At 40.8% G+C, this 288358-nt stretch overlaps 4 protein-coding genes across 6 annotated transcripts; 1 reads left to right on the top strand and 3 right to left on the bottom strand.

Moving 5' to 3' along the window:
• Positions 1 to 75132: 75132 nt before the first annotated feature.
• On the bottom strand, positions 75133 to 80537 carry TRIB1 (tribbles pseudokinase 1). The gene is made up of 3 exons (XM_059866869.1): positions 80116 to 80537; positions 79429 to 79721; positions 75133 to 77395 (listed from the first exon to the last, which is right to left on the bottom strand). Exons 1-3 carry the CDS (start codon positions 80419 to 80421, stop codon positions 76927 to 76929), a joined length of 1068 nt encoding a protein of 355 aa, XP_059722852.1. The 5' UTR covers positions 80422 to 80537; the 3' UTR covers positions 75133 to 76926.
• A 9184-nt stretch (positions 80538 to 89721) lies between these two features.
• Positions 89722 to 216109, bottom strand: NSMCE2 (NSE2 (MMS21) homolog, SMC5-SMC6 complex SUMO ligase). Its single transcript, XM_059866882.1, has 7 exons — positions 215978 to 216109; positions 212329 to 212476; positions 189328 to 189434; positions 156203 to 156356; positions 93722 to 93807; positions 93305 to 93411; positions 89722 to 90136 (listed from the first exon to the last, which is right to left on the bottom strand). Exons 1-7 carry the CDS (start codon positions 216107 to 216109, stop codon positions 90016 to 90018), a joined length of 855 nt encoding a protein of 284 aa, XP_059722865.1. The 3' UTR covers positions 89722 to 90015.
• On the top strand, positions 216103 to 241925 carry WASHC5 (WASH complex subunit 5). 3 transcript variants are annotated; one of them, XM_059866855.1, is made up of 30 exons: positions 216153 to 216304; positions 217118 to 217418; positions 219518 to 219663; positions 220691 to 220775; positions 221042 to 221142; positions 222063 to 222255; positions 222820 to 222972; positions 225476 to 225589; positions 226699 to 226870; positions 227676 to 227803; positions 228114 to 228243; positions 229077 to 229189; positions 229824 to 229990; positions 230649 to 230724; positions 231417 to 231527; positions 231642 to 231782; positions 233205 to 233285; positions 233954 to 234055; positions 234654 to 234833; positions 235249 to 235373; positions 235748 to 235910; positions 236618 to 236720; positions 236831 to 236910; positions 238224 to 238327; positions 238786 to 238915; positions 239023 to 239119; positions 239513 to 239666; positions 240294 to 240381; positions 241457 to 241556; positions 241596 to 241925. In XM_059866855.1, the coding sequence occupies exons 2-29, from the start codon at positions 217233 to 217235 to the stop codon at positions 241511 to 241513; spliced, it is 3480 nt and encodes a 1159-aa protein (XP_059722838.1). In that variant the 5' UTR covers positions 216153 to 216304; positions 217118 to 217232; the 3' UTR covers positions 241514 to 241556; positions 241596 to 241925. The 3 variants fall into 3 exon arrangements, with proteins under 3 accessions (XP_059722831.1, XP_059722838.1, XP_059722822.1); XM_059866848.1 differs by having other exon boundaries at positions 216103 to 216235; positions 241457 to 241925; XM_059866839.1 differs by having other exon boundaries at positions 241457 to 241925.
• A 14449-nt stretch (positions 241926 to 256374) lies between these two features.
• SQLE (squalene epoxidase) lies at positions 256375 to 272882 on the bottom strand. The gene is made up of 11 exons (XM_059866825.1): positions 272090 to 272882; positions 269753 to 270005; positions 269285 to 269465; positions 266544 to 266640; positions 263344 to 263457; positions 262361 to 262532; positions 261481 to 261576; positions 260756 to 260898; positions 259538 to 259634; positions 259012 to 259099; positions 256375 to 258223 (listed from the first exon to the last, which is right to left on the bottom strand). Exons 1-11 carry the CDS (start codon positions 272381 to 272383, stop codon positions 258031 to 258033), a joined length of 1728 nt encoding a protein of 575 aa, XP_059722808.1. The 5' UTR covers positions 272384 to 272882; the 3' UTR covers positions 256375 to 258030.
• Between the last annotated feature and the right edge of the window lie 15476 nt (positions 272883 to 288358).

Raw genomic sequence — 288358 nt, 5'->3', positions numbered from 1 at the left:
GCCTATTTACAGAAATGGCAGACAGAGGATTACAGACTAACTCCAGATCCCCAGTGCAGGAGGCTGCTCACTCCCTGCTCATCCCCTGGGTGAGCCCTTGTGCTTCCAGAGAAGACACCTAAACACTTAGGCATAAACTCCCCACTGGAGAAATGTATTGCTCTCCACTGATTGCCTAAGCCTCTTGTCTTAGAGACCGTTGACTTAGTTATGGAAAGGTAGGTACTGTCTTCTCCACTGCTTCCACAAAATCAAACTCTTCTTTTCTAGAAAAGAAAAGAAAAGAAAAGAAAAGAAAAGAAAAGAAAAGAAAAGAAAAGAAAAGAAAAGAAAAGAAAAGAAAAGAAAAGAAAAGAAAAGAAAAGAAAAGAAAAGAAAAGAAAAGAAAAGAAAAGAAAAGAAAAGAAAAGAAAAGAAAAGAAAAGAAAAGAAAAGAAAAGAAAAATTAAGAAGAGAAACCACAGTTGCAGTTATAGAGCTGATGTGGTAATGACAGTCTGAGTTAAAGATTTTAATGAGAAAAGTTACCTTAACCAGACAATAAACCAGGTCTTCTAACACAGTTTGAGAAACTATGTTCTGGATAGGTTCAATTCTCTTCTGCTTGAATATCTCAACTCCAAAATTTATTAGGGTTTATTTAAAAAGTTGTCAACCAGGTTCAGACTGTGACAGTAGCTTTTCCCTAAATTAGTGGTGAACCATTTTCTGCAGTCACACATTTTCAGTGTGGTATTTCAGTGATAGTGATATGACTTAAGGTGAGGAGGGGAGGTTAATAAACCTGACTTGTTTGATGAAGTTCATGAAAAGCAGTACATTATGTATTTTACAGCAGCTGCCTCCATAGCATCAGTTGCTCCATAATCCCATATTGCCTGGCATAGCTGTGCCATGTAACTGCAAAGCAACACTAAGGAAAGATCAGTTTTGTCCAAATCTTAATTCACCACTATCTATTAGCATGTTTCAAAAGCTTCCTGAATCTCAGACCCAGTTTTAATTTAAATAGTGTTCTGGGAGGATGAAGGGGAGTTTGAAGTTTTCATTTAAATAGCCTTTGCAGGTAAGATAATTCAGGCTCACTTTTCCCTGCTGCAGCTGTGTGCAATTTCCAGTCAATAAGCTGAGCAAACGGCGGCTGCTCACAACAAAGCAACCAGCAACAGCCACAGCAACTGATAAAGAAGCAGAAACGTGTCCTAGCAGGGATTGCCCTTTTCCACAAAAGCCTTCAGGGCCAGGCTTATTTAGGGGAGACCACACACAGACAAGGGAGGCAGCAAGTTCCCTGTGGCCCCGGGGCTTCTCCTCCTCCCAGCAACACCGGTTTGGCAGCCAGCACCCTGGAGAAACCAGCACGAGGTACAAGAGGTGTCAGCAACCTCCCAAACCAGGAACAGGTGACAGCCCTGTGCCACTCTCTGAAGGGCTGGTGGGGCATGTCACCTCCCTGAGGCCAAGAACCCTTTGCAGTCCTTTCCCACCATGCCCAAGATGCCTTTCTTCTGCCCAGCTTCCTTTCCTGACCCCTTGTCAATGACCACTCTTCCTTGCCTCATGCTGTTATTCAGTTTCTCTTTCATATACTTACAAATTACTTAATAATATACTTAAGATTCCACAGGCCTAAAGTTCCCTCACCATTAAATGAAAAGCAAAAAGACAGCCTAGCATGGCTCTTTTCTCAGCTGGTTCCCACTCCCCCACATTCTCCTCAGCAGTCTCCGTGTGCCTCCTCTAAGACAGTGAGACTTTGCTGTCTCACTGCTTTGGCACAGAAAAGACCCAGATAACGTCAGCGGCGTTATGCAAGTGAGCAAGATGTGACCCAAATATAGGGTTTGCCAGTTGGGGTGGCCCATGAGCAAGAAGCAATCCAAGAATGAATTTGTCTCAGGTCTGGTGCCATCCACCACCGGGCAACGAAGCACACAAACCTATAACCAGACTGCTGTCTTCTTGTCCCATCAAAACATCGGGTGCTGACTCTTCCATCATGCTGTCTCAGACACTTGTGCTTGCATTTATGAGTCTTAATCAGCAGTGAGGATCCACTCCAGTGCTTGGTTCCCAGGCAAAAGTCACAGCAAAGCTTGGAGAGGCAGGATCACCCCCTTGGGAGTTTCAAAAACAGCACCCTTTATTAATTTCTCAGCAGCTGTGGTTTTTAAAGGAGAAAAATCATCTCTTTCAACATCATGGAGAAAAAAAAAGAAGCGAAATTCAGACTTTGAAGTGGTGGGGAAGCACCATTACCTATTCACAGACAGCAGTCTGGTGTTCACTGCATTTGATAGGGAGGCTACAGGCAGCAAATGCATGTAAGGACACATTTCCTCCAGAGAGCAGTAAAAGTGCACTCTTCACACTCACATGCCATATAAACTACTTTTCACAGAAGCAGGCCAGCTGGTTCCACCTCTCTCCTGCTCTGGGGAGACAACTGCTCATCCTTCTTTATCCTTTCTTCTTTCCGAGGCATTCCAAAGTTGCTGAGTTCATCATGCAGGAAGGTGGATTGTCATCCAGCTTTGGCCTTCTCAGTTCAGCTTCTTCTACCGAAGTTTGCTTCTTCCAGCTTTCATCTCCTACCCACTTGAAAGGCTGAAGTCCTTGTTCTAGTTATATTTTATGCATCCCCAATATCTGACAGCACAGTCAGTAGCTCTGAGTTTTACAAGGAATACTGCATTCATCATCGACATTCCTTATCTTTTCTGTGCTTCTACTACTGTTTCTTTGTCCACCCATTAAATAGAAAAAGAAAAGGGTTTAGCTTTATTATTGCATTTCCTGGTTAGTCAGGATTTTATTTTTTCCCCTTGGAGAATGCATTGGCATTGTTTGCATTGGATACTGTAGTCAGCCTGCACAGTGTGTTACCAAAGTCACTGAAAAAATATCACAAAGATATCTCACAGGGAAATATTGCAAATAATGAGAAGACTATGACTAGGGCTTGACATCTAGGACTATTCTCTCCTTTTCTTGGTTCTGTGGATTATATGTTTCCTTCCTACAAACCTCACCACAAACTTGCCTTGCCCACACAGCCCTGAACAGCCATAATTCTACAGACCTGGGGACTGCTCAGTTCACTTGAAAATTTCCAAATCAGAAGGCAAGCACTAGGGATACACGAGAGTATCCTCAAAGTCACAACCAGTGTCAGGATGTAAAGACAGCAAAATCATCACTTTCCCAGAGGGTTCCCCACCAGAGCAGATCCAGAGAGTTGGATTAACACACTTCCATCTTCCCCAAAAGTGCACCCATCCCAAACCTCTTCAATGCCCCTGTCATCCTCTGCCAGCCCCCAGCAAGCCTCCCCACCTGCCTGTGCAGAGATCTGACAGGCTGCGGAATCTCAGGGGGTTGTGGGGAAGCAATTACAAATGAATTTTGGATTCTGGATGAAAGAGCTTGACAACAACTGCTGCAGCCTTTCTGGGAAACACAGAGAAGCCAGATCCTAATCTCCAATCCTGTCCTGACAGTGTGATCTTGCATCAGTCACTGCCATCTGTGTGTTCAGATTTCTCAGGCACCAAACAAAGCCTGGCTGTGCTCATTTACCTACAGAAGTGTGGGGATTCAGAGTGGATTAATTAGTACTCATGCAGAACTCAGAGAACAAAGTAGTCTTATGCTTCTAAATACCTTCAAGCCAAAATCACCTCTGAACAGCTGGGTTCAAGGATGAATTTGGTCTATCATTCCCAGGTATTACTTTTCCTCTAAATAAGAATTATTTCAGCTTTTCCCAAGTTCCAAACCTGATGGGGACTGATTCCATGAAATAAGTAATAAAATTGCTTTTGACTTTCTTCCATAAAAGTTGAAAGATTAAATACACACTTTCAGAAGGTCACAAGAACCATTCCAGTAATGCTCCGGTTTTACATGCTCTAATTGTCTCCCTATGGCATACTGGAGAAAACATGCAATTTTGTTAGAAGAACCTCACAAGCGGTTGGGGTTTTACCCCTGGTTAAAATAAAAATTTCAACTGTTCTTTCTCGGCTTCATTTAGATTCAGGCAGGATCTGAGCTCCCCCTGCTGTTTGCAAAAATAAAAGCGACGTATGGCTGAGCTAGCTGGATTCCTCCTCCGGCGTTTCTCTGGCCAAGAGCAGGCTCTGGGGATCACGCTATTTGGTCTTTGGCTCGGGCTGCCTCATGGAAAGAAATAAGTAGCTAAGCATCAGTAAAGGCCCGTTCTTACAGCCACACCACTGAATACGGAAAATATTACGTTCAGAAGGAGAGAAGATAGCTTTGCCTAAAAACAACAATTTGATGTATGAGTCAGAAGAGGAGAACATTTACACTAGCCCAAAAAGGTGTTGACCTTAAACCATCCTCTAATCTGTGGCCAGAAGAGGATCCAGCCCTTTTATAGCAGGCAATATTCCCAGCAACATTCCCAAAGCTGAGGCTGCGTGACGCTGAAATTACTACATCCTTTATGCAAAGAGGTAGTCTGGCCATGGAAAGATGTACTTTATATGTGTCAAGATATTCTGATCGGAGGATCTCCGAAAAAAAGCCCAGTGCCCCTGCCAGGACAGCCCTAAGTCAACAGGGAGCAAGTTTACACCAGGGAATCAAGGGTTTGGGGATGCTCACCCTGAGAGAACCAAGAGTCCGGTTATCATGAGCCAAGGGTTTCAAGTCCCATTATTAAAATGCCTCTGGCACCTCGGTGTGTGGTATGAATTCCCCTTAGATTAACCACTCATTGCCCTCAGACTTTTAATTCTCTCATCAAAGAGGCAGACACCTCTGAACTGCTCTCCAGGGAAGGCTAAATTAGATGCTCTGAATCACCCTCTGGAAGAGCCCCTTGTGCAGCCCAGACAGGGAGCACATGGCAGATCCTGAGCCAGCTGTGATGCACCAGTGCCTTCAGCCCCAGCCCTGGAACTCCCCATCTCATTTGGTGCTTTTGAAAAATAATGTCTTTTACTGATGTTAAGCCCAAGGGGGGAAGAAAAAAAAATTAAAATTTAAAAGTTTGGTTAAAAAAAAGAAAAAATAAAAAGAAAGGCAAGTTCTTCTAATAAGGATTCCCAACTGCTAAAATATTTTCCTGTTTTTCTGGTTGTATGTCAAGTCTCATTAGGCTGTGTTAATGAACTTGTTCCAGGCAAGTTTTGGCATAGTTGATATTTGTGGTTTTGCCTAACACATGTTAAAGAGCAAACTAAGTCTGGCTTTTTTTCAAGTAATTTAACAATCAGAAAAGTTGGGCAGGAATACAAAAGGAGAAACAGTTTACAGTTTGCAACTCAATACCTATTTCTACAACAGTAAGAAAGACAAAATTTAAAGCAGTATTCTGCACTTAGATTTGTCCCTCTACCATGGTACAGGGATGAATGGCACTTTTAAGGGGGATTCGGTATGGTTTTTTCTACATTTGGGTTCTTTTCCAAAGAGCAGCAATCAGAAGGTTCTTCACAAAAATCCTGCTGTGCTCTTGATGCAGAAAGTATTTACATCAGCACAGCCATTGTCATTCCTAGAAAGTTTCAGTAGATTAGATACATCTTTGTGCTGTAAACAGAAAGGTCACATACTACTTTTTGGGGGCAGAATTCCCCAGCTTCCAAGTATACATGGCACAAAAGAAGCCAGGTATGAACAGCAGAGATATCCAAAGCAATGAGGGCTACTAAAGCAAGAGCTTGGCATCATCAGTATTTTCAATATCTCACTGCAGCAACTGCATTCCTGGAATATCAGCACTGGTTTCTGAAGAAAAGGAAGTTAATGGCACTAAGGAAAAAAACTCCATCTCCTAAACTTTGACAGCTGCAACAGAGATATTCTGTAAGAGAAATTGAAATCTCTAACAGCATCTGGATGATAACAGAGGGGATGAGTCAGCCACATGTTGCTACTGCTTGCTGTGTTTATGTTTCCCATATTACTTTGAGTTTCTCCATTTTTCATTTTTATTTATTTTACAGCACTGGGATTGCAAAAACTGAGATCTATTACAAAAACAAGGTCAATGCCCTGCTGAAAGCAAAGTTTAGCAAAACTATCTGTACAGCTGATTCTGCAATCCTCATATTGAAATGAATTGTGAGAGCCCAAAACAACTGCCAGATCACAAACTTCAAGTGGAAGGCTTGCTCAATCTTCATCCAACTACTATGTGCATCAACAGAAATCTAAATAATTTAGAGATGTAAAGATTTCCACATCTCTATAATCAGCCATGTACACAATATGCACCATTCAGGACAAGCCTGTTAATACCAAAAAGCTAAATGAAAGCTGTACCACTCAGGAGCCATGTTTGACAAGTCTGTACTACTGTCACTGAGAGTAGTACACAGCAGTCACCCCTGGTCCTAGAGAACTGCCTCTTCAGGACAGGTTTCTAAGGTGTATTTCTTTGTCCCACTGTTATCCAGGTGACAAACTGCTGTGGAATAGGAAGATGTTTATTCCTACCACCCTGCTTCTGTGTTCTAACTGCTGCCTTATACGCCACTACCATCTCTTCAGCTCCAACAAGTATTTCTGAAATCATTTTAGCACTGTGTTAACAGCTATCAAAATCCCTTAGTTAACCATCAGCCAAAGAACCTCTTTCCAGCCCTATTTCTTCCTCCAGCACAATGGCAAACAGCACCCAGTAGTTTTCTCTTACCACATCCCAACTCATACCTAATAGGCTCCCTTTACCATTTTTTCCACCTACCAACCTCTGCAAGCAGTACAGGTGCTTAACCAAGACCTGAGAACTTCGGCCACGTTGCAGCACTCTCACACACCTTGAACAGGCCAATAAAGGTGGCTACACCACATGGCACGTTGGCAGCACACAGAAGCACCAGGAAAAGCCATAGCATCCTCTAATGCAAAGTTGCTTAACCTGCCCCAGAGCAACACCACTATCCTCTGCTTACACCCTTTGGGCAGTTGCATCCAGGTTTCCTGAAAACTGGCAGCATAAACACAGCTGTGGACTTGGGTTCTGCTGAAACCTCATTACTGAAGTTCAATTATTGCTGGCTTTTCTCCTCCAAGTTCCCAAATTACCTCCAGCCTCCATGTTGTTATAAACTAATTAGGCTTTAATAAGTCAGAAAAGAGAGCAGATTAGGATAATTAGGCCCTATGATTGATTACTGGGGCTTTTGTGGAATATACCAGGTGAAAGGCAATGAAGGAGAGAGTGGGTATTTGCAGGGGCTGGACAGGGCTAGAAAAACAGACACCCAGATTAATCCTGAGAAATATTAGTCTTGAGCTAAGCTCAGTCGATTAATCATAAAAAAAAAACAGCATAGATGCATCATTCTTTGGTTGCAAAGGAAAGACCAAAAGCTTAGACATAAGATGCTGAGGTATGAGCCCTCAGCATCTCACCTAATGTGCTTGTCTCTCCCACTTGCTGAGGCAGCAGCCTGAGGGGTGCAGTGATGGAAGTGCTCTGCCCTTTGCACCAACCTGCCACACAGACAGCGCAAGAACAAGGGAAACACTGAGCCCTCCTCAGCTGTCTTTGCCTTGAGAGCTTTCAGTGAGGCTTTGAGTCAGGCAAAAATACCTGCCCCTGTGGCCCATTGCACTGAGTGCTTGCAGCCACCCAGCCAGAAGGTCTTTAGCAAACACCCCAGAACAGAGCCAGCTCTGTGCTCTGACTCATGCCCTCTGAATCCAGGCATGCCATTTTATTTCCCACATGATAATAAAAGGGTAGTAACACTCAGCTAGTCGGCTCATCACATCAGCATAGCAAAGGTTTTATTTAATAACCTAACCCAGCTCTGAAATACATCCAGTTTTAAACCAGTTTCAAAAAACTTCTCCTTGTGGTTATGGATGAGTCAGTTTATCATGTTGCTTTAAGTGAACTTTGATAAAATGTTCAAAGAAAATTGCTGTCCCTGTGTGAGGCAACTCTGAGTAACAGGGAACATTTTCAAGAGACAGCTACATTTTGAAAAACACCCTAAGTAATTAGATTAAAACAAATAATTTCACCCATCCTTTCTTCTTCTTATGTATCCTCAACACATCTGAAGATATTTAGAAACCTGCAAATGTTAGTCATAACTGGGCAGAATTATGGTTCATTGAAGTTCTGGCTTATCAAACCCTTGGGTAAAACTCTATGGCAAAATTAGGAAAGAGGGAAATTACAACCCTGTCTCCTGTGAAAATAAAAAATAAAAAGGTTTTGTTCTAGAATTAGGAAGTTCCATTTGGCAACATTAGGATTATGATTACTTAAATATGCCAGGTTATCGGTCCCTTGACAAGCACATTAGAGACAAATGCTTTTAAGATGCCAGTCCTATAAATACACAGATTTAACAGGAAGCAGGTAGGCACTGATGAAAAAGAACCTCTTATCCAAGAGCTTTCTCTGAAAAGTATAGCAATGAGGTGTGGCTGCTTGATAAGATGAACTCAGGACCCAGGACTAAGTCACTGAACTTACACGTTGCAGTAATCTATGGGACAAAGGTTTGTAGTGAAAAATAACTGCAATAGCCTAGTCTTAGAAAAGAGCTCTTAAGTAAAGGTCTGTGGGGTCAGAACACTCAGCTAAGGCACAGGAAGACGATTGTGTCTCCAGCCTGCATGGTTTTGGGCACGTCATCAAATACTACTTTTATTCTGGATCCAGCACCCACATTAGAAATAATTGTAAGCTCAGTTCAAAGTTGTGAACATGAACGCCCCTGTTCAGCTGCCACATAAGCATCTCAGGTCATGACCCCACATCTTTTGACAAAATTCCAAGTTTTGTGAGGTTGAGCAACATCAAACCTTTTTCAAACCTAAACCCAGAAACCAGGTGTTCAGTCACAGCTCTTTCACAGACAGGTTCCTCAGGGAAAACTGTAGCACCTGATGCTCTTCTTGCAGAGCGAAAGTCTAATGATTTACACTCTCAGCCAGTAAGTGGGAAGCTGAAAGCTGAACTATTTCTTCTACTATCAGAAACAAGAAGCCCTGTTTCTCTTCTACTAAGTTACACATTAAAACACAAACACTCTGAAACAGAGATACAGGTGCACTTCTACTAAGTTACACATTAAAACACAAACACTCTGAAACAGAAATACAGGTGCACTTCTACACTGATAGTTTGGGAGTTTGCCTGCAAAGAACAGGTTGGGGACAGTTCTAAACAAAACCATTGCCACTTCATGTATTTTCTGAGCCAGCAAGAATAAGATTATTTTCTGCACAGTGATAAGATTTTAAAATAAAATACATACAGATGCTATGCCCATATAGCAGTCTGGGTTGTGATATTCAGGGCATTTTTCAAGGAATTACTATTTGCACATTTGAAAGACTGGAGGTTCAGGAGAGAACAGCTTCTCCATAGCTGTTGGAGTCGGTAGGTGATATCCTCACAGTCCTTTTCTGATAAAAAAAATGAGACTCAGAGTCAAAAATTAGAAGGTGTGTTTATTTCCCAGCTTTACTCTTTTGTCCCTGCTACCCCCCCCCTCCATTTTGGAGCAAGTGTTTCTAAGTAGGCACAGGGTTACAGGGAGGTGCTTGAATTAAGGCTTTTGGGGCTTGGGATTTACCACCCACCTCTGTTCTCAGCCACCCTGACTAATCAGCCGTAGGCAGCTGCACGCTGCATACATTGACTCTGGGTGATTCCCTGCTTGATGTTCCACCTCTTTGGGGTCATCAGCTTTTCTGTGCCTCAGTCCTCTTCTAGAAAGACTGCATAGCCATGAGGGTACTTGTGTACATGGAAAGTGGAAGGAGATTCTAGGGAGATTCCAAGTCCCTTTTTTCAACCCTTCCGATACATTAAAAACAGTGACAGCTTTGGATTCTGCTCTAATCTCTCATCACTTGACTTTTAGATGTTGAAGCCCTTTTCTGGGTGTCTTCTTGTAATCCCCCTCTCAAGAGCAGTTACAGAGAGGTGGGACTGACTCATGGCACTCATAGCTGTTTCTGCAGCACTGTTGCTAAAGGGCCTCACTTTCTCTGCAGGTTGCTGAGATGCATGCAGGGAGCTGCAGTAATTAATGTCAGGCAGATACAAAGAGGAAAGGTTGTTTCTAGTTGTGAAGAAGCAGGTTTGGCGGAGGTTCTGCTAAGACAGTTCCCACACTTGAGCTGTAAAGCAAATGCAAATGTTTCATAGTGCCCTGAGCAAATTTCACAAAGTTCAAGCCAGGCCAGCAGAATGGCTCTTCTGAAGAGCCTTCCTCCTCAGCTCCTCCTCAGTTTCTTCCTTGCTGCTCCTGTGCAAGAGAGGGAGGCACCAAGAGCTTCCTTTTCCTGGTGGACTGCTGAAAATGTCTCCCTCCACATAAGCCAAGAAGAGACAAGCAAAAGTGTGGACAAAAGCTCAGGCTTCTTTTCCTTGTATGTAGGGATGATTGCCATTAATCTCACAGCAGTAGAGGTAAATATGATAACTTCATGACTCAGGATGTGCCTTAAAGGTCATTCTCTATTCCTATCCCAAGCCAAAGGGGAAGAAGGAAAAAAGCCTGTTGTATTCATGTTCTCATTTCTCTCTGAGGTGAATCACCCTACCAGTTAAATGCTATAAAATGACAAACATTGGTAAATAAGATAGGATTAATGATACTGATGACTCAACCGAAATAAACACACATCAGTCACAGCTCAGCAGCCTGAAAGAACCTTATGAAAAGAAAAAACCTGCTCAAATCAAAGACAAGATGATGGCTGCAAATCTGCTATTAATAAATATTTTTTATGACAAAGCATTCCACGCAGTATTTATATTTCATTATGCACAACACAAACCAAGCGACTGAAAACATTACTCATAACAATTGTGGAAAAAAACTGTGAGAACTCTTTTTCATTTCTGCTAGGGCAATGCAATTGCCTCTTTTTCAAAGCAACAAACTTTCCTTCACATAAAACCCTTTTGTCCCCTTGGCCTGGAAGATTAGGCTTTATTCACAGATTTGTACCTGTTTTCTAATGCTAAATCTGAGAAACAGCCTGAGTGACCAGCCAGCAGAGAGTGCCTGGCTCCCTAAATCATCAAGGAACTGCACAGCATAGCAGATGTGCAGGTATGGAGTGCACAGAGGCAAGCCTGCAGCAGCTAGAGAGTGACAGATTGGCTCTTCAGCTGCTGGTGAAAGGACTGTAGGCTTTCAGCCCCGGGATGTTTCAGGGCAGAGCAGCCATCATGGTCCTTGACTGCATTGCTCTTATGCCTACAAATATTCCCTAAGGGAAAAGCATGAACAGTGGCACAGCACCATCAGCAGTGTTTTTATCACCAGCATTTTCTCAGGATATGCTCACCTATGCACCCGTGACCTCCCCTCTCCAGCAATGGACTCAATAGACCCTGTGCTTCCTGCACATGCTCTCCCTCCTGTATTTTTATTTTTCCTACATTAATAACTCTCATTCATCTGATAGCATTTTTGTCCCTAAGCAGTGTCTTCATCTATGTGGAAGAGTACAAATTAAAAAGACTGAGCCAAAATGAAGCCTAGCTATTATAGGAATTGATGTGTGGGCTCTCTTGCAGGAGGCAATTCTTTTTCTGCCTCTGCAACAAACTCTCTTCCTGATAAAGTCTGGAGATATAAATCTTGCCTCCCAATATGTGGCTCTCACTGAAGTCACCAGCAGGTGTTTGCAGACAGAGGGTGGAATTTGCACATGGGGAAGAATCATTTGCAGTTTGCTTTTCAGAGCAGTTAAGCCTGATCTGTTGGAGATATGTATGTGAGTCATCTCACACTCACTCACTTTTCTCCCCTTCTGAACAGTGAGAAAACTTCAGTCTAGTAACCACATATCTGCTCTGCAACATCTTTAGTTTTCTTCTCTGAATACTTCACAGACAACTTACAGAGGGAGAAAATTTGGACCAAAATACTGAAGAATTTTAGGCCTGATCTTGTGGAACAGAAATTATGGACTTTCCTTCTTGATCACATATCTCAGAGTGTTTTAATTTACCAGGATATAAATATAGAGAAAATTTAATGTCTTTGGGTGTAAATCAGAAATAAGTCAAAGGAAGGCACTAGAGGATTTTTTGTCATTACTGGCGGTATACACCATATATCATATAAACCACAGACTTCAAGGCAAAACTCTGTTCTCATCTAACATGGTATAAATCCTGAGGAGCTCAGCTCAGCACACCAGTCTCCCCAGTACTAAATTCCTTCAGCTGTGTTTCTGATTTAGCAGCTGCAATGCACATGTCAGTGCTGAAAAGGCTGATGTGCTGCTTGGTGTCCAAGCAGCTCTGCAGTTAACCTTGAGGCTGGAAACTCCTTTGGGCACCCGGCTCTGTCACAGGCTCTGTTCTCTAATTTCCTCAATCCCAAATCAGTTCTGCCTCTTGCAAGCATAGTTTATCATTTTTCTCACAGCTCCTCTCATTTATCAATTCTTCATTACAAGGACAGGCCCTTAGTAGAAGTTTAAAATCTCTGACTAGGTGGAGAAATGCCCTGTGTTAAGTGCTCTGTTATACAATAAATGAAACTTAATCCCTGCATGGCACAACTCTGGCATTGAACACTACCCATTTCCTTGCTCTGCTTGGCATTAATCATCCTTCTCTACAGGCTTTTTAAGCAAGAAGACTTTTAGGATGTAAGTATTATTGGCTATGTGGCCTTGTAACAAAACTCTCCATTGGAACTTCTGAATGCTTCCCTGGGCAATTGCAATAATTTCAATAGCTCTGTGTCCCCCCCTGAGTTCATATGAAAACAATAAGGTTCTGAGAAAGCATCTACACAGCTGAGCTTCTAGTCCAAAGGAATGAGGAAATCTCTCCTCCAGCTGCTGTGAATTTTACATAAAATTATCAGTGAGCACAGTCCCAAATACAGCTTCTCCCCCTGAAAACATTTTCTCCAAGTTAATCTCTGGGACTGAGCATTTTGCCATCATTTCTTTAATCTGCTTTACTTAAATGATTCTTAATAAAAAATTTGGGGTTTTGAATGCTCTGGATTATTTTCAAATCATTAACAGACACAAACTGGAGTTGTAAAAAATAGCCATGGCACAGGAATATGATTAAGATGCCTGTTCCAGGTAAAGCATTATTTTCACATTTGAAGGGATATAACAAATAAAAATTTGCAACATGAAGAACTGAATACTGATAAAATAAGACAAAACAAGTGGTTTATCACACTGCCACAAATGTTACAAGGGGCAAAGGCAGTCAGTCCCATACTGAGAAACTAGCATGTTCAAGCAAAGAACTGCTCCTGTTGCTGCCCCTGGCCTCATCCCCTGCTTTCCACCTCACCTGTGCCACTGTGCCTCTAAGAAGCCCTCTCCATCTCAGGAGTCCATTTCAAAGAGGAATGGATCTGATCACTTGCAACATCCAAAATATAATAACTCCTTGTAATCTCAATTACTGCTTATTACCAAGAGAATACAGGTGCCCTGAGGTGCACTTGAATTTAGCCTGGGTAGCTCTTGTCCTTGGAAGGAGTCTCGTGACAACATCTCAGGGCTACTTATGTAATTTGTTAGGCAAACCTCTCTGCATACCAGAGCTGATCAGTACATTTTCTACAAAGTAAAATTTGAAAATTGAAGTATTCTTGTCAAGACATCAGGTTTTGAGAAAGTTTTTTTGCGAAAGTAATATCATTTACATCCTGTTGGTTAGGAGATGGGGCAGATGAAAGAGCTGGGTGAAACTCCTTTCCCTGCACAGTGGAGGAAGAGCTGCAATGAAATCTTCTGACCAGGAAGAAGGATGGGTCTTAAACATGAGACTCTCACAATCCAGGCACCAAGTACCTCATAGATAAGGAACAAAAAAGCAGTCTGACACCTTGAAAATCACTCTGAAACAGAGTAGTCATCTTCTAAGTCAGTTCTGCATATACAGCAGGCCTGAGTAAAGTGGTTTCATGCAGAGAACAGTAATTGAAAACAGTCATTGAAGTGGTAAACAAAACCAGAATGCTAAATATGAATGTGCAGTAAGTGATGGTGTAGGTTTTCCTTCAATATTAAGGATTTAAACCCCACAGTGTATTTGCAATAACCCAGCCTTGTTTTTAAAACATTTTGTTCCAGATAGCTCGAAACCCTGCTCCCTCCTGGCAAGGAGAACAATAGTTTTCTATTGGAAGCTGAGGATAACTTGTGCTATGGTGAGAAATTCTGCGAAGTTCAGCTAAGGCGCTCACAGGCAATTGGGGTCTGTAGCAAGAATAGTGGGTCAGAACTTTTTTTTTTTACTTCTTGTCTGAAAAAGACACCTCCAACAACACAGAGCCACATAGCAACATGCTCGGGCATTGACTCTGCACTGAGTCAGTGGGAAGAATGCCATTTCATGACTCACCAGCACCACTTATGCTGCATTGTATAGTGCTAAATAATCTAATCTGTCTATCTACTTGAATGCCTTTAAAGAGCACTAGTATGCAATGTAAAGAGTTTTCATTGGCATACATGAAAGGCATTAAAGTCTGGATCACACTCAATGGAAAGCTGCCATCCTTTCCACTGGGAGTTGGATCAGAGTTTATATATGCAATGCATCATGTTTGGGAAAGCTCTTTGGGGGGAAAAAAAGAGGCTTTTAAAATCAAAAGGTAATAGCTATCAAAGACAGTGGTTACTGGACAAAGTTTTGTTCTCAGGTATTCTGCATTATCTGCAGATGCAGATCTTTCTTTGATGTCGATGAGAAACCAGCTCATCAGGGGAGCTCTACACTGACACCCACATCTTCTCTTGCAGGGGAGGCAGAGGACAGTCGGTCCTGGGCTCCCCGGACAGGCATTGGGTTTCCCGGCGCTTTCCTGCAGGTGGCACTGCTAAATTTTTTAACAAAAGTCAATTTTGTGACTTTAAAGTTCTCAATCGTTTAGTAATCTTATCTGAGTGGAAAACCCAAACCACGGGCACCATTTCCCTGTCCCAGCAGCATGCCTCACAGAGGCACAAAAGAGCCTGTGTCTGATCTTTCATCCAGTGAAAGTCCAGGGGAAAGAGAAATGAAAGGTCAAGACTTGTACTCGTGTCATCAGCCAAATACTTTCCTGTTAGAAACTCAGAGCAGATGGACAATTCTGGATCTAATTTCCTCTCAAGAGGACAATCACAGGATCTCCCTACCTCCCTACCCTACTGTGTAATAGTCAGGTGTGTCAGAGACGTTTCTTGCCTCCAGTATAAAAACTTGTGCTTCTCTTTCAGTTCACAGCCTGGGTTAAATTAGCCATGCTGCCTAGTGTTGGCTCCTGCTAGCAATTCCAGTGTCTCACAAACAGTGCTGTAAGATTACCACAAGTGCTATGTTGCTTCTTATCTGGCAGAAGAGCTGTTTCTTCTTCTCCAACTCTACTGACAAATACAGATATTTGCAGCAAACTAAAACAGTCAGTCAAGGATGGAAAAATCAAAGTGGCAGTGGGAAAACAGAGACATCTGGAGGGTAGAGGATAATCCACCCCAAGGACTGTTCACCCCTCATCACCCCTGGTATCCCATCTCAAATCTCTAGGCCACAGAACTTCAGTGCATCTGCACACAGCATACAAGATGATGATACAAGAACCACTCATCAAAACATCTCCTTATGCAAAAGCCAAGTTGTCAGCTGGCTACTTAACAATGGGCTGACACTAGAAGCGCAGTCCCAGACAAATCCAAGCATGTATGAAAATATCAGCAATATGTGTAGTTTGTCCTGCTAACACTTAACATCTGATACAAAACTTCTGAATATGTTCTCTGAAGGTCAATACTTTTCCCTCTGAATAGTGTAGGCAAAATCACAAGCTTCCAGAGTCCTGCAAAAGTTTGAGGAGGATGTTTGAGGAGCATCATGTGGCAGGAATTTCCAAGTGTTCAAGAAAGTATGTTACAAAAACATTCCTCTCTTGCACCAGTTATGGATCTGTCACCGTCAGTCTCCTTGATCCCTTTTGTCACCAGATGCAAGGAACAGTAACTAGCAGGGACACATGCCTTTGGAACATCCTACACAGAAAGCCTTGTTGCTATCCAGGCTATCAGTGGAGTGAAGCTTCCAGTTTCCCCACACACTGGCTGCTTTCCTTATGATGGGAAAGGAAGGCAGTAATCTGAGCATACCAAAATTATAGCTTCTCTGCTGGCCATATTCAAGGAAACATGAGTATAATCATAAGCAGAGGCAAGCTTGTGTCATGACTGCCCACTTTGTACCTCTTCTTCTGTTAATGGAGGATCTCTCAGCTTCTTATGCCAGCACTGAAAGATGAGAACGAAAAATATTCCTCTTTTATTTCTGTTGATCTGTACTCATTTGACAGGCACTCAACCCAAGGACACTTCTTGTCTTCCAAGGTGAAAGCTCTCAAAAAATTGATGCTGATGTATCTTGTAAACCCATAGTTTTTACTGTCATCATGGGATTCAAGTATCTGGAGAAGAGATTTGACTTATGAGGGATGGCAGCATTGGCAGCTCAAAAGTTCATTCATCCTCAAGAGCATATATATCAGCTGAAATGAGTTTCAAAGGACAATTCTCTGGAACTGATTTACAGGTACACCAGCAGACACAGAGACACTTCTTTCAGTGACATAATTTTATTAGGCCAGGAGCATTTTTGCTATTGCAGCCAAGATCAGGATTTTTTTTTTTTTTTTTGTCAGAAGGGAAGCTTTACTTTGCATGCACTTAGCCTCAGGAATGGAGTTTCCTGACAGTATTGCCAAGGGCACATCATTTTTGCAGCAGAGGCAACACTGGGAAAATTATGTGCTTCACTGGTCTTGACTGGAGTCCATAAATGCTTTTGCAGCCGTCACAAAGGGCCTGAGCCAAAGTGTCCAGCACAGGTGTTCTGAGTGGCCACATGATTCCAGCACTGCCCTTCTCTGCCCTGAGGCAGAGGCAGCTGCATTGGGCTGCTCGTGCCTGCCAGCACTGGGGCAAGCTGCCCAGCTCCACCTCCAAGGAGAGAAAGGTGCCTGCAGAACTGCATGCACTGCCATCACATGCAACACCTTGGAAGAGATGCTAGAGAAGGTGCAAAAGTGCTTTATTTGTATCTACTGGGGTTTTTCTCAGTCCCAGGGACCCCAAGCTACAAGCAAACAAAATGCTTCCCAGGCAATCGCTGGTGCGGTGCATCAGCTCACCAGACAATCACACTCCCAAAGCAGAAGTATGAGCAATGCCCATGCACAGCAAGGCTGATGGTGACATGACAGGAGACAGCTTGTAGTGGGAAAGGGTAAATTGCATAACATTTCCCACCTCCTCAGCAAAGTCAGCACTTCATGAGGAAAAATGAGGTGGCACAATTTTATGTTTCTTAGGTGACATTTTTTCCCCCCCATGAGAAAAGGAAACTTTTCAGCCCTGGCATTTTCACCTCCAAACTGAGCCTGTGGGACAAATTTTCAGCTGCTGACTCAGACAAAAGCCCAGTGCTTTCAGTGGGAGTTTCACCCAAGCTATGACTGCAGGATTTGGTCACTATTCTATATGAAGTCATTTTAACTCACCTCTATGCCACTGTTCATGCCATAGTCCATGTTATTCCAATGTCTCCTCAAAGCTCTTCTTTAGGTCAATGCAAATTTTCCTCTATCCCAAGGGTGGTGGGCAAAAAAAATTAGAGACCTGTGAATGTGAAAGCTAATTCCCCATTTAAACTTCTCAGAGGAAAATGGGGTTTAAATCTAGGAAATGCTAAGTATTGCTAGGTAGAGACCATTTTTTGTGCTTCTTCTGTAATAATAAGCATTTGGCTGAAATTTAACTAATAGTTCCTGTGGATGAAATCATTGGCCCTCTAGAGGATCCCATACTTTGCTGTCACATTAGACTCATGTCAAATACAATGCATTCATGTTATAAATATTCTAACAGCAGAGACATAGTCAAACTTGCTTCCAGATACACAGGGCTCAGCCTGACCCAGCTGATCACAGAAATGCTTCACCCTGGAGCAGGGCGGGGGGTGGTGAGATGAAAGAATATTTTTTTACTCTTGTTTGTCTCAGATGTTCAGCACTGGGGTTGTTGTACAGCAAGACATAATCGGGTACTTGGATGGCAGACAGCCATCAGCAGCACTGAGGTGAAAATTATCGTGCTATAATTCAAGCCCTGTCATGCCTCATTCCTTAATTATACAGTTGTGATTACAACGGAATCATCTTTCTATAGTATGTCCCAAGCTGACATCACTTTGATTAACAACTCATTTATCTGATTACATAGTAACTCAATAACATTTTGAATTGGAAGGAAACCAGGAAGCCCTTTCATGCCCATTCAGCTTCCTAGCTAGGGTACATATAAGTACCCTGTAATTTTATATTCTTTATTTATATCTTGAAGAATGCTTTAAGGACCTGAGGAATGGAACAAGCAGCAAGGTACAGAGATTTGAAGATAATAAAAAACCTAAGAGCCGTGAGAGAAGGAGATAGATCCTAGGGACCTGTAGCATTCCTGCAGCTGGTGCCATCTTCAAGCTTATGTACGTAACCATTTGTTACAGAGGGACTCAGAGGCCCCAGCTATGTCATAGCCCTATTATGTTCTGTGCAGGCCTCTAATTGAGGAGAGTCTGTTTCAAAGAACTCACAGTCTTAGGCTTTGATTCAGCAAAGAACTGAGGCATTAAGTCTCTGACTTTAGGCTTCATTATCATACCTCCTCTTGCAACACCGACTCTTTCTTTTATGACTCTCAACGATTCCCATAATATGGTGCAGTTCAAATCTTCAAAGTGCTATAAAATATAAGTAAATTAAGCTTTAAAACTGCCCCAGTGAGATCAGCAGACAGTTGTTTCAAAAGCAGAAACTGAGTCATAGAAATATGAAGTGACTTACCCAAGCCCCATGTTAAATCATTGATAGTAAGTTGAACAGAGAAATGTTAGTTCCTAAATCTCTGTTAGCCCACCACACCTTGCTATTTTTTCTTTATTCATCTATTTGCTTCAGGTAACTTCCTATATATGCTGTTGGAATAAGATATCCACTGCAATGACCATACAGCCTTAGCCATGGCAGGGTCCAAGGAAGAGAACTATGGGACATTGCAAGCACATTTCAGCAGAAAGGATGCCCATCAGAAAGGGCTGCTTAAGTGAGATCAATATTGCATAGAAGTGCACTCATTCCATTGAAATTCCCTGTTGGAGTCAAAGTGGCTGACAGAGGCATTGCTTGGTTCATTCTTCCTACTCGACTTGAGCACCACTTAAGGGAACAGGAATGTCCACTGCAGTGGCTGGCATCTGCCTGCAACCCAGAAGGCTTTCCATTGCCTCATGTCTCCCTACAAAGCTAAGGCATTGACCAGAACTGTTGAAACAATTAAAAATCATGTAATCCAAAACTGGTTTTTAAATAAGATTTATGATAATTTTTTTTAAAGCTGATTTTTCACTCCAACTTGTTCAGAACAGTTTTGATAACAAAATCAGGCTTTTCTACATTCCACACAACAGTTTTAGCTGATTAAAATAGCACTCCAACTTGCAACATCCTGAGGAAAGGGATGTCTGCTACACGTGTAAGGTGGTGGTAACACCTGCCTTGTATGTTGTTCATTGTCAGCTCATGATTATTACTTCTCTTACCCCTTAAATAAAGCTCTATTCAGTTTCCAAGGCATTTCCAAAGCCAGTGTGTGGTGAACACATTGTTAACAACTCTGCATATAAATGCTGTGGAGGCATTTCATTAGCTGATATCTGCAGGCTGCTCTGAGTTTCCAAGACACAGTTATATCCACTAAACCCCAGATCAAGCCCCTCATGATGAGATGTGCTGCACAAATGCATATGAAATAAGCCATTCACAACCTGTGCGATGGATCCAATGCAGCAGGTGTGACTATCACGTTCTCCAGTTGTTTCCTGGTCCAATGTCTGTTTATTGACCTCCCTGCAGTTAATCTGTGAATACTTCCCATTTCTCTTCTTAACAACACAGACATGGCAGGCAGCCTGCTGCAAGAGAAAGATAAAGTTCATCATGTGGATATTCCACTTGCCTGGAAACATTTTCCTAAGTGCCACTGGAATTGAAATGCTGTGTACACATTCAGGGCAGACTGCAGTTGAACTGAACACAAAATGGCAGCTGCATGAAGATTACAATATCTTCTAATACATTTAGAGGGGCAGCAGAAAGCAACTCATCAGCATTTTACCATCAGCACACTGAGTTCATGCTGAAACGTAAAACAGGGCATGATCAACTTTATTAACAAGCAGCTGGAAGAATCCACAAGAAAATTTCTAACCTGCTTCAAAACCACCAGGAACAAATATCCACTGTACAGCCCGTTGCAGTAACAGTTACTTAGCTGTCTCACCACACAAAGCCATCTGGCTTTGGTTTTTGTCCACAACCCAACATTCATTATTTGAAAGGCTGGAAAATGTCTCAGGCCAAAAGTTATCCGGCTCTGAGCAACTCTGGACAGATTGGGATTGTGGAGTGAGAACCATCATTACAGATGTTGGGATCCATGGATCTTGGTATAAATCCAAACTCGTAACTCATGAACACCCATCCCTCCCCAAATCTGAGCAAATTTGCAGTATCCTGAAGGGCTGAAGCCACTGCATTTGCTCTAGACATGCTCTGCTTTCTAATGGGGAATAAAAGACAAATCACAGCGAAAACATGATTGTGAAAACTGATTGCAGGACCCGTCCTGCTTCACTTCTAGCCCAAGGCGTCGATGCTAGGGGAAGACAGCTATAAACAAACTGCACATAATTATTCCATTATTACAGTGCATGCCTACTGCGTGGGTGGGAATTCTTCTCTTCTATCTCTAGCATGTTTCCCTGCCTAGCTTCCTCCATCCCCCATCATCTGTTCAATTAAGTAAGCCAACTAAAGGACATTACCTCAGTGTATTCACAGGGCCTACCAAAGCAACAGCAGACAATGTCTGAGGAACTTTCAGACAGGTGTGCATTCGTCTGATTAATAATAATAGTAATAATAATAACAATAATAACAGCACTCCCACAACCTCCATGTTCTTTACTTCTTTTCTTTGAGTTTCCAGCTATACCAGGTGTAAGTTATTTGCATTTTATTATTATTTTTTAAAGAGCAGTCATTAGGGAGGGTGTGAACATAGAAGCACACTGCATCTGGCTACAACCTTTGCCAAACTTTGACTCTTCCTCGCATTCCAGGGTTAGGGTCAGAGAATTAAGAGCTCTTGTGATGTGGTGCTATAGAAACATGTACCTCTCAGCCAGGGCCTGATTCTTTACTCATTTATATGGATTAAAATCAGGGTATCTGCTTCAAATCAGCTGAACATTACAGAGCTGGAATTGTAAGAAGAAATTTTCTTTCTTCCATTTTTTTGAAAATAAAGGAGGAAATGAAATTAGAGTTTTCTTATGGACAGGTTTCCTTTGCATATTTATTCCCACAAGCGCAGAGTTTTGTTTGTGTTGTTAATGACAAGGTGTATTAATTGGGCAAGAAACTATATAGGAAATGGTGACCAACAACCTCCCTAGAATATCCTAGTGCTTCCATCGGTTGAAAGGATTGCATAATGAAACAGAAGTTGAATAGGTCTTACTCTTTCTGTTGAAAAATGGGATGGACTAACTCTTTGTAGGGAAAATATTTCCCACACCTTTATGACCCAAGCCTCAGTGGGCCTGGCTGGAACAGATGTCGCAGCACTCAGGAGTACCACTACTGGATACTGAAAATCCTAGTTAGTGAATAGTCCTAAATTATAACCTAAATTAGCCATGTTCCTGAATATTTTGTCAGAGAAGCTGTGCTTTTCTTCCTCCACTTTGACTAACATGACACCAACTAGAATGGGTACCTCGCCCACAAGGACAGGCTACACTAGAGTTGCCAGCCTCATATGTATCTCAGCAATTTGACATTTCTTCTGTTTATTGAAACATTAGAGGCCCTGTCCAGTTTCCAACACTGGAATTCACACTCAGCTTTCAGCTTCTAGGGGATCATAGACAATTCTGCTATTCTACAAGAGCAGAGATAAGAGGCAGCACCTTGGCTGGCACATCACTACACTTTTCAGATCTGTTCACCTGTAGGGTAGGTGGGTCATTAAATTCTTCAAAGACTGCATTCCTCTACCAGCTCCCTTCCAAGTGAACCCTACTTTTTATTAGCATCACTTTATGGAGTAAAGGTTCATTTCTTCAGCTTCAGCTCACTCTTGGACTGTCCAGCCTGCCATTGTCCTGGACAAGGTGCTGCCATTTACAGCTGTGCACCATGGAGGTAGGGTGTGGTGCTGTCACAAGTAAGTGTTGGTTCCCCCTTTGTGTGCTGCTGTACAGGACTGTGCAAAGTCCTTGGGGCAATGGACAGACAGTTGCCTATTCCCTTAAAGGACAACAGAACACGCTGAATTCTGAACACGCAAATCAACTTTCTTGCCCAAAACCAAAGAAAACAATGCTCATGCATGTTCCTGATCCCTCGAAATTTTTGCAGTCAGAAGGTTTTGCTCATAAACCTACATTAAACTTCTGAATTAACAGAAAGTAAAGGATTATTCTCTCTCATCTAGCATTTTCCCATTTTGTGAAAAGAAATAGATCTCAGTGTAGAGGAGATGGTTGTTCTGCCTTCTGCAGAACTGCTTTTATCCATCAAAAGAGCAGTATTCTATAATTAGAATTAGCTGGTCAGGATTTGAAATACAGTTTTAGCTTTTAGATAATTTCATAGAAAAAAAAAATCTACAGCCTTTTAAACTGTAGTGAATAAATTATTTCTGTTCAGATAAAGACTAACATTTTGTACTTTGGAGTTTGCTAATAGCAAACAAAACTTGCATTTATTATTTGTGAGGTACACTAAATTTGTGGCAAGACTGGACAAGGACGGCATGACTTTATAAAGGCCTGCTTTCCAAAGAACTTCAGAAGACATCTTACTATCACTAAGATCTTCAAAAATGCTGTTCAGCTGACATCTAGAGCCACAGGCAACCAAGTTCATGCCAGAAGCAGCCTCTTCCTTCTGACACTATCAAGCTTTTTTGATAGTATCTTAACTAATGCTTGAATCCTGTCTGGGCAGGATTGAACCTACATATTCTCCCACTGGTCTCCAAGGTTCCAAACCAATAAATATATTCTAGGTATGTTCTGTACATGGACCCAATTCATGGCCAGGCCTTGTATAGAATACCACTGGTGAGAAGGTGATTTTATATTTATCACAATACCATTTTAAGCCAATCCTAGGTAATTACTTTTAGAATGGGGGATATCTACATTTATTCCCTTTTGCAACAACTAAGGAGGTGGAAGAACAGAAAAGCAGGTGTCTTGTCTCCTAAATGGTAGACCTAGCTCTGAATACCTTGGTACCAGTGAGAAGACATTTCCTTCTCTTCAGTGGGCAAGAATTCTAACAGCAAAATCCCACACAGTCTATACCAGGACTGTCCTGGAGGAAGGAACCCCATTCAAGGGACCCAGCTGTTGAGCTCTTTTCCCCCATCTCTGCATGGTAAGGAAGTCTGAGTGGTGAACAGCCCAGAGTCAGGGCACCGTGAGACAGCAGGATGCAATGTCCATGAGCCCATAAGGAGCTGGCCCAAAGGGCCTCAGTAGTATTTCATAGAGAAATGAAACAGACTCTGACCATTGCAACACTTGACACCAGAACCTGCAAAGTCAGCTGATTTTGCAAAAAACTTGCTGGTGAACAGAAGTGTTGGCAACATGTGCTTTGTACTTTCATGTTCTTTGAAACTGTAACATCTTAAACACCAGGCTGAATGTTCTGTAAATGATTCATTTTTCTCTTTCCACTATTTTTAATAAAACCACATTGCTTGTTAGAGAAAGCCCTCTCCCAAGAACCTCTATTGGTAAAATCAGTGAAGCATATGAGTGCCCTTTTCTGCATTTAACAGCCTCTTTCCAACTCCTCTTTCCACCCCTCCAGCTGACAGCAGAAGTGAAGTGCAGCCTGACCCAGTACACAGGAACTTCGTTCTGGTCCTGGACTGCCTGACCTTCATCTCCATGGGAATCCATTTCCCTCTGTCAGCTCTGCCATCCCTTGCTCTTGTTAGACTAAATTCTCCTAGAGAAAGACTGCTTCTCATTAACATTAGTAGAAGCCTGACATAAACCCAAGAGTTCTAATGCTTAAATGATGTAACTGCCCACCTAGGGGAATTTGAAGAAGCCAACTACTAATGATACATTCAAAGATGATCCTCAGGCTGGAACATCTTTAAGCTTTGGAGCAATATCAAGAGCCTGGAAATAATTCCCAATATTTCATTTGTATGTCTTGAATTTCCAGTTCTGATACAAATGCAGCCAGCAGTAGCTGGATTTCAAGGAGGAGGCCTGTATACTGCCAAGAGAAATGATTTTGTGCAACCCTTATCATTCCATTTACAAGTGATGCCCAGAAAAGAAAAGAAAAGAAAAGAAAAGAAAAGAAGTTAATAAGCATCTTTTAACACTCAGCGGGCTGCAGGAGAGGCTTCCTGGGTGCATGTGAAGTCTGCACTGTCTCAACCTTGAATGCACTGTCTGTTAGAAGTGAATTGCACAAGCTCAGATTTCCTCAGAAAACAGCAGTTTGTTACTGTGGGCCTGCAATAAGTTGCTACAGCACTGAGAAACATTCCAGATAAGCAAAATCTTCAGAATGTAATACAGTGTGATTGCTTTCAGGAAATGTTACAATGCTGACCCTGCTACATCTGTGAGTCAGGTTTGCATGGCAGGCAACTGGTCCCCGTGGGTGGGATTTCTTCACTCTCCAAAAGTCAAACTCCAAGAACTGCTCTAATCACCATGGGCTCACTATTTCACAAACAGTGAAAGAATTCACAAGCAATTTCACCCCAATTTTTTCTTCCCTTTGACTTAGTGCAAAAGATAAAAAATTGTCTTTTACCTTTTTCACTAAGTCAAAGGGAAGAAAAGTTTCAGGTACACATTTATGTACCCTGTATTCTAGACTCAGAGATGGCTAAACCAGCACTAAACCTTGAAGCTGGAATCAAGGCCATCATGATTCTTTCCCCTTTCTTGTGTTCACACTGCCCTATTCAAATGCTTTCACAGATGGTTTATAGTCTGAGACACAGGTATATAAACTGAGATGCAGACCATCACACCTGCCTTCATAGAGAGTGATTGATGCTTTCAAGAGTTAACTTTGAATGGGAGATTCATAATACTAATGGATAAAGCTTTAAATGACACCAATAAACCTAAAGCCTCTACACACCAAAAAACAAACCAAACCAAGCAAACAAACAAAAACCCTAACCAAGGAAAGAAAAAAAAAACAGCTACCTTCATTTGATTCCTTCTTGAGCAGCTGTACTGCAATTCAATGACCACAGCTGGAGAAAAATAATAATTTTTTTTGTCAGATCCTTGATTTTCAATTACCTTTAGGCAGGGCAGTACCAAGGCAGAGGGTGAGCAAGGTAACAAGGTGGCAAAGTGGTTAGGTAAGAAGACAAGGTGCATCTGAAGAGTCAACTTTGAACGTGCTCTTCAGTAATGACAGAAGTCTTTTTGATGGAATGATGGAACCTGCAACACATTTTGCTAATAAAATATCATCATCCTTTTTTACTAGTAAGTCTTGATTTTTAAGCATTAGGCAGAAGATTGAAACATGCTGTGAATTTCAAACACTCAAAAAATATATCCCAGAAAATCCTAGGATATACATCTGCTTGACATCATTGTTTGTACTGACAAAATTTGGGCTGGCATCTAAATCCAGGTACATCTTAAAGTCTTTCCTGTGTTGGATTTCTGAGCCATGTGCCCAGTACATGAGATAACAAAAATCATCAAAGAGACACTAATTTTGCAGCCAGGAGCAATAAATCTCATAATCCGGTAGGATTTTTTTTCTCCTTTGGTCAACACAGTAAACTCTACTTACAGTTTGATGACAAGGCTTCTGATCCAAGTAGAAGATCCATTAAAAACTTTTTGGGACATGAAGTTCTAGAAAAGGAAAATAATTTTGAATCAATAAGACACGCAGGAGCAACACTTAGAAGCAATAGTAGTCAGATCAAGAAACAGGATTGCTGCTCAGTTGAACATGGGCATGCTAACAAACAGAAAAGGACTCATATTTTGAAGGATTAGGTAAGCAGCATGATTTATCTACAAACATGAGAAAATAAATATATAATTCACCAAGCCTCTGTCCTTCCCCCATAAAGTAGCCTTCTCATCAAATATTGACTGAAAAAATGCTCCTTGTACTCTTCTACTCCAACTGAACTTTCTAGTCCCATTGCAGTTGTTTCTTACAACCCTTGCTCAGTTTGCTCTCCACCAGCGCAGAGGCTTGGGGTACACAAGGAGTTGGGAGGGGACACAGCCAGGGCAATTGACCTCATCTGACCAGAGGTATATCCCAGGGGATACAATATGACATCATGCTCAGTGCATAAAGCTGAGAGAAAAACAAGGAAGGGGGAAGGACTTTTGAAGTGAATTGTTTGCCTTTCTAAGTCACCATCACATATGATGGAGCTCTGCTGTACTGGGGATGGCTGAACACCTGCCTGCCCGTGAGAAGCAGTGAATTTATCTCATTTTGATTTGTTGTATTTTGCTTGCATGTGCAGCTTTTGCTTTGTCTATTAAACCGTCTGTATCTCCAATCCACAAGTTTTCTCACTTTCACTCTTTCAATTCTGTCCCCTATCCCTCTGCAGGGGCAGTGAGTAGCTGTGTGGTGCTCAGCTGCCTGCTGAGGTTAAACCATGGCAGGGGAGGAAGCACCAGAAACTGATCAAGACCCAGCTCTCAGCTATGTGTGCTTGCAATGACCTGCAAAGCACTTAAGCACCTGCTCAAGTCAGTGCACAGGTATATCTTCATTGACTTTGCTAGGACAGGTATGCCAGGTATGCAACATCATACAGGGCAAAGCTCTTCACACAGCAGTTTTCAAATGCTTCCCTGTTATAATTCAGTTTCTGACATTCTCATGACTCTAAATATTCATCCAAACAGTTTAGTATCTGTTGAGTCAGGACGCCACTTGTAACCCACTTGGGGCATGACCTCTAGTCTCAGAAGAACTGTCCTAAAGACCTGTGAGCACACACCGAGTTTCTGTGGTGATTATATGCCAGTGTGTGACCACTACACAAGCAAGGCAAACCTCCCCTCTCTCATTACTGAGGCTGGTCTGGGCACTAGTCCAGTTCTGCCAAGTCCTTTATCTTCCCAAGTAGTTAGTAATCAGTTTGTTTCCACCTCACCCATATTTACTCTGGTAGCTGAACATCATCCCAATAAGGTGAGCAGCTCATTTGGTATTCCCTTTCCTAATTGGAGCCTTTAGGCATCAGATCATGTTCGTGCAAGACAGTAGAATAACTCAAAGTTATAACTCCAGTTACAACTCCAGTCCTAGTTGATTGGGGCAGTAGAGAGCATTGACATATATAATCTGCTGCATTTAAGATTAATTGGTTGCTGTGACCCAACACTGCAGATGAGTTTTAGGTACAATTTTATACCGCTGGGATAGAGCATTCCCATATGTCTGAAATATCTTGCATAGCTCCAGTTTCAACCTATGGTTCTAAGCACAATATAACAAATTAACTAACCAAAGGAGCCAATAATCAGATGTCTCATGCAAAGAGACTAATAGCAGAAAATTAGCACAAAGGAAAATGTCATCTTAAATGACCATATAACTGTTAGATAGTCCAGAAGAGGACTGCTGGAACCAAGTATATGCACTCTGTTGCAGCATAGAAAGATGATCAAAAATCATACATTTGTCCAGAATGGAAATTTTTACTTTGCATTCATGAAACCAACACTTAGAAAAAGAAATTTTAACACTTTCAAACACATACCATCTCCTATTTTGACCCTCATTTTCCATGTAGACAAGTATTTTCTTTAAAAACCAACACTGTCAGATTCATTAGCTTAAGTGACTAGACTAGAGGCTGGGCAGTCCTTGAGGCTCCATCTATGCTCTGCAGTGAGACAAGACTTCTCAAAGACAACTCAATCCCATCCTAAGCAAAGTAGGTTTTGTCACCTGGTATTTTTTCTTTCCCTTTAATTGAATGTTGCCTTGTTGTTTTATAGCTTGAGAGGTTAAATAGGAACACCACCACCCCCCCCTTCGACTTTCTCTCTCCCATTCATTTATTTGTATAACTCTTAGTCATCTACTCCCTAACAAAGTAGTCCTATTCTTTTCAGTTTCTTCCTGAGGGAAGTCTGTCCATGCTTAATTATTTTTGTTGCCTGTTCTCAACCCCCCTGTGTTTCTGCTGTCTCCTTTGTCAGGGCAAACTGCAGTTGGTAGTCCTGATTGTAGGGCTGACAATTCACACTAACAATTCACACTATGCTGACTAGTTGTGCAAGACATTCAAGTTAGGGGAAGAGAAACTCCACATATCTTGCGTAACTAACCAAAACCATGTAAATTACTACTGAATATGCAACTAGGACTGCTCTGCTTCCTACAGCAAAAACAAAAAGGATGGGAACTTGTTGGTAGGCTTTTGTGTGTGTCCTGCTTCAAAGCCAAGAAGAGCTGAGGCTGTAGGAAGAAGCAGGAGTGCTCCACAGAAAATTTAAATACAGTCTCAGACAGGGTGCCTTACTCTCCAAGCCCCCTGCTTGTCCTGTTTCTCTGTTGTGGTTGTTACCTCACAGTCCCTTCTCCTTCCCTACAGCCCCTCCCTGCCAGCCTGGACACCAAAGCAGCTCCTACTGCTCTCAGCAACCAGCCCCAGAAAAGCCCTTATTCACTCTTATTTTGCCAGACTCGCCTTTCTTCTCGCAAATCTCTCAGCCCATCCCAGTGGCATAGACATCCCACCCCGACCCCACCTCTTACCCTCCTCAGATCTGCCCTTGCTCAAAGACAGTGGACAGCTCAAACAGGCAGCATGTCCATAGGAGGCAGATGATGCCCTCCGACAGACTTTGCCCTGGGGAGAGCAGTAATTGGGCTGACAGGGCCAGTTACCACAACTCACCATGTCCCTGACCTGCTCTTCCCACATAAACAATTTTCAATCTTTGCTCTGAAAGACACAACTAGAACATGGGCCACACTTCTCAAAAATTCTCCCTCAATGGCACCTGAAAATGGATGAAAAGAACATATCCAATGAAAAGCAAGAGCTGTTGAAACCCTCAAAACCAGCTTCATTGCCCCCTTTTCCCCCCTTTTTTCTAAAAGCAGCTGAGTTATTGTCTGACTGGATGGCAAATGCGATGTTCTGTCATGCTGTTCAGACCAAAGGCGGAAAGCTGCTCACAAAAGATCATCAACCCATGAGTGACTTACAGTGAAGAAATGTGACTGATTTTCAGCAGTCGCGGGTGTGGACTATTGGCCACAGGAGGGGAGGCTTTCCCGTGAACCAGTAGCAGGCTGGTATGTCCTTCTAAGCTGGTTAAATAACACAGTATTGACTCTGCCCCGTGGCTGGGCATCTTAGGTAAGAGTGAATTGTGAAATCCCAGCCCAATATTACCCTCTGACACTTGCTTTTGAAGAAATTACCACAGAAACCTCAAAAGCAGGTTTCAGTGAAACACACAGGGCTTTAGTCCTGTACCAGCCCTGTGCGAGAAAGTGTATTTCATCCTTCTCAAGGCCCCAGAACTCCACAGGGGTCCTTGTCCCAAAGTCAAAACTGCCTTGATCCCATAGAAATCCCCATGGATGCAGTGATACCAAAAACCCCCAGAGGAGTCTCAAGCTGAATCGGAGAAAAGAGCTGGTTGGAAACAGCAAGTAACTGCCATGCATGTTTACAAACCCCAGTCTAGGTCTGGGTATCTGGCTGATGAATAGGGCAGGCGGCAGATGGCTGCAGGGGTTCCCATCTTCACCTCTGAGCCCTGCCCCTGCTTCGAGACAGCTCAGCTGCTGGTGTGGCAGTAATTGAACCACTGTAAATTACAGCCTGGTGTATTAAGTAGAACCAAAGCCAGTGCCAGTTTTTCTGTTAATATTACTGGTCTGAAAACTGTGCTGGTTCAACAGCTGCTTCCCAAAGAGCTGAGCCACCTTCACAGCATGAATGAACACTTCCAAGAGAGAGGTGGGGCAGACAGCCGGCGGCAGGAATCACGGCAGCCATCCCCGGGTAAGTCATCATTGCCCATGAATCAAAGGACTTACAAACTGGATCCAAGATGGGATGTAAAATATTGCACATAGCTCTAATAACTCTGGGGGTTTTTGAGCCTCATGATGTATGGCATTCCCCCGTGGCACAGACTAAATCCACGACTGCATGCTTTCTAAGAAGCTTAGGAAGTGATTGTATAAATTAGTATTAACAAGTTTCACTATTATTAAATGGAAAATTAAAGCTTTCAACACTAAGCTATTCAAGGTGCTTGCTACACAAATGCTCTGTAATGCCCTCATCAACAATAACCATCATTACGGTTGCTCCTTAAAAGCTGGGGAAAAATGCATAATCTCTTGTAGTATAATCCACTTTCCTAGAGCAGGCATGAATTTAAAAATCTATTAAGAATGGTGTGTACAGAAAGCAATTTCCTGTAAGATCACAGAATGGCTTAGCCATAAATAGAGCAAACTCCATCAGTTAAGTTGCAAAGGATAATCAGACATATCCTGTCCCAGATTCAGAACTTCAATTTATCTGTTTGGCTGACTTTGCTTCACTTACCATATTATAGTTTGTGGTTCCAATGTACCGGGATACTTAAGGAAACCAAAAACCATGAAGGATGTTTTCTTTGCACCACATTTTGGTAATCTTAAAAATTATGAGTTTTATTTTTCCCCTTTTTCTCTTATTTTCTGAAGTCCTCAGTACTTACAGGCTTCACATCCATTGTGTTACCTTTAGCCCAGCAAACAAGCACAAATTCCCCCTCCTGGGCCAGTAAGACAAAACAAAGGAAAAAGCTAATATCACTGCTAGCAGGACAAAGCTCTGCTACCAGAATAAGGGGCAGCAACTGTTGCTGTGTCAGAGACTCAGAGTTGTCCACTTGCAGGAGGAAAAAAAGAGGGTAAAAATACCCCAGGGCTACAATGAGGCAGCAAGCTGCCAGGCAGACCAGAGAGCTTTATCTGAGTAGAGCACAATGGAGAGGGTCCCTGTAGTTTTCCTGTTTTGCAGATGAGAACATGGGGACCAAATTACTTAAGGCCATCCAGTGAATCAGTTGTTGGGCCAGGACTAGTTTTCTCACAGCCTCTGATCTGCACACAGTTTTCTAGAATACCAAATTCTACATTCAGCATTCAAAGTTAAATGATAAGGCTTGAGACATCAAGAACAAAGAAGAGTTCAGATTTTCTGCTCTAATGGGTTCTTGACTGCCTTCTTTGCTAGTATTCATAAGAAAGGAACAAGAGGGTAAAGGAGCAATTTAAAATCTCCCATTTCAGATTCTTGCAAATATTTGTGTGGGAAAAGAGTTTTGTTGGACAGCCCCATGTACACTGAACAGAGAGGCAATAAGTTCTCAAAGGCAGGGCAGTCTGCCAGGGACCCAGGCAAGGTTTTAATGGATGAAGCTCTATGTTCAGCAGAAATTAACTGAATGAGAGATGTCTGAAGTGAGACACTTCTGTCTCAGTCTGCATCAGAAGAATACACCTCTGTGCTCCCAGGATTGTCAGTCTTGAGTTGTTCCTGAAGTGAAGCTCGCAAACCAGCCTTTCCTTATTAAAACAATAATTTAAAGAAAAAACTTAATCATACAGCTATAGGTCTTGGGTTCAGATTTCTGAAACTTTTGTGTCAGGGGGATGGAATGGCCTTGAATTTAGAGCTCCTTTGTGACAAAGAAAAAATGCTGCACCAATGTATGTGCAATATTCACTAGCCACCTCCTAGACAGCACCAGCAAGATTTCTCCAAATGCTTGTTATAGGAGGCACAGTCCTTGCTCTCTTCTTAAGATGCTGTGTTGCCAAATATACCCCAGAAATGCAAATCTGAGAGTCCTGTGAAGTGCCAACATGAGCAGAGGCTGTGACTTACCCCATATGTCAGCCCTTGGACACTTCTGCCTATGTTCGCCTGTGGAAACTGAGGTATCAAGAATTCTCATGATGGCCTCGGCATAACTCTTCCCTCTCCCCCACACTCAGTGCAAAGCACTTTCCCTGAATATTCTGGCCTAGATTTTGCCATCAAATATCTTAGTGCCAACTCACTTTTGATGAAATAGGGTCTGTTCTTTCATAAAAAGAGCTTTAAATAAATCTCCTATGTGAATACTCAGGGTACAACAAGCAGGAAAAATCGGATTTTCAGGAGCCCTCACTGTTGTTTTTCATTAAAATTAGAAGCAAATGCTCCCATTAAACTTGAGGAGAACACTGCAACCAGTGCTAAGCTATTTTAAAACATCCTGTCTGTATTGACTAAAACCTACAGTCTTACTCCAAATGAAAATCAGTTCCATGCAAGAAGCTTAAAGGAACTAGACTATGAAAAATCCATAAATTAGCTCATAGGCTAATCATCTCTTCAAAGTCCTTCTTATTTGTTTCCTTGGAAATGTAAATGCAGCCAGAAGAAAAAGTCCTGAAGCTCATGAAAGTGCTCTCTCTATAACTACATGAAAAAGATCTGAGGATTTAAGCAAACGATGAGTGCTCAGTAATAACCTCTTCAAAGTGTGCCCTGTATACTAATGTCCTTGATTGTGATAGTCAGAGGAATAATAAAATTATACTGACTTAGATTTGCTCAGTCAAGTGGTGCCTGCTTGAAGGTAATTCTCTGCATGAAGGTCAAATTCAAGCCACTAAAAAACTAATTCAAGCCACTATAAAACTAATAACCAGATAGGGCAGCAGTTGGTTAAACACCCTGCCAAAGTTTCTAAAATATATGGTTGATGACTTTCTCTTGGTTTTCATAGATCTCTCTTTTTCCCGTTCATATTGTAAATTAGGAGGATTTGGAGGAATGGAGCTTTAGTCTGCCAGATTTAATCCAGCATAAACCCCTGCTTCCACAAGGAGATACCTAGTAAGTGGTCAGAGGCCGCTGTGAAACAAGTTGGTGGGAACATCTGGGAACATCTTTCTTAGAAGATCATTGCTGCACAGGATTTTAAAAGGTCAGAGTATGATTAATTCCCCTATAATAGACACTACTGAGATTAATGCATTCTGGTTTAAATCTGTATTTAACATACTCATATTTCCCCATTTTACAGAATTTATACCATAACATCTAATCTCAGGAACACTGACACAGATGCTTTCTATTTTTGTTTGGATTTTCCTACATGACAGGCAGAAATTTTTAAAAAGCAACACACCTTCTGTTATTTTGCTAATCTGTTGTATTCTCGGGTTTACTTGTTCTTAAAGAACCTGTTGATTTTACTGAAATATGAGTTCTTTCCACTCAATCAGCAAAGAACAATAATTTGAATATATGTAATTTTTAATGTTTTCAGTCCTCTCTGGTGTAAAGACAAAACTGCAGTTCCTATTCCTCCATGCCACCAAGACAACTATTCCTAAAGAAGCCTTCTTCTATGCAAGCATTTGCAAGTGGCTCCCTCCTAACATCCCTAACCAAAATCTGACCTGAGAATTAGGCCACCCTACCACTCTACCCAACATTATATCAAGACATTCTGAAATTGCTTCTTCAGCAAATATATCATATTACTTACTTCTTTTTGTCAGACAAAAGAGAGCATGATAGCACTTAGATAGTCCTAACTACATCTTCCCAGAAAGTATAGCAGCAGGGAAATGTTCATGCTTCCCTCGGGCAACTGAGGCTCCCAAGTCCCATGAGCATGAAAAGGGCAAAACCCCATACTAGAAAGCACAATGTCACTTGATCTCCAAAGGGTTATTTATTGCCCACATCACAGAAGAATTTTCACAGTGCATTCCCCAAAGAAATTCCCTCTTTAGGACTTCTGATGCCTTTGCTCAGCCAATTGGGAGGTCCTTGTGGATAATAAAACAAAACTACAGCGTAGCTCCTACCCATTCATGGCTCTAGGAGAGAAAACTAACCTCCCTAGGTACCTTTGCCATCTCTCAGGAGGCTTTTAGGAATGTGGAGTCGCATGTACTTTTCTATTTGATGGAAAAAGAACAAGACATCTAATAGTCCTCTTCATGTTTACAAAGAAAGTAAATTTAATCTGAGCATCAGGAATTTTGTCCACCCTCTTATTCCAGTCTTTTCCACTAAAGGGTTGGCTTGAGGAAGCTTGGCTGTCGTCAGGGCACTTGCACTCTTACGCTGCCTTCGCTGAGAGTCCGTCCTGCCCAGATGAGCTCCTCCAGCCCTGAGAGAGCAGCGGGGACCGGACCATCCCCTGCCCCGCCGGGGCCCCGCTGCGGCGCCAGCTCCGCGCTGCCACCCCGTGTCGGACCCCGCTCCGCGCTCACACCCTGCCGGCAGTGCCCACCCCAAACCGGGACGGTTCTCAAACCTCAGCCTCCTTCCAGTCAGAGCCCTGACCGCTGCTTGCGGAGGCTCCTCCCTGGCATGACCAGCACCCTCCCCATCCTTCAGAGACCACATGCAGGGTGAAGAATGTCCCACCCTGAGACAGCTCGCAGCCCACTGACTGTGACAGTCATATGGGAGATGTGGCTCAGACTTCCTCTGGTAAAGAGATGGAAGTTGTATGTCCCACACCACAGGAACATCTGGGTGAAACTTTTAGAGGGAAGTTCTGATTTCATATGTGTGTTCTGTGATGTCTTCTGACTCAGGTCCTAAGTGATAAATAGGAGCGGGGAGAATTGTGGATCATGGAGGGGTGTAGGCACTCCTCTAGTCAAAGCAAAGCAGAAGCAGAAACAGAAACAAAGCAGACATGCCTAGAAGCAGAGTTGTCAGGGATTCCCAGAACTTTGTTGGTAAAAACCTGGTGTCTGCTAGCTTTATATACCTCCTAATTTGTAGTAGATTAGTTTGTTTAATGTCTGGGCTTGCTCTTCTCAAGGGCTGAGATTTCAATGCTGAAGCTGTACCGTGAATTCATCTTGACTATAATTAAATGATACTCAGAGCACCATACCAGCATCTGGGAGAGTCACGTTCCAGTCCCTGCTCCAAATAGTTGTGCTGGGTTTTTTTAATGTGAAACAGAAGCCCACCATCCAGAGGCATTTATAATGATTCCCAAAGTCCCAGCTGACATGGAGTTGCATACATATCCCAGTGCTCCACCACCACCCAAAAGCAGATCTGAGCCCTTCCCACATGCCATAAGTGCTTCCCAGCATTCTCATCCTCTCAGACATCAGTGGATTTTTTTCATATGCTGTTTCTGAATCAGACTGGACCACCACAGACAAACAGGTAGAAGTACACCTACCTTGTGAATCTCATTAATGAAGAAGCACACCATGGCCTGGTTTCTCCACAGAGTAATCCAGAAATGCAAACATAGAAGTAATGAAGCAACAGAGACATTCCTGGAAGAAATGGCACTCCTCAGATACAAAAAATGAGAGAGATGTTTTGAGAGCTTAACTTGACAATTAGTCATTTGAATGTGCCTTTCAAGCTTATCTCCATGCTTCTAGATCATGAGAATCTTCAATGTACTTCTACCTACAGTAGCTCAGCACCTTTCCACACTACCTGTGTTTCTTTAGTAGAAGAAATACTGATTCTGTTGTCTCCATACATCACCCTTTCAAGGACTGGAGCTGAGTAGAAATGAGCTCATTAAAAACTGGTAAATAAGATATTATATCCATTAAATGTGTGTATATAAATGCATGTAGTCAGGCAGGACAATTAGGTTCAAGGCATCATTGTATCCTACACTTTAGACACAAATATAACTCTGGATCCTGCCTGGAAAAGGTAACTAGATGAAATGGAAAGTGGTTACTGGGTTGAGGGGTACTATTCCCTAGCATATTACACAATTACCCTGTTTCCTGGGGCCTTATAATTAACATCGCAATCTTGCACACAGGTAAATACAGGGAGAATACTTTGTGCTATACTCCTTTGGGGGCTTTAAAGGCATTTTTTCAAAAGCATTCGATTTTGATCTGTGCTTCCTGTCAAAATGCAGAGAATTTGGAGCAACACTGGGATAAACAGAGAGTTCTGAAATGCTCAACAATATATTCAGAGCTCTTAATACACTTCTGTTCTTCATAATGGGTAGAGGAGAGGAGGGAGGAGTAGTAAAACTACATTGTCATAATCCCTTTTTGATTTTTCCTCTGCTCCTAGAGATAAAATCTCAACAGAAGGGCAGACCAACTAGAGAGCATGTGACATCTGGGTGAAAAGTTTCTTGCACTGTGGGATGGTAAGGAGCAGGCTAAGTTTTGAAAGCAGACTCTTTTACACAGGGTCTTGCATTTCGTCTTGCTGTCACGTTGTTACCACACCAGATCACACTGTGTGACATAACCAACAAACCCTGTTGTAACTTGCCTTAGCATGTGTCATGGGAAGGCAGCCTGCTGCTTGCTGCTTGTAAGGGTGCTTCAGGAAAAAGGCAATCCTGCTACTTCCCTGCATTCTGAAGTGTACCAGACAGGAAGTCAAACATAAAGAGCTGCTGTCCTCCTGCCCATCCACAATCAGCTCCAAGCAGTCATCACTTGTCCCCCAGAACATTTCAGAAATTCCACAGTACATAGCAATATAATGCCGTTGAAATGGAGTAACGTCCCATGAAGAAAGAGGCTGCCTGTTGAAACCTACTATTTCATATTCAAGTAGGAGGTGGTATAATAGAGCACACCATAGCAGTCCTGGCAGTGCTCATCAGGGAGGACAAATGAACTTTTTAACGCTGACTCAAGGCCTTTAAATACTGTCTTCCACTAAAGTTTGCTCCACTTAAACCTCTTCACACCTTGCCTTCTTCACAGAAGTGGAATCAGTGGGGAAGTGAAACCAAGTGACTACTCAGAACCTGTGAATTTTACCCTTTCCTTTTTGCTACATTCCACAGAAATTGCCAGTTGCCTCATTTTGTGGATGTCCCCACAGATGACATTTAAACAAGCACTCTCCTGATTTATCTTGTCCCTGGGGGATTTCCAACCTATGTGGATGACAAAATACATTGTCATACCTCAAATTAAGCACATTAAACTAAATTACTGTCTCTCATGCTCTTTCTCATTTGTAAACTAGTAAATATGTATCATTGTTCCCGACATCTTCAACACCACAGGCTCACCTTTAAATTGGGAGAAATAAATTCTGTCCCACAGCTCAATAAGGTTCTTTTTATATTCACCAAGCAGGTCTTTCACCTCTAGGTGCCAGCTGAGCCAAATGGTGAAACATTCCCTTGCACCTTAACATAAGGAGAGATTTCACCCAGCAAGAAAATTTTCCTTCTCAGTGAACAGAATTTAACTGTGAACCATGCAGGTAAAGAGTCAAATTATTTCTCTTCTCAACACCCTCCAAAACAGTTTTTTTTGGTCAACATGAGATATTGGGAAGAAAAGATCACTCTGTTCAATGTTATATACAGGCCCCTCTGGTAAAAGCATCATAGTGCACAGGTGAGAGCATCTGTAACCCACTCATTGCAGAAGAACAGAATATTCACATATTTCAATGTTTATAGTTTAGGGTGAAAAACCAGAGAGAACAAGACACAGGTCACATTCTCCCACCCAGCCTGCACAGCAATGCCCTGAGCTCTGACTGGCAGGGCCTCATTCCTCTGCTCCCTTGCTGAATTTCCGCAGCAGACCGTGCAGTGTGACCATGACAGAGCTCCTGGCAACGTGCCTGGGTCTCTGCCTGCAGCAGCACACAGGGGCCATGCAAAGCCAACAAATCCCTGGGTCCTTTCATCAGGTGCTGAGAGTCCTTCAGTGCATCAAGGCAGAAATTTCACTGCGTGCAGGAGCAGCCCAGCGTGACCTCAGTGCGAGTGGCATGGGGACAAGAGCAGCTCACCCCCGGGTGTGCAGCAGTCACTGAAGCGAGCAGCTGTGGGCTCTGGGATTAGTAAGAGCTGGGATGGGCAGCTCTCTCAGTGAGAGAAGCAGACTGGATTGCAGCATGGGTTACTGTTCACATATGTGCGGGGAGATAGACAATGTTAATGTTTCCAGGGACAAATGGGCATGACCACAGCCCCCGCTCTATCACCAGACACCTTCAAGTGCCCCAGAATGCTGCAGCCATGGGCAGGTTATGAAGGGGAGGGGTGCTGTGAGCTGAGGCTTGGTGGGAGCAAGACTGACATTGCTGCTGGGCCAAAGGCCTGACAGTGGTAGAGGGACTCTACAGGCAACACTCTTCTTTGCTTTGAGGCTGCAATATGGGGCAGATGCTGCTACCACCATGGCCACAGACGAGAGGCAAGGCTGGGATGGGGGCTAACACCTGGCTCACGGACTTGACAGGGCCCTGTGCCGGTGGCACGTGTGGGATACTGACACAGCCACTGCAGCCAAACAGCCATCTGCCCTCAGGAGCAGAACTGGGACCAGCATCTGCAGAAAACAATATCTCAGCTGCTGGCAGGAGGCGTGGAGGATCTCGTGGGATCACCTCAGAGAAAATGGCTGAGTGCCTTGGCCAGCGCCCAGGCGGGACAACAAAGGGCGAGTGCAGGTGACTCAGGCTGTGCCAGACTCCTCTCCCTCCCCGGCAGTGCCTGCCCTGTGCTGCAGCAGCACCCACTCACTCAGCCGTGGGCACCACTGGGCTCCACTCCACAGGAATGCCATGACAACATTTTTAAGGTTTTAGTGCCAGTAAACCCTCTCAGATCCAGCAAAAAACCCTCTCAGCTGTTACAGAAACTTCTCAGTGCCACAGACTCCCACCTGCCCCAGAAGTGCCAGGCTTCATGCAGCCCCTTTCAGCCCTACATTACTCCCCAGACTGTGGTTTCCATTGCACAGTTTTGGTGAATGAAATGGGAGCATATTGCTTTTAATTATACTGCAAAGTTTCGTTTTCCACATTTTTGTCTATGTGCAACTCCTAGTGCAAATCCCCAGTTCCCACAGGGTCCATGCTGCTATAATTAGTATTAGGTAAGATAAGATAAAGGATAGATGCCTAGCTAATTTGTTAGGGATCCAAGAAGGAATGCACCCTGAATGTTGAGGCATGCGACTGTTAAGGTCTATAATTTCTCACACCTTCACCATCTTTAGTATTTTGAGGATTCATTAGAGCAACAATTGCATCAAACTTGTTCACTGGGCATTTGAGATGCCCATCTGTAAAAGCATTGAAACAACATTCATGTTTTTCCATCCTATTTCTCAGCAGCCATTATATACCAATTGCCCAGCATTCAGAGGCAGCAAGACATAGAGGAAAGGATTGAAGAGAAAGTTTACAACCTTCATTTTCCATAAAACTAAAAATCCTGGGGTTTCTTCAAAATTACAGAAATTAAAATGGTTCAAGAAAATATGCAGATGATTGGAGGGGAGCAGAAGTCTCACAGCTGGAGAAATTTTATTGAATCAGATAAAATATGATGTAGTGTCAGATCATATAAGACACTGCATCAATACATATCAATGCTCAGAGAGCCCCAGATTTCCAGCCTTCTAACCCACAAGCCCATGTTTTCCTCACTGCATGTCCACTGCTTTGAGACTAGTACAGTTACATATTATAGTAAACAGACATGTGCACTTCTTTTACATTATTGTTATCATATTTCTATCTCATACATAGATTTAAAATATTTTGTGCTCCCTGGGGGTATGCTTGGTCTTCTTAAAAGCAGAATATTTTACTACATTGCTATACGGTGTTTCTACAAATAGAAGCATTATTAGTAATAGAATACCCTATTCCAATTTACATTCAAGCATCTTTTGCTTCTGGCTGAAAAAGCATGCTTGCAGCGACTTCACAACCTCCTAAACTCTAACTACAGCTATGCATCCTCTGTGAAAATATAAAAACAATTTGTCATGATCATGGGTAACCTTCTCTGTTAATCCTTATGGTACGGTTAGGAGAAGCAATTTGCAACCTACTTTAACTTTTAGATTTAAGGATCTTCAAAGTGTGTCCTTCTGCTGCTCTTCAGCACAAGGGCAAATGGATAGTGAAAGAGGAGCGGCACACTTGGCCATTCAAATCCAGAAGTGCCAGATGAAAACAGGAAGCAAATTCAGTCTAAGAGAAGCAGCAAGCTGTAAATATGCATCTCATTGGAAACAGGTTCTCAATCTGCAGTGTTCTGAGCATACACCCTTATGCTTCACAAATGCCTGGAGGAGGACAGCAAAGCTATAAAACCGACTGCAAGCAATCTCATCTTCCAAACTATGGTCTGGCAGTCATAAAAATGGCTCAAGAATGACATTCCTTTGTCTCTTGCCACTGAGTCACTGATTCCCACATCTTAGCCGGGGAATGGAGACACAGTCTCTTCTGACCCTGTGTTTTATGGTTCCCTGACCCCATTAATGCCTGCACAACCCTTATGGTAATAGAGAAGGGACCAAGCATAGCCTTGGCATGACAGTGAGACTCTCATCCATCCCTGTACCTGTGTGTCCCAGCTAATGTCATTTCTGCTTCCCAGTCCCCATCATTTACTAGCCTCATGACTGCTTCTTGCTGCATGAGCGAGACTCCCTGGCTGGAGTCCGTCTCCGTAATGCACTGCAGTCATCAAATTGCTGTGATGCATCCTGTCAGCGCAGACAGCGCGGAGACTGCAGCACACTAAGTAAGGGCAATGTAATGCGGCCACGGGGCCAAGAGGCACAAGAGGAGCCGGGACTGGAAGCACAGGAAGCCTTCTCCATGAGGCATTAGAGATACTCATGCAGGCACACTGATTAATGCTGCCTCTCCCAAAATGAAATATGCCATCTCAAGGTCAGCACATGAATGAAGAAGTGCATGAGGCTGAAACTCCCGGCTTGCTCATATTGAAAGAAGGAAAAAAGGAGTGCAGAGCAGAGGAAAGCAAGTGGTAATAGCAATGAAGATTATAGAGGAACTTAATAAGGATTACTGCCTGTCATATAGTAAAGATGGTAGCTTTTTCTCTCCCTTTTCCTTTTTTAATTCTTTCTAAAGAAACAACCTTGGCTGATAATTCTGCAGATGGGCACTGAACAGTGAGCCACTCTCAGTTCAGGAAGAAGTACCCATTACAGTTGGCAAGGCATGCACATGGAAGAAAGTTCAAAAACCTCCACAGGAAAATTGGACAAAAAATACATGGTGTACAGAACTTGCCTCAAATAGGGACCTCCAAGGGTTTTAGCTAACCTTGAAGGCAAGTGGAAGGCGCTTAAATAATGTGCAGATGAGGAAGGAAGGGAGCAATACAGCATGAAGGGATTTGAACAGGTGTTTGCCTCTAGATTCCTGGCAGGGATATTTTTAATGGTCTGTGGGGGTGAGGTTTTTGCAGGAAGTCCAAGGAGGCTACAGGAATTGGTAATTGCTTGCAGGAGCTTTGCTTCAGTGAATGCTGTGGTTTCATTACACCTCTGTAGAATCAGGCCCCATCATGTTTGTGAGTGACACCAGCTCACGGCACTGTCTAAAGGCAGTGGTTATTATTAGCATCCATGCACCGTGGATGTACAAGCTTTAACCACTCAGGCCCAGCCTTTGGGAAGAAACAGCCTGTGTTTAGCTGTGTACATTTGCAATGATTCATGAGATTGTCTGCAATCGCTGTAAAAATAGTACTTACGCAACTCAGGAGCTACTACTGAAATCCTGACATTATTGGGTCTTCCCCTCTTAGTCACACTCATTTCAATTAATTTCCATGCCACCAAGAGAACTTCATGCAGAAAAGGCATAAACCTGAAAGAGGAACTGGGGGAGTTAGGAAATGCAGCAAAAGGGGATGATCATTTCTTTGCAATTGTGATGAGGAAAGATTGCAGCTGTTATTCCCCTGTAGAAGTGAAATGTGCAAACTCAACGAAAAAAAAGGGAGACAAATCTGTATAGAGTGTTTTTCCTTTTTTTTTTTTTTTTTTTTTTTTTTTTTTTTTTTTTTTGCCAAGCTGCTGTTTTTCTTTACTTTTAAGCTGAGCAGCTGAGGCAAGGCTAGGAGGTATAAAGGAACCTGTGCTTTTCCATCCATTTTTTTCCACTCAGCACCTATTAGTGCTGTCCAATCCCTTCTCCCCTTCCACCTGGGCCCAGCTCTGCAATTTTTGCTGTATTCACAACCTAGGGTGTGCCACCTCAGCTCCATACCCTGGTGTGGATCACTTGAAGGATGGCTCAGATCACGCATAAGCACATTAGGTTTAGCCCAGTCACACATAAGGAACCCGCCAGGCCTCATCCCCTGAGCCTGGTTCACATCTGAGGCCCTTGTTCCCCACACCTTGGAGATTTTCCCAGCCCAGACCTTATGTGTTCACCATAAAAGCACAAACAGAGAGAGAGAAGGGCTCCTTACAGTGTTCACAGCTACTCTTAAAAATCTTTCAAAGTAGAACCGCTCCCATACTGGCACCTGAGCACCTTTCCTATACTGGCAAAATAACTACAACTTCTGATAGATCCTTGAAACATGTGGGTATTGGTGCAGGAGCAGCTCCCTATTGTGAAGAGCACTCAGGGTAGCCCACAGGCCCAGGCCATCAGGACAAGGGCACCTTTGGCACAAGAACTCTGAATTCCTGTTCACTCCCACATTAACTGAGGCCTGTGCTGTTACATATGCACAGAATTGCACTGGTGTGAAAGTTCAGCCCCAGCACTGCAGACTGGACTGGATTTGTTCCTGGTTTCTTTTACAATACATCTGAAATCCAGCTGGAAATTATAGAGCTCTGTGCATTTGGCCCATTGGAAAACAAGGCTTTTGGACTACACTCTCTCAAAATGCCCATTGGCTGACTCTGGGGTAGAATATCATTTGTGTGTGAAGGAGGCCTAGATCAAGGCCTTCAGAAAGTTCCTGCCAGAAAGTTTGTCATGGACAGTGAAGGAAACCCAAAAGACAAACTGCTTTATGGAAATCAAATCTCAGGGGGCACTCCTCAACTCCACAGTCACAGCAAAGCAGGTGTGCAGAATGGAATTGAAAAAGAAGCAGAGGTACCTGGGCCAATTCATACAATAAAATGTGGTGCACAAGCTAAATTTGGGTCCCTTGTCACAGTAATCTAATGTCTGCTCGAGTGTCACTCTAGTACCACTGAGGCTTCCAGATAATTTCTTCACCTTCACACTCTGGGATTCCTCCTGATTCTTCACCGTGGCATGGAAATGGGATTTCAGAACTCAAGGTGCCCAATACAAGCAAAAGCAGTGTCAGCTTCCTAATAGATTAAATAAAACTTTTACCACACTGAGCCAAAAGTTTACTCTTCAGCACTACATGGTAGAGGATGCAAAGAAACCTGTGGAGTTTTTAGGAAAATAAGAACATAGCAATCTAGCACATATACACATGGCACTGAAAGATCCTTTAGCTCTCCCCTTAGTCTCCAAACTGTTAGACCTGCAGGTGGTATGAAAAGGAGCATTTAAACAGAGAGACACAGTCCGGACAGAGCCCTGACTTGAAATGTAAACCCTGAAAGATTCTAAGGACCATCACATCAGGCTGGGTACCTTTTATCTGAGCAGTGTTTCAAAAAATTTACAAGATTAGATCACAGCCTCTCAGAATGCTTGATCAGACAGCAGTGTAAAAAGCATACCTGCTCAAACAATGAGCAACAGCAGAGATGTGAAAGAGGTAGATAGGACATGGAAAAAAAAGCTCTTTAGTGTTTCCTATCCTTTCTAGCATGTGATGCTATTTAAAGACATTGTCTAATCTAGCTCCAAAATGCTTATTTCCAAAATGCTCTCCAAAAAGACAAGATGTAGCAGGTCAATGTTCTTGTTACTCATCTCTCTCCTGATATTGAGACAAAAAAATGTCCTTCAGAGAGACGTCCTCCGTACCCATTTCATCAGGTCTCTAATGTAAACAGCAGTGGTGATTTGCATATAGACAGCTTTCTACTGGAAAATTGCTCATTTTTGTAGAGCAGAGAGCAGCCTTCCATTGGTAATTAATGATTGGTGCTATGGAGCCAGCCAGCACTCAACACAGTGGTGCTGCACACACCATTCAGATGTGGCACAACCATTCAGAGATCATGTTTTTCTGTCCCACAACTGGACTTCTACAAGCAAGGCCCCTCATTAAAAAAAGGCTCAGGACTGCAGAAGAAAAAGAGAAGACCATGAAGAAGAACAGGAAGGATGACTGGGAACGATACAGATTAAGAAACATCTGGACAGTTTACTGTGAAAATATTCCCACATGTGAGACAAAGTAAAAAAAAAGGGTAAATCTCATTCGTGCTCCACTGATTCTCTGTGTAACAGAGAACCTGACTGAGCTCTCTCTTGTCCAGAGTACAATCATAGACACCAATCAAAAGGCAAAAAGTATCCAGAAACAATCAAAACCTGAAGTAACAGAAGAAAGTATGGGATACTGGATTTTCTCTGCACACAGGTAAGTTTAGTTAAGGAGCATTCACCGAAGCATCCACTACCCCACATGTAGGGACTCCTCTAAATGCCAAGTACTTCCTTTCCAGTCTGCTCCCAAGAAGGGAGCTCCCACTGATTCAACACTCAGAAGCAAACATGGAATTTCCATGTGGTTTTGGTCCTCATTGCATGAGCTTCTTGCTTCAAATCTCATTGTCAGAAAGCTTTCTCCTGAAATCCATCTTCATATACCCTTTCTCTAACTGTCTGTAATCCTCCCATGCTGCATATTTTCCCTTGGTCAGAGGAACCAAAAAACTGTGTTTGCCCACTAATCACATTAGCTTTCCTTTAAAGCTGCAGTTATCACTCCCACCAAGCAGCACAAGCACAGGGAGCCCAGGGCAGAAGGAAAGAGAGCTGAGGTGTTCATGGCACAGCAGTGAGCAGTACCACTGGGAACCACACAGTACTGGAGAGCCCTAATGAAACACATTGGCACCAGTATAAACCATTGTCTCTCTGATTACAAAATGGCTGTGTTGAAATGACTGCCAGGCCCTGCTAAAACACCAAGCTCTTATATACCACTTGTCAGCCATCATTTTCAAAGTGCTTTCAGAGGGTGGGAAATGATTTATGCAAGGTCACTGAATAGAAACAAAATTAAACCCCTCTGTGTCTGAGTCATCTGCCAGCATCCTAACCACTGAGCTACTCCAGGAAACCCTGGCTTCTTTGTCATGTTAGCTATCTACAGCACAGGATATAGCAACAGCTACAGCTACAGCTGTACAGCTGGAATATCCCCAGAGTTATCAGGACAATTTAGTGGTGCAGTTCTGAAGTACTATATGTGAGAAACAGATCTTCTTTTCACGTGCAGCAAAGTGATGCAAATCACAGCATATTTCTTCTCTGAAATCTATGGGACAGATATTCTCAGTAAGGCCACACTAGTATCACATTTACACTTAAGGCAGTCAAAGCAGGAAATGAATAATTTGTGAGATAGAAGAAAAACTGCAAATTCTGCAGTTGCATGTGGTTAATGATCCTTCTGTGACCTTTCAGTTTTGCACCTCATCTTTTATTTAAACTATTTATTTAGAGCCATAGGATTTTATCTGAAGCATACACTTGTATCCCTTTTCTTAAAGCATTTCGAGATTAAAGTGAGATGTCTTGGTAAGGAAGTTAGAGAAAGAGACACTATGTTTTTCTCTAAGCAATGTTACAGAGCTAAGCAGGGATTCTGCACAGTAAGGAATGAATTAAGCTGGGGAATTAGGCTGAAGTTTTAGGCTCGTCAAGTAATGTCAGGTTAGCCATATCATCACCCAGCTTTTGGTACTTTGCTTGGCTGGGGAAATGGTTATCTCAGACCTCTGTACTGTGAATGGAAAAAGGTAACAATGCCAAGTTACAACTAAACTCAGAGGCAGACCTATGGAGAACTCTGGGTAATATGTCTATCAACTATAGGAATGCTCATTACTAAGGCTGGATGGCCCGGCTTCACTCCTTTGTCCAAGGTCACCCCTCTCAAGTACCTCCCTTTGTTTGACAGAAGAATTAGGAACCCAAAAATAGTTCTCAAGATACCAAAAGGTATTTTCTTAGAGGAATAGACTGGAAGACTTAATTGGACAGGATTAAAAAAAAAAAGAGTAAACTAAACTTTGAATCAATACACACAGTATTCAGAAAGCTCTGGAAAGCTCACTTTAATTTGCAGGGTATTTGCACATCATGTCACTTAGCAGGATCCAGAAACTCAGGCTGAGGACATCACTTTGAATATCTCCTTGGGAAGCAGCTTCACCCAGCATCCTGACATGCTCACTCCCACTGCACAGCCTCCACTGAAGTACTGTGTGTCACTCCCTCAGTTTGCTGAAGCCGTAAACTCATCCCATTCAGTCTTCTGGGAACTGTTTTGCTGTTAAAAAATGTAAATAATAGCAGCTAAAAAACTAACCCATAAAAAGCTTTGAAGTGTGCTTACAAACAAAATGCCTTCTTAAACTCTCCCAATCATGTTTGTGCTAAAATATTGACTTTTCAGGGAGGTAAATATTTCTACATTGCTTATTGCATAGAAGCTCATTCCTGCTGTTTATTCACATGCCAAGGCCAGTTAGTACTGCTGCAGAGCATAAAATCCCAGGCTAGAGGCTTCAGTACAATTCCCAGCTTGTTCTCCCTGAAGTTAGCCAGTGGCAATACTTTCATTAACTTTGGGGAGAGCCAGGTTTCATTTGCCTGCCTGTAGTGCTTCTCTGTGCCTTACAGTGGGCTTCAAAGGCTATTGTGGTCCTTAGAAAGAGTTTTTTTGCAAGAAGAGTGCTGATGTCTCTTGTGTCCTGTTGTTGGTCTGTGGTGCCTTGCGCAAGCCATTCTACAAAGTTCCAATCATTTGTTTTTCCAAGGTAACAATCAATTGTGGAGGATATTTGCAGCTGAGTCACTTCCAGCAAGGGCAAAAGGTAACGCCTGTTTGTGCAAGTGTAAGCCATATCCTTTCTTGGGGCTGTGCCATTTGACACTGGAGGGTGACAATTTTGCCCATCCTCCTCTCCCTTATATCTTGTTCAGGTTTTATTTTTCATGTCTTATTTGCAGAGCAAGGGAATTCTGACTTCTTTTTTGTTTTTAATCCTGTGGCTACATCTCAGAGTAACCATGCCAGGCACTGGACAAGTTTATATAAAGTACAGTTATCAATGCAGAGGAATAACCTCTCCTATCTGCCCTGGCAGAAAAGAAAATATTTCCCCAGAAACAGAATAGACCAACCTATTGTATTTCCCTGACAAAGTCACTTCTATATCCTCCAACTCACCCCACTCATTTCCAGCCTCCCAAACATCCTCCCTCTCTGCTAAGCTGGGAAAAGAAAGGCCAGAAACAGCACTGAACTCAGGCCGTTCCCAGGCATGGAGAAGATGGATCAAAAGCCAGCATCCTCAATCCAGGGCTCAGCCAGAAGATTGTTGGAGCTGGTGGTCACAGCCTTATTGAAAGAATGAGGAAAAGCTCCTGCAGCTGACAAGCTTTAGCATCAGGTTGAGGCAGGGAGGGAGGAAAGCTACACAGCCACACAACTGCTGACCTCACGGTGGAAGGCACATGCTTGCTGTGTGCAGGCTTGGCAGAGTGGAAGCAGAGATGGATCTTCCTCAGCAAAACCCTTCCTCTTCCCTCTCCTGCCCTCAGCACTTCTGCAACTGAAGGGAGGTAGTCAAACAGCCCAAAGAAACAACAGAACTTAATTAAAGGTTTATTGTAAGTCAGTAGTGGAGGTATGACTTGAATCAGCCTTCTGGATACCCTTGTTCTACACACAAAAAAGTTCTCTTGTCATGCTTTTTTTTCTTTTTTTATTCTTTTTACCTTCTTTTTGCCTGTTTTCCCTTTTTCATGTCCTTTTCAATCCCCATCCTCACCATTTAACCAGACATGTTACCTCCCCTCACAACCCCAGCAGGAGTTTCTGATGATTCCCCTTGCCAAGTTGAGATGGAGGATTTTGGGACAGGTCAGTCAACTTGGCTGAACTCAAAACTTCAGTGCAACACCTGCCCCATGCTGCTGGCTTTCCTGCCAGGTAGAAAAATTAATTCAGAGCTAACTACTGTGCAAATGCAGTGGCAGATGTGTGGAATGGACAGATGGGCTGAAAATAAGGAGATCCATACCCTAATTCTCTATTTTTTTTCAGACCACTGTCAGGAAGTTATTCTGACTGCTGAATTTTTCCACATTGCAATGCCCACCCTTCCCCACACACTGACACACCTTTATGTAGCTTTGGGCTTCATGCTTGCAAACAAGGAAAGACTGATCTGGGATATGAAGATCAGGGGCAGTCTTCACTACAGTGAACATAAAATGGTGGAGTACAGGATTACAATGTGGACTTCAGGGTTTCTGCAGTTAAATGAGCAGCAAAAGGAAAACCAAGGGAAAGGTACACCTGGTGCTGAATGGGGCAGGAGGCCTGATGAAAAGGGCATGGAAAATGCCAAGGTACTTGGTGCCCATTTCACCTCACTTTTTACTGATGATATCTGCCATTAGAAATTGCAGGGCCCTGAGACTAGAGGGAAAGTCTGGACCATGAAATTCTTACCATTGGTGGGTGAGGACCAAGTTAGGGAATTTAAAGCAAATATGCACAAGTCCATAAAACCTGATGCCCAAATACTAAGGGTGCTGTCATTGTGAGGCCACTTTCAGTTATCTTTGAAAGGTCAGGGCAAACTGGCTTGTTTATGTGGGCTGGAAAAAAATAAATGTCACTACTATCTCCAACAAGAGAAAGGAGGAAGAGCTGGGGAACTACAAGTCTCATTTCTGTCACTGGGGTGGTGATAAAACAAGTATTCCTGGAAATCATTGCCAAACATGAAGAACAAGAAGATAACTAGGCTTATTCAGCATGGATTTATGAAGGGCAAATAGAGCTTAAACCAAATAGACTTCTGTGATGAGATACCTGCCTTGGTGGATGAAGGGACAGTAATTGATGCAGTTTATTTTCACTTTGGCAAGACTCTTGATATAGTTTCCTATGAAGTCCTCATAGATGAACTGATGAAGTACAGATCAAACAACTGGATAGTGATATAGACTGACAGTTTCCTAAATTGCCAGATTTAATAAGTTGTGATTACTGTCACAAACCCAGCTGGAGGCCAATCACTAGTGCTATGCCCCAGGAGTTGATACTGCAGCCAAAACTCCAAGATATTCATTGATGACCTGGATGATGAAGCATCATCAGGAGTTGTTCCTATCCATCTACTCAACTCTGGTGGGATACACTTGGAGTGTTGTGTCCAGTCATGGGTACACACTGAAGTCAATCCAGAGAAAAGTCATGAGGTTGATTAAGGGATTGGAGTGTGTGCTGTATGAGAAGAAGCTGAGAAAACTGGGGTTGTTCAGCGTGGAGAAGACTCAGAAGCATCTTATCCATGAGAATGAATTCCTGATGGAGAGTTGTTAAGAAGATGGAACCAAACTCTTCTCAGTGGCATCCAAGGACAGCACAACGAGCAATGCAATAAATTCCAATAACTGAAAATAAAAAAGTGTGGACAAACATTGGAGAAAGTTGTGCAGAGGCATTGTAACTAAAAAAGAGGTATCATATTTATAAATATCTGGAGATACTCAAAACCTGACTGAATATTGCTCAGAGCCACTGTTTCTGGTTGTCCCCACTTTGAGCAGAGGGTTGGGCTAAGCCATCTCTAGAGGCTCATTCCAGCCTCAGCCATGATGTGATACTGGATTACCTTAAATATGCTGTCCCATACACCCCAAGTAAAGCAAAGCAGAAGGATCTCTAAAACTGATTCTTCTTGTTTGATGACAAGGCCCTCTAAAAACAGTAAATGGTACCTGTGTCATTCCTGTCCTGCTTTCCTAGCTTGTCCTTCAAGCTCTGCTATCGATTCTAGTGTTTCATTATCTTTATTCATTAAGTTGCTTAGGTTTTTTTCTCCAATGAGTAGCCTGAATCTTTTCTAATGAAATTTAAGCCCCTCTTATAGTGCACTCACTATTAATTTAAGAAAGATTAAGTCACTTTCTGTATTTAGGTAATGCTCTTGTTCTCCCTTTCAGTCTTCTCTAAATTGAGTACATTTTTTTCAGTCTCAGCATGACAATACAATTCTTTCCAGATCTCTGATCGTTCCTATTTCCCCCTTCTGGCCTCTCCCCATCTGACCCAAATCTTTACTGGAGTGCCCCAGACTCAACATAATCCTGAAGCCAAGGCCTCCCCAATGATAATTGGAGCAGAAGGATGACTTCATCTGTCTCGCAAGCTGCGTTCCTCTTACCAGAACCCGATACAATGTCTGCCTTTTTTGCAATCCCATGACACAGCTGATTCATGTTCAGCATGTGATCTACTATAACCCTAGAGTCTTCTCTAAAGAGAACTGCCAGCTAAACAATTGTTCCATGTCCCAAATTGGTCCAGTTGCTCTATTTCTGCTTGAACATAGCATCTTGCACCTGCACCACTGAGCCCTTCCTTTTTCAACCTATTTCTGCAACTTCTCACAAAGATTTTGAATTCTGACCATGGCTTCTAACATACACTCAGCTTTGTCAACACCAGCTGGTTATAGAAGAGGGTGAACCAGCACAGGCCCTTGCAGAATTCCACCAGCTACAGTTTTCTAGATAGATGGTGATTAGTTTATAGTTAAACTAATAGTGTAGTGCACAAGCACAAGCTAACAGTCACTATTACATAGTGACTTATTCTGTCATGTCAGACTACATCACAACAAAAATCAAGATGGAAGATCATTCCCTTCTCCCATCCCCTAAACCATTTGCCCTACTATAATAGGAAAAATCTGCTTTACATGACTTGCTTTTGATAAATCCATGTTGACTGCTGCTCATCTTGGGCTTACATACAATTTGTTTAATACTTTTTCCAGAGTTTTCCTGGGTCTGGAAAATGGACATCAGTCCGCCTCTTCCTTCTCTTCTCCTCTGTTCCCCATTTTAAAGAAATAACCAGTCAATATTGCTCAAGAATACCTACTTTATGGAAGAGCCCAGAGGAAAGTATTCAGGAATTCGTGTCAGAACTTCAAGCTGGAACCTCAGGACTGGCCAGGTCTGTGAGACTCTTATTCCAGCTCCAGGTCTCTGATCCATGAGTTGGCTTTCTTGTCTGGCATAAGACAGAGGACATTGACCTACTTATGCATGAGTAAACTTGAATAGGACTTTCAAAATTACCACTTCTAAATGTCAGTCCTTAAAGAATGATGTCTAACTAGAAGAAACTGATAGCTCCTGTGCCAAAACCTGGAAAGATCAAGAATTTTAATATGCAGGCATCTTACACTTAGTACTAGAGAGTAATTGGTTTAAAAATAATATATCCATGTCCTGGCATTTTATTAGTAATCTTTTCCTTATTATTGCTCTGCTTTATGGCTTTCTTGAGATGAACTGGTACATTTTATTAGAGGTCTCATTTATCAGATATAGTCTTAAAAGTAAATTATGCATGCCTTTGCTAAACATGTGCACTTAAGCAGTCAAACCAAATCAAGCTGCTCCAGGCTTTGCACTGGATCTAATCAGTTACAGAAAAGGGCAAAATCTCCCACTAAACTTTTCCCCTCCCTCACCTTTCCCCTGACTGGCAGGTTTTCTCTCCATTTTTACACTTGATGGCTCCCAGTCAGGTTTTGTTTTCCAGCAGCCCAACTGTCACTGTCCCTGTTTTCCCAGAGATAACGTTTCTGTACGTCAATGTTCACTATCTATCCAAGTCACATCCTTCCTTAGATTTTTGTTCCAGGCCTTTGCAGTCGGTACCTGTTGCAACAGGGGGTCTTGCAAACTTAGTTAGGCAACCTGATTGTGTTTGATGGAAGTATCTTGAGTAAACAGCTCGTTATGTACACGGCCACTTGCTCAAGAGGTTGAACAGTTGCATTACTCATTTACACATGGGATGTTTTGAAAATAAAACCCAAAATACTGCCTCCTTATCAGATAGTGTTTAACTCATTCCTGTTTGCAAAGGATGATTCTGAAATTCCCTTTCTAGAGTTTCTTTCCTCTTATGACTGTTTATAAAAGGTGACCAAGTTTATGACAAGGCGGGGAAGGAAGCTGTAATTAATCAAAGCACAGTCGAGGTACTAACATCCCGCCTATCTGAAATCTCCCTCTAGTTTCAATTGAATAAGGCTTTCCTTTCCACTTCCTAGCCTGAATTGTTGCTCTGGAATGTTAAATATTTGCCACAGATCACTCCAAAGCTGGCAGTACTTCAGCAGGAGATAAAGTGACCTCTGTGAACTATTTGCAACATTTTCAAGAGGTTCTGAAATCCTACAAGGAGGTAAAAAAAAAGGATATTTACACAGAATAAGATTTTCATCATGATTAATTAATAAGCATTATATTCATTTTGCAAACAGATAAACTGAATCAGAAAACCTTCAAACTTAAATGCATACCTAAACTAGAGCCAACTGGAACTGAAGAACTCTTTCAAAAATTTGACACTAATATCATGATGCCCAATTAAAGGGCTCAAAACCCCAACTTGAGTGTCTGCAATTACAAGTGAATCTGACAGAAATTCACTGCAATTCAGGATATATCCTGGTCCTGGGATTGTGCTGAATGACCAGCACAGCAGGCAAGAGTTTGAAGAATGTTGTCCCTAAGTAATCGCGCTGATCAAGAGGGAACATGCTATAATAAATCAAGCTACATTTGAAATCTTCCTTGTTCTTAATATGACATGAATTTAAGGGCAGTAGGGGATGTAATAAGCTGAAAAATATGAAAAAGGCATATATTTCTAAAAGAAAAAAAAACTTATTATGATACTCAGTGGGAAAAAATAAGGTTTTTGTTATAGTGCTAATTAGCACTATTCAGATAATGAGTTTAATTCACCTGATGCTGTGTTTTTAGTGCTGTGAACCAGAGGTCAATAGTCCCAGCCCCAGTCCTGCATTTTTAATCATTCCTGTTCTTTTTCCTTGCTGGACTCTCAAGGATGTAACTTTCTAGCTTGGCAATTTTCTCTGAAAAAAGGTTGAGTAGCCAATTTTCTTTACTCTCACATCTATCTGGCCAGCCACAATAAGCCACAAATTTCAGAAACTGCAATAAATATAAAACAAACAAAAAAAAAAATCAAAACCACCATGGAAATAGCAAATTCAACTACTCCTGTTGAATAATGCTGCTTTAAACAGACTCCTGAAGCCAGGTTTTCAAGTGTTTATCATGCCCATTTACTGCTGCTTTTTTTAAAAAAAAACAGGTCCATATTGGGTGCTGAGCACCCACCCTCTTGTAAAGACCTGGCATATGCAATTAGACCAAGCAGCTATTGTGCAATCCTAATTACCTGTTTACACACACTTAAATAAGTGGTCACCACTAAAGGCCAGGTCTACACTGGTAAAATAAATGTTCCTGGGACTATTTCTGGCCCTAAGGCCAACTGGCATGTCTGAACAATTAAATTCCCTTATCCATCAAGACAGAGCAGCCATATCCAACCTTTTCATTGAGAGCTGAATAGCCTGTATGGACTCCCAGTGCTTTGGAATTGTTTGGAAGCCTGCTGGTTAACACCATCCAGCATTGCACAATGGAACATTTTAACTATTCAATACCATGGATGATTGTGTATCAGAGGCCAGGAATGTGTGCTGCTTAATACACTAATATGGACACAGCCTGAGAATCAACTATGACCTGAACGTCTTATGTTAGACGACAATTTTTTTTTTCAGAACAAAAATAAATGTTCCTCTGTAAAACCAATGAAGACTGTCTATGCCTCTCTATGGACTTCATTCAATTTTAGCTTGGATGCTATAAAACATATATATTTGTAGTTTGTATTTTTAGCATTTATGTTGCAGATTTTTCCAAGGAATACCAGTCAGGGGCAAGGACCCTTACATGAGCTGCAAATGAAAAACAAGAAGTGTCTACTTCAAAGGTTTCAAATTCAAGATATATTATCAACATGTATGGGACAGACTGCCTTGGCTGATGCAGATGCTGATGCAGATAGATGGCAGCTCTCACTGCCCCTGCTAATCCCAGGGTTGGACACGTGGGAAGCACGGTGTTGAAAGATTCATTTGAGCTGGCCTGGAGCCAGCTCAAGTCCAGATGTAGTCTAGACAAATCAGGCTGTAGCTGCCAAGAGCCGGGGCTTGGGAGCTCGTAGGCAGTGCTCTGTAAATACAGCCTGGCTTCTGCAGCCTGCAGCTAGACAGACCCTGGCTGTGCCCTGTGGCTGTGCCAGCTGGGTCTCAGCTACCCCTGGCAGACCCCTGTGACATGGCACAGATGTGCTCCTGCCCCGCATCGATCTCCTGCTGCAGCTCCCGGCCACTGTGGGCTGGACGTGTCCACATCAGAGCAACTGGGTCAGTGTGCAACCACCTGCCTTCAGCCAGAGCTGGGGGCAGGCTGCCAGACTCACCTGTGGATTTCCCCCAGCTGTTTCTGTTCTATGGGCAGCACCACAGGGCACGAGGACATGTCAGTGTTGGGGAGAGCCCGTGGCTAGTGCATGTGGCTGAGGCAGAGTGACAAGTTTGTGGCTGCACAAACCTAAATTAGTTTTAGTACTTGGGAATAAATGAGATAGATTTGTGCCTGACCCATGCATGAATGAGAATGATATCTTCCCATAGTCATTGGTTTTATTATTGAAAATTACATATTTTATAAAAGAAAAAAGGGAAGGTATGTGCTCTTTGTCATGCCCTTTCAAAATTACTTATTTTTTCTCTCTCTATGATAAACAAAAAAAACAGCAGCAAGCAATCTGTAAAAATGACACAATTCAGTAGCAGCAGCAATAGAACTTCCCGCGTTCAGCATCACAGCCTTGGCTGCTGCTGGCCTGTTCAGAGCCTCCCAAGGCACTGATTACATTCTCCATATCAATTCATGGCCTTCACTGAGCTATTGCTCCTGAAAAACTCCTGATCTTGTAGCTCAGCTGTGGAGCCACTGTACACCCATGTGAGCCCCTTCCTATGGCTGCAATGTGGGGAGCTGCTCTGGGCTCCAGGGCTGCTCATTCTTCAGCCTCCCCAAGAGTCTCTGCTTCCCACTGCTTCTTCACTAGAAAAAGCCTTTTAATCTTAACTCCTCAGCTGAGTTCAGAACTGGGCATTTTGTTGTCCTCCTCTACTGCAGACGAGCTTTAGGGAGGTCTGAGCTCAGGTGAGAGCTGCCAGCTCTGCCCTGGTGGCATGGCTGCATTTTGTGTTCAGGGTTTTGTAGCACTGCTGCAGCTGCTGAGTTTCTGGGCTCAGTACCACTGTGTGATGAACCCAGGCTTACAGTATCTCAGAAGGGCAACTATAGAGTTGGTTCCTTATTCCCTCTAATTCTAGTGCTTCTGAAGGAGCTTGGAGTAATTAGTATTGTTTACAGATATGGCAGGAGATGTTTTACCATGCTGGAGTGCACAAGATGGAGACAGAAAAAAGCTGCTGCTCCAAGACTCTCCCATCAATCTGTGCTCTTGAAATTTGTGTTAAACTCTGCCTAGAGGAAAATTATTAGTCAGAACCCCCACCCACTCTCACAGTGAATGATCCCCATCAGGAGCAAGTACTGAGATATAAATTATTTTGTTTAAATTCAGTTTCAGGTTCAGTACCGTGCCAGGGGCTGTGGTGTACTGCCTTCAGAAAGGGTGATTCCCACTCTAACACGTACTTGAGAGGAGGGAGGGAAATTGGCCATCCACATGTGAAGGACAGTATGTGAGTGTTCATCAGACAGGGACAGAGATGAGCCCCAAGCAGGTAAAGGAGGGCTTTATTCAACCAAGAACCATCAGACCATGCCCTGAAAAAGAAGGAATCAGGTAATTTCTGGGAAAATGGGTAAATATTGCTACACTCTCTTAGAGGGTGTCCAGGGGCAGGCAAGCTTTGAAACTATCTGGATCTACTGGGATGGATATCTAGGGGTCTCAGAGACTAAGAAGAATGGCAGCCCCTCCTCCTCCACATCAGAAGAAGCAGTACATGGTTGTGATGTCCAGGACAAATTCTGCAGCTTCATCCTAACATAAGCAAGGGTGGTCTCCATCTCCACCTTTTAGAAATGAGTCCTGGCTGTTTTTTCCCACTATACATCTGTGGGTTTTTTCTGCATCTCTTGCCACACTGTCTGGGGCTCCAGTTGGGGGTGATTTTGAGATAATAGGAAACAATAAGGCTTTCCTCACCCAAGGGTGGGGTGAGTGAACAAAGAGGGTTTTGAGACACCTCAGCAAGTGCCCTGGTCCCCTGCACAGTGCCAGCAAAGCCTCCTTGCCCAGTCACCCTGCCACCACAGGGCTGTCTCCAATGACCAGGGGAAGAGACTCTGTGCTGCAGCAGCACTCCAGCCCAGGGTCCCCAGGGCTCTCCCAGCCCTGCCACATCTCCTTTGGCTGTAACCACGCTCAGGTGCCAGGACCTCCAGGAATGCTGACCATTGCCACTGTCCAGGCTGGGCCCTGTGCTGGGATGTCACAGTGCCAGCTGCGTACCTGGGCTTTGCTGCAGTCCTACGGCTGGAGGGGTTCCAGTTTCTGCTGGTTTTCCCAGGTGATTGGCTGTAATCACAGCACAGAGAGTTCCTGAATGCCAGCACGTATTGTCTCAGGGCTGCAGGCAGGAAGGGCCTCCCGACTGCCACCCGAGATCATCACCTCAGCCTCCGTGGGGGCAAGCGCTGAGTTTCAGCTCCTCAGCTCTTGAGGACCCCTGCACCCAGGGGGAATTTCTATCCACATCTTCACTGCCTCTGCTCCTGCCCTCATCCCCAATTGCAGCAGTGACAGCCCCTGCCTCAGAGGCCTTCCTCAGGGGTGGGAAATGACCTGTTCATCAGTGGGGTGGGCACAGGAGCCCAGCTCTAAACCCTGTCTTCCCAGAGCATCCCCAGCATGACACTTTCTGCCCTCTGTTTTGGTTATGAATCACAAGTTTTCATGGTTTTGGGTTTTTTTTAATGAAAGGCCCAACCAGGTCCAGCTGTCAGCTATTCCTGTTCTCTGGGTTGCTGATCCTAGGGGAGATGTCATAGCTGGCAGCTCTCCTATGTCAAGCACAGGCACTGCAGAGGAAATAAAATTAATCTTGCTGCTTTCCAACAGATAATTAAATATTTGCAAGCCAATTATTTTACCTCTTTTCCCAGTTCTTTTTTTTTTATAAAGACTACTTCACCATCACCTCCAGAACAGCTATTGCTTCTCTCCCTGCTGTGCACCAGCCTGGCAGAGAGCAGCACTTGGAAAGAGAGTGCAGAGCAGCTTTGCCATAAGCACTGCATCCCTGAGATTTTTCATTTCCTCTCCAGCCTTCCCAGAACAACACAGGGTCCTACTTGCAGCCTCACAGACAGCCCACAGCATTAAACCAGGAATCAGCTGCTGCTGACAGGGTACTGGGAAACTTTGAGACACAAGGTTTCCTCTGCCAACTGCAGAATCAAAACATGAATACATATAATGAATTTTACCTTATCAAGCTTTTCCCTAGGACTGTGTAAAACAGTCACATCATGATATCCTGCAAGGTGACATTTCCTGTGAATAGTCAAGTTGTCAGAAAAGACAACAAAGTAAGTGAAGTGATAAATTAGGAACAAATACTTGATGAGCACATTAGCATACAAGAACTTGTTTCTTTAATCTTCTATCAAACATTTAGTAACAGGGTGTGTGGTGGGGGGGGTGTTAAATGAAGTGCTCTTCCAGTTATTTGCTGGTGGAAGTTGATGCATGTGCTGGGAGGAGAGCAAACACTCAGTGCTGGCCAGCGGGAGTAGATCTTTTCGGCCCTGCTGATGTCAATGCCTGCTCCCTGCATGGAAAAGATGCAACATGTGTTAGATAAGTGAGTCATCCCAGGTCAGGCCCACAGCCAGCAACTGCTGAGCTCTTTTCCAAGCTCTGCTACTGATTTGCTTGATGGCCTTTGTGGGTTTGTCAGGCCAGAAATTTGTTATTGCACTCTCAAACTGCCCCTTCAGAAAGCAGCTGGTTTCTTGGCATCCACTGCTTCTCACAGCTTCCTAAAATAGCAGCTTATCTCTCTTGTGTCCTTGCTATCCTACCTGGATAATGGAGACAATTTCTCCAATGTATCCTAGTGGTGTGCAAACAGAAAGATCTTGCCAAGACAAATGTGTAACATCAGGATCTCTAACCCATTGCTGTAGGATGGAGATGTTTGAGTCACACAGACTGAAGCTACAGAAACACTGAACTCCCTCCATGTGGCTGACTTCACCCCCTCAAGCATCCCTGGGCTGTTGCTTCCCCATTAATCCCCCATTAATAACTACTTTTTTACATCTGTCACTTGGCCAACTCTTAGCTTGTACCCTATTCATCCTGTGTAATGTGAGCTCATTAATCAACTTGTCGTGTGGTGGAGAAAGCCAAGAATACTGTGTGAACCAGATCTCTAATCTTGTCCAAAGGAAAAGGCAACAGCTTTCTTTGACACCACTTACCTTCCCCAAAACCCTGCTGATTAGCATTGTTCCTATTTTTAACCTCTAATGGCTTGCTCTTGGAGGCCTGAATGAGCTTTTGGTGATTGTATTGAGGAATACTGTCCTACTCACCAGCCTATTGCTCCCTGGAGTACCCCTTTAACATGTATTTAGTTCCAGAGCTACTCTATCAGTCTCCCATGTCTTTAGAACTCCCGCGAATTTGTAAATATAAAACTTGACCAAACATTTTAATCTTCTCCTTTAAGACACAGAGATAGCCAGGACAGATGATGTAAAAAATGTTTAATTTTAGCAGATGCTGCCTCACATCTCCATTGTTCCAGATGGTAAATGATGTACTCATTCCATCTGCAATATCATAAGGCATGAACATCCATCTTCTTCCCAAATGCAGAATAGAAATAGACTTTTTTTTTTTAACACAGTTTGTGATTTTACCATCTGCATTTGGCAATTGATCTATACAGCCATGGGGATGAGTTTGGGAGAAGAGGCAGCATTGTTTCTGACATGATTATGTCAATGTTTTCTGCATTTCTTTCCCTCTCTTGGCTGTTGATAGTCTATTAATCCTTTGGTTTCCTTTTATTAATCACTTACATTGTTTTAACTTGTAATTTATCATCATCGTTGTTGTATTTCCTGTGGGTTTTGCCTGATTTATACATCATTTCTTCATGTTATATTGCTCTTTCTGCATCTCTTTTAAAGCAGGCTATTTCTTACCCCACATATCTTTTTTCCATCTCCATGATATCATGGTTTGTTGAACAACCAGCAGAATAGCCTTGGATATTTTCCAGTTTTCATTAACACTTCACATTTTATGTTTATGTTCCCAGTCAACTATGCCAGCAACAGTTTTAAATACATGCAAACACACACATGCATGAACACATAAACACAGCACAACCTTGACCACTCAGACATAAGAAGACCAAAAAAAAGGTCATGTTAGCAATAATTTGTGTGAAGTGGGAACGCCAAAGGACAGACTTGGCAATGTGCTGTAATGACATTGAAGTGAGAGACTGCATTTAACCCACCCTCAATATGGTGAACAGGCCTTCAGTCATGTCATTACTAAAAAAATTTTGTAATCTGTCTCCTGGATGGTGGTCTCTGCTGCTCCACAGAGGTCTCGATGAAGTAATGTGACGGACCAGCCCATGTCTCTTAGAAGTTACAGTCTGTCAGCATGTGCTTGGGCTTCTGACCATGACACACATTCTTCAGGTCTGCTGACTTCACCAAGGGCACCAGAATCACTTAGATTTTCTCCTGAAGAAGCTACAGCTAGAGATTTGACCACGAGGTTACAAGGGCTTAACATGCCCTATGGCTACTAAAGTTTCATTGGCAGAAACCCAATCTTCAGTGCAATCTCTTCCAGTCTTACTAGGCCATACTCTTGTCTATGGCTTAACTGTTGTTCCACCACAAGCTTTGCCAAATCCTCCACCTCCAAGATATCATCTTCATGGACAAGCCCAGATGTCTGGAGCATTAAAAGCTATTGATGAAGTGAAGATTGTCAAGCATTATAGATGCGGAGATCCTCCTCCCCACACAGGGCAGCAATAACATCCCATTGGGTTTTGGGTTCAACTTTGTTTGTATTTCTGAATATAGAAACATATGGGTGTTTATGTTCACAGATATGTCTGCACACACTGCATACATAGGCTGATAATTAGTGCTCTAATCTACTTGAATGAGATAAATGTAATTTGATTATGGTCTGCGGTGCAAAAACAACTTCTAATTTTTAGATTAAGTGATTAGTCCTTCCATTTCTGTCAGAAGGAGGCTTTCTTTTGAGCTAGCTAGTGCTCTTTGAAGTTTAGGCAATGGCAATGAACCCCTACTTTTTTAAACTCTGGGGAACTGATGTTTGCTGTATGAAATGATCCAACTAACAGTGAATTAAAATCCTAGTGTGGTTTCCTTCTCTGAGCTGTGAAGAGGTGACTGGAGGACTGAACGCCCCTTTCTCTTGTGCAGTGTGGTGGTCTTTTCAGCCACCCATCAGTATGTCATTTCCAGTTTTATTAAGTGGAACTTCACTCCATAAATCACATCTTATTTCTTGCAGTACCAGAAGGAAGACATTTCCTGCTGGTACTGGGCACAAATGCTGTGCAGGCTTTTAGAGCTTGGCAGCTGTACAGAGCTCATCTTGGTGCAGGAGGACAGAGGTCTTGGGTTTCTGAGAGCATCAAAATGCTTTTGACTGCCCCTTTACGACTGACCTGAGTAGACTGCATGAGTCCATCGGATGCTATTCCATTGATTCAAATCAGGAAGGTAGGACGAGCTAACAGCAGCATGAGAGGAGAACAGCAGACCAACTGCTCCAACATGCCTCTGCTGGGCACTTGCCTCAGTGCCCAGAACACATATGTGCAGTCTGGGGTTGAGTTTCTGTGTGCTTTTCAGGTTGAAGATTTACCTGTACTTAACAACTATGTATCAGTATCTGCTGCATTCCCCCCTCAGTGTCCCAAACAGTCTCCTCAATAGAACAGTAAACAGTTGCTTTGTCTTTTGTCTTTATTAGTCCCACAGGAGACAATATTGCCTTTGCTTATGACCCTGTGCTCCTGCTGGCACGGCTGTGTTCCTGCCAGAGCACGTATTAGTTCCTGAGCTCAGGGTGCTTACAATGTGTTTTGTTATGTGCTGACACAGACACACACACGCTGGCTTTCCCTAATGACGTGAGTCTCTCACAAAACTGAGAGCTAAATTCCAGGTGGCCATGGGGGCTATACAGGATCCAAAACACTCTAGGATGTCTCCCTACAACTCAGAGCTGATTTCAAAGGAACAGAGAGGCTAAAGCAGGGGTGGGAAGAAAGAAAGTAAAAATGGTGATTTACAGGCCTAAACAGTCTTCTGGCATTGACGGTCCTGATGTGGCTTTCTCTTGCCAGAGAATGGTCTTTGCCTTGCTGAGCTGCCCATCCTGAGAGCATGAGGGTATCTGAGCTCCCTCGGGTCCTGCTCCAAATCCCTGCTCATGGTGACATGGGCCCTGCACTCCGCTAGCTTCGGTTTCATCATTCCACACATCTCCTGGCGCAGGCAGGCATGGGAAGCAATTCTTGGCAGCTGCCTCTGGAACCACAGTACTGTACTATAGGAGTTACTGCCACTGAGATGTCCTCATCTTCATCTGGCTCCGTCAAAGGGAACCACTGCCCTTCCTCCAGGAGAGACCACAGTGGGCAGCAGCACAGCAGGTACAGAAAGGAAAGCCCAGCATCGAGAAGGGATAAACATCTGCTTCAGCTGGGAAGCCTAGCTGTCCACAAAGCAGCTTAAAAGGTTATCCTAGGTAAAAGGAGGCAAACAAAGCAAACTTGTGGGCTTGTTTCCGTGGATACTTGCCTGGAAGTGGAGGCATCCTTTAGAAGTCTTCATAGCCGCAGTGCCATGGATTGTTATGAATCACTTGGGACAAATACATCCTCAAAGCAACAATGACTTTTTAGTCCATTGTAAGTAGCTCATGTGTTGATGTTTTAGAGAATAACATTGCTTAATGTGTTTATACTTTCTGAAGGATGACGCAAGAATGTCTCTTTATAAGGTAACTAGTTCTTGTGGAAGGATCCATATGGCAGGTACAGCATCCACAGCACTGTTATGCAGAGCATCCTGTTGTCATTTGCACAGGGTTTTTTTTCAGGTGTTTGGACATATACTTTGTCACTGTTAATATTTTTTACTCCAGCAGATACGTGCATGGCACCCTTTTATAGCTCCTTTCAATTTTGCTTGCCGCAGGGGCAAAACATTTTTCAGAACTTCCAAAAAAAATTTAGTGAGCTCCCTTATGTGTGTTTATGTAGCCTTTCATCAAAGACTATAGAAGGAGGCCATGTGGTCTTGTGGCTAGATCAAAGCTAGAAACTCCTGAGATCTAATCTGGGCTGAGCCAGTGACTCACTGGGTGGTTTTGGCAAGTCACATGATCTGTTTGCTCAAGTTCTCTCCAGCTGAAAAAAGCAGGCAAGAAATACATTCAGAGTCCGACCTGAGCTTTCCAGCACAGATGTATTTACAGGAAATATTCTAAATTGATATACCACACATGCAGGCTGCAGTTGCTACTCTGTAACAAGGATACCAGGCTTCTAGCAATACATATTGACTTTGGGCCTGTGCCTCTTTCTTTACATCTGCAGTTCTCAGACCATCTCAACACATGCAGGACTACCTGAAGAAGGGTATATGTGATACATGGGTGCAATCCTTATGGGTGAATCCTTAGGATCTTGCTCTGCAGCCACGTTTTTCACTCCCTTTTTAACTCACCTCCAACAGTGGGTTATCACACATTGTCCCCTGCACTGGCAAAGGAGTGTGCTCAGTTCTCCTTCCAGGCTAACTGGTTGAGAGAGTTGGGGCTGTTCAGCCTGGAGAAAAGAATACTCTCTGAAGACCTTGCAGCACCTACCAGTACCTACAGGAGCTACAAGAGAGCTGGAGAGGAACTTCTTGCAATGGCACGTAGTGATAGGATAAGGGAGAATGGTGTTAAACTGAAAGAGGGTATGTTTAGACTGGACAGAAGAAAGAAATTATTTACTGTAAGGGTGGTGAGACAGTGGAACACGTTGCCCAGAAATGTTATGAATGTCCCATCCCTGGCAGTGTTCAAGGCCAGACTGGATGGAGCTTTGAGCTGCCTGGCCTAGTGGGAGGTGTCCCTGCCCATGTTGGAACCAGATGATATTTTAAGGTCCCTTACAACCCAAACCATTCTGTGGTTCTATGATTCTATTATTTTATTACCCTTTTACCAGACCCTCTCAGGACTCAGTGAGTCAGGTGCACAGGTCCTTCATGCATGCATCCAACAGCATTTTTGCTTTGCTTGTGCCTGCAGCCTGTAATGCTGCTCTCAGGTTACATCTGAGTGGGAAAAGCCCAACACAGCAGCTGCCTGATCCCAATCTTCAGTCAGTATTTATCCAACAATTCCTCCTGGAGAGATTCTCCACTGGCAAACAATTTCCCTCATGTCTTTTTCCCTTACACCTGTTTTGAGGCTGAGAACATTCAGACGGCAATCCTGATCCCAATCTATATTGTAATCCTTCAGCCCAGCACAGGATGGTGTGAGCAATCTGTTTGCCTGACAGTCATAATACCTGGAGGATGATTGTGTGCCTGAGGTTACCCTGTCACGTGCAGTGCTGTTGTGTCACAGGCCAGGGGGGTAGGAAGGGGAGTAAAAGGCTAAAAGTAAAAGGTTCCTACACAAATCCAAGATTTTCACTAATACTGAAGCCCTCCCATTGTCTGCTCATACTTGAAAGCCCAATTAATGAGTCCTAGAGTGCTTCTTTGCTTTCATTAGACTGGGTGCATCCTCAGAGTCATGCAAGCACATGCCTTGCTACCCCTTTTCCTCCCTTCCCCAAACTGAATGATCAGGAGGCTGAGCTGCAGGCACTTATTGAAACAAGGGGAAGCAGGAGCAAAGTGGCCAATGGCCTGGCATCACCCACACAACTGTAAAATACAACCAGCATTCCAGGCACTCCTGGGTCACCTGGAAAATTCCCATCCTCTGTTGCTCTGAGGCCCAGGTCTCCCCTCCAAAATTCCACTCTTCCTCCCCCTGCCAAAGCACGGGTGGGTTCTCGAGCACATCTTGTGCCAACACACACCCTAACACAGTGCAACATTTCCAGTGCCAGAGCATCTCATGGTGCTGAATATGGGTGTTCCCATGCCTCTTAAACCTCCATGGGCTGGCTTTACCTTCAGAAATGGCCATGCTTCTCTTATTTTCAGTCATTTGCAAGTGAAGCTGCAGCTGAAGAGCCCAGAGGATGTCTCATTGCTGGAAGTAAGCTTTGAAGATGTTTTTGGAAGCAAAAAGAGATTCAAACCCTGAGTCTAAATCTCAGAAGCTGTTTTGAAGTACTAAGGAGCCATACAGATTGATCTGCAGTGAAGGGAGTTTGAACCAAAACTAATCAAAGCTCTTAAAAGGATTAAAACCCACTCCTACTTAACACCCTGCCACTGGCCATCCTGCTGATTTTATTCTAAACCCAAAAGAAATTATTCATGTTTGTGCCCTGGGGAAATAAAACCAGTTCTCCCTGAAAATATGCCTGGATTTTCCTGATGGGCTGTGACCAGATTTTGGTAGTGGGAGGCTTCAAGAAGCTGTAAGAAGCTACCAGAAATTTTTCCAATGTCCAGCAGAGCCAATGCCAGATGGCTCCAGGATGGACTCGCTGCTGGCCAAAGCTGAGCCATTCAGAAATGAAAGTAACACCTCTGTGATAACATATTTAAGAAGGAAAAAAAATTACTGTGCAGATGTAATTGCAGCCAGAGATGAGCAAGGTGAGAACACGTGAGAGAAACAGCTCTGCAGACAGCCAGGTCAGTGCAGAAGGAGGGGCAGGAGGTGCTCCAGGCACCAGAGCTGAGATTCTACTGCAGCCCGTGGTACAGCCCATGGTGAGGCAGCTGTGCCTCTGCAGTCATGGAGGACCACAGAGATGCAGAGTTCCACCTGCAGCCCATGCAGGAAACCTAGGCTGAAACAGGGGGATGCCTGAAAAAGAGCTGTGACCCTGTGGGAAACCTGTGACCTGTGGGCAGAGACCTATGGAGCCATGGGGAGAAGAGTCACCCTGGAGCAGGTTTCCTGGTACAGCTTGTGACCAGGTGGGGGACCCGTGCTGAAGCAGCTTTTCCCTGAAGGACTGCACCCAGTAGAAGAGTGACCCACATTGCAGCAGTTTGTGAAGAGCTGCAGCCCATGGGAATATTCACACTGGAGAAGTTTGTGGAGGACTGACTCCTGTGGGATGCCCCATGCTGGAGCAGGGGAATGACTATCCCTGAGTAGTGACAGAAACAACCTGTGATGAAATGACCATAACACCCATCCCCATCTCCCTATGCCCCTGAGGGGGAGGAGGTAGAACTTGGGATGGAGGTACGGGTGGGGATAAGGTGTTTCTAAGATTTATTTTACTTCTCATTATCTTGCTCTGATTTTGTTAGTAGTAAATTCAGTTAATACCTCTAATTTGAGTCTGTTTTGCCTGGGATGGTATTTGGTGAGTGATCTCTTCCAGTACTTCCGTGGGCACAACAGGGCTGCAGTGATTTCTCAGTGCTGAGCTTGTCCTTCTCATCACAGCAGCCACAGCCAGACACCCATCCCCACTGCCCAGGTTGGACAGGGAGCCATGGGACTGCACAGGGCAGGTTTACAAGTCAGGGTCTGAAACTTAAAACAAAATATCATCAAACTCCAGCAGTGTTGGCATCTCCTGTGCTCTACTGAATATATTAACAAGTAGTAGCACAGTAAATTCCAAGATGCAGTGGAGTAATTAAAACAATAAAATCTTTAAGATTGAGGTTATGCCTTTTATTGTCCACCCACAAGGTGAACAGAAAAAGAGATCTTTGTATCAGCTCTTCAAAAGAGATTCCTAAAAACAGCCTAGGAAACAGCACCCTTTCCCAGCATAGAAACAAGAAGGGACAGAAAGGACAGAAAGTTCAGTCCTCTGCAAGGCTGTAATCCTGTCCTGCTCCTTCTTCTTATCTCATGCCCTGGTTCCCCCAAAGCCTCCCCAATAACCCTGTCACACTGGATTCATTGGATCTGAGATGAGCAATTCTTGCATTTTGCACGTGGCTGAATTTTACTCCAGTGAGTAGAAAAAAGTCCCCAGCAGTTGAATTTGGTAAAAGGAACTTCCCATCTGTGTGTCAAGTATGGGAAGAGTCACAACCACTGCCTTCAGCTCATATGGCTCTGCCCTGGACAGAGAGCCCAGAGCAGTGCTTTACTTTGCACAAAATGCTGATGCCAACAAATACCATAGTAGTGGAAGTAGCTTTAACAAAACCCTGCTGCTAGCACAGCCCTTCTGAACCCCTGCTGCCTTTTCTTTTTTTTTCTTTTTTTTTTTTTTAATTGTTTTGAAAGTTAATTGTTGAGCCTCACAAAAAAAGTAAAAAATTGGAGTTAGGCAACTATGCCAAGGTTAAATTGGGTCAAATCCTGAAATCTTGACTTCAGGCCAGACTCTACAGTTCCCACTGATTTATACAGGAATGTTGCATGCACTGGAGAATTTCTCCCTGGTTTGCTCCGAGGGCTCTGCTGGACGAATGCTGACTTTGAATCTCTAGGTTTGACCCTGTAGAATGGCATCACAGAGTGCAGGCCAAGCCTGATTTGCTTCAGATTACAGTGGTTGTGTTATAATTTATGCCAGAGCAAAACTCCTGAGTATACACTGAATGTAGCTGCCTTATGTCAGAGCAAAATTTCTAGATACACCCTTACGAGCTGGGTGGGGATTTTCTGCATGTGGGATCTGTGGAACTAGATACCCCAAGCATGGAAACTGGATCATCCCTGCAGAAGGCTTGGTGGAGCTGCCAGGGTTTAGTTGCAGCTCTCTGCTTGCTCAGAGGCATCTGGTTTGAGTGAAGCCTCTTGAACTCCCACCAACGGGGACCCACACGGGCTCACAGCAAAGAGCTCAGTGCCCTGCTGGTCACTCCTATCCCTGGCTGTCTTTGCTTCCATAACTCCTCGGCATTTTTTAACATTTTGCTAGCAAAGGAGGAGAAACTGGGATTTGGAGATGGTTCCATTGGTACCATGCTGTGTGTCCTTGTCACCAGGAGCATCCTCAGCTGGCCCATAAAGGAAAGACCCAGCTCCCTCAGGCTGCCCAGCATAGAAGCAGATATGAGATGAAAAGGTATTTTTGTGTGATTTTTGAGCATGCATTTTCTATACACACTCAGAGTGACTTATTTCTCCTTCTTTTGAACAGCTGCAGCAGTCTGGATCAAGGCTTTATCACTATCCACATACATTTTTTTTTAAATTTTGTTGATTGCTTCTCAGTTTAACTCCTTCCTGTTAGATCTTTAACTGAAGAATTTCTCCCATTGTTTTTGAGGACAACCCACATCCCTTGGTAGCTGCAAACATATGTAAGAAAAATGCATTATCCAGTCCATTGGTAGCTTATCCTGTTGGGTGTTTTATGTGATGATCACTGGAAGAATTTGCTGTGCTGAACTGTACATTTTCTATGTTTGGCATGTGGTGAGACTAAATAATCCTGTCTGTTACAAAGTCACTCATGCTAGTTGTTTCCAAATGAATCAATAACCCTTTTAAAGCCACAGCTCTGAACCATCTACTGTGTGATCCATCCACCTCTGGCTTTTGAACTGCCTACAGTCATATGCAGCATCTGTCACTCTATGCAAGTCATCCCATTGACTCCAAGCGGAGCTGGGGGTGTTCAGGGCTTTGTGTTCAAGTGGCAAACCATGGACACACTTCCACTCCTCTGGTGCTGGGAGTCCATTGCAGCTGGCATGCTTTCCAAAATGATTCATCCTGACCTTTGCTTGAGACATACAATGGCTTCCTAGCAAAGATGAACCAGATTTCTGGAAGAAACATTTTAAAACCATAGTGGAAATTTTCTAGAAATAATTAAATGCAATCATTTGCAAGGGTCAAAAGATCTGGACGCCTGTTTCCTGGAAAAGCAGTGAGGAGGGAGGAGGCAGCTGGACCATCACTCAGCTGTCCCAGGGCCCAAGGAAGATTAGCACCTGGGTAAAAGGCAGGTGGTAGGTGATGAAGACAGCAAGACTGAGGTCAAAGTGATGGGGAAAAGAGACATAAAGATTGTATTGCTTCTCTAGAGGCCTCTACCCAGCCCAGAATAATGCAATGATTTGTGTTGGTAGGGACCTTAAGTGTCATCTTGTTCCAACCTCCCTGACATGGGCAGGGAAACCTTCCATTAGACCAGGTTGCTCAAAGCCTCATCCAACCTGGCCTTGAACACTGCCAGGGATAGGGCATCCACAGTTTCTCTGAGCAAAGGTAAAGTAAAGGTTTTCTCCCTAGTATCTAATCTAAATCTACCCTTCTTCAGTTTAGAACCATTCCCCCCTCTCCTATCACTACACTCCATGACAGAGTCCCTTCTCAATACTCCCTGTAAGGCCCCTTTAGGTAGAGGAAGATGCTGCAAGGTTTCTCCAGAACCCTCTCTTCTGCAGGCTGAACAACCCCAGCTCTCTCAGCCTGGAGAAGTGCTCCAGCCCTCTGGTCATTTTCAGGACCATCTCTGGAATTTCTCAGCAGGTCCATGCCCTTTTTATGTTGGGGGCCCCAAAGCTGAATATGGTATTTCAGGTGGGGTCTCACAAGGGCAGAGGGGAATGCATGTGGCTCTGATCAATCTTGCTCTGCCTTCTTGCTGTGGAGAGACTGTCAGCAGCTTGGGATGTGTGTGCTGGGAGCCCCCAGCAGCTCCTTCAGCTCTGAGGTTGCAGATGCTGAAGGCAGGCACTGAGCCACCTGGACAAACCCAGGCTGTGGAGGTTCCATTGAACCTCTGGCCATGAGGTGGGAGGCCTGGTTAGCATCAAACCCCTTCCCGTGTGTCACAGGTGCAGGGATTTTGCCGAGGGAGGATGTCAGCTGTAATAAGCAATCTCTTCCATCAGCACACAGCCTGAGCTCCCTGCACCGCTCTGCCTGTCACTGGGTGAGGCCTTTTCCTCTCAGGCTCTGACTCATGCCCACATGCGTGAGCAGGATGTGCATCACGGGCCAGCCCCAGGTCAGCAGCTCAGCCCACGGCGCCCTGCAGAGCAGCCCTGCCAGGATCCAGAGCCATGCCCAGGGCTGGGGACAAGCTGCGTGCCACTGCAGCATCTTCTCTCCAGCACACCTGGACATCCCAGGATGGACCATCTCCTGCCAGTGGCTAATACTGGCCATGCTGTGTCTGCAAGCAGCAAGGCTTGCCCGAGGAGCCTGCAGGCAGGAGGGTACCTCCTAGCTGGGGTCCAGGCCCCATCCTGGCACAACCAAAGCATTCTCCCTGCAAAGCCACCCCTGCTCCTTGCTGGAGATTGCTCAGGGCTTTGGCTGCAGTTGGCACACACACATGAAGAGCCTTGGACACAGCACAGCATGTAAAGGTGCTCCCTCTCCACTCAAAACACAAATCCTGCTTTTCCCCATGTGCCCAGAAAGAAAGAAGAAGAGGAGATTGTGAAAAACGTTACTAAGTCAGGAAATCATTCTGGAGGAGGGGCAGCAGTTCCTCTAACCTTGCACATGGGGAAAGAAAACTATTTGCTGACTTTGCCTTATTTTTTAATGTATTGTTTTGCCAGCTGCTCAGATGAAAGGACAAAACTGCCTGCTGTAATGAGGCAGCCAGTCAAGCATGTCTTTGCAGCATGAAGCATCTGGTTGGGACACTAGTAACGAGCAGGGAATAGTCCAAAGGGTTCATGGAACACATCCTTTCAAATCTCTCTTTGAACAGAGAAACTCGACATTTGCTTGTTCTTGCTCACCTGAAAATCCAAAATCTCCTGGAGATCACTGCCTTCAGCAGACAGAGCCCTTACATATCAAGGATCACAAGACCCATGATAAAAAATCCCATGAGTTGGCTGATTAAGCCTTTCTATCTCAAAGGGCAGTCCTGGGCTCAAGTCCTCACCACTCTGGGGGCTATGGCTGCCTCAGAAGGCTCTTGACCTGCACAGAGCCCAGTGTCACCTCCAGTCCCTATGAGGAGTGAGGGAAGAAAAAAGATCCTCCAAAACTGGGCCAGCTGCTCCTCTTTAGGCATTCCTGTTATATTGCTGGTGTTTGAAACATATTTCTCTTCCAAGCAAGATAATTTATTGAAGCAGTGCCAAGATCTGCTGTGGAATTCATTGCTGCAGGATTTTGAGACCTCAAGGTACTGATAGAGTCAAAGCAAAGGCCAAGCAAGGCTTCCATTGATTGGAAGGTCCTTGGAGGATGCTTAAATACCAAGGTGGGTATCAGTGGGCCACAGTGTCATAGAATCATGCAATGCTTTGGGTTGGAAGGGACCTTAAAGACCACCTAGTTCCAAACCCCTCACTGTGGGCAGGCACACCTTCCACTAGACCATGGGGCTCAAAGCCTAATCCAGCCTGGCCTTGAACATTGCCAGGGTTGGGGCATCCTCAGCTTCTCTGGACAGCCTGTTCCAGTGTCTTAATACACTCACAGTGAAGAATTCCCAACCTAAACCAAGCCTCTCTCAGTTTAAAACAGTTACCGCTTGTCCTATCACTACAGTCCCTGATAACAAGTCCCTCTCCATCTTTCCTTAGGTCCCCTTCAGGTACTGTGTCCCTGTGCTGCAGGGAAACACCACAGGAGGTGCCTGCTGGGCACCAGCCACGCTCCCATGCACATCTGAAGGCATCAGGCAAGGGCACGTGCTTCTCCTGGGGCCAGATGGACCTGACAGCATCCTGCCTTCTCCCAGATCCAGGCAGCTTGGGCACAGGCAGGAGGGTGAGGAGGAGCAGGGCTCCCCACCATACTTGTCAGCCAGCAACTTCATAAATGCACCAGGTGGGTTTTGCACTTTCACCTGATGTTTGAGGGTTGTTGCCCCCCTCCACTTAGCAACAGAGGCTGCTGGCTGAACTTTGTGAGCCTAACTCTGCTGCCATTAGTCACTGGGGGAAAAGCTCAGACCATGTATCTCACTGCCTATCTGCAAAGTCATTCTCACTGTGTGTGCAAGTCTTGCCCCAAATTATGTGGGTATTTTGTCTCCAGTTGTTAGTGCAGCAAAGTAAACTGGTGGTATGTGAGCCTCAGTGAGGTTATAATTCTGACAAGTTGAGACTTGACAGGGATGTTATCACAGGGCCCAACAATGGCTTTACACTCAATTACATTTATGGTTTCTTCAATTCATCTAAATGTTTATGGCTTTTTCACTACCAGGAAGTTAAGGAAAATTCTTTTTAAAAATCATGGAAAGGAAAACAAATTTCTGTAATGAACAATTTGCTGGTGCAAGGCTCTGAGACAGGAAAGAAACTGAGCAACTATCTTGGGTGGTGGGGAAGAGTCATTTTCTGTGGTGACCAGAGCTATATTTGATTTCTTAGGCAATGTCAGCTTTTGCATGCTACATTCTTTGGCTAATTGCCAGCACGATGTGTAATACTTTAGCCACACTGTTGTTACTTAATCCTTTCCTAATCTGCAATTTGCGCAAGAGGAGTAAAATCTAAGCAAAGCCACTGAGAACATCTCCACTAATAATTTATCAAACTCAACTTTTGTTGTTGGCAGGAGACGGCAGCTGATGGAGGTGAATGTTTTCCCACAACAGCGCCGTATCATAAACACAGGGCAGCTGATTCACGCCACACTTATTTTCTGTCATCCACCCTTTGTGTCACCCTGATATTTCTTCGAACGATAAGCCTGTGTGTGTGTGCTCACAACACACCGCCGAGGCCCCAGTTTCATCTCTTTGTGCAAATTACACATTAATTAACCATTAATAACAGTGGGAGTTGCAGGCAGAAATCCACACCCGCCGTGATGAGACCGTGCCCTCGGTGAGCAAGTGCCTTATTAATCAGCTGCACCTCAGCTGGAGCTCCTGCACAGCCCTGCGAGACAAACGCCCCGCAGAGGGAAGCGCCCGGGCGCTCGCCAGCCCTAATCCTGCCTTAAAGAAAAGCCTTACCTCTTGCTCTATGAATTTTATTTATTTTGGTCCTCTGGGCAGTGCTTGCTGTTGTTAGAAACATGATTGCTTCATACAGTTATGTTAATGTTTGCATTTGACAGAATGTAATTGATACTTCGGCTGCTCCAGTTTCAAAGCCAAATTAGGAAATGAAGTGCTGCACATTAGCTTGTTTAGCTGGTTAAATACTGTAAATAAATACATGCAGGGCAATGAAAACTAATGAGTTTTCTTTAAGGCATTTTCTAAATAGCTGGCTTCACAAAAAGAAGAAAAAGATGCTGCTGTGAACTCATATCCTGAAGGATTTCTCATTTAGCTGCAACAGAAGTTGATCCTGTCTGAAATCTGAACACTGGATTTCACTTGGAGAAAAGGATTTTGCAAGTTATGGAGGAATCATGGCAAGAACTGTTGCAAATTTCACGGTATTTTTATCAACAATACTTCTGTGACATTGCATTTAACAAAGACATTTTTTGCAAGGCATTAGTTCAGACTGTGGTTATATGTCAAGTTATTCTTCTCAATGCTCACTAGAAAAACATCTTTGTAAGAAGTATTTGTGCTGCTAAATCTGTGCACTGCCATAAGGCTGAATGTTAGGCTTTTTTTCCTGACAGAATGCAACAGCATGAAAAAAGTAGGGAAAAAATTTTGGTTTTCTATCAAGAGATAATCTGTTGAGAATTGCTTGACAGAGTGCACTCAGCACTGCTGGAATAAGAAGTGTTTCTCAAGTTATCTGTCAGGCCTGCCCTCAGTGCGTTAAAGGAGAGCTAGAGGAGAGTATTGCACTGGCGCTGCGATCCAGCCAAGGGCAATGGATTTTCCTCTTGTACATCTATAAAATAACCCTGTTCTTTCACCCCTTTGCTTTCATAAATTCTACATTGATGCAGAAGTGCCTTTGCCTAACTTGAAGGTGTTCTACTAAAATGAGGGCACTGTTTAGCATAGGTAGAGCTGAACCTCTACCAGTCCTTTTTGACTGCAAATAACCTCAGCAGTATCACCTCCTTGGCAGAGATGTTGACCTTAAACCTGAGCTTGCTGAGCTGGCTGTTTTACCTGGCACTTTCAGAGGAAGCTGGTTTACAAATTCTGCTGTGCTACTTCAAAAGAAAAATTATTGAAGTGGTGCCTAAAATGCAGCTGAAGTATTGAGAGTTGATAAAAATACATACTTAGGATGTTATATCTATCCTGACTGGGAGGTGGTTCAATGCTGGCTTAGGACGGAGACCAGGATGTTGTGAAAAACCTCAACTTTTCCTGTGTTTTTAGCAACAACAGAGGACTGAAGTCTCACAGCACTTCTCAGAGAGGGCAATTTCAAGGTGAAAATGGTGACCAGGTCTGCAAAATACCTAAGAGATTTATGTGGTCCTCAGCCAAAAGGACCATTTAAAAATAGACAAACTATGACTCTCTCAAAAAGAAATGTGTGCATTGCATAAATCAAAGTTCTCACACCCACCATCAAAGTTTAATCACTTAATATACTGGTTCTTTCAACACGTTCTGAAACTTTGTATACAATAATACAAACGATGGGGTAACGAAGCAATAGCAATTTATTCTGCTGTACAAACGGATGTTGCATTATAATCCCTAAAGCAATACAGAGGCTGTTTGCAGATGTTACTACAATTTGGCGTTTATTTTAATTGCTCTGCAGCACAGCTCATGTGAAACAAAGTCACGGGATGACATACACGTTCACCTACTGAGGGTGACTTAACTGCAAGAGGGAGAAAAAAGTGTTTTGAAAGTTTTTGAGGTTTCACTTAAATACGAGCCTCCTGCAGCTGTTTTGAAAGGATGCATCAGGGCTTCTGTCCAAGCCTGAAAGCATGGTAGGGCAGGGGGTAATTTAATCAGCCAGGCTATGCAGTGCACATATTTTTACAAGTCTTACAAGAATGACATCAGTAAAGTAACTTGAGATATTTTGGTGTCTGACATTCACTCAGCAAGTGCTAAGAAAATATGCTTACTGCACAGATCACTGGCTTCGCAGAGTGGGAGTCAAGGTAACTCATGAAAGTCAGTGCACTTTGCTTTATTACTGACCAGGTCCCTATTCCCTCCTTTTCACTTTCCACTCCCCTTCTAAAACTGTTTCTAAAGTTGCTCCTGCTCAAGGAGCTGCCTAGAAGCAGTTGCTCCACTAAACAGATTTCAAGCAAAAGGACAAAGTTAAACATGAGGCAAAGTATAAATAAAAATCAAGACTCTCTTCCTCCTCCTTTCCACTTGTGAGCAATGATCTCACCGCTCCGGGTGCATTGCAAGGGTGGCTTGATCTCTTTCAGGAAAGCACATTCTCTAACCTTGATACTGCAGCTATTTATACTTCTCTCCTCTCACCACAAAGAAAAGCAGCTCTAATAATCTTTCCCTTCATTTTAATGAGAGCACCGTGCTGCCTCCCAGCAGCAGGGTCAAGCCCACAAGCTCTAGCTCCCTGTAACACCAATGCTCTTGCTCACTGCCTCTCCTTCTGGCTGCTCACTTTTAGACATCTGAGATCGGATTTTCCACTGGCTGAAGCATCACATTGCCAGGCACACAGGTGCAGGATGACAGCCCTGCTGTGCCACAGCATCTTCTGCTCACAGGGCACAGAGGGAAACAAATGCATGGGCTGAAAGGCAAGAGGGTTTCTAAAATTCAGAGGCAGAGCTCTAAAACTCCTCTCTCCCTTGTTTATCAGAGTAGGATATCCCATTTCACATAACCCTGGAGACATCCCAAGCCCTTTCCACCTCACAAGAGGCAGGATCCATCCCCTGTCCCCATTCTCCCTGGGGTTCAATCCCAGGCTGAGTTGAGGGAGTTCAGGCTAAGGCATGATGGAATGCGTATATAGACCATAGAGGAGCTGATAGTCTCTGAGGCCAAACCCCATTTTTTCAGATTAAACCAGACACACTGAGCTGCATTCCTCTTGAGACACTACAAGAACTGGGGACAAACATTATGAAACCAAGTTTATTAAAACTTTCTACAAGTCAGACTTTATCATCCAGGTTTCCACAGACATATACATATGTACAAATTGGACATAGTGTTTTTAGCTTTTCTGGCAGAATTTTCTACCAATATATACAAATGTACTGTTTTTCATAGAAGGGTTAAACTGTATCACAGATACAAATGTCAAGCAATCATGAGAGGTTTAGTGCAACGGAGAGCTGGAGCGCTCTGTTCTTAATGCTCATGATTCTGTCAAGTTAGTATTGCCAACAATAATTCACATTAAACTGCTCTTCGACATCTCTTATTAAGACAAAGTACAACAAAACAAGAAAACAAAACCCCAAACAGTAAGGTATGTACAAAGTACACAGTCCATGAGGTATACATGGTATTCTTGCAATGCATGGTGGGACTGCAGCTTGCCAGGGTTAACCCTTAAAATGACTTCACTCGAACTAGGTGGTGTTGGGAACGTGCATCACCCACCTCATGGCCATTTTAGAAGCCGCACTCTTGCCTAACGTGAATGGACATCTCTGCATAAACCACTGGACACATGTGAAACTAAGCAGAAATTTTAGGCAGGACTAAGTTTTACTTACCCCCAACCCAGGAAGCTAATGATTCAGATATATCCATTATTCACACATATTGGAAAGACTATGAATAATCATGCAAAATAAAAACAAAACAAATTAAAAAAAAAAAAAAAAAAGGAAAAAACAAAAAGGCGAGGGAGGCTGGAGGCAAACAGCATACCTGAATAATCAACTAAGGGTGTACGAAGATTTTACTCTTAAGACTAACTTTTTGTGAGGGTGGAGAGGTAAAGAGGAGGTGATGTGGTATTTTTAAGAGTTAAGCCGGTTGAAAAACATGGCCATGTTTACAGGTACTGTACAAGACACCCCTTATCCTTTCCCAGGGGAAGGTGCCCCAGCCGATAGTGTTACGGTTTGGTAAACGGATACATTTTGGCACTCGGAGCTAACGAGACCTGCTACTTGACAAGCTCGCTGAGGGCATAAAGTTATATAGGCTACACTGTGGTAACACGAGGCTTAAGTCTATTTAAAATGCTTTCCTGGACAGCGAATGGATTCAGAAGGGATCCAGCTGAGAGATCCACTGGTTTCTGCTCCAGAAAGAACCACAGAAGTGATTTGTCTTACGGATGGATCTAGGAGCTTCACGCCTCTGAAAGCGGGATCAGCTAGAGGAGCAGCAGCGAGCAGAGAGCTGGCCGTGGTGGGTGAAGACCTCCTTTCCTCATTAATGTGTGCTTACAGTCAGAGAGCTGCTTTGTGAGCTGGCTGCTGGGGCACGCTGAGTCGATTCCCCTTTTAACCATTTCTGTCAGATTTGATCACGCAGAGGTGCGCCATGTGCCCCTCTGCCCCAACACATTGTGGCCAGGGCTCCGCGCTGCTGCAGCCGCTGCAGGAAAGCGAAAGGGGCTGCCTTTCCATCCCACACCTTGCCAGACGTAAGACTCTGCAGCCAAGATGTGACCAGTTACAGCGGAGGAGAATGCGGGAGGCAGAAGAGCCAGACAGTTCTCACAAGGCTGCACAAGTCCTCCGGGGCTGGTGGGACTGACCAGCAGAGCAAGAGGATGGAACTCTGAGTACACTTAGGGAGTGGAGACCTCCAGGGCGGCGTTAATTTAGACAAGGTCACTTTTCTGACCATACTGGCACTTTAAGATGCTGTTGAGTTTGCAGAAGTGGAAAAATGAAACCCTACAAAGATGCCGGAGGTAAGAACCGACGAGGTTTTTGAGATTTCGGGGTTAGCAGAAGAAGGAACTAATATCATCACTGTCTCCATGATATTCTGGGACAATCTGATCCGAAGTTCCCATCTCCTGGTCTGTATATCCAGGCTCCAAGACTGCCTCAAACCAAGGGTGAAGCAAGATCTCTGGAGCAGTGAGTCTTTCGGAAGGCTCCCGCCGCAGGAGGCTGCGGATGAGGCAGCGGGCTTTGGGGGAGACGTGGTCAGGAATACAGAACTGTCCACGACGGATTTTGGAAAATAGAGTGCTAGGGTCCGAGTCATGGAAGGGATAGCGTCCCACCAGCAGGGTATAAAGCATCACTCCCAAACTCCACACGTCGGCCGATTTTCCAGAGTAAGTCCCCGTCGTGTTTAGGATCTCAGGACTGACGTATGCCGGGCAGCCGTGCTTGTCTGAGAGCGCATCATCTTCACCTTTGATGATGTGCGTGTCTTCCAGGCTCTCTAGACGCAGCTGAGTCCTAGGGAGGGCAGGAGAGGAAGCCACAGGTGAGAAATAGCAACAGTAGTCGTGAGCAGGCACAGCAAGCCCCTGCCATGGCCCCATTCTCTCTCACATTGGCACTGAGAAAGGAAAAGGAAACACCTCAACTTGCAGCAGAGAAGTTGCCCAGACACCCGGGAATGTGTAATGGAAGTGCTGCTGTGTGCATCGGGCCAGCATTCAGTGACGCTCATGTTTTTTTATTAACTGGAGATTTTAACAACACAGAGGACTCTTGAGGAGCACCAAGTCTCCTCTACCCACGCAGGTTGCAGTGCCGCCGCAGGGGGTTAATTGGTGACACGGCACTTTACAGCCACTGTGTGCCGTTCAGGCTTTGAGCAAACAGCATCCAGCTGGGAGATTCCACAAACCACAAAGCCCAGCTCCCCTCTGCACTGGTGAGGATCATTGCCTTCCCTAAGCTTTTTTTTTTTTTTTTTTTTTCATTTTAGTTCGTAATTTATTCTTTTTGCCTTTTGGAGCATATCACCACACCATCTTCAGGTGGAGATGGGTCCACCCCAACCTCCTATTTTGGAGGGTGAGGGGAGCTCCCGTCGGCAGGGAAGCCACCAGCCAGCCCTGGAAGGGCTCTGCACTGCCTGGCAGCCTGCTGGGGTGTAGATATGTTGGCTTCAGCCTGTCCTCAGCCTGACCTCGGCAAATACCCATTGGTTCTGCAAACGGAAAATATGACTCAACGAGAACCGTGGGCCCGGGATTGGCTGCGGGAGCCCTGAAACTGCACCTGTGCGAGAGCCCGCGTCGCCTGCCATTGCTTAACCCTCTTCTTGCCAAATGTGATGCACATGACATCGCCTGTGCAACACATTATTTCCAAATGAGCGAGACTGTGTGCAACGTAACATTTCAACAAATGTTTCATCTTCTTATGGGAGGGAAAAGCTGCAATAGTTTCCTTCAAAGGAATAGCTTTCTTTACGTGTCAACATATGTCTGTTTCAGAGGGGCAGTGCTGGTTAATTTTCTTATCACATTCATAAAAGGTATCCTGAAGAATCATTAGCCCAGTTTAACAAAACAAACAAAATCCCTTTTCTTTTGCATCAGTAGTATCACCTTACATTTTTATGATATTAAGCACAACTCCATTAAAGCTTTTACTTAGTTTTTTAACATTCTTTGGGATAAGCAGCTAGTCAAGAGTCAGTTTTGCTGTATTTCTGACTCTGCCACGTGTGGTGAAGCAATGCAAGAGCAGCAAACACTCCAGGGGAATACTGAATTATTTCCCTAATCTAAATTTAACAACTAGATTCTATGATCTCCTCTATGAACCTAGGCTTTAGGCTAAGTTTTACTAAAGTGATTTTCTTTGATGCAGGATTCCCAAAGCATTATTTAACCATGTCCCACCTTCCCTCCTGTGTGTGCCCACAATCCACGGGCATGGGGGGCACGGGAAGCACGGCAGTGGAGGGGGCATAAAACCCTCGAAGGGTTCAGCAGCATCACTCTCATCAGCAGAGTGGTTCAGCAAGGAGACCGTACCCAAGTGCTGGGGCTCCACTGTGGGTCACAAGGCAACTCTCCCGAGGAGGGACCAGAGCTCCAGCTCCTCACATCTCCTGCTCCTCCAGCTGGGCTGCTTCCTCCCGCCGGCACAACACCTCAGCCTCCCCCCTCTCCCTCTCTGCCTTTTATTCATTTCACACTGAATGAGTGGCACACATGACATCTTCTGGCGCTAACGAGCATCTGAACTATCATCTCTTTGTCTGCCAGCAGGTTTCACTGAACTTCTGCTGAATGAGAGGAAGCTCCCGGCGAGTTTCCTCCCTTTCATCAGTCAAGATCTAAGCGGGAGTGCGCCCCGGTTAGATCCGTGACCTACTACACACACGTGATGAGGACCTACTCGGATTGCTCGCAGGTGATGCCCGGCTGACGGGGCTGTTTCCACTCCCTGGGACGCTTTTTGTGTCTCTGGATGTGGCATTCCTCCCTCCCCACTCACCCTAGGGCTGGCTGCTGACAGCTACTTACCTTTCTTCATTAGAGAAGACAAATTTCCTGAGCTTGAGGTCACCAAGTACGATGGCTGACTGGTGGCAGTGAGCTACAGCGGAGACAATCTGCTTGAACAGCCGGGCAGCCTCCTCTTCCCTCAACCTCTTGCAGCTCCTCACGTAGGAGTGCATGTCCCCAAAGTCCTTTTCAAAGAACACATAGGCCTTGGTGTCCCCGAGAATGACTTCGACAACCCCGGTGATGTTTCTGTGTGACGGCAGCTGAATGTAAGGTCGGATCTTGTCCTGGTAGTGTTTGAGGGGGAACACCTGTATAGAGGAAATTAAACCCAAATTCATTCTCAAGGGCGTTGAAAGCTGCAGCTCGCGTAGCAACTCTCCCCAAACAATGACGAGAGACCTGGAGGGCAGCCAGGGCTCGGCAGGACCGGCAGAAGCGGCTACCGAGACCCTTCCTGTTCGTTGTATATTGAAAGGCTGGGGGGTAAACTAAACCAAACCACCATTCCCACAGCCTCTGGGGGGAAGGCGCTCCGAGGTAAGCCGGAGTCCCGGCTCATTCGCAGGCGTGCGAACGCCGCCGGGGGCTGGCCGGCCGCTCCCAGCCGTGCAGCAGCGGGAGGATGTTCGGCAGGGCTGTCCCCGGGCCGGGCGCTGGGCGCGCCGGCAGGACCCGCTCCCCACCCGCGCAGCTCCCGCTCACCTTGCAGCGCAGCTCCCGGCCCGAGCTGACGCTCAGCGCCCTGGACACCTGCTCCCGCTCGGCCAGCGGCAGCAGCAGGTACGAGGCGATCAGGCTGGGACCCGCCGCGCCGCCGCCGCCGGCGGGAGAAGCGGGGGCACACGGCGACCCGGGAGCGCTCAGGCAGTCCGGGGGGCCGCATTCGGCGAGCCGAGGGCACTTGGCGGCCGGCGCTTCCTCGGCGGGGCCGTCGTGCAGGGGCTGGAGGCGCTTGGCCGGGGCGCTGCGGCAGCGGGCGGCCGGCAGCAGGGACGCGGGGCGGCTCATGGGGGGAGCGGAGCGGGCGCGGAGCTACAGGCGGGCGCTGCGCGCTGGGCGCATCCCTTCGCTCTCCCCGCCGAAACCTCGAGCCGTGTCCACCATCTGCTGCCGAGTCCGCGCTAAAGTAGTTGGAGGCTTTTAAAAAAAAAAAAAAAAAAAAAAAAAAAAAAAAAAAAAAAAAGGTGATTCTCCTCCTCCTCCCGGCCCTGACGCACGGGGAAATGGGAGGAGGGAGGCTAGACACGCCTGCTCCGCTCCGCCCGCTGCTCTCCGCGCCTCGGCCCCGTCGCGCAGCCGGGCGGGGCGGCGGGGGAGTCGCCGCGGGACTTGAAGGGGCCAGGCGGGGCGGCGGGGACCCCCTTCGACCTTAAATAATTATGTCGAGGAAGGGAGGTCACCTTCCTTTCCAGGATCTTCTCGTCCATCCAATTGCAGGTTCCCAGCCCCAGTTCTTACTTTTCACAAATCACTAAATAACCATCCCTCACCCCAAGGTTTGCATCACAGCGCTGTTGTGTGAGCATAAGCGTTTACTCATAAGCGTAGACGTAACGTGCACCATCAGAAATACTTGGCACTGGGTGTTTCCCATGTTAAAACTATATCTGCTGTCCGAAAAAGGAATAGCTCGGAGAGCCAGGCAGCAGCCAGCAGCTGCAGTGACCTGCGAGGAGCAGACTGAGAGGAGCTCCACACAGCTCAATAGCATGGCTTAAAGGAGTAGTAAAATAGACTTACAGCCGGGACTGGTAATAAATGGAAAAGAAAGAGAAAAAAAAAAAGGAAAAAAAAAAAAAAAGAGAGACATAAGCAGACAACAAATCATCCCTGGGGAAAAAAAAAAAAGCAGACAGCTGTAGTTTTGACAAGAATGCTTCAGAAGAAAACTCTCCAGTTTTCTGTTTATATATATATATATACATATATGCAAATTTTCTGTAATTTAGCGCTGAAGCTTCCCTAATATTAAGACAGGGACCCTGTGTTTTGTTATTCAGTATTCTGTTTTGGTTTTCCCAATCCGGGTCTGTACAAGAGGCAGAGAGGGCCAAGGATGGGCCCCCCAGCTCTGTGGTGCCACGTGTGCAGGTATTTGCTCAGATTCCTGATAGATAACTGCACAGCAAACCCATGCATGCCTTCAGCTACTTCTAGTGTATTTTAAGAAACACATGAAACTCTTGTGCGGGATGACTCATAGCATAGCAGTCCCATTAATGCATTTAAACATAAAACGCATATGCCATAAAGGGATATCCCAGGGCCTGCATTTCTTTCTTTCTTTTTTTCCCCCAGAAATAAAATTCCGTTAATGCCTGCAGATTGTTTCTGAGTGATTCACCACAACTTTCAAAACACGCTATTTTATTTGGTTCCTCTTGTAGGTAAAACACATGCAAGTATCTGTCAGACCTTTTGTTTTACTTTTCCCTTCCTGGAAGTTTAATGATTGGAATGCTGCTGCTGGGTGAATTTAGCTGGTAGGATGCCACATGTGTGGGCTGCTTCCTACATCTGAGACAGCACAAGGTGCAGGGTGGGGGGAAAGGGTATCAGTACCTTTAGGGACAGGGGAAGGGTGCAGACGAAACAGCAGTGAACCTCCATAAAGGTTCTCATGGGCATTCATAGTGTGTACCAGTGTCTCGTGTAGCTCTCTCAGAACTGAGATGCAGTGTGAGCAGGAATTAAGGTGTCAAGTGTTCCCACCCTCCCAAAGATGGGATCTCTCTCAGCTCCTGTGTCAGATCACTGTCCCTGCTGAGCAGAAGGGCCGTTCTGAGGATCTGTTGCATACATTGTTGGAAGCTGTGATCTTCATCTGCCCAGCCTCCCATCCATTTAAAACCGCTAGGTCCACACCATGGGGACACACAGTGGCACCTGAGCACAGTGCTTGGTTCAAGCTTCTGGCAGCCAAACGGGGGATGGCACCCACTGGTCCCGAGGAAGGGAAAAAAGCACCTCTTGTCATCCCAAGACCAGCTGGCATGTGAGGAGAGCAGAGGTACATGCAACATTGTACCTCACAGTCCTGCCACATTCTCCTGGTGCCTGGGCAGCCTTTCCTCACAGGGATTCCAGCAATTTCATGCTCTGTATGTCTGTCCCTGCTAACTGGAGCCCTAAAACTGGGTGTGCAGTCCCCAAAGGCCAGGAAAAGATTACCCCCGGGGCATTCATCGCAGAAGCACTGGTGGGTGCCCTCTTCTAGTTGGACTGTAAATACTGAACTACAGTTGACTCTCTCTGTGTGACTGAGACAAGCCAAAGCTTAAATCTACCAGGTCTTTGAAAAATGGGTGAAGTTCTTGACAGAAGGAAACCTTTGTTGCTTCTTTAAAATGCCTGGTATGCTTTCAGGTACTCAAAGCCTTAATGCCATGGCTAAACATATAGTAGCAATTATTACTCAAGTTAGTATTATGTTTTGGGTACAGAAAAGGTCCACATCCAGACTCCCCTCCATCCCCACCTGAAATGAAAATTCATTTCAAGATGCAGAGTAGAGAAGTGATTCCCACTTTGGCTTTTCTGTTTTTTCTAATTTTGGCCAATCCCCAAAATGAAAAAAAAAAAAAAAAGAAAAAAGAAGAAGGGATGCCAAAGGATGTTGTCTGATGACCTGCATGGCATGTTCTTTTGCTCTTTTTCAAAGGGCTGAAACTTGTCCTCCTTGCCCATCTCTGCCAGTGCTTGCATGCAGCCCTGGTGTGGTTAGGAACCAGTGCTGAGAACAGGAGGAATTCCAGGAAGAGATTTGTGAAAAACTGTTGCAACATTTCAGTATTGTAAGATTTTTGCAGCAAATGAGCTACCACACTTGACACAGCAGCCTTGTGATTGTGGCCATCACACCACAGGCTTTTAAGCATCTCCTTCACTAGTCTCCTCCTGAAATCAAAAGCTGTCTTTTGGGGTCTTCCTTCTATTCCCTGCATAAGCCTTCATCATTCCATTCCCCCTTCCCAAAAAAAGACTTTTCAGGCTCTACCTGCTTAGCATGTGTGATGAATGCTGTCATGGTAATTCCCAGTTGTGCCTGTGGTGAATTTGAGCCTGAATGGCTTTACAGCCCTTCAAAATGAACCAGGGCAATGTTACACATCTCCAGTGGACAGCACTGAAAATCATTGTGGAGCACAGATCAGTGCACAATTACAGACCTAATGCTGGGATAAAGCATTGACTCTGTGGATGAGTCCTGCTATCCAAGTGGCAGAAAAAATTAACTGCTATGAGCCAGCAGAATACAAGGAACCAACACTCAGATATTCCAAAGGGACTTGGTACCTGTGAGATGGGCAGGGATGACCTTTGGAAGAAGAGTTCAGTAGCTTCATGCTTGGCAAAGGATAACAGGGTGCAACAGGCACCTTCCCAATACTACCAAAGTCTGAGGAGCTCTCAAAGGGCATTACAAAATTGTCACAAAAAGTAGATCCTGCCTTGGAAAAGGCCAGTCAAAGCAAGCAGGACTGCTGGCTGTCTCTTCACTTCCTGGAGTCCCAGCTGCTAGGCTGGGATCTGGGACTGCAGCAGAAAAAAGAGCCTGTGGGATGTGTATCACAGAATGGGCACGTCCTAGCAGAGGAAAGGGTCTTACCCAGCACAGATTTACCAGAACTGTGGCAAGGTGAATATTGCTCTTCATATATTTTTTCTCTTTTTTGAAACAGACAAGCAGCTTAGTGCATCTGTGAGATGAAAGCTGAAAAATCCAGAATTCCTGGTGCTCAGACATTGATCCTCTCATTCCTCTTATTTTATTCAAGGGAATTTTTGTTACGTGGTTTTCAAGCATCTACCTGCCTTACCCTCAGCCAGTGCTTAAACTCACCTGAGCAGCTGCTTTTCCTTAGATGCTCACAGAATTATCACTGTTGCTCCAGTTCTCTGACCCTTTATCTCTAGAACTAGAGCAGCCAGAGGCAATGAGAATTGTGTAACCATCTCCCCACTTCCCAAGTGCTTGGGACAGGTCTGGTAACTTTGACAGTATGTCTCATGGGACACACAGAATAAATCTCTCTTAGATTAGGGCACTTATAAATAAACTGGCTGCTTGCTACAGAAAAAAATGAAAAGGTCTTTATTTTAGTTACCAGATGAGAGAGGCAAGGAACACAAATATTTTGGCTGATATTAAACTATTGGTAAACGATGAAAAATCAGTATCTTTATTTAAAAGTTATCTCAAAGCATGTAATGAAAATTAAACTACTGCCAGATTGAAAGCCAACAATTTAAAACCAGCACGTCATCTATAATCTAATGGTGTACAGAATTACCCTGCACAGATGGGGCTCAAAGAGTAGTCGTATGGCCAGGTGATAAAGAGCTAAAAGTAATGGTTTTTATAGCAGAACAGCATCTGTGATAACCCACAGCCATCCTCAGACACTGTGGAACTTGGCGGCAGATTCACCGCTGAGATATAAAACACATGACGAGCACGTAGTGACATCAAAAGGAGTGCAGTGTTATGGTGTTCAGATGTCTCCCCTCAAGCCCACACAAAAGCTGCTCTCAGGGCTGCTGTAGCTCAGAACTCTCAATGATTCCCTTTTGATAAGCCTGTTATTATCAAATCCAAGGAGTCTTATGAGCAGCACCTCCTGACTTTGTTCCTTTGCTAACTGGAGAGCATGAAGGCTTCTTCTGTTGCCTGAAAGACGTGTGAAGGTTCAGGTTTTAGACCTCAAATCCTGTTTTTACTTCAGAAGTCGATTGCACAAGCGGACAGTGAATGAGTGTCTCCGTTTCCCTTGCGGTCAGAGAAGATCCTATTCATACTGAGTTTACAAGCAAACACTTCCTTTGGTAAGCTTCCCATGCAATTCAATTCATGTGCGTGCTTTCAGGCTCTGTCTTTGGGTCTGGACTAACATCAGAACAAGCAAGAGGCAGGCTCTTTTCTCAGCCCACCACAGCCTTTTCTGCAGTGCTTTGAAATGATGAAACACACTGTGTTTTCTGCACACTGCTGCAGTCCTGTCAAGTCACGGCAATTATTCATGCATCAAGAGGCTAAGCACATACATGGGTATCTACTGGATGATGTACACCCATTCCAGAATTTTACTTGCTTAACAATCAACCTAATGTTTTTGCTCTTTATAGCTACTGGCTGGGAGCCTAGAATCTGCTGGCACCTACACACAGGATTCTCCTCTGAGCATTCTGTGACCACGTCTGTGACCAGGTGTTTGAAATATTATGTACTAACAATAAGTACTTTATGACCAGCAAATAAATTATTATTTATGGAAGACGTGGAATTTGCCATCAGTACTAGTCTGTACCTGTAGTGAGGAGCCATCAGCTTAAGGCTTTGGCTGTACTAACAGAAAGAAAGACCTGTCCTTGGGATAGTCTTACATTTTCCATTCCAGGAAGCTCTTTTCTAAATTCATTTTCTTCACTGTATAATAAAGCACGATCCATTAGGCAAATGTTTAGTTAATGGACACAGCAGGATCCATACATGTAGATTAAGATTCACTTGGAATGGCAGTGAAACTTAATAAAGTTGCACAGTGAATTCTAAGCTAGTTCTGGCCACAATACTAGAGCTATTCTTGAGAAAAATGTCATGAGGTACGTGTGACCACAGGTAGGTAAGACCTTTGTCATCAGCCACTCATGAGGAAACATGAGTATCCAAGAGGACATTGTCTAAAATAAGGCAGTGTGTTGGCCTTGGCTGTTGAGTCATCAGTATCACTTCCTGCAGCCCCTGCTTTTGCTCCGGGTATTTCTCAAGGGAGCACTGACTTAGTCTTTTTGATTCTTCTAAAATGAATAAGATCACAGCTCCAGAGCAGTAATGATGAATATGTCCTTGATTCAGAGGAATGTGCACTCCTTTTAGCACAAGTGTGCTAAATCTTCCATGAGATGCCTGCCTGATTAGTTTTTATCTTTATTCATCATGGCTTCACTGATTTGAAAACTTCAGACTCTCTAGTTGTAAAATGGAGAATTCACAGGAAGAATCTGTTCAAGTGAAAGGGCAAGCTTAAGTGAGCAAGTGGTAATGGCTTGTGCCTCAGGGTAGCACTGAAAGCTGTTGTATGTGGATCTCTCTTGCCTTTAATTCACTATTTGCTTAGACATTTCTTTAAACCTTCAAATACTACGTGGAACTTCTCTAGCAGAGACAGATTCTCACCAGTTTTCAGTGACAGATCCTTCTCAGCTACCCTGAGGTTTGCTGCATTTGTAAAGCACACCTTACGGGAAAAAGAAAATAAAAAACCAACCACCTGACCTCTGAATTTCTTTTTAAAAATATCATTGCAAAATTTCTGACGTCAGACAATGAGACACAAATTACCCTGTGAACTGTTAACATATGCCTGTTTACATATGATATCTTATAGCCAAAGCAGATTAAGATTTGAAGGTTTAACTGCTGTTGAGTTTCCACTATGTGAATCATACAGATCATACAGCTTATTCATCACAGGCACTTATTTTTATTCTTTAACTCTTTCAAGCTACTTCTTCCCAGAGTGGAGTTGAGGGGGAACGTGGGACACGTGGGAACAGAGAGATCACAACTGCACAGCAAACCCCAAACTTTGCAAATGAAAGAGCAAAGAGCTGCCATTAACTGCAGCCACCCCAGTGAATCAGTAGTAGTTTGTATCTTGGACCAGGTGAGCTGACAGGCACAGAAGCCTTCCCCAGTTGCCACAGTTTGTCTTTCCACCTAGTTAAGAGCCAGCTGCAATGGATGCTGATGGCTAGCCCTGGGATCTTTCAATGTAAGGAGGAAAATTACTTGTAAAAACCAACAGGAGAGAAACTGGCCATGACAAAATCAACAGGATGGCTCAAGTTCCAGGTTCAAATTAAAAAAAATACCATTCATCATAGTAGGATGCTATGTTACAGTTTAAATTCAGAAATGCCAAACGTTTTGGTGAAAACTTCATTGATGTCAGTAAATACAGGCACTTTATTCTAGCCCTTGAATCTGAGTGGTGCATCACTGATTCTAATGGGACTCAAGTACTTTCAATAGCAACACTGGCACAAGTATCTGTCTTTTTCTGGCTAACAAGGCCATATTTTAAAAGAGGCATCTCTGCTGATAAAAGAAACCTACCTCTATTATAATACACATGCCTATTCACCTCAGATGTGATTGTTATTAAAGCTAGGCAGGCCAGTGCTGCCACAAATCAGTCCATTTCTTTCAGGTGAAACCAAGAAGGATTTCAGAACTTCACTTCATCTTCAGGTTCTCTGATTCACTGACACTGCCTGGCTCAGGCTAGCAAAGGAGAGAAGGAAGATGATGTAGTTTGAAGCAGGAATATAAACATCCAAAAATACCTATCCTCTTAGAGTGGCCATAAGTGACTGTTTGACTATTTGTTCTTTTCATTTAAAGTGTTGCTTCAGATTTGTTTTTTTTTTTCTCCCAGCTGCATCAACTTAAGCAGGCAGTCCACCTTATTACCTGTGGATTAGCTAACAGAGGCTGAGTGCAGCACTGTGATGGGTCAAGCCTCTTTTTCACGTAGGACAACAAGGTGTAACCAAGACAGCAATCTCCCTCACAGCATTACTCACTGGAACATGAGGGCAACGAACCATATCAGGAACTGCAGCAATCCAAGGCTACACTGGTACAAATGCCACAGGTAGCAAACCAAACCTGCTGCCACCAGTTTGTTGGTAGGAATCTGGGTATAATTTACCATTTATAATGTTATGTGTTATTGGAAGGCAGACTCAGACAGCAACACAAACTAGATTTGAGGTGCAGCACTTGTGGCCATGGAAAATGTATGTACATCTTTGCATCTGAAAACTTGGGAGGCTGGTTATTACTAGGGATTGAATTAGATCCAAGAGGGCAATCTTAATGCACCTCTGCCAGAAACTGCAGAGCTTGTTTAACCAATGCAAGTTCCTGTTTCTGACTATTCTGCTTAGAAATGGTTCAAGAATAAATTTAACCACAAACTTAGAGATGAAACAAAAAGGACATTCCCTCCCCCTCCCTGTTTTTTTCTTGAAAAATGCTATTGTTAACATCCTCCCTTGTGGTATTTAACTGAAAAACGGTGACCCACCTTAAAAACTACAGGTTTGAGCCCTGAGGAATTTTAAAAGGGACCTGATTTTACACATAAAAATACAAACAAGTACATACTGCCCAACCACCCCCCAGTTCCTTTCAGCTACTTCAGCTGGGCTTCCATGGCAGAAGCACCCACGCTCACTGCAGAGTTGGGAAAGGATGGACCTCGGGGGTTAGACCACATGATGAAAATTAGCCAGCCAATTCCCATGAAGTGTTTTGAACACAAAAGCCCAGTGCAAGTAGTAATGGTTCCGTTCTCTTTTTCAGCAATGAAATCAGCTTGCAGATTAATATTCTTCAATTACAAAATAACAATTTTCAGCTTGAAGTGGTTTGTGCTCTTAAGTGCAATTGGGGTTAATAATGGCCTATGAAAGGAGAGCTGTTAGCAAACTAACCCAGAGTGAAAACCTTAGCACATGGGTACCTCAGCTACATTTTATATTAAATGTCAGATTGTAAATTCAGAAAAATTACATAGGAAAACACCATCTAGCTCACTAAGGATCCCAAAGCTCAAAGAAACCTGTGTTTTCTGCTTACATATCCCAAGAGATAATTGTCATCTGACTGCCAAGGCTATTTCTAACTCATGTATATATATGCCTTATCTGCCTGATGTGTTCAGATCGATTTAGGCAATAGTGTGACAAAGTTTAAGTTCTTTTCTGGATCTGTGCCAAAAAGCATAGATATCTGAAGCTTATATAAAAAGATTAACTGTTTTTCAACCCAAGGCATATGGTTACAATACATTTGTACTATCTGAAATTCAGTTATTGGAATACCTCTGTAAATAATTGGAGTCTTCTAGCCTACAATATAAAGGTAAAGCCTTCTGGGATTCCCAAATGAAAAGAGCCTGTATTAAATGCTTCTGAATTTCAAAAGAAAAGCCTAAGTCAGGGCAGAGAGTTCAAAATTATAAAAAAAACAAAGCTGAGTGGTTGTTCTCTGTGGCCACAAATAAGGTATAAGTGTGCAACACTTTCTGCAAATTCATCTCCAAGGTTTGTGTTAAAACATGGGTATGGTCCCAAGCCCTGAAAATCCTTGGTCACAGTGCCCTACTCCAGCCATGCCCAGGACTTACAGAGACAGTAACAGAACTATCTGCAATACAGAGCAAAGCACTCATTATTACATGCTGGCAGGATCTGCATCTCTAATATGCTGAAGAAACTAACACACTGAAAAGGAAGTTTAAATGCTGCAAAATATACTTTATTTACCAAAAGCAAGCTTTTAAAAATTCAGGAAGGTAGAAAAAACTCAAACAAGTTTAACTGGAATTCCTTATATTCCTGAGTTCAAAAAATGCTTTCAGTTACAGCAGAGACCTCAACTTTGGCTATAAATTAAACATTTAACAATGATTTACCTATAAATGAAACATTTAACAAATAACAATCAGTTATACAGCCCATTTAGAATTAGCAACTTATCTGACAAGACCTCTAATAACAAATTTTCTTTGTGGCAGTAGCCTATCCAGCTCACGTGTCCAGTGTTGACCAGCTTTGTTTTTTCTGACTGTCAATCAGTCTTTTAAGTATTTCATCTCGTACAAGATCTGATCCTTTTACATCAACATGGCTACAGCCCATTTTAGGGCATCTGTTAAAAAGAAAAGAGAGACTTCATTAAATTGGAAGAATTGTATTTGTCAGATATAGGCTTTTGCATAACATCTGCTAGCTTTTCTTTTTTTTTTCCCACTCTTTCTCTCAGTTCCTTGTTACCTCTTGTCCTCTTCACCAGCTCTGTGTGGGAAAAAGATAAATCTATCTCAACTGGTGGGAATCATCAGCTGAAGGAAGGAAAGAAGGTGCACATTGAGAGATGGAGTCTTTCACCTGTAGATTACTCTCTTGCTGCAAGCACACAAGCTGCCTTCAGCAGCAATGATTTCAGCCCTGCATGGACACCCTTCTGTGCTGCTTTCTCTCTCTGCAGTCCTCTAAAAACTGCAGGTAGATACTGCTTACCTTACTAAACTGCAGTGGAGAAGTATAATCTTCACTGGCAGATAAGTAGGGAAATTATTTTTTAGGGAAACAAAAGGGAGTGAGTCTTGCCATGACTGACTGGTGAATCAGCAGGCTATCTAGTTGGTGTAAAAATCAACCTGACTTTTTATGAGCTGTGAAAGCTCAGAAAGGAGAAATGGGGCCAAATTAACAGCCTCTAGATGAAAATCAAATACAAAATGTCTTACAGCTACTTGAAACAGCCAGATAAAGACAGCAGGCTAAAAGATATTCAGGGACCAAAGGTCATTTTCCTTTGGTGGCAGCCCAAACATACACAGATGGTATCTATAGTAAGAAGTAGCACTTTTCCTGAAATTTTTCCTCTCTTAGAGTAACGTTTGTCTGAGGTGCTGAACTTATTTACATTCAGTACTCATAACTTTTACTCCAGATTCGTCCACAGGTTACTGTGTTTGTCATAGATCAGTCATTTAATTGCTCTGTGCCTCAGTTTTCCCATTTATCACCTTAATGCAGCAATAGCTTGCCAGATTAATGAATAACAAGGGCTCAGAAAGGTTCCCACATTTCCTGTAAGCATAAAGTATTAGTATGTCCTTCCAGGCAGTGGAAACTAGTGAGCAAACCAAGAGACGTAAGAGTTGCCTCAAGGAGTGTGTGACAAGTCTGTCAGCACGGGCTGTGTGTACGTCAGCTGAAGGGCTGGCAGGCAGGCACTGCATTGCCAAGGGCACTGAAGGCATCCTGAGGATTCCAACTGGGAAGTACTTGTGAGGAAACAGCCACTCTGTGTCTGCAGAGTGAGCAACAGCCCTGATTCCAGAGTCAGGCTAGCGAGGATCCTGCCCTGCTCTGCCAGGACACCTGCTCCCACAGGAATATCCCTGGCAGGAGCACAGCCCAGCAGCCACGCCATCAGACTGGGATACTGAATAGGGAACTTGCTGCAATTGCTGGCCTGTCTTCCCACCACAGAAGATGGTGGGTTTTCAAAGTAACTGCATTCTCATGAGAAAGTTTGAAATTACAGTAGGTCGGTCAGACTGGGCAGAGAAAACCAAGGAGTCCTTCTTAATTTAGTTACAGTGAAGCTGTGGCATTGCTGTGTGTGTGCTTTTCTATTTCACTGGAATAAGTGCTGAAAAAAGGGTAAGGCTGCCAGCTAAAAGCTCAATATTAAGAACTGCCAGTGTTCAGACTACACAAATAATTTTGGTTTGGGGCTAAGGGAGCTTTTAAAGCTGGATGTTGTACAGCTGTTATGATTTTTTAACTCCAGATTTTCTCTAGTCTTCCATTTCTTAAAAGTTAAAATAAAATTCAGTCATAAATTCAGTCATGTGACCCTATTTGTTTTGCAGCAGAGCTGAAACTTTTGATCCACCACAACAATTTCTCCTAAATTGACATTGTTCTGATGGATTTAACAACACAGAGAAATATTTAGATATGAACATCCTAAATTCAGTATCAGAGAAAGTATTCTTGTCCTGTTGAGCACATGCTTTTTAGCCTCTCCCTATCCTCCAGAACACTCACGTTCCTCCAACTTGAGAGCTATTACCCAATTCCTGTTCATTTTTCCAGCCAAGTCTCTGTCCATCCATGTTGCTGGTTTTGTTGTTATTCCCAGTATATTGCATCCATTCCAGATTTTTCCCCACGTTTTGTAACAAAAGCAAGGTACTTCCATCTAGTTCTTCAAGCTGTCTTGACACTGAGATAGTGGCTGGGCTTCCCAACTGATGCTTGGTTTTATAGCTTTCCTGTAGCAGGGAAGGAGCATGGAATAAAAACTCCAGCTCCACCTTTGTAACCCTCATGGAGGACTGTGTAGAGCCTAACAGAAATGCCAGAGCAACAGATGGAGGAAATAAGCTGCCTGTGGCATTATCTTCAAGGAAATCAGGTTGCTGGTCCCTAACAGACCTTCCTAAGCAAACTGCACATTTATTAAGAAGTCCACAACTGGTAAGTTTCCATGAAGTCATCAGCCCCAAAGCAGGAGGGTCTAGCATGAATGGTGCAAAAACAAAGGTGAAATCAATGATGAGATGATATGTCCTCTCAACTTGCTTCAAAAAGCATTAATGTTCAAGCCTCTTCTTTTTCTACTTTTTTCTGTTTTTTTCTTAAAATCATTATAATTTTCAAATTTACTGTGGAGAATTTGAGGTTTAAAAATTCATCTGTTCCATCTTTTCAATCAAAAACATATGTCCCATGTGGAAAAGTGACAGACTATTTTGGTGATATAAGGAAAGAATTATTTAACTGCATCATGGTCGGAACTGCACTGCACTATCTGATCTCATTCTTAAATTCTGTTCTACCTAAAATGCAGTGGTTTAATATTTCTCACTTTAACACTCAGTTGTTTTAATATTTCTGAGTATTGGAATATAACTGCAAAAGAAGGTGCATGGAGGAATTTTTTTTTTTCATTTACTTCAAGGCTTGCTACATAAGCAGTGGGAACAAATCAGCAAGTAAATTTTAGGAAACTCTTTGTTGGTCATGGCTGTATGAAATCTCTTTACTTCTGTTGTGCAGGTACAAGTAGCTCTAACTTCCCCACATAATTCCTGAATATTTCTTACACACTGTTTTCATTAAAAAGAAAAGCACCTTCACATGTCTGGTACTAATGAGGAGGCTGTGACTCAGGCAGATGTTGAAGTTTTACTTCCTGCAGCCTTTCCAATCCAAATACATTTCCTAGAACAAGTGGAGTAAAATTCCACTTACACAGCAAAGCAAATAGCCTTTCCACACATTCTTTTTAGCTTACCGGACGTTTTTCTTTTTCTGCTTTCGAGTCTGGATCATTTCTAGAATGGCATCTTCTTCATAAATATGTCCACAGACCTTGTTCCTCACTGGCCTCTTCATTGTCACCTGTAACCAGTAAGGATTGATTTAAAGGAACTGAAAATGCCCATGAAAATGCTTCTTCTGAGATTTTATGTGAAACAGCAGGAAGTGTGTTTGCCACTCATACATGGCTTTCCAGTCAAATTACAGGATGAGGTCCTGCTTGGTAACTACATTCCCACTTACATGGGTTTTCTTCCCAAGCAGTACTGCTCTTTTCTGAAAATGCTTAAAATTTATAATATTGTAGTTATATATAATGTTGTAAGAAACAAACCAGTGAAGAATATGAAATAACTACTTCCCTGTCAATTACTGTAGCAGTGATACATACCTGTGTAATGGGACAAATAAAGTTCATCTGACTCCGAGTCACAGCTATATCTTCATCGATTTGTTCAATGGTGTCATTACCATGATCTGATTTATGAGAAAGTAGAATGGGAAAAAAAGAAAAAAAAAAATGTTTCTTATTTAATGTAGATTGCCAATACTTAAAATAAGCTAATAAAATCCAATATTTGCCAAGCACTATCTCACAGTGATATCTAAAACACCACAGCATGTTTCTGCACCACTCCATGAACAAGACACTGCAAAAAATACTGTACTAGAATGTCTTTCAGAAATTGTGGATTTTTATATTGTAACCACTTTGTGTGAATGTGTGAATATGTGTGTGTGTGTGTGTGTGTGTGTGTGTGTGTGTGTATGACTATTTACAGGCAATGCCAGAGAGAAAGGCTGGGAAGGAGAGCAGGCTGGCCTGAAGATATGCAAAACCTTTGGTATTCACTATTCAAGTTCACCAAAACCCAGTTGCACACAGATGAGACCCCAGAACCTAACAAAAGATGAGGTGGAGCAGATCTGGCAGTCCTACCCTCAATATCAGTTTGTATTTGAGTGTCATAAATGGGCTTGCTGTATAGCCTGTACATACTGTACACACTTTAAAAGGAACCTCTACTGTTTATCATAATGCATCATTTATAAAGTGATGATGTTGTATTTTGATAAGACTATAATTAGTGAAAAACAAAAGCCAAAAAGTGTCACAGTCAACAGAAATGTTCTTGAAGTAATCTTAAAGAGGAGGGGCAGAACAAAATTTCTGACAATTCCCAGAAAACACCCAGTGGCCCAATGCCAGGGAATAAAGGGCAGACAAATGAGTATAAATCCATCTAGAGCTGGAGGAGCTGCAGGTCTCCACCTCTGCCAGAAGAAGAGAGCAAGATATAAGCAAATCTGTGCACCCAGGGGCACACCAACTAGTGTTCCATGCAGAAGTTAATTAGCCAAAGTCAAAAGCTGAGACACAGGAGCAGCTAAGGAAGAGACAAATATGTGTGTGTGTGTGTATATATATATATATATATATATATATATATATACACACACACACACACACACACACACACACATATATATATATATACACACACACATATATTTATATATATTTAGAGAGAGAGCTAAGTATAGCCTTAATGAATTACATACATGTTGTTTTATCTTCTAGCTCTCCTCTGTTATTGTAAATCTAGGCTTTTAGTTGAATGCATTTGCTTATCTTTGAATCTTATCTGGTAATAACAGCAAACTTAACACCTGCCATAGCTTTCCATTCCTTTGGGGTAGTTCTGCAATGCCTTTGCAGAGGCAGAGAAGGGCCCTGGGGTGCAGTCCTCAAGGTGTCCCAAGCAAAGAGAACGTTGTTCTTTCTAGCTGCACAAGCTGCACCCCAAGGGAGGAAGGAGTCAGAAACACCAGTGAACAGAGAGAGTACAGAATTACTTCATGATTTGCCTTCTGCAGTGCCTGAGCCTGGGTTCCCTGTGCTGCTGTTGCACACTATCAGCCAATCTTTGCCTCCCTGGTATTCAGTGCTCCACATCTATTAGGGACCAGGGTTTCCTAACTTATGGTCAGTCCTGCATGCCTGTGTGATACCATCACCTTCCGGATGATAGCAGCAGACATCACCCATGGAACAACTAAAACCTCTCACACCCAGCCTAGGCTGAGCTCGCTGCCCTGGGAGCCAGCACAGCTCTGGCTGGGGGACTCCTGGCATTGATGTTGCAGCCATTGCTCCACCACAGCACCTCTTTGTATGCCAGGCCTATTTCCAGACGTTCCTCCTTAACAGAGCTTGCCTTTCTTTCCATTTCAATATTCCAAGTATTTAGGAATGTTTCTGACCCAGGTGCTCTTACCCCAGGTATTGGAGTTGGAACTAGATAACCTTTAAGGTCCCTTCCAACCCAAACCATCTTATGATTCTACTCCTGTGAATACCACAGGAATACTCAGGCATTCATTAAGGATATTTCTGTGCCTGCTACTAAGGTCTCATTCAATCAACAGGGTTGGATTCTAGGGGAAAAGGAGCTCAAATGTCCAATGTCAATCATAATTTCAAGGCTTTAATCTCCAAGAATATTAACATACCTTCATCAGATACTGACCACCTAACAAAGACAAACACTTTCAAATCAGAAGGGAAAAGTGGGCACAATTTAACTATAAATACCAAAGCTGCAATGGTATGGACACCACAAATGCACTTGTGTTAGTCACCCATTTTCAGAAAAAAACTCTGTGACACATTATTCTTAAATTGCTCATATATATGGCTTATTCTATCATAAGCACATAGTATTTGAAGAAAGCACAACTTTTGCACAACTTTGGGAAAAAGGGGATTTTAAAATAAAGCTTTTGAAATATCAAGCAATGGGTGAAATCCCACTAAGACAGCAAGGCTAAGCAATATTGGAGTTATTGGCAGGTGGCAGCTTTGGAAAGAGCAAATTATCCCAGGCTGGGGTAACTTTTCCCCATACTGGCTTTGGAGGTGATTCAGATGCCTCATGTTTAATGGTTAAAATTTTATGAGTTGAGACCTAATCCTTGTAGGTGGGGTATATTAATCTTCTTGGATTCAAACTGTCCTCTTGCTGCAATCTTAAACACTTCAGGTTGCACTTCATTTGCAAAGATTTTGTATACAGCCTATCAGAGTGGGGCCCTGGCTTCAAGAGGTGATCACAGCCCAAATGAATAATTATTTAAAATATTTCCTTTTCATAAGCAGCTAATATTTTTAAAAACAAATATGCAAGACTGGGATGATGCAAGTAATACCTCAAGCATGTCAATAGTAAATTACCATAAATCAGATAAACCACCCACAGATTTGCTGTTATTGCTTGATGCTCTACATTACAGGAGAAGAAAGGAAAATCACTTTTTTCAGTGACAGTAAATTTTGCAGACATTACACAAGACACACACACACATCCTAAGCTGGTCAGAAAGATGCTCTAAACTGTAGGTCTATATCTGTAGCCTCATATTGGAAGATGTTTTCATTAAGGTCAAAGAGATTTTTTTTTACCAAATGAAATGTATGAAAATTTGGAGGATCTAAATTACAAGTCTGACTATTCTACAGAAAGAAGTAAAACCACTGGATCATATATACTTTAGCTAAGTCAGGTTATATTTTTATAAAATTGAGTTTTCCTTGCAAATTAAAACCAGACGCAGAAAACACTAAGTTATTGTTCCCAAAATTCAGATGTTGCCTTAAGTAACAGAAGTGCATACATCTATTTTGGTAGTCGGAGAGATCACATATTAAGTGCCTTAACAGTTTCTAGTTTTCCATTCCAGCCAACTGAAACATGTTATGAGTATTAGTAACACATTTTCTATCTCACTATCTCAGCAATGATGTTTACAGCTGTTGTAATAAAACTGCATTCTTATAAAGGTATCTATTTTTGGTAACACGTCATAATGAATTTTGCAACTGCCAAAAATTTTTTTACTAATTCAATTTTAATTAAAAGCTGGTATTAATTTATATCTCTATCACTTTCATCTCTTGATAATATTGTGACTAACATGCCTTTGCTCAGTTTTTACTTACTCTGCTGAGAGAGACTCAGAACTTTTAAGCCAACTTTTAAGAAATAGGAAAATCATAGTGCAGAGATATTAACTGCTAGATTGTGAATTATACTAAGCATAGATAATATACATGTTAAAAAAACATGGGAGGAAAAATCCTCACCACTGTCATTGTTATTTCTGTGACCAAGAGACTGCTGTCTGCTCACTGCTCCCAGTGTCAGCAATGCCCTCTCCCCAATTTCTGTTTCTCTAACCTGGTTCTCACTGAGTACATGTTGCAATGTAAACTCAATTGATTTCTTTCCTTTTATGCTGGGCTGTTCTGCCTTCTCACCTGCCACAGTCAGACACTAATCCTGAGAATCAAAGGGTAACGTTAAGCATGTGGGATTGAGTCTTTGTAAGCCTGAGCCACCAGACAGACAAGGTCTTGGCTCCCAAGAGGGTCTATTGTACTGCTGACTCCATAGAAATAACAGCAACTCATCCAGGCTGGGAAAAATCCTATCTCTGAGAGCTCCAAGAAAAACATGAATGTTATGAGGACAAATCAGATGCCAAGTGTTCCTGTCAGCAGGGCACAGAAAATAATGAAAGGTGGGGGAGGTGAAGGACATTGTCACATCCAAGAGTTGTGCTCTAAGAGTCAGAAGACATCTGGGGTGAGGAAAGGCCAGGGCCAAGTCTAAAGGAAGGACTGACACTGCTGAGAACAGCAGGTAATGCTTGAAAGTGGGTCAGCATGCCCATCACTGCTCTGAATTTGGGTTAGCCTTCAGTCCAGAGAAGAAGAGCAGAACTGTCCAGTGTCCTTCCCTAGGGATGGATCTGCATTAAATGCTGTAGGAGTGAAAGAAGAAGGGAAGAAGAGAGCAATACCTTCCTGGCAAACTCTCCAGTCTCTAGCAATTTGTGGCCAAGGACTTCCTGAGTCAGAGGTAGTATCTTCATACTTAATAAGCCCTGGAGTTTTCCTTCAATTAATTTGTCTAAACTTGGAGAGGGGAATTTCATGCCGGACCTTTCAGCTTGATTAGAGACAGTTATCTTTGCTAGAAAGGTTAGCAACAGTTTAATTTTCCTTGAAAATTACTGCAGAGGCTGCAGGTTAGAGTTTAATTTGATTTTTAAGAGGGAAAATAAGGTGTGCAAGCTACAGCTGCAGTCAAACAGTTCAAAGGCTTTGTGCTTTTTGCCAGAGGCATATGATAGTTTAATTTGCCAACCAAGCCAAACTAGGCTTTGCATTGAAGTACCTTACAATTTGATTACTTGCTGGTGTTGCAATACAAAGTTGATCTAAGGAAGGTGGCCTCTAACATGTTGCTCCAGATTGCAATTGCAAATTTACTTGCTCCTGCCCAGGCCAAGCAACTTGCTGGTAATTTACTGCCAAGTGCTTTGTATGTGCCCTGTTTGACAGATACTTGTGTAAAAAGCACACAGAGGTGCATTTGGTCAATCCAAAATAAAATGACAATCCTGTAAATATAAGCCATTCTTATTTTCCTGGAGTATGAAATACAAATTAGATTAATGTATTAGCAAATTTTTAGTTCCTTTACATAATAGTGAAGAAGGAAAGGATCATGTCTTGCACTAAACATCAATCCTCTAAAACCTCCTTTAATGCCATCAAATTCAGAGCACTTTTTTTTTTTTTTTTCAGTATTTTGTCCCACTAAGCTACAGGTCTTTTAAAATACTCTATTCTAAATGGAAATACTGTTCCCATTTTACCCATTCACTACTGGGTAGAGGTCCTTGATGCCAGTTTTTCAGAATGGCCTTTAAATAAAGAGAAGCTGTGATTTGATGGAAATGTTATTGGACAACTCCTACAGAAATAATGTAAGTGAAGGACATTGAAAGACACTTGCAGCTAGATACAATTTTCTGTTTAATATATTAATAAAATGTGACTACAAATCCTAGGGAAAGGAAAACCAACAAGAGCTCCAGAAAACCCTGCGAAATCTCCAAGTCACACACTAATCAAAGTGAGAAGAGACCAACTTTGCCTCTAGATTTTGGGAAATTCAGACTGTTCCCACTGAAATTCAGTGGGAACTGTGTCTGTAGAAGAGAAAGGATATCTTTGATTATAAACCACACAACTCAATTTGGTAGGCAAACAGAGAGGCAGCTTTCTTGCTCCTTCAGTTATTGCAAAAAACATGAGAAATCCACACTTCACAGTCCTCGGGTGACATTTTAAACTGCAGTTTCCTCATTGCTGCTGCTTGGACTCAACCTGAAGAAGCTGCTGGGGGAGATGAAGATTACCTAAAAAGATGTCATGAAGGCTCATCAGTAAGCTCAGAGGAGCTACTGTTTCTGGAAAACCTAATGTGGTCATATTTTTCCATCTTAACCACCATCACCCCACGATGGCATGTAAACTTAGGAAGCAGGTTAAGTATCAGAGACTTCCTGAAAATAAACCAAACTGAGAAACACTGCTTAAATAACCAGGAAACTCTAGGTCTACATGAATGCAGGCCAGGCATGTGACAATGGAGTGCAAGTATGAAGGATGCCACAGTATGAGCAAATCATGAAAACTGGAATATCTTATGAGGAAAAGATATATCAGACACAAATAACTAAATTGTAAATTTATGTAAAGAACATTTCTATTACTTGGGCTTTCTCCTGCTCTTCAGAAGAAAAAAGGCTGAGCAATCACTGTTTCATGAAGTATAATTTATAAAGGCAATTGCCATGCTTAGAGAGCATAATTTCATGTATCAGAGATGAGAAGAATATCACACACATTTAAAAAATGAAGAAATTCACTCCAGGCACATGAAAGAAAAAGTTGCAAAAGATGCAACCAGGAAAAAAAAAAGCCTAGCATTTCATTAGAAGATGAACCACTTTCCATTACTAACATTGTGGTCAGAATCTGGAATGTCACTGATGCAATGCTAACCATCAAATGACAAGAACATGTAGGGCTTGCCTACACAGGGAAGTTGTTGCAAAATAAGCGAGGGTGTGAATACAGAATGCATTAACTACTTGGCACTAACTCAGTGTGTGGACACTCCTGTTCTGCACTAGGAGTGCCTTTTGGCTGTTTAGCCTAATCCACTTCCACACTGGACTTGAGGAAGGCACTGTTAATCCTGGGCTGGAGTAGTGAGAGGACACTGTTGGTATCAACAGCAGAGGGGAGGCCCATCCATTTTTGCAGAAGTCCCTAGCAGTCCCTGGATGGTCTACTCTGTAAATTTAACTCATATTTTTTCAGAACAGTCCATTGCAAGTATTCTCTACAAGCAGAAATCATGTCTATGACATTTGTCAACAAAAGGTAACATCATGTATCTTGTAAGTCCTGTGGCTGGGAGTCACTTTGCCTATTTCAGTATGTCATGTGTGCATTCTTGTAGACATTCACTTCTAAAAAGGTGAACTGCTGAGGGCTTTTCAGGTGGAACAAGCTTCTGCTAGAATATGCTCCTGAACAGAACTGTTCCAGGATAACAGATAGAAAATGCACAGAGCAGTGATGGGGCAAGCAGACCAGGTAGCAGTGGTCCCTAGCAGTCCATCCAACAGGCTGCTATGGAACCAGGGAGCAGAAAACCCCCCAGCTACACCCAATTATCAGACCCCTAGAAAATTATCAATCAGACTGCCATTCCAATCTGTCTCTTCACACTCTCCTCACAAGACTTTTTGACAAAGACTTCTCTGTTTTCCTATTCTAAACAGCTCTCTGAAAACACCTTAGAGTAATGTGCCCTGGTGCCAGGAGAGCTGTGAATACAGACACATGGAGTTTGTCACGTGATGGGGGCACAGGTAGGAATATTTATAAACTATACCATGAAAGGGATGAAGCTGTAATCCCTGAAGACTAACCTGTTGATTTTGTGATAGGCAAGAATGACACAGGCTCAGCAGTTCTGAAACTGCAGAGAAAGCACAGGAATGAGCAATCTGTCACCTTTGAGAATGGGCAGATTTATAATAGAGAAAACGAGCTCCACTACCCCTTTTACCCAAAGAAAGGAGGGGAGAACAGATGTGCTTCCCTTTATCAGAAGACTGATGTAAAATATTGTTCTTGAATAAAGACATGAATACAAATAAGAAAATGTGAAAATAAAATGGTGGGAACAAAATACCCTTTTTTCCACCCCATAAATGTTGAAGCACTTGAAAGAAATTTTTAGGTGCTGTATTTTATTTTAAAATTAGTCTTAATGAAGACAGCGTTTGTAATTTTCTTCTTAGTGATGCATTTCAATACTTTACAATGCTTTGTAAAATTCTTACCTACATTCAGAATGAGTTTACTTAATTTCAAAATTTAACATCAAATGAATATAATTCAATGTGCACTGAAGCACTATATATATGCACAAAACCTTTTGAGCTTTATTATTAGGATGTATAAAAAGAGAAGTTGCATTAATTTCCCAAGTTTTTTATTAGAAATATTTTTTTCTGTGTTTTCCATATAAACTTCACCATTCTAGTTGTTCTGAATTCTTCAGCTTTGCACTGCCTGGAGCACCTCTGGAATTGCCTGTCACTGCTTCAGACACTGGCTGGGTACTTGCTTGGGGCTGCATCTCCTGCTCTGCTCCTGCCTTGGTTACCAGCCCACAGTCCTGACAATCTCCTTAGAAGAGGAATTTTTCTTAAACAACAAATCATTTGTAGAAGTACTAACACCCTGCTGCTTCTCTTCAACACAAAGCACTCCAGAAAGAGGTCAATTATACAACTGTGACCATTTCACTGGTGGAAAACTGAGGCACAGGGCAGGAATACATCCAGAACCACCAGCACCCATTGTCTTTCCCATTAGACCACACTGTCTTACCCCTGAGTAACTAAGGCTACAAACGATTTCCAAATACATTCTCAGTGAATGCATCAGTTCCACACTAAAAGCAAAAAATACAACACAGAAAAAACCCAGTATGTTCTAGCAATTGCACAATATCTGGTTGTTTATTCTAAGAACACCAACACTTATACTGGAGAACACATGGTAATTTTCTAGTAAGTCATATTTATAAAATAATACATCTTTGCTGAGCTACATGAAAAAAAAAAAGAAGAAATAATAATTCATATCAAAACAAAATAAGAAATAAAACTGAGTTGTTGTTTAGGGGGGTTTTAAGAGGGACTTACAGCAGTCAGCCATTGCTCAATCATAAAACTGCATGGTTTCCATTTAGAATAAAGCAGGGTGACATATTGCCTGTGTGTGTACGAAGACATTCTGCATTAGCAGATCTTCACTGTAATAACCCTCAGTAAAATGTTCTCTAAAAGAAACAAAAAATGTTCCCAATCCCAGTATATAGAGCATCCTCCAAAACAATGTCATGGTGGTCTTGTGTAGCCAAACATAATGTTGTCATTGGTTTGAGATGATTTTTCTCAACCTGTCCTGTGATGTAAGATTAGGCTTCTTGAGTGGCAGTCAGTAGAAAAAATGCTAGAGCCCTGAGCTATAAATACTCATGGATTATAACTGCAGAAGCCTTGTAGCTTCTGATGGTAATTAGGAGTTAATTTTAAGTCTGATTGATATTTATTTTAAATCCCTTTCTGCAGATTCTCATGTGCCAAGAGTGCAACTGGCAGAGTGCATCTTCTTTAATGCTACATGCATCAGAAAACTCTTATCATTCTATGGCTGTCATTTATATCACAAAACGTGCACTTCTGACTTCACCTTGACATTCTGCGTGGTGCAGATAACAGACAATCTGGAAATGACTGTGCTTTATATCAAACATGCTGGGATGACTGTGAGGGGCTTAACTAAGGTCCAACACTAGGCAGAGTCTTTTAAACCCTCAAGGTCCCTTTATGCCTACACTTTCTCCTCCAGATCAGCTTTAATAGGGGAGCGAACTGGGACAGAGAAAGGACTTGAACAGCCTCAGAAGAGATGCACACAGCAGCAGAAAGCAGAATGGCAGAGCAGGACAAGCAGAACAAGGGAATCTAATGTGGAACTGATGGGACAGCAGTTGCAGTGTCACTGGTGCTTTGTAATAGGGATAACGAGCACACAGCTAAATCACAGGGCATCCTGCACAGTCTTCATCTTTCTAGCAAAGGAGTTAACGTTACACTTGTTATTTTATCTTATTACCAGAATGGAATAACATTATAGTTTACCTCTTAAGAGCTATTAACTTTTCTTGCACTATTTGGTTGGCACTTCATCCTTTGTAGAAACACATACGATCCTTACATGATGCTGAGGAAGACTGAGGGTTTATATCTCAAAATAAACAGTTTAATATAAGTGAAACAATCAAACTGCATTAATTACAGAAGGAAACCAAAACTGAATACAAAAGAGCTACTCCAAGGAATTACCTTTTTGTCAGTGCTTCTTTCACAGCAGAAATCAAGCAGATTGTAGCCTTACAACCCAGAATTTAGGTTAGCTCAGTTTTCTGGGACTTTCAGGTTTGTAAATGTAGTTTAAGATTCCTCCTTTTCTATACATTTGGATAGAGCTAGTAAAAATATGGGGGAGCTTCAGTAACTGGAAGGAATGGAAAACTGTTAAGGACTAAATCAATATATTAAGGGGGATCAGTAGAAAGTTGGAGAGAGACTTTTACCAGGGCCTGCAGCAAGAGGACAAGGAGCAGAGCTTTTAAACTGCAAGAGGACAGATTAGACTGGGTGTGAGGAAAACATTCTTACTGTGAGTGTGGTGACACACTGGAACAGAAGAAGCTGTGAACGCCCCATGCCTGAAAGTGTTGGACAGGTCTTTGAGCAGCCTGATTTTGCAGAAATTGTCCATGGGAGAGGGGTTGGAACTAGACAATCTCTAAAGGTCTCTTAAACCCAAACCATGTATAGTATTTCCCTGATTCCAAGGTTTTATTTACAGATACCAGTTCTGGCAGATAACAGTTCTTTGAAATCAAATACCACCTTGGCATGGCATGCATGCCAACACTACAACATGTAACACAGTTTAGAACATTATTTGTTAGATCAAGAAAATGAAAGGCACTTTTAGTAAAGACCAAAAAGGGAGTCCCTCCTTTAAAAAATGGAACAATAGAAAATTCTAGTCACAGACAAATGGCACAGTTAAGCTCTCCCCATGACAAAACACACTTGGCTTTAACTGAAAAATAGCCAAGATCATACACTTCCTAGAGGCGTCCTGCTAGATTTTTCATTGCAGAGCTAATCAAGGTACAGCATCCCATTTCATGCAAAGGAAAATATAAAGTATCAAAAGGACTCTTCAGAGGGCACATACTTGAATAATAACTATTTCTAGCCTGGGAGTACAGGGCAATCTGGAAAACAGCAGCAAGTGCATGCTGGTTTTGTAAACATAGGAAATGATCACTTCCAAACTTTCAGCTGCTTGAGGTGCTGGCCACCCATATATGACAAACTTAGCAGGGAAGAGTCACCGTATTAGTGACACCCACAGGTATGTGGAAAGGGCAGTCATTTAGCAGTAAGCAGAGTTCCTTGGGAAGTGACAGTCTTTGCAATCACACATTCCTGGGTTACTACATTTGGCCTCTGGCTTGTACAGCACAGAGCTTGAAACCAGGAGCTCGATTATCACTGACAATGCTGATCTGGAATTTCAGGAATGGGTTGTAGTGGGTCCCAGGAAGCAAACAGCACTTATGAAGTGAAGAAGCACTCTATGCCTTTGCCAACAGAGAATGTTATGTTGCTCTGAGATGTTGCAAGAGCATGAAAGCAGTGTGGGAAAAGTGCAAACAGAGCTGGTGCAGTAGGAACTACAAACAGAATCACATTATTAACCAGAGAGGCAGGAAGGTGTATGGAAATTCACACCACTCAGTGCCTGAAAATTTTCTTCAGCAAATTATTGAACAATTGGACTGTAAGCAGCTAAAGGACAACAAGGTAGTAGAAGACAGTCAATAAGTTTATTGACAAATCAAATCATGCCAAACCGACCTGACCGGCTGCTCTGATAGATGAACTGTCCCTGCTGGACGAGAGAAGTCAGCTCACCTACATATCCTGATCTTAAATACAGCTTTTGGGGTTTTCCACATGACAGCCTCCCAAGAATAATAAAGAAATCAGTATAGATCTTCACCCAAATCCAAGAAGCAACACAATAATTAGGCTTTCTTCTGATTACAGTTTCTTTCTTTGCTAAAACAGAACACTGGTGTAACAATCATTACAGCAATGCCTAAAAACCATAACAGAGATTAAACAAGATTGTACAAGACACTATACACATTCATGAAAAGACAATTCTGGCATTGCAGAGCTACAGTCTAAACAATCAGGACAAGCAAGGGAAATATTTCACCAGCACTGTCAGAGATGGGAAACTGAGGCAGAAAAAGATTAAGAGCCTGATTTTCAAATGAGCTCAGCCTATTTTTTGCTGAGCTTGCTTGAAATTCTCGCCATAATCAACATCATGGAAATCACTAGATACTGAGCTCCTTTGAAAACCAAACTTCAATATGAAAATTTGGCCCTAGAGGTCTTTTGAAAATCAACATCAAGAGGCTCACCCAAGGTCACCCAGGAAGTCAGTGGCAGGGCTGGGAACCGAACTCACATCTTCTGACTCCCACTCTGGTGCATAACTAATGTCGCCCTGTGTTCTTGTTTTAATTAGCTATGGGGAGATCTCAAACCAGAGAATGCTTTTGAAATGAAAGAAAAGAAAACCCTCACAAGTGCATTCAGTTCCCTTTGAGAAGCATCAGCACAATGGGCTTCCAGCAATTCACAAGCAGGAAGGATTTCTAGATTCTTTAACAAGTTTCTGTTTTCCTCAGAGAACATGCATTGTTTGTTGCTTACTTTACATATATAAAGGGATTCATTGGTGAACATTTTTTCTCTAATATTTTTTTTTTTAATTGCAGTATGCCTGTGACCCATACAAATATTTTTGCAGTGACAAATGAGGATAGAAAAAGGAAGCCTGCAGAGTGCAAAGGCTCCTAAGGATTAGTAGACAACCTCTGGGGCAAGGAGTGGAGACTTCTGCTATTGCTTATTATTACTACATTTTTCCCTAGGTAGAGAGAGTTGTTTGAAGTGGTTTCCTTGCTAATGCAGTGGCAGAGCAAACTATTTACTTTGCATGTATATGTGGTTGCTTCAGTACCTCTCCTGCTGTTCCTGTGGAACACCTAAGATGCACAGCAGCAGTCCACAAGTGCTTTCTGGAACATCTAGATTGTCCATATTTTCCCTGGCTTTGGCATCATCCGTAGCTGTCTAAGCATCTTCCCTGAGAAGACTTTGTTGGACAACTACTGTAGCCATCTCAAGAACAATGAAATATATAAAATTATTGCAAAGGTAGAAAACAAGTCAAGTTTGTAACAGCTCCTTTTAGCTCAACTCCTTTAAGCTAAATCCTCGATGTGGAATTATTTTGTCAAAGACAGAATAACAGCTTAGTATTTCTATTCTTATTTTTTCCATTGAAAGCTTCACCCTACTTTTCTGTAAAAGACTATAGAGGTTGATCTGCCAGAAGAGCTCTTCAAAAAGAGGAGCAGGACATTTCTTTAACTCTCTAACCTTAATATGCTCTCTGTGATCACAGGCGACTCTGCATTTCCTGGGAATCTCACTGATAAAAGCCAATGAATTTTGCTCAGTTTTCTTGAGGCAGAAAGCTACTTGGTGCATAGAAATGGAAACTATGGCTCATGCTGATGGCTGGAGATTTCATAAAGGAAGAACTGCTGGGTACATTATTCCCAGATTTCTGTCAAAAGAAAAAAAATGTCTTTCTTCTTTCCAACCTTTATTCTTCTTCTACCTCTTCAGTGCTACCTCTTCTGCTGTATCCTTTGGGATATGTTTCACTCAGGTTTAGAACAGAACCTTACTTCTCTGTCAAAAGCACCTTCTACTTTTCTTCTTCGTAATTTTCACTTTATGTGTCCAGCTGCAAAGTTGTGCAAGTTTAAAACCAACTTTATCTAGAGAAGCCAAGAAACACTTCACTAAAGACAAAGCAATAGTTATGGGAAGCAAACAGATGGTGGAGTGAGAGTGATTGTGTACAAGCAGTATGTTTGTTTCTACAGATTAGCTAAGCATACAGCTTTTACTTATGGAGCATTTTTAGTTTCTTTTAATCAGCAAAAAGATATTATTAGGGTTAGCTTAGTGCTGGTTCAGGGACTATGTTTCTACAACACAAGTCTTTGAAGGGGGAGTTTGAGGGAAGGCAAATTAATTTTATAGAGCTCCCTTTCTGCTGGAGAGTGTCTCATGAAGGGGTGGCATGAGAGAAAGCAAAGGGACATTTTGGAGTAAACAAGTGAGGCTGAGAACCAAGGCTGGCCACGGTGCCCCAGCAGAGGGGAAGTGGGGAAGTGAGTGATGCCGTGGAGCACCAGCACAGCCAGGTGTGGCTGCAGTCGGGAGGTCCTCACAGGCAAAGTGCTCCCAGAGCCTGCTCCTGCCTATCTGTCAGGTTCTGTTCTGCCATCTTATCTGTCTCTTGTTTTACTCCACACCCTCCTCTTCTAGTATGGCTTTCTCATTGTCTCCTCTCACTTATCTTGGATCGCAAGATTCTGGGGGAGGGAACACATCTTTATATAGTAAACAGGCAGTGCTGTTATGCCACTATATACAGAATTAATAATAACTCATGCAGTATATAAAGTGAAACTTTTCAAATAAGCTCAATTGTCTGGAAGAGGGGATCTCTTCAGGCAAGGGAAAATATTACTGAAAATCTTGGCATTTAGGGTTAAATTGCATGCTTAAACAAACCACGACCACTGCTGAACATGCAGGCTGCACATTCTGGAATGCTGATTGAACAGGCTTATGTGGGATCATCCAAAACCTTTGCAAGCTGATAAATCTGAATAATTAAGCTCTCCCTCATTACAGGTCTCCAAAGCACACTAATCAGGTCTCCACAAGACTAAAGTTCACTCTGGAAACAGGAATACATCTTTGACTATTTGTTTGTTTTGACTGGCTGGATTTGGTAAACTGAGGCTGCATTTCAGATATTGGGGTTGACCATATACACTGTTATATGCTGCCATATAAGTTATGCATTCTGCTGTCTGCATACTGACCCAGCAACAAATCCAAGAATGTACATGTCTTTTATCTCTTTTTACTTTTGACACGCATGAATTTCCAAGGGTCTTATGAAATACTTTCTCCTCCTCCAAGAAAATTACAAATGGAGAGGGTTCTTTTCATTTTGGTTTAGTTTTGAACTAGGGAATTTGACTCTATATTACAATCCTGACTATGAAGTGAGCTCCAGGAGGGCAGTACCAGCAGTCTTGCTAATTGTGTTTCACAGACACCTCGTGGTCCCTAAACTCACTGAAGGATGGAAATCCCTCTTTACATATACTGCTGTCATGGCCAAAATCTTGAGAAAAAATTTTCTAGTCTGTTGATTATATAAAATTTAGAATTCAAGTAACACTTAGACAAAGAATACAATGCTTTTGAAGATGCAGGGGAAATTTTATAGAAAGAATTTAATTAGAACCCTGCTCACACTGATCTAAAACCCTGAAAAAAGGATAAAAAACTGGTATAAAGCAGTAGCATCAGCACCACCCTACTACACTCTCACTTTAATCCTGCAAACATGTCTGGCATAGGTAGCCACAGGCATCTTTTCTAATATGCAACATCATAAAGATTTAGTTATTGGATGTTTGAATGTTTAAAGTGGGTTAAGGATTATACTACTGTAAAAGCAAGTCGCTAACTGAAATCTTAAGTTAGCAGCACAACATTACAAACTTCTTTACGAAAGTACATTATGTGTGAGATAATACACAGCTTTTTAATGTTATATGTAAATATTTTGAAATAGAGTAGTTAACAATATTAGAAACATATATTCAGTATGATTGGAAATGATGGAAACTTTCTTATCAGAGGCCAAGAGAAGATTTAATCCACTGAGCACTACTTGTCATTAGTACACAAGTAGATGGGTGAAAATGCATAGAGTTATTAACACTTGAGAAATCAGGTACCCTTATAATCAAAACATTATTTTACAAATTGATTTAAATATAGAAGAGGAATATGTTCAGGCAGGTCTTCTATTTCAGACATGTTATTTCCCTTTGAAACTTAAGAAAAAGAAGAAGCAAAAGAGGACAACAGACATGTCAATGGCTGAATGGGTGGGTCAGGTGGGAAATGAATCACACTTTTCATTCAGTTTTATGAAAGCCTTGCTTCGAGCATGCCTCTAATTACTATTTGTTGCAGTGGCACACCAGTCAGCCACGCAGTCCAGTTTACAAGGATTAGGTAGTTTTCTGAGGGTTTCCTGAGGTTTTCTCTTTTAGGACACAAATTACAATGTGATTCCCTTTCCCAGAATGCAAATGAGAGCTGGGAGAGCTGATAAAGAAATTTTAGTATAGGATGGTCAGGAAGGTTCTTATATTAGAACCTATTATATTATTATAGCAGTCCAACTTGCTAATTGAAAATGTACAGCAATCATCAGTATGGAGCGAGATAACCAAATCCTGTGGCCAAAGTTAGCTCTGCCTCAGAACTGGTACTACAAGGATACATAAACTAACTCACATTATGGCATGTTTTTATCTGTTTTGGTATTTTATACACATTTTTATTATTGCCTTGCTTGAGTACCTGCTATGTAAAACTGAGAGATTCTTCTGTGGGTGATTCCAGCAAGGGTGCCCAGCCACTGTGTTGGCAGAGAAGAGAGCACCAAGTCAGGTGCTGGAAAGTCTTACACAGTGCCTCAGGAAAGTCACCTAAGCAAAGGGATCTACAGCTGTTTGTAGGGACCTTGTAACTGCTAAAGATTCAAAGAGCACATGTTGATAACAGCACTTTTGATCTCTCATATTTGGGAGTTTGGTGCTTTTTTCTGGAAAACCTCCTACCATCAGAGCTTTAAAGTTCTAAGGCTTTTTTAGAGTCCCAAACTCTTTCTTTCAAAATACCAAGAGACAATATTGTTTCTTTCAAAATATGCCAGGAAGAGAAAGCAATAGCAGCAGTCTTTCCCTTTCTTAGTAACTAAGAAGTAGGAAAAAAGTTCAGCTACTCTTGGATAGTTCACAGCCCTACTAAGGAAGGAGACACGCTGACATCTGCTGAAGCAGGATCACTGTGCAGCTGAAGCAATGGATTGAAAACAAGAGCCAAAAACCTTGAGAATGACTTTGAAGCTTCAAGAGCAGGGCATTCAGCTGGGAGGGATAAAGTTTTAAGCTTTTTCCTTTGCTTCCTGGGTTTTTTCTAGTCACATGCTGTCTAATGTAAGATGCAGTTCCTCAGTACCTTGAAAGTAGTACCAGTGCCAATACCTGGCTGCAGACCACAACCACTAATCTTTTAGCACAGATTTGTGTATTCTATGCCAATCCACTTGAAGTGTAGACTTGTGTGTTCGTTACAATGAAAAAAAAAATTATAACAAGGGGAAAAAATAAGAGAAGAGCTACAAAAACTACACTTGCTTAGAAACTAACTGTGGAAAAAGTACAGCTGAACTATACCATGTTGACCAGTTCATTCAGGCAACCTTTTCTCCTTTCTGCAGCTATAAATGCTGGAACATACTTATTAAAAAAGATTTTTTTGGTTTTCAGTTTGTCAGTGTTTTATATATTCAAAATATATGTCATTTAGGTAAAACTTGAATCACCATCTCATTTTAGGATATTTCATTTGTATGCAAGCAATGTTAGTTTCTTTAGAGGCAGTCTGAAAAGAAAAAAACAACATAAAACTTTTCACAGACTATATTTACAGAATTCTGCTGATTTAACATTTTTGTGTCATAGACACAATACACATATTTTATTCCATCACTAGACTTTTGTCAATGAGTGACTTCAACCAGTCTCAGCTTCAACTAGTATTTGCAGTTTATACATGTCTCTTTGCTTTTCTAACCTCCCTCTTTTCACCTGGTCATGTATCTCAATATATACAGGCTGGGTGGAGAGTGGGTTAAGAGCAGCCCTGATGGAAAGTACTTGGGGGTGTTGGTTGATGTGAAGCTCAACATGACCCTGCAATGTGCACTTGCAGCCCAGAAAGCCAAACATGTTCTGGGCTGTAACAAAAACCTCGTGGGCATCAGGTGAAGGGAGGTGATTCTCCCCCTCTGCTCTGCCCTTGTGGGACCCCACTGGGAGTGCTGTGCCAGCTCTGGGGGCCCTAAGACAGGAAGGACATGGAAGTGCTGCAGCAAGTCCAGAGGGGGTCACAAAGATGCTCAGAAGGCTGGAACAACTCTCTCATGAAGACAAACTGAGAGACTTAAGGTTGATCGGCCTGGAGAAGAGAAGGGTCAAGGGTGACTTTACAGCACCTTCCAGTACTAAAGGGGCTACAAAAGGGCTGGAGAGGGAATTTTTACCAGGGCATGGAGTGACAGAACAAGGCATAAAGGCTTTAAAATGCAGGAAGGTAGGTTTAGATCAGATGTTATGAAGAAATTCTTAACATGAGGGTGATGAGTCACTGAAACAGGTTGCCCAGAGAAGTTGTGGATGCTCCTTTTCAAGTTGGATGTGGCTTTGAGCACCTGGTCTAGTGGAAGGTGTCCCTGCCCATGGAAGTGGAGTTGAAACTGGATGGTCTTTAAGGTCCCTTCCAACCCAAAGCATTCTATGATTGTATGATTCTCTCCCTTTCATATATCTCAACAGTGAGAAGGACATAGAAAGGGCTGAAATACAATTTTTAGGCCAGAATGTACAACTCAGATTTGCAAAATAGCCTACAAAATGAGGAATAAGAAAGAAAAATATTTAAGCTCTCTAGAATTCAACATCAAAAATGAATTTGAGAAATCACATTGTTTGCCTGATCCTGAAGGGCTATTCTGAAACCTGGTGATGCTAATAAATCAAGGATGCCTTTATAATTACGACCCTTCTAAGGAAGTCACAGAATCATTTGTTTTGCTTTGTTGAACTGCGAGTTTAGTGAGGGAATACCTCTTTTACATTGCTATTCAACAAGCAACTCTTGAATGTAATCATGAGAGTCAGAAGACAAAGTGTATAAACAGAAAACCTATAGAAAAAGAGAGCAGCAGCTTGAAACTTGTCTAACACATCACTTGCAATCTGACTTTTAGGCACCTGAACAAAAATGTTCTCATTCACAGGGTGCTCTTATGCAGAATTTCTTTCACTTGTGCCTCTGTGTTAAGAAATCAGGACACCTCCTCCTGTGTCTAAACACGGGGTCAGTTTGTGCCAGTAAATGCCATAAGAGTCAATCAGCATCTCTTCTAAGAAATGGTATTGCTGGTTACCTCATGCATTGAATGAAACCTTATGGTAAGGCTGGCACTCAGATTAGAACATTAGTTATCCACAAGCTCAAAAGTATCTAGCCATACGTTATTTTCCTGTCTTCACACAAAATGTTCCAACAAATTCTACATATTAATGCAATTATTTGCACAGCCTCCTTCTGCAGACTTGTGTTAATGACAACAAAATCTTTAAAAGTAAACAGTTACAGTTACCTAAGTATTTTTGGCATGCAAGATCATATAAACACAAATTACTGATCTCAGATGGCTCAAGATCATTCCTGAAGTCCAAGGGAAAATTACAAAGAAAGTTAAGTATTCCTGCCATATTTCTAAAAGCACAGTTAAAATGTTTGAACTTCTTCCTAGCTTTTAAATATTTTTGTTCACAACACAAATTAGCATTGTTTGCTCTTAATGATTTTCTCTCAGAGGATTTGCTCTCTGCATCCTGCCAATGGTTCCTGGCAAAGCTCAGTAAGGCCATGGAACAACCCCTCTGCCATTTGTGGAGGCCTGCCAGAAGAGGCCAAACAGAAGTTAAGACCTGATTTAAGTAAGTCTGAGTTTCCGTACAGCTGTGATTAGATCCTTTGGTTAGTTACCACCATAAATCATATCACAGAATTGTGTTCTGGGGTGGGCAGAGTGAGAAAATAGGAGGGGGGAAAAAATCACTATGTATTTTACCTGGTAGATACATGAAGAATTTTAAATGCAGGACAAGAAAAGTGAATTCATTTGTCCTGCTCAGTGGTGAAAGGCCACTTTTCTGCAGTTCCAGCAGATACCAAGACCCTCTAATATTCTCTGCCCCTCTAAATTCTCTGTCCTTCTAAGACTATAGAAGTAACATATGACTTTGTCAGGATTCCTAGACCTCCCTTAGACCAGAATAATTTTCAAGAATGATGCTTCATCAGAATTAATTAAACTTCACACTAACAATCTGAATTAGCTCCCTTTCTTCCCAAATTACCATTCCAAAATGTTATACTGTTAATCCTTTATTCCCAGCAGATTCGTAGTGTGAACTTACCAAAAGAAATCATGGACTCTATTAGAGTAATTTTCAGAAAATACAATACTGTGAAATTGTAGGGATCCAGACAGGAATTTTCTGAGCCAGCTGCCTGAGTAGTATGTATGTTTTGATACCAAATCCAGCAAACATGATACAATTCTATTCTGAGATTGAATTATGCAAGGACACATGGTAAGAATTACAAAGTTAGCAAAATTGTGTTAAATAATGACTTTAAAACTATCCAATATCAGATACTTGGCAATGAAAGGGACACCATCATGTCATGGGTTTGACACTCAGCATTTCCACTCAAAACTGGACAAGATAAATGCTTAGCAAGAATAATAAAAAAAATTTACTCATATCTTACTAAATTATTATTAATTAGGAAGTTAATATTTCCAATAATTTCCTCACAAGCGGGAACTGAGGTGTAGGAGGTTCCACTTCAAAGATTATTTTAAAAAAAATTATTTCTGCAGGATTAGGGAAAGATGCTCTAATGTACTGAAAACTGGAAGAGAATCAGCCGCAGGGTCCATGATCCCTTCTGGGGATCTTTGTTGGAACCAATTTTAGTCAATATTTTCAGTAATGAAACAGAAATGTGAAGGTGGTGACATATCCAAGTGTGAAGATTCCATTAAACTCAGGGAGCCAAGTGCTGTTCTGATAATGAGGAACTACATTAAAACTTCACAAAAGTAAGTGGTCAAAGAGGTGGCAGAAGAGCTTCAATACAGACAAAGGTACAGTGATTAATCTAGTGAAAAATAATCTAAACCATCTGCACAGTGCTGAACTCAGACCTCATAGTTACAAACTAGAAAAGAGATCCTGGAGTTGCCAGTCCTGAGGCAGCTCAATGCACAGGACTAGGAAGCCAAGAAGCTGATGTGCATCTCTGGCAGTGGCATTAGGGACATGGCACTGGGACCTTCCTGCCTGGACATCAATCACTGGTGTCCCCTAGTTAGGGTACTATGTGCATTTCTGGTTCTTGCAACTCAAAGACAAAGTGGAGTTACAAAAGGTACAGAAAAAGGCCACTAAAACAGTGAAGGAGAGGGGGTAAGTGCTTTATGTGGAGAGACTAAAAATGCTGAAACCTGTAGCTTAGAACTGAGTCTGCAGAGACTGTGAGTGAATAAAAACAGAGAACCAGGCATAGGAGCAGAAAGGGGAAGGGAAGCAGATTTGAGTAATAAGTCAAGTGGCACATGGCAGATGAATTGGGCAAGAATTAGGATGGTAAGATGAAAAATACTGTAGCAGTTGGGTTGCAGAATAGGTGGGAGTGACAGGCACAAGCATAGGCTGGGCAGGAGAATGCCAGGAAAATCTGGAAAGGGTAGCAGGATGAAATACCCAAGGCTGCAAGAGAAGTTTCTACAAATACATTATGTTTTCCCTAAGTCTGAAATGAAACTTGAAACTCCAGAACCTCAGCACTGGGAAAATCTCTCATTAATGGCTCTTGTTTTCCTGTTATTTCTTAGTCTTAATTGCAGGGAATATCTTATACCCAAATGTTTCACATCAGCTGATAACATGCAGGCTCTATACTATTCATCCTTTCAATCTTTTCTGGATAGTTCCACGTGAATTAAATTGCTTGTAGTAACATATTGAAAAGAAATTTCTTTGACAGTTCTTGACCCCACTCCTCCAGTGGGTTTGCAGGTATGTTCTCAAGAGGGGAAGACCCACCTGCACCATGCTGCTTTATTGCTTGGAATGGAATACAACTAATCAAACATTTCTGGCATTTCTTTTCACACACACATACCACCCTCACGCCCCCCTCCTGCATGAAAATAAGACAAGTTTGCTAGTTTTCATTCTGAGTCAGAGTGAAATGATGGATTATTTTTTTCTTAACCAATTCTAATCTTAATATATCTGAGATCAAAATCAATAAAAACCCCACAAAACCCAACAAAACAACACAACAACCACCAAATTAAAAGCAATACCAGTTCTTCTGTTTCTTAAGTTTAAGTTCTAAAATTTTCCTCTTTCAAGTCTTGCACACAAGTTTTGTCTTGTTCTGGCTCGACAATACAGATGAAGTGGGGTAGTGGGCTAGCAGAAGGTTGGTAGGTGGAAAAGAAGGGAGGAGTAAGGCATAACAATGAGACATATTTCTTAAGTTTTATAAGGCTATTTCTGTGACATTTCAATGAATCATTTTCTAACACCAGTAAAACTTACAAAATACTCAAGCCTGTTTATTAGCCATTGCAATAATGGATAATAAACCAACATGGGATTCCTTACATCCCTAAGAGAGAGTTGTCTAAGTCCACATATGCAATTTAGTATACAGTCTTCATGAAAATACAATAGCTTTTGTTCAATTTTAAAAAATTAAAACATTAAGACCAAAAAATTCCCCTCATTTTGAAAATATCTCATTTTTCAGTTGAAACACTCATACCATTTGTGGTGAGCACTCCTTAACCCCTGTAGAAAAATGGGAAGCTCTGCATAATCCTGATAAGATCGGTTTTACAAAAGAATGTGTCTAAACACTGCTTACAAAACCTTCAGCTTACAGGACTGAAAGGAAATCCCCTCTGAAGGAATTGCACAAGATGTACCAATTACAAGGTAAAACGTTATGACATAAGGATGTGTTTTTATTTTGATTTCTGATGATCATATGAACTGCAAAGGCAAGACTTCATCAGGTTGCATCCTGAGCATGTAGCTGGTGTCAGGAGGCAATAAACTCTTTTCAGCCACTTTACACAGACAGGTAAGTTTATTATTCCTATCATTTGTATGAGAAGAAATGGGCATTGAAAAAGAGAAGTAACACTTGTAAGTATAAAATACAAAACACCAGGCAAAGCATTACAGAATCGATCACTTTTTTCTCTCATGAGAAAACCAGAAATTAGATTAAAACTGTGACAAATAGAATTCTATGAGCTGCTTACATACTTTTTAACAAAAAAATATATCCAAGTAGAAAATAACACTTTCCTATAACATAAATGGCTGAACATTTTACTGAAAGCAAAATAAAAGAACCATGAACATTAAAAATGTTGAACTATGTAAATATATTTGGTTTCTCAAGAACCTAGAACGTACCCTTTTGACCCCATGTCTAAGTAAATAAAAGTCCTTCTTCAAGGTATTATTAAACTAAAAATCTTCTAAGTTGATTATCCATATCTACATATAATCCCATTCATACTTATTCATATCTATAGTTTTGCCTTGAATAACAAAATATTTCATAACAGCAAGTGGGATTAAATACTTCCACCTTGAAGTGCTTGAATTATGCAATACTCTTCTGAAACATCTTGCTAGAATACTCCTTGACACCACTTGTATGATTTCCTTTGTATTAAAAACATGCAATTAAAAACGTATTCATCAAAATTTGCTGCCAGTCCTAAGTGCCCCAGTGCGTTCACTTAGAAAGACATCATCTACCCAAGTAAGCAACATAAACTATTTTCTGTATTTTCCTGAATTATGATTCATTATACTGGGGTTTTTTTGTGTTAAATTTTTGTAAGTCCTGAAGCCTAAAGAAGAGAGTAGGACATGTCATATCAAAAATATTTTTTAACAGGATAACTTTATAAAGTACATAATTTCTTTCTTAACAGTTTTTACACACATCATAAAACTCTCGGGCAGCAAGAGAAATCTATCCAGTTGCTGCAAAGAGAACTGTATACAAACTCAATTAACTACTTCTTCCTAAGATTTAAACGATTACTCATCTAAAATTCAGTAATGTAAAATATCAAATAAATTTTAATAATAGCTACACTGTATTCACTACATGAGAGTCCTCCAGTCCTCCAATCCCATTACCATCCAAATATTTCACAATCATTTTGAACAGATGAATGGGAAGAGCTATCTAACTTTGACAAGGCTATCATCTCCAAGGAGGATGGCTTAAGAGCTATTTAATAGTTTTGCCGTTCTAGATGCCTTAGACATAACTTCCTGCATCAGCTTTTTCCCAACTACCCTCTCAGGTTTTGTTTTGCTTTGGCTTTTTTCATATTAAAAGCTTCTATGGAAGCTTGGTTTTTCTTTTTTTATTAAGGAAATAATTTAACTTCTAGGCTTATTTTCTGACTTATTTTAGCTTATTCCTCTTATTTTACATATCTTATTTATCTTTTCAGAAAAATATATTTGTGCTGTTCTTGTGTAATTATGTTGCATTTTTTGTCTATTTCCTGCACGGACATTTTAAAAAAATAAAACACCGTTACATTATACTACATTAACACTATAAAAAAGAAACTCACTGATTTCTGCACTTTTTTCGCAGAATCTAAATTTGGGAGATTAGTGCTTATCCATAAATTCTCCAGGAAGTTATGAAAAGAAGGAAAGCTAGTGAGTTTCTAATATACATAGTTTATGGTTTTGCTTTTAAAAACCAAGTGCATTTGACTTTTATACTTGAAACTAAATTACATTTTTATATTGGTTTTACCAATCTTGAATTTATTTACTTGCATATTCTGAATGACTACAGTGGAGTACATGAATAACATCACCCTCTCCTGAAGATAACCTGTCACATGCATTATGAAACAGTCCTTTAATTATACAGTTTCATACTCTAAAAAAAATACAACATAGCCTGTGTTATAGGCAGCACAAGAAGGCTGCAGAGCAATAAATAGATTAGTCTAACATTTCATTCTATCATTGTGACTCACTCAGTGTGTGGTTCAGTGTCTCATTCACTAGAGACACCAAAACCAGAATTACACAAAGACCCATTTCCTCCTAGGCTCTTCCAGATGCTGCACTGACTGGTGGGGTGACCTTCAGAGAATAATTTTCCCTTCCAGTGTCTGAATTTCATCATTTGAGATGCCTTTGTTGGTAAAACACATGAAGACCTAGTGATTTAAAACAGGGTATATATGCAGTAGTAATTAAGTAAAAGCCAGTTATCTTGTACATTTGGTGCCCAAAGAGCCACCAGCACACTCACCAGTCTGGGCACACGACCCATGACAGTGACTACTGGCTTTGGTATTACTTGACTACCAAAGAAGTTATCTTCTGTACACATGCTGACAAATACCAGATTAGAGTGAGGAAATTCAACATGAGGTAAAGAGGAACACTAAAAGCAATGGACTCCTGAATGCTCATTCATCCTTCACTTTGTGTTCTCAGTGAACCTGCTGATAAGGAACTAATTTTTCTACCATTTTTTTCCTGCTTCCAGCTTCTAAAGAAACTCAGAAATATTCTCAACATATTTAATGTAGTTGTATGTACAATCTAAAGACAAAAATACAAACAGCAGCAGTGAAAGAAAATAACCAAGTACTGGGGCTTATTGCTGGTTTTCATCCAAAAAAGCCCAGCTGTGTGTGGACTCACAGTGGCAACAGTGATGGACTAAAGTGCAAGAGGGAATAGAGGAGCAGGAGCCCGCACTGTTGCCACCCACTACACCCTCACAGAAGATGATCTTTTTGCATGAAGATATATTCTGTAGTGCTAATACTTTCTGAATCATAAAATGACAAAATTGCTGCTACAAAAAGGGACTGCTGGATATTTAAGCATATCAAAGAGAGCTGGTATTACAAAAGACTCAGAAAGGATGTGAAACCTCACTTCCAAGTACTTATGAAATAAAGCATGCTTAAAGAAACTTCTGCTAAAAATGAGTAAATAGCACATGATTATGCTTTGCTTCTCTATTTTAATATAAACTCTCCAATCTAAAAAGCTGACTTCAATTGAGAAATCATTTCTGTGATGCATAGTGTTCTGCCTTACAATTTCTTACAGTATACCTTTGCTTATTTAATTTAGATTTGGACCTCCCATTCACTATTTTGCACCTTCTTTTAAGAATATGACTTCAAAATAAGACTCCAAGTGTGTAATAAAAATTACTTACAAAACCAAAAAAAAAGCCCCTTTATACCACACTCTCCTCCTTCAACCACTGCAAGGTAATAATAATGAAAAAAACCAAAAGAAAATAAAACCAACCCAAACATAAATTAGTAGAGGCTGTCAATATTACTCCCAAGAAGTGTCTTGAAACAAGCATCAATCTTCTTGCAAAGGAATAGGTTGGGACTTAGAAGATCTGGGCATCAAGTGTAACATTTGGGTTTGTGCTTTACAGATATTAGGAAAATAACTGAATTTCCCACAGTTCTGTATCTAGAATTAGTTTATTCTGAGTGGGGATGATTTCTTACAAAACATTTGTGCAGCACCCAGTCTGATGGGATAAGCATCTTAATTAAGATGGGTAGAATTTATTCCTGTGAAAACTGTGAATGCATACATAAATATGAATAGCACAGCAATGGGAACAGATTGGTGGGTGGGGAGGAACTTGAAAATGTATGCAGTAAGAACAACAAAGCAATCACTCAAGAAATCCCTCCAAACAATACTAATTTGCCTAACTATGCTGACGGAAAAATACAGGTAGGGGGCCTTAGTTTCTACAACTGGAAATACAAATAGGCACATGAACAGTGCAGAACTCAGTGCAGAACTCAGTGCTACTGACATTGGTCACAGCACTGCTGTGGCACAAATACATGCAGCATTCATCGATTTCTGAGAAGTAAAGATATTGAATTCTTTTCCCTTAATTTAATGTATGTTGCATCCAACTTTTAAAAAGTACAGCACTGTTTTTCTCTCCATAACCCTCCTGTTCTCTTATTGCAGCAAACATCTACAAATGTCAGTTAAAGGTTCATTTATTTCCTTGCTGATTTCCTGTAAAACTCGTGACTCAGCATGTCATCTGAACCTGTTACTCTGTGTACTGAGAGGACATTGAACACTTTTGCAACCATGCTCCAGCTGCACACTTTCCACCTCCTTTTTCTGTGAGCAATGCAAAAGTCATCGTTGAGCCTGGGCTGATCATTACCCTGTGACTAAACTGAGCCCTGCATGTGAGAGCGCACGCACACTCTCTGCTGGAGCCATTGGCCTTCTTTAGGCACTAGAAATGCAGCTACTCTTTCTCTGATCACTACAGCAGAATGCTCTCTTTTCTCAAAATAGTTCTGATGTTCACTACACTCCTGAGGGATTCCCTTGCATCACTGTCCTGCAATAATTCTTTCTGAATGAGATCAACTTTTAAAAACGTAGATATCCTTTCAAAAGCAGCCTGGAATGATTCAGATGTTACTTTTTGAGTACTTATTAGAAATATTTGTAAGATTCTCCTTTTCAGATGCTTATGATGAACCCCTTCAGTCTGAATGCCTGGCTATTTAGCATCACAGACCTAGGACTAAAACCATTTCGCTCTTAAATCAACCTTTCTCACATGACTTCCTCCTAGCTGGTCTGTGAATTTCTAAAAAGGTTTTGTTTCTGGGTTTTCAGAACATCTTTTGTTTCCTAATGTAACTATTTCGGGAAGGTACTTATAAAGTTTTTTGGGGTTTATTTGAGGAGGCATTCAAAAGACATACTTCAATTTTTGGATTCAATATTGTATTACCCTAAGTTTCTGCATTTAGGAAAAAGAGAGTGCGTCACTCTGCAGGTTTAAACTCAGTCTACTTGAATACTGTAGAGCATATCTCTATCCAAAACAAGAAGATTGTACTCTCTAATTTGTTTTCTTGGAATGATTTATCACTTCACAAGCCTTTCTTCGGTCTTTTCATTTCCAGTCTAGATTTCTTCATATGGGAAAGTATTTTTGTGCTTTTAATAGTTTTTCCTGCCTGTCTCTGAACTCTAACTGCCTTCTCTTTGAAGATAAAATCTCTACAGAGGAATACAGCATTCATGATGAGGATTCATAATTTGTATATGATCTCTCAGCTTTCTCTATTCATTTTTAATAAGATCCTTTTCCTCTTGCTGTACCATGATGAGCCTGATTTGGCGGATCCAGAAAAGAAAGCGCTCATTATTTTGGGCCTTTCTTGTCCCTTTGTTAGTAACAAAACATCTTGCCAGAGAGGTTTAGGCTGAAATTATTTCTGCTTCTAAGGAGCTTGGTAGAATGAGCCTGCAATGGAGACAGCTTTATCCAAGGACCTTAGTGTATTGCTGGGATCAGTTCTTGGGAGGGTCAGAGCTCTCCTCCACAGAGTTATTCTGAAGAATGCAAGTGCAGAACAACAAAACCATCTGACTGTAACATCTACTTGACCTTATGAGATGACTCTGTTTTGAAGTGTATTTTATACTGACTTAAGTAGGAAAATTTCTGGCAGAAAAGAACTTAATTTCTCCTTCTGCAATGCCTTGATTTTCTGTACCACATCCTTTGGAAGAAGAGACTGCTGGCTGCCAAGGAGAAAGCCCTTATTGCACTCCTTGTGCTTGTGCCAGGCTGTGGGACCCAGCTGACACTTCCCAGATGTCCTGTAGGCAGACAGGAGGCTTTGAGTTTAATCACACCTCTGCAGACTTGAAGTTCTCTTTTCTGTAGGCATTACCCCTAAACTTATCTGTGCCAGCTTGAACTGATCTATGGTATGCTTACTACAGCTCACAGTTTTTCTAGTCTAGACCAAGTATATCTTTATTTTTTTTCATTTACTCAATAAGCTATTGTGTTAAATCTTTTTTTTCAGAATGGACCTCCAAGTCACCTCAAATTGACTCTCTCATGACAGAATGTGTTACTTTTTTCTGCTTAATTTATCCTCTCCTGGTACATGTTGAATTGCTTTTTGAAATAAAATGCTTCTAGTGTGGCATAAAAAGGAGCTTAATTTTTCCAAATCTGATAAAGACTTCATTAACCACAACGATTTCAGATTTTGTGGTGTGGGTCAGGAGACCAGACTAATTCCATATTTCAATAGTACTCTATTGAAATTATTCTCATGCTTAAAAAGTTCAACAATGTTAACCTGTTTACCACCTGAACAGAAATACTTCTAAGGCTTTCTGAAAGCTTTATGGGTTCTGGCACCCTAATTCTGAAAATTGTCTCTGTTCATTAGGGCGAAGTTTCACTTGCACAACTTTACTCCTGGTCAGCAGGCATTTTACTGGGGCTCCTTCAGGCCAAAGTTACTGTGCAGCAAGTACTCTCCAGGTTTAAGTTCTGCTTTAAGGTGTGTAAAAAGACTGTGTAACGGGAAATAAAGAAACACTATGGTTAAAAAAAGGATGATTTGAAAGAAAAGGTATTCGCCTGTGACAGAGGAGAAGAGGATTCTGACTCTGTTCAGACACACTTTCTGGAAGCTATGGCACAAATCACTGCAATTTACATCCACAAAGAGAATGATATGCCTAACTCCCCATGAAACTCCTGACAGTTAAGGCCCCCCAGTTGGTTTGGGTTTTTTTGAAAGTAAATCTTCTTTTTCGGGGTCTCCAGTATCCATCCACAAAACAGGCATTACTATAAAACAACATTCCTTCTGAAGCAGCTCACATGTTCCAATTAATATCCACAGTGTAGAAATCCTAGACCTTACTGCCTGTGTGTGGTAACTCAAACAGAGAGGAGGAAAAGAAACCTATAGAAATACATTTCAATCCCAAAGCTGTACTTGTCTTTAAAATAAACAGTCCCAGTGTCTCAGCAGTCACAGTTTCTCTGACACACACTGCTGCACTAGGAAGATTCCAGAAGAACAAAAACCTTAGTGACTCTATTAGGATGGAAAAAAGACTACCAGTAAGGGTATAGAAACCTAGCCTTCCTTTAAAAAAATTAATAGAAAGAAGAAACACTTCTACATTTGAAACAGAGTCAAAGATTTTCTGCCAAAATATTGCTGTCATTAAGTTTTATGCATTTGATTTACTGCTGCTTCCTGCTGCTCCTATTTAAACTCTCCTTTCCAGCAGGCATGTAATCAAAAACATACTGTGTTCCAACAGTTTGCTTGTCATGGCTATTTATAGGAAATAATTACTGATAAAAACTTTAAGAGAAAAATAAAGTCATACACATGCAATTATTTGGAAAATACTAATCAAATTCAGTTGGATCAACACTTCACTACAAGATCTGAAGCTCAAGGCAGAATTGAGTCACGTTTTATTTATTTTTAGCAGCTATTTCACATTGCCTCACTAAGAATCTACAGTGCAGTTGAATCCTAGCATGTCAAAGAGATGTGAAGCTAAGAGTCATTTTTTTCAGCATCAAGTTACCTCATTAGGTATGAAAAAAGTTTTCTCTTTATGAACTCTCACATTGGTAAGAGCAGTTGTCATTTGCTCAATTTATTTACAATCTATTCTAACAAACAGTGTAAAACAGGTCTTAGGTTTGATGACAGCAAAAGTTTTTGAGAAGCTCCCTGAAGTTCCCAGAGTTTGGAACTTTCATGTTCTGCTCAAAAATAAAATGTGCTTGTTAAAAAGTTCAGTAACATAAAATGGAACAAATCACCATGTATGGTGTTCAACAATCTGCTGAACAGATGGAGATTTAAGGCTGCAAGACTGCAAATTAAAGAGCACCCAAACATTTTCAAGAAACATTAATACAGCAAGCTTGTTGACAGCACCAAAACCCCTTATTTTAAGGCTTTTCAAGACTTAAGCCTCTTGTTTCACGATAAAATTGTCAACTGCATCTTTTCAAGCTAACTGTCTCAATACACTAAAATTGTAACGAGAGACAATGATTTAAGGAGACATGGCAACAGACTGCTGGAGGTCAGGTACCACAAGAACATGTGCCTTCAGATGGAGCTAATGAAGGTTTCATGTATTAGATACCCTGATGTGAGGGAAATGGATACCAGCGTGAAGAACTCCAAGGAAACTGGCTGCCAGAATCCACTTCATTATTAAGAGATGGTGCAACCCTACGGTTAAACTGTTCCTCTGGTAAGAGTTGGTATAAGGAATCCAAACCCAAGTCACATCCATAAAGGTGCACAGAAACTGGAGAGCAGCTGTGTTGGTCAATCAATGAATTACAGGCAACAGGAACATCCATCTGTCCATCAGAGCTCTGATGCATGAGGTATATGATGCTATTCTATTAGCAGCAAAATAAACCACAGAGTACAAATTGGGTAGTGAGAAAATATACAACCTGGCAATCCAACAGAAGATTTTCTGTCAACAGGGCAAGGTCCTAAGAACTTCTGGGATTTTTAGTTTGGCTTTGTTACCTGTGAACACATAGTTATTAAATAAACAGGGAGAAAGAAAGAGTAAGCTTCCCTCTATCAATGACCTTCACTCAGCAGCAGCACTTTAGTTTTTCCAGGGTTGAAAAAAAGGCAGCTTTAACACAGCTAGTTGGCAATATCACCCAAGTATTACTCCATGGGAGATGCTGAACTTACAGGTTCTTCTGTGTAAAGAGAGACACGTCTGTATTTCACCAGCATACTGATGAGCCTGCTTTCTAAATTCTGAAGTGATGGCTCTACAAAGCATCATAATAAACTACCTGTGAGACAGAATATGGCCTTAAGGACTGCTACATTTCAAAACAGTTGATGATGACATAGAGTTGTCTGCCAGCACCTGCTAAGCCTTTCTCAAAAGTGCATGAAGAGCAAGAAGAATAGCCTCCAACCTATCAGCAATGTCCCTCAGTCACCAAAGCAATAAACCACAATCAAACGTTCTTTTTGCCATTCAGCAGAAACGCGATGATGAGGCAACCTAGATCTGAGAGCGAAGAAATTAAAGCAGACAAAGCACCTAGTACAAAATACACAGCAAAGCCAAACTTGGCCTGCAGCCTTCCCAAATGTCCTTGACAGGCAAATTCAAACTATTCTTTACTCTTTTTTTCCAAATGGAAGAAATCTTAGTATTGCTGAAGTCAAAAGCAATACTCTCCATTTAACAGAGCCTGTAATTCATCTGCAGGAAATTAACTGCCTTTAAAGCATTTTTCCTCTTGGGTAATACTTGGAACATTCATCAACTCCGTAGCAGGATCCCAGCATTTCTGTTTAGTTTTCCTCTTGGTAGTTAAACATTGCAGCAGCTTCTATGTTGCTACATTTATTTACATTTTTAATAACCGAATAATAAACTTTCTACTTCCCCTATCTTGATGGCCTTTTTTCAGTCTGAGCTCTTTGTGTTTCCTTCATGTTTCTGCAGCTGCTAGTAAGTGAGAAGCTGCTTTGGATCGTTTTGAGTGTTCTGCCACTTTCTGCTCAAGAAGCATGATTCTAGGAACAGACACGGCAGCTGTCAGGAGATTATTTCACAGATGCACTTGGCATAATGTGAAGCCATTTTCAGCTGGCAATAGCTGGAATAAATATGTAACACCACCACAGAAAAACAGCAGGCTTAGGAAAAAAATGATGATGAAATCAAGAGTAAGTAACAGCACTGCTGAACTGTGTTTTGGTGTTCATAATGCCCTTCCAGAACTCTGCACATACCTCAGTTCACTTTAGCTCTGTAAGTCCACACTCCCCTTCACGAGGCACCAAACACAGAGGAAAGAGGAGACTTAACAGAACAGGACAGGGACTGACGTAAGGCTACCAACAGCCTAGGTCAGTGGCACATCAAGCTGTGCACATTTAGTGCCTTGTTTTACCTATCAAACTCCTCTTTTATAGGGCAATAAAAATATTTCCTTGATTACACAATAGGTGGACATTCAGTTTTGCTGTATACATCAGGAGTTTGCTTATGCTCCAGTTTCTGTTGTGTTAACAATTATGAGACTCACAAGCCAAAGTGTAGAGAACAGAGATTTTGAGGTTGAATACTCTCTTATCTTGCCATCCAGAGTCTATACTGCAGAGCAAGTTTGATTACAGGCAGGTAACATTTCTCACAAGCATGTCTAGTAAGATGAAATATTTCTGGATCACTTTTTGTAGCTGGAAGAGAATAAGTGAGCTTATTATTTGTTACTTTCCAGGTTTATCTGTATTCAGGTAGCACCCAGCTGTGTATAGTGTTTTACCTGAAAGTTTTGCTCATGTTCTCCCAGAGGAATTCCTAATCAAACGAAACACAATAGAAGAAAGATTCAGCTTATATACAATTCAGTTAAGCACTTTTACTTCAAATAAGAGACTTATTCACAGTACTGTAAGGAGAGACTGAAAATGCACACTGTATTGTGTGGATAAAGAATCCATAGCTAATCCTACATAAATGCACTAAAGTGAAAATTCCAGAATTAACAAACAATGTGCATTTTCTCTTGCACATCACATTCCACAAAGCATTTGTACTGTAAGCTGCTTGGAGCAGAGACCTGACACTGTTAATTAATCTATAAGAACCACATACATTAGGGACCACATTTAAGACTTTTATTTCTTTTCAAAGTTCAGAAGAACAGATTTGATTTTACAGCTCTGCTATGAATTAGAGGCTAAGGAACAGAAAGCAAAATCTCATTTTAAATAATATAACTGATTACTCAGGGTTTGTTTTAGTGATTTTTTAAAAAATTGTGATTTACGTTAAATTACAGGAAAGCAGTTTTGGGGGTTTGGGTTTAATTTTCAAAAAGGTGTTCACATCTAAAAATCTCCAGTCTCTTTCAGCTACACCACCTGCCTAGTACCTGGAAGAACATTCAGGATCATACGTTCAGGACACATCCTGAGCTATAGCCAACATTCACAATTTCTACAGTCATTAAGGGATAAAAACATCTCCTAGAGAAGAAGCTTTTGTTAAATCAAACACTTGGTTGGGTCTACAGAAACAATAATTACTGGAACGCCACATTTTGGTGAACTTTGCACTATATATATTTCTTCTTTGAAAGAGAAGACAACAAAATTACAAACTTCCTTAAAACTCAAGAAGAGGAAATTAAAATCTTCCAGGTGCCCAAATTCATAACTTTAAAAGTGATTTTTGAGAACAAATAATCAAAACCATGAACACATTACGCCCTTATTGCTCCTCCTATTCTGCTGACCACGCTTTTAATACACACTGACACTCTTTTAATACAACTCAAAGGAAGCCAATCCAAAAGGGCAAAAAATTGAAATGCAATTGGGGAAAAAAAATAAATAAGAAGAACCAGACTGGCCATACATATTTTTCAAAATCTGACATTATGTGAGTTTATAAATCAAAATTAGTTGCTGTTGTTTAATAGTTTTCACAAGTTACTTCCATACTCAGAGCAGAACATCAATTGAAATGTTCCAACTACAATACGCCTTTGCCCAGATATTTTCTTCTGAGATTGTTAAGAGGATAAAATAGCATGGACCAAATGCAAAATTCTTTGATGTAGAGGTACATCCATGATTGCTTATCTTTTGAAATCAGCCTCTCCTAGAAATTTAGAGCTTCTGCACAGATGTAGTTGCAGCAAATCAGACTTCTAATTTATGATAAGCAAGGGCTCCCACATCTGCAGCTTTGACCACATTCCCTTTACCCTTCCAATCCACTCCTTCTCAACCCATTCCAGCATTATCTCTCCCCTGAAACCACTTGTTTGCCAGAACTGCAGCATTTAAGATTCAAACCCAAACACTCCCTGAAGGAGCTGAATACTCTTTATTCCTATGAATATATAGCATTATGAATACAAAACTATCATGAACAAAAGCATTTTTTCAAGAGCAAGCTTTGAGTGTATTTTGCTACAGCAAATAGAGAGCTATTGCAAAGGCAAGTATTTTGAACAATAGGTGTCTGCACACCTGGGAAGTTCACAGTCAAAATGTAGGCAATTAGCAAGTACACAATGTAATGTTCCTTTAAAAATCTCAAAGTACTAATGTGGACAATTAAATATAAAGGCTTTTTATGTAGATATATATGATCAGACTGTGTAAAACACTTGTGAATTTTTCAATTCTGAAAGTTACATTTGTAGTTTAGTACCATTTATAACACCAGTCCTGAAGTGCTATTCACTACTGCAGTGCTTTGTGCATCCATGCTATTTAAAAAAATATTTAAAACTAACATATCTTTCTTCAAGGATTTCCAAGACAAGACTCCATTCATCAACAGGCTGTATGCCAGTGGTTTTCAGTCTGTGATCTCTGACACTGCAGGGTTGAAGCAAACTTATCCTTGTGAGGCTTAGACTTGTTCTTGAAGGGCCAACAGCTATAGTGTGTGAAGCCTGCATTTGAAATTGTTAACTACTACATTAGCAAAAGATAAATCACACCACATCAGCAGGATGAAGATCTAGGGACCACCCCTCCCAAAAAAAGAGAAGCTGTTTAAAAGATGCCAAGTATCCTGGATATCCCTTAACACTCTTCATTATTTAGTCCACACTGTCTATTGGATTTACTAGTTTGTCAGGCTGTCTTATAGGGTGGGCGTAGACTTCTGCTTGTCAAAAAGAAATGCCACTACCTGTGCCTTTTTCTGCTTCAAGAACTGAAAGGAGATCACTATTCTCTGGAAATGGACTAACTGTAACATTCTCTACTGTTAAAATATGGATAAACTCTGAGCTCTAATCTTTCCAAAGTGCTACAAGAGGATCATCACTGATCATCACAACTGGATGCTGTACCAGCCCCAAACTTTGCCTGCAGATACTGAGGTTTTATTGCCTCTTTTCTGTTGCACCTGTAAGGAAAAACCTAAAACACTCTACTGTATAGAATGCAACAAAAGAGTAGCACTTCAATAAAAATATTAATTACTAAAGAAAATATAAAAATTTCTTTCATGTCCCCATGTAAAGCCATCTGACAAGGCTAGTATCAAAAAAATTAAATTGATGGGACTCTGTTCTCAAACATATGCACAAACAGATCACATTCAGCAGTTTCATCAGAAATAACATTTTCAGTAATACAGTAAAATAGGGCTTACAGTTTTCCTAAATGGTATCAACTTGGACTGAAACTGATTGAATTTCAGTCAAAAAAAGTACATCCAGACACCAAAATCACAGAGCCAAGGAAAATGATGCAATTTTACCTCATAATTCTGACAACTTGTTCTTTGGACAGTGCCATTACTCATTTGTGCTGAACCAGTGACCTGAAGTTGAGCCCAAGTATAGGGAATAAATTTTTGTCTTCCCTATAAGGTCTGTCCATTTTACTCAACATTAACTTTCTGAAAAGCCAACACACTTGCTTCTGGGCTTAGTAATATTGAGATGTAATCTAGACTCAGCATGAGTCCAGAGAGAAAAAAGGAATATCATCATTCCCCTACCTAACCTCAGCGGACTACGTGAAGAAACTTTCTGATCAAAGCAGGATAAGATGGAAGCCTTGAGGAGGAAAGGGGAAGATTGGGAAAAGCAGCCTGAGGGGGATGGAATGAATAGAAGACTAGTAAGGAAAGGAAAAGGGAAGTTAGGAAGGGAGTTTCCTTATTCCAAATTTAGAAAAGGAGTGATTTGAGATGACCTGTGTAACTTGATGCAAGACAGCAGTCTGCTTTGCATAAACCTTGAAGTCAGTGGGAACTGTGTGCCTCGTAACAGCTCTGATAGGATATCCTAGGTTTCTCAAAAGCTACCCAAAACATTTATGTTAATCTCTCTGAATTTCAGTTTCCCATCTGTCAAGTAAGAATAATAATAATCCTCTCATATGGATAATGTAAAAACAAATTCATTAATGCTTGCAGATACTGTAATAATGAGGATCATACAAAAGCACAACAGAAATACTAACTCTGCATTAGGAACAGAGTTTAATTAGTCTGTAGTAAACAACAAGGGGGACTTTTGTTCTCTATGTTTATATCTTAGCAAAATAAAATCTTGGTATTTAAGAACTCACAGACTAAGCAGTACCTGTAAGAGCAGTAAGTAAAAGGGACTGACCATATAGCCAAGAACGAAGACAATACGAAATACTGCACCAGAACTGAGAGGAAAAAGCAAACTGTGATTGTAACTTAAAGGCTATCTGATTGCTTATGTGAGGGAGAAGTAGGAATGGATAAAACAATAATTGAATTCAGACACTTTTTAAGATTGCAGCTTTCTTAATTGCCTTTTAACTCCAATAACTGCCTTTTAACTCCACGTGATGTGTGTGCTTATACTGACGTTCATTCAGGCACTCATGAATCTTCCACATTGACACTGTGTGCACACCTGTATATATATATTAAGCAATTTTCAGTTTAACCAATAAAACACATCCAGAACTAACATATTCAGTGCTACTACATAATGACGTTAACAAATTCACTTGTAGCAAAAATTATTCCTGTACAATAGCAGCTTGAAAATGTATTTTTCAATTCTTTTGAACTTAGACTAATCTTAAAATAACAAATGATGAAAGTTCAAACAAAAGCTAATTTTATTTAATGAACTAACCAAGGAGGTATTGTGAAACTATTGTGCAACCAAATGCTAAGCTAATTATTGTGAGAACAAATAACTGTTGCCATAGTTACTGGACAGTGTTTTCCATAATCACTTTTATCTCTTCAATAAATCTTTGTGACGCAACAAATATAAAAAGTTGACTGTAAAATGACTATTATGTTTTGAACAGCATTTAGGTATGAGTGATCTGTCATTGTACTTGTGTTCCCATGTTTGTCAGAGGATAACAAAAGACAGGTATTTGCTCAAGTTAACAGGGAAACAATTACAGCTGTAGCTTGGCTTCTGGACTGCAGTTCATGTTGCTGATTTTTAGCATAGACATTTTCTTTTCTGTATCAAACACATTTGTGTTGATTTGTTTGTCTTTAGACTATAAAGTATCAAGAAGGCTGGGTTGTTCTCTCTTTTCCCCCCATTAGTGTGTTGTACTTTTATGTTAGTTTGCATTAGGTGATGCAGTGAACTCTACAGTAACTGAAAGCTGAAACCAAAATTTGGGTCACAAACAAGTGAACATGAAAGCCAACATCAAAAGCATAAATTACTGCTGATTGAAACAAACTCCTCTGCTCTGACTGAATGCTCCTGTAAGGGAGCTCAGTCTGTATTATGCTATAGATTCCACAACTGGCTTCTGCAAAGAGTGTCCTGAACTAATAAATATTCTATGTTGTCCACATTTTTATGTCCACAGTTACACCCATGGATTCATGACTAAATCTAATGCCTGAAATTAATCCCAGTTTAAAAGGTTTTGAGAAAATACTAGTTTTGACTGGCAAACCCCGGATAATAAAGCCAAGTAGGGATACCACAGGATGGCTTTCTATTTGGAATTTTCCAAATTCAACATTTCAGCATAGACATTGAAATGAAATCCCTAATATAAGAAAATTAATGTCTTTTAGACATTTGTATTAAATGGCATTTCTCTGCTTCTCTGATACTCTGAAACTTCATGTAACTCCTGCCATCTTACACAGGATGCTGCAGATAGTCCCACAAATCAGATGTGGCTTTAAATAGGTTTCTGTCTTAAATTCATGAGTAATTGATTATCACCTAAAGCTAGCCACAAATTCTAAAATGAAAAACATAATGCTGACCGATTTCATATGTTTAATAAAAACACCTAGTGTATTCATACACCTTTGTTTCATGTCACTAGTATGTTTCTGGTTTTGTGATGAGTTCCTGGAGGGGAAAGGAACTTCTCAAACACAGAACAATCTCATTGTACAAAGTACTCCAAACTGTCAGCTCCAGAGGCAGGAAATCTGGCTGCTGCAAGGTCCACAAGATTCAAAGCTGTGTTACATGGGAGAGGCTCTGTTGCCTTTATACTTTCTCTGACTGTCCCAACAACAAACTAGGTGTTCCAAGACTGGGAGTATGGCAGCCCAGAGAGGCAGGAAGCAGGTCTCACAAGGAGATGTTGTGTTAGAGCAGTCTTAGGGTTCCTGAAGCTAAAAGTGCAATTTCTGATAGTTTCATAATGTTTACCTTATGAAAAAAGAACAAGAACATCACACTTCAAGTCAATACTGGGAGACTGTGTTGCATTTCAGAGCAACAGCTTGTCCATTTTTCCCCAGCAAGTATTTTCCCAATTTTCCATACATAAGAAATCTTCTATTTTAATCAGTTCAGCAAACAAAAATAATATTTTTGGCTGTTTTCACCATATCTGTCAAGCACAAGCACAAAAGAGAGGTGGAATTTACAATCCAAAGAAACCTCATTTCTATAATAAACCCTACAAAAAGTTGCACTGGTTTCTATCAAGTTTAGATCTCTGCAGATTCCACAATGTTCTTTAAGCTTTGCGCGTCAAAACACCACCACTGCTCCCTGAGGAAGCAGCACAGCTCACAGAGGGGATGACTGGCACAGGCCATCTTCACATTTCACTGATTTTTGCTGATCTATTGCCCTCCAAAAGTCTCATGGCACCTGTGCAGCTCGGATCTGAGCCTAGAACTGCGACTCAAAACTCTGTGCTGTTTATCTTCCTCCTTCCCAGCTGCATCAGAATCTAATGTATTGTATTAAGACAAGAAACAAGATGCATAAAAAGCATGTAATCAGATGGTTAACATAGGAATCAGGTTAGTGAAAAGACCCAGCATAGAAAATAATCACTTATAAAATAAGATTTGAAAACAGCAAAGAACAAAAAGGAAATCAATTCTACAGTACTATAGTAAAGAATACTTGCAATAGTCTAAAAGGGACTCTAAATGCTGAATTTTGGATCACATGTTAATGACTCATGCATTCCTGGATTTTTTCCTCCTTTCTAATTTTTCCAGCCCAGTAAGAAGCTTCATTATTAATTTACCTAAGTTTGAATGCTCAACTTAAACTAACCTTCAGCATGCTTTTCAGTGTTTCTGTAACAAAACCACCATCTGGACATGACTGCCTGCACTGTCATTTACTAAAACTATTTGTCAGATAGAAAATAAAACACTACCTGTTGTAAGGATAACTGTTTTAAAAGAGACAACTGGGTTAATTATATTCATATCACCTTGTAACAATGAAATTTTTAAAAGCTAAAAAGCCTTGAACAAATAACCTACAATACATGCTGCTAGTAGTCTAAATAAATCCTCACAGTCCTTACTTTTGGCAAATGTAATTTGTTAAGAGAAAGGAAGAATTGTATTGCAAGAATTGTATTCATAGGAATTACAGGACCAACTAATTTTACATCAATTCTATATAGTGATTGAGAACATTCGTTGTTTTAGTCCAGGGTATACTGGAGATGGACACACTTCCTGTAGCCAATAAAACCTTTTGGGTTTTCTTTTAATATTGTTCAACTTGTTCATTTGACTACAAGACTGTGCAGATCTCGTGCTGCGATGGATTTTTGCTTTGCTGGTATTAAACTGCGAAGTATGCAGTGTATTACACAGAAACTTCACGAGGTCAAAAAATCCAGTCTGCATTCCCTGGGCACAGGAACACATTTTGTGCTGTGAGCTGTGATGCAGTTCTTTAAATATTTTGATGTTTTTTGCTTCTTAGAACACTTAAGTGCACAAAGTTATGCAGTGCATCTCAGAGACAGCATCTCTTTCTCCATGCATCACACAGACCCTGATTAAACTCTGAGCACCAGCCTGTAGGTGATACTGAAGCTTGTTTCTCCAGTAACGTGACAGAAAAAAATCCTTATGAACCCAGGTGACAGGACTGGATAAGCTCTGCCAATACAAGCTATACCATGCTGCCAGACGGCCCTAGGATGCAGAAAGCCCATTCAGTGGGCAAAAGAGGTGAAGTCAGGAAGGAAAGTTGAATAGTAGCTGAAAGAAGGAATTCAGACTTCAGTGGCTGAGATTATTAGATTTAGGTCAACAGCCTCTCTGGAGTGATTTCTAAACTTTTCTTTCATAACCTCACTTCTAGGATTACAACCCTATTTTGACTGCAACTTTTAATAGTGTTCATACTTACAAATCATATCTCTTTATGGTTATTTTGAAGTTTCCATAAAATTTTGTGAAGTCATTCCAAAGCATTAAACACAGAGAAACAAAATACACAACTCCTCACTCTGCAAACACTTGCATCACTTGTTTAATGGAGCTTCCCTTGAATTTTATGAGTGTAAATGAAAAGGGGGACAAGGCCCTGCATCTCTTTGATAAATAGAAAACATTCCTTGTACCATTCCAGAAAATTTACTTTTCAAAAGACTTCTTCTAAAGCTTTTTCACTATTTTACTTATTTCCTTGCCTGATTAGCTTTTAACCAAATGTAGATGTTTTCTCTGACCTATTTTCAAAGCTAACTAATCACTAAATCCCCCAGTTATGCAATCCTGAAGGATTAAATGTTTGTCATGAAAGACTCTGGATTTGTTTAGACTGAATAAATTTCAGTGGTTTACATACAGTTCATTGATTAAACTACATTCATAGAATGCTGGCTCTTGTCACAGGAAGTCTGCCAATGTAGCTCTATTTAGATGTATATAAGCTTCTGCTCATAGTTAAACACACAAAATATTAGCATGTGGTGCACCTTGGAAAGGAATTAGGCTCTTTTTATATATAACACTTGCTCCACCACTGCAGAACTACTACCATAATATAATATAATATCTATATTGCAGTACCACCTGAATGCCAGCCTGGTCAAAAACCCCTGTGTTATGTAAAATGACAAACTTTGCTCCAAAGCAATCAACCTAAAGGGCAGGACAAACCAGGCAGAGGAGATAAACAAGTGGGTTGGTCTGGGGATGGAGGCAAGGACAGGGTAACAAATAATAGGATGCACAGGATTTGCAGGCAGTGAGGAAGAACAATCCCAATGTGCCATCTGCCCACCCATAATTAGATTAGAGTTCTTTCTATGCAGTGCAGCAGAGCAGTTTTGGAGAGACACAGAGGAGACCTTTTCCTCTGTCTTGAAACTTCTCTTGTGCCTAGAAGGTGTCATAAGACAAATTAAATAAAGATGTCCAGGAGATGCCCAAGTGTCAAGGACCTAGTGAGGTAACAGGTCACAGACAGAAAGGGCTAAATCACCACAAAGGTATATTCTGCTTGTTTTTTTAAGGTTTTGCTCACACAGTAAGAACATTCTTTACAAGTCACCTTCATGGGGGTTTAAGCTGACTGGTTTTACTTCTCATTTACAGTGAGCTGGGAACTGCTATTTCCAGTTACACTTAGTTAAAAAGGTAAAACCTCAATTTCTTGGCATTGAACAGTTGCTTTTTACTTCTTAGAACACACTGAGATCATCTGCAGAGAAACGAAGATGCCTTTATTATAAGTATGAACACCAAGGGAGTGATTTAGAAGAACTAAAAACTTATTTTTTTAGGGTATAATGAACCTCTCTAAATGAGGAAGTCAATAGTATTTTTCTTCCTTAGAAATAATGATCCCTGCTTGAGTTTCTATCCTTTCTTCTAAAACAGTATGTCTGTCTCTCTTGGGACAGGAAATCAGAATACATGACCTGTTTTCATCAAGGGCAGCTTTCACCTACTGTAGCAATTGCCATTTTAAACTGCTGAAATAAAATGACCATATACAATTCACCTTCAAACCTTCTAAATATGTAGAGTCAAAAATTATTTAATGCATCTAGATTAGTTTTTCACCTTCAATTCTGAAGTGAAGAACTTGGGATTTTGTTTTCAATTCATTCTGATAAATAAATCACTCTATGTTGTGAGCAGGGACTATGCAGTAAATAGTCATGGAATTCAAGTTTAGCAGAAACAGTTAACACATTGCAACATACCTACTGAATATAAAATGCAAAAATAGTACTTTCCACGTTCTGCAAATTTTCTGTAAATGCAGTGTTTGCCACAATTACATGCTCCATTCTTTCTGGAAATGTAAGTAATTTTCAGTTTCTGCTAGGACAGGAAAAACAGCTCACTGAACTTGCGGCCTCAGTATTGCAAAATTCTGTATGGATAAGCCAGCTCTTAAAAAGAAAGTCACACTACTTGTTCACGTTATGGGTGGATACCCTGAGTGGCTGCAAAACATGACTGAAACCATTACCCTGCAGATAACCACAGCTTTACAATAGGTACTGACAGCTGCAGACTTGCTGTGCTTAAGACAAAATCTGGGGGAAATGCATAGCTGACACAGTTGTGTGCCTGCATTTGTAGCATCCTAAAAGAAAAATACTGATGAAGGATGAAAAATAGCTGAGTAAAACTGACAGCAGAAAAATAAAGACAGCAATAGAAAATAATGAAAATTAAGGAAATTAAAATTAAGGGAAACTAAGCATGTCTAAGGCCTTGAGGAACAAAAGGAACTAGTGCTAGTACACTATGTGCCTTGTGCTGGGCAGCCTTGTCATGCTAATACTCATCAGAATACAGATTAATCAAAACAAGTTAAAAAAATCACAAGTAGTGGTGAGCAAGAAAATTAATGCAAAATCTATTTCCTTGAAAATTAGTTCGCAAAGTAAACAAAGAATACAAAAGGAATAAAAAAGCAGCAAAGGCTTTTTTTGTGTGTTTTACTTTCCTAACTTTTAAAGCACGTATTTTGATCCTAAAAATTATGGGGTATTTTTTCCTAAACACATACAGTCACAACACACTATCAAACCAGTTAAGATTCATTTACTATTACACAAACTAGACTGCACATCAAACAGCTTTTACTGTGGGCTTCGTACAGAAGAGCCTTGCTCTTGCTGGATTACCAGCAGAATTAGCAGAAATCACCTGGAGCACAATTCCTACTGTCCCTACTTCAACAGCAGGCAGGATTTAGGAGTACAGTTACAGGACTTGTCATCAGGGATTTCTCAGTGTAATTCCAGGCTGAGGCATGACCCTCCCAGGACCTGGGGACACAGGGGCACTGGATATCCAGGTCCTCAGCAAGGTCAAACAAGACTGAATGTGTAGAGAGGGTTCCAGGCTGTTTCTCAAGGAAAGGATCTTCTACAAAGATGTCAAGCTGGGATCTAGGTAGAAGGCACTATCACTGTGAGAGCAAAACTTTAGAACACATTTATCAGCCATTGACCAGAAGAGGAAAGCCCACAGGGCTGTAAAGCAGGGAAGTGAGGTACGGGCACTGGAAGGAAGCGAATCCCCAGGCTTGGGGGATTGGCACAACACTCAGCAGGAGTAAGTGGCAGACACAGCTACAGAGGTGGATGTATACACAGCACATAACATACACATGGGATTTGAAAAACTTCAGGAAAGAGGGAAAATTCCTGCTTAGACTGGCATTAATGGTAACTATAAAAGACCATAAATGCAAGTGTAAAGAATAATGGTGCTGGGTCAAGTCCTACAGTAGATGTGGGTACATGCTTAGCTCATGTATTTTGCATTCTTCAGTGTTTCTGGACAGACTTTGAATTACTTGATAGTACACTCAAACTTAATGCATGTAACTCCTAACACTTCTAACAGCTTTTCAAATACTTTGGTATTTCCTTTTGATGTGTGCCTAAAATACTTACATCTGAATGTAAAATTCATGTATCTCATCCAAGAAAAGAAAGCCGTTTCTACATTTACTCTGAAATCTCAGCAGAATACTGTACTTTGCTAGATTCTGGAGGAAGAGCAATCAGCTTCCAGTTCTACTTTTGAAGAAAAGGTAACTGAGAAGTAAAAAAGACTGTCAATGTCAAGAGTTACAACAGGATCTGGGGAAATGACATCGTCAGTGGTTACAAAAGAATGCACACACACAATGACTAACCAGATGGAAGATGCAATTTCTCAAAAAAAAAAAAAAAGTGTTAACATTTCTTTGCCATGTTTAAGTCACCAGGTTTAACTTAAATATTAATTTTTACCTGAAATAATGGTGAAACCAAATATTAAGCCACACATATGTGGAACTTTTGGAGGATCACTGTAGAGTAAGGATGACATTTACTTCAGTGTTGACCAGCATAAAATCTTGACATATCTTATGATGCTGTGAAATGCTTGCTGTGGCACATATTTCCTGTACTGTCTCCTAAGCTTTAGTCCATGCAATATGCAAGGGTTTCCAGATTAAATTCTAGTGTTCCATATATGAAACATCCCTTATTATTCAATTATTGTTTATTCAATCATTTAATAAGGGACGTTATGTTTTTGGATTACAACAGTATCATCAATTTAAATAGAGATGTCCAGAAAAAGAGCAGGACAGAAAACATTATTTCAAGTTAGCTCTTTTGTTCAAGACTTTGGTTGTTTAAAGACAGTATCTTAAAACAAATTTTTGTCTAATGACTACTTTTCTATTTTAAACCTTAAACAATCTGTTTCATGAACTACCTGGAAAAAAACGTATTGAAAAATAGTTGAAAACATCCTTTCATTATAATTTCTGGAAAAATGTGACACTCATTATCTATAATGAGACTTTCATATTTACAAAGAGTTAATTTAAATATCATGCTGATCTCCCCTCTCCAAGGAGCACTGAATGATCAGAATTCATTATGCTGCCTGTTATAATGCTGTTATTTCTTGTTATAATGAAGGCAGCACAAAAACCAGAACAGAAGATACATCTGGTAAAACTGAAATGGCATTTTACACAAAAATCTTTTTTCTATTCCTCATACTTGGGTCAGACCTGCACTACAAGGCACTGCCTGAACACTGACCACAGCTTTCATGATCCACTCTCAAAGGCTGACTGACCCACAGAGATAATATCAGAGATTCTATTACTCAGCCATACATCCTAATGAGAAACTTTCCCATTTCTGCACCACAACCACTGGCAGGTTGGCTCACAGACACACCTGTCTGTGCCTCATCCAGGCAGGTCAATGGTTTGTGCAGATGGTCTGAGACTACCAAGGCAGAGGAGCCAGGAAATGCTGCAGTGCCTTACGTTTCATCATGGAGCTGTTCTGGGCTTTTATGCAACTGCATCTAAGGAGGTTAAGGAGCTGTAATTAGCACACATCACCTCACTGTCACTGCAGCTAATCAGGCTGAAAAATCCCAAGTGTCTCCACTCCTGAGCAGTCCTGCTTCTTGCAATGGAATTTTCAAGCTCTTCTTGCTAATTGCTTACACTGCTTTCAGACTCTCTGGCACCATGGAAGGCTTCCTTTTGGTGTGGAAACAGGGGGGCGGGGGGCGAGATTCTCACTATGGAAGTGACCTTTTCTCTCTGCTAGGATCTCAGCAGAGGCATGGACTCTCCTGAAGACATCTACTGATATTAACAATACAGACCAATTTGAAGGTATATTAATTTTATTCTCACTGAATTTAGGGGTAATCCTGGGCTCTGTCTACACAGCAAAGTGAACAGCTACTCAAAACAAAATATTTCAGGTGTCACATCTGGTACCACACTGCCAGCTGCCAGCACAGCTGTGGCTCAGGCTCAAAGCATCCAAATCATGATTACAAATGGCTGAGGTTATGTGATCTGCTGCTGAGTTGTGGTTGTTAGATGCTCAAGTATTCCTTGCAACTATTCAGATCAGACCACATGATTGACAGCTTGGGGTCAGGACAGCAGAATCAAGCTTTCCTCGTCGAGAGCATCCTCCCAGAGTGCACCTGGCACACCCAATATAGACAAGGTGGACAATGGGTAAGTCTGTAGCTGAGAATGGGCTTAATAGCTCCTCTGTTATCTTGAACAGCCATTTACTCAAACCTGAGAATCTGTAGCCTATTAAACTGATGCCTACTCAGTCTAAATGTGACTTCCCACATCACAGACACAGATTATCAAAGACCCAGCTGTTGTAAGTAGCCATCCAACCAGCTGCTCTTTACTGGTTATGGCCAGTGCCTGTTGGGCTTCTCTCTTCCTTGCCTTCCCAGGATCAATGGTAACATGTTTTTCATTGCAGGTCTGGCTTTGTCAGCCTGCTCTCTTCAAACTGTAGAATACTGTCTTCATTTATCAGCTTCAGAGTAATTTTTTACTGAAGCTATTTTGAAGATTACATGATTGTTTTACAATATGAGGTACAAGTGTGCTTGTGGCAGAGTCACTATTTAGGGAATGTCATAAGCATAAAAAAAATTCTAACAGCCAAGAACTAAATACTGTTTAGATGTTTATATCCTTTTCAGATCATATCAGATCATATCATTTCATGTTAACATGATTTTATTTTTGTTTTGTGGCTATCCTTGCAACTGTACAATTTTTAGAAATGAGGTTTCATGAGTTCACCTTGGAAAAAAAAGAACCCCTTATCAACTAAACAACAAATAATTTTGTTGTGTTGCTATGTCAGATGGATGATATATAAGTTGCTACAGGAAAATATACTTTTATTGTCAGTTACTCAGTATCAGAATTAATTTTTTACAATTACCTGTATTGCCAACATAAATGCAAACCTTAAGCATATCTGCTCATTAGAGATTAATAAAAAGGTAGAAAACACAAAAGCTTCTAATGTTTTTCTACAGGACATAGCTTAAAAATGTCAAGGAAAATTTGATATGTAAAAATAGGGTAGTGCACTATATAGTCATTGAATTTTTAGGTTTAAAAAAAAAAAAACAACAAAAAAACAAGCTAGCAATCACCCTTTTTATTGAAAGGTCACTGTAATGCAATAGGACTCAGTAAGCAGTTGTGAAATTAAGCCCTCCAGAACCTGGTTGCAGCTTTGGAATGTGACCATTGTTGTGCAATGGAGTTTGTCACCATCATATGAAAACCCCATTGGGAAACACATCTTTTGTTTACCTGCTCATCACAGATAACCATCAACTGATTCACATTCTGTAGTATTTTACTAAGGTCCAAAACAATACCCAAACTCCAAACATGATCTTTTTCACTAAACACCTCTATTCAAGAAATTTTAGAATAAGTTGCATCCATCCTACATACAGAATGTTTTCTCCTTTTCTATGTTTCTCTTTAAAGAGGAGGTATGTCAACAGGCCCACAGCCTATTAAAAGCTTCTCTGTTCTTGCTACCTAATTTTTCCCACCTAAAAAAATACAATAATGATGCTGAGCTGGATATTCAGTGGGATATTAATCATGGTGATGTCTCAAGCAGAGGCTTCACCTCTGCTCAGGAGGAACAAGCAGCAAAAGCAAATTAACCCACATGTTGAGACATCTATATAAGAAGAAGTATGAGCACATTGTTCTAATTACAATCTCAGTTCTCTGGAATTCTGGTGAATCTCAGAGCACATCTACACATGTGGGTGTGAACAGAGCTCCTCTGCCCATTCCCTTGGCTGAACTGATGGAGACCAGTGCTGATTCAGAATTTGTATAGCCACATTTGCATGGCACTGGCCTGGCTAGATGTAGAGACAAGGCAGGCAGAGGAACTCAATATGTCTGCACATGTCTGTAGACACTCATCCTGAGGTGCAGACCCTCCCCATCCTACAGAGGACAACATAATAAAGATGTTACTCAAACTTCTCAACGAGGGAGCTAAAGAGATACTCCAGGTTTATATATAAACTAAAAATATGGCTCCAGACTTAGATTCCTAAATGTGGATTTAGGAAATTAGGTTTGCAATATGCAGTGTTGATGCAGCAAGTTAACCTTCAGCATCTTAATTTCCTCAAATAGCACAATCCAGCTGAAATACACAAGCTAGTTATGCCTTAAAGGAGGAGTTTTTAACTTGTTTAGTGAAAAACCTTTGTCTACACTCCCATCACCTTTGGTGACTTGACTGCCCCCAGACTAAGGACTCTCATGACTTGGAAGATCTCTTCATTTGCAAACATCTGTTTGTCATTTGATCTGAAGTTAATCTCAGGGCAAATTTGTCCACTAACACATCACAGATACACCTGCTACAAGAAGTATAAAATGCTTGCCCTAGGTTTTAAGTGTGCAAAAACCAAAAAACAGAGGCAATGAAATCTGCTAGACTAATGGCTTTTGAAAAAGGAAAGCACTTGGCAGTTGTTTAGAAATGAGCATTTTAACATTCAGACTCTTTACAAAAGGTGACAGTGATTAACAGTTCAGTGATGCCACTGGACCTAGTATGACTATGCTTGTGAATCAACCTCAGACAAACTGCAGCAAAAAAGGGCTATTTTTAAGATTAAAGGCTCACAGGACAACCTTAGTCAGAAAGGTTGGTTCTAATAGGGCAGTCACACAAAAATTGTGCAACAGACAAAGAACAGTTTTTCTGGCCATCTGTAGCTCATGATGTGCAAGTAATTTAATGGCAAATTTGTTTAGTAATAACTATATTATTCACAACTCCATGGGAATAAGGACTTACACCCTCAGCATCCTATCCATTCATTACACATGAAAGAGTTCCTCAGGTTAGATGTACGTGATAAAATCAATTTGAAGGGTGGGGGGAAAAAGCCTCTACTCTGCTGTTGAAAGCAGTGCAGGACCTGGATATATCCACAGAACCTAATTTGTTAGTCCAAAATTCCTGTCACTTTTCTGTTGACAACTCACAGACACCATAGTACCAATACTGCACATCAAGCACACTTCAAGACTCGGGGAAAGAATGCAGCAAGATCTTCATCCTCACAGCCTGCAGTGGTTAAGTGGGTATGAATTCTCTCAGCACTCTGCATGATTTACAGCTTTCTATAATGTGTTCTGTTTGCTCTATCATGTGAAAATATTAAAGAAAATCATCTTGGATTCATAACTGGAACAGCAAGTGATTGAAGAACAGAGAGTTTTCACCTGTCATTTTAAGATGCACACGTAACAGGATGTTGGTTTCACTTCAACAGAGTATTTCGCATGTATTTGTGGGGAAAAAAAGTTAATACTTTGTAATAAAGTTCTCATTAAGTTCTAGACTGTACTTCCATGTGTCAATCTAAAACTCAGCACGTGGTCTTTTGATCTGTCCTAGATGCTCCACTGCCTTGCTCTGTCAGTGTGTGAACATGTACATGGAAACACTGCATAGGGAGGGGAATAATTTGCTATAGCTTAATAGAGACATTACTTACACGACGTGTACAGAGATGCCCAAGAGATATCATGCCTTAGGCAGCTCCAATCTTTCTGATGATCCTCAGAGCAGAAAAGCCTCCTACACAGACCTGTCTTTTAAAAGGCACAGTCTTACTCCTATCATAAATTCTCATGTCTATATTCTGCCTAACATGCCTGGAGGTGGGGCTGAGGCACAGCCTATTCAGCAGCTATGAAGAGATTGCTAAAGAGCATATACCATGAGTAATTACTGAAACCATTTTAATAACAGGGATTTGGGGGTCACTGTCAAAGAGTTAACACAGAAATAAACCAAAATCCTTTCCCACTTTATACTGTTTGATGTAACACAATCATTTTTTTATTCTAGGATTTGGAAAAATAACATGGTATCATTTTTAGTATGATTGTTAGTCAGAACAACAAAGAAAAAATACTTTAAACTTAGTTAAATTTACTGAACAATTTTAAATTTTAAAGAGAACTCTTCAGTGCAGTGATCACAAATTCATATTGAAATGAGACAGAAGAGTGCATATCAGGACAATGCTTAGGATGTCACTGTTAAGCTTAATTAATCATTCTTATTTCTCTCTTGAGTCATCGTAATGAGATTTTTTAATAGGGAAACCACTTCAAGAGAAATTTTTGAAGTTGATGTTCTAAGAGATTAGACAGAGAAAATGCTTTAGCTTACAAAGATCCAGCACAGCACATATTATTAAATGTACACAGGGATGAATGCAATTTACAGTCTCTATTTCCATAATCTGTAGTTAAAGGAAGAGATACATGGGAAGCTTCTTCTCCACACCAAGGGGTGTGGGATTTTACAGTTGTAGGTGTTTTGAATTTACACTATTAATATTTTAGTTTGATTTTTGGTACCTCCTCTGATCGCATGCAGAAGGTTGCATGCTGGTAGCAAAGATTTTTCTTCAATTATCATAGCAATATTTTTAAGTAGAAAAAAAGAGGAAAATATTAAAGAATTTCCTTATCTATTGTTCTAAGAAGTGGCTTTTAGTTAGAAATAACACTTAGGTGGAACCAAAATTTTAGCAGAATGAAAGTGATATTTGGCTCTGCCATTTCAGGATCGCATCACATGGTTACTTCAGCAAGTTGCTTTTGGTTTCAGCCCTCTCTCATTACCTCTTCCCATCTGACTGAAATCAGCTGATCTTTTTAGGCATTCCCACAGCCAGCCAACAGGCTACTCACTGTCAGATACCCAGCACCATATTTAGGGTGTGCCTTTTACATACAGAGGCCAATAGGAACGCAGTTGCCTCATTTTGTCTGCCCCTTCAGAGCTGTCTGCCCTCCCACCACAAAATCCTTGCCAATTCAAGAGAAAACATTCTCAGCCTACAGGCTTGGCTTTCTGATTCTACATATACCTTTGCCGACAATGCAAATCAATAACAACAATTAAGTTATTTTAATGTATATAAAATATATCTTATATAATGTGAATAAAATGTAATTCACTTTTAACATCCTTGCAATGATTTCATTATTGCAGCTAAAAAAATAATTCTCAGAATCCATCTCTTCCAGAATCTCCAAGAAAAATACTCTTTGTTTCACCGTTTTCTGATTAATTCAACTTTGGAAGAAAAATAAACACATTGCTGTGTTCAATATTGTTGCACAAGAGAATTCACAAGAATGAAATGTGTTCAAAGTTCCTAGAAAAAAATGCAGCAATGCAGGCTGCCAACTTGTTCAATGTCAAGCTCTAGGCAGTATAGCAGGACTAGCAGTAAATGACTCATAGTGAGTCACGCTTTAGCTATTTTTGCTTTTAAAGTAATGCCAGGCGCTGTGTTAATATTCAACCCTGAGTAAATTTAGCAATGCAAGAAAACAAGTGTTTCCATGGTTGCTCCTTCACAATGTTTATGGTATATACACAGCCATTAGGCACAGGAATTAAGCCAAATTAAGATTATGGAAATGTTCCTCTTTCATTTACAACTGAATTTTGCTACACTGGCTTTCATGACTCACACAGCTACTAGTTTTTCCAACTCTAACAAAAATGTAAAGCCATAGCTAGCACACCACTGTTATGTTAGTGGTCAATAGCCACTACTTTCCTCTAAATTACAGCTTGTGCTGCATACACTGCTGAGCTGCAAGCATGATAATGAAGTATTTTTTTCAGGACACAGCAAGACTGGCAGAAAGGCCTCACTAGCGAATCTAAGTACATCCATCATGGGTAAAATGTTCTGTGACACTTCTAAGAAGGAGCTGGCAAAGCCAAAGCCAAAGAGGAGGGCTGAAGGGAGGAAGGAGGTTGTGGCATCACCTGAAAAGGGAAAGCAGCTCCAGGAAAAGGAGGAAGGATGTTGATTGAGGCTGGGGAGCAGTTGGGTAAAATAAGAGAAGTGGTGATGACAGAGTATGACAGAGCTGGAAAATATCTTTTCATGACATAGCTGTGATATGACAAAACCCATATGCAGGCATGATTTCAGTGCAGCAATCTACACAGCCAAGTCTTCTTAGGTGAGTAGGTATTTGTGGAATTCTGGAATATGAGCCCAACTAATGCAGACATATGACAAAACAGATATAGACATCAAAACAAAATTCTTCTGGGGATCAGAAAAGAAGAATTCAATCTGCACTGTAGGGGGAAAAAAAAGACCCACAAAAAACCCAAAGCAATGGATTAGGTGCTGCAGCAAAGGTTAGGTGAATAGCTTACTTTGCCCACACTAATAACAGAGCTGCCAAATGACTACATATGATTGCTAGTTAAACTTTTTTGTTCCCATTTTAATACAGTGATTTATTCATTAGTCTTAAAGAGCAGTAATTACTATTTTTATTGTAGAAGCTGATAAAGCAATCAGAAAGCTTTTACATTTTTTCCCTCGAAGGAAACTCTTTAGCGTTTCTGCATGAAGTCTTCCATCCTGCAATAGGCAAGGATTGTTTTTCTGCATGTTTTCCTATCTGACTATAAACTAGCCACTTAGTTTATACTGGGAGCTCAGCTAGATCCTGATGAACAGCCTTCCTGCAAAAGCCTCTTTTAATTTCACTAAGTCTCAGACTGACCCTTCAACTTTCAAATAGGAAGCGAGAGAGGGTGGGCCAGATCCAAAGAACTGAAGCAAACTACTGAAGTCCAAAATGATGAAAAAATCTGTTCCATGGCCTCTTAACCCTGAAGGTATCTGTCTCCATTAAGTCTCTCCCAGGTTCTCCAGGGATCTAAAGATCTGAGTCCTGTACTTGTCCAGAGCTGCCCCAGCCCAAAGATCTAAGAATACATTGTTTGTCCTGCAACCCCTGGCTCTTGAAAGGAGGCACAGCTCCATTCAGGCGGAAGAAGAGAAGGTGATGATGGAGATGTACAGAACCCAGATTTCTTTCCATTTCTTGCTGCAAGTTAACTATTGGGAGTACACAGTCATGCACTCTCTTCCAGTCCTCCCCAGCCCCCTTCCACTTTCAACTGCACATCGTGGCATTTTGCTACAAATGAAGGGCTGCAGAGTGCCCCCTGCACACCTGCCTGCAGCCAAGGGGTTGCTGAAAAGCCTATGAGCAATTAGTGATGTCAGATGTAACCTCCATCCCATCCAGCAGCCTCTGATGATGAGTAATGGAAATTGCTACAGAGGGCATGAGGCAGGGAAAGCCAACAGCAATGTTTTCCTGGTAGAGTCCAGTCTCCAGTAATGCAGTCAAGGGAGGATCCAGAGAGGAGTCAAACATGCCATCTTCCTCATAAGGGCCTTTTTTAGGTGCTTATTTGTGAATTTATTGGCATCACTTCCTGGGAAACTGCTGTAGTCACAAGGCCATGGTATAAACCATAAGCACTCTCACCCTCACTCCATTAACTGCTTCTCTCCCTCAACAGGTATTTTTAGTGCCTGTTGGAATACCTGTTAAGCAACTTGTCTTTAATCCTAAAATCATTCACTGCAAGTCTGGTAACACAAATCTACATCCACATTTGAGATGATACAACATGATAAACCTATCCACACTTGTAAAGTCAGATGCTATGTCTGAAATCAGAGCTAATAACTGCTGAAAGGTGACAACTTACTTAAACCACTCCTCAGTTGTGACAAAATATCTGAATGCTCCGAGTCTGTTTAAGTGTTAATGCCAACAAAGGTGTTTGATTTCTTTGACTTTGTGCTAATGGAGATTGAAAGCAACATCTCTTAGGTTACCCCTGAAAACAGTACATAGAATTAGCACTTCAGCTCCCTGATAACATCAGTAATCCTTTGAGAGCCTGAAATTCTAAATCTACAGATTAGAGCCATGGTCCATTTCCTCTCCAGCTACATAATACAAGCACAGGTACTCAGAGTCACAGTAAAAGAGATTCATTACCTTTGTGTTACTTTAAACTTGGCACATTTTTAGTCAACTTACGCAATACTGTGATTGACATACAGATGTAAAGCACTCTGTGCTGACAAACAGATTTGTCACTGAACAAAGCTGTTCAAGCAGGTGTGTCTAGCTCTCCTCCTGGGAGCCAAGACACGTAACTCGAGGCTCCAGCATCCAGTCTGAGGTCCACAGACCGAAAAGATGGGAGTTGCAGTCCTTTAGTGCTGCTCTACCTTTATTCCTCCATTTCAGCTCAACATCAGATTTGGAGGAGTGTGAAGATGATCTCCAGTATATTAATGGCATAAAATTCAAGTTGGAAAGAAACCAGGCTCTACTGTGAGTTTAAGAGGGAAATTAAATAATATGGATATCAAAAATTACAGGAAGCAGCCAATGCATATGAACATCTGATATGTTTATTAATTTTGCTGTATACTACTGTTTTGTATGTTATTATATGTTGCAAGTATAGATGAGGGAAAAGCAAAATTCCACTTATTTCAGACCTACACTGGCACTTACCAAAGCAAGGTCTACCTCAACCTGCCACGCTTCTGAAGCACACACCAAAGAGCCACATGGCAAATAGTTTCAGGACCCATAAAAACACCAAGAGTTTTACTTTCTCTGAACTGGAGTATTCTGAAGTTACCATGCAGTGTGATATGCACTGATGGATTATTATTCAGTCAGCATTATCTCAGAACTACTTGCCTGTTTCTCCTCAAATGTGTTTTGTCCCAGCAGTTAAATGCATACAAATGCATTACTTGGAGTAGTAGAGTTCTATTTGAATTAGAATTTCCACTGATCCTCGTGCATACTGATGGCACAAAATCCCACCATACAAATGACTGAAATTAACACACAGAAAGAGTTAAAAAACCTACTGTCCCTCCAGACAAATATTCAAGTAACAGAAAAAAAAACAGTAAATAAAACAAAATTCTCTAATTAAAGCTCCACTAAGCTTTATTTTTCTCCTTCCTCCTCAATATACTAACTTCGAAATGAGAGCATCTGATTAAAAAAAATTTAACACTGAGATGTTTTCCCTTTCCTCTTTCTTTGTTTTTTTCTCCTTGGACTCTTCTTCACCTATTTTCTTGTGATCACACTTAAAATTTAAACTGTAAGCTCATGGCAAAGGACTGGAATACCTGTATCATCTGACTTTTAAACCTTTCTGAATAGTGAGCAACAGATTTAATGGCAAGTAAAATTGTACTTAGCTGACAGAAGCAGTCCTTGTATTTTCACTGCTCAGATTTGCAAAATAGTATACATTAATACACCAGGAAAGAAGAAAATGAATGAAAACTTAAGTGAAATCACAGGTGCTTTATACCAGAAGGCAAACTTCCCACAGAGTATAATGTATCTATTTAACATTTCTATATTTTAGATACAGTCAAGGTTTAGTACCTATCCCCATACTTCTCACTCATCTGAAATTTATAAAATATTTCTGATGAGTTCAAGTATGGTCACAAGACATGAGATTTTATAAGTTTCCATGTTGCATAATTGGATTACCATAGAGTCAAGAAAGACAGGAACTGACTGAATTGAACTAAACCCCATTGAGGGAGAGCATCTCTATAAACCAGGCTGGAATAGGAACAATGAGCAAAAACTTGGTCACAGACTTATTTTGCTTGAAAATTTCTCACCATCTGAGCAAAGTTCTAAGGTTTTTCATCATCCTTCCGAGAGAAACAGCAAAGAAAAAATTAATATATTTCAAGATGGCATTTTGTTAGATATTGTGATTAAATGCAACATCAAGGGAATAGAAGTAGCATCTAGAAGCTCCCTTCCTGACCTATATATTCATATAAACAGTAAAAATGCCACACTGGTAGCCATCAATGGGCTCAGTTAAGAGAGAATTATCCCATAGCAGTAACAATAAATTAACCTAAGTATTATCCCTAAGTGTATAATAATAATAAAAAATTATTTCCATGTAACACTCTATTTCCTTTCTAAATTTTATAGACTCTGTGCTGACCTGAAAGCCAGGCTGGTATAAAACCAAGAATTACATCCTGAAAAGACTTTTGCAATGGAATATAATGTAGTTCTTTAAAAAAATATATGTATAGATTAGATGGCAGACATAGAAAGAGATAAGATCTTATCCTCAAGCATCTGCTGATTAGAAGGGCAGATATTTATAACAGGAGGGACCTACATCAGATGCTCTTTCTGATTTAGATATGTCCTCCCTAAGCTGAGTGCTTTACTATAGGACTAAAAAGCCTGTGTCTCTCAGTATTTCCTTCTGCAGTTGTTGCCATTTTGATATATAGTTAAATACACTGTGGACAGAGAGAGAGGGAGAATGATTCCAGAGTTACAGGTCAATCACTTAGTAGACCCAGAGTCAAGTTCTGATTTTAAATCACCAAGACTGAAACTCAGGTCTTCTATACTCCAGCTGACTCATAATGGAGAAGAGTTGTTGAAGGGGGTGAGTTGATTCCTCTCCCATTTTAGCTCTGAATTACATCTCAGAGCTCTAAATGCCAAAGCAAGAAACTTCTTATTTCAATCAATTGCATTAGAAAGGCAATCATTACTCATTTCATCAAAGAAACCCTCACCAGGTCTATTGGCAATTGATGTTCTTCATTAATCCACTAACACAGTTCTTGTTAATGCAAGCTTCTGCATTTTCAGAAAAAAAAAAAAAAAGAAAAGAAAAAAAAAAGAAAAAACAAACCTAATTTTTACCCTGGAAAAGTCATCCAGATTGCAGAAGGAAACTTCTGATGGTTTCATTCATTCTGGTCTTCACAAACTAGCAAGGATAGTAGCTGTAATGGTAATTTTGCACTCTGGATATTGTTCTTGGGTACCATTACAGGTCCCATTGCCATTATGTGAGCATCCCATTTATCTAGTTTATTTCTCTAGCTAATCTTTCCAAAAACTGTGAAACAGAATAGCTTTGACTCGTTCCATTATCAGGCCCTCATCTCTTAATCCTTCAAAACTACAAGTGGGCTAGCTCACTCCTGAGCAAATCAACTAGTTCTTTCCAGGAAATACCCAGACAGGACAGTCCCAAAAGGAAAAGCCATGCCAAGTTTCTCTTCTCAGCATAGTCCTTATGCCCTACCCACAAGTCAGCTCTCACTCACACAAATGCCTCTTGACATACTCATTTTACTCCTCTGGGGCTGCAGACTTCCCCCTCAGCATCATGCCATGAAAACATTACTCTGGCACACTAAAACACACTTAGGTTATCATCTACAGTTCTTTGAACTCAAAAAATCACAAAAACATAATAATGCTGCTTTAGTGCCACTAGAGGAGTGGGGCAATTGAATGTTTTGCACTCAATTGGACATGGCTGCTTTGCTCCACAGGCTGCCAGCCCAGAGCAGCAGGATATGAGCCAGCCCAGGTCTCTTCTTGCACAGTCCCCAAACACAATACACCCAGAAGTGAATTCCAGACTTGGGTCCAGACCCACAAAGTTTTTAGGGACCCAACTCCCAGTGATCTCTTCTGAAACTAAATGACTCGATCTAAGACAACAAAGTAATAAAGCAAAGACCTAAACCAAAGACTCCTAAACTTCAAATGACCTTCTCAAGTCCTGGATCCTCTTTCATTTCTTTACTAGTCAAGGGGCTGTCTGTAAGGGATTTTACGTAAATGAAAAGTGCATATCCCACACACATCACTGAACTGTCATAACACCAATCCCACTTTCAGCTGGAATTTTCAACTCTTGTGCTGAAGTTGTTTTCTCATAATTAGCATGTAAAGGGATTTTAAAATATTTTTTTACATTGAAAAGATAAGGAAAAATACACTAACATTACTTTTCAACTGATTCTCTGCCAACAGAGCTAAGTATAGGGACAAAAATAGGCCAACTAAGAAGTAAACTACAACTGAAGAGAAACCCAGATCTGCAAATCAGTTATGTGAGTCCATACAAGTAACTTCAACTATTCCCTCAAATTTCACCACTGCAGTGTGGTAAGGAGTAAAATTAACTTGCCTACCTCAGTGTGATGTTGTGAGGATTAATCGGACAAAATTCATCAAGCAATATAATACACAGTATCTTGCTGCAGCTTGTTTTCTTATCCTACTAAAAGCAAATCAAAGACCTTAGTCTTTGCTGGAATCTGTGATAGACTGTTTTAAAAATTTAAAGATAATTTCTTTCATAGTGACATTTTTTCTATCCCAAACTGTATCTAAAAAACCATTTTTTCACATTATTTCTCAGCATATGCATAACTTAAAATACACATATCAACAGGACATATGGCATCTACTTGAACATTAAATTTAAAATCTTCTTCTTTCAAAATATTTGCTTACTAATAATCACTATAAATCCATACTGGCAAAATGATACATACTTTTTCCTTTCAAAGACTCAGAGACTTTTTTTTTTCTTCAGTGGAGAATGCAAGAAAGATCCTTACAACTGCAGTGTAGCTACTTTCCCAACTACATTACAGTGACTGGTTTCCTGTGACAAAAACTTTGCCTAAACTACTATTGAGTCTCAAAATTACTTGTCCCCCATTAAAAAAACAAAAAAACAAAAAAACAAAAAAAAAAAAAACACAAAAAAAAAATAAAACCCCCCACAAACTTTCCTACATTTGCCAAATCCAGTCTTTAAAGTGTTTAGCATAACCAGCAATATTGTCATTCACTCAAATCTTATCAATTTCCACAAAATCACTACTGAAGCAGGAATCTGTTGAGTGTTTGCAGAACCTGCAGTTATCAAGGATTCCAAAGTGCACCTTATCAGCTGCTACAAAAGGGCTATGAAATCTGTCATCCTTTGTGCACCAAACGTGACACTAAATAACCTTCAGCAAATACACTAGTGGCACCTAGGGTCACAGGAGCAGAGATTATACCTTCTGATTAGCTCTCCATACAGACTATCATACATTTAAACTGATAGATGGAGAATAAAGACAGCTCTTACTTTCATTCTGTGAAGACGAAATTTCTCATATTTTCTGCCAGAAGATAGGTGCCTTTGATATGTGTATATGTATGTGTATAAATATATGTGTATGTATATATTCTGGCATGAAATAAAAAGACTCTGCAATACAACTTCAAACAGAAGGTGGGATTTTAAACTTACAGAAGACACAAAATGCAAAGTTACAATTCCTGCATGGTTTAGTTCCTATGGGCTCACTCCTGCAAGGTTCTGTACTGTGGTCATGCTCCAATAAGGAAGTGAAACATGCCAGCAATCTCACTCATTTCAAAGGATCTACTCATAAAACTTAATTTATGCAACTTGCTTAAGCATTTTACTTAATCAAAAGGAGATCACGAAGCACTTTGCAGATCTAGGCCCCTTATGTCTAAGGACAGCATCAGTCATGTAGTATTAAGGACACAAAAAAATTTCCCTACCACACATGCAGTCATTTTGAACTTTCTTGTATTACCAAATTTAGTGACTATTCCTCCAAGTACTCAGTTATTTGGAAAAAATATTGCAGTCACTTGGGGGTACAAGAAATGGTTAAAAAAAGGAAAAAATCAACCAACACTCTTTCCTACTGCTTACAGTCTAAGAAGGTTTGAGCAGAAAAATGAAACAGTTTTCCATTAAAAATAAGAAGTGGGAATTTAGGAAACTAAGATAGTTCTGAAAACAGACTTCAGAAAAATCACTTGCTGTTCACATAAAACCTGTCTGACAGTGTTTTGACACATATCAGAGGTGAAGATTCTTCACCACTTCATAAACTCCAGCTAAAGTAGCTGCATAATAAAGGCTCACAGATTGAGAGAAAATGTCTGAAAACGGTCTGAACGATGAGCAGAACAGAAACTGCTCTGAGGCATGATCTCATCCTTACTGCCACAGAGATGTACTTGCCCAATTTCCTTTCTGCACCTTGGCTGCTGCGGAAGTTCAAAGCTAAGAAGGTCTCCTTCCCACAGAGCTGCCAAGGGAAGACAAGCTGAAGGTGACACAGCACCATTCTCCTCCCTGGGTATTAAAGCTACCCGTGGCACAGCCTGTCACCTGGCAGGCAACAGGGAACAACCATGCACCTTCCTTTCATCATGGTGGCAGCAAATATCAAAAGAGAAAATATATTAGCTTAATCTTCTGTTAATATAAGGTTGTATTTAACTGAATCACACTTTGCACCATATCTAAAAACTGTGTTGAGAAAGTTTTTCTCCTTCAAATCTCAGTTAATTTCTAAGTAGCAAGACAATGTGAGAATGTAGCATGTCCTTGTTCAGCTGCTCTAGAATACAGATGTCAAACTTTGCATAAAAGATACATAATCATTAATGGTAACTCATCCTAGAAAGCAAATCATTTTAGTATCTACCCTGTCTGCTCCTCTGAGACAGAAAAAATTGGAACAAAAAAAACAACCAAACAAAACAAAAACAAAAACTAAAACAAAACAAGAAAGCCCCTCTGAGAAAACCTGGCAGGAGTTTTTATGTTTTATCTAACTGAGCAATAAAATCAATTTCCAGAAAAAAGCTAAAAACTGAACCTCAATGGTGAATGTGTTCTTGAAAAAAGCCAGGAAATGTGAACTAAGATGCACCTGACAAACAAAATATTAACCAGCAGTTGTTGATGAAGTTATTGATACATGTAACTCACATCCAGCAGTTCTCAAGTGTGTCCCAAAATCTGCAGACACATTATAATGTGCTGTTAAGATGAGGCCAGAATTGTAGGACTCATGCTTTTGAAATCACAACTCATACAAGAGAAGGTAAAGAGTACATAGATAACTTGGCTTAAGATGAATGCTGAAAATTTAACAGGATGACCTTAATTTCTTCTTAAAACAACCCCACCAAAACCACGCGTATATATAGGATGTTTTAATGTAAATCACCAGCTTATGGAAACTAGTAATATCTTTTACAGTTTTTATTAATCTTCAGCTCAGCTGGTATTGCAAGTGAAGCATTTAATAAGACAAATCTGGATTCCAGGCAGCAGTAGCAGAACGATGTCCTCATATTTTTTTAAGAATATTTTCTATTGTGTTTATTTTTGTTTTTTTTCAACAGGTCGGCCAGTTAGAACTTAATCCCACAGTTAGAACTGAACGTATCACTAGAGCATACACCCCTTCCTCAGGCAATTACAAGGTAGAAAGTAAATTCAAAGTCAGTTATCAAGATTTTTATCTTCTCAGTTACAAACACCTGGAAATTAGAAATTACAACATAATGTTGGGGCAGTAGTAATTTTATGGTTATGTAGGGAGTGAAAATTACACTGTTTTGTGGTCTGCAACTTGGTATGTTCATTCTTAGAGTAGTGCCAAGAGCTTTATTAAACTCAGAGATCAGTGCTAAAATGCATAGAGATGGGAAACAAATATATTAAGCCTTCAAGCTCTAATCCTAGGGAGTCTTGAGGTACCAGATCTGAAATTCAACTTGTCAAGCATGTCCTATAAATCTCTATAGGGAAGCAATCCAAAGTCCAGAGGGAAAATTCTTTCCACTGGTTTCTTTGGGTTTTGGATAGGGCTTCAAAAAAACCCAGAATTGAAGGAGAGCTACAGGAGAGCACTCAGAATATCATTTTCCAGTGGTATAAATCATTAATCTATGACTCCTGAAGTTCCTGAGATACCAGTTTATGTTGAAATCAACATGTAAGATGGGAGGGAATAGGTACAGGGGTCAAGGGGTCAAGGGGTCAAGGGACAGCAAGGAGAATAATATGATTTCAGAACATAATCATGATTAGGGAAGAGCAACACAAATAGTGTCAGAGCCCATGAACTTTCCCAGCACCAGTAATCAGAGTCATATTTTAATGACTGCTCTATGTGCGGGGCAATAAAAGTAGACAATTTTGTTGCATTGCATAAATAACCAAACTGTTTACTCTTCAACTTTTCTGGTAATTTAAGCACAAATAATTTAAAATTTTAACACTTGAAAAATTACTTGAATTTGGAAAAAATGGATTTTAGTAATCTGCAGTGTTGGACGGTGCGTGCACAGAAGCTGTAAACCTGAGAACACGTACAATAAGCATTTTCCAACAATACAGTTCTACCATTAAAGCAAAGGTCTTCTTAGTGTTGCAACACATCCTATGTTGTGAAACAGGAGCAATTTGTTTAAGTGACAAATGAAAACAGCTTACCTAATCCTTTTAGGAGATCCTATCAGTTAAGAAAATAAATGCAAAAGGTCTTCAAATGAAAAAGCCCACCTCACCAAAAAAAAATGTGTTTTTCATATTTGTGTTCAAACACAGCAGGAGTTGTAGGAGTCTAAATAAAACTATAAAGGTCACTACACTGTTTTTTTTTCTACAAAGATATCAATTTAAGTAAGTTTTTAAGTTTTTAAGAATACTCACATCAGTTTGAGCCATAAAGGGCAGTTCTGTATTTCAGGGCAGTTAGTCAGATTTTACTGCATAGCATCCAAAGAATCATTTTTAAAAAATCAGACTTACATTGTTTTTTCATCTCCTTAAGTTGATCCTTAAAATACATATATTTTTCATTCCTTTGGAACTCTGAGTCACTGTTCATGCTCTCCATTTCAAGGAATTTTTCTTGAGCCAAGTTTTCTAAATCTGGTAAATTTTCTGGTTTTTCTCGTTTTACCTGTAGGGAAGAAGAAATAGAATGTAGTCATTATGATACATTTTAATACAAAGCAGAAGACATCAAGCAAAACTTCATTAGCATAATCTCAGTTTCTTTTGACTACAGTTAGGCTTCCTGCTCTGAAGCCATAACCTCCAAGTAACTCATTTCAGTAAAAGTAAGTATGAAATGCAGATATTAGCTTCTCAGTCTCATTTAACTCATTTTCTGGGTATTTCTCACAGTAGCAAAAGGAAAAACTGAACCTTGCAGTCAAATTTACCTCTGTGAGTGATGGAGGTAAACATGTTAACAGGAACCAGCATAACACTTGATGAGAATGAAACCAAAGTCTACAGAAAGCAAGAAGATAACAGAAAATCCAAAATAACTTTTAAGAGTTTTGCAAAAACCTCCACTCTCATCACTTCAGAATCAGGTTTACAGAAGCCTATAATCTACATGCAAGATTAGTGTGATAACACTAGCAAGAACAGCACAGCTAATGTAAAAGGAAACACCTCAATTTATTTGTGCTGTGTGAACAAGAAGCATTAAGCCACACAAGCAGGCAAAAGCACAGTTTCTTGAAAAGCACTAACTTACAGCAAATACATCTGGAATGATCTGAAGAATAAATACCCAGAAAAGGGAAGTCATCACATAGACAACATTAAGATATTCTAAGAATGCAAAAAGCACTTTGGGAACCCCCTAGAATCAATAATTGGAGTTCTCTGTTTCTCAAGGCAACATTAAATTCTAGTGAAGTGTAACTTTGACAGTTCTTCATAAGACCCAGCTCAGGGACTGTGCTGTGCTATGAGGATTAGCAACAGCACCAAGTCAGAAAGAAGGTGGACATCTGTCAAATATTTAATGCTAAGCATTTTCTGAACCAGAAAAAAAGCTACTTCTATCCCAAAAATCATGTCAAATATGACAATCTGAAAAAAAAAGGAGGTAAGCACCATTTCTGCTGAGCCACTCTTCCCCTACCACACATACTAAATTCTGCCCTTCACCAGACCATGACACTATTCATTGTGAAAGGAAAAAAAGGAGCCTACTGAGAAAAAAAAAAAAACAGTCCACTTCATCAAATCATTTACAGGTTTAAAAGTTTACTGAGACCTTGGACATCCCACAGAATATATTTTGTTTCAGGAGCCAAATAAATAAATGTTCACATAAAAATGGACTTAGCAGACACATAAAATGAAAAAAAAAAAAAAACCAACTTTACTATCACTTAAGCAAAGCAAAGCAATCCATAGAACTATTACTTCTTCCAAGAGCAAAGCCAGTTTGGCACATCTACTTTCAGCAGATGCAAGTTGTGGCAAGAAGAAAAATAAGAAAAAAACATGCACTGCCAGGTGATAGCATGAAGTTTTCAAAGGCACCTGGAGATAAAAGATCACCTACCACAACATCCAGCTGTAAATGGGAAAGACTCAGTAACACTTTGGTACCAAAGGAGCACAGTGACAATGAAAGACCAACAGCACGTCATCAGAGATGCTTAGACTGCTGCAGGGGCCAGGGAGGAATGTAGAGTCCTTATCCCATGAAACCTGACCAAAGGAGCAAAGGAAAACAGAGCATCCTGTGCCCAGTGCAATGAGGACAATCATTCACACTCAAATGGTTTGCCTGTGCCAGCATCACAGCACACTGCTGCAAAAGAAGACCTATCACAACCCCAACCAGCATTGTTCAGTACTCAGCTGGAGAAGAAACTTGGCTATCAAGTGCATGCAAGAACAAAAAGGCACTTACTAAATCAAAATTCATTTAAAATGCAAGACATTATAAAAGAATGCTTTGATCAGGACTCATGTAGTGCAAACATATTCCTTTCTGCAACATCACGCTGATTTTACTGACATTCTCTCTTTAACATAAAAGTAACATGTAGACACACACAAGAATAGTCCAAATAACAACCCACCACTAAGATCTGTCCTCATGACAAATGACAGCACTGTAGCCCTATGGAAGATCCAGCTGTGTATACTAAAAATAACCCTGAAGTGCTTCTAAGTTGCTGAGACTGACACCAAGAGTAAAATAAATTATGTGGACATTCATCACAGGCATCCATCAGCAGTAAAGACAATGTCAATAATCTTTTCCTCTCCACAGGAAGGAAAGGAACCACATTACACATTGATAGAGTTACATCAGGATTTCTTTATCTTTTTCTTGACTCATGGAAGATTTGAGTGCAGATATGCATCAACATAACATCTTCAATCATACCCTCAGACTGAGAGGTGAAAAGAAGGGCACAGTCAATGTTAGTTCAAACAGTGGTTCTCAACTCCAACTTCCAGAATTAAAAGACTTTACACATATGAGCAGAAAAAAAAAGGTAGGAACTGTAACTCACAGCATTATGTTACCAAAAAGAACATGTTTGAGAAGGTGCATGGTGTTGCACTGTCACTGTCACTCTGTGCTGGTGCTACCTCTCCTCAAGTGTTGCGTGCAGTTTTGGGCACCACAATGCAAGAAAGATATAAATGTGTCAGTGAGCACCCAAAGTGGGGCCACAAAGATGGGAAACAGCTTAGAGGAGGAGCTGTATGAGAAATGGTTGAGGTCAGCCCAGAGAAGAGGAGACTAAAGGGAGAACCTCACTGCAGTCCGCAGCCTCCTCAGGAGGGGAAGGGAGGGGCAACTACCGACCTCTGCTTTTTGGGGGCCAGCAACAGGACCCAAAAGAGCAGCATAAAGCTGTGTTGGGGGATTTAGGCTGGGTACTAGGAAAAGGTTCTTCACCCAGAGGCTGGCCAGGCACCAGAACAGTCTCCCAGGGAAGTGGTCACAGCACCAAGCTTGACAGAGTTCAAGAAGAGTTTGAACAATGCTCTCAGACACATGGTGGGATTCCTGGGGGTGTCCTGGGCAGGGCCAGGAGCTGGACTCAATGGCCTTTGTGTTTCTCTTCTAGCTCAGGATACTCTTATGATTGTATGATATCCACACAAATAAACTTTGTCTGTGCCACTGTGGAGCTACAAAGATTTGCATGAAGACATCTCACTAACCTCAAGAGAATGCTTACATTAAACTCTCCCTCAGCACCTAACTAATCACACAGCTTGCTGCCATAGGTCTATTAAAGTAAGAGTAGCCTGCTATTTGCTAAGGGCAACATGAACAATTCCACCAGCTATCGAGAGGGAAAAAAAAGTCATTCACACCAGCTAAATTCCCAATAGCAACACATTACTAGATTGTGAGGACAGCCCAGCAATGCAGCACATATGACAAAGGCTCAGACAACCACTTCATACAGAAACCTAGAGTCAGATGTGAGAGATGCTCAAAGAATGCACTTTCTTATGGTTTAACTTCTTTCATGTTTACAATTTAAATTCAGTTTCTGTTCACTTCCACATGATTGCTTTCATTAAAATGATTAGTAGAGACACCATTCCTGACCACACTCAGTACTGTACCACACACATGCTATTACTGAAATGCCAGGTAGACCTTCTGGAAGGTCAACACATCACAGGTGAATAATAAGGCATGTCCACCCACTATAATAACAAGTAAATACATTTTGCCCTGCACAAGCAATTTCTTTTTGGTGCTGCATATCCTATGCCTAAGAGAGGGTTAGAAGAGGGTTGAGAATGGTCTACACAACAACATAAATGAAAACAAATGAAAGAAAATGTCCCATCAGTCCTGGATCCTCACTGTTGGACAGAATTACAACATCTTACCCACTACATCAGCACAACACCTTTACAGGTTCATTACAGTTTTCTTTAGCTCTTGCCACCCACCCACTCCTACTCTAAAGATTCTTGATGGATATAGGAATGATGAGATCAGCATAACAAAATGTCTGAGGGCAATACAAACATAGGGTATGGCTAAAGGGACAAGGCAAAATTATCAGTGTTCAGGGCACCAAGCTGGGGTCATGCTCCTTCTTGGTCTCAGCAGCATGTCAGAGAAATGCTTACCAGCAGACCTGAAGTCACTGACATGTTCAATTCCTCAGAATAAGTTACTTCACATGAGAACCATGAAAGACACATTAAGCAAACAACTGTTGGTTTAGCAGCACTGTCAGCCAAAACCAGCATGCTAAGTAACACCTTGCAGCCATTAGTCAATCCATTGAGAGCTACACTGATTTTGAAATGGGGTGGAGGCATACACACCCTACAAAGCATCCTGGAAATTACATGTAACGATGAACTGGGAGTGTTCAGGACATATGGTGAAAAGAAGTATCAGTCACAACATCTTGTTTACAGCAACAGAAAAAGCAAAAGCATCTGCTGTGCTGTACTTGCAAAGAACCACACGGGTTTTTACACGGGGGTCAGCAAAAGGAAAACAGACATGGTATATATAACATACAGATACATACAGAATCTACCAGCAGTCCTGATAAGAAAACACATTTGCAAACGCTTAACACATAATTGTTTAGGAAAACATAGCTGTAGTTAAACTATCAAAAGAGCCATTTACTCATGGCCTCACACCACACCACCTGGTCAGAGCCATATGTGCAAAAGGGTTTCTGTGTTTGATAGGCAGTGCTTATGGAATGAGCCACTTCATGACATGTCTTCTACCAATATCTGTCTGTAAGGATACACCCTCCTCTCATGGATTCTTCCATGGAGTGTGTCTATTCTATGCCTAAACTGTTAAAACTATGCCTCCAAAAATCAGGCTTTTTGAAAGGCCAGCTTGCAGAGCCTAAGGGAAGAGTAAATGCAGGGTATTCCAAGGGACAGTCTGGGGAATTTTTATTTCATCAATTACCATAACCACCAAGTTAAAAATAAATTATTCTGTTCCAGACCAATCTCAGAACGAGTAAGGTCAAAGGTGGCATAGACTAAAATTGGACCAGTTTGTGGTATTGGTCTCCATACAGCAAGGGATCAGTGTCTAAAAGGGCACTAATTAGCATAACCCTGCATGCTGCACTGCAGCATTAAATAATTGTCCTGCCCAGTCCCAAAACACTTCACAAACATTAAAGAATTTAGCCTCAAACACCCATTGTGACATGTACCATGTATTTTACAAATGGACAGGCTGTGGCATTAGGAGATTAATAACTTGGCCTAAGGTCGCACAAGGAGACTGCGGCAGAACCCAGAATAAATAAATCCCAGTTCTGTGCTTTGAGCACAAAGCCATCCTTTTACCTTCTCCTTTAGCTGAGGGAAAGTTCAAATTAACATGTGCATTTGGTTCACTCTCTATAAAGAGTCCTGAAACAGCTTGTGGCTGCTTGGCAATCCTTGTGATAAAAGAACAGCATTCTGCCTGTCACAGAAATGCTCCACTGGTCTTTGCATTGCAGTGGTTCAGCATGTGACACACCATGATTATTTTTTAGCCTTTTTGTTCTTCTCTCTCTAGCACAGAAGTCCTTTAGGTGCATATTTTTATCCTGTCACTGTTCCAAGGTACTCTTTCTCAGGGCTATCTTTTCTGTCCCTGGTATTTGGAAGCTTGCCAGTGCCATCCATTTTATTTCTCAGAAATTTCTTGCCATACCTGAACTAAGCTGCAGTTTCCTCAAATCTGTGACACAATCTACAAAAGAACTGTCTTTTCATAGAATTCAGAATTCTCACCAGAGTCTTTCAAACCATGCATTATTTGTTCCCTGTAATTTAATTCCTGCAAAATATGGACTTTTGAAGATTAATTTATGGATATCATTGACATTTGAGTTTTGTGAGGTATAGAAACATTCCTGCTTGCTAATGAACTTTTAAAAGACTTTTAAAGGTCAGCTGACAGGGCAGAATTTCTTCATTTTCCAGATTCTTTGTTGTTTCATTTATGAAAGGGAGGGTGATGAGTCACTCAGTGCTATAAAGCTCAGAGGTATGTAGTTATTTAGATATTTATATTCTTTTGGGACAGCACAAAAAAGGATATGGTGATATTTCCACCTAACTCCAAACTCAGATTAATTTATACTGTATTTACACTACAGCCATGTGCCTGTGCATTTGGTTATCAAACACTGACAGCAGCTGCATCTTTTGAAGAAAAACTTCTTGTAGTTCCTGCTGGGACCTAATTTCTTACCTTTGTGAATTCGATTTTGTGAAGGAACTCAATCGATTTTTCAGACAGCCAGCTTCAAGTCCTTCAGGAACAGTGTGCCAGCCTACCAAATCCTACAAAGAGCCAGTTCAGAACATGGGAGCCTCACATTTTCTGAACTGACATAACTTCAAAATGTCTGAACCAGACATGGACGTATCTAAATCTGCTTATTGCAGAGAACAAATGCCAAGAAGTGGCTGAAAACAACAGTAAGAATGTCAAAACAGCCTCTCTGAGCATCTCATACCATAGAGAAAGTAACTATTCTTCCCTTACTTATCTCTGCTGTGCAACAAAAACAAACAGAAATGCATGTCCCCTTTCTTTCTTGTTTAACAATTCCTACATCCTATTATTTCATCCTTACCCCACTAAATAATTTATTATTACAAATATGCAGCCTTTCAACACACATATTTATTTTACCTCAGGGTAAGTCAAAGTTTGCTGTGATTATTTATTATAACCAATTTTTTTTTCACTGAGAGGGAAAATAACAGGGGAGCTAAGTAAATTTGTGGGTTGAGTCACCCATACACTTTGTGAATCATGTGAGAACCAACTCTGAGTCACCACTGTAACTGAATCAGGCTGCAAAATTTCAGCTCAACCTAAACAGTCATTTATTATTCTTGAATGGCTAGATACGAACCCTTAGCAAATATCAGATCATTTGTTGATGCACAAATAAAACACTGCACTTGGAAACATCTGCAAGGACAGTCAAACAGTATATCATCATTCAGCAGCAGGAGCTGCAGTATGAACAGAGCTCAGCTGCAGCCAGGATTGCCTAAGGGCCCACATCTGATTCAGGAGATTCAACACCTCTGTACATCATGGCTGCAGGGCTGGGACTGCAGTTGAGCAACACCTTTGCAGACTATTGTGAAATACCAAGAGAGGCAGATTTGTAAGGGCTGACCCACACTTATGACACATACTGCCTTAATAAACCAGACCAGCACAACAGAAAATCACTGTCAGCAGGATTCAAGTATCCCAAATACTGCTAAAGTAACAGTATGAAGGTGAGGCAGGGTTGCCGTGGTTCCAAAACAGCACATCAGCGAAGTGGTTGTAGCTAGGGTGTCCCCAAAATAAAATTGTCTGTACCTTCCACAGTCTCCTTCCCCTACTTTAAACACAGCTGCACACATTCAACCCTTAAAAAAAAAGTAAGCAGTGAGAGGCACACACTGCTTCCAGGTGTACTGGGGTGTATCCAAGCACACTCTCTCAACTCCTGGCACTTGACAGTCATTTCAGTAAGGCTATTAATGGACTTTGGCCACCCTGGTTGCTGTCTCCTGTTTGGAAAGGAACCATCTATATAGGGTGGGATTAATGCAAATGAGCACCAGGTGAAGAAACAAAACTGCCTGTGTGCCTGCAAAGTTTACAGTCTGAACAGCATCTCTTGGGATTCCTGTATGTTAGAAGTTTCACCTCAAGCAAAATGCTCCACTCCACATAGATTTTAACAGAAAAAAACACCCATTTGTATTTACCCCAGTTACTGACTATGGCAGAGAGAAGATGGTGAACACCCTTTTGTTTCCCCCCAAGACCCTTTGTGCAATGCTTTTCAAAGTGCAAAGGGGTAAAAATAAGCAACGAAAGGAGATTTTATTGAAATACCAGTATTAAAACTACCTGTTACCAATAACATAAAAATGGCTCACAAAACCAGCAGTAAATGTGAGTATTAAAGGTGTGGTTTTCCCAAGGTACCAAAATGAAGAAAGCTCAAGGATATTTAGCACCTTAAGCTTTTCAGCATTTCTGAAAGCCTGTCATTTGCTGTAAGGGTTGCACTAAATATTCTTAATGACTTTAACAAAACAGAAGTCTGTCTTCATCTTGTTTTCTGTATGTTTTATTCTACATATGAAGTATGAATATGACAAAGCAAAAATTTTGCTTTGGAAATGCTACACAGTTGGCATTAGTATCTGCATCTTAGTTCAAAGCCACCTTGCTTCATACCCTCCACAATAAAGGGAACCTGAAAAACTCTGAGCAGTGTAAAAAACTGCAATTAAGCACAATAGCAGCAAAAGCAATACCTAACTGTTAAGTGGACTGGATGAGATCTGGTAGCTGACTCTAGAATGAGAAGCACGGAGGAAGAGTTTTTAAAAATTCAGGGATATTTGTTTTGCAATCCTTTTGCAATTCATACACAGTATTATGGTTCAAGACATGGTGAAGGAGCAAGGCTATCATACCTAGAAGTTCTGCCATAAATAGAGTTTACATGAAAATTAATTTTGGTGCACTAGAGATACATAGCATTTTGTGCTAAGTAGTTTTGCCTGAGCACAGATGAAGGCATGTAACAGTAAAACCAACTTAAAATTTTATTCTTATAAAAATGTTGCTTTGTTTTAACAGTGTTTTAGAAACTGTGAGGCAGATGGTGCATCTGTTTTGGCAAAGTTGATTCAGCAAATGCATCAGGCTGCTGAACCAGTTTACCAAGCTGCTGATTAATTCTCATATTTAGCAAATACATTAACATGGATATTAGAGCTATTTTTCTTTCTTTAATATCCCACTCAAACTGATGGGAATTTAGACATTGATTTCAGTGGGAGCAGAAGAAGGCCCTAAGGTGATTTCGGATTAACAACCTGTTTACTCTTGTATGGCTCTGCTTTTTTGACTAAGATCACTAAAACCTATGTTTTCTACAGTATGGAAATAAAGGGCTAAATCCTAAAACAAGTACAGTTCAGTGTTATCTACAAAAGCTCCTTCAAAACTATGTTTTATGCCAGATATCTAGCTTATTCCTGTATAAATGCACAGTGTGACTTATCCTTCAAAGACCTTCATATAGCAACCATTGTTGAAATCTGTTATTTTTCCAGAGGGATGTTTTCCATATTCTCTGGGTATACCTCCAGTGAAAGTCAGGCAAGCTTTTTCAATGTTTACCCCTCCTGGAGGTTTTTTCATTCATCCGGTGAAATTCTTGTCCTCAGAAAGTTCTTCAGCCCTGACAGTATTTCTTCTTCATACTCTCCAAAACAGTAATGTGAGTCATGTCGCCATTTTTCATCAGCAGTAAATGTAACCTTTATACTTTCAAGAAACAGCAATAAGATATCTTAAGTAGAGACTCATGCTTCATTCAAATTGACATTAGTTGAAAAACACAAATCCTGGTCGAAACTTGAAGCCTAGACCCATCAAATTAATATATCTTTATTAATATACAGATCAAGATGGCAATAATTCCATCAGAGTGAGCACCACCTTGAACACAGAGCAGTTAATTCAGTGATAGCACAGGGCTGCATTAAGCAAAACAAGCAAAAAACCCAACGAGTGCAACTGTACTGAGCCTCCCAATTTCCTTATAAACTGGGAATACCAACCTTACTTATACTCAGTGAGTAAAAATACCTCATTTGTCCCAGTCTGTGGGTGGTGGCAGAATTGCCTTTTATTTTGCACTTTACTGCACTTTACCTTTCTACATACTACATTCTTCCATCCATTAGTGATGTTTACTTATCCAGCTTCCTATTGGGACAGCCCTCAATGGAGTTATTAGCCACTAAATCCCAGGCCTTACTCCTAGTCTTATCCTTCTTGATTTACCAGTTCTGGGTGACAGCTTGCACCTCTTCCCTTGTCTTGCCAAACACTATGTGCCCTCCTGGTACATGCTCACGTGATTATTTTCCTTGCACTGCACACTCTGAAATGGCAACATACCCTTTCTGCTACATAGGTGTAACAGGATATCCCCATTCCCTAGTTTTCACAGGTTCCCTGCAGGCAGACAGAGAAGGATGTTTTCAACTGCAATTCTTTTCCTCCTCTTTGCTTATAGGTCCATCTTTGTAATTTAGCTTCAGAAAAAGAACTGGATCAGAAAAATGAGCATTTCAACTTAGCCTTTGCTCCTAGAATGCTAGATAATGTTGCTGTTCCTCTGTATTTACCAGTTTTTGCAAAGAGAAGGTGTGCTGTGTGACAGCTTGGATTAATCTTGTTTACAGAACCAACCTACACATCCTTCCCATTGACCTTCCAAAATCCTTAGAGTCTATCCACACCTTTGCTGTTATCTATCACAGTATCAAGAGGCTGATTCGTGCCATCAGATAACTGATGATGCCAGTCTCTGTCACTCTACCTGTTTGATTTTCAAAACAAATGCATTGACACTCGCTCTATCCTGGTCCTCCTACTGTAGGAAAGCTCCTAACATACATTTAGGAATCTATCTTTAAATCCTCTTCAAAATCCTTGGTTTAGATCATTTTCCTTTATTATGATGCCAAAAAATGCTTTCACAACGGATTGTTTCTGTGCCAGCTGTGTGTCCTGCATGACTCAGCCCAACTTCCTGATTCCAGCACATCCCTTTTGTGAGCCTCCAAAACTCGGTCCTCAGAACTTTGACAAAACCTGAACACTTTTTCAGTTATAAGTCATTACATTGGTATCTGCATCTTAGTTCAAAGCCACCTTGCTTCATACTCTCCACAAGAAAGGGAACTTGAAAAACTGTGAGCAGTGTAAAGAACTGCAATTGAGCACAATAGTAGCAATAGCAATACTTAACTGTAAAGTGGACTGGATGAGATCTGGTAGCTGACTCTAGAATAGGAACCACAGAAGAAGAGTTTTCAAAAATTCAGGGATACTTGCTTTGCAATTCTCTTGCAATTCATATGCAATGCCTTTTTAAAAAGCTAAATGCAAATTATCAATCCAGGTTTAAAGTTATGACTAGAAATTAAATCATATTCCAGCTCTCTAGCATGTACAGGCTCCCCCATTACACACAAGCCCTTGATTTTGTTGTTGGAAGTAATTAAAATCCAACTTTAATTTCTAAATAGTTCATATTTAAAATAAGAATTTCTGTAAATGAGACTGTGTGATTGCAGTAGCAATTTACTCATGTCTTCAAAATGTGACAGCAGGGTGAGAAGAAGCAGGAAAAAAAGAGAGTCCTCATCTGCAGTTCTAAGGCTGAAGGAAACAATTCTGCCTGAGAGTCTGCAGGGCAATAGGAAAAACAGGAGCACGAAGCAGAACAATTCCTAAGTGGAGTACTCTTCAGATACACTGTTAAAGTGCTTTTTGTAAAAATAAAATAAATTAAAAAGCTTAGCCTTAAATATTGATCTGGCTGACAAGAAAAGGTGTTAAGAGTAGAAATCTTATTTGTCTCTCCAAGAACTTCCTGACACTGGAAGCCACACCACTACAAGTTTGGACATAATACTGAAGAAAAGAATCAGTACTTTTCTGACTATCAAAAACACTCTCCTTATGCTGTCTGATACTCACAGAAATTTTATGCTGTCCATGATTAGAAACTGCCATTTACCATAAGATTTAAAAGCATAAAAAAGTAAATTTTTTCTAAACTTATCTCTCTGTGCCTGCAGGTATTTTCTTTCTGTTATTTTTAAATTCAATAGATAGAATTTTTTTGTCTTATTTCTCAGTTTCTGCAAGGCTATCACATTTGTCCCTCAAGTTCTTTCAGGCTGCTAGCACAAGCCCTGTGCTAGCCAATTCTCTTGGTAACACCTCTCCTGCCATTTGAACTTCTCCCTACATCTTCCTGAATTTACAGCCTTCTTATATTTAGGTTTTGAACTCATTCTTCCTCTTTCTCATATAACTTTGCTTTCCCTTTTTAGATTCTTTTGACACTCATCTCATCATCATTCATCACAGTTTTTAGTACTGCACTTTCCTTCCTATAACCCTATCAAACTTGCTTTTCCTTCATTTCTCTGACTCACTGTCTATCACATGCTAAACTGATTCCTGCCTTATTACTAGCCCTAATTATGGGATGCCTCCATTCTTCCTTTTATATATTACATTCTCACTAAACACCTGCTGAGTCACTGGCAAAGGATTTAGGGAGCAGACACAGATGCAGGTTGCCACCCCTGCACACAGGGGTCACCAGTCTTGCAAGAACAGCAGTTTACACTGACCTCCTCACGGGGTCTTGCAGGGCTTTCCCTCCCAAGTGCACCCACTGGTACCTAGGATTATTTTGCTCTGAGTGCTTCTGCTGCACAGTTTCCTCGCTGTCAGTGACCTCTTTAAGTTCACCTCATTATAAAGTGAAAATACACCATCCAAAGTGGAACAGTATAACTCAGTGTAAGTAATGAACCTTGTAATTGCATCTCACACTTCAACAGGAATCTTCCTTATGAGTACATGTCACAGTAAAATACTTAATCTGATTCTACCCAGTAGTTATTTGCAATCAGATGAAATTTCAGCTATATCTCAGCCAATCACTTTATATTTCGGTCAGTGCCTATAGTATAACTATTATCAATTCCCATCATAGAATCATTAAGGTTGAAAAAGACCTCCAAGATCAAGTCCAGCTCCTGACAATCACAATGTCAAACTAGATCATGGCACTAAGTGCCACATCCAGTTCTTTCTTGAACACTTCCAGGGATGGTGAATCCTCCCTGTGCAGCGTATTCCAAGGCTTAACCACCCTTCCAGTGAAGAAATTCTTCCTAATATTCAACCTGAACCTCCCCTGGCACAGTTTGAGACCATGTCCTCTTGGACATGGGCAACCATGTCTTTGGTTGCCTATGAGAAGAGGCCAACCACCATCTGGCTACAGCCTCCTTTCAGAGAGTGGTAGAGAGTGGTAAGGTCCCCTCTGAGCCTCCTTTTCTTCAGGACAAACACTCCCAGCTCCTTCAGCCATTCCTCATATGACTTACTTTCTAGACCCTTCACCAGCTCCCCTGTCCTTCTCTGGACTCACTCCAGCACCTCAATGTCCTTCCTGAAATGCAGGACCTAGAACTGGACACAGGACTTGAGGTGTGGCCTCACCAGTGCAGGGGGACAATCCCATTCCCCCGAGCTTTTGTCTTCTGCCATGCCATGTAGAGTGATTATAACATTTACTGCTTCATTAATTTCTCTTCTTCTCTAACCTCAGCAGCCCATCCTCTTGTTCAAGGGATTTTAGTTTTGACAGGAGATACAGCTCACCTCTGAAAAATACAGGGCAGTTGATACATGACCTTGTTCGTTAAGTTCATGACATAATTCCTGTGATGAGCAATGAGGAATCTCATCTTGTTATATAAAATACTACATGGAAAGGCACCCAAGAAGAACAGGACAAACAACTCCCCAAGGAAGTTATGGATTGCAATCAGTAAACAAATGCATCATTAATTGGTCAACCATGTCATTGTTTGCACGACAGAATAAGACGTGCCTACTGCAAACCTGGGTAACAAATCTGGGGGAAAAAAAAAGAACACCCAACTCACTGGCAGAAGAAAAAAAACCACTCTTTTGCAGAGTCACTAACTCAAAATGGAATAATTAAAACTCCCACTTCAGAAGCTGCCACTTTGAAGTGGAACTGCAGATCTCTATTTGCATATTAGGAACGCTTGTGTCGATTTCCATGCTCCATCTGGGCGAGAGATTGCAGATGAGGATGACAAGGCTCTGAATTAGGACAAATCAAGTGGATGCGGACTCATGAAATCCTGCAGAGATAATTATCAGTCTCAAGATGATGTAATTAGTATATTAGCATGGTTTCCTCCTTTAGCAGTAAATACATTTTAACAATATGTATTGTCTTTTTGTCTGCTATTTGTCAGCCTCGCTTAAACTCCTTTGCATCCTTCTGTTTGGTCTGTTGCACTATTGTAACTCCCTACTTTGTCGCAGACAGCTAACTTAATGCACAGAAAGACTATGTTGTAGCAAAGATACAAACTGTAGTCTGAAGCCTTATTAGAGATCTGGCTATCCAAAGAAATCCCCTCCCTAAATTAGACATTCAGACCTTGTATAAAATAGATGGAGAAAGTCAGTGTCAAAAAACAGGAATCACAAAAGCCAGCTATCAAAGCAGACTCTCTAAGAGACAGGGAGTTCTACTCCTCTAATGGCAATGGGTGCCTCCTCCACAAACCCTTTCCTTTAGTCACTTGCTTAAGCCAGACAAATCCTTCCTCATAAACAATGATGAGAGAAATCCACATATTATCAGATTTAATATCTCAGTGGTTAAAACAGTCATCAGTAAGGTGACTGACCCGTTTTCAAATCTCTGCTCATCCCATATTAGTTGTCCTAGCCCATAGGCTATTGGGTATTCAGGGGTAAGACATCTCGATCTCTCCTGTTTGAAGTTGTTCCACTTTGTATAACTAATTAAAAGATAATTGCAGCGAGCATTTGAACCTGACTCTCCCACATCCCAGGTTATTGCCTAACCATTCAGCTGTGGATTCAGTTTCTCATTTTGTTTCTTACATCATGTAAGCACTTTTGAAAATCCTGCTCTCTGTATTTTACATACAAACATTTACAGAGCAGAAAGTTATTTTCATTTCAGAATTACCACTACAAATATCTCCCATTCTTTTCCTGTACAGTCCCAGCTCTTTTTCTCAGTGGTGAAAACTAGGTGGTTTTTTTGTTTGGTGGTGGCAGGTATTCCTTCTCAAACCCTTTCTCACCATACAACCCCATTGTACAAGTACAAAACCAACTTTTTCTGTGGTTCTTAACTTTGATTCCTTGCTTGAAGAAGGCGATGAGAAGCCTCAAGCAGTATTCATAGATAGCTGAATAAAAGGATATTGATATTTCACAATGATTGATGATCACTCCTTGGAGTCTAAAAATATGGTATGTGCTGCAGCAAGCACATGAGGTGATGAGCAGCTCTCTGCCCTAAAGAGCTCACAGAGTAAATGATGGAGCTGGCACAAAAGCAAAGACACGGTATCAACCACACATCGGGAGAAACACAGATTACAAATCCAGCATAATGATGCACAAGTGAAAGCTTGCAAGGTGTTTCAAAATAAGGAGAGCCTGGCAAAACAGGCATTTTGTTCAAGGAATATAAGGGCATTGTAAGCTGATTAGAGAAAGACATCAGACTAGGGAAAAAGTACTTCAAGAAGTAGTGCAGATGACAAAGTAATTCAAGGAAGGCTGTTCAACTGGTCTACACAAGCAATGCATGTGTACATTTATTTTACAGTTATCCCAGTATAAAACTTGCAGATTCTTTTTATTTCAGCTTACATGCCTTCTGTGAGAATTAAAAAAAAAAACAAAATAAAGGAGAATCCTACCAAAAAAAACCAAAACCAAAGAACACAAACACTTACGAGAAAAGCAAGACTGCGGAGAACACTGATATAACTATTTTAATTCTGTTACTGGCAAAACCACCCCCATAAACAAAGCCTGAGTTTCAAAATGTGAAGTAAATATAGTCTGAGATGAGGGAAAATTTTAGAAATGTTGGGTGAACACTGAGTTAGGAAAAACTATGACTGCAACACCTATTGTGAAATGTTAAATGCAACATAACACTGCAAGCAGATGAAGAACTGATTTAAAAAAAAAAAAACAAAAAACCACATTTTGGCTGTGCAACAACATACTGGCTGCTGTATGCTTTCCCAAAATATTTCTGCAATACAGCATCATGCTAGTTATCAGGTCCAGGTCACAGGAATTCTTTCCCTTAGCAGAGGTTTGTGGTGATACAGGCACAAACTCCTAGAACAAAATGTTAGTCTTTTACAATATTTAATTTTTGTAGAGACTTAAACATTTAAATATGCCATTACAAAATTAAATGACTCAGTATAGATGTAATTCAGATGTACCAAAATGTATTAGTCATTCAATAAAAGAGGCACTGAGGATTTACTAAAAATACTTTACAGAACAGAATAACAACACATATTTACTTTACTGAATGGTTGTTGTGAAAAGCACGTAAAACTAAATCCTAGATAAACTGCCCTAATTTGCCTACCCTGAAACTAGTTCTAGTTCTTGACCTGAACCAGCACAGCTAACTCACATCCACCTTCCAACCTGTGTTTTGAACAGCAGAGTAAGAGAAGCAATGTGTGATGTGATCCCAAGGCAAACACACCGGGCAGGAACTCACTAACCAGCAGAAGGAAGCTCTCTGCCAGGAGGGAGTCTCACCAGGGACAGCAGTTAACCTCCATCAGCTTCCTATTCATCTAGAGAAGATGGTGTTCCTTAGGGAACACGACCAACGAGGAGCCCTGCCATCAGGGCACAAAACCAGAAGCAATGCACTTAATATGCCAGATGGATTGCAGGGAGTGTAAAAGAAATCCCAGAGATGTCACCAAGAGAAGCTGCTCCCAAACAGTGGTGAACACAGCACACGTCACCAGCGGTCACCGCTGCAGTCTTCCTGGTATTTTGACAACTCCTTGAAGTGCTGAGGGTACATTCTGCCATCCAGAGCTTGGACTGCTCTGCTGTCCAGTGCTCCTCCCAAACTAGGCAGCCATGGAGCCATGCTTAGGTCAAATCACTGTTCTGCTCAGTCAGGAGCAGCCAAGAGGAGCCAGTGGGCTTCACTTCAGGGGTGCTGCTCAGGAGAGCAGTAGGATCTTTGAAAAAATTTCTCCAAGATATAAACTTAAGCTCCTCTGGAGTAAGAATTACAGATGTCTGCTAGAAATACTACACAGAAGAAAAGGAACAGTCCAGGAGGCTCTCAAGTGTGTGGAAGAGAATTTCCCGACAAAACTGTGAGGTAGCCAACAAGGGAAGGCGCCTGCTGCACCTGCTGTTGTGAAGAGAGAGGGACTTGTGGGTGGTGTCACAGCTGGAGGCTATCCTGGGCATGGGGATCACATGACATGGTGACAAATGATAAAGAAAAGGCAGAGATATTTAATAACATCTTTGCTGCAGTCTTCAATAATCAGACTGTTTTTTCTCAGGGGACCCAGCCCCCTGAGCTTCTGGAAGAGAGGGACAAGGAGCACAATGAAGGTCCCATAATCCAAGGGCAATTGGTCAGTGACCTGCTACAGCACTTGGGCACACACGGGTCCATAGGGCCAGATGGGATCCACCCAAGAGTACTGGGGGAGCTGCTGGAAGAGCTGACCAAGCCACTCTCCATCATTTACCAGCAGTCCTGGCTCAGTGGGGAGGTCTCAGTGGACTGCAAGGTAATCAATATAACACCCATCTACAAGAAAGATGGCAAGGAGGATCTGGGGAGCTACAGGCTTGTCAGCCTAACTTCAGTGCCAGAGAAGGTTACAGAGCAGAGCACCTTGAGTGCCAACATATGGCACATATAGGACAACCAAGGGATCAGGCCCAGCCAACACGGGTTTGTGGTGAATGGAGTTAAATCCAGCTGGCAGCTGTTCACAAGTGGTGCTCTCCAGGGCTTGGTGTTGAGGCCAGTCCCAACTAATATCTTTATCTATGATCTGGGTGAGGGGATCAAGGGGTACTCTCAGTCAGTTTGCAAATGAATGTTGACACTGGAGTGCTGATGCATGTCCAAAGAAGGGCAACAAAGCTGCTGGTGGGCTGGGGGTGTTTTGCCTGGAGAAAAGGAGGCTCAGAGGAGACCTTATTGCTCTCTACAGCTCCCTGAAATAAGGTTATAGCCAGATGGAGGTTGGTCTCTTCTCCCAAGTAACAAGTGACAGGAGAAGACAAAACAGCCTGAAGTTGCTCCAGGGAAGGCTTAGATTGGATATTAGGAAAAATTTCTTCACAAAAACATTATCAAGCATTGGAACAGGCTGCCCACTTGGTTGAGTCACTGATCTGGAGGTATTTAGAAGACATGTAGATGCGGTACATATGAGCTAAGGGTGGAGTAAGCAGTGTGAGGTTTATGACTGGACTCCAAGCTCTTAAGAGTATTTTCCAACTTTAATGATTCTATGAGTCTACTCTATGGTTCCAGGCAGAAAGGTATGACTGAAGGACCAAGAAGCAGATAAAAACTTGCATTGTTTGGAAGCTGGAATCCCACGACTTCAGGTAACAGGAATACAGCTCTGCTTCCTTTTCCAGCTGTGCCTAGCTAACAGTTTCAGAAACAGCTGGATTGTTTGGGGATAAAATTCTGAGGGGGTATCTCAGGTCTTTGGACTAGTATCAGTACTAAAGAAAGCACTGGTGTTAGCGGCTTATGATGCTTCTCATGTGAAGCCAAAGAATCCATCCCGACTATCCATGTGAGTCTGCTGCTTGCCTACAACCTGGATCACTGATGCTGCAGACAAATTGCCAACACTCACCCAGCCTCCAAATTCTACCTCTTGCTGCCATCCCCTGTGGGAGAGAAGTAACACAGCCAAGGGAAACCTTGAGCAGCTCAAATGGAAGAAAGAGCTCAGAGCAAATATGAGATGGCAGAAATCCCAGTGGTGCTCTCCTCAACCCTTGTAGTCCATGGAGAGGCTTGGCCAGCAGATATAACCAGTAGACTGATGCCTGTCTGCACAGCTGCTGTCAGCAGCAAGGCTTTGATTTCTTTGACTACGGTGTCCCATTCAACGCAAATGGACTGTTAAGATATTAAAGCCACCTGACAAAAATAGTTTGTGATGAGATTACAGTTCTAGTGAGGATGACTTTAAACTAAATTCATTGAACAATGGGGCAGCCCAGAGGTAAAGAAAGGAAGGATAAAGTCTGTGTAAGAAAAGGGCACTTGGGAAAGTTACACACATTTCTGCTTTGAGGGAGGGCATGCACAGGCTAACCTCGGGTGTCTGGGTACTAACACACAGAGCTGGGCCTACAAAGAAGAAGAACTGGAAGTCTGTGCACAGTCAGAGTGCTCTGATATCATTGGGATCATAAAGATTAAATGGGATAGAATCCATGACTGGAAGAGTGTCATAGAGGCTACTCATGGAGAACATGGAGAAGAATGGCAGTTGCACTTTCTTACAAAGCTTCTCCTTGTCTATGCTGAGGTCCAGTGTGAAACCAGAGACTTATCTGACAGGAAACTCCTGGTCAAAAGCAAAGGCAAAAGAAACATGAGCCATGTTCAAGGGAACAATGAACTGGATAATGCTGTATACAAACAACGACCAAAAGCAACCCAGTTACCAGACTTGGTCCTTGTTAGAGCCACATGGCATTGTGCAAACAATACAGGGTATTTCTAGACCGGATGGGTGATAACTTTCTAATGCAAATGCTAGAGAGGACAAACAAAGGTAATATCATATGTGACCTCTGTACACAAACATGGAAGAAAAGTGGCAAACGTGGTCACAGATAGTAGCTTGGGAGCAGTGACCACAAGCTGATTCGGGATCCAGAAGACTGGGAAGATGAGGAGAAGAAATAGGACTAAGGATTTTATGCAAATAGCCTTTGGATTATATAGGACATGGCTCCTGGGACATTGAAGCAAAAGTGCCGTATCTTAGCTGATACATTTTTGTAGAAAACTTACTGCCAACTGAGGAAGTAATAATAATCCTATTTTACAAGAAGACTGGCATTTCAGTAGAAGACTCACTGATTAAGCAAGGAGTTTCTTAATGAACTGTAATGCAAAAGGGCAGCATACAGCAAACAAAAAAAAGAGTACAAAACCACTACTTTGGCACTTAGGAACATCACTGAGAAAATGAAAGCACATTCAAAATGAAAACAAGTGATGGATGTAAGTAGTAGCAAGACAGAGTTGTGTAAATTCAGAGGCAATGTGAGGATGCTGCTGAATGGAGGAGATAACCCAGTGGTTGTGCAGATGAAAAAGGCTGAGGTACTTAATACATTTTTGCCTCCATCTTCACTGGCAAAGATTACTCCTAGATTTCCAGATGTACAAAGATGGTTTGAGAAGAAACATTTTAGGGACAAGTTAGGAATGAGTTAGAACAGCTGATGTATTCAAATCTATGTGGACAGACACAATTAATCTGAAAGTGCTGAAAGAGTCAGACCTGCGTCTCATCTCTAAAAAAACATGATCATTGAGGCAGACCTCTGAAAACTGGAGAAAGGCTAGCACTGTGCCTGTCTTTAGCAAAGACATAAGAAAGGCAACTACAGGCCACTTAGCCTACCCCCAGCCCCTGGAAGGATTACATACCCCATCCTTCTAGAATCTACCTCCAAACATGCAGAGAACCAAAAGGTAATCAGCCACAATCAGCACGGACTCACAAAGGGCAGTTAATGCTTGATGAAACTGATGATTGCTCCCTGTGATGAACTGACCTTAAATGCAGATGTGGGGAGAGTGGTGGATGTAATCAAATGGTCTGTTGGGTATACTGAAAATTACTGGACCAGCCAGCTCAGAGGGTAATGCTCACAGCAAACACCAGTTTGCCATCCAACTGGTAGCCTGTACCAAGAAGTGCATTGTAGAGCTGAACAGAAGAGCTGAATATGTTCAATATCCTCACCAAAGGCCTGGATCAATATCCTCACCAAAGGCCTGGATGAAAACAAATGCACTCCCAGCAATCTTCTAGGCATAATTAACCCAGCAGCATTTGACATATCAAGCAGTAGAGCTTTAATCAAGAAGAACCTTGAGGAAAATCAGAACTGGTAATGCCAAGCTCAAGAAGAAGGGTTCTACAGCTTTTCTAGGGGCAGGATAACCTCACGCATCAGTAGATGTTAGGGACTGACTGGATCTGTAGCAGTTCTGCTAGGGTAGATGCCAAGTGAAATTTCAGGAAACTTTTTCACTGCTAATTAGCAAATTGGATTCGGCTACATTTGGAGCAGCATGGCCAGCAGGACAACAGAAATTATTCTTCCCCTCTATGAAGCACTGACTAGACAAAAGCTGAAATACTGCATCCCATATCAGACTTCCCAGTTCAAGAGGCATTTGGAGAAACCCAAATCTGGGAAGGGGCCATGGGCTCATGACTGACAGAAGCTGAAGAAACTGGATTTTTTTATACCCATAAACATGAGGCTAAGGGAGGCAAAAAACTATATGAAGAAGAGTTAAAAAAATGGTAGAGCCAAGCTTTCCTCAAGTAATGAAAACACACATAAAATTGGGGTTTTTTTTCTGACAGTGCTATGAACTTAATGTTTTCTTTTTTAAGAAGCAACACGTGCTTTGTTGTCTCTTATCCAGTATCTCCAGTACTAAGCAGCCCCCAGTCACAACTTAGTTCACCAAATTCATATATCCCAGTTGGATCACATATCTATTTTATGACACTGCTGATGGGGATATAAAAGGCATTTTTATATTCACCAACCCAGGAATCTCAAGCACTGATCTTAAAATTTTCAGATTATGATCTATCAAAATAGTTTAAAAACCTGGACTGTATTTTATTTAACCATCCAGGAAAACATTTAATCCCGTTTGGTGTGGTTGAGACCAGAGCTACTACTTCAGCCGAAATTTCATCAAGTTTACAAGAAGGGGTCCTAGCAGGTACTCACCCAGAGCTGTAGCTCACCTCCTCCCATCAGTACTACAAGAAGATTTGTTATTTAGAACAAGTTATTAAGGGGTTTTTTTGGGCATTAAGGGAGAAAACTGGCTGCAATCAAGGATCTAGCCAAAGATTCCTCCCTTTTTTGGTCCAAGTGGGTGTAGCTCTGCAAACTTCAAGTTGGATTTTATCTGCTAGTACCTAATTATTAAATGGTTTATGTGGTTTTACATTATATGGATTTAAAATGAGCTTTCAGATTAAGAATTTTTCAATTATGTAACAATGCCCAGAGCAGGAGCTGTTCATTTACTTATTTTTTAAATCATCAAATATATAAGTAAGAACAGAGAGATAAATTATTAGATATCCTGAAAACGTTCCAAATATTAAAATTATGGAGGTGGAAGGTCATTTTTAGACAGAATAATATTCCAAAATAGGTTTGAAATAGAGAATAAATGTAATTTATCTAAAGATCTGTAGCCATTTAACATAAATTTCAGGGTGCATTAGTGTTTGTGGAGACTGGGTTTTCTATGCAGTTTATTTTCTGCTTCTTTCAGATATGGTACTTCACATCAAAGACCCATCCAGCATATTCTCTTCCCTTTAACAATGGCAGAAGAAAAAAGCTGGAGTAGGAATCTAATGACCACCAAACAGAAAGATCTTTCCCTGTTTCTCACCATATACTTTCCCTACAACTAACAACTTGTAGTTTAGAGATTTACCAAGAGAGTGACTGTATTTGAATCTTTGCATCTAACAGCTGTCAAGGATTTTTTCTTCTATTAATTTGTCCAGTAGCTTTTGGAACTCATTAATGATTTGGTCTCCATAACATCCTGTGGCAACTAATTCCACAATGTAATTATTCACTGTGTAAAAAGTTACTTCCTTTTGTTGATTTAAAACCTGCTGCTGGATAATTTCATTAAATGGCTCTTTATATGACACATGGTGAGCAAACACTTCTGTTCCATCCCTGACTACACATGCTATTATAGTCACCTCTTACCTGAATTAACTGACAGTTTCTCCTTGAGCATAAGCCACACCTGTAATCCTGTATAGGTGCTTTTTGCTTTAGCTGAATTTTCCCCTTACCATAAAACAATCTCTCACTATTAAAAATTTACCAGGTAAATAACTGCTGAAAAGAACTAGTATAAGAAGGGACTAACAGAAGGAGTTTGGGTCTGAGTTTTGTGGGGCTTGGAAATGGCCAAGTGTAAACTCACACTGAACTGTGGCAACCATTACAACTACAGTGACCTATGCTGTGCACATAAACCTGGTTGATAGGATTTGTCTGATATTTGTTTATAAGCCTGACTGACGAAGGTGGCCGGGCATCTGCCAACCTGACTGATTGATTGAGGAGGATGGCTCACTAAACTCAGGTCGAATTAGTCCATAGAGGGTTGGTAGAGACACAAATAACTGATGGGCCAGCTCTGTGCCGACACAAGTGATGGGCCAGATTCTCCTAAAATACTGTTCAGTGATATTTCCATGTGCTCAGTCAGGTTATATCTGCCAAGAGACACAAAGCACTGCTGTCAGTGGGAGAAAAGGCAACAGTGCTGAGTCTTCTCCAAGGGCAGGTGACCAACCAACAACAGCCAATTGTGGGTTACACCAAAAGAAAGAGAGAGATTCCAAAGCTTAAACAGGATGAAAGAGGGGAAGCAAGAGAAAAGGCAGAGAAGCTGCCCACCAATCTGAACACCAGCATTCCATTGAGAGGAGGTGGTGGTGAGGGTTATGGCTCATTGTTAGTGGAATTTAGAAGAGAGGAGTGGGGAAAGGTGGGGTTGTTTTATGAGGACTAAGGGCATACAGTGGGGTTGTTAATTGCTTCTCCAGAAACTCCCCCTTTCAAGAGACAGTTTTACTGAACTGGACCAAACTGCCTCAAGCGCAGCCCAGCCTTTACCTGCATCCCTTGATCACCTCCAACTAAGCATAAAAATATCCATGGAGAAACATTTCATTTACAGCCCACTCTTTGTATTACAACAATTATCACACCCCACAAAACCACACCCTGCATGTTTTCCCTTACCAGAGTTGCCATCTTCCCAGCAACTCTTGTAAACTCACCACTGCATCCAAGCCCTTGCTATCCAATCTCCTCCCCACACAACAGAAGAAAAAAAAGCATCATAACAGCTTTGAACAGTGGATGAGTACCCAGTTGAACAAACACTGTGAATTGTTCACACAGAAGCAGTGGCAATGCAGTGAGGCACTAACATTTGAAGAGTGCCAGAAGAGTTAAGAGTAGCAACATCACTGAGCTTTTAATTTCTCTGGTTTTGTAGAATTTATCAGGTGTGGTATGTGTGAATACATGTAAACATGGGAACTTTACACTTTATGAGGAAGTATGGAGTGCATCTGATGTACACACTTATTTTCTTAAGTCATTTATAATATTTTTCATTTATTGTCAGTGTTAACACATAATTCTAAGGACAAAAGAAATACTTCAGCTGGTGAAATTAGCTTGCTCAAGCGATGCACGTAGCTCAGATAAAAGATGAGAGACCACAAATTAGCTCAACTTGCCAGCACTTATTATCAAGCACACTGTTTGTAACTCACAGTAGGTTATCAACAATGGGGCCACATTTGGGAGATACTGTGACATCTGGTATTGATTTCTGGCAGGATTCAAGTATTTTTTGAATCCTCTTCTAAAAATTGGAAAGATAATAAAATACATACATACTACTAGGCAGATTTTTTTATTTTTTTAAATTTCAGTAGGCACTGGAATGGGCATAGTTACATTCTGCAGCACATCACAAGCACAAAGAATTCATGCTGCTGCCTTGAAATTACAGCACTAGCTTCCCTCAACATGAGCAATGTGGAATATGAAAAAGAAACAATTTGACAATTGCAGCACAGGCTGAGCACATGTGTTAAAAACTGTGAGAAACCCATTATTAAATTTAATGAAATAAATGTCAAAAAGCTACTCTTAAGTCCCAGCATCAAAAAATAAAGCAAAGAAATGCTCTGCATTTTAACAAAAGCCCTAAATACACAGTTCTGTAAAAGTGAAAACATTCGCTATGAAACCTTACTACAAAGTTGTATGACTTTGGTCTGTTCTAAATGACATGCAATAAGTTGCATGCACACTCCTGTTTACACCCAGTAATGAAGAGCTCAACAAATAATATAATGCATGAGGAAACTAGAAATGAGAGTTGCAGCTCCTACCACCAACTCCTTCTTAGCTGAAATTCTTTAACGGAAACAAATTCATGGAAGTAGCAGCCACCAAAAAAAAGTGTGATCTAGCTAATGCTGTAAGCAGCATATCTGTGATTCATTATAAATCTGCTAAGAATTTTGCTGAGGGAAAATCTGGGTAACTGAGTATTTTTATTGATAGGATCAGTTTAAAAAAATACTAGGAGAAAAAGTAAATGTTTTTAAACGAGTGACTTAACATTTAAAATTTTGGAGAAGGAATTTTAAAGTATCCAACATATACATATAACTTCTGGAAACTATTACAGTAATTAAAACAATACTCAACCTTTGGAGGGAGACATTTTATGGATGGCATTCCAGAAACTGCCTCCCCACTGACACTGATCAACTTGGGTGTGTTCAATTAACAGGAGAAACTAATTTACAGCAAAACTCCTGCTGCTGAGAATCATCCAGGATTTAACACTCAACCTTCACCCCCCGGCTCCAAGGATTTAAATCCTTGACTGTCAGCAGGAGCTTTCTAGATGAGACGATTAATTTGAAACACTATTTTCACTACTGAGCAACTGAAACTACAACACCAGTGTTTCCAGTAATAAATTTCATCTACCAAAAAAAAAAATCTATTATTTGAGATTAAATAGCTTTTTAATCTGGTTATTTTACTCAACGCCTACTAGTTTCATTACATTTCAAAATTTTATCTTCTTTCTCTAGGCTAGGCTAAACCAGACAGAGTTAACTCACAATGACTCTGAAATGCAGACACTGCCTAGAAAAGAAAGGATACAAATCACAGAGACTTATAGTTGCTTTATGTGAGATCTTCTGGAATTTCAGAAAAAAATTCAGATTGCCAATTGCAATCTTCAATGTTAAAATAACATCATTAAAAACTGAATTCAAATAGATTTGAATTCTTCAGGTAGAAAAAAATTATAAATCTCTTACAGACTCTCTTACAGACAGTGATATGAGATGCTGTCCGCATGACTGAGGTCGTGGTTGAGCGAGTCGGTAAATGCAGTTTCAGGATGCCTCGTATGAGATCAAAACCACCACAGCTGCATGACACACCAACTGAGTGTAACCCACACTGCCAATTCTAATTTTGCACAGTTAAGCTCCATCAGGTAGTGTCAGTCCTGCAGCCAGAATACAGCCAGCATAAACAGTATCATGTGATCTGGCTTAATTGATGAGCATGTGCTACCAGGTGATTTGGAACTGAACAAATGCAGTGTTAATAAACACAGGACCACAGCCCAAAGTACATAGCGAAACAATTTGTCAAGGTCAACCACACAAGCTGCTAGTAGACCTGAAAATAGCATCCAGTCCTCCTTAATCGCAGGCTAGTTTGCTACCTACTGGGCAGCACTGCTGCCCAACATAGCAGACACACTTTTCAAATTACCATGTGGTTCTCAGGACTTCTTTCTCTGGCAGATTTGTTCTTAATACTACCCCTGCTGCCACCATATCTACAGAGGTCCCAGTCTCATGTGATGGTCCTCGGTCCGGAACATTTCTTTTCGCTGAAATCTTCACTGCTGTCCAGCTGTGGCCCCTGCTGCCCCACTCCTACCCACACAAGCCAAGGGCCATTTCAGCAACTACAATGTTGACACTGCAAATATTTAGGAAAATGTTTAGCTTGGCCAATGTAAGCAACCACAGTGAAGTCAAACAAACCTATGTCCATATGTAAGAGTTTCCAGGGTTCATTCTTCAAAAAGCAGGCCACATTTTTATGCTTGCTAGGACACACTAAGACATGCTACTGAGGATGTGCTATATAACCCACATAAAATTAAACACTATTCCTACTTCTTTATATGCTGCTCACTAAAAAAAATATTTTAATTGCAGCTCACCAAATGTTGACTCTAACATATTACTGTAGAGAACTACACACATAGATCACTAATTCTCAGAAAGTAAAAAGCGGCTTCAATCAAATGCTTAGCCCAACACATACAGAGATACAGAAAAAAGTAAAGCAAATATTATAAAGTAAATATTAGAAAAGTGTTGAAATGCATCTTTGTCCCAGTTTCTGCAGGAAGCAGAGAACATGCCTACAACAGTGCTGTATTATTTGAATTACTGTTTGGAGAGGCAGTAGGACAGAGCAAGGAATACATTATTGATTAGAAATTGTATCAAAGAAATTGTACTGAAGAAACTTTAAAATATTAAAAACTCCATAGCTAGCTAATACTAGAAATAAGCTTGCCTGTAAAAGTTTCAGTAAGTCCTGTGGCATACAGAGGCTAATTATAGAGTCAAATATTATTTTCCTCTGCTATCCTGCCAAAGTCATTTTAAGGATTTAATACAATGCCCACATTTTGCTTATTCTGTAAGATGAATGATCAGTGTCAAGTGGCTTCATTACTAGATAGCAAGTAAACAAGAATTAAAGAGGAATTCCAATTAGAATTCAAGGTACCAAAATAATGGCCAAGAGGAGATCCATTGTTAAAAAAAAACCTCTAAAGATGAAACAAGTTCTCCAAAAATCTTCAGACACTGGCATTGGTACAACATCTTTTACCAGGGTATTGACTTGTTGCTGCTGATGGTGCACTTCAGCACGCTCTGAGTGAATTTCAAGATAGAATTGCTTGCTTTTACAATTAGAGAGTCAGAATAAATGCAGCAAAAGACTACAAGAGTTCTTTTATTCTCTGTGCCAGCCCAAGAAAAGATATATCCATTCCACTCAACCCATTTTTCTGGCACTTCACAAAGACCTTCCTAAGCAATTGCTGTGCAGCAGAGGACCTTTTTGATAAAAAAGAAGGTCCCAAAATTGTCATGGCTAACAGACAATATTTCAGAATCAAGAAACACTGATGTCAGAGGAAATGCTCTGAGCTCAGCTGTACAATGAAGGTCACAGTTGCAGATACGGATATCATCAGTGGATTTTGCCCTAAAATATGTTGTCATGACAGTGTAGCAAGAGGGACAAAGAAGAGCAAAGTGCTTATTAAGAAAGTGTCAGCACCAAACAAGGTTGTTTGTTCCATGAAACTAGAAAGTTCTGTGTCAAGAATGGTTTCACTGATAACACTGTAATGAGTATCACAGTGCCAGTCACTGTCAGAGAGTCCCGAATCAGCTAAAACACATGAATCCCTTGGGATTCACAGTCTTCCTGGTACTTATCCCTACAGAAAACTAAGTGGCAATCTGATTTTTAAGCACAGCCCTGTCTCCAACAGGCAGCAGCAGTCACTGATGACCCTGCTGGCACTTGCCACATACACTGAATTCAGTCATCACATTAGTTCTGCTGCCATAGCTGTGCCAATGAAGATGGGAGCTTGCTGGAACCACATTCTCTGCTCATTCTTACTGTTCCTTCCAAGACCACTGCAAATGAAGCTACCACTGCAGAAGTGTTTTGTTGCTTTAGTTTACTTTTTCACAAGAGACAACTTGGACATACTGGCAGAACCTTCTCCAATAGGACTCCTGGCCTACAAAGTTATGCTGGCAGAGGCTGGTGAACAGAGGTGTTAAGTCCCTTCCATTTTTATGAGACCAAGGAAGACCATCCAAGTCACTACAGCATTATACTATGAGTTTTAAGTGAGGAAACTAGAATTCTGCTACACAGGTTGCAAATCAGAGGCCATCAATTTAACTGTACTGTAGTTTTAAAACAGGATTCTTTACTTTTCTGCAGAGGCTTTCAGATCACTCACAAGCTGCACACTTAGAATACAACCTACATCACTGAAGGGAATTATCCCTCTGCAGGATTACAACCTACACAGTTTGCCACTAAGATAACAGACCAAAATACTAAGTAATCTGCTCTAAATTAATGACCCATTGGACAAACATCCCCTCTTATACACACTCCAAGGACCCTGTTAGTCTAAAGAGAAGAACTACTATCCAAAATATAAAACATTTTTAAGAGTAGTTTCTGTATATCCTGTAGAGACAAAATCACTCTTGTAAAAGGAACATAGTGCACCCCACACCTTTGAAAAGGAAGAATGAACACTTGACAAGGTGTGAAGTCACACAGACATAAATGACCAACACATCCAGACTTCAAATCCTCTCAAGACATACACTTACATCAGTTGTATGTAGTAGTTTTGCAGATAAAACCCAACAAAGAACATTTTAATTTCACTTCCTGGGTTCAAACTATAATTAACTTTGAATTAAATTACAATTATAATTGCTCAAATCAGTCTCCATGCAGGATAATCAGAAAACAAAGATGTCAGCAGCCACTGACAGTGATAGATATGATTCACCAAGAACAATGTGGGAAAACTCTAGCAGAAGTAGGGATAAAACCCAAGCACCAATGCAACATCTAGTATTTCCATCTTTTCTTCAGCTCGACACCACCTTCTTCCTAGCACTCTTTCAACAAGTCTCTTCCCCATGTATGTACATGATCTCAAGACTTGCCAAGCCCATGTCCTTTACCTTTTCATCTGCCTCTCCTCATTCTCAGTGCTTCCTTCTCTTGTTTTTTTTTCTTAAATAAGTCTCCTCTATGTTTCTTCCATCTTGCTAAGGTTTGGATTTGATTCTATCACAGTGCTCAAGTTTAGCAGAGAGAAATCTGGGAACTTAAGAAGTCTTAGAGAAGTCTGGGAACTTCAGAAAATTTACCCCAGCTTTTACCCAAAGAAACCAAATGCTTGAAAAGCTGAGAGAGTGGTCAGTCCACCACCACCACCATCCCTGCTAAACCAGAGAGCAGACTAGAAGTGAGGGAGCAGGCTCAACTTGAAATTAAGTACCATGAGACAGTAAAGGAAAACTAAACCTGCAGGAACCAAGAGCCATGACCTAAGAAGCAAGAACAGGAGGACACAATAAATCAAATTACAATGTCAAGTACAACTTTGCTTGAACATTATGCTCATTAAGTAAATTCAGTATAACACCTGTCTGTAGGGTACCACCATGCCCTGCTCACAAAAGCCACTTCCTCAGAGTACATGCACAGTAAAACAAATGTGCACTGGGTCTTTACATGCAGACAAGAGAATGTAAAGCCAATGACTACAGTTAGGTTGTTACATAGGGGAAATGCCAATTTTTTTATGTTCACAGTGTATAAAAATGAGCACTTGGTATATTGAAGATGTGTTAGATTCACCACCTAGAATTTGTTCTGTGCACAGACATGAAATAAAATCAACCACCTTGACTCTGTGTGTGGATTGTCTTCCTGCACACTGGGTGAAAGAATCTGTATTTAGGACAAAACAATATGCTAGCATTCTGGCCACTTGAGAACTCGGTCAGAGTAGGGCACACTTGAGCCTGGGTTCCAATCATTTCAGTCCATTTCAGGAGTATAAAAAATTTCTGCAAGAGATACTTCAGCTCCATCAGTCTTTCATTGTTACACAAAAAATAAGAGGGCTGTCTGGACTTTGCATGGTAAATATTGTCTAATTTCTTCTAAAAATACCCATTAAAAATGAAAGAAGAAGCAGCAACAGAAGTCCAGTCATTACACAGGTACAAGAAAATCCAGTGGCACAGGGAGTTTCCACAGACAAAGGATTTCCCACAGCCTGCTGTTGGAAACACTGTGATTCAACTGCTCACTTCTTGCTCAACAGGCTGCTGATTCAACCAGAAGAGGATGCTGGTATGTCTCACCTTCTGCATTCCACCTACTGCAGACTAAATCAACAAAAAAACTGGCTTTGAGAAAACATGTGACTATATCTCATGCTAGTTTCAAGTTATTTACATTACAATCCTTTGGTTGTACAATATCACCTTTTTGTCAATGCCATTTAAAGATACACATAATAAAATAAAATATCAGGAATTTTAACTGCTGCTATCTCTTATCTTGCTAAATTCCAGTTGGATATTTCACTAGAAGCAGATGGTTAGAAGGAGAAACACAGACTATAATATACTTTCAGATTCACTGCTGTATGAGGAAACTACAGACCAGAAAAATCATCAACATACAAACTTATAAAATAATCAGATAAAATGTATTTTACAGCTGGAGACTAATCCTGTCTATGAAGAACAATCTGCTTGTGAAAATTAATGACCTGCTGCAACTCCCCAGAGAAAGCCCTCAGGTAAGGAATTCAGATGGCACCAGGGAGCGAGTCAGTGGAGGCTATTTTAAACCCAAGCTATTCTACAGCTAATTCCAGGTGCAGCCCTAAATACAGCAAAAGTATCTGTTTCCCAGAAGCAGATTTTAAGCTGTCTCTGACAGGTAACTGGAGATGGGCAGTGCAGCTCCAGAGGCATGGCATGCAGCTAGCCTCCAAAATTAAGCCTGAGCTGTTACTTTTCAGAGAACAGATTGTTCTACAGCAGAAGTTATATACATTTCTTTCTCATACTCACAGAGGTTTGTTCTGGAAGGGGAAAGGACAAACAATTCCCTAGAGTGAAGTAGGAAGCACAGACAGGAGAAGTGTGGCTAGAGGCTAACAGATTAGCCACTACTTAATTTATAATCCATGTAGACTCTGAAACATGTTAAATATCTTGGAGCCGCATTCTTAGCACCTTAGGACTAAAATAACAGGAAATGAGCTTGTTTTATTGACATGAAGAAGTCGCATTGGAGCAAAAAAAGAGGAGGGAAGGAAAACTAATGCTTCCAGGTGTATTTTTTTTTGCACACCAGCACATATATGCACACAACACACACTGCTGAATTCAATCCTAAAATTCACAAATGTATCACTGCTCTGCCGAAACCAATAAAAATACCTTCACTTCAGTGAAGCAGTTGCACCTGTGCTCCATTTAAAATATCATGAGTGATGCATCTGAAATAAACAGGACTTGAGTGTTCTGTTGGTAAAGGCACAGATTTGCTCTTTATAGTCCCACACTTGAAAAAAAATGCTGATAAACGGAAATAATGAAAGAAGTTGAAAAGTCATTGTTTAAAATTACTTGAAATTCCTATTATAACAATAACACATAAATTACCAATTGGCTTATAATAAAAATATAAACCAACTGTGTTTTGCTCAAGTCTGGATATATATCATTAGTCTCTAACAATGAGGACTGCATTACAATTTACTAGCAAAGCTTCAAAAATCATGAATAGTCCAAATAAAAGGAAAAAGTTCTGAACCTTCCAATATAAATTAGGAGTCTGCAATTATGGTGACATCTGAAATGAAATGTATATTTAAATAGCACGTGGGTAACAGTGCCTGGTATCTACTGCTGTCTAACATTTGCTGATGTAGACATAGTTTTGAACTCCTTTTAAACATGTATGTTTAATTATCTGAATGAAGATTTTTCAGTTAAGCATCTGATCAGATGATTTTTAAAAAATTAAAGGAAAACTTTTCTAAAAGAGAAAAACCATGTAGGCATCTCAACAGAACTAGTGGGAAATGCGTTGCTTTTACTGCTTTTAAAAGAACCAAAAGCAATAGCAAGCTAATAGCAAGGCGGGTTTAACTGAAAAGCTCCACTACCTTAACTTTTTGAAACATAGACTTCCCATCACCTTGAAGGGAAATCAGGGATGTGCCTTTGCCTGCTCTAGAGAAACCCACAGAAAACCGACACCGAGAAGTCTCTGTGCAGACACACACTGCAGGGAGCTGAGCTCTCCCGGCACCGACGTGCCCTGAAACTGAGGTTCGGCCACCCTGGACCTGGACCTGCCCCGGCCCGGCTCTGCCGCGGAGCCGCCGCGCGTTCCCGCCGGGCCGGGAACGCGCCGAGCCCGGACGAGAACGCGCCGAGCCCGGGCCGGGAACGCGCCGAGCCCGGGACGGGCAGCGCGCGGGCGCGGCGCCCCCTGGCGGCCTCTGGCAGCGCCGCCACCGCGCTCGGAGTTCGTCCGTCCTTTGTCCGTCCTCTGTCAGGAGCAGAGCGAGGCCGTGGTGCAGACAGCGAGCAATCCGCCAGCTCACCCTCTACACGCAGCAGCCAGGTCAGGTGGCAGGAAGGCAGTGGGAAGCAGATTTAAAACCTCGGTTCTCTGCAGCCACAGCCAGTGGCTCAGTTTGTTCCTCAGATCAACTGCCGCACTCCCATCTTCCACAATGCACAGAGGTGGTATCATCTGAGAGTGGGGTGCCTTAACTACCGTGCCCTCAATCCCTCCCAAAGCACTACCCATATTCCTAACACTGCAGTTTGGTGGGGGGAAGTTAAAAACTCTGCCACCCTGTAGGAAGCTGGGAAGAAAAGTTAAGAGTTGTACTGTCAACTTCAGTATTTTATACCTGCCAAAGAGCTGTCTTTCCAATTGTGTATTGTTTAAATGTAACATTCGTGTCTTTTGAAAGATAGTATTTAAATAAGGGTATGTTTTAATAACTAAATGAAAAGAGATAATTTACCTGATTTATGGTTTCTTCAAATGCTTTAATATAATGATTAAGCTCTCTGTCCATTGTAGCATATTCTAACATGACTTTTTCCATATTGTTAACATCTTCTTCATCATCTGCAAAATAAAATAAGTGGAACATGAGTGACCAGTTGTATTATTTTCAGCCAGCATTTTTTATTCACAAATGTTTTATTTACAAGTATTCATGCCATGAATATCTAATGCATTTGTAAGTCTCAGCAGGTGTTTTCAAGCTACTCAAACATACACTTTTTTTCTCATTTTGCAACTGTAATCTTTGACATTTCTTTGGTAACTTGAAAAAACAGCTTACTCAGAAAGACACTTCCCTGGTTTCATGCGAACAAGAGAGAGTATGTGTAATTTCATCTACCAACACCTAGTCATTAGGCAATCAGGATATTTTCTGCAAAAGTTGTATTTCATTACTCATCACATTGCCTCAGAAACAGTCAGAAGAAACTTAACTGCCCTCGCAGTACAGTATAGTTCACAGCTATAATTAGACCTCTTATCCCCAATAAACACAGCTACAGGAAAATCAAAACAAAGCTAGCATTTTATAACACAGGAAATAATGGAAGAATGGATAGCATTTGTGATTCAAGCAGTAAAATTCTAATTGCCAGGGAAAATCAATTAACACAGGTCATGTGATTAGTAATTCATATCTACTTTTTTGTTCTCTTCTGCACGCCTCCTAATTCCACTCCTTTCATCTCTACACCTCTGCTTTCCCATTCTCAGCTGCTGTGCATCTGCTTAGAAAAGGGCCCTGTGTAGATGCCACAAGGCGGAACAGCCACAGCTGTATATTCCTGATCCAGCTGCATGCACCACACCAAATGCTGCCAACTGCAGGAGGACAGCCAGCCACAAGCCCTGAATCCATGCAGGAAATCAGGAAGTTGGGAAACCTATGTTTCCACTTCTGCTACTCCCATTTATTTCTATCCTGCAGTTTCCAGGCATAGAGAACACAGCTGGAAGCAGCTAGACTCTGTGAAAGAGCCCCAAAGGCTGCCATGCAGCATTAGGGGTCATCAGTTGATGGAGCATTCTTTAAAAGCACCTAAGGAGCCAATCTGTGCTGCTTTTAGGAAGGAAATTGTAGTATAGCTTTTCAAATTACTTTTTTTTGTAAGGAAAGGAAAATTGTCTTCTGATCTGGCAATCTGGCACATGGCTTAAGTTGCTAACTATATTGTTATGGTAGAACATAAAAACCTATCTCTGCAGAAAGCTGACAAAATTGTATATGGCCATCAGTTTGGGAGCAAAATCTGAAACACATTGCTCAGAGACAGAAACATCACACCATATTGAAACAGTGATGGATCAAGGAGACAAAGGAAAAATGCTAAGATATATTTACACAAAAGAAGTTACATAATAAGCTATGCTATTTTGTGAACATGGCAATTACAGTCGTGACATTTCCCTTAATTATATAGAGGCTTGGTATGTATCCATTTTTCATTAAGTGGATGAATGGATACTGCAGACAGAATCTTGGCATTCCTGCATCTTTCTTCTGAATAATCAGCATTTCCCTCTCCCCTTTCCCTTCCCTCCCACCCAGTTTCCATGTCCTATCTGGTAACTATGATCACACTATTTTTCCTTCCTGCTAGGAAGCATATGAAGTGCCTCCTTCAAGGCTGACACAAAGGACACTCCATGAATCACAGGAAGGTTTGTGTAGCAAATAACTGTCATTCTCCTCCCATGGCCAAAATGAATCATATTCAAAGAAACTACAGTGGCCTAAATATTTTTATTTTTTTTCTTAGGGGAAATGAAGTGCATTGTTAAATGCCAAGAGAGCTGTTCAAATGCTGTCTTTCCTGATAGTATAAAAATAACTTCAGGTGAAGAGTAGTAATGTTGCATGCAACTTGAGAGATGTATTAAAATAAAGCTCAAAGAGGCAGAACACATCTCGGCAAGAGGGACATTATCTCCAAATACACCCTGCTCCACATTCTTTCTGTACTGACCATTGCACCCATCCACCAGCCTGCTTTAAGTCTCAATACTGTTCCCTGCTGTTTCCCTGATGCTGTTCCTTCACACGTTACACACATCCTGGGAAACTGCTGAACATGTCACTAACACACAATCATAGCCTGCCCTTGGAGGCACTATGGATATACAGATAGATCTGAAGGACTGTGTAGGACATACAGATAGATCTGAAGGACTGTGTACAGGTCAGTTGTTGTCCATACCCTATTGCTGCTCATTGACAGATACTACAGTCCATTTTCTGTCTGAACTTCAATCCATAGGGTGCTGAGAGCTAAGAGTAAATCTCCTATGTTGTATCCAGCCACTTACCTCCCTATGTCTTAAACAAGATTTAAAAGAAAACTTACATTACAAGCTATTCTATTTGCCTTTTAATAACTCTCATTGTTCTACATTACACACAGAATAACCTGCTGTGCAAGGCTCCTCTGCTTCTCCTTCCCCTGAAGAACCATGAGCATTTCTGCCCCACCCTAGCAGGGAGCAGATGAAGGGCAGAGCTTGGGTGGACGTGATAAGGAACTGTGAGTGACTGTATGGGGGTGTAAAGTTTTACAGCTCACCAAGGCAGGGATCCCAGCACCTTCAAGGTTTCTTTACAACAGACTCCACCATAGGTTAATCAGAACACACCATCAGACCTGATCTTAGTAAGGAACAAGGAATTAGAAAAGACTTTCCGCTCCTCAACACCATCCCACAACTCATTCTCACAAATCCCACCAACCACTGGTTTAGCAGCACTATAGTATCAAAAATAATAAAAATGTAATGATTACATCAGGCTTTTGAAATATTCAAAAGGCATTGTCTGTTATTCACTCTGCAAGCCCTGCTGCTGCTCTTGTTTCATATGTGAGAGTGACAGCGGAGATCCATGGTGAAGAGATTCAAGGCACTGACTCTCTTCCAGCAGACCATGAGCACACTGGCTGCTGAATACCCTCCAGCCAGACTCCAGCTACAAAGCCAGACAACTCTCCAAAGTACTCAAACCTTGCACTCTGCAGACCAACAACCTAGCTTAACACCAAAATCAAACACTTTGCAAGTGCTGGATGAGTGCCTTTCTATTATCTAATCTAAAGTTATCGTAATCTTATTTCTAATTCATATCTAAGGAATGCATTCCAAACTGTCTGCATATGCTTTTTGCTACTGCCACAAAAAACCACTGAAGTGCATATTGTAGTCTCCTTGTTATCTAGGCTAAATATGTTGAGTTTAGTAAGCATTTCTTCACAAGTCATTTCCCCCACCACTCAGAGATTATACATTTTGCAATATTACATTTTTTACTCACAGAAAGCTGAGTTCAAGGCCATAATTTCATTTTCAAAGGCCCATGTGCATCATGTTAAAATTAGCTGGCTGAATATGCAGTTATGAATTCCAGCTCGTACAACTTTATGATCTCTTATTATAATGGAAACAGGGATATTATTCTGAAAAGTCTCCCTAAATATTAAAGAACAAAATTGCATAAAATGACTAGCAAGTGTTCAATTTCTCACTTCTGAAGAGACCAATCACGCTTAGGTGCCTTAATGCTGATTTAAACCATAATCAGTCAGAACTAAGTTATGTACCATGAACTCACAGTGTTAAAACAGAAGTTGCAACAACAGAGTACAGTCAGCACTGACTTAATACATCCTATAGTAACACTCATCTAAATTTTATCCAAAACTTGCATTTCCTAACATCTGAGTTCATATTTACTTTAGTTTCCTGTATATATTCACAAGTTAGCAGAATTTCTGACGATTTTTCACAACTACCTCTTTCCGTGCAAAAGTTACCACATCAGTATTTGTTATTTAGGGTATTACAGCTGTGCTGCAGCCATTAGACACCAATCTAAATAAGCATTTGCTTCCACTGCAGACTATCTTAAACACAAAATAGCCTGGAGTATCATAAAATTACAGGAAGACTCCAAACTTACAAATACAAATGTACTTAAAATGAATGCTTAAGCACAATGTAGATTAAGATAAATACATACATACTCTCATCTCTCTATATTTTTTGCTAACAAAAGTCAAAATTTCAATTTAAAGAAAGCAGGACATGTGAGTTCTATCTCAGGCACAACATATTTGTTTTGAAATTCAAGGCTACATGGTGATTTTCCCATGATTCAAAGCAGAAAAGGAATGGTATACCATTGCCTGGAAATTTTGACAGCAGATTTTAGACTTTTAAAACCCATCACTTGAGCCATTAGCAACAGTGGTAGTAGGCAGTTGTCTTCATATGCCCCAGCAGCAGATAAAATACACTTTGCCAGCAGGTTTCAAGTTACTGCTGACAGCAGAGGAACACAAGTTGTCTGACTCCCTGATTTAGTTCTATCTTTTGGAGAAAAAAATACAGTCCAAATTCAAGATAAAACTAAGTATTTTTGCTGTCACCTTTAGTAAGTCTTCATTTACAGATCCAAAAGTGTTAAGACTACCCTCTGCACCCCCAGTTCTACTGGGTCTACTCAAAACTGTTGATAATTCAAGTTGGACAGTAGATCTTGAAAAAACTCTTAACCAACCCACACTCTTTAAGAACAGATTGACAACACACTTGGAGAAGACACTAGTGATGCTCAGCAGTGAGAAGACACAAACCTATGTAGGAGAGCACTGTCTCATCTCCTCCTTCCATCTACACAGGAGTGAACCTTGCCACAGCACTCCAGACTATACAGAGCAAGAGGAACTTAAGCAGGAGACTGATTGCTTTTGCAGCACTGAGGGCACATGGTCACTTTTTCTCCTGCAGATACATGGACAGCTCCTCAGAAAACTTTCATCAAAGATTTCTTTCAAAATCTCATTTCCCTGACCTGCAACATACTTTACTTACTAGGCTGCAGAAAGAGCAACCTACAGATAATTCTAAACAGAAATAAAGAAAATTCTAAACTAAAGGAAATGAGAAGCCATACAAAGGAAACAGCAAAAAATTGAAGAAAATCAAATTCATCTCCCAAATGCAGGTTTCTTAACATAGAGAAATGGCTGAAAGTAGAATACCCAAAAAATCTTAATGCAGCTGTCTGGATATGGCACTAACTAACCACTGCCATTCATAAGAGAAGAAAAATTACTGCTGATAAGAGGAGCAACAACCATACAGGGAATGGCAGTTGGTGGAGTAAAGGGGAATGTGGGGCAGTAATTGCAAAATTTCCCTCCATGTAACAGTCAGAAGCTACTTACTGCTGAAGCTAGTCATAATGAGATCTCCAACTTCTTAGGAAATGCCTTAACTAAGCTTTAAAGTATTTGAAGCTGTATTTCCCTCAGTGTCTCCTAACAAAGCCACTCTTTCTGCATAGAAAGTTCTCTCACACACAGAGTTAGAGACTGAGCCTGCGTGATTTTAGAAACCAATACTTCCACCTACATACCAGACTCACAATAAGAAATGACATGAGTGACAGAAAGAGAAACCAACACTAGCTGGATGGGCTGGCTTGAGCAGAGGATTGGGCAAGATGACCTCCAGAGGTCCCTTCCAGACTCAGCCATTCTGGGTTTCCACTACATTGTTCAATATTCGACAACCTCATCTCTAAGCCATTTTTCTGGAAGATGGTTTAAGTGAGATCAAGTTCAAGTCCTCTCAGGGAAAGAAGGGATTGGAATGTGAGTTTCCAGTATTCTACCAAAGAAAAAATCTAAGTAGGAGGAGCAAAATTGAGTGGAGAGTGTGAGGCAGGACTAGCAGTATTTGTAAAGGAAAGACAAGCACAGAGAACAAGAACACAGGTAGCACCAGTGAGCACAGGCGTCACTTGTGAGTGATTTTTAGAGTTACATCTTATTTTCTATTGGGCTTCTGTTAAGAAACTGCAAATTAAACAGCAATACTTGAATTTAGGTCAAGCATCTTCCTGTTCCTGAGTAAAGTCTTCTGAGGCTGTATTTTAGAAAACAAAGGGGTATGCTTTTTAGTCTGGATTTAAACATTTCCTTTATCCACCAAGTAATGGGGAAAAAATCTTCAATTATCTGTTTCTCTTTGCTTAGGTCTCTTTTTTTTTCATGTCAGTTGAGCCAAGAGTATGTCTGTTAGATTACAAACTATGCCTGATGAAAAAACCCTTGTCTTGTATTATAAATCATTTCCCTGTAGGCTATGACTATTTGAAATAGGAACAGAGTCAGTGACCCAGGAGACTCCTACCAATCCCATGGAAAAGAAACACAAGTACATTACATTGTAGAGAACCAGAATTTCAATAGAAACAGACCATGCATGGTCTCAACACCCAGCTTGAAACATCTCAGTTGCTGAGTGCCCAGTTTGAAACATCTCAGGGGGCCAGTATTTCCAGTGAGTGGGTGTTGCACACATTCTGAAAGCAATCATTTCAGAGTGGGCACAGGGAAACTGAGGTACTTGACATTACTAACCACTTTTCAAATGAACTGTATTTTTTTATAATAATCACAACACTTTTCCTCAACCTGAAACTCCCTTAAACTCTATCGTCAGCAGAGCAAGGCCAACAGTGCTTTTGAAAGCAATTTCCTTACAGTACTATTTTTTCTCCAGACTACCAGGGGAAAACTAAAAAGCTATAAAGATCCCAGTTTAGACATGAGAGCAGTAGCAATGATCTATCTAACCAGGTATATCAACCATGGTACCCATACAGACTGCAGTGTAAAGAATGGCATTATCACTGAACACCAAATGACATTATGCTGAGCTAATGAAATTAACAGGTTCTCACACAGAATTTGATGTAGCAAAACAATCCAACATGTGCTGACTTGTTTTGCTGTACAAAATCCAAAGTAAAATATTATTCAGCAGAAATGGCTTAATTTAGGCTGAGACACACAAGCAATACAAAGACACAAACTAAACTCTCATAGAAGTAAACATTTGCTATGAACTAGAAAAATAGCTTTATAGATGTCTACGTATTTTTTGCTATTGTAAGCTCCATACTTGATGTCACATGCAGCACCAAGACATGAAGACAGGTAGTATGCACACAATTTTCCCAAACAAAAATGGCATTTTGCTTCACTAAACACTAAGGCCTGTACCATTCCCAGACTATTTCCCACCCTTCTGACAAGAGACCAGCCCGTGACCAGCATGTTTTTTCTCCTTACTAAATTCCAAGGTCATGGGAAGGATAATCTTTATTTTACCAATAAATGCCTACTTCATTTTGCAGAAAGATCAATTTAAAGTTAACAAAGACAATTTAACTAGTAAGCAGAAGCACTGAAAGGAGGATAAAACATGTACAAGATGCAATAGTTTTGAGAAGCAACTCAAGCTCTGCACTTTCATAATTCAACTGGCATTACTGTGATATCCATCCAGAATTACAGTTCTCTCTTCAGCAAATGACTAAATCAGCATTCCTCAACACTAGCACAACACCAGCCCAAGAAGAACAGAAACACAAGTTATGTTGACAGACAAGCAGCAAGAAAACACCAAGGCTAAGGTTCACATACATTTTATTTGGCAACAAAGTGAGTTTCACAGGTCATTTTTCCAGGCACTCACTCATCCCTGATGTTGCTCTTACATTCCTCCTCTGCTGCCCATCAGGATAATATAGTCTTTCATAGGATCACACTATAAATTGGGTTAATGAAACAATTCAAGCTAAAAATAGCAGTCTGTCCTCCAAACCCAAACCCATGCCATTCCAGTAATGGAATCTGAAGTGAGGATATTCAAACAGTTGTACCAGCACAAAAAGGGAGTAGCAAATTGTAGTACAGTGGAGATGGGGGGGAAACTTCATAAATCAATTTGTTTGCCAAGAAAAAGGTAAAGCAACCTCACCTGTGTATTTTAAATGTAAGCAAAAGGCATACATTATCTTCTCAAAGAAATCTGACCAATCTCTCATAAAGTAAATAAAAAGCCTCCCCCATGTTTTCCTAAATGTGTATATATATATATATATATATATATGTATTTACAATATATATAAAATACATACTTATAAATACACATACACTCACATATCACTCTCTTCCCAGTGGATTTTAATATATGATGAAACTAAGGCTGAAAACAACATTTACAACTAATTTTAATGGGAAAGAATTTTCCTATGACTAACACAATGTTTTTTGCCTTTGGAAGCATGGACATGTCTGCATCACACAATAGAGCCTGGTTCAGCGCCCCGAGCTGCTGCTGACCTTGCCTTCTTCAGAATAAGAGATGTGAGGGCTGGGAATATTTAAAAATAAGAGGTTTAGTACTGTCCTTCTTGTACCCAATTTGTCCTCTCAGAACTTGATAAGGTAACATTGGAATTTGGGAAAAATTTTCTTGAAATATTTTCCCTTAAAAGGAACGGCAAAATATTTGTTAATTGCTATTATTTGATCTCTCAGAACATTTTGTAAAACCAGTATTTAAAATGAAGAATTTCATTTCAAGACTTTTAATGGGTCTTTACCTTTCTATAAAAGACTCATGGGCTGCTTTATGTATGATTTCCCCTGGAAATGAATATCAGCAAAATATTTTTTTTACTATTCCAACAAGTTCAAGTCCTAATTTCTAACTTGTGAGATCTTTTTTAAGCACAATTTCTTCTGTATTACTCAAGATCTCTACTGACACATTATTAATTCTACAGAGATAATCCACACAGTTTTTATTTACAAATCAACTGTAAAAATGCTTTCTCTTGCCAAAACCCAATTCTTCTCATATTTTAAATTGCACTGACAGGTGAAAAACAAATATTTTAGTGTGAAGTGCAAGTCTGTCTCTAATAAAAGGCATGATTGTTATGAGCCAGCAGTAAATAATACCATTAGGTTTTTCTCAAGAAAAACATTGCTTCTGTTAATGAACCAATTATATTTCTCATCTTGGAGAAGCTCATTCAAGGAGTACCTTCATTAAAGTAAATGCAGTAATTACTTAGAATTTCCTCCATTTAGGGGAAACAGGAAATGGGTTGGAAAGACTTTTCAGGAAAAAAAAAAAATCAGTAACGTAGGAAAACAAGCCCTGTTCACCGAAGATCTTCAAAATTCTCAGAAACAGTACTTCTCTGTCCCCAAGTGGAGGCAGCCTAGCTCAGAGCTAACAAGCCCTCATCAGAGCTTATTTAATCACTGTAATGTTTCATTAAATGTAGCTGTATTGGTTCTGGGCTTAAGCAACCATAGTTTCTGAGTCTGGTGCAGCTACATCTGAGCTGAAATCCAGTTGCAGGGACAAGACTTGTGGCACTTCAGGAAACAGGAGGCACACGGTCCATCAGCAGTGTGCTGGCTGGACATGGCCGTGACCTGGGACACAGCATGGCAGGCACCTCCCAAAGTGGCCAAGGGCTGTATCATGCACAGGTCTCACCTCAGACCCTCACTGCACATGGGTCAGTCCTGCTGCTGTGCACAAAGTGCTCAGCTAAGCCAAGTGACCACTGAAGTGCCCACCAAAGCTCAGGCACCTGCTCTCTGCAGTGCACACAAAGCCCCAGGAGCAGGCTGCAGTGTGCACGAGCCCTAGTAGAAGGGAAAGCAACAGAACATACATCAAACAGGAAGGTAAGACCAAGACACTCCATCACTGTCTTACTTCAGCACAGTTCAGTGGTCATAGCTACATTCACACACATAAAAAAACCCACAGAATCCAAGCTAAGCTTCCACAACCAACTGCAACAGCTTTGTGCAGACACAAACGAACACTCATCAAGCACTTAAATGTTAACATTACCAACCCAAAATGAAACAGATGGGGGAGGAAAAATGCCAAAATATGTCTGGTTTTTCAATGCCCAGTATTTTGATTAGATGCTTAAAAACATTTTTTTTTCTCTGAACCCACACAGCCTCCCAATCTAAATTTTGATATTTCTGCTTCTACAACCCTTGGCATTCCTGACTTCAGAATTTAGAGAAGGTTATTGGTAGCCCCAGACAGAGCATGGCTGCTTTTTTGCTAACCAGCTGGGGCATTGGCTGTACTGCAGCTGAGCAGCAAACTCAGGATGGGAAAACAATCCAGTTTTATAGGCAGCTTTTGAGACAAATCTGGCTGGCAGCAACTCCACATTTTGCACCACTGTGAACAAAGCAGTGAAGTCTCTTAAAACAGAGCTGACACTGGTCCATACACATAAATGAATAAAAAAAAGACAATTCAGATTCATTATATATAGCTGACAAAAGAAAGGTTGGTGTTTTAAAATCAGAAACACTGATCTGTAAGATTCTCAGGCATGTGAAGGTTAGTTGAAATTGATATGAGTATCATCTCCAAAGTTAATTTTTGCAAATGCAGATACTTCCATGTGCTTTGGATATTTTCCAGTTTCTGCTGAAGAGAAGTGACAGACAGAAAACAATCAAGGTTAAACTAAAGGAATCTAGAAAAGCAGTGTCTCGTGTAAGCAAAGGTCAGGTGATGTTCCCAAGCAAACATCCAATTCACTATGAATCAGATACTGATGCAGCACTTGAAGTGCTAACCATGCCACAGTTAAAGCTACTGCTTTCAGAGCCCATAATTCCTCAAAATGACTGAAAAAAAACCCCAAAACCCCAACACAAAAAAAACCCAACCCACATAATCTTCTTACACAGACAAGGCAAAGGCAAAGACTGCACACAAACTTTAAGTGTAATGAAAACCAGCATTTCTTTCTGCCTCTAGCAGGCTTCCTTTGCATAAAACCCCTTCTGTGAATTGGCAGACCTCCTCTTTTTGGCATGAATTGCTGGTATGTGGCATTCATTCTGCTGCTTGAATGCTGGTAAGTGACAGAGCTAAATCTTTCCATTGCTGAAATTTCACTTCCCACAAAATTCATATAAAAATTTGACATATTACAAGGAGCTGCTACTTTCTTATCATGTGGAAAATGCATATCTCTGTGCAAAAAAAAAAGCAATGCAAGTCTGTATTGCCTAGGTCTCTCATACACACACAAATATTTATGATTTTGAGAGGAAACAGGAATTGTTTTATGGCTTACAGTACACCACAGATGATGGTCTCTCAGCATGTTTTTTATATAATGCTGTTATCTTTGTCCATAGTAGGAAAGAAGGAGCTTTGAGGGGCCTCATGGCTTCTCAAAGGGTAGTTTTGAAAAAAACAGGAATATAAATTGAAACTGAATGTGGAAATGTTCTGTAACCAGATAAGAAGTAAAAGGTTGCCTCTGTTTCAACTTAACCAGAACTGGTAAACTATGACATAGCTATTAGTCATTGTGTTATTAAAATAAATTAAATTCAGAACCATAGAACTGTGGTTGAGATTTGTGTGGCTAACATGCACTATTTGAGAGAATTTTCTCTCCTTTATACTGATATGTTTTTGAATTTTGTTCCATTTAAAATCTGTTTTTCTATAAAAGTGATTGGGCCAAGTCTGTACACAAACCTATATTCAGCAGAGAAGCCTTGATTACCTTGAGACATCAGACCAGACTACACACCTCTAACAAAGCATGGATAAAATATAAAAATACCAAGAAAATATAGAATTTGAATGAGTTATGGCACACCTAATTCTCTCAAAAACAGCTGTGAATTAGATCCACACCCACAAGTAATAAACTTCAAAAAATTAAGTCTTGTGAAAATGTCACATTAATCTACCCATGCAGTAAATGTCTACTCACCCACTGCTTACTAAGATGATTAGTAAGGAAATCACAAGTTAAACTTTATTCATCTGAAGAAAAATAGGAAAGAGGTTGCAAGGTTGATTTAACTCAGAAGATATTATTGTCACTTGACATTTACATGCAATGTATAATTCCATTCCCACTTACAGTCTGGGGAAAGCCTGTTAAAATTACTTCCTTAATGTGTGAACACTTCTTTGAATTGTGTTCTCTTCATCTGCCACCTTCTCCCTAAGCCAGCTGCCTCTTTTGTTAAGTCTTTTTTAATAGGAAAGTTCATTATATGTAATTTAGGGAGCAGTTTGAGATTGTCACCTTCTGCTGAGAGCTACTGCAGATGCATGTTTCAGAAGCACTCTATAGGATCTGTTGATAATGTCAAAAAGGCAATAGGTTCACACATACATATGCTGAACAGCTTTAGCATGGGACTAATCAGAATGACCACATCTATCTTCTCATTTTCATCCACATGGACTAGTCCTCCTTCCATTTTCATGCCAGACTACTCTTCCCCTTTGTAAAAGCTAACACCTTTGTGGCAACTACAGAAGTTGCTTACATGGAAACACTATTAGGAAGGCATTCAATTAAGTTTTGTCATCTAGAGACTGATCAGCATGCTGTCCTGCTTAATCCTGTTGATGTGGCTTTCTTATTGCTTACTTTTCTTTGTCCTTCATTACACATTTCTTTACCACTTATTCCTCTTCCCTTCTATTCCTTCTCATCCAGCTCCCTCATTCCCACTTTTTTTCTCCTGAGCACTTGCTAGCCAGCTTTTTGATTCTTTCTCTATGTCCAAGTGTTATCTTCCCAGTGATCACCATCTTTGGGGGTCACCTCTCACTTTCTCCCATCCTTTTATGTAATAGCAGCTCCAACAGACTCATAGCTATTGGTTTTCTTTTATTTGGCATAAAGGTCCATTAGCAAGGAAAAAAATCCCAAACTGAAACAACAATAAGGAAAAGGGTGTAAGTTCCCCAGTCATTAGAGGTAACTGCAGTTTGGGAGCTCACCAAACAAACACTGCCTGAGGGTGGCTGGGCAGCCTGAGTGACAGCAGTGACTTGGTTACTACATGCCCTACACACAAGGTTGTGCTGCATGATGCTCATCAGTAATTTCAGGCCCTTGTTCAATGCCTAAGAGGGGTACAGGAATTGTTCTGGTTTTTAGTTTTTTTTAAGAAGAGGCTGACTGTATGCTGACAATTTGGCAGATGCATCCCTATCTTTAACAGCACATAGTGTATAATTCAGGCAAAGACTCTAAGTAAACAAGCATAAGACTAAATCCTGCTAATTGCACTGTCCTTCAATAAGGTCTCTCAGTATTTCAGTCTCATGCCTGGAAAGTGGGTCTTACACCAAAACTGACTAAAGCAGCTCAACTTGTGAAGTTGAAGATGCTAAAGGTGACTTGTTCATGATCTACCACTAACATCTTGAAGATTTCTGAACATATTGGGCTCTTTGATTATCAAATAGAAATGCAAGATCCAGTGCCTGAAAAATGCAACACAAAAGAAAACACAAGGTTGAACAGTTTATTCGGAGATAGGATGGATTCTTCAGTCGACCTCTTGCTGAACTGTGGGTTTCACTGTAAATTTTCTTTCTGTGAGCAATTCTAGTAGCACATTTTTTTGAATCAGTGTAAAATTTTCTCTCTTCACATAGTATTATCCCACTAATAAACACCAGACTACCCTCCTGTAGACATGGCTGTGTCTCACTCATAAACTTCATCTAAATGCAAATCTTCACTTAGTGCCCTGTGTGTATTTTAGTGGTTCAAACTATTTCATATCACCTGTAGTTGTGGGATCACACCTACAGTTGTGACACTTCCTATTTGTCAATTCACTAAAAGGCACGAATGATATCTTTGCTGGTCTGTTGTCTTCTGCTGCCTTTTATTTCTCTTGTACACATATTTTTCCTGGCTACCTATCTCCTGGTTTTTCCAATCACCTACCACCATTACAGACAATTCACATTATTTTTAGACTCTTGTAACATAATTTCCCCAGGCACAGATGACATAACCAACACCAGAAGTGCATATCTACACAGGAGTTTGAGATATTCCTACATCCTCACAAAACATTCCTGACAACATTTTTTACAGAAGGCAAATTCATATTTTGTGAACTCCAGTGACTTCCTCAAGGCCACAGTGTGATGCCATTTCGAAAGCACAGTTAGTCCCAGCCTTGAGGACTCAGAAAAATTAGACTCAAGAGCACCTCAGTTATTTTATCTCATTCATATAATGCTATTATGTGTTCCTTGTTCTTCTTCAGAGAAAATGGGTAAATAAAATGAGAAGGGAAACAAAATAATCTATGAAAATTATAATTAAAAATATTTTAAATCTCCAATTCAGACCACCAACCCCTTCCTATCCTCCAAAGGATGGCATTTTTCATAGGTTTCAGTGTCAGTAAGGAACACAAAAGTCTTACATGCAATTCTAACTGAAAAAGCAAACATTCCCGTTTAAATTCCTGGAATTTAATCAGTACATATTACAATATTCATTCTTCACTGGAGCATCAGTGCTATAAATTTCATAAAGCACGTCATAAAACCTGGATTTGAGTCAGAGGTTTTTTTTTTTTTAAACTGAAAGTATTAAAAACCTCTAGTAATTAGGTCTATGTTCACTTACAAAAAGAAGTTATTCGAGTATCAAAAAAAACCAAGGTAAAAACTAGTTAACTAGTAACAAGGTCTTGAATTCTTGAAGAGACAAACAAAGAGACAGGAAAAGAAAGGAAAAATAAAATTTTGAAAAGTGTCCTGTGTCTATTCATAGGGCTCTGGATGAAGTAAATGATCACACCTACCTAAGGGCTCCATTTGTGTTTTGACCGAACACCAAGAACATGTCAGGAAAATGCTCACTTTTTACCCAGATAAATCTTTTGCTAGTGGAAAGAATCAAGAAAAGAAATACAACTGCTTTATATTCCTAATCTTTATGAATGCTGCCAACCCCAGGTTTTTTTCTACTTTTGTGGGTTCCTCCTCCTTCCCTAATTTTTTATGCACAGAATTAGATCACTGAAAGCTAAATTCCCATCTACTTAAATTGATAAAAATTAAAGCCTTCAGAGTGGGTTCTTCAAAGCCCACACTATTTTCTATATATACTGTATGCCTCTACATTTAAGCAGGAGTTAGTAGTATTTTCTTATTGCCACATAGCAGAAATATGATGATAAGAAAATGACAGATTTATATACTACAGAGAATATTTTCATACAGTAAATTACTCAGATAAAATATTCCTCTTTGGCTTTTGTTCAAAAAGGTTGATTTATCTTTGTGCTAAAGAGCCCACACAGGACCTCTGCAGTTCTTCATTGTATTTCTAAGCTGCAACAGACCATCAGCATCATTCTGCTCTGATCTCATGCATAGCAGAGGCCAAAGAACCTCACCCAGCAATTTCAAGCCTATAACTCACAGCCATAAGCTCACTCATTCTCTCAAGGTTAACATCACTAGTGCACAGAGGGTCTCCAAAAAGGTCTGTACAGCATTTAAATCCCACTTATGATCTATTTTGAAGACTACTGAGATTTTATGAGGTCTAGGACAGAGAAATTTATAGTAACTATGGGTACATGAGGTAACTCACCAGGTGACTGCAAATCTCTCTGACTCACAATGACCTTTGGGGGAGAAAACTACCCACTGCCTTAGAAAAATACATAAGAAAATGGAATATATATTCACACATACATATGCATGTATTTGACATCAGACACTATGTAAATACCACCTACCTTTCAAAAGCTGTGAAATAAAACTGTGCAGTTTTTATCTGAGCACTTACAAGAGTTCTGACAAAATCCAGGACTGTCCAGCTCTGATCTTCTGCTCAGATGCACACTGTCAGTACATTTCCATCAGAACACACTAAGGACAGTTATTCTGTCCAGTTATTCAGCTAAACTTTAAATCAAGCCTGGATTTCACTCTGATTGATACTCTCTAGATCAACCACAACATAGCAGCTTCATGCAAGAATAAATGTATAAAATGCAATGATCTGTATTGATCTGATAATACAAATTCTCTTTCTATTCATCTGAATCCTCCATTTACATTCTACTCTCACTAAATACAAGAGTATGCAGCAACACCTCTAGATCCATTCCAGGAGTGAGTTCCTGAGTGCCACAGCAGGTGAAGCAAAAAGCAAAGCCTCTGCTGCCACCTAAAGGGTTTCTCGAACTGCTGAAGCTGAGGAACAAAAATACTTGGATGCACCCAGCTTTATGAGCACCCAAACTGAAAAAGAGCTATCAGAACAAAAGCATGCTGCTTAAGACAATAATATAGCTGCTTAATATAGCTTATTACAGCTTAATTTAGCTGCTTTCTCCTCACTGCACTATGCTCTTCTTGCAGTCAAAACTCCAGCTAGGAAATAGTAACAACACTACATATTTGTTTCTTCCCACTTTGTAAGATTACAGACTACAGTGAGAGTGGGTTTGGATAAATATAAAAGAACAAAATTCTTTCATTACAAGTCATATTTTTCCAGATTTTGAAACAAGGCACATTTCCAAAATCTCCTTTTTTGAACTGCTTTAAAGAACAGCTTCCAGAGCCAACCAGTGCCTTCCAGCAATGGGCTCATCAGTGCTGGATATAAACACTGCAAGTAAAGAGAGGTAGGAAAAAAAATTAATCCAACTCTCTCTTCTCAAAATTTTTATATTGACTGTAGAGCATAGTGCAAAAAATGTAACTATTTTGTTTTCAGAAAAGCATTTCACAAGAACTCAACCAGTCTTTCTTGTTTCAAAGAATAAAATTACTTGAAGGAGAAATACTCCAAGTGTAACACCATGTATTTACCTACTTCAAAAAACCACATCTTTCTCATTGTTAGTTGAAAGGTTAAATATCTGTAAAACAATACAAGAAGCACAGCACAATAGAAGCATAAGTTAAGATTAAAAGCACATCTTCCCTAAAATGATTAATCTTAAGCAAGGGATTTGAAGAAAAGGAAAATTAGTATTTTTGAGAAAGGAATATGGAACATTTTATTTCCCATACCACAAAATACAAGCTTACTTTGGACAACAGGAAAAGAACTTCCCCAAGAAAGATGTAATTTTGGTGCCTACACTAAGTTTGTGCACGTCACCAATCAACACCACAGATACTGGTGTAGAGCAAAGCAGATCAGTGAACAAACAGCTTCTGGCAGAGAAATTAGAATAAAACTTCCTCTGTGAACAGAATGGTATCATGAGGGAATTCTTGCAGCTTCACAGGAAGCATCTAGCAGAGTCTAACACAGAAGGATGAACTTCATGCATCATTGGCCTCTCTTCATTTTCTACCTCCTCATAACTAGAAAACATTTCTGTAAAGCAAGTGTCAGTGAAAAGCCATTTATCCCCAGGATGGACTGACATTCTACACTTATATTCTCTAACAAGAAAACAGAAAATCTACATTTAGGTTCTCCCCTAAGAAAAAAACCTGTATTCCTACAGTGATATAAAACTGTTTGCTACTTTCTTCTCACAAGCACCTTCACAGATAAATGGACCTAAGAGTGAAAACCAAGGTCTGATTTCTCATGAACTCTCCCTGCAGTACAGACCACAACTTTGACCATTACGAGGCCACTGTGAGGAGGAGTCTTGACCAAATTACCATTTGTATGTGACAGAAGACAGGATGTGCAAGAAAATGTCTTGACATGGCTTATCTTGCCTGGACAAGAACAGGGCAGCAAGGCAAAGTTTATTCTGCTTATTTCCTCAGTCAGAGGACCTTCATACTCACACTTCTTACTCAAACAAGTCACAAAGTGTCATTCCAGCCTATTTGCCACAGCGTGCTCTCAGGACAAGTACCTTAGGTTTCGATTATTTTTATGAAGCACAATGATCTCTAACACCATGGAAACTAAGAGACCATAAACATTTTAGAAGCACAGGTGTCAGGAGGCTGATTTCTGGATCCCAAAACAATTACATCATAGTTATTTCGTGCACAAGAACTTTAACAATGTCAAGATTCATGTTACGGAACAATACTGCAGGAACCCTGCATTTGAATTTCCAAGGAAAAATAAGCTAGGAAAAAAAAGGAACAAAGAAAAAAATTAACCAAATCATTTGATATTCAAGCACAGCTAGAGAGTCCATTTTCATACTGGAGTTTATACCATTCCAAGTAGAAGTTTTAGGTCAATGGCACAGAAACTTGCATAGAAAGGGCCCCTCTCTCAGGGATGAACAAACTTAGAATGTTCAAGTCTGACTGGTTTAGGCTGCTGCAATGGGTTTAGAAAGTCACTGCAAAGAATAGTGGATATTCCATATCAACTCATCCAACTGTCTATCAAAAGGCTGGCAATAATTTCATAAAAAAAGGCTAACTGCCACATCTGTATGCTCCACACTTCTTCCTATGTCAACAAACCCTCAGCAGCATTTAGAGATGTTCTTGTTAAAACCAATCAAAGTGAGCAGTGATATAAGTCAAAGTAATGTGGATAATCTCACAGGGTTAGATTACATTATCCTACAGGATAATGGTCCTACATTATCAACTACTGTTTAATTAGTACTGAACAGGCTCATGAACAGTACTGAACATGATGACACTGGATCATGATGACACTGGATCTCAGTTAACTGCAGATGAGAAAGCAGCCAGAAAAGGAGGACATTGCACACATGAGATGCAGTGCTGCACACATGCAGAAAAGTGCAGAGGCAGCCCTGGGACAGGGAAACAGACAAATGGAGTAAGCAGACAGAATTGAGGTAAACTCTGCTGGCAGAAAGAGCAGGCTATGTAATGACCAGACAAGAAAGAAAAGCCAGAGCTGTAACTCTAACTCAGTCTGGGGAACATGCCAAAGAATTGTATCACTGACATTTTTAAGACCCCTGGGCCTGTTCTGCACATAGTGCTGAGCAGAAAAATCCTTCAATGGATGTTAAGAAAACAGGAGGAATTCTCAAGCAGATCCTGATAGTGCTACAGGAGGATCACTGCTCTGTAATACAGATGGCAAACAGCCATGGGCAGCAGCTGACCATGTCATTTTCAGCAAGTTTTTGAAGAAAAGGCAGCTCTTTTATTTCAAGTAAGATTAGAATTCACCTGCAGTAACTTCTTCCCAAAAACAGCTATTCCACATTTCATGGCCTCTACACTTCACAACTGGGAAAGTGATGTGTGATTGAAAGAATGTCCCAGACATCAAGGAAGCATCTTGCTTTCTACTAGAAAACCCATTCAGCTAATTAGAATTCTTCATTCATTCTTCATGTTCATTCTTCAAAATGCTTTTCAAAAGTTTTATGCTAAGAAATTCTTGTCTGTAGTTAGTATACTCTCCAGACCTCCCAGTTATTTCCCATTTGTACTGGACAATCCTCCCAGCTTGCACACCAGCCCAGACAAAAGTAATACCCCATCTACAGAGCAACTGTTGGACTGGAAGCCTGGAGATGACCATGAGATAGATTTCTTCATTCAAATATCCACAGCCCTCCATACTTTACAATCCCATATTCTTGAGAAAGTTTGCTGAAGAGTCACCTGAAACTGCCATCCTCAGCAAGCTAACAAAATTTACATCCAAAAATTTTGAGCGAAGCTGGGAATGGATGTCTGTCATGGATATGACAGATTTGTCCTGGGCCACCATATTCTTACCATAATCAGCACATCAGTCAACACGGAATTGCAGGTTTCACTAATTCCAAAACCACAGACTAAAACTTATCATTCAAGTATCTGACATCTATGTCCATCAGTGATTTCTAAGTCTACAGAACTACTCCAAGTAGGTAAGTAAAGCAAGTTCAACCAAGAGAAGTTAAATTAGCAGTGCAAACAGCTGTTCCTCTGTGTGCAGAGGTGCCAACACACAGCTCAAAGTTCAATACTCAGAGCATTACAATTCAGAGATGTTGCCAAACAAGTACTTGTGACAAGTGACTTAATGAATTCTCTTTCTGCAATAACACTACTAAAGCTAAAAACCAGAATGAGGCAAGATTTAGAAAGACACAAATTATAGTAGAACTGAGAGGATTTTACTTGCATTATAACTGATTTTGAACAGTGACATCAAATTCTCAAATCTATTAGGTCTCCTGTCCAGCAAAGGGTATAAGCATGTGCTTTAGCTTTAAAATATTCAGACCCTTGGAAGGCTGGTGGACCACTCACAAATATCAGTGTGTCCTTTCCTTCAGTATATTACTAGCCTTTCCTTCAGTATTATACTAGAATATACAAGAGTATTTTGAGCATAGGCAGGACATACTGAAACCAAGTGTGCACAGTCTGGTTTTTTGCTTACATTATTCATTTATATAGTAACTTTTCAAAATGCTTCTATACAACAACAGTGTTCTGTAAAGAAAAGAAAAATACAACCATTAGACAATGTCAGTATCTAAAAGATAATCAGCAGAAAGACTGAGAAGGACAAAAGGTTTATCTTTCTTTTTCACTCATTAAATAAAATGAGCTTTTAAATTGGTTGTTTCCCTTTCACATTCAGTTTGCTGAAACCAATTTTCACCTCTAGATCCTTAAACCCTTCCAGGTTCTTTTAAAATGCTGTCTCTTTGTCAGCACATGTTCATAACCCCAATGTTCAATGCTAAGTCAGCAGGTTCTGAACTGATCGTAATCAACAATTTAACTTCATGGACATCAACAAAACCCCTTAAAAATAAGAGGTTTTCATGATCAGATACATTAAAATTATTCTGCACTTATTTAGCTATTATTAATAGCCTTATTAATAAGAAACAGCCTTATTTTTCTAGAGATTGTACAGGTTCATAAATGAGCAATGCCTAACCCAAACATTGAACACAAGTAATTTCTTTTCATAAATCTATACAGGAGTAGAAAAAAAAAAAACATTTAATAAATACATTGAACAGTAAATGTTTTCAGGATTTTGTCTTTGGAAAATAGGAATTAAGAGAGGAAAAATCACTCACTGAACTAACTTTTCAGTCTTTTCAGTTACCTTAAGAAGCAAATATAATTTTTTCTCATGTACTATGCTATGTATTTGCTATGTTCTTTACTACTATTCACAAAAAAACAGCATTGTACATTATGAAAGACTAAAGGAACAAAATAAACACACAGAAAAAAGCGTTTGTAAACTAAAACAAACAGTTGCAACAGAATTCCTTGCTTCCAAAAGGCCTGGCAATGAGACCTGTCAGAAGCTGGACAATCAAATTTTGCAAAGGAAATAAAAGCAAATTACAAATGAGACAGAAAGAAAACCACAGAAATATATTATCTGTCTCAAAATTAAATTAGTATTTTGCCTCAGAACATGGAGGCAAAGTAGCATAGATGAGCAACAGCTTTAGAAACAGAAATTGCCACATAGGAGCTGGAGGTAAGAGCTGAACAGTCAAGTCCAGCAGATCAGATAATGCTAATTCTAAAACACCAAGACTTTACCAAGCATGTCATGCCACAGAAACCCGGTATCTTTCCTGATGGCATTCTGTAAGGAGCACAAGAACTTGAAGTCCAAGCAGAGTAGTCAGGGCAATGAAAAACAAACCTTACAGAAGTGAGGACCTTTACTATCTGTTCATTCCATGTAAATACATCTGCAAGGAAAGGTGTAGGAGTGAAGACAAGTGTTGTAGATAAAAATGTAATTTGGGAACACGAGACCAAAGAAGTATGACCTATAAATCCTACAAATCTGGATCACCTTCTCTGTAGTGCAATGGGATGTACTATGATAATAGATCATGCTTGATAATTCTATAACCATTATTCAAGAGGAAAGTTGCCTCTACTAGAATAAAATATGTTATGGTCTAAGTAGGAGCTATTTCCCACTCACAGGATGTAACATAACTGTAACCAGGTATTTAGTCAGGAGTAATCTCCTCCCCCTAGGATAGTATGCTAAAAATGGTCCTTTTGGTTACTGAATTAAGTGAACAAAATAATTTCAAGCTTTTAATCAATAATTAATTTGTCAGAAGCAGGTAAATGAGGAAGAGACATTTTCTAGGAGTACAAGGCACAGACTTGCAGCTGCAGACCTGCACAGTTCAGCTTAAGTTGCCTTACACCCTTCCCAATAGGAATGCAACAGGGGCTTCTACCGAAATGTGAAATTAACAAAAAAACTTTTAATTTTTGTATAAATAATTCATTTATGAGGTCTTGAAGATGAAAGACTTCAATACATTCAATGTATTTCTATGCATTGCTTATGACAAAGTAGGAGAGCTGGTGACTGCTGAAGCAGAGGGGAAATGGAACAAGTTACACGAGTTTTACATCAAAGGGAATCCCCAGGTGACTGTTCAGACAAGTTTTCCATTTCCTCTTCCTGCTAGAAATGGCATGTCAATTGTCTCTGACAGCACTATGGATAAAAAGGTGAAAGGAGAGAGAACCATCACACTAGACAATGAGAAAAACATTAATCTTGATTGTACGTAATCCTTGGCTTAGTTGAGTGCAAGATTTAGAATGAACAGCAGAGCTTTTTTTTCAGGAGATTCTTGTTCTCCACTCTTTATTAAAACTATCAGAGGTTTGGAGCTTTAAAGTTTTTATTTTTCCCTAGTGAAAACATTAACACAGATCCAAGATAGGGAAATGGGTCAGCTAATGTTTGTCCTTGAAAAGTAGCTTTGCAGTGCTCCTTTTATTGTGAAATAGCAATGACAAGACCATTGGCAGTAATTAGAGATTTAAAGTACCCCACTTTGGAAATGTCCAAATTGAAGCACCCTAAAAAGGGCCTGATTTTCAGGACAGACAGCATTTAAAAACCCGCATCCCCTAACAGGTGTCTCAAGCTTTGTATTCAAGATCTTTAGCATTATTTTAATATATTTTGCCCTGAATGTCAAATAAAACACACAGAAAGAAGCAGTATGATAATGAAAACTCATTTTATTCAGCCACTTGAGGGGCCTTCTCCATCTCATTCAGCAATGCTAAAGTTTCTACAAAGCTGTAGGTAACAATCACTGGAACACAATTAGTCTTGGCTATCACAAAAGCAAGGACAATGTCTGCCAGGTATTTATGTTTTCACTGAATTTATCATTTAAATGAAATTCTTCATTTAAGTGAAATGATTGTAATGAAAACACCCTGGCCAAGCCAGAAGAGAGAGATATAATAAGGATTGATATTAATAGTAACTAAGTCAAAATACATAGGTCTGGGACTCATCTGCCCCAGATGATTCAGGATGCAATACAAGAGAGAATATACTTACTGAAACTTTCCACAAGGTCTAGGGCAACCTGAGTAGCCACATCCATTCCAGAGTTGATGTAGGACTGGCAGTTTTTCAAAGAAGAAAGAGCAGAATCAATTGCATTGAATGAGATTCTTGGACCACCTGACATCTTGAAATTGTTACTCTAGAAACAACAGGGAGAACAAATTAAAAGCAGTTTGCATACAAAGAATTTGGGAGAGAAAACATAAATTCTAATAGATAGCTAAACATAAAGCAGTGTCAACAGAATCACTGAAGCATTAGGTAGCAGGGATGAAAACAGCTCCCAAGATGTCAGTAATTTCAGTGAAAGTGCAATTCATCACAGGTTTTCAATTCACCTCCTACTCAGTATTAAGCAAAACTACGTCACTAAAAGCAACTGGCATTTTCCTCTGCTCATTTCTACCACTAAACCACAGTGAAGCTCAAACTCCACAATTACATCTGCTTGGAAACTACTGCTCTATTTCAGATCCAAAAGATCAAAAAAAGTTTTGCATGCCCAAAAACTTGTCTGGGTTATCTAGGCATATAATCAGTTAGCCTAGGAAGAAATATGGTTTCTTACCTTCAATTAAGTTTCACCAGCAGCTGGCCCTTGGAAAAAATAATCTAACGAAGGGTCACTCAACTAAGAATGTACTCGAGAGTAAATCATCTAGCATCATTTTTAAATAAAAGTCCACCTTTAAAATGCTGCCTACTTCTGCCAAAGATGCCACAAACTTTCGGTACCCATCTTCCATTAGCACAAAATGAAGTCACCCAGGTACTATTGTTTATCTTCTTTACCACCCTCTGGCTCTGCAATACACACCCACAGCCTACACCCTTGTGGGGATTAGCTGCTCTGTCATTAGAAACTTCAAGTGTTTTTGCTTATGCTGTGCCTATCCACAGCGCTCCCATCCATTGGTTTATTCTCAAAAATCCCCAATTTCTGCTCTTCCTTCTTCATGCTTGGCCATAACCCCCTCAGACATGTAGCTACTGTGAGAAACATGAACCTGGAGTGCTAAATTTTATACTTCAAGTTGCAGATCAGAAAAATTCTGCTTCAGCTTTAGATACACCAAAAAAAAAAAAAAAAGAAAAATAGACACAGCAAAGCAGAACTCTTAGATAGACAGAAATACTGCATTAGTCCATGTAAAGAATAATTAGTATGTTCAAGGAGTATATTGAGATGCCATTGGGGGAGATAAAGAGTAGAATCCACAAACAAATCTGGGGTATACCAGAAAGGGAAGACTTGTTCCATCAATAACAAGCCTGTTCCATCCTTTAACAGGCTATAATCCAACAGCAATCTGGAAAACATGTATAGAAAGTACAGTGCTTTTCCCAAGCTTTGTATACCTAAGGCTGTATCTCTCTCTACTGCTTTCCCTGAGACTCCAGAACTACACCTTGTGCTCCCCCTAACATGAACATTGCCACATTCCTCACAAGTACCATGCAGACTATGAGACCTGAATACCTGCTGTCTCCTAATATTTATTTCCTATAATTGTCCTTTTTTTCCATTCATAAAATGTACTTGGCCAGTCAATACCATCTTTTAGTACAGCATCTTTAAGTCATGTGCTTCCAGCAACATTTTAACAACAGCTCAACCTCACCACAAATTGAACTTCTTAATTACATGCAAATTTGTCTTCCTCTCTATCCCCTTCTAAAGGTGCATCTTTCCACAGATGCAGCAGGCTTCAACTACAGCTCTTGTTATGTCAGCACATGTTCTCCCTGACAGAAGACTGTGACTGCTATCATTAAAGATCTTCAGAGGCTGTCAAACTGACAACAGAAGACAAGGGAAAAGTTCCTTATAGAACTCCCTGAAAGTAAAGAAAAAGGATGCTCTTGAATATTTAATAACAAATTCCTTCAGCTAGTATATTATTTAACTTTTTCTTAAGGTACTTGTTTGCCATCTTAGCAAGACTGTTTGTATAGAACCTCTATGATCCAAACGTACACTAGTGAATAGTCACAGAAAATCACGTTAGCAGCTTTATCCTTCTGAGCCCGTTTTGTGTATCAAAGTTAACAAAGAGAGCCTAATTCCCCTCTTGAAATTGGTAGATCTCACTGAGAAAGCCTGCTGTTCTTTTGGAAATTTCACAGATGCACACTGTGAAAGCAGGAATCTGAAAAAAAACCCCAAAAAACAACAGTGAAAAGCTAAAAAGGCTCCTTCATTCTCACAAGCAAACTACACAGGAGCAGAAGTTACTGGTTATGACATTAAATCATATCATTGCAGTGGTAGGTTCACCTCAATCTGTCTTTTGGAAATTTTCTTTTGGATAAATTTTCCTTTTTTTGTTTTTTAATAAAATGTTCTTTTTCTTAGAAACTGGTTACAATCCTGTAATGCCCCAGCCTACTTGAGGGGTTCAGAGGAAGGCAGTGGGATATACCCTGGGCACTGCATGGGAAAAACAACCAAATTACCAGGAGACTTAATAACAACTTTTATTTGCAAACTTTAGAACATTCAAGTAGAATAAGGTACTTGGCAAATTTTAAAACATCCAGACAAAAATAAAGCACTTCCCAAACTTCAGCTCAGCAAACTTTAACTTCTCCAGACACAAGAAGACACTGGAAGTTTTCAGTCTGACTTACAATACATTTTCAGGAGAAGAAGAATATCTAAGGAAACCAGAGAAAGAAAGAAAAAGAAAATGGGGAGAGAAAGGTAGATGGCCACCACCCCAGGATCCAGCATTGTCTCAGCAGCTTCTAAGCTCCTGGCAGTGCAGTGTGTTTGGCACATGTGTTGCTTTCCTTTTATCCCCTACGCTCTGCCATTGCAGGGCTTACAGGTCCTGTTCCCCCCTCACTTTCCAGCTGAGCCAGTCAGCTATATATCACAAGGCAAAGATTTCACTCTTGAACTTTCTAAGTGAATTCTTCAACTTCAGCTTGGAGCTGTCCATTCTAGCTTCCAAGGGAGGGGCACATTCCCCTCGGGAACTGGTTTCACTGCAGTGTTTCCACCACTCTCTTTTCGGCCAGGAAGGTCTTCAATGGTGCCTCAAAGCACTTATCATGTGCAACCCCCAGCCCCTCACTTCTGGAAAACACAACCAGCAAACTCCGTGCTGAACAGGAGACTACTGATGACTTTTTTTTTTTTTTTCCTTTCAGCAAGTGATGAAATGGTCCAGACAGGATAAGAACCAAAAAAACGCTACAGTTTCTATTCTGTTCGCTATTTTAAATATTTGAGGAAAGTACCTAAACTTTCCATGCTTCACTATCTCAAACTATGAAGCAGAAGTAAGAAAAAAGTATTATTTGCTTCTGTAACAGCAGCTCTACAGGTGTCAAGTGCTCTCTGAGCACCAGGACTAGTGTCCAGCCCCAGGCACACTCGGTGATGAGCGGCCACAGGGAGACAACCCTTCCCCGTACGGGCGTGGGGAGCAGCGCCCGCCGAGCAGGACGCCCCGCGCTCCCAGGGCCTCCCGCCGCCTCCCCGCTGCAGGGCAGGCCGGGCAGTCCCGCACGGAGACACGGCCCCGCACCCGTCCCGCCGCCGCTCCCGCGCCCCGGCGGGGAGAGCTGCCCTCGCCCGCGGAGGCGACGGGGCTGGCGGAGACAGCCATCCTCGACAGCGGCCGCTGCTCACCTCGTCCCCGCAGCTCGAGAGTGCAGCTGTCCCGGGGGCGGCCCCACGCCGCCCTCCCGGCGGTAGAGGCAGGCGGGCGGCAGCGCCGGACACCGGGGCAGGCGGAACCGCCTCATCAGCCGGCGCCGTCATGTGATGGGAGGGCTCGGCTACGTCGTAGGGAGCGCCGCCGCCTCCCTCCCATCCTTCCCACCCTCCCTGCATCCTTCTGTGCCCAGAGCCGCCGCCGTCCCTGCCCGCAGCCGCTGCCGGGGCGAGGTGAGCGCACCGGGCGCGGCGGGCGCCGGCGGGAGCCTCTGAGGGAGCGGGGCCGCCCGGGAGCGAACTGTGAGTTCGGCGGCGGCGGAGGGGACGGGACCGGACGGGACGGGATCGGGTTCGGAGCCCGTCCGGCCGCTGCCGGTCTGGGGCCCGCTGTGCGCCCTGTGGAGCAGAACTTGCCGCGGCACTGGGGACCTGGGAGGGCTCCGGGCGCTCGTTCTGGGTCAGAACTGTCTTGTGACGGCTCACTGTCATCTTAAATTTATCGCAGTGGTACGAAAGTGTTTGCTGAAGTCAAGCCTGGTCATAACTTCACGTCGGTGTTTCTGAAGCATAGACGCTGATTTTTGGTGCTGCACGCCCTGTCCCACAGGAAACGTGGGAACGAGTAAAACTGAGCGGGAAGCGCAAGCACAGCATGGAAGCTCGTCCTTCCGTAATAAATGAAGGAACGAAGCTGTGTCATTTCCATTTGCTGTGCAAGTTTTCCTTATTGCTAAAACCCATTATGATCACTTTGGTTGTATTTTTAAAGGGGCTCTTAAAAACACATTTTGTGAAGTGGTTTTGCTTTCCTTGGGCCCAATCTCCTCCCTCGTCTGAATTGCTTCACTATTTGTGATTGTTTCATTCTTCAGTAGTGTTCTTCAACTGTTCTCCAAAAGATCACACTTCCCCTGCCTGCTCACACGGGTCACTTCTCAAACTCAGTGTACATGCTGAAAATTAATTCTGTGCATTTCTTTCATTTTACAAAGCTGTGGATAATTTAGATTTCATAATTTGAAAGACTGGAGAGTATGCTTAAATATCCACAAATTAAACTATCAAAAACATGAATATAAACCACTCTGGATATGTGTGGGGTTTTTTTTACAGGTTATTAATGGCGCAGCTGGTTTCTTCATCAGGCTTTCTGCTTCCAGTAACCTAAAGAGTAAGGATCAGAATCACACTGCAGGACTTCTGCTGCTTTGTGACATCCAGCTCCACCATGGTGGATTTTCTGGCTGAAAACAATCTCTGTGGTCAGGCAATTCTTCGGATTGTTTCCTGTGGAAATGCCATCATTGCAGAACTTCTGAGACTTTCCGAATTTATTCCTGGTGTTTTCAGGCTAAAGGACAAGGCTGATCAGCAGAAGTATGGAGATATCATATTTGATTTCAGTTATTTCAAGGTAAATCCTTTTATTGTTCAACTTCTCCTTAAAGCATTGCTGTCCCACATGAGGATGTTTTGGGTTGTGAAACAGCCATTCCTGACTATTGTGTTTGTTACTACTACGTCTTCCAAAATGTTTGATGAGTCAATCTGGCATGTGAATTTTGATAGATACCAGTTATATAAAATGTGAGTATAGAATTCTGGGGAGGTAGTAGTAGTAGTAGTAGTAGTAGTAATTTCTGCAGGAGCACTAAATAAAACTTCCTCCAGCAGGTTCTGAGCCTGCATGGTTGGTTGTTTTCCTTCAGAGCAGTGCCATGGGCAGTATGCCCATCTTTCTTCTGTTAATCTGTAGCTTATTCTTTGCAGCCATGAAAACTGCTTTCTGCTTTCCTGTCTGACAGTGCTGTGATTGTTCTTCCTCTGGGCTTGTCACATGTGCTGAATAAATAAATAAATAAGTCAAGGAGAAGTGTCCATGGAAAGCCCTTATTTTTCTTTCAGAATTAAGCTTACAGTACTAAGTTCCCTCTGTCATTTTCTAGCATGATTAAGAAGGAACAACAGAGACCATCTAATCTGACTTTATTTGGACTGGACAATACAAGAAATAGTAGTAATAAAGCAAGGAGGGCACTTCTAAAATTTAATTCAATTTCGTTGTAGTAAAAGTTGTAAACTTCAGGCACTGTGAAGCTTAGATACTGAAAATCCAGAGCACAAATGATTTCACAGTTACCTTTAGATCTAAGTGCTTGGTAGAAGTCTTTTTTTTTTAACACAAATTACTTGAACATTTAAAAGCAGATATCTGTAATTGGTAAGAAATACAGTAATCCTTAAAGTCTCAGTATTTTTGAATGTTAAGAAAGCATAAGTGTGCTGTTCTTCAATGTTAAAACCAAATAAATCCATAGAAGTCATACTGATGCAGAAAGCAGAAATTAGAGAGTTTATAGATATTTTTACTGCAAATGCACCCTTCTGTATACATGTCTTGGTTTGAAAAGACAGCTGTGTACTAAGGAAAGCAGGAACCTACCCTAAAATGGAAAATGTAAACCCCCTCCCTCTGATTTGCTATAGATTTGAAATTAAGGGGAGCTCTCAGGCAAAGATATGGGAGCAGGAATAACAGTTCTTTATTAGGGAAGAAAATAAAAATAAAATAGACAATGCAGTAAAACAAAACAACACTGACAGAGTCAGAATACAACCTGACACCCTGTGGGTCAGAGTGTTGGTAGCAGTCCAGTTGGAATGGTGGCTGCAGTCCTCCTGGAGTGGCAGATGTGGTTCTGTTGGAGCAGGGATCCTGCAGAAGGGTGTGGTCTTCTTCTGAAGATCCAGTAGAAGAGGCAGCTGCTCCTCTGGGAATCCAATGGAAAGGCTGCCCTGGTGTCCCAAAATACCAGAGTATATCCAGGTGGGATGCTTGGCTCCTCCCCCCTGGGTGGAGCATCTCACAATGGGCCGCTGTAGTTTTTATCATGGTGTTTGAGAGAAATATGACAGTGGTAAAGGGTTAGGAAAGTTATACTATTGCTATAAGGAAGTCAGGTTCTTCATCCCAACTCCTTTTCCCCCATGATTGTTAATGGCAAAGTTTCTGCATTAATTCAGGAGATGAGTGCTGAGCTAGATGTAGAGTCTGTGGAAAAAACATATCTAATATTTTCAAGCAGTTTGAATGTATGAGAAAGTACTAAGCTTTGTGACCCCTCAACGTTATAGTTTCTATCTGAGAAATCAACCAGAAGAAATGTGTAAAGGAAAAAATTCCATCAGGGAGATAGCACTACAGAAAGCACCCAGTGCTTTCAGGTGTATTGGGGCTTTACTGAAAGCATTGGCTATTCTTTTCAATTGGTTACATTGGATAAATCATATTTAAAGTCATTGCAGATTGTAACAATGTGTAAAACTCATCTTTATGGAATCAATATTTAACCATAAAGTAGGTTAGAAAACTGCAGATCCTTGTTTTGGTAAGAAATGGTAACTCTGGTTTGCACACGGGGGTGGTTGTACATGGTCTGTGTCCTACTGTAGAGAAGTCAAGTAGAGATCAAAGTCAAGCATTGTCTCTAAAGGTGAGTTTCTGTTTTTCAGGGGCCTGAGACATGTGAAGGCAAACTGGAAGCCAAGCCTGAGTTACTGGATTTAGATGAAGAATTTCGTGAAAACAACATTGAAATTTTGACAAGATTTTATTTAGCTTTTCAGAGTGTACATAAATACATTGTAGATTTAAACAGGTATGGCATCTTAAATACATACAAATTTTCAAAGACCAGATTACTGTTTTGTCTTATTGATGAGAAGCTTTTTCCTTAGAGACCCAATATACTCCTTGTTGAAGCATATTCCAGCAAACCTCGGTGGCTGGAGTGAGCACTGACTTTTACTCCAACAGTTCCCTACCAGGTTAATATACAACTTGAAAACATTTAACCTCTTTACCTCAATTCCTCAATTGTAAATTTGAGTTAGTTCTTATTTATCTTAGAGAGTGTCCTGAAGATTTTTTTTTTTAATGAAAGTAGAATCCATATTATGAAGCTAATATTTTTTTAGTTTTGCAAAACAGAATATCAGATAGTTTGGGGTTTTTTTTAACTTTCATTTACATTATTTTTTTTAACTTAATTTTTCAGTGAAGTTGCCGTATTCTCAAGTTTGCTACTCTGACATGTAAAAAACAAAATTAAAGCTTCATTAAATGCTCTAAGAAAAAGTTACTGAGAATCTTAAACATGAGAGTTGGTTTTATTATTGATGTTATATGAAAGCATCAAATGTTTGATATTACTTATTAAGTACTGTTACTGGAAAATCCTTTAATAGGAATAAATCTTCTTTTCATTCAGGTGAACATATGATATTTCTAGCTCTACCTTCCAAATTACAATTGAGATCAATTTATGGTATTTCCAGGAGGTATACTTAGGTAACTACATTAATGCATAGCAGCCTTCCCAGGCTGTACCCACCCATGACAAGATTAAGAGGATGAGCTGGAAGCTGCCAGGTATCCTCCACTGTCTTTCACATACACCATCAGGGTATGCAAGGAAACTTTTGCCAACTGGTTGGCACTAGCTAGGGGTTCCAGTCTCTCTTTTTTAGGAGAGCCTCTCTTCTTCTTTGTCTGAAAAATACCATGCTGCTTGTTCTAGGGAAATGTTCTGATGCATCTGTTGGCTTTCAGAGAAAATGTCACTGACTGAGTTCTAGTTTGAGAGCAAAATAGTCAATGACCAAAGTTTTTGTCATGATTCCTAGATACTTAGATGACCTCAATGAAGGAATTTACATTCAGCAAACATTAGAAACCGTCCTCCTTAATGAAGATGGAAAACAGCTTCTAGTGAGTATTGACTAGTTTTGTAATAGTAGAAAATTAACTCAGTAAGTGCCAAGCTAGACAAAAATTTCGTTTTACCAAATACGTGGAAGTGCTGTCACTCACTTCAAGGAGAACAAAGAGCAAAAATCTTCAGCCTGCCACTTTTCATGTTTGTTGTCTACGTAGCTGACATTGGGTTAGTTTGCCAATACATGTTTTTCTTTAAGTGTTGCTGCAAAATCATGTTTCTGTGATTTTCTTTCTTCATTCTATCTCTTTCCAAACAGTGTGAAGCCCTGTATTTATATGGAGTCATGCTGCTGGTCATTGACCAGAAGATTGAAGGAGAAATCAGAGAAAGAATGTTGGTTTCCTACTACCGATACAGGTTGTGTATATAGGTGTGCAGAAGCACTCAAGGCTGAGATGTGTAACCTGCAGTATGTTCTGTAACCTAGGTCATTGAATTAAGCTAAATGGAAATACTGACACCTCTTTCATCAACTGACTTTATACAGATAATTCAGCAGAGCTCTCTGAATATTAGTAGAACTCCTTGCTTTAGCTTTTAACTGTGATTGCAAGTTCAGCTGCAAAATGAGCAACAGGTTTTTCATTCTCTTACAACAGACATTTGAAGTCCACAAATAAACTTTCAGATAAAGCTTTTGGGCTGCAAGTGCCAGCTGTGAAAGTGTCACAGGTTCCCAAATGTGCAAGGAAACTTTCTGAAAAGTCCTGTCTATATCTAGGTTACAAATGTATTGCAGGTCAGACTTCTTGTAGCACTTTATTAGGTAAATCAGTAACAAGTTTTACAGGGTAGGTTCTCAGCATCAAGGTATAACAGCTGGGGTCTTAAAGGGGGTCTTAAAGTACAAATCCTTCCACACATAAAACAATGCTTTGACTATGTTTATGCCTCCCAGTATATAATGAGAGATTCTTTAACTCTGGAATGCAGAAGTGAATTGACAAGGGGAATTCAGAAATGGGGAGAAAGAAAATGAATTTTTCTTTTTAAAGGGGGAAAAAAAGGAACAAATTCTTCTCTGAATGTAAAGCTCCTTCTTTCTGTTCCTGAGTTTAATTTTCTGTTTGTGCTTTTCTGCTTATCTGGAATTTCAGTACACACATTCATCAGTGTCCTGTAACGTGATATTAATGGGATAAACAATCAAAAACCTCCTTTAGACTTAAGTATTTGTTAATTTTCTTATGAGAAGGGTGTGGTCACAAGGGGTGGGAGAAAAGGAAATTACTAGGACATACAGCTCATATTTTTGTTCCTCTTTTTTTGTAAAACAGTGCAGCCCGATCCTCTGCCGACTCCAATTTAGATGATATTTGTAAATTGCTTCGAAGCACTGGATACTCGAGCCAGCCTGGAGCTAAAAGACCTCCAAACTACCCCGAGAGTTACTTCAGCAGGGTTCCTATAAGTGAAACGTTCATTAGCATGGTTATCGGCCGCTTACGGTCAGATGACATTTACAACCAGGTAAGCCACCCTGAGATAGAAGAGGGCTTTAAAGGGGAGCATTAAATTGTTTCTTAGGTCAATTACTCAGCCATGAAGTACAGAAAAAAAAAATTAATGACAGAGGTTATAGGGTCTCTTGAGGTCAGCTAGTCTGACTTGGCTCAAGCACGGTCAGTTGGAGCAGGTTGCACTGGGCTATATCCAGTTGGATTTTGAGTATCTCCAGAGGTACAAACCACAGAACCTCTCTGGGCAATCTGCTGCAGTACTTGGCCAGCTTTGCAATAAAAAGCACCATTTTTATGTAATGCCTTATGATTGGACATGTCTTACTTGACAGATTTACAGCATAGTAACATCTTACTGTAGCCTGTTAAAAGTAGCACACATCTACGCAGTCAGCTTTTACACTCTGAAATACATCTGGTAAATAGCTGTATGACTAAGCACGTCCAGCTTACCTAAATAAACTTCTTGCCCTGTAGTATCTATACACTGCACTCTTTAATGTGTCCCATAATATTTGCAGGTGGTTTATGATGCACTGTATTATGTTCAGCTTTGTTTTGTTATTTTTTCCAGGTTTCAGCATATCCATTACCAGAGCACCGCAGCACTGCCCTGGCTACTCAGGCTGCTATGCTCTATGTGATACTGTATTTTGACCCTTCTATTCTTCACACTCAACAAGCAAAAATGAGAGAGATCGTGGATAAATACTTTCCAGATAATTGGGTAAAGATTAATTCTGTTTTTAACTGTTCCCTGGATTTCATGTTATAAGAACAATTACAGTATGTGTTACAGAAATGTAATAATAACCTAAAACTAGAACAAATTCTTCTCTGTGGAAATTTTACTTTGTTCAGAGTGAAGCAGTCCAAGTCAAACAATCTGGCTAAGCACGGAAGGCTGTCCTTTGAAAGTGTAATTTATTGTCTTTAATGCTTGAGTCAACTTCATTCTAATACCATCAAGATAAAGTAAGTCTGAGGAAAATGTGTGATGGAAGGCATTTTAGGCATCTTCTAGTCCAGCCTTCTCCTCAAGGCGGGGTTGACTTCAAAGCTAAATCAAGCTGCTCAGGCTTTGCCCAGTTAGATTTGGAAATGTCTACAGTGAAGACTCTGCAGCCTCTATGGATACCTGTGGCTGTGTCTCTCATCACTCTAATGGCAAAGAATTTCTTCCTTCTCTACTACTAGAATTTCCTTTGTTATAGCTTGTTGCTTCTTGTCTTTTCACTGTGCACATCTGAGGTGAGGGTCTAGCTGTGTCTGAATCATAACTTCCCTTTAGGTAGTGGAAGACCACAGTCAGATTCCTCTGACATCTTTCCTCCACCTTAAGCAAACCCTGTTCTTACATACTGGGTCCCCACAGGTGTGTTGGAGGCCTCCTGTTCACTTCATTCCAGTTTGTGCATGTCTGTCTCATACTGAGGAGCCCAATTTTGGACCCATTTCTCTAAATGAGACCCCACGAGAGCTGACTAGAAGGAAAGATTCACTTCCCCCAACCTGCTGGCTGCAGTCTGGCATAGCCCAGTGTCTGATTATTCCTTGATGTCATAAGGCTGTGTGTCTGATTCATGTTTGGTTTGTCCAGCAGGACATTTAGGTCCTTTTCTGCAGAACTGTGACACAGGCAGCCAGTTGTGCTGTTGCAAGGGTTTGGATTTGCCCCAAGTACAGGACTTTATTTGTCATTTCTGACCTTCATGTGGTTTCTGCTGGTGAATTCTACCAGCATGTCAAGAATGCTGTTGAGGACAGTCTTAGTCCCCAACAAATCATCCCACATTGATGTTCTTTGAAAACTTGTTTAAGTATTAGCTCTGTGCTGTTGTGTAAATAACATGGAAGCTAATGCAGTCACTATGTGTGCTTCTATAGACCTTTTCAGGTGCAGTAATTAAAATGGAATTACTGTGTTTCAGTACTGAGATTTAGGATTTCCATCCAGAATCCCTAGTCTGCAAAAACTGCTGTTGAAATAGGCTGGCATATTAGAATGGAGTCCCTAGGTCATCTATATCAAAGGGGATCAGATTTAACAAAGAAACTGTACATTAATTGTGTATCTCTGTTGGTTTCAAGTTGTATTCTTCTGTACCATAAGTGGAGCAGTGAAGCAGGTAGGGAAGAAACTAGCCAGCAATAGCTGGCTATTTCAGTAGACATTTAGAATCCCTCTGTTTCTGGAGAACTACAAGCTTATTTTTAGAAATGACAACTTGACACTGCGAATTTTTGATTATGCCAGCATTTTTATTAACTTGAGTTCATAGTACGAATTGATATTTTTGGACAACACCTATCTTCTTGTGGTCAGGTATGGATCAGTGAGCTGCATCATACAAAATACTTTACTCCTAAGCTGATTTCAAATTATTCTTAGCAGTTAAGTGTAGCCTTTTGAGGAACTGTCATCTACAGGAAATAATGACCTTCACTTCAACCATATGAGAGAGATCCTCATATCAGCAGACCTGGGTCCCATTTGCCTTTACTTGACACTGCCAGAAGAGATCAAAGGCTGACAGTGTCCCCCCAATGTGATCATGCCTGTATGGAGGAATATTGGAGCATCAGTGTGATAAAGCTCATAATCCCACAGCTCTGTACATCCTTCATCTGTCAGTAAACCAAGTCTTCCATTTTCAATCAATTATCTTACAAGTACTTGTTACTTACTCACAGTTCTGCATTTTTAATCATGCTTAAACTTGTGCAAGGAGTCTGAAATCAGTTTCTCTTTGCTCCTCAAAAATCATACTATTTAATCATAATTTCTTTCTGTTGTGTAGCTGTGAATGATGCATAACAGTTTAATTTGGACCTTTGAACATCCTCACAGTAAGATTAGTTCATCTCATTTTGCCCTCCCTGTCATAGTTTTTTTCCCCAGTTGCTTTTATCAGTCTTCTTTAGAGCATCATGGAAATGAAAAATAAGTCATGAATTCATATAGAAAAAAATTGAGTATCATATACAGTGACTGAAAGAACTGTCATCTTGTTTTCAGAACTAAGCTTCTAATTAATTGTGTGCCTTTTGTTTCAAAGTCATCTTCTTGCTTTCCAAAGGTGGTACACCAAAAAGAGTGCAAAAAAGTTCCGTTATCTCTTATTTATACCCACAGCATATCCCTTTCTGTCATAGTTCTAAATGCAAACTTTGTCTTTTTCTTAATAATAACATAAATACAACTTCTTGTTTTCCGCTTCCAATTTTAGGTCATTAGCATTTACATGGGAATCACTGTCAATCTGGCTGAAGCATGGGAACCCTACAAAGCTGCTAAAACTGCCCTCAACTACACACTGGATCTTTCAAATGTCAAAGAGCAGGTACATAAACCAGCATTAAGTATTTTTAGGAAGATGCAAGATGTGTGGGCGTCTGAAGTATATGACCTCAATAATGCATGGGTCCCTTCTTCCTGCCTACAGTATATGTACTGTATTGTATGGCAAACTTAGGGAATATGAGTAGAAATTTTTCCTTCATCTTTAGCTAGAACTCAATTAATAATAAGTGTGGAAGGGGCTCACAGCTGGTCTGTGAGTCAGAAGGGGTTAGTGAAAGAGAGGAGCTGGTAAGAGTTGCCTTTGCTCCTGAAAGGAGCTTTACCAAGGCGATCAGCCTGGAATCAAAGGAGAGAGAGAGAGAGAGAGAGAGAGAGAGAGAGAGAGAAACATGGGGCAGGCTGCCTTGCTCCAATGAATATTGTGTTGCTTTATTCTGACCAACGAATAAGTATAAGCTTTGTGAAAGAGTATGAAAAGACAGCATGCTGTAAAATAAATATAGAGAAGCCTTCTTAAATACAGTGTGTTCTTCAGTTTGTTATGACCATCTACACAGCAACAAATAAGTATCTCCATTCTGTGATAGATTTTTGTTGTTCTTTCCCATTAGGCAATAGAATATTAGTACCATTTTTTAGGAATAATTCCCAGAGAGTATGTAAGTGGCTATATAAAAAGTCTGTATTTTTGAAACATTATGCTTCCTTTGTAGCCTGGACTCTGGAACTACTTTCTGTGGGAACATGTGTGCTGTGTGTGCAGGCTGTTTTCTAACATAGGAAAACTACTTATCAAAGTCTTCTCTTGACTCTTTGTGTCTTCTTGTAGCTTCTGGGTCTCTTTGGGTCATTCCAGAGTTGTATTCCTAAGGGTTTTCACCCTTACCACCTATGAGAAATACCTGTGCTACATCTACTTCTCGTCTTTCTCACTCTACTTTGAGAGCTATAAAAATCTTAGACAAGTATTGCCTTGCTTTTATCTTGCATCCTTTGTCATGCACTTGCTGTGTATAATATTGCCTGCTAGTAATGATAATAATTTTTATAGCACTTTTTTTTTAACTGTGTGCCCTCTGAGATCTCAGGAACATGGTGTATTCCATTTGAGGCAAGGATTTTATTGATGCAGGCTTTGTGTGTTTCAAGGCCAGCAGATACGCTGCAGTCACGGAGCGAGTGCACACGCAGGTGCAGCAGTTCCTCAAGGAGGGCTGCCTGAGGGAAGAGCTGGTGCTGGACAACATTCCCAGGCTGCTGAATTGTCTGCGAGACTGCAACGTGGCAATCCGCTGGCTGATGCTGCACACTGCAGACACCAGTAAGACACTGCTGAGCTCTCAGTCCTGCTCCACTGGGACTTCATTTGGGCCCTGGGGGAAGTTCAGTTCTGCTGCTGTTGAAGTCAGCAGTTTCCGCTGCCGTTTGCAGGAGATTGTTGAGCTCTTGTTTTGCAAATAGTCTCCTGAAGCCTTGTCTGAAACAGCACATGCGTTTCCTCAGTTCTTGTGAGCTGAGCACGGATACAAAAATTAGTAGAAGTCATGATCTTGTTGAATAATATTCTGCAGAAAAATATAATTCTGAAAGTTTTACCTAGCTCCAAAAAGAAAGCAGTGGCCAACTTCTTAAAATGTTAGTAATTAACAGGTTGAAATAAGGGTTTTATTCTGTGGAACTGAAATTCAGCTGAAACTGTTGAGTAATGTCTCTCATGAGAGTCTGGGTGTGTAAGCTGACCTATTTAGACATTCCCTTATTTGAATGCTTGTGCTGTCTTTGAGGCTTCTTGATATGCAAGACGGTTTCTGTTCACACCTCCATATAATTTTTGTAATGGTTTTAGAAACACTGATCTCAGGGCTTCTTGGTCAGAGGGACTAAATTCACATCTAGTTTCAGAAGCCTGCAGAAGTTTTAAGAAGGCTGAAGCACCAGGGAAACTTTAATTATATTCTATTCAAAGGAAGAGTTAAGTGGGGATTTTAAGAAAATAAGTGGGGATTTACAAACCAGAGCAAATTTTTTTTGCCTTCAAGCTGTTAAAAAAGAATGTATTTACAAAGATTGAAAAGTGTGGCCAAATTCTCTGTAACAGTGGAGAAATGTTGTCTTTCCATTCTCAGCTTGTGATCCAAATAACAAACGTCTCCGCCAGATAAAGGATCAAATTTTAACAGACTCAAGGTACAATTCCAGGATCCTTTTCCAGCTTCTTCTGGATACAGCTCAATTTGAATTCATTTTAAAAGAGGTAATGTGCTGCAAACCAGAGTCTTCTAAGATCTCTAACCTGAAAAATTCACTGGGTATTTTTAAAAGTGACTAAAAATCAATAAGTCTTCATTGTACTGTTCTATAAAATTCACTAAGCTTCTGTCACTGTATGTCCATCAGACTGCATTGCTTAATATTTTTAATTTTGTTTTTTTAATATTCTGGCAAGATCCTGAAGATATGTAGTAATCACTTAGTCAGTTCCATCTGTTTTCAGTATTTTATTTCATCTATTGTGATATGCCTCATTGCCAGTTTTGTAAACCAAATGCTTTGTGTTTCAGTAGATGTTCAAGCAGATGCTGTCAGAAAAACAAGCAAAATGGGAGAACTATAAAAAAGAGGGGTCTGAAAGGATGACTGAGCTTGCTGATGTCTTCTCAGGAGTTAAACCTCTTACTAGAGTGGAGAAAAATGGTAATTATTAAAAATTAAACTGTGGGGGGGAAAAAAGTTATTTCAATTTATATTTCCAAAGTGATACCAAAATAAACCACATTAATCTCATAGTGATAATATAGGAACAATTTTCATGTCCCTCAGCTGCCAGAGAAGTCTCTATCTCTTGTCTTGTTTAGGTTTTCAGCACATATTCCATATGTAAGCAGTATTTAGGTACCTAATATTTAGATGGCCCTATTTTTAAAACTATTTTTCATTCCTTTATTTAGATATACCAGTTTAAACTATAAAATTTCAGTTCACTTCTGTATATATAATGGAGCTCACATTACCATGTTCTATATACAAAGGAGTGAAAAAACTATGCCCATTAAATTTAGGGATGGTTTAACCTCTTCCCTAATTCTTTCCCTGGCTGTAACCTGCATTTCAATTGTATCAGTATTTTTCAAAAGAAGAAAACCTTCTTTTACTTGTTCTCTTCACTGAATGGTATTCTCCAGGTTCTCTAAGGACTTTAAAAGTCGAATCTGTGCTTCTTTCCAATCCTTGCACTCTTTTTTGAAACACCTATCATTTTCTCTTGAACTGGTGAAAATAAGATTTTTTTAATCCCCATTTATGTTGATAGGTGTTTTTAATGTTGCATGTGCAATTTACCTGAGCATTTGCCAATTTACAAGTGTACATGTTGAAAGACTATAAATGTACCAGTGAAATAAGGACTTGTAAAAATAATCTCCTGTGTGTATAGCTTGTTTGTTTCTTTTGACTAGCAGGTTCCCTTTATTTTTGGTGTCTATCATACATGCAGAGATTTCTTTAATTTTTTCTTAATCCTTTAATAGAAAATCTCCAGGCTTGGTTCAGAGAAATCTCCAAGCAAATAATGTCTCTGAACTATGATGATTCCACTGCAGCAGGCAGAAAAACTGTGCAGCTAATTCAGGCTTTGGAAGAGGTATGGCAAAGACATTTTGAGATAAATGACCTTGTCCTTCTGGAACAGCAGCATTTTTACACATGTAGTGACTTCTGATAGCAGAGATGCAAAACAGATCTGCTTTTGAACAACTGTTTAAGTCTATTAGATCTTTGCTGTTACATATCTATAATAAGTAGGTGTTTTGTATAAACCTTGGTATTGTAAAATAAGAGATGTAGTATGAAAGGTCATGCTACCTGTAGTTGAGGGTTTGTAGGTTTTTTCAAAGACCTTAATTCAGTATTTAACATTATTTGGCAATATTACTCATTTTTTAGAAGTGCTGAAAATAAATTAATTTGAAACTAGAAAGGGTGATTTGAAATGCAAAATTAAAAAGAAAATCTGTATTTTTTCTGTGTGTGCTTCTTCTGTTTCCAGGATATAAAAGAGTACTCAGAATGATGTTTCACAGTACACCTCCTTTAATTAGTTTGTGAAATTTATTGTTAATACACTCTATATAACAGGCCAGGATTTAAGTGTCTTACTGCTACTAACATCCAGAAGTGTCAGCTTACTGATTCTGTTTCTATTGCTGTCCTTAAAGATGAACAGAAAACAACCAAAAAAGAGTGCTTTTATGAGTTTATTTGTTTTTTAAATACAGGTCCAAGAGTTTCACCAGCTGGAAAGTAACCTGCAAGTTTGCCAGTTTCTGGCTGACACCCGAAAGTTTCTCCATCAGATGATCCGAACTATCAACATTAAAGAAGAGGTCTTGATCACCATGCAGATAGTTGGTGATCTTTCTTATGCTTGGCAATTAATTGACAGGTATGTTAGCAGGACCTTTTTCTTCCAGTCAGTACCCATTTGTAAAGCTTGTGGGAAATCACATGCATAAATGTTATTAAGACTATCAACATTCCAATTTAAAAACAGTCTTGAAGCATTTCTCTGTGAGTTGTTGAGTATACTGAGTTATAATCAGCTTGAATAGGAATTAACACCCATCCTTCTCAGGTTGTTAACTGCAGGTTAAATTATAGTGTAAGTTTTTTCTGTCTATCCTCTTCTAACTATAACAGCTGTGTTAACCTCCTGTCTCCATCCTTTAGTCTTATTAAGTGCTCTCCAAAATACTGGAGTTCATTTTTCAACCAAAAAAAACAAATGAGGAAAGACTAATGCTCAAGAACTCTGTTTCCATGGTGGGATTTTGCTGAGCTGCTGCTTCATTGCCGTGGCTGATAACACTCTCTGTTGCTTCATCTTTTGTCCCACTTCCCCTTTTTCATATAGGGATTTTCTAACCAGTATCTCTTCAGACCCAGATCCTCCTCTATGAAGTTTGATTCTCCCCTATTGAAGTTTGCTGGTGATCTCTTGTGCCATTTACACATTACACTGTGCTGTTGACATACAATTAAACAGTTGAAAATAACAGTTCCAGGGGAAGAATCTGATTTGTTTTGTTTGTTTCCTACCCCAGCTTTACATCTATTATGCAAGACAGCATAAGAGTCAGTCCATCTATGGTAACGAAACTCAGAGCCACTTTCCTAAAGGTAAGTATGAACAAGACTGAATGTACTTGAACACTGCAGGTCAATTCAAGCAGTTTGTTTAAAAGGCCTTAAGCTCTGAAATCAGTTAAGACTTCCTTTTATCAGCATCTTCTGTGTCTAGTTTTTTTTAGGCAGTATTAAATTAACTCAAGGTTAGTTTTAAGGAAAATAAAACCAAGTTATGCATGTTTTTATAATGCAACAATTGCATTCCTGCTGTTAAGCAAATAAGTCTCTTGTCCAGCCTCTACTCATTTTCTGGAAGCATTTACTATTTTCTGGAGGCATTGGTGCACAGATGGGATCTTCTGCATGTGGATCGGAGCAGGCTGAAGGAATTAAAAAAGTTATGTTCTCTGTTCCTCTGTCTGTTGAGGAAGCTCTGGCTTCAGATGAAAATATCATCTGTAGAAATAAGAATGGGGATTAGTGTGAGTGAGGATATAAAATTACAATTGAAATGTCCCATGCAGCTGTTAAGATTTTAACCATTTAGGGAGGGTAGCCTTATGGACTGTTTGACTTCTAACAATTTTTCAATTTTTTTCCCTTGGAAAGCCTGGTATAACGCTGCTCCTTAGGAAGAATCTAGTCCTTTGGGTTGTAGGATAAGAGCCTGAGCAAGAGAATTCAAGCATATAATTTTCCTCAGAAAAACAAATGTGAAGTTAAAATGTTAACTTTATTTCCAGCTTGCTTCTGCTCTTGATTTGCCACTCCTCCGTATCAATCAAGCAAACAGCCCCGACCTCCTCAGTGTGTCCCAGTATTACTCTGGAGAGCTGGTTTCCTATGTGAGAAAGGTGGGTGCTTATAAGGCATAATTGCTTTGTTCTCTAATTATTTTTTCTTAATTGAGGATTATTTTCTTAATGAGAATATACTGACTGTGGGTGTTTCTTCTCTCCTTTGCAAAGGTTCTGCAGATAATTCCGGAAAGCATGTTTACATCTCTTCTCAAAATCATAAAGCTCCAGACTCACGATATTATTGAAGTGCCTACTCGCCTTGATAAGGACAAGCTACGAGATTATGCTCAGCTGGGACCACGATATGAGGTGCAGTTAAAACAGGGAATTCTGAAAAAGCAAACCTTCTAGGTGGCCAACTTTAACATAAGTTGAAATATGTACAGCTCCATAGAGTTACAGTTTAACAGCGAAGTTACATTTGTTGACTTGAAGTTAAAACTGATGGGTGTTACTGTGAGCATACCTTTTCACAAGCACAGATGAGTAACTTTTGAGCTTCTGTTTGTAGTTTAAATTTTCAATCTTGTAGAGAAGGAGAGAAAAAAAATCTAAATAAATTTATAAATGAGCATAAATATATATTTATTTATTGGAGAGGATGGAACCCTGAAAACCTGAGTCTGAAATGAAGCCCTCCACATTTGGCATTCTTGTTCTAAGAGGAGAAGGTCAAAGACTGATTAAGCCAGCAAGGTTAAGCTTTTTGCCATTCTCAAATGAGGAGATGATGGAGGCACATTGATTTGACCAGATAAAGCTGCTGTTGCTCTTTTTGTCTCTGGTTTTTCTTCTGCATTGTAACCAGTCTGGAAGAGTGGGCAAACATTAAAATTATGTGGTTTTATTTTCGGTAGAGGAAGATGTGACACAAAAAGCTGAGCAGATCAGTAAGTCTTTCCCCCAGAGAAAGACTAATCTTAACTGATCTAATAATCAGTTAAGATACCATCTTTTCCCTGGAGATTTTGCCAGAGTTCTCACTTGTTAGGTGTTTTCTGCAAACAAGCTGTGATCTCTGATTAAGCTGATGTTCAGTCCTGACCACTGGGTTTAAACTCCCCCGTGAGACTTTTTAAAGTGAGTCTGGCTTGTGTGTGGGTGGGAGTGAAGGAGAAGGCAGTGTTCAGTAATGTTTTATTTTGAGACAGTAAAAGGAAAACAGATTATACTAAAGCTGTTTACCCTTCCAATTTCTGTTGTACTGTAGATGTGAAGTGTCTTCTCTATTCTGTATTGTAAACACCTGAAAGGCAGAAGACTGTCTGAACTCTGAGCATAAGGATAATAAAAACTGTAAATATTTGTAAAACTTCAAGTGAATGTGCTACCATATTGTATCAGTGGAAGTACTGAGGTGAACTCACGGTGGCAGCAGGCTTTATTATAGAATAACTACTGTGAGCTGTGTTCCCAACTTGCTCAAAGGTACCAGCTGAGAGTTTTGTCCATAATATTTGTGCACCCAAGATATGGCTGGTCTTTCCTTCTGTAATCCCTCTGAAGCCTCTGAGAGGTACCTGTTCTTTCCTACTGCTAATACACTTCTATTTATCTCAATAAAAGAAAGGTAATTTTGTAAGTAAGTCTAGAACAAGATGTAAAGTTGAAAGTATATCAGTGCAAATTATTTAAATCTAAAATAGGAAACTGCCACTGGGAAACGTGGAATTTTTTTGAGAAATTATTTACATCTATTGAAGCAGTTCAGTGAATTTTTTTCTCTTACAGGTTGCCAAGCTAACCCATGCAATTTCAATCTTCACTGAAGGTATCCTCATGATGAAAACTACTCTAGTTGGTATCATCAAGGTAATGATCCATTATTTCAATAGGAAAAGGTTGTTTGGTGGCAGTTAGTACTTTAGCACAGATTTCAGCACAATATATGAGACCTCAAGGAAAAATAAAAAGACAGGAAAATATAAGTTTGCATACAAATTTTCAAACAGTGATGCCTAAATTGGCAGCCAGATAAGAACTATATTTTTTCAGGTTCCTAGGAACCCACAGTCTCCATTATTAATAGATTCATCCAGTGTACGTGATGATCATTGGAGGTTTTTCCTGCTGGAAAGCATTTCTGAAGATCTGTTTCTTCCATTGGTATAATCTGTCCTGCAGTTTTATATTAAGGATACATTGATACCTCTTTGAGAACAGAAGCAAGTATTCTTGAAGAAACATACACTTCTTAATGCATACTGGCTTCTTAGAATTGTACAACATTCTCAGTGGATCACAAACAAAATTTGAATATGAGAACTATAAACCTTTGCCTTCAACTTAAAGAAATAATTTATTCTCTAGTAGAAGTATGTAAATTTTTTTTCTTTGAACAAGCTCTGGGGGTTAAGTGCATCTGTTAACAGTGCTTTCCTGTTTGTCAAAAGTATTTGATATCTTCCTTGGTACAAAATAAATCCTTTATAATTTTTATACCTTTCTGACTTTAAAGGAAAAGTATTTATTCTACTTAGGTGGACCCAAAACAGTTACTAGAGGATGGAATAAGGAAGGAGCTGGTGAAACGGGTGGCCCTGGCTCTTCACAGGGGCCTCATCTTTAATCCTAGAGCCAAGGTTGGTTTAATTTTTTATGTAGCTTGGGTGTGCAGGGGCCTCTTTTATTATACCGCCTTCTAAAAAATAATTTATGCTTTTATGTGCAGATTTCCTTTTGTAAAAATAGTTTTGGACAACTGGAGGTTATTTGGAATTCTTTATTTGATGTTCAAATGAGTTTATAAACTGCCAAGTGTACATAGAATTAAAAAACATCTTTTTATTCTATTCCAAAGTGTCTTGTCAATAATGAATTCACAGTGCTGCCTTTGTCTGTGATGATTGACAGGTCACATAAGCCAAGTAAACATAGACAGGCAATGATAAAATAAGGAGTGACTCCGTGTTTTGATCCTGTCCAGATTGTTGAATCTCCTAGATCAGTCAATAATACCACTGAAGGCAAAAATAAATACGAAGTGGGAGGAAAAAATATTTAGTAAGAATTAATTCAGATATCAAACTTTAGTAAATTTCTAAGTGCTTTTCAGATCTGGCTAGACCATAGTGAAATGCTCTAGAGGTTGTTCTCTAAGGGTATTTAGAAGCCTTTTAGATTTTCTTTGAATTCTACCTGTTGACAGTTCTGGTTTTATCTTTTTGTTGTTGTCTCCAGCCAAGTGAACTCATGCCCAAACTGAAGGAAATGGCAGCTACAATGGATGGGTTCCATCGATCATTTGAATATATCCAGGATTATGTCAACATATATGGTTTAAAAATTTGGCAAGAGGAAGTGTCTCGTATTATTAACTACAACGTGGAACAGGAGTGCAATAACTTCTTAAGAACAAAGGTGCTACTCAAACCCAAAACCAACAAAAAGTTGATAAATGTCTTTAGAGTTGGCTGTTAGATCCTGTGACTGATGGAGCATGTGTAGCCATTGTTCATACCACTGTGACTTCAACTGAATGTGCTAACTGCTGTGTAAAACATCTGCCCCCAGCTTATTCTGAAATGTTGCAGCATCTCTCCCGCATGATTTGTACATAAAAGGAAAGTACCCAAAATAGAATATTTTGGTATAGTTTTTTAATAAGATTCATTCTTCTCTTTGCTTTGTTCTGTTTTTATAGTGTTCTGCTGTGTGTAATTTACAATATTGTGTTACAGTGTGCTCCTTTTAAATCGAACAAAAGGAAAGTTTCTAAGCAAATGAAAAAGGTGCAATGGGAACCCTACAAATTACTGTAAAATTTATTTTTCAGATTCAAGACTGGCAAAGTATATACCAGTCTACTCATATTCCTATACCAAAATTCACACCTGTGGATGAATCTGTAACATTTATTGGTCGTCTTTGCAGAGAAATCCTGAGGATCACAGACCCAAAGTAAGTACTTGGTGTCACCATGCATTGGATAGCTCCAATTCCACCATACACAAACCAAAATACAAGAGATAGTTTTTCCTTAGCTGTCATATCTTTATCTAAAACCAGATTTACTCAGTCCATCCCGTACATTTTAAAGGTTAGTCTAGAAAACTGGTGATTTTACTCTAAGAAGGAAAACAGTGTGTTAAACAAATGGAGGAGAGAGAAATCAGGAACAGTTGACAGAACACTGGTGGAGATAGGAATAGCTAAACATCACCAGAGATACTTGGAGAGTCTTTCTCATCTAAGAAAGGTAACTCATTACTGAGAGTATCACAGGAACTGTCTGCAGCTTTTTCTGAAGTTGTTTGCTGATTTTTTTCCCTCAGAATCACGTGTTACATTGACCAGATGAATACCTGGTATGATATCAAAACTCATCAGGAAGTCACCAATAGTCGTCTCTTCTCAGAGATCCAAGATACTTTGGGTACCTTTGGTCTCAATGGCTTAGACAGGCTGCTGTGTTTCATGATTGTAAAGGAGCTGCAGGTAATTTCTGAACTTCAGTTTCTCAAGGCCACAATGCTTTATTATTTAATAATGAAATTTAAAAATCTGTTAATTATGGAAATGATAAAATTAAATCAAAAGCATTTGAAAAATGGTTGTTCAACTGCAAAAGTGAGAATTTCAGTTACAGATAAAATTATGGAAGTTGGTGCTCTTAAGTAAATGGTGCTGTGTAATTCCAGGTTGTGTGGGGATGCTTTCTGAAGGTGTACACTTTGTGTGTACTTAAAAGTTGATTTCAGGTCATCTTCTATTTTTCTGTCTAGATATCAACAAAGATTGTTTGGGTCTACCATAATACATACAGTGTCAATTCTGTGAAATTACCGTTTCCCTAGTACCTGTTATGTGAAACCAAGTTTTTTTGTTTCCTGAGGAGAATCTAGTTCTAGCCTGGTTAGAGATTTTAAGGGAAATAAGTATCAACAAACACAGTTCATCCTGAAAATTGACTTATTACTGTCCATAGTGGATATATACTGACAAGGGGGATCTTCTTAATGTCCTAACATTGATTAACATAACTCCAAAAAGCAAAAATTGTAACTACAGAATTCCTCGACTCTTCATTTATGGAAATAGTCTTCCCCTGCTGTTAAAAAATTATTATTGCTCCAGTGCCATCAAGATAATTCATAGAGTGCATGTGTGATAATTTTACCTACTTATTTCTTTCTTTTATTTAGAATTTCCTCAGCATGTTTCAGAAAAATATATTGCGTGACAGGTCAGTACAAGATACCTTAAAAGCACTTATGAGTGCTGTCAGCCCCCTCAAAGGAATCATTGGTAAGTGCTTACTGGTTAAGATGGAAAAAAGCAATTGTCTTTGTACACTTGCATTTATTTCTCTTCTTTCTTGTTCTTTTTTTAATGCTTCACCCTTCTTCTTTTCTCAGCAAATTCAAACAAGGTTTATTCTGCAGCAATTGCAAAAACACAGAAGATCTGGACAGCTTATTTAGACTCCATAATGAAGGTAGGTTCATGTGGCTTACTGTTAGTCAGAATTCATTCAAGGCTCTTTGGTTATATTGGCCCCTCCATTCAGGAGGGACATGGAGGGGCTGGAGTACATCCAGAAGAGGGCAACAGAGCTGGTGAAGGGTCTAGAGGTAAGTCCTATGAGGAGCAGCTGAGGGAGCTGGGAGTGTTTAGCCTGGAGAAAAGGAGGCTCAGAGGGGACCTTACCACTCTGCAACTCTCTGAAAGGAGACTGTAGCCAGGTGAGGGTTGGCCTCCTCTCCCAGGTAACAGTGACAGGACAAGAGAACATGGCCTCAAACTGCACCAGGGGAGGTTCAGGTTTCATATCAGGAGGAATTTCTTCATAGAAAAGGTGGTTAAACATTGAAACAGGCTGCCCAGGGAAGTGTGGAGTCACTGTCAGGTGTTCAAGGACAGACTGGATGTGGTACTCAGTGCCAGGATTAGTTCACAAGGTGATGTTTGGTCATTAGTTGGACTCAATGATCTCAAGAGTCTCTTCCAATCCTAATGGTTCTGTGATTCTGTGATATTTTAATCTGCCTATTTTACTATCTTATATTATATTGAATTGGAATTATGTAGCATCACAAGTGAAACAGGCTTGGTTTTGCAAGAGCTCCTGAGCTTCGTTTGTGTGGGCACCTCACACTCCCCAAAGTGCTTAGCACTGAGATTCATGAGAAATCATTCACCAAAAGCAGAGTCTGGCATTAGGGATCTGATCTGGGCAGACTAAGTTAGTGTTCAGTGTCAGGAGCTCTGGAGCCTCCTCACAGTGCCTTGTGACCATGATACACCCAAGGATAAAGTTTGGAGCAGTAGCATTTCCCAGACTTGCCTTGCCACAGAAGGCATTGTGCTGGGCTGGAGATTTAAACAAGCTGTCCCACTGTCTTGGCTCTTTAGCTTGTCTCTGTAATGATATATTGGGACCAGCATTTCTCAGAGTGCTGTGGATGTTTGTGTTACTGGAGTGAAGAGGAAAGGCCAGGGAAGGAGAAGGTTGACTGCAATGAGTCTCTCTGCTGTGCTGACCCTAAGATGTACAGAGAGGTGGGAAGCAGAGAACAGGCATTTTCACTGACCAATGAAAAGCAAGTAACTGGGGTTTTATACCTGGTACCTTTTTTGTGCCCTTTTCCCTTGGCCTGTACCTGTGACCAGGAGCTGTGTGTAAACTTCAAGCACTGTGACTACATCTCTGTTCCAAGTGCACTGTGCAGTTGGGGTCAGTCTTTGGCTCCACTCTTCCTTCATTGCATTCAGTATAACACACCACCCTTTTTGTGTTTGTGTCAACAGGTTGGTCAGATGCAGATTTTAAGACGACAGATTACCAATGAATTAAATTATTCCTGCAGATTTGACTCCAAGCACTTGGCTGCTGCTTTGGAAAATCTCAATAAGTAAGAAGCAAAATGTGCTGAAGAGCTGCTTGTATCACTGTGATGTAATTGTTATCAGCTCAGAAATCCTTAAAATCTAAATTACAGCAAAATGTGACATCTGATTTGTGTGCAGGTTTTTGTTGATCAGTATTTGAATTTTAACCCAGCAAAAACGTTAAAAATAAATACTTGGCAAGTAAGTAGTTTGAACATGCATTTTCTAATAGCTTTTGGTTATGCCTGGTTCTGAACTCATATTTAGATGAGAAAAAGGAACAGAATATGTATGGTGCTGATTTTGAATCAAATATGATGTTTGTAAAAAGACTCCAGAAAAGGTGTTTTACTCTTGATTGTGGCCATGTAGAGGTTTTTGTATCTTTGAAATTTTTATATTAGTATGACATGTGGCATCATGTAAGGTTCATTCAGGGATATTTTTAAAAATTATTAAATATAATCTGTTTTCCTTTTAGAGCAATACTGGCTGACATTGAAGCACATTATCAGAACCCATTACTACCTTATCCTAAAGAAGACAACACTCTTTTATATGAAATCACAGCTTATCTGGAAGCTGCTGGCATTCACAATCCATTAAATAAGGTCAGGCACACATTCTGGTGTTTGGTGCAGTTTGCTTTTTTCTATTTTTTTCTTAACTGAGAAAAAAAATAGAAGACCTGTACTACTCTTTTTTTTTTTCCCCTCAGATCTACATAACAACAAAACGTCTGCCATATTTTCCCACTGTCAACTTCCTATTCCTCATTTCCCAGTTTCCCAAACTTCAGTACAACAGAAATTTAGGTAATGTGTAAGTTGCTGTTTGTCTAAATCTAATTAAAACCTATGTGAAATTATCTGTGGAGAAGTTAGTAAGTTACCTGCATAGAAATACGCAGTTCCTGACTTTATCAGTTCCGTTCAGGCAGTTTTGTTATACTATTTAAGCCAAATGCAGTAGGAAACAGAATCCAGACTCGTGGCTTTCTCATTCTATCGTTTGCCTCAGTTAATATCATTAAGCCATTCACCATGGAAGACATGCAGTTGTTACATTAGATTTGGACTTTTTTGTGTGGGCAAGCAGAAGGGGAGACAGCAAGAAAAGCCATGAAGAGTACATTACCTAAGTTAGCCTGAGCTGTAAGAATATGTTCTGGTTTATAACATGTATTGTTTTGGGTTTTTTCTGTGCAGGAGTGGTGTGCAAGCGGCCAGCTGATCAAATTGACTGGCTTCCTTTGGTTCTGGGGCTCCTTACCCTGTTGAAACAGTTTCACTCGAGATACACAGAACAATTTTTGGCTCTGATTGGTCAGTTTATTCGTTCAACGATGGAGCAGTGCACAAGGTATCCATGTTCTACTTTTTACCGAAGTATCACCTCTGTGAAGAGGACTTCAGCTGTGAAAAAGCACTGCTTTTCCAGTATTTTTGTTCTAGCAGAGGATAGCTGACATTTGCAGTCTTTTGGTACTCGAAGGAATCTTATAAAAAAAGGTGGAGATGGTCTTTATATATGGGCAGACAGGGACAGGAAAAGGCAGAATAATTTAAACTAAAAGAGGGGGGACATTGAGGTTAATGTTAGGAGGAAATTCTTTCCCCTGAGAGTAGGGAGGTACTGGAATGGGTTTCACAGAGAAATGGTGGATGCTCCATGCCTGGAGGTATTAAAGACCAGGTTGGATGGGGCCTGAGAAAACTGGTCCAGTGGAAATTGTCCCTTCCTATGACAGGGGTGTTGTAACTCCATGATCTTTAAAGTTCCTTCCAGCCCAAACCATTCCATGATTGCATTAGACAATAACAACAATATTTTACTAAATAGAAGATTAAAATACTATTTCTATTTGTAATGGAATCACATGACCCCTAGTGGACATGGTGTTATTTGAAGGCTGGCATTTTCAGGTAATTTAATCCAAGTAACTGGTTGATTAGTGAGAGTGTGATCTCCCTGGTGGTTTAATTTTAGCCAGAAGATTCCAGAAATGCCTGCTGATGTAGTGGGTGCCCTCATGTTCCTGGAAGATTACATTCGATACACCAAGTTACCAAGAAAGGTAAGAAAGAGAATTCCATGTCTCTGAATATGCCCCTAAACACCCCAACCATTTTCCCTGAAAGAGGAGCAGGGAATGTGTGCTCCCACTCCATTTTAGCCAATGAAGGGATCTGGCCAGGGAGACACTGCCCACACTTTTCATTTGTACTACAAATGAGCCAACATAAAAAAAACCAGCTCAGGGTCCTGCTGATGCAGAAGCAGCCCTGGTTTGTAGAGTTCAGTCCCATTACTACAATAAATAGATGAATACTAATAAATAAAGGATTTTACCTTTGTGCTAATTTCAAACAAGTCTGCTAAATTTAATCTTCATTGTATAATGCTGGGGGCTGTTGGGAAGGAAAGAAATAAAATAGAAGTTCCAAGATATTTCCAAGTAATACTAAACTTAGCAGTATTCTAAACACAGGGCAAAAAGCTAATTAGAAAGTCCAAATTTTGGTGAAACACTGTATCCAGTCTTTCCTTCACTTCCTGCCAAAGCCTAATTTCCCAGGCAGCTTCCTTGTCTCACATGCAAGGGAAATGCTAAAAATCTTCTTGTTTCATGTTTACTTTGACTTTGTTTCATGTTTAAATGCAACGTAACTACATTTGAAGATTATATATTATTTATCTGTAGTATTCAAAATAAGTCATAATCCTGATTGCTATATATAGGCTGTACCTCTGTGGTTCTTGAATAAGCATTCAATAGCCATTTCCCAGCTAATATTCATGATGAAGAGGGTGAGATTCTTCCAGTCTCCTCTTCCCAGCCCACAGTTCTGTGTGGTGGAAGGTTCCTGTGTCAGTCCTGCAGCTGTAGGTGATGCTGTGTGCAGCCCAGCAGAGAGGACAGCAGCATTCCTCCAGTCCTCCTCTGTCTCTGTGCTCCTGGCATCTCCTCAGAGCCCTGCCTGGGCTGTTCCTTCCTTGCTTTGAGCACATCCAGGAGCACATCTGGTGCCAGGGTGGCTCAGGTCAGTGGTGTGTGTGCTCGAGTCATGGGTCAGATATGCTTGTTAATGGATGAAAGGACAACAGATGGATAATGCAAATGCTCCACTGTGCCTTCCTGTGTCCCTCAGGTTGTTGAAGCCCACGTGCCAAGCTTCATTTTTGATGAATTCAGAACTGTTCTATGAATATGGAGAGGGACCAAGGCTTTTTTCCAAACCTGAAATGAGGCTTTTCTCCAAACCAAGGCTTTTCTCCAAACCTGAAATGAGTTGGGGCCTGAGGATGAAGCAAGTACAGCTGTTCAGAAATGTGTCTTTTCTTTGCTTCAAGGCAGTGCCTACAGCTGTCTCTGTGAAATGTAACCATCAGCACTAATCTATATAACCCTTGTCTAAATTTTGGCATGATACACAGCGTGTATCTCCTCTAAAGAGTGTACATTTTGTACTGCACATTATAAATGCTGCATGTAATTGTTTATGTATAAATCATCTAGGGTTTTTTTTTTTTTCTGAAGAACTATCTGTGGAAGTTTGACTTTTGTATCAGAAATGAACAGTGAAATTGGAAATAAAGGTGTTGGATAGTTTGCCAAGACTGATGATTCCAAATAGAATTTTCTTTTTAAAAGAACCAGGAGTGAGAATGCATGTACAGTGTAAAGAGGTTTGATGTCTGCCTGTATGCTACAAACAGTTAGTGTATTCTATAGAGGACATAAAATACTTAAATATTTACAGCTGAAAAGTCCTGTTAGGCTAATTAAAGGCACAAATATTAATGTAACTGTAACATTTCTAATGTTGGGAACAAGATGCTTAGTCACATAATTTTCATTCATGGTACATGCAATGTCCCAGCCTTAAGGAGAAGAGAGCACCCAAGATTCACAGATGCTCATGGTCAAAAGGAATGACAGAAGTAAGAGGGTCCATGAAAACTCACAAAGTTTTATTAGTAAATTACACATTTGGCCGGGAAATTGATATGTTAGTCCCTGACCTCCTACCTAAGCACACAGCAGTGGGGCTTGGAAAAGGAGTGGGATGAAAGGGATAGAGAAAGAGAGATGGATTGAAGAGGGAGGGGGAGAGAGAGAGAGAAAGGAAGAAAGAGAAAAAGAGATCACCAGTCCTGGCTCCAGCACCGATCCAGCTGATGGGGTGTCCTTGGGTGCACACCCAGGCTTTGTGAGGGTACTTTTTTATAGATAAGTTTTTCCCACCCTAGAGATAACTTTCTTGACTGTCTTGTGCTTATCTCCATGAGCCAGAGCAAGGACATTTGTCTCAGACATCACTTCCCTTCCTCCTATGGCCCCTTTTCCAGCCACAGCAATCCTTGGCTGTTATTACAATAACCCTTGATTGGCTCAGCTTTTAGAGTTTGCTACATACACAAGCCCCCTTATCTTCCAAGCTTCCACAGTATGGAACATTTTTCACCTGGCTTAATTATCTTGCATGGGGCTGCTGTGGAATTGGCAGCAGAGGATGTTACCCTATCATAGGGACAGCCTGGTGATTATCAGACTGAAAAAGAGGAGGCAGAGGCCACAGCTAAAGGGAAGGTCCCATGTTGGGGGGCTGTCCTGCCCACACTCCTGCTTAGAGCAGGGCAGCTGGCACAGGATGCTCAGGGCCACAGCCAGTTGAGTTTTGAGTATTCCTGGGATGGAGGCTCCACAGTGTCTCTGAGTAAACTGCCCAGGTGTTTGACCACTTAAACAGAGAAAGAAGTTTTTTCTTATGTTCAAATGGAATTTCACGTATCTCAGTTCTTCCCCATTGGCTCCTGTCACCGTGCACCACTGACTGTAACTGAGTGTCGCTCTTCTTTTCTCCCTCCATCCACTGAATATTTGTCCACATGAATAAGATCCCTTTTAGCCTCCTCCTCTGCAGGCTGAGCAGTCCCAGCTCTCTCAGCCTCTCCTTGTATGACAAGGGCTCCAAGCTGCTAATCATCTCCATGGCCCTTCAGTCTGTCCTTGTCTGTCATACTGGGGAGTCCAGCTCTGAACTCAGCACCCAGACATCTCTTGCCAGGGCTGAGCCAACAGAAGGGTCATCTCCCTCACCTGCTAGCAGATGTGCCAGCAGCTCTAGCCAGTGGAGCCCAGCTGGTGGTCACTGCTGCAGAAGTGAACTGATTTTTCCTAGGATTCCAGGGAAATCCAGGGGGAAGCAACTTTCCCCAGGAACAACTTGTCTGGCAAGTTGTTTTCCAGCACTTGCTGGACTTCATGAACTTTGTGTTGGACCACTTCTCCAGCTTGTCCAGGTCCCCCTGAATGGCAGCACAACCCTCTGCTTTGTAGCTGATCCCTGTGGGTTTGTATCACCTGCAAACTGCTGGGGGTTCATTGCCCCGGTCATTAGCAAACACATTGAACAGTGCTGGCCCCAGTATCACCCCCTGAGTGCTCCACTAGGAACTGCACATCATGGTGCACCATCCCCTGGGCCCCACTGTTGGGCCAGTGCATTAAGTTTGGGTTTCCCTTAGTAATCCATGCTGAGTACTCCCAAGCACCTTCTTGTTCTTTCTATGTTTGGGAATGGTTTCCAGGTCTGTTTGTCTCATCGCCTTCCTGAGTTTGTGATGAGGCTGGCTGTTCTACAGCTTTCCTCATCCTCCTCCTTGCTGTCCCTGAAGACAGGAATGATGTTTAGGCCTCAGGATCAGCACCACCATTCACAGGACATTGAGAGTAGCCTTTCTCTGACACCTGCCTGCTCTCCTCACATCCAGGAATGCATCCCAGCAGCTCCCATGGAGTCCTGAAATACCCACATTGTTTAAATATGTTCCCCAACCTAGTCCTCCTCTGCTGAAGGACTGAGTTCTGATCTGTGGGGTTCAGCACCACAGAGTGTTGTTGTTTCATCTATTACCAAATCAGCCTTTGCAAAAGCTGAACCCACACCACAGTAACCTGGTTTTCAGGGTGGGGAAAGATGTTAACTCCTACATTCTGCACCAGCAGCTGTTCTAGGAATACAGCCCTTCCCTTTCCAGCAGGCAGGGGCTTGCCTAGCACCATCTCCCTGCCCATCCACACAAGAGCTTTGATGCTGTCTGAGACTGCAGCTTCCCCTGGCAGCCAGTGCCCTCCTGGCCTCCACATCTCCCTCCAGGTGTGCTCTAGGTGGATGAACAGCACAGCGGTTCAGGCAACTCTGACAAGAGCCCTGAGATCAGCCCTGCTGTTCAGATCTGGAGTTGTGCTGGTTACACATTTCCAGGAATGGTGGAGCCTGGGCTACCTCTTACCAGGAGTGAAGAGTATTGGCTGAGCTGAGGGTGGACACAATTAACACAGCAATGGCTCCTGCACGTACACCAGAGGTGGGGCAGGCTGTGAGTCAATCACTTCATAAAAATCTGCACAGCCCATTGCACTCCCCTGAAGGGCAGCACAGCAGTGATCTCCCCTAAAGCACAGAATCACAGGATCACTTGGGTAGGAAAAGATCTCCAAGATTACAGAGTCCAACCTTTGAACACATCCACGTCAAATAGACCATAACACTGAGTTCTGCATCCAGTCTTTTCTTAAACACCTGCAGAAGTGACAGCTTTCCTTAGGCCCAGAGTTGTACCCTATTCTAGTGACATTATCAGCTGTTGTGACAAGGGTAACACGTAGCAGTGTATCACTGTGTGAATCATCATTTAAGTCATCCTCAAGTCACAAATTCAGCTATTGCCCTATGGTGGAGTTGACCTTGGTTGGAGGCCAGGTGCTCATCCAGCTTCTCTATCACTTCCTTCCTCAGCTGGAAAGGGAGAAAAAATAAGATGGAAAATGACTTACAGCTTGAGATAAGTCAGTTTACCAATGCAAAAGCAGAAGTTTGCACATGCACAAGCAAATAAAAGAAAAAATAAAATTATTCTCTACTTCCCATCAGCTGCTTCCCAGGAAGCAGGGCCTCAGCAACAAAGCAGTTGCTACAGAAGGTAAACATTGTAAAAAACAAATGCACCCTCTTCCTCCTCATTTCTGTAGCTGTTCTGATGCTGATGTCATGCAGTATGGAATAGCCCTCTGGTCAGTCTGAGTCAGCTGTCCTAGCTTTGTCCCTCCCAGGATCTGGCCCAGCTCCATCCCCTTGGTGGGCAGGGAATGTTGGAGAGGCAGTGCTGGTGCTGTGCCAGCCCTGCTCAGCAGGAGCCAAAACTCCAGGGTGCTACCAACACCTTTCAGCTGCCAGTGCAGAGCACAGCCCTGTGAGGGCTGCTGTGGCAAAATGAACTCCCTCTCAGCCAGACCCCATAAATACCCAATCACTCTTTGATTATCATTTGATTTTCATTCAGATATCAATTAATTACCATTTGTTCATCATTTGATCACTAATAAAAGCCTTTTAGTTTAGTTAATTCCATGCTGATTGCTCTTCATGACTCAACTTTGAAGCCAGATAAATAAATGAAGCTGTAGAGCAGAAGAAAGGGAGCACCATGGTAAAACAGCACAAAAAAAAGAGAAAGGAGAAGGTGAAATGGGTGAGGTGGGAAGTCAGGTGTCACCCAGCATTAACAACCTGAAGTCTTAAATGTTTAACCCACACAGAACTATGTATTTCTACTTTAACAGGTAGGAAAGCAAAGAGTAATGGTGGGAAAATACGAATTGGTGTCACACTCTTTTTCTCTATTTCAATTCATTTTAAAGCATTTCATTTAGAAAGCTCTAAACTTTTTCCAAATGACTGCAAATATCCTGTCCCCACAGCAGTACAGTTTCCTAAAGATGGGTAAACTAAAACACACAGAAAACTCTTAATGCATTAAGACTTACATTACTAATGCAATTATTTATGATGAAGCTTCAAATTTTAGGCAAGAACAGCTACAAGGGGCATTCATGGCAGTGCACATTCACTGTCAGTGCACATTACATTGCTGGAACTCAGCAAGCAGAAAAATCAATACTGATATTATTAAGGAAAACTAAGGTTCACAGACAGACCAGGAAAAAACCTCTGGAAAAATATTTGTAATTAGTTTCTGCATCTGAAGTAGCCCATAAACATCAGCAGGAATCTTTCCTGTGCTCCAGATCATCACAGTATTCCTCAGCAGGGATTATATCCCTGCATTTCTTCTTCTGTATTACACCCACAGTCTTAGTAATGATTTATGAGGCTCTGACTGAGCTAATCTGCTTTGAGGTGTATCCACAATGCCTGGGTTAACTGGCTTTCCATCCCAGAAATGACCACATCTCCTGCCTCATCTGGGTAAAAACCACCAGTGCAAGGAATCCCTTTCACTCCAAGCAGGTCCAAACAGACCAATACACAGTGTGCCACAGAAGTTAAAATGCAATTAATGCCAATTTCAATTAAGGTGGTTAATTTTAACTCCTGTGGCTCTTCAGAGGAAACTAGAAAAATTAATATTTAGTATAATTATATAGGTGTGACTCTAGCAGACATCAATTAATTATAATCATTATTAATGTCTCATCTGTCCATAATAAAAATAAGTAGAAATCCATGAAAACAGATAATTTCTGCATGCTTGTGTCTTTTAAACCTTGTCCTTTGAATGCCACGTCCATCTCTGTTTTGCATGTAGAAAATAAGCAAATCACCGAATACTGAGGTAATAAATAATCAAGATTATTTCCTTCTAGAGGTATGCCATTTCTTAAAAGCAGATTGTAGGGATGTTTTGAAGCTGTGCAGCTCCCCCCAGTATTGGAATCAAAAGAGTCTTCTTAGCAGCATTGAGCAGTGATGACTGGTGTTATAGTTGCCTCCTCGAGCCAGGTCTAATAAGATTTTTGAGACCTAAAGCACACCCAAGATAGCTCAGCTACCTTTGGAGGCATAACAATCAGCAGGATGGCTTCTGTTGCAGTGTTGGAAACAAAAAGCTTTAATAAAAGGCAAAATAACAAGCAGAAAAACCAAGCCAAGTGCCAGATGTTCTTGCTCCTGGTAAAACACTTTACTAAAGCAGTTAGTTTCTTTGTTCTCTTTTTTTTCTAGTTAATTGCCTAGGTGAAACTTTTTAGCTTCTATCCAATTAGCTATCCTTAAATTTGAAATAAAGTCCTTTAAGCCTACGAAGTAATTTTTTTTAGCTTATCAAAGAAAGAAACTTTTAAGCTTCTTTCCTTTTTTAAAAAAACAAAAAATAGTTTTGTCTCTCCAACAACAAAAAGCACATTCCTATAGACTACTAATGCAGAAACTTGAGGAGAAATACCTCCCTGTTCCAGGCTTTAATTTATCTGGTTATAAAGATGGCATGTGACAAATACAGTAGCGGACAGGTGAAAGGAAACAGCAAAGTCTGACACTGCAGAAAATTCTTGGGAAGCTCAGAACGTGGATTACACCCTGTGAGAACAGAAAAGGCATCCTGTTTCTTGGAAAGCCTGCAAAGCCCGAGGAAACTAACCAGCTGTCAGGCTGATGGATTTATTGCAGGCCTGCAGCCGGGTTGTGTGCGAAGGACTGAACAAAGATTCTCACACAAAGTGTACAAGTACTGTCTTAACTCTGCAATAAACAGATTCATTTTGCTCTCAGCTGGTGAGTCTCATTTTCATAAGCTACAGACAGGTGCTGTGTGTAGGCACTGTGTGGTGTAGAGTGATGCTGGGTGATGCTGATGTGATCTGACACATGAAAAAGAGAGTTCTGATTTAATTATCCCAAGCTGGGCTTGCACATAACATCTATGTGCACTGTCTGTTGGCAGATGTCATTTGCAGGAGAAACTAGCCCGTGTGGGATAGAAAAGGTAATCACCAAATGCATTCTAGAGAGACAGAGCAGCTCCATGTATGCCCTGAAGCAACCAGCAAGTGCCCTTTGTGTACAAAGCTGTGCTGGTTTTGGCTGCAGTAGAGGTAATTTTTTTCCCAGTGTTTTGGATTTGTGCTGAACACAAGGTTGATAATATAGAGATGTTTTTGTTATTGCTGAGCAGGGCTTTGCACAGAGCCAAGGCCTTTTCTGCTTTTCCTACAGCCAGGCTGGTGAGGAAGCTGGGTGTACAGGGGAGGCTGGGAGAAAAAACAGCCAGGACAGGTGACCCAAACTGACCAAAGGGATATTCCAGAGCATATGATATCATGCTCAGGATATAAAGTGGGGGGAAGAAAGAAGAAGGAGGGAATGTTTGGACTGATAGTGTTTGTTTTCCTGAGTTACTGTTACATGTGATGGGGCACTGCTCTCTTGGAGATGGCTGAACACCTGCCTGCCCATGGTAAACAGTAAATTAATTCTTTGTGTGTGGCTTTTGTTTCCCTATTAAGCTGTCTCTATCCCAGCCCATGAGTCTTCTGGCTTTTACCCTTCCAATCCTCTCCCTGATCTCAGTGTTGGGGGAGCAAGTGAGCAGCTGCCTGGGGCTTGGCTGGGGTTAAACCACAACAATAGGAAGCTGTAGTAAGTGAACACCCAGTTTCCACGCCCCGTAAATACCTGTGGTTGCCCAGTTACTGTATGGCCAAACCCAAGCCACAGTGGTGCCACTTTAGAGCTCACCTTTGGCACAGAAAAACTCAAGTACTGGATCTGATTCCTGCCTAGTGATGTCAGTAGAGATGGAGACCTTGGAGCAGAAAGCTATATAAGCAGCATTTGTCAGGAAAGTTTTCTAGTATCAGAAAAGACACCAGGAGCACAAGTGACTGCCAGCATCCCAAGAGAGCCTGTTGCAAAAGTTTCTCTCGCTTCCTGTTGATTCCAAGATGAAAAAAGAAAACTTGCCTAGAAAAAGCAGTGTAAGGCTCGAGGTTAACAGAATCACTTATTAAGGGCTCAAGAGCAGATGGAGGCAGGGGCTCTCACCTACAGAAGGTTTCCTATAGGTGACCCTATGTCATCTCAAATCTTGATGGATTTATGTGTCTGCAACAGGTCGTGCATCAAGATGGGATCCTCATCACCAAAATACATTTCAATCCACATTTTAAAAAGCAAAGCAAAAATTAGCTGAAATCTGTGCACACCCACCACATTCCCAAAATAGCAACCAATTTCTTGTTACCAATGACCTCCTCTGCAAGAGTTTCCTCCAGCAGACACAAGAGCAAAGCACTGTTCTGGCATAGGAAATGCAGAGGCAGCAAGTAGATCCAGTCACAAGGAAGGTGGTAAAGCTTTGTAACTTAAAACCTTAATAGCAGGGTTTAATTTATGTTGAAATATAGGTGAGGGGTACATTTATGCCATACATAAAAAGTTTATGAACCAGTGCTCGGCACTGCCCAGGAGCCCCACATCAACCTTTGGGTCCAGGATCTTGAATCACAACTGCATAAAACATGTCAGGACCCATCCTGTGGTGCAGCATGGCCCACACCCAAAATACAGCAGTCTGGTTCACCCAGTGCTGGCAATGATCCCTCCTCCAGGCTATTCCCCTTTCCCTGAAGTCATACCCAGGAGGAGCCTGTGCCAAGGCCCTCATAGGCTGAGCACCACCAGTGAGTGGCAGGGGCAACCATTGTCCTTGGGTGTCTCCCAGTGCAGGTGAAGCCTTCAGGCTAACAAGCCACAGCAGCTCCCCTCTGCAAGCTTCCCCTGCCTGTCCTGCCCTTAAAGAATCCAGCCTCACAGCCCAGAAGCGCCCATGAGGTCAAACTCACACCACCAGTGCTGCCATGAGTGTACCGACACCAGTTAGAAGTCAATGCTTGTAGGTACAATTCTGTATGCTTTTATTAGGCAAGACAAATTTTCAGGACCATATAAGTATCAGCCCCTACATCAGTGCTATCAGAAACCACACCAGGGAAGAGAGTGTTAAGATGCCCATGCCTGAATGAAGCATGTGAATCTGCACCTGAAGGACACCAACTTCATCACCTGAAAAAGCGGTAGTTGTGTAAGAATGGCTCAGAGGTAAACAAGATGTTGAGCCAAAGAAAACTTGCATGTTCCTATGAAAAAACAAATTAGCTACTCTAATAGCATAGGTGGAACCATCTAAAATTGGATGAGTATTCAACACACCCCACTGGGTGCTTCTCAAGAGCTGCTGACTCCCCATGTTCCTATTGCCTTAACATTAACAAGTATTTCAGCATTTGACCCATGGTTCTGCAGTTTGTCATTGCTGGATTGGTAACCTGTGCTTGAAGAAGGTTTTAAGCTCTAAAACCTGGATGCAATACCAGAAGTCCCTTCTTCCACGTCCCTTCACTATCTCTACCTTCTGAAAATACCAGCAAAGGCCAAACATTTCACTCTGCAGCTTCTCTTGACTCTGCCTGAAACTCCTGCTCTGCCGTACACCAGTCAGTGTGAAGGCCTATTTCAAGCAAAATTGTCATGTGCTTGCTTTAGCCCTTCCCTAACAATTTCCAACATCCTGTTTATCTTCTTATCTGGTGCTGCCAACTGGGTGGAAGCATGGAGAGAACCAGTCATGGTGATTCCAGGAAACTCTCAGTTGGGTTCCACCATCATCAATGGTATTGGACAGCAGCACAAACAATGCCTGTGTGACCAGGTGGATGATTTGCTCAGCCTGGTGGCACAGCTAAGGAGAGGAAGCAGGATGGTCAAGGAGCATCAGGGAGTCTGAGAAGGAGACAGACTGGTAGAACCTGCCTCCCTAAGACAGGACAACCACCAGAAAAAAAATATGATCAAGAGTCTCCTGTATCTTCCCCCCATCAGGCAGAAAACAGTAGCTCCAAAGAAAGGAGTAAATGGATAAAAAGTCCTTACTTGGGCAGCAGATTAAATCCCACCCTGTCCATCTCACTCTCCCAGGTGGCTCTGTACAGTATGTTTGAGGTTCTGGAGGTGGAATGCCAGTCAACATGTGATGAGGGTGAAGGTCCAGCTACACCAGAGGTATTGGCAGAGTCAGAAAGGCCTAAACAAGACATCACAGCCACCTCTGTGAGGAAGAAAAGTTGGGTTGTAGTTGTAGGTGATTCCTTTCTAAGGGGAACAGAGAGTCTAATATGCTGGATAAATGCTCCTCTTAGGAAAGTCTGATGCCTCCCTGGGGTCCAGGTTCAGGACAACTCCAGGAAACTTCCTAGCCTGACACAGCTCTATTACCCATTACTGATCTTCCATGTGGGTGGCAGTGAAGCCACAACATCCCAATCCAAGGTCATCCAAAGTGACTTTAGTGCCTTGCTTGGCTGGTGAGGGAATGTGGAGCACAAAATTTTTTCTTTGTCTATCCAGTTGCTGGCAAAAACAAGAAGTAAGAAACAGATGGACCCAGTCTAATTCATGGCTCTGTGGCTGGTGCCGTGCCAGAATTTTGGTTCCTTTGACAATGGGATGGGCTACACGGCACCAGGCTTGCTACCATCAGGTGAGATTCACCTTTCTCAAATGGAGAAGGGGATCTTTGCTCAGGAGCTGGGGGGCTCATTGATAGAGCTTTAAATTAGACATGCCAGGGAAGAGTGATGATATCAGGCTTGCCTGGGACAAGCTGTGGTAGGAGACACCAAGGTTAAAGGGACAGAGTGCTAGTGAGGGCCCTCAGACAAGTGGCTCTAGAAGTGTTGTCCACATTGGAGAACACTCTAAATCTTACAGAGATGAGCCAGGGACACCTGGGGTAATAGAAGCAATCAGGGAAACACCAGTGAAATACCTCAAAGGAATTAAGGGGTGCCCCTCTAAGAAGGTGACAAAGCTGACAGCAAGCTGTAAGCAGTGCAGGAGAATCCTGGAATGCCTGAAGGGAAACTTCTTCAGCCAGGTAATAGCCAGCCCTGCCAAGGGGATACAGTGCTGGACCTGATGGCCATGAATGCAGTGAGCTAATCTGGAACACCAAGATTGGAGGCAGCCTGGGCTGCAGTGATCATGCAGTGGTGGAGTTCACACTCCTGAGGAATATGGGTCAGGCAAAGAGTAAAATCTGGACTCTGGATTTTAGGACAATAGGACCCTGTGGAAACTGCCCTCTGGAGCAAGGCACCAGAACAGAGCTGGCAGACCTTTAAGGATCTTTCCATAGAGGGTGAGAGCTCTTAATCCCCAGGAGCAAGAAATCAGGCAAGGAGGGCAAGAGACTGATGTGGCTGAGTAGGGACCTGCTGGTCAAACTACAGGGCAAGAAGCAAATGAACAGACAGTGGAAACAAGGACAGGTAATCTGGGGAATGTATTGGCATGAGGTTTGGTTGTGTAGGCACAGGGTGAGGAAGGCCAAGGCACAGCTGGAACTGAGCCCAGCAAGACTCAAAGAATAACAAGGACACTTACAGGTTTGTTAACCAGAAAAGGGTGGTCAAAGAAAGAAGCAAGGCCATTAAGATGGTAACAAGGGATGAGGAGAAGGATGAGGTACTAAATAAGTTTTGCCTCAGTCTTCAGTGGAAAACACTTTTCCACGCCTCTCAAGTGGACGGACAGCAGGATGGAAATTGAGGGAACAAAGTGATTCCCACTATAAGAATAGATCAGGTTTGTGAGGAACCTGAGGAGCCTGAACGTACATGGGTCTATGGGACCCAACAAGATACCGGCCAGAGTCCAGAGGGAATTAGCTGATGTAGTTGCCACTGTCCATGATATTCAAAAAGTCATGGCAGTGAGATCCATACAACTGGAAAAGGGGAAATGTACCTATCTTTAAAAAGGGTAAAAAGGAGGACCCTGGGAACTACTGACCTGTCAGCCTGGGAATACCGTGGAGCAGATCCTCCTAGAAGCTGTGCTAAAGCACATGGAGAACAGGAAGGTGATTCAGGACAGCCAGAGCAGCTTCACCAAGGACAAGTCCTGACTGACCAACCCAGTGGCTTTCTGTGGTGGGGTGCATTCATCAGTGGACAAAGGAAGGACTACAGATGTCAGCTCTCTGGACTTCTGTAAGGCCTTTGAAAAGGTCCCCCACTACATCCTTTTTAAATTGGAGAGATATGGATTTGGTGGGTGGACAGTTCTGTGAATAAGGAATTAGTGAAATGGTCACATCCAGAGGGTAGTGGTCAATGGCTCAATGTCCAGACAGAGATAGTAAAGAGTGGTGTCTCTCAGGGGTCTGTATTGGCACCAATACTGTTCAATATCTTTATCAATGACACAGACACTGGAATTGAGTGCAACCTCTACGAGTTTGCAGATGAAACCAAGCTGGGTGGTGCAGTTGACACACCTGAGGGACAGGATCCCATCCAGAGGGACCTTGGCAGACTTGAGGACTGGGCCCATGGAAACTTCATGAGGTTCAACAAGGCCAAATGCAAGGTCCTGCATATGTATTGAGGAAATTCCCAGTATTTATTAAGGCTGGGGAACAAATGGCTCGAGAGCAGCCCTGCCAAGAAGGACTTGGGGGTGCTGGTAGATGGGAGTCTGGCCATGACCTAGCAGTGTGCACTCACAGCCAGAAAGCCAATGGTATCCTGGGTTGCATCAAAAGCAGCAGGGCCAGCAGGGCAAAGGAGGTGAGTGTCCCTCTCTGCTCTGCCCTTGTGAGACTGTCCCTGGAGAACTGCATCCAGCTCTGGAAGGACAACACAGACCTGTCAAAGCAGGGCCAGAGGAGGGCCTGGAAGATGATTAGAGAATGCAGTCAGTCTCCAATGAAAACAGGTTAAGAAAGTTATTCAGCCTGGAAAAAAGGCTCCAGGGAGACCTTATTGAGGCCTTCCAGTACTTGACCGTCTTCTATAAGAAGGATGGGAACAAACTTTTCAGCAGAACCTGGTGCAATAGGACAAGGGACAATGGTTTTAAACTGAAAAAGGGCTGATTTATACTAGCAATAGGAAGAAGTTTTTACAATGAGGATGTTGAGACACTGAAACAGGTTGCCCACAGAGATAGAGGGTAGACACCCAACCCTGCAATCTTTCAGGATCTGGCTTGACAGGGCTCTGGGCAACCTCATCTAGCTGAAAACGTCCTTGCTCATTGCAGTGGCATTGGAATAGATGAGATTTAAACATCCCTTCCAAAACAAATTTTTCTATGATCAGGATTATTTTTCCCATTTACATTACTTTGCTCATATTAACTGGATTTCAGCTACCATTAAAAATACTCTGCAAGCTTTTATTGTCAGTACCTTGAGTAATTTCATCTCAGCAAGCTTAGTCATGCCTCTGTTCACTCTGCACAGTACAGGAGCTGGTGCAACTCTTTGGAGTAACTGCTGACACTATTTTCCATGTAGTACTGTGTCATGCTGAACAAGCCAGAATTTCAGGATGAATAATTTATCAACTGCCCATATTTATTCTGGATTGAATGGATTTCACTTTTTTCCAGAATACACAAGCTGGTTTCAAAGAGCAGTATGTACAAGGACTATGACCCAACAGTAAATTAATACCCTACTGGCACAAAACAACCCATAAGCACCAACAGTATTGCAGCAAAGACCAACACATAGAGATGGTTGGTGGAGATGTGAGCAGCCTTTGAAGTAGCAAAGGTCACAGTTTACACATGGAAAGCCAGTGCAGGCAGCATGCTCCACACACCTTTCCCACCTACCCCAGTGCAGCAGCCAAATCCTGTGTCCAGTCTCAGGCCCCTCACTGCAAGAAGGACACTGAGGTGCTGGAGTGGGCCCAGGGAAGGCAATGGAGCTGGGAAAGGTCTGAAGCACAAATATTGTGAGGAGGTGCTGAGGGAGCAGGGGGTGTTTAGCCTGGAGAAAAGGAGGCTCAAGAGGGACCTTATCACTCTCTACAACTGCCTGGAAGGAGGCTGGAGCCAGGTCAGGGCCTGTCTCCTCTCCCAAGCAATCAGTGACAGGAAAGAGGAAATGGCTTCAGGCTGTGCCAGGTGCAGTTCATGTTGTGCATCAGGAAGCGTTTTTTCACTGGAAGGGTGGTTATGCACTGGAATGGGCTGCTCAGGCAAGTGTGGACTCACCACCCATGTTCAAAAAGCAACTGGACATGGAATTTAGTGCTATGGTTTAGTTGACATAGTAGTGTTCAGTCAAAGCTTGGACTTGATTTTGGCAGTCTATTCCAAAGTTAATGACTCTATGATTCCATTATACGATCAGTCTCCTCTTTCCACTACAAGTTTTCATAGTCCTGCACCATGTGAACATTTACAAACCCACCAGTATGTAGCTACTTCTCTTCCTCCCTCTACCCTTTCCAGCAGCTGCAGCTGCACCAGTCCTGGAAGAGAGGGATAACCATGTCCCACAACTCCTATCTCCTTGTGCCCACAACACCTACCTAACGGTACATCATTGCCTTAAATGTTGCAGTGTAGAAATCCTTTGTCTCTTTTCTAACATCTTCAGAGTTAGAAAATAGACAACTCACAAGTTGCATCAAACATGCCTGCATTCTGCTCCTCTCAGATTCTGAATCGTGCCTGTGACAAAACCTTCCTTACATGCTGCTTTGTGCCATATAGGTGTAGAGAATGAAAATCAGGACTCTTAGAGCATCTGCTGCATGCTGTGGCTTAGCACTAGGCGCTCTTGGATTCCATTTTTGGCTGTTTTACCTATGGACATTACTCACTGCCAGCTTTACTCTTCTTAGTCTCAGCTGACTCAAGAACTGCTTTTCTCATGACTTCACCACCACCACCCAACATCCCTCTGCATCCATGAGAAAATAACTGCAGTCAGGGACCACAGAACACAGCTTGAAATTCTGCCCTGCAGCTCTTCTCTGGGGCAGAGTCGGTGGGCCACCACCAGCTGGAGTAGGCACCCAGCCCATGTACTAAAGACCAGCTCACCAGCAATATCAGCCAGAAGCTCCATCCTGTGTTGCTCTGTGTGCTCTGTGTCCCAACAATCCCACCCTGTCTGATAATTCAAAGTAAGCCTTTCCTCTTGCCCTGACAACAAGGCACACAGCCATCTCATGGTTGTATTTTCAGGCTGATCCTTCTTACACACACACACACACACACACACCCATCAGTCTCTCCCCCAGCAACCGCCAATAAGTGATTGCTACCCTGATCAAGACACTTAACCAGGCACTGAATTCAGGACAAGAAAGGAAAAAGTCCTTACATATATATGTAAATTTAGGCAGATAAATTAGAATTTAACAAAACTCTTTAACCAGAGACACACAACAAAAATAATCTACAGATATAATAACTTTTTATTTAGGTAAGCTGAGAATGTGTATTTGGCTCAGGACTTTTTATCCATGATTTTAAAGAGACTGACTGCAAATAATATAAAAAAATAAAAAATGTAAAATTAATCAATATTTTCAAAATTGTCACAAATTTTGAAAACACTTGTATAAATCTTGCAAACTTTGTGTACCCTTAAAGGGGCATAATTTAGTTACCATATATAATGATATTTGAAAATATTAGTACTTTACCCTAAAGTTTCAACACAGACATATTCATGATGAGTGTCATTTCAAGAGGGTATCAAAAGCGATCATGGTTAGAAAAATATACATACTTTTGCTTCTGGAAAAGAAAAGGTCATTTGAAATATCCATCAAATAAAATACTAAATAAAGTCTCTCCACAGATTTTTTTTCACAGTCCAAGATAAAATGGATGTTTATACACAGCTTATGCAATCTGTCATTTTCAAGGTAGAGTCACAGTTTCACCAGTACAGAAGAATAAAAACCTGTTACTACTCTCCAGACTGCTGGCTGCACCCACGTGTGATTGTTTAGGCAAGCCAAAGAGCAGAGCCATACAGTGATATCCAAACAAATCATAAGAAAGGTAGAGAAAATGCAGATGCACAAGAGCAAAGGAAATTACACTAGTAACATTGAGAGGAATAGTGACCAATAGGAATAGACATGAACTCTTTAGTAGCATGCAGTAATTCCTACAGGAAAAATAATCCCACCACACTCCAAGTATTAAAAGGACACTTTCATGGTGCTTTTCATTAATTTTCAGAAGTAATATTAAAGATTACTGTCTACTGGAAATAGCCTGGACTTAATTTGTTTCAGTGGATACAGTTTGTTGTTGTGCTTCAATTCATGGCAGTGTTAAAGTTCAGTTGCACACACACCAAGGAGAACAACCCCAAACTTTCAAGGTTTTGAAAGGAAATAAGAAGAAATTTTCAAAAAAATGTGCTTTCACTACCTGAGTGCATTGCAGTAGCCAACAAAGCAAAGATTTGGTTATTACTTGTTAAAATGAATTCTGGTGTAAAGAAGGAATTCACAAGAGCAACATGGCACTTGCAACAGTAACTGAAATTAAAGGTATAGTGACACATCAAGATCTGACATCCTTTACAGTGTCCTTTTAAGTGTCAACAGACCACTATCTTAGCTGCAACTGAAACAGAACAGATGCAAATCCTAATGAAATAACCAAATCGAGAATGTTACGCTATTTCACAGTAATAAAGTCTATGGAACTACTGAACAGAAAAAAGCATGAAGGATAATAGCAGCATATGGTTTACAATTTTCACTTCTCAGTTTATTAATATTAGTGGTGCACTCAGCAATGCATAAAGCAAGGAAAGAAATTCTGTCAAAACTGGCAATTATCTACCACGTCAACACTTAATTATGGTCTTTGTAAACAGCTAACTCCTTTTTGAACTTAAATTGCAAAGAAAAGAATATTTACATATAATATATATGGATATAACCACAAAACCAAAATTAAGTTAAAACCTTATCAAGGAAATTGCATTTTGAGGAGACCATGATACAATATTAAATAATACATGTCCAAAGATTTTGAAGGCATTGTGATTTTCATGCTTTCTTCCTCCAGTCATTTTACCCTGGATTTTAATAGACTAAATACTTCATTTCAGAGTAAATAAGTGGAAATATTATAGAACAGCTCCGGTAAAGAATAGCTCCACTACTGAAAATTGCTCGAGGCGTGGTGATCCAGGACTCTGACTTAAAGCAAAAATAAACAGCATACAAGGCCACAGCAAAGAAGTGGCCAATCAGTACCATTGGTTTGGGAGATAACCTGCATTAAAAATAAACAGATACAACTAGTAAATAAACAGCATCAGAAAGAACTGAAAAATTTCCATTTTTCAAATACAGATCTCCACTCAAGATCTCACACCCCCTTCTGATTGAGGCAGATCTGGTCCCGCCAACTCAACTGAAAAATACAAACTTGGTTCTCTTGGGCTGCTCCACACTCTGCATTCCTTTCTACAGCACAGCCAATGTACACTGCTGCTTTCTCATCATTTCTAGTAGTCTTTGTCTACCTCTTACTCTTTGTCTTCCCCCAGAGGAATATGTTAAACAGGCTTTTCAATTTTAGCTCTCAGTCCAAAAGGAAAGAAATATAAAAGCACACATTCTCCTATGTTCAGAGTAGTAGGGTTTACTGTGCATTCAAAGTTTCTGAGGGGTCACTCAAACACCTTCCTAGCTAGAGATTTCCCTGTTCCTTACAGCTTTTTATGGGAGGCCTCACCCAACACTATTCTCAGTTTATCAAGTAAGAAACATCTCCACCAGCTCCTCTGGACCTCCCTACCTTATTCAAATTCCTGGGCCACCTACACTACGAGCCACCAGCTTTTTAGCATCCCTTTTTATGCAGGGAAAAAAAAAAAGAAAAAAAAAATAAAAAGAACCAGCACTTAAAGACACAATTTCCAATAAAGCCCCAACCTTCAGTATAATCTTAAAACCTAGGCTCAGGTGGGCTATCCTCCCTGTGCTGAGCAGCCTGATGGGGAGCAAAGCAGATCTCTCAGGGGCTCACAATAACCACTGCCAGCACAGTGAACTTACACTGAGAGCAATCCAACGGGACCTGCAACACATTCTCCTCCAAGTCTGAAGTAATGGAAACAGGCTTTCTTTAGCTGATGCAAGGAATCTACAAAATTAATTAAAATTAATAAAATAAATATAATCAACAAATACTGAAACATTTTTCTGCATGCACAGTACTGATATTAAATCCAGGACTTTGCTAGCTGTTGTTCTGGACTTTAGGCTGCTTTTATTTATACAAAGTGTATAAATTACAGAATATCTACATATTTTTGTATTAACTGACTATTGTTTTCTTTGGAGTTTTTCTTTGGTTTGTTATTCAGTCCTAACTCCAGACTTGCCTTCACACCAATAAAACTCTGTCTAAGAAACTAGGCAGAGAACACAAGAAAACTCATTAAAATTCTTTGATCGATATATTTTCAATATATAACAACATACATACATACATACACACACAGACACGGACATCCCCTTCCCAGTCATATTTATTTACCAAGTTATAATTAATCAGAGGTTAACTTTAAGATATATTTACCATCTGTGGCAGCAAAGAGCTCATAAAGTGCCTGGGCAAGAACATTCACTACAAAAGAATGAGATTTTTTTCTTGACCAGTAAAATGTTCTTTTAGCCTGAAAAAAAAATAAGAAAAAGAAATCTTTCTGTCAGTAAATACAAAGGAACATTCAAAAGATTCCCAAAGAGGTGAAGCGGCAAGAGTCATGCTCATGGACCTGTAGAAGGGATTTACTGATATGCTAGATTGATTCCAAGCTAGGTCATTAAAGAATTTCAAAAACTTGTTGAACCAGCTATCCACGTTTCCCTTACCTTAAATATCGTGGGGGAAAAGGTAGTTCCAGAACATGTTTCTCATCCTACAGGGGGTGTCTGGGATACAGCTAAAACTTGAAGGATAATGCTCAGCTAGTTCCCTCAACTGACTGGTAATTAACAGAAAATGACCAAGTCTCAGGCGACTAGCTGCTATAAAAGTGTCTGCATGTGGTAAGACAAGTTCAGGTAAGTCCTGAACTGTCCTGGCATTCAGGGATCCTATAAGTGCTTCTCAATTTTCATATACACTTCTGCAATCATCTACTTGTAGTCTACAATTATACTACCTGTAATTTAGCCAAGACAAAATGCCTAGCCCTGTTAAAAACAGTAAACAAATAAATAAATCTTATTATCTACTCATCAGAACTTTGGGACTAAGTATCACATAAAAAATAAACCTTGCATGAACACTGATGGAGCAGATCCTGGGAAAGAAGGATCCCTTCTAATTTACTACTCAGATTAATGCAGCAGGCAAGAGGCCAGTGGAGGCTGAGATGTCTCCTGAAAGACCGGGTACACAAGCACATTACTGTCCAAGTTCCACTCACACAAGAGTAATGGTTCAAACCCACCACATTTAGAATCAATCTGGTTAAAAATGCCCTATTAAAATGGGAATATCAGGTTATCCCAGCAAAGCATCCTGACTAGACACAGCACATCAGTCTCCTTAAGTAAAACACAGCAGGTCAGTGTGCAAAGTCTTCAAACTGCCTCTTGCCACACAGCACAGCAGTTAAAGACCACAGCTCCACTGGTGAATGCCTGATATCTGGTTATCCTAGCCAAAGCTTTGAAAACTGCTGTGCCTCACCAAAAACTTACTTGTCCCTGAGTTGCATAAAACTTAGAAGTGTGTCACTGAATCGCAGCAGAAACTGTCTAAAATAAGTCCAAGATAAAGGATCACCTTAAGAATATCAGCATCTTCATAAAGGTCTGGGATATCCTGGAGCAAACTTCTCCATATTTTAACATCATTTAAAATAACACTCATTCCTCCACCTGTTAGAGGGTGTCTTATATTATATGCATCTCCTAAAAGAAGAACACCTAGGTAGAAGAGAAAAAACAATAGGATACTGCACAACCCCTAGGGAATCTTAAAATTCAAATCCTCTATTAAAAAAAAAAAAAAAAAAAAAAAAAAAAAAATCATCGAACTTACTAAGAATTCATTCCCACCAAAAAATAACATGTATAACAACTAGAAAATAAAAACCAAAACCCACAAAGTATGTCTTTAAATTAAAAGGCTTAAAACAGCTTTAAGATAATCAAGGTCAGTATTTTTTCCTTACAGGTATGCCTGTTTATGTGTCAAAGAACACACTTTTAAAATTAATTTCTTTAATTTTTTACCATTTTTTCTTAGAAAGGCCACACTTGTATACGCTTGAGCAACTGAGTAAATTAAACTTACAGATAAAGCAGGCATTGACTTAACATCTGGTGTCAATGTAAACATTCCAGTTAAATTTTGCCCAAGGTACACATTTTCAAAATATTATTTTTTATAGAAGGTTTATGAGACAGTTATATTGAACAACAAATATACATCCAAGACAACAAAGTCCTATGGCCCAGAGGATGCTTATAATGCCTTTTTTCTTCCTTTTATTTCATAATACCCACCTTTCTTGTTTACAGCTGAGGGAGGCAAGAAGCTGGCTGGCATAGTCCTTAAACGATCATTCTGAACTGCTATTAAGAATGGTTCCTTTAAATGATCTGCAACAACCAAATATTTTAGTTACAGTAGTTAGAGAAAGACACAAATAATTTGTACACAATTAATTTTAATCCCTTTGAGATTTCACAGAGTCATAGAATGGTGTGGGTTGGAATGGGACCTTGAAGATCATGCAGTACCAACTCCCCTGCCATGGGCAGAGACACTTCCACTAGACCAGACTGCTCAGAGCCCCATCCAACCTGTCCTTGAACATCTCCAGGGATGTGGCAACCAAAACCTCCCCGAGCAACCTGTTTTAGTGCCTCACCACCCTCACAGTAAATAATTTGTTCCTAATATCTAATCTAAACCTACTCTCTATCTGAACTCATTCCCCCTTGTCCTGGTGCCCATGTCAATAGCTCTGCCCCATCTTTCTTGTAGATTCCCTTCATGCACTGGAAGGCCACAATCAGGTTTCCCCAAAGCATTCTCTTTTCCAGACTGAACAAAGCCCACTCTCTGAACCTCTCCTCATAGGAGGGGCCCTCCATCCCTCTGGTCAACTTGGTGGCCTCTTCTGGACTCATTGCAACAAGTCAGTGTCCTTCCTGTGCTGGGGACACTGGAGTTTTATACAATCCTGAATTGCTGACCTCACAGATGTGAGCTGAACAAACTTCTGTGTGTTGTGTGGAACCAAAGAAGGGTAAATGGCTCCTGAAATTGTGACTGTGCACATGGAAAAAGCCACATAGTTCTATCAATTCAATTAAATGTGTCTCCTTTTTTTTGACATATTTAAATGTGACAATTCTCAAGAAGTCTTTCCAGACTTACCAGGTAGTTGTGGATGAATAGTCTCAATCATGTACTCTTTTAAATTTTTTGGCATTTCCCCTCGAATATCAACAAGGACCCGAGTTTCAGTTGAAGAAATCTTATAGATTAGCACTGGACTCGTTTTAGCTAAAACAAGTTCAGCATAATTAGCTTTAAACTGTGATGCATCCTTAAAAAGAAAATAAGGGGGAGAAAGATTGAGACTGATTAATGAAAGGGTACTGAACATCAGACATACAAAATAATTTTCTAAAACACTTTAAAATAAAATCCTCTATCATACTAAGCTTGTGTTATTATTCTTTTAAATGAAGAAGTGTTTTCAAAAAGAAAGTTCTGAATTTCAGTGTAGCAACAATTCTTTGGCCAATAAATTTTAACATTTACTAGAATCACTAACTTATCCATTTCCATTGAATGCTTCACCAAGATTTAATATATGCCATTAAAAACCTGTAACATAATCAATGTAGTAGTTTTCAGTAAGATAATTTTGTTTTCTTTTCATAAAGAAAGTGGGGGGAGGGAAAGAAATCCACTAGTCTAAATATAACTACTTGGAGACACCAACTGAAGATGAATCACAGGGCCCTATCTAATGAGGTCTTATAAGAGATTCCAAAAGTAGACAAACTTGGGCAGTGCTAAAGGGATTAGAGACCCAAAAAGTACTGGAGTTCCTACGAGTCAGTGTTCCCAATCTAGTGAAAATTCTGCTAGCTTTAGTTCATTCTCCCTTAATTATTTTTGCTGTTAATGCATCAGTTAATGCAGCAGACACAGAGTGAAAGAACCAGACAGGATTTCTACCTGGACTCTCCATCCACCCAGCTACCAACCCAGATTCCCAGTCCAAAACCAGGACACCACCTTCTCTCTTGAAGTTTGTAGGTCCTGAAGGCAAATGTTCATAGGGGTTACAAGGTACCTCACCTTCAGCAACAGCATAGTGGTTTATATAGTATTTTTCTTAAAGTTACCTTCAAAATGCAACCAACAAAATGGGAGGAAACAGTAACTTTGCTGGATATCAAGTTCTTCCTGAATTTGGAGAAAAGTCCATCAGCTACAACTGTAAGTGGAGCATGAAGTTCCTGCAGCAGAAATTAAAAATAAAGATAAGACACCACCAATTTTGCTACAGAACAATGAGAAGCAATTCCCAGCATAGGTATTAAGAAATACTGTGGGGTTTGCCTTCCTGGTATTCATACTTATCTATTTGCTACACAAGCTGATCTAACAAATAGCTTTTTTAGAAAACACAGCTATGGGAACTGTGTAGAAACTTGGATTAAAAAATACAACAAAGAGGAGTATTTGCTCCCTTCAGGCTGTAATCCTCAGAAAAAAGAAGGAAGAAGAAAAAAGAAAACAAAAAAGAATTTCAAATTAAAGAACTATGTATAAGCAGCTAAAGAAAACCAAACCAAAGTGTAACAGACTGACAAGTTGTAAGCACATAGGCTCTTCTTTAAAAGACCACACAGGGAGCTGTGAGCAGTTCCAAATTTACTTAGGAACTAGACAAACAGTGTGTGTGTGTGTATATATATATGGACAAAATACAAATCTGAGTAAACTGATCAGGTTCAGCTGAAGATCTGTATAAATTCTTAATGTTTAACACATACATTCTTCTCAAACATAAGCAAATAATTCCAGTTACTAAAATGTACTTTTATGCCTTTTACTTTTATCATCATATAACAACATTATTATACTAGGAAGCATCTAAAGGTAGGTGTTTCCTTCTATCTACAGCTTTCTCAGTGTCAATATGGTCAGTGACTGAACTCCAAATGACAACAGATTTACCATAAGCATTAGTCCTTAACTTTCAGTGATTTCACCTGCTTGGCATAAGCAGTAAAAAGTATTTCTCCTTTTAAGCTTTCAGTTTATAAGTTAAGGCAAAAAAAGCACACTGTGTTTCGTTAGTACTCCTAGGAAATCTTTTACTATTGTATGGGTGAGTCACTCTGTGAGGAGTTCCTCTATGAGCAGTTGCCACCAGCATTGGAGTGAATTCATAAAATCAGAGAATATTCTGAGCTGGAGGGGACTCACAAGGATCTCCAAGTCTGACTCCACTTGGTCACACAAACCTCAACATCTTTTGCTGTATGAAGAGAAGTTGGACAAAATGAGATGACAGTAGATGTGAGTAAGGTAAAACATGTTTTATGTGTCTGTGCTTATAGAAGTGACCTTCTGAGCAGAGTTACCTCTACTATGGATTCACTTCTTTCCTATGGATTCCTAGCTTGGATGGCTGCAAGCTCTCATTTTTCCTGCAATTAGACCAAAGTCATCTGTCCATATCAGTTTCCTGCTGTCTAATGAGTAGAACACTCATGCTACAATTCTTCCACAGTCAACACAATTAACCTTGAGTCTATTCAGTTGCCTAGTTTTGAAAAAATTACTAAGTTGACCTTTAGCATACTGGCTAATTTGAACCTCATTTAATAAAAATCTCAGAAGTAATGTGGTGGAGAATGTCGGATGGAAAGAACAGAAAAACACATACAAAACACAGCCTATTGTCTTCATAAAAGCAGGATAAGGAATGTAAACAGGCTTGAGTTTGGGGTTTTTATTCAGCTAAGAGCTTCCTAGCTGTCAAAACTCACAGATAGGAAAACACAGAAATGTTTAATAGAAATTTCTTATATACTAAATTTCTAAAATCAAAGGAGATCTAAGCCAGCAAATGAAACAGCTCTTTCCAGTCACAGAACTTCAGCATTCAGTGCAAAACACAAATTTGTTTATCCCCAGCATACAGACAGGAAACTTAAGGCCTTTAGAACAACATCCAGACTTTCAGGAGATGCAGGCTAGAACACTGGTCACCCAGTGTTCAAATAAGTCACACTTAAAATTACAACAATAACATCCCTAACTGTGTGAAGCTTAAAAACAGAACTAGAAACAAATATGCACGTTCTCCTTCTACACCTCAAACAAAATAAAAAAAAAACACACTTCTATGTTCCTGGAGGATAAAGCCAACTGAATTTGGGAAATAAATCCCAACAAACACCCTTCTCCCTGCAAAAAAATCCTCCTTGTCTCCAAACTCCCTGTCTTTCCCATACCCGTGATTCAGTGGCTTAGTCTCCTAGAGTGATTTCCTAATACAGTTTCATTCATATTACATGGCAGCTAAGACAGACCAAGGAACAGACCTGGAACTCACTCCTCCTCCAGCTACCTCAAGAGGGGTCAAGGATGTTGTTACTTCTCTGCTCTGTTGCAGCACTTAGCCGTTAAGTGCCTGAAATGGCACTTGCCTGAGGACAGTCTAAAACCAGCTTGCTCCCCTAAGCTTTGGCAAATACTTTTAAAAGGCTCTCTCCTATTTATTTGGTTCTGTGCCACCAGTCCCATTTCGAAATGACTTAGAGAAGGAAAGATGTTAGAGACTTCTGATCTTAGAGATCAGAGCAGGATCTTCCAGCTACTCAGGAACTTTCTCCATCTAGTAAGGAGGGGAGCACAGCATAGGCAGATTCCCATCTTTCCCATCAGAGTACATCTATGTAACTTTAGGCAACAAAGGAACTTCAAAGTCCATAAAGAAGATCACAAATTTGGTTTTTCTGGAGAATAGGCAGCATATCCAGAACTCCAGTACTGGAGTTCCACCCAAACTGGTCTCTCCTAAGTCCACACAGTTTCATAGCATTTAGCCAGCAGTTTAGCATTAAAAATATGCCAAAATTCTCTTTCTGTCATCCAAGAAATGACAAGACAGATCTTTCACTATCAAAAAGTAACTTTTTCATTCTCAGTCCCTCACTAGATGGTGGAAGTATACATGGAAATGCAGACCACTACACACAGCTGAAGCACAAATCTTAATATATTGTTCTTTCACCAGGAACTCTCAAAAGATTTTAAACTCCAGACATATTTAAAAAAATGAAACAAATAATGAACTGAATTCTCCAGAGAAACGGAAACAGAAGCTTCATAAGAAATTATAACAAGAATTCCCATATTCCCAGACTGTATGCACAAGAAAATAATCTCCCTTTATTGAATCTTTGGCTTTCTTGATAACTACATTATTTCTGTACCAGTGCTCTAAAATACAAGCTTTAAAAAAATTATATATATAAAGCAACCCTCAATTTCTCAACAGTTTAACAATGTAACAGAAAGCTCTTACCTTAATGTCTCCAGTTTCTTTGTCCTTGTACTGAACACCCACAACACAGTCATCTTCCTCAAGTAACTGTAACACAGTCCCTTCAATGAACTTTGCACTGAAATGAAACAGGGGGGTTAAAACAGAAGAGGATTAATGATGCCAGCATTTCAAGGCACTAGACATAGATAGAAAACCAAATTTTCAACAGTGTTGTCTCTGCCAACATGATTTAAATTTTGCAAAAAAAAAAAAAAAAAAAAGAAAAAAGAAGTTCTTGAACACTTTCTGAAGCCACATTAAATGTCAAAAAGTGTTGGTCATAAATTTCACCTTTGGTTTGATAACTGAATATTCTAAAGACCGTACTGTTTATCATAAACATCCTGCCACTTAGTAGAGTCCCCAGCTGTGCCCCATGGCCCTGTGAGAGATGCTGAGAGGAGTTTCACACCTAATAATGGTCAGAAATCAGGGAGCTGCCTGAGTCGTCACTGCTAAAAGCTAGGAATGGCTGACAGTGCAGGTGAGAACTAACTCTGAGGAGAACTGAAGAGCAGGATCAGCAGCACTTAAACCCTTAACATGAACACTAGATAAAATTCAGGCACATAATTCTCAGAGCAGTCCAAACTAACCTAACCTGTTTAGGACAGATATCTAGTTTGTCACCTCAGGAATTTGGGAGAGAGTTCTGGTTTTTATCTATTTATGCTTTTAAAGTTCTGCTAACATTTATGTTTGAGTGGAGCATCCCCTGCTTCTATCTCCCAACCAGAGCTATTTTGAGTTCAGGAATTAAATCTCTCTAAACTTATATTCTTTATTGGTCTGAGCTGTTAGATCTGATCACAGCACTTCAGACTTAGTGGCTTGAAATAGGACACTTTGAATCTCTTGCAAATATTCCATATCCAGATGGAATCCCACAACTTTAAGAACTGAGCTAAAGGTGCATGTGAGAATACAACAGCTAGCTATTTTAGGCTCTTGAAAGAAATAGAAGCATCTCAATTAATGTTTTATTTTCCCTGGCATCCAGCACAGACATTTCAGAGCAGCTCATGACTGGCTTAATTTGACAGGAAACAGGCACATTGGCTGTATCAAAATATGAACGGTTATGAGCAAGCACTCCACAGAAACCTCAACACCAAGGGACTGCAGCAGCATGCCAGGGATTCAGAGTCCTCCAGATCCTATCAGCTCTAAAGTAACTGAAATGACAGCTATAAAAGAAACCAAGCGCTCACTTTTTGTTCTCATCCACTATAAGTGAGTTTATAATTCTATATAATTAGTTTATAAACCAATGATGCCCTACCTCTTTCTGCTGCAAAAATAACTACTTCTCTGAAATACATTCATATTGCCTAGAGCTTATAGAGGACATACTAATCAGTAATAATTATCCCCTATATCTTCAAAAGCGTTGTAATAAAACCCAAAATCTCCTGGCACTATTAAGAGTTCTTGATCTTTCACTGCACATAAACATGCAGTTTTCTATGCCACAAATTAAATGGCAAGCAAGCATACACAAAACAAACATTCAGGAGTGTGTGTAAAATTGGAAAGAATTTCATTTAAGTCACAAACATGATTTTTGCAAGATTTTGTTTCAAAGACTGTGTACAGCTACTGGGGTTCTTCCCACAAGCTGAGCACTCAGATGCCCAAATTTCATTGAACTTAAAGCCTCAAGAAGGCTTTAGCTTTCAGAGCTAGCTAATGAACACTGTCACCATTAATTTTAACTGTACTACAGAGCTGCTATCTTTAGTGCCACTTTTAGTAATTCATATGATATAACAAATAAGAAAGGAGAAAGCATTTTTCCAGCTCAGAATAAAGATGTTAGGTAAAAATATAATGCCATATGTCCCTTGTAAAGGGACATATGGCATTATGATATTCCATGGGTAAAAAATTATTTAGGGGGGGAAAAAAAGACAATACAAAAAAAATACCACATAGAAAGCAGCACCTAGAATCTATTCTATTTCAATAGAAGTTTACTTCTCATCTCCTTTATAGAAGAAAGGAAACAGTTAGGAGAAAACACCAATTTTTTTCTTTTAATTATGAAAAGAAATTGTCTTCAAAATTCTGAAACATACAAATTATTAACTGAAAAGAGCTACTTCCGTTTAATGCTCCTTTTTAGTTACTTTGGCTTACTTCTTGTTGTCAAAAAAGAAAGCAAAACAACATACAAATGTAAACGATTGATTTCTATCATCACTGATTACATCAGTGGAAAAGCTACATGCTACTGCCCAGTGCAGGAGGGTTGGACTACCTGACCTTCAAAGGTCATCCCTTCTAACCCAAACCACTCTGTGATCTAACAAATAGTGCCAGATTTGCCACTCATGCCTTGTCTAAAGAATTTCTGTGCACTGCTCACCAAGAAGAGGTCACTCCTTCTGGTAAAATGCCAAACCCAAGAATCAGCAGAAGAGAATCAACCCTTCACCTGTGAACCGTTCTCTCACACAGATGAGCAAATATCTTGCCTAATATCAAAGCCCATACTTCCTTAAAGATTAAGTTGTCCCAAAGTGTGATATATATATGATGTGTATGTAACTTACGAACTTGTCTACAGAGAGCAGAATGAGTAACTCTAGCTACCACGTTCTGTCACTCTTGTTCATCACAGCCCTCTGGGCTGGGAAATGGTTAAGGAATCTCATGGAAATGATGGGAACAATGCTTCCGAATCTCTGGATCCCAACTGTGCTTTCACAGTGACTCACTTGGGCTCTGCCATAGCTGCCCTTCGGAGGCCCATGATAAACTGGCCGTGATGAAAAGATCTTCCACTGGCCACGCGTCCATCTTCAGATGTTGGATAAGGAATCTCAACCTCCAATTTGCTCTCTAGATCATGAATTATGTAACCATTTACTATTTGAGCATCAATACCTTCTACTGTATCTGCAAGATAAAAGCCACAGATGAGTTAAAACAAGTCTTAAAGCAAGCCTAATTATTTATTAAAGGCATTTCTTTACACAGGGTCCAATTTTCTTAAACAAAATAGACATGTTGAAAGAAGAGTATTTTCAGAATAGCAAACTGGAAATACACAAGTGATTTTATTTCAATGTTAAGGGCAGATAATGTTTTCCTAATTTTTCCTCTAGGCATGCTTTTACTAAATACATTGTTGAGTGTAGCAACTCTTGTGTTACAGATCTATTTACACTTTGAAATGTACCCACCTTCAAGACCCAAGTCTCGAAGAGCATTGAATCCTCCAGGCTGCAGCAATTCTCCAACTATCCTGTCAGGTTCTTTCAGATCCCTCTCTATCACAGTCACCTTCCTTCCATCTCTTGAAAGCACCGTGGCCAAGGAAGAACCAAGGACACCTGATCCCACAATGATAATTTCTGGATCATATTGGGGTGACAATGTTGTATTTGGAGTGGTCTCTGTCAGATACACATCTGAGAAGTTCACTTCTCTTTTACCCTTTAGAAAACAAAGCCAACAAAGTTACATGTGCCAACGGATATTTACCATAACAAGAGGTCTTCTTGTTATGAGCCCTCTTGTCAAGAGGGCTGACTTTGGAGCAGCTCTACTTTTAGCCAGGGTACTGAGGGTGCATTGGTAGTTGGAAGGCATCTTGCAGTTTAGTTTTGTCCAAAATTGAATGTGTCATACTCTACAAGGCAACACAAGCACAACAAGTAGAGAAAAGAAAAACCAACACTGCTGCAAATCAAGACCCTGGCTAAAATCTGCCCTGCTGATCCAAGACAAAGCACAAATAAAACTGTCAGAGACTGAAAGCTGCTATAGAAGGCAGTAAGAAAAGGCTGTCCCATATTCTTGTCCTATAAAGTAAGACTGATATCTTCACACCAGTGAACCACTCTAGCATGGCGGCCTTAGCACTTTTTAATGAAAAAGATATTAGATTTACTGGAAAATGTATTTCTCTGGAAAACACACTCCTTTTAAATTATACTCTAAATTGAACCTACCTAACCAAACAGCAACTTATGGTAATATTCAGAATGAAAAAGTGACAGCAGAAGCAGCTGCCTGGGAAATGCTTTCAAGAAGTAGTCCTGAAATGAAAACTCATGTAACATCTAAAAGTATAAGCAAAATCACCATTAATCTACATTTAAAGATGTTAAGAATTGACATATATTGGACTGGACACCAGTTAATATAGAAACTGGTATCTTAAATCAGCTCTGTTACAGAACTTCCCAACAGCACCTAATCACATTCATTTCAAAGTGAAAAATAATTTTAAGGGCAACTCCACTGCAAAGCTGCAAATCATTTCTCCAGCTGGTAGATGAGAGTTTAATTCAGTCTTTCACAAATGCCTCAGCACTGCAGTGCTGACATTGGTAAAATACGATTGCATCAGTGAAACACACTGACACCAGAATTTTTAGTGGCCTGGTGTCATGTTTATATCTACAACACAGCAGCAGAGTGCTAAACTAACTATCTGAATTCAAGTAACAGAAGAAATTGGTAAAGGCAGGCTTGAAGAGAAAAATAAAATAAAAATAAAAAACCTTTGACTTGCAGCCAAAACCCGTTTCATGTATTTCTGTGTGAGGGGTCAGCACTCATGTGAAATTGCCCAGAAGTAGACAGGAAAGTAGCCAAATAGTGCTGACCACAGATGTACTGGATATCTATGGCCAGTTCATAGTCTTGGATGGCAGGACTCCAGCTAAGCTTCAGGCACAGCTCTCCACTTGTTCCACAGGGCTCATGATGGGCTCAAGGGAACAGACTGACTATCTGAGCAGGTCCCACACCTATTGTACAAGCAATAGGTCAGCAATCATTTCCCAGTAACTCTATCTGCAAATGTGTTTCATCCGTAAATTTTAGGAAGCTCATCAAAGAGTTACAGAATGGCAGAAGTTGGAAAGGGTTTCTGGACATCATGGGGTCCAAAGCCCCTGTTCAAGCAGGGTCAGAGCAGACTGGCCTGGGCCCTGTTTTGGATACCTCCAAGGATGGAGACTCTTCCACCTCTCTGGGAACGTTCCAGTTCTTAGTCACCCTGACAGTAAATAGTGCCTTCTAATGCTCAGAGCAAACATCCTCTGTTTCAGACTGTGCTCAGCACCTCTCATCCTGTCACCAGGCACTGATGGAAAAAGCCTTCTTTGCACACTCCCTTCAGTTATTTACACACAGTCTTCTGCTCTCCTGGCTGGACAGTCACTCAGCCTCTCCTCACAGGAGAGATTCTCCAGTCCTTCATCACTACAACAGACTGGCAACTGAAGATGTTTTTCTGCTACTACGATACTCTTTTACTCCAAATCTTTCTTAAAATATATTTGTTTTGATGCTAGAAAACCCCATGTCTACCACTTAAATAAGTTTCACTTTTTCTTTTGCCATCCAAAACTGACACAAAGTATGATAAATCAAACATCCAGCACCTAAAGCCAAACCCTGTCCACCCCCTTCTTAGCTCTTTTCCCTCACCAGGGCAGAGGGTCAGTGGCCAGAGGGAAGAGCAGCAGGACTTTTCACCTCACGTGCCGCGTCTGAATCCAACTTACCTTTCTGGATTTGGGCTGTTCAACTTGTTGAGACGTCGGGGTGGGTTTGGCCCAGAAGAAGCCAACCAGCGGCAAAGCCGAAAGCACATCGGAGAGCACCCCCAGGTGCGACTTCTGCTTCTGCTGCTGCCGCTGCCTGGGCCCCCTGAAGTGGTACCTGTACGAGAGCACCAAGCCGAGCGAGAAAAACACCAGCACGGAGAGCAGCACCTCCTTATTGGCATAAGTCATGAGGTCTCCACACTTTTTATACACGTAAATGAAGGAGGCGATACCCAGAAAGGTCCACATCATGAGGGTCACCGATCTCGGTTGCTCCAAAGCTTCGCCGCAGATGGATGCTGCCGAAAATAGGGTTTCGTGGAAGGGATGATAAAATGTATCTATAGAAAAGAGGTGATTTCCTTTTCGCTGGAAGGTGGGGAGATTTCAATGGAAAAACAAGGAGCCCTAGAAGAGGAACAAGCCCCACCTCGCCAGGCTGCCACAGGAGCCTGGACAGAGGTTCCGAAACCGGAAAAAAACAATATATAAAACGTCTTCTCAAGAATCCCCTCCCGGACACGCGACGCCGGAGGAGCTAGAGCTCGTCTCACCGCCCCCCGGTCACCCCTCCGCCGTGCCCAGCCTCGTTCAGTGCCGGGACTCTCCCCCGCTGGCGGCGGCGATGCTGCCGAGCCCTCACGCCCGGGGATGAGGCAGCGGCGCCGCGCGGGGCGGGGGGAGGACAGTGCACGCCCAGGAGGGCGCGGCTGATGCTCTGCTTTCCCGGCCCGCACCAGGGCACCCCGCAGCCGCCTCACGGAGAGAAGATGCGATGCCGCTCCCTCCCTCCTCGACCCGGTCCCGGCGCCCGGAGGCGCCTCGCGCTAGGAATGAGGTTGTGGGAGGGAACCAGGGGCAATAGGCGCGAATGGCGAGGCCGGCCCGCGGGAGGGGCGGCCCCGCAGCCATGCTAATGAGTAACGGCCGCCGCCGCCCCGCGGGCACCGCGCGCCCGTGTCTCAGCGGCGCCGGCCAATCGGCGGCGCTATGCCGAGATGGCGCTATGGCCAGCGACCAATCGGAGCGCCGTGAGGGCGGGGCTTGCGCCCGCCGGGCGATGTGACGCGAAGGGCGGGGCAGGGTTGCCGTGGTGACGGGTGAGGGGCGGGGCCGCTGAGGGGCGCTGGTAGGCCGCACGGCCGGGTCCCCTGCTCGGGGAACACGAAAGAAAGCAACGCCCACCAGGGAAATCAGAGCATCATGGAACGGTTTGGGTTGGAAGCGAAATTGGAAGGTTGGACAGCGACACCTTCCACTAGACCAGGTTGCTCAAAGCCTCATCCAGCCCAGACTTGAACACTTTCGGGAATTAGGCATCCAGAGCTTCTCTGGGCAGCCTGTTCTGGTGCTTCACTACTCTCAGAGTAAAGAATTTCTTACTAATATCTAATCTAAATCTACTCCTCTTCAGTTTGAAGCCCTTCCTCCTTGTCCTGTCACTCCATGACCTCGTGAAAGGTCCCTCTCTGCCTCTGTTGTAGCCCCTTACACACTGAGACGTGCTGTCAGGTCTCCACCGAGTCTTCTCCGAGCTGAACAGCCCCATCACTCCTGGCCTGTCTTCATAAGAGAGGTGCTGCATCTCCTCTGATCAACGTTGTGGCCCTCGTCTGGGGTCATTCGAATGGATCCATGTGTGTGTTGTGTGGGTCTCCCCACAGCACGCCAGGCGAGCTCTCACCAGAGCAGAGCAGAGAAAAGGAGCAGAATCCCTTCCTCATCCTGCTCTCCATTCTGCTTTTGATGCAGCCCAGGATTAACCTGAGCTTTCTCTTTTAGCCTTGAACTCCTTGTTGCAGTGCAACAATATCAAACATGTCTGTCTATCACAGCATAACAACATTTAAGCAAGGAATCTGTGAAAAACAGATAGGACTTCAGGGACTGGTGAAATAATAATCAAAACCAATCACACTTATATGGAGCTAAAGGAGATCTTTCCAGTGGTAAAATGGAGTAGATTTTGAAGAGGGAAGAAACATCTGGTAGCTTTTCAGTAAAATGAGATTAAACCAGTTTGACGCTTTTGAATAAATCCTGGTGAAACTGGAAGCCATTAAGAGGTGGGGCTTTGGTTCATTCATCTGATCTGTCAGTTCAGGCTAAAAGTAAAGATCCTGTGAGCTAAAGAGATCAAATTCAGATTTTTCTACTTGATAAAAACCTGGGTCTCATCCAACAATGATGGTTATTCCCTCAACAATGAAATGAATTCTGGTGCAGCAGTAGCATCTAAAATCATAGACATCTATCTGTAAAAACCTGTTCACAGCAGGAACTGCTTATCCCCAGTTTGAACAAGGGTTATTACAGCTGTCAAACAGTTCTAAACCACTGGAGACTGAACTTAAATACATCTGCACTCGATTTCCTATGTTCAGTTTATAAATATTCCTCGTGCCTGCTAAAAATGCCTTTTTCTTATGGTCCAATCTCCACAGATCGAGTTAAACCTGTGTTTAACCCTTCTGGGTATTTCATGCTAGAGACCAAACACAAGAAAAGCCATAGCCTTCAAGTCACTGGAACCAGCACAAACCTTCTGAAGACTAAGAAATGTAAATTAATATGCGTGAACCAACAATTACTGAAAATTAATACCAAACTAATGCAAGTGCGTAGTCAGAATTGTACCAAGGAGCAGAACAAGCTGAAGTGGCTAATAGAAAGAAGGATGGTAGACAAGGAAACAGATGGAAGCAGAATTCGGTGAATGAAAATACTGGAATGATGATTTTAAGACTAGAGTAGAATTTCTTTTTTCCCTTTAGTGCCAACTACATGAAACCCTTCACCCTATGAGAATCCTGCTTGATGCAGCTGTAAGGTTATTTTGGCCACAGCAGGTATGTGTAACCCACTGCAGAACATGAACTTTTTGTCTTGTCCAAGTCACCCTGTAGCCACTGTGCCTGAGGCAGAGCAGACGGCAGCAGTCCATGGAAGGTATGGGAATGAGTAAAGTGTGGGTGTTTCTCTGGCTGCAGGCTATAATTAAATCTTATTAGGTGATCAACAAAACTGCATGCTTATTCTCCTTCCACCTCAAGAAATTGCCTTCTCTATATGAAATACTCATGCAAAGTTTCTTTCAAGATTATGTAATTTTTCTTGATTCTTCTGTTTGGAGTGGTTAATGCTGGGAATTGAAGCAATTACAGAATTCTGACAGATGCATCTGTTCAAGGCTCAGATGCTATCAGAGCATTTCTGTATTTCCAGCCAAGATTTTGGAAATGGGTGGCTCCCTGCTCCTTCTTCATTTACTCTCAATCTCCTTGCTGTGGTGAAGAGCTTGGCATATTTGCATTTCTCGAAATGCAAGTTCACTGTAAGAGCTACCTTTATTTTGCTTATGTTATTGTAACTAAGGTGGATAGCTAGACAGAGCTACTGATTTTTTTGTTGTTAAATGCCATGACCTTATTTTCCAACTTTACAGTTTATGTGCATTCCTGAACATTTTTTTTCTAGAATGAGGAACTTCTTGCTTCCTTTGCATTACCCTGTTAAAATGACTACTGTGAAATATCTTTTAATGATTTAAATCTCACAGTGGCAAATATGAAAAGGCTGAAGCAGGAATTTCTAAAATTTTGACAACTTTACAACCAGGAAATAAAGGCTCCCAAGAAGAGGTTGGAGTTGAGCAGTCTTTTCTTTTAACCTGTCTCAAGATGCACCTTCCCTCAGCAAAATGCTGTTTTCACACTTGGACAATCAGCAATTGGCAGGGCAGTGGTGTGATGCTGGAATAACCTGAAATGGTTGGCTGAACTCCAGGGTATAAAAAATAAATCACCTGATGAAGCCTGCCTCTTGTGCAGAAGCAGGCATCATTCTGAGCCATCCTGAGCTGCAGAGCCAGAAAACACATGTCCCTGGTTCCTGGTCACAACTGCCCCAGGAGCACAGTGTCAGTGTCAATATGTGCAGCATGAGACTGACCCTCGCTGTCCATGGATGTGCTACAGGTGACAAAGAGCCTGGTCTCACTGTGCATCCTTGTCATTAATTAATTAGTAATGGTCTTCTACCTGCACAGGTAGATAGATGGAGCAAGTCTGGTGTATAAACTGAAAGACAAAAGAAGAAGAAGATCTATTCTTGTGTTTCACTCATCATCATGAGAAGCAGCAGAACCTGGTGAATGCTTGGACAAGGCGTGGTAGGGATCCTGAAGAACTAGAAGAATAATTATATAAAACTGCAGTTACTCAGAATCAGAGATGTTTCAAGCTCTGAAGCAAGAGGCCACTTATATAAAGAGTAATCAAGTTTATATCACTGGGTGTGTGAAGGAATAAAAAACCCACTGTCCTTTATGTGGGCATTTTATTGAGAAGCTGGGTGGTTAAATTAATTTTTAAAAGAAGTAGGGCAGTGCAGCTGGATATTTTCAATACTGATCGCAATGAACTCTGCAAATGTTTTCAGAATTATTTTAATGAATGTCAAAAAACCAGCTTAGTGTCTGAACAACAGCAAAACCATTATTGAATATATGTGAAAAGCATGAACTGGAATTATATCAAGGAGTTAAAAATATTATGTAACACACCATGAAAGTTCATCCTGATGATATATTGTATTTTTAAAGTGTACCAAGAGATGTTTAGCAATATTTTCTCTCTATTCCAGCAGGAACATTGTGAAATAATTTGTCTGTTATTAATGCATAATTAGGGAATTAAAGCCACCAGCTATTATGTTCTTTGCAGTTAGATAGTACAGAATATTTAAAAGGGCAAAGCTGTAATTCCTGGGGAATCCAGGCAGTAACTCAAAGTTGTTTGGGTTTGAGGGACACAGGCAACACACAGGCTGTGGTGTAGCCAGTGGCTACATATCCTGTGGCAGCCCCGGCAGCTATACCTATAAGCATTTGTCCCCTTCTTGCTTCTGTTTTCTGTGTAAGGCTGGAATTATGCTGTCCATTTTTATAGAATTTTATCTCAGATTTCACATGGTGACTTTTAAATATACTATCAATATGTTTACTTCTTTTCCTTACTCTGTAGAGTTAGTGGGTGTTCAGCCAATGATATCCATAATCACAAGTCAGATGACTAGGATGGAAGGATGGAAAGGAGAGGCTAACTCGTTATTTTAAAAATTACAATCCTCACACGAGTTTGTGACAGTGTTTTGTGGTTTTCTCTGATTTTGATTATATGTTTCGCAGACATTTCCTAGTCGTTCCTTGCTGAAGACAGCAAAATGTTTTCACAAGGCACTACAATCTTCAGACTTCTGGTGAGAAGATGGTGATATAGGATTAGGGTTAATAGATAGCAGATATGCTACAGATCATGAGAAAAGAAAAAAGGGCTGAAGAACCAGAAGGCAGAGTTAGGGTGGAGAATCATTTCAGCATTGAGTGGCATTTTAAAAAAACTTTTTCCTTTTGAGCAGTTACACATCACTGAATAGAAATGCAGCCTCTGAACTGCTTTATTGCTACATGCAATCCAAACACATTCTCTTTATGGACCCCAGAGGCTGCTTCTCTCCATTGTTTGCTGGGTAAGTAGTTTGTTTCTACATAGCTGGAGCTCAACTTCACCCAGAAGACAATCACATCTTCAAGTTCAATATGCAGCAATGCTGAAGCAAGAGGTGCACAAGCTCTATGAACAGAAGAGCTGGGCGGATTTGTGAATTCCTATGAGGTGGAATTGCAAATTACACATCTACAGTAATCCATCCATTCTCTAGAAATTCAGAACAGGTGAGCTCTGGTGGGCAGATAGGAAGGACAAGCCAGAAAAGAAGGGAACAGTAGAGAGAGCTTAGAAAATATGAAAAAAAAAAAAAAAAAACCAAACAAATTTTACAGGCATTAATTGACATCAACTCTGCTTTGAGTAACTTTATCCTGCTGCTGAGCAAGCTTACTGGAGTACAAGTCTGATGAGGGAGCTGGGGGAGTTTAGCCTGAAAAAAAAGGAGGCTCAGGGGAGACCTTATGGCTGTCTGCAACTCCATGAAAGGAGGTTTTAACTAGATAGGGGTTGGTCTCTTCTCCCAAGTAACAAGTTAAAGAATGAAAGGAAATGGTCTCAAGTTGTCCTAAGGGAGGTTTGGATTGATTACTAAGAAAAAATTTCTTCATGGAAAGGGTTGTCAGGCTGGAACAGGCTGCTCAGGGAAGTGGTGGAGTTATCAAATGTGGAAGTGTGTAAAAGAAGAGTAGATGTGGTGCCTAGAGACATGGCTTAGTGGTGGACTTGGCAGTACTGTGTTAATGGTTGGATTTGATGAACTTATAGATATTTTCCAATATCAATGATTCTATTCTATGAATCTCAAGAAGATTAATTGCCACATACTAAATTCCACATGACTTCATAACAAAAAATACTGCTTGCCAATAAAAGCCCAAATAATTTGGTATCTAAGATAGGTGGAATTTATGGCTGAATATTATAGGTTGGAAATGTCAATAAGAATGAGGACAGCCTGTAATTGTAGACTGTAGAGAAGCACATCACAGCAAGAAATCTGATCTACAAAACAAGGAGAGGATCCACACAATTAGCAAATGCCATTTGGCAGGGTTTTTGTTTGGTTGGTTGGTTGCTTGCTTTGTAAACTAAAGATTGTCTCTTTAGACTGTAGGAACATGTGATAAAGCCTTCTGAAAATACGTCATTTCAAGACGCAGATAAGTTCTTCCACTCAGTTTTGTATATTTTCTCTGTCATCCATCTTCCCTGTTTCTTTTTAGTCTCTTCTGCATCTACTCTAATTTCTCATTAGGGGGTGCAATTGCTTCTTAATCTTCAAAAACTGGAAAAAGTACTCCTAAACAAAATGCACTTTTGGATTTACTTCTAAACTCCAAGCCTAATTTAGTGGAACTTAACATTCCTTCTTTCATCTCCTTGAAGATACTGATCTCTACAGTGATTCACCCTGCCCAGATGAGGTGGTGAAACAAAGAAGCCACTTTGTTCAGGTAACTTTTATTTTCTAAGCAAAAGCTCTTAAGGCAGCATAAACACTATTGAAGAGCCAACCGTCAAACCCAAAGATTTTCTTTTATGAAAATACATAAAAAATACAGAGTTAGAAATAATGAGCTACTGGGCCCACTGGCCATGGTAAGATGTCCTAAGGCTCTTTACTTGTCAGAAGAGAACATGAGTGAGATGGGGAGAGGCTGACTTCTATTGCTCTGTGGAGCAGGGATGCCCTCAGTACTGCTGAGCTGCTCTCTTCTGATCTCCTGATTTTTTTTTTGTCTTTCATATCAGAATTCTCCTCTAACTTTTGTGCTCCTAAGTGTTAGAATTTCAACTGCTTCACTTACGCTACTTATTTGTCTTACATGGCAAGGCTTTCATGTATTTTTTCCCACCTTAATAATTTTCTCAGTAAAAGTGACTGAAATTCACTCGCCTATATCAAACTTGGCTTTGAATGACAGGCAGTGGAACCCGTGGATGAAAGGCTGCTCTGCCTTCTCACATGCTGTTCCTCCACCAGAGGGATATAACCTGTGCCTCAGATAAAGCTCAGTCTCTTTACTCAGGTTGCCAGAACCATGGCTCAAGCCCTCTTCACTCCTGCAATTATAGTCAGCTGCCCATTTCCACCCCTCATCTCTAGATGGTAACTGCTGAATGTCCTTCTCTAGTTCTGCCCCAGCTCAAGAATCTTCTACAAGTTTTTGTCAGAGCCAAGTCCGTGTCCCATGGATTCTGCTTTCTCCAGCTGAGGGCAAGTCCCTGGCTCCCAATTTTGTCCTTTTGTGTATAAGACTGGGCTGGTTTTCAAGAATGCTGATGAGCAAAATCAGGCTTACTGATGGTCATTCCTGGCTTCCTTTCTTCTTTCTCTGGGGAGCAGCTGGGTCCCTCACAAGTGATGTGCAGGACAGGCAATGGACATCCACCATACGGCCACTAAAGAAGTTGGGTTTTTAGAGCTGCTGCCTACTACAACCAGCCACAACCACCCATCCTGGTGGAAGGCCAAGAGGACTCATACTTAGGTTGGGTAATCTCCCTTCCCTGACTTAGTCACTAAGAGTGAGGGAAAAACATGGATGTTGGCAGGTACACAGCAAGGACTGGTGGGATAAGCATAGTCTCCAAGAGAGCTGTACCCATGGTAGAGTGTGGTCACTCTTTAGATGCTCCAGAACCTGCTGTCAAAATGTACATGAATATTCCTACATGAAAACCTTGTAGGAATTGCTTTAACAGTATTTATAGCCTCCTACCCGACTCTGTACTTGTGTGTAATAACCACCTCTAGTGGGAAAAGAGCCCATGTCCCTTTCCTCCAAACCTGGAGTTTCAGCTACAATTACTGCATTTCCATTGCACCCTCTTGTAATAGATCTAAATTACAATAGCTGCCAGGTGCTCGAATCTCCAGGATGACAGCAGAAGTAACCAGCAATCATCTACCTTTCAAAATGAGAAAGGAGTGCATAATTAGTACAAATGCATTTCAGGGGAAATGTAAATGTCAAGAAACATATACACTGGATTTACCTGAAATTACACACATTTACCTAAACTCACCTAAGTTTTCTTAGCTAAAACTGATTTTCAAGAATGCTTGTTGCCTTCAACTTTCATCAAGGCTGGAGAAGTTCATGCTGTATTGCTCAGAAATGTCAGGATCCTCAGGTTAAGCTTTTGATTCTTCAGGCAAACAGCTATCACAGTGTCCTGATTACAGAAGTACTTCTCTACATATCATTCAGCAGTGAGAAAAAGAGAATGGAGCTGCATTGAAAATCAACATCTAAAACATCTAAAATTTTTTAAGACTTGTGCTTTAGACTTTTGTGTTTCAAGCTCTCAAGATTGAAAAAAACCCCACACAAAGTATCTAGGGCCAAAATGTAAGAAAAGGGGTTAAATGGGGATTTAAGTGCTGCTCTGTATGGTACAGTCATACATGAGCAGTGCTGGCCTAAGTGTGATCTACAGTTTTGACTCAGTAACCCCCCCTGAAAAAAAGGGATCTCTGGGGTTTTTACCTTTCCTATTCAGGCATGGAAACAAATTCTATTGTTAGGTGCTGCTGTATTTCTTTCTAGAACCAGACTTTGTTTCCTATTATCTCAAAAGTTGAAGTAACTGATAGAATATTTTCAACTGTTTACTTCAATACATGTTATTATCAACTATTTTGCATGGAAACTATTTCAGTTATTTGAGAATCCTAAAAACAACCGAGGTGGGGCTGTCTAAGTAAAAAACACCCTGGAGCTGAGTGCCCATCTCCAGAGGGTCCCCAGAAGCGCTGCCATGTAAGTGAAACCTTACTGCAAAACCCTGTGCAGGGATCTACCCAGGCAGATCCCCTTTTCAGAGCAGGCTTTGCTTGTGGCTGGTACCCCCCTCTTGTGGACTTTTGCTAAATTACACACCACAACTGTATTTTGTCTGTGAATCGGTCTCAGCCGTGCTTCTGCCCTGCCTTCTAGTTTGCAATAGAAATGGACCAAAGCTAGATGGGAAAGCTTCGGTAGAGAAATTTAACTTATTTTCAACTTAATCACTGATTTCGGTTTATTTAGACTTCTCAGTCTGTGCCTTCAGATTTTTCTGCTTTTTTAGTTCTATTTTAACTGGTTGATGCAGCATTTTAAAAAAAATTTAAAGGTACTTGAGGCTCAACTCACACTTTACATATTTTAAGCATCACAGATCTTCAAAGCTCTCTTGGAACTTTAGTCAATACAAAATGAGGGACTGGTATGGAAAGCAGCACCTGTGAAATTCACTAAACGTGAATATCCGTGAAAGTGCTGTAGCAAGAGGTAGTAAAGAAGTAATTTTTGGATGTATAAATGAGCACAGCAAGTAGGAAGAGTATAATTACTTCACTGTGGTATATGGTATTGCTGCTGCTGATGCCAGAATGGCCTGTGGGAATTTGTATTCTCAAGGACAAAAATCAACCTTAATAATTGAAAAAAAAAAAAAAAAAAGAGAGAAAAAGAGTCTATACCTGATTTCTTAGACTTGAGAAAATGCATTTCACTGCAATATTTAAAATATTGATTGTGTTGAATTTGTCAAATAAATGACTGACAAGTGACTGGATTGTAGCAAAGAAACACCTCTGGAAAAAAAAATTCTGTGTACCAATGGGTTTCTTGCTCAAAAGCAGTGGCTGCCAACAGATCCAGAGTCATTCAAATGAAGAATAAGGCCCAAATATTTAGTACTGAGTGTGATTAATGCCCGGAACTGATCTCTGGTGAGATGGTAGAGACACAATTTTTTGTCTGTAAATCAGGTGTCATGTACATATTTTAGTCAACCACAAGCTATGCTTTTGTTCAACACAAGTAATTGGGTTAAATACAGAGGTAACTGGTTGACATAAGAAGGTTTGTGTTACATGTGACAGTTTAAATTACTGTGTCCCCTCCTGGAACTCAGTTCTATGAATTTGTATTCTCTCATGGTTTCGAAACCATCTGTTTATCAACTGGAAAATTGTGCTAGGAAAGTAGAGCTAATGAATGAAGTAGTTACCCTTGCACTCCTGAGATATCATGTGAGCATCTATTAAATGCCAAGGGAAGCTAATGAAATGAAATATTAGGAAAAATCCCAAAGAGAAAACCAAAGTACTTGACTGCAGCAGAGTCAACTGTAGATGTCAGATTTGGTGGTAAAAGCAGACTAGCATGTGAGTGTTACAACAGCCTATTTGAAAATGCTAAAAGCAGAAAACCTTAAAGCAGTATGCAGCTTTGCCTTGCAAAGGGAAAAATGAGTTTGTTACTTCTTGATAGCTAACATAATGAAATTATGATGAATATGACTCTACTAGTGTAATGATTACGAAAAGGGAGGGACTGCTTCCTCCATGAGCAAATACCTGAGCTGAGCTTGTAAAGAGAATTCCCAAAATGACAGTGACTTCAAGATGAAAAAAAAAAAAAAAGGAAAATGAAAGGCAAGTCTGAAGCAAATGCATCAGTGTGGTGGTGCATCCCACTTTCTCACCCACAGTCTCACTGTAATCTGAGAAACATTCCTTAGGCCTTGACCTTGATGAGCAGCACCTGGACTCAGCTCCTCTTGAGTTTGTCAGAAACACTGAGTGCTCCCAGGAACTAGTGCTGTCTAATGAGCTTCTGCTTTTTTTAGCAAACAGCATTGGAAATTTATTTTTCTTGCCTGAATAACAACCAAAGGGAAACAATATTTTTATTATCAAACTTTCAAAGAAAGTTACATGAATTGCAGCCAGGATGGAAAATTACTCTGACTAAAACCAACTCTCTTGCAATGCTATATAGAGCAGTCCAAAGTGAGACCCTTGGAGCTCTCCTGGACTGCAGCAGCTGCAAACAGCAAAATCCCTTTGAGTGGGGCCTCCAAGAGCCAGCAAACTCTGAAGTGTGCTAAACCTGAAGTTTTCTTAACTCAGAGGACAGCTGAATGATGTGGCTGATATCCCCACACCTTAAGGCTCAATCCTTCACCTGTTGAGAGGATGCAAAGGCAGACATGAGTAATTCACTGAATTCAAGGGGAATTTTTCACAGATATACATTGTATAGACTCCTTTATGTCTGTGTGCATGCAAGTGTGAATATGCTATAGCAAATGTACAAGGAATGTTGCTCTCCTGGATTCTTAAGTACTTCAGATTTGTAAGCAAGCAAGGCCTGTAAGTAAGTTACTGTTGTGGTATTGTAAATTTTATAATGAATTTTTTATAAATTTTATATGAATCCTTTGTCAAATTGTTTAACTTAAGTTATCCATTAAGTGCTGCTAAGTGCTGTTAAGTGCTGTTAAGGTTAAGTGCTAAATGCTGTTAAGGTTAGGTGCTCTTAAGATTAAGTACTGTTGGGCCCTTAGCTGTTGCTCAAGTCCAGGCTCTGTTTAGTGAAGGGACAGGAAGGTCTTCTGTATTCCTTTTTATCCTTACCCTTCCCTATCCTTTTCTCACAACCCTCACCCCTCCCTCAGCCTGTACATAGTTAGGTTTGGGTTTATTTCAGTTTGTATTGATTGATTGATTGATTTGGGATTTTTGTTTGCTGTTTCTCTGTGTGCTTTAACCACCCAGTAGGTAATAGAGTGAAAACTTGCCAACAAACTTTTCATGCTTTTGCTTTTATATTAAATCTGGTTTTGCCTATATTTCTCCTTTGAAGGTGATTCTTTCAGTGACCTTAAAACAGTTATTTGTAACACAGAGGGACAAAGAGGAGCCTAGAAAAGGAAGCCTCTTCTGTTTTATCATCTACAGCAATCTTTGCATCTGTTCTCTATTTCGACAGTCTGACAGGTGTGGAGAATCGTAAAATCATAAAATGGTTTGTAAAGGACTTTGAAAGATCATCTAGTCCAACATCTCATCTTGCACTGAGTCAGGTTGATCAAAGGCCCATCCAACCTGACTTTAAACGCTTCCAGTGATGAAGCATCCACAGCTTCTCTGGATAACTTGTTGTTCCAGCATCTCACCATCACTGTAAAATAACTGTTTCCTTATGTCTAATCTAAATTTACCCTTTTTTAGTTTAAAACCCTTGCCTTTTATCCTGTCACTACACTCCTAGTAAAAAGCCTATCTCCCTTTTTCATATGAGCCCCCTTTAATTATGGAAATGCTGCACTGAGATCTCCTCAGAGTCAATTTTCTCAGCCTTTCTTCACAGCAGAGTTGCTCCAGCCTCCTGACCACCCTTGCTGCCCTCCTCCTGACCCGTTCCAACAGTTTCACGTCTTTCTTGTACTTTCTTGTACATCCAGAGTTGGATGCAGCTGAAGGTGGGACCTTACCAGAGTGGCAGCAGAAAAAACCCTTCTCTATCACAACCTGCAGGACACACTTCCTTTGATACAGACCAGGATACTGTTGGCTTTCTGGGCTGCAAGTCCAAGGTGCTGATTCATTCAGAATTTTTTGTCTACCAGCATCCCCAAGTGCTTCTCCATAGGGCTGCTCTCAATCCCTTCACTGCCAGCCTATGTTGATGTTGGGGATTGCCCCAGGCCAGGTAAGGGACTTTGCTCTTGGCCTTGTTGAACTTCATGGGCCTACTTCTCAAGGAGCCAAAGTCAAGAAGATCTTCAGACTCAGTTGGACCAGAGGATACATTCTATTTTTTGTTTTTAATGTTTTGTTATACGTGCTACCTCTTTTTCTATTGGCCGGTGGGTGGGATGGTTCAAGACTAAAGCAAGCAATGTGTTGTTGGATAACAGTTTCTTCAGCCAAAGCTGAAGTGCTTCTGCTAAAAGTGATTCTCAGTGACATGACCCACATTTTTCACCATTTACCAGTCAGCCAGACACAGGCATCAGGAGGGGCTGAGAGATGACTGGACAAAAATCCTGCTTCTCAGGGAACTGGACACAGAATGCTCCCTGCTGCCCGAGAAGCCCTCCCTTTTCAGCCCACTGTACTGCTGACTGAACTTTCCCTATAGTCTTGGTTGTTCCTTGGTCTTGCCAGACCTAGATAAGCCTAAACACAGACCATGTTCTGGCATTTCAGGAATCTTGGTCTGTAATTACCTAATGGGCTGTAGCAATTCAAATATTCCTGGGAGATCTGGTCTGAGAAAAGAGTGCTGGGACTTAATACTGAAAGTAACAAGGAGAAAACATGTTCATTAGAATTGTGTCAAGTGAGGTCTGTCCATTAACTTTCTCTGTGTGGGATGCCAGAAGGCATTCTTGTTATTTGGAGCCAGATCCAAAGAGAAGATCCCAGAGAAGTCCTGATTTCACATTCAAAACCATGCAAGGATTGTTATGACAAGTAGACCGTGCAGGGAGCATTTGAGTTAGTGGGCAGTTCTGCAGTGAAAGAAATCATTAGCTAAGGTTGAAGTGGTCTGGGGCATATTCATGCTACTGTGATAAAAAGAAAAAGAATTGGCTACATGAATAAGGGTATTTTTTGTCTCCTCTACATCCTGTTCCCAAATACAGTTGATGAGCTAAATGTTTAAAGATCAGTTAATACCTTTAATAGAACTGATCTCACCCACAGAACTTCAGTTTCTCTGGCTTTCAGCATGCTTTTTTTTTCACAGATCAGACTGAGCATTTTGCTCAAGTTTGTCTTGTCCAATGACATTTCTTGGCTAAAGTTTCCTCTTCTCTGGCATCAGCAGAACTGTATTTAATGCTTAAACACAATGTGATGGCAGATTAAAATTGATGGCAGATTCAGCCCACCCCATATATGTGCCTCACCCTTCCATGGAATAAGTACTGTGATAAGGCAAGTTGTATTTAGGATCCATCCATTTTTGGATTTTTGACTTAAAGCACTCTGGCAGTAGCTGTGCCTTAAGGGTTTGGTGGATAGCCAGAGTCAGAACAATTTCAGCCAACCAGATTTAATCTGTCACTGCATATGTGTCAAGGACCTAAAGGTGAATCTGCAGCTTCAGGAAAATTCTGTTTTAATCTGATTTATTGTCATCTATGAAAACATGGTATCACTCCTTTTTTTCTGAAGTAAATTGATGTTTTATTTTGTTAGCTTCTCACTTTTTTGAAATTTTCAATCTAAAATAAACCATAAAAATATTTATTTTCCTCAAAAAAAAAAAATCTCTCATTATCTTACAAATGTCAAGTATTCCTGTTTGTCAAGAATTCTGAAATTTTTTTTCTAACATTTTCTTTTGCATTTCCAGCTAGCTCTGTAGAAGTTTTCAGAAGGTAAAGTCCTGCCTCTGCTGTAGCAGTAGACATGTTTGAGACTTCTGGTTTATTTCAGACTTTCTGCTGATTTGCATTTATTTATTTTCCAAACATTTTCAGTTTCCTTACTTGTCTGCTGTGTCCAGATTTGTCTGCTCTGAAGATCAGTTTGAGCAATTCTCTTTTTAGTCTTGTTTTATGCAGCAGAATCACACACATTGTTCTTCAGTACATGAGAAAAACTAGAAATGTAATGTGATAGTTTAGTTTACTTTGTGACCTACCCCAGAGCAAAATGCTAATGAAAAGTAAACTCTTCAAAGCCTTTCAAGGTTCACTGAAGAGTTTTGTATTTGAAGTACTATTGACTAGTGTTATCCTTCCCACTCAAGTAGATCATCAAACTGCAAGGCCTTGCAAGGAATTTTTTTTCTACTGGAATAAAAATTGTTGACACACGTTTGATATGCTCTTAGTATAATCTTGTTTTTTTTGCAAACAATGTACATAGATCCCATTTCTATGCAGGCAGAAGCAGCAAGCTCTGGTGGGATGTTTCATTGCCTGTAAGAGAGGGTATGCCTGGCTCCAGGGCCTGGTCCCAGGAAGACCAACTTTCAGCTTCTCCTCAAGGTCACATCCATAAGTCTTTCCTCTGCCTTTCTGCTGTCATAGTCACAGCTTTCAGGCTACACCACAGCCTGTCTTTTTTCAACCACTTAAACCTTTCTGAATTTATCTTCCTTAGTTCTGGGTATGCACATTCCTGTGCATTTGAAAACAGGTCTGAACTGAGAGGTCTATTGTGCTGATCTTCTCAGGGAGATAGTTGGGAATTTCTGATGCTTTAAATTCAAAACAGCATAGCAAAAACACAATTTGAGCTTAGTTTAGGAATTTTATAATCACAAATTAATATTATTCAGAATTTTTCCTTTGTACCTACTGTCTTTTGATAAAACTGAAGTTGGAGAGGTCACATTACCAAAATAATCATTGTACACTTTGACAAACATAACAGAAAGGTCAAAAAATTCAGTCTCCAGCTCTTACATAAATCCAAAAGCTACCACTGAAAAGACAACCTTTTAATAGGACTTTTACTTGCTTTTCTGACTAGCAGGAAAAATATTAAAGCAAGTGTTACAACACTTCATGAGACAATAGAATAGCTAGCAGATCCTAAAAATTTCATCACCAGTGCATCAGACCCAAATAATGAAACATTCACAGTCAGTAAGGCTGTGGCTCAAAACAGAAAGCAAACATTAGGGAGAAAAATAAGAAGAAAATGTAAGAAGAAATCAGGCATCCACAAAGTTTCATATGATTAAGTAAGATTCCTGATTTTTTAAATTTTGAGGCTTTCTGTACAGGTTATAGGTAAAAACACAAGTTGTTCCACAAGATTCTTCATTATTTTTTTCCCTAGCTGTCAAACTATCCCAGTCTCAGCTGCAAAAATAGCAACATTCTCAGTGTGGAAATAGTAGAAGTCAAAATCCAATTTTAAAAATTCCTGGAAGTATTGAGTACCTTTTCTTCCATCATAGCAGCTGAG

Source organism: Haemorhous mexicanus, chromosome 1 (assembly GCF_027477595.1).
Source record: "Haemorhous mexicanus isolate bHaeMex1 chromosome 1, bHaeMex1.pri, whole genome shotgun sequence".
NCBI lineage: Eukaryota > Metazoa > Chordata > Aves > Passeriformes > Fringillidae > Haemorhous > Haemorhous mexicanus.
Note: the sequence above shows the minus strand (reverse complement) of the source record. Positions and strands in the feature narration are given on the sequence as shown.

What these genes read in the sequence shown, in the direction of transcription:
- TRIB1 (XM_059866869.1), bottom strand. Translation starts at nt 80,421, where the DNA reads ATGAGCCGCCCCGCGTCCCTGCTGCCGGCCGCCCGCTGCCGCAGCGCC. An exon ending in GCCGGGAGCTGCGCTGCAAG is followed by an intron (nt 79,722 to 80,115) that starts GTGAGCGGGAGC and finishes TCCTCTATACAG; the next exon opens with GTGTTCCCCCTCAAACACTA. An exon ending in GTCTTCTCTAATGAAGAAAG is followed by an intron (nt 77,396 to 79,428) that starts GTAAGTAGCTGT and finishes TGCCCTCCCTAG; the next exon opens with GACTCAGCTGCGTCTAGAGA.
- NSMCE2 (XM_059866882.1), bottom strand. Translation starts at nt 216,109, where the DNA reads ATGACGGCGCCGGCTGATGAGGCGGTTCCGCCTGCCCCGGTGTCCGGC. An exon ending in TCTCGAGCTGCGGGGACGAG is followed by an intron (nt 212,477 to 215,977) that starts GTGAGCAGCGGC and finishes TGTTGTTTCTAG; the next exon opens with AGTAACAATTTCAAGATGTC. An exon ending in TTATTTGTCCCATTACACAG is followed by an intron (nt 93,412 to 93,721) that starts GTATGTATCACT and finishes TACTGGTTACAG; the next exon opens with GTGACAATGAAGAGGCCAGT.
- SQLE (XM_059866825.1), bottom strand. Translation starts at nt 272,383, where the DNA reads ATGATGTGGACCTTTCTGGGTATCGCCTCCTTCATTTACGTGTATAAA. An exon ending in GCAGCTATGGCAGAGCCCAA is followed by an intron (nt 266,641 to 269,284) that starts GTGAGTCACTGT and finishes GTTTCATTTCAG; the next exon opens with TGCAAAGTTCATTGAAGGGA. An exon ending in AAGAAACTGGAGACATTAAG is followed by an intron (nt 263,458 to 266,543) that starts GTAAGAGCTTTC and finishes TTTCTGCTGCAG; the next exon opens with GAACTTCATGCTCCACTTAC.
- WASHC5 (XM_059866848.1), top strand. Translation starts at nt 217,233, where the DNA reads ATGGTGGATTTTCTGGCTGAAAACAATCTCTGTGGTCAGGCAATTCTT. An exon ending in CAGATGACATTTACAACCAG is followed by an intron (nt 222,256 to 222,819) that starts GTAAGCCACCCT and finishes TATTTTTTCCAG; the next exon opens with GTTTCAGCATATCCATTACC. An exon ending in CTCTAGTTGGTATCATCAAG is followed by an intron (nt 233,286 to 233,953) that starts GTAATGATCCAT and finishes TATTCTACTTAG; the next exon opens with GTGGACCCAAAACAGTTACT.